Here is a 226,383-nt window from a genome sequence, read left to right on the forward strand (position 1 = left end):
TTCTGTACGTTATCGGCAAACAACAACCTCCCACTCATTGACTTCCAAGGAAATGACAGCGTGCAGCTGAAACACGCTAACCTCACACTCTTCAGAGCGAACGGCAGACAGGATGAGAACAGCATCATCGCAGGCGGCAGAACTCACTGTAAAGATCACATCCGATAATAACCCACAAGCATTTCTTTGAAGAGTTGGAGGACTGGAGACTTTCGACTTGAGTAATGTTTGAGGACAATCTGTTTGATCGAACTGTCTGTGTAGGTTGTAAGCTTTTAACTCAGGTAGTTGTACTCTTTTAGAAAAACTATATAAATATTTAGCTTAAAAAAATTCAGCCTAACAAATCTATTTTAAATTCTACTTATGGGAATAGTAATATAATAATAATATTGTTCTTATAAATTGAATACATTTAATAAAACTATACATTTATTAAAACATGCACTTTTATAATACATTTCAACACAACAAACAGAGTTATGTTAAACATTTAAAAGTGAAGTAAAATGTTTAATACAAAACTTGCCAGAATGACAAACATACAGTGACTGTATTCAAACAAAGTTGCGATGACACCACAAATATATCCATTAATTTTATCGATAAAAGCACAAGCTTCTCCTCGATAGATTTAGCGATACATCCATTAGTCCTAACGTAATGTAATCTTACTGTCCAAGTCACAAACTTTCCACTAATCTCCTTTATATTCCACTGTGAGATCTTCATCATCACTGTCCATCCCATCAGCGGTTACGATACGCAGCGGATTCTTCTGAAGGCAGACATCAAGTAGCTCTCTACTGGTTGCTGTTTTCCTCTCTTCTCTTTCTGTCCCGACTACACATTGGTGGTGGTCTCTCTCCCCCCCCCTCTCTCCCTCAGTGTTTCTCCTGCTAATAGATTGTGTTGCCTGAGGCACATCCTCCTCAATCCTGAGCTCCTCCCCCAACCTCTCTCCCAGCTCCTCGATCATCCGCCCGGGCTCACATAGCACTCCGCTCCGGAGCTGCATGAGGGGGGGCGAGTCTCTCCCGTCAGTCACTGCGTCCTCTTTCAGGACCTCAAAGCTGACCCCGGGTTCAAGAGGTCTGACCTCTGTTAACCTTTCTGTGTTTCCTTCATGCTGAGTGACAGCGCTGGGATCTGCTTGCTCTTCCTCGGTGTCTTCGCCCTCCGAATCGTCATCGCTGCTCGAGTCATCATCGCTGTCGTCTTCACCTTCTTCTTCTTCTTCTTCTTTCACCACGAGTTCAGCCGCATGCTCCAAAAGCTCAAGCTCCAGGTCTAGATGGCTCTTCTGCAGCTTGGCTTCACGTAGGGGCTCGGCAAGGGCGATCACATGTTTGGATCTGGTGGAGTAAAAACATAATATTCAAATGAGATATTTTCGGGTCCAGTAATGAAGGATTTTTCTTCAACCACACCCATGAAGGAGGGCCTACAGTAGTTCACCCTCTTGTCATTTCAAACCTGTATGACTTTATTTCTTCCCCAGAACATAAAAGAGGATATTCTGAAGAATGTTGGTAATCTGTTGACTTCTATTGTACGGACACCAACATTCCTCAAAATATTTTCTTTTGTGTTCTGCAGAAGAAAGTCATACAGTTTTGAAATGACAGGGTTAGTGAATGATGACAGAATTTTCATTTTTGGGTGAACTTTAAACTCACATTACACCTTCATATTAAAGTATATTTATTTTTCCATATCCTTACTTGAAGCTATCGTAGGCCTTTGTAGAAAATTGGTGTACAAGCCATGTAGATGACTTTTAAGCAGGTTTTTTTTTTTTTAAGGTTAGGTGTCATTCAGTGTTAATGACCTGCATGAATATTCTGGTCCGCAGAAATGTCATATGTTTGCGTACATAAACAAGTTATTTACAAGCAACCTGTGTAAGCGTGAACCAAAAAATTGGGTTTTGGCTGTTTGAGGAAATTTTTGCATTCTGCTCCAGTACAGTCGCCATGGCTACAGTAGAGAGAACTCTGTTGGATTTCAGCATGCTTATGAGCTCTGCTTTCTAGTGGGGAAATCATTTTACAACTGATGCTTCAGTAACACAAACCAGAGATACTATACAGAATAGAGAGACACATTCACATACATTTTTGAGACTGAGCAATGTTTGACCAAATGCATGTGAATCAGACAAGTGTCTTTATTGTCATGGAATGAATTTCCTTTGTTAAGTTATACAGTTACTGCATAAGGTTAGATGCTTAAAGGGATAGTTCATACAAAAATAAAAAAAATCTGTCCTCATTTACTATCCCTTTTGTCATTTCAATCCAGTATGACTATCTTTCTTTTGCAGAACACAAATAAGATATTTTAAAGAATGTTGTTAATCGAATAGCGACAGCACCCGTTCACTTGCATTGGTTTTGTGTCCATACCATAGAAGTCAATGGGTGCCGCCGCTGTTCAGTTACCAACTTTCTTTTAAACATCTTCATTTGTGTTCCGCAGAAGAAAGAAAGTCATACAGGTTTGAAAAGACATGAGTAAATAATAACAGAATTTTCATTTTTAGGTGAATCATCACTAAGTATATTTAAAACCGAAAAATGTTAGAAACATTTAGGGTATACAGAAAATGTACAACAAAAATGCTGTGCACTACATGAAATGAAAAAGCAGAACAAAGTATTAAATGTTGCCTAATGTTGACGCAATGCATGATAAAAAAAAAGAAAATCTCGGAAAATTGTGTTAGAGCCGGTTGCTGAGGTAGCGCGAAACATTTTGAAAAGCTTTAAAATGTTAACAGTAAAACGCAGTTGATACAGTCGACAAACACATAACACAAGCAAGATTAAATGGCTGCAGACCAAAATAAATACATCAATCCGAATTTCACTAATACAAAAGTTCCCCCGGGGACACGCAATATGCAAAGCAACCTGAAAAAGCCTCGCTTCCGGAGAAAAATACTGCTGCAATACACTATTCTCAATGTAAAGATGCCGGTAGTACAAGAGGCTCGTAGGCATAAATTATTCATGTAGCAAATGCGTCTGGGTGCTGCCAAAACTCAAGTGGCTACTATTCAAAGCTGCAAGCCACTAGAAACCTTCATCGCCATGGTGATTAGCGACTGAACGGGAGGTCGCGCTCCAGACAGTTCCGAGGTCCCGGTCATTCACAAAAAAAATAAAGCACACGAGTTGAGGCCGTCCCATCTCTCTGTGCTTCGATTAACCCACAGCTGAGAACCCCTGATTCCTCCTTATTACCGCGCAGGCCTAATGATCTCCTGAACTGCTGGAGGAAAGAGACATGTAGGAGGACTCCAACGTCTCCTGAGGATACAGAGTACACAACACACTTGGTGCCTCCAGGACGTACTTAGATAAAGAGGCAGACAGAGATTTGTTGAAGGAAAGCAGCGGTTGGAGAGAGGGACTAAATCAGTTTGTTAATGTTTGCGGTAAATGACACATACAATACAAGAACGTATGAAAAGTTTGTTTAACTACAGTTAAATTTTTCAAAAATAATGTTTAATCAAAATATTTAAGCATTATCCAAAAGTTGAATTTGACATAAATTGACGTCAACCTTTGAATGATGGACGGTCTATAGACGGTTTCCAACACAAACGTTTATGCGTATTCGCACTTTTGTGGCCAAAACTTACTTCCATAACACATCCGCAAAGAGTCCCTGTAGATTATTTCTGATAACAAGCTAAAGAAATAAGTCAATTATGTGGCTGGGAAGTTAAAGGGGTCATATGGCATGAATACGTCTTTTTCTGTTTCTTGGCGTGTAATAAGTTGCCCATGCATGTATTACACACGTAAAATTGCAAAAATGCAAGTGTTGGAACAAAAGATGCATTCTATCTAAGGAATGCTCACCTTGACCTTCCTAAAAATGCCTCGTGTAGCCACACCCACAAATCTATGTCAGTTTGTGGTATGATTTAACTAACACCGCATCCTAACCAGACGCGACGCGATGAGATTCCTGCAATTAGAAATTTGTTTGTCCATACCGAACGCGAAAAAAGGGGCGGGACGCGACAATCAATCACAAGACACAGCCAATCAGAACAGTTTTTCTCTGACCATGCAGCCTTGCACGTTGCAGATGAAGAGTGCACGAAGAAAGATGCGTCCTGTTCTCATGACTCTAGTTATTGCCTCACCGGACGCTATACGTGCGTTTAGATTAAAATTATGACAATCAATAGTATATACCCTATCCTCATCCATGGCGATTAATATTCATGAGGTGCAGAATTTACAGCGAATGACAATTGTGTGGGCAAAGCTGTCAGCTGGCTGGTTAGGACCTCTGATTAACATGGAAAATATACCTTTTATTCCGCGTCACATCGCGTCTGGTTAGAATGCGGTGTAAGACCGCCCAAATGTTTACTCAAGTAAGGTGGGCGTACCTGCCAGTACAATTGCTTTGGAACCTGATGTTCCAAATATGGTAAGAGGCGATACATGTCTGTCACACCCTTGCATTATTTGACCAATCACTATGCACTGGTTAACTGGCCAATCATAGCACACCTCGCTTTTCAGAGCGATGAGCTTTGTAAAAAATCTGTGCATTTCAGAGAGGCGGAGCAAAGAGGAGATACAAACAGTACAAGAACTGTCACTTGGGAAACTTAAATGTGTCAAAGTTACAGGACCCATTCAACAAATTGTTTATTTAATATCCGATGAAACCCGATGAATGCTTTAAAGCAACAATATAAACAAACAATTCTGCACACGCACACTTTTGTGGCCCAAACTTAATTTACGGTACACATCCGCAAAGAATAGAGTCCCTATAGATTAAGCAAAAAATAACAAGTAAATTACATTAGCTAGCAAGTTAAAAGTATGTCTAGCCAGTATTACTTTAGGTTACCCGAAACAGTTTCTTGGCTTAACTTAAATGCGACAAAGCTAAACTATCCATTAAACAAATTCATTATTTAATACAATGACTTTAATAAAAATGTAATAAAATATATAAACAATTTAATAATGATCCACTAGCCAGACCAATCAACAAACAAAGACCGGAAGTTAGCTTCGAGTCAGGCGTGTGTGTCCGATAAAACAGTCTAATACATATGCAAAAGACAACTGTTCCCTGCACTTCCTGGAGAGATGTGTTTGGAGGAAATCCTGTAGAATGGACGATGCTTCAGACATTCGCAGTGTTCCTTTCCCCCCGTGGGAAGTCATTATTGAGTTAGCATGATAGAAGCTCGCTTATTTTCTCTTCCTCTCACCTTCCTTCACTTGAGTGGTAAGAGAATTCAGGCTTGCGGTGGAAACAAAGGCCCCTTTTGGGGCAAAGGATAATGTTGTACACAATTCAGTCATTACGATGGCACTGTTGTGGTTCGCCTTAATTAGCCAAGAAAAGGCGGCTTTCAAGGATGGGAAAAGAGGGAAATAAAACAGGCCTGCCGCGACAAAGACGCACCAGAGGCAGCTTGAGAAACGAGTGAAAACCTTTATGTCTGGAGAGAGCTTGCCGTGAATTACTTATCTACTTCAAACAAAGTGCTTAGACTGCTTCTACACTGAGCTCCTTAAGACGTACAAATTAAGGACCCAGAAGGATGAAACATACCTCCGCCTTTCGAACAAGATAATGAGTCTCTTACAACAACTAAATTGGTATAACGCCATCTGAAAACCCTTAAACACTTTGTAATCATGTCTTTAATGTTATGTCTATTTTATTGCAAACTTACAAAGTCACTGAAAAAGAGCAAACTAGTCTTTTAAAAAAATGAATTTAAGGGATAGTTCACACAAAAATGAAAATTCTTACATCATTTACTCACCCTCATGTCATTCCAAAGATGGTAACTTTCTTTGTTCCACAGAACACAAAAGAAGATATTTTGAGGAATGTTGGTAATCAAACAAGATTGGATCCTGTGTATCCTGTACATTGTATAGACACAACCACAGACATCTCTCAAAATATCTTCTTCTATGTTCCACATGAAAAAGATTGATATACAGGTTTTGAATGACATGAGGGTGAATAAATAATGACAGATTTTTTGGTCTGAACTTTAAAAACTGAGTTTCAAACAAGTCATGTGCTTTTATTAATAAAGCAAACACCTTTTCTTTCTATGAGCAGTCTTTTTATTGTGAATTGAACCCCTGACCTTGGTGTTGTTAGCGCAATGCTCTACTGGTTAAGATGAATATTCCTATCATCGCTTCCTTCAGCTTCCAGCATGTCCCTAGAGGAGAGAATTCTGGGAAGCTGGAAGGGAGAGAGTATTGTCGCAGCCCAGACCGAGCGTACAAGCCAGAGTGTTGGAATGGTGCTAAACCACACACCGGGAGCGAGTATGATCTACTTATCCGCAAGAGCTCCAAGACCAGGATCAGTTTCCTCACACCAGCGGGATGTTTCAATCCACCTCTCTCTCTCTGAGCACGCTCAAACAAGACACTACAGTTCTCGCCAACGCCAGAGAAACCAATGTACATGTTCACAAGTCTTTCTGAACAAGAAATAAAAGCAATAAAAACAAATCATATATAAACAGTATATCGCTGCTGTCCTTCTGAAACCTTGTGTCATCATATTTCTTGATTTATTATTTTTTCCATACTATAAATCATTATTATTCATCACCATGTATGTTTGTCAGTAGATTTAGCAAACTTTGTAGCAACCTTTTTAATAATTTCAGTTAGGGACAAAATGCATCAGGGGTGACAAGTTATTTGCCTTATTCTGAGTAAGCTAATATTACCATTAAGGTGTTTACGTGAGTTGCTTTAAGAATATACCTTTCATGTTCCCGTTTTACATGTTAAACTACATAGCTAGATTAATGGCATACGTCATTACATCCATAAGTGATGCCGTTCGACGTTCCCTCCATAATTTCATGCATCAACAAACAGTTTGTCTTCGCCATTGTACCACATACAGTTTTTGGCGTTTCATTTATTTTCTAGAATTGTTGGCATTTTTCTTGATTCTCGTTTGGACCAAAAATGTGCTTTCTTGCTTGAAGTAGGGCTGGGCAATATATATATATATTAGTGGTGGGCATAGATTAAATCTAGATTAAAATGGCTCATTTGAATTCTGCCGAAGGCATTCAGAATATGTGTGCTACCCAAATAATGACTAAAAGTAAGTCTTTGAGAACGGGTTTCTCAAGCCAGGTGGCGCATTAGACCAGGGGCTCATCTCCTGTTTCCAAAATGCATCACAAACTGCTTGAGAAAGCTGTTCTACCATGATAATTGGTGATGAAAATTAAATTATGTTCAATAAGATGAACTTGTGTTTACTTCCGCATTAGCTAAGGGATGATTTGCGTTTAGGTGGTACTTGAGACTGGAAGAGCTCCTACAGTACATTTACATTTAGTCATTTAGCAGACGCTTTTATCAAAAGCGACTTACAAAGAGTGAGGGAGCAACAAGCGATATGTCATACAGGAGCCATAATACATTAGATCTCAATACAAAGTTACTGGTTTCAACTAAAGCTAGACCACTACCTGTTGAGAGAAAGTGTTTTTTTTTAAACCAATTCCGCATTGCACAAGGTGCAAACAACCTTAGTCTTGTCGATGTTTCTATTGGGAAGCTTCTTAAAAATTAATTTTCCCTGAAGCAAACCCGGCGGCTTCATAGCTGCATCCATGTTAGCACGTCACGTTTGATGCGGTAATTTCACACTAACGTTATGTTGTGTTCAGACCAAACGCGAATGGCGTGTCAAGCGCGAGTGATTTATATGTTAATGCAAAGAGCCAATAGACCTACTTGCTGCGTGAATGAAGCCCTGGTTATGAGATGATGAGGCGGCTTCTGCTTCCGCGAATGACGCGAATCACGCGAGTTGAAAAATCTCGTTCTCGCCCCGTACAGTGCAGTTAAGCTGGTATACATCCGCGCTAAAATATCAAGGTGAAAGTCATCATAGCTTGCGTATTATAGACCCAGCTCCCAACCCAACTTTGAAAATAGATTAACGGCGACATTTTTTTTATCGCGCGATAAGAGTCTCACTGCGTTAACGGCCCACCACTAATATATATATCTTCGCCATTGTAACACATACAGTTTTTGGTGTTTCATTTATTTTCTAGAATTGTTGGCATTTTTCTTGATTCTCGTTCGGACCAAAAATGTGCTTTCTTGCTTGAAGTAGGGCTGTGCAATATATATATATATATATATATATATATATATATATATATATATATATATATTCTTATGCTCCCAGTTTCTCAATGACTTGCTGTAAATGCAGCCACATCGGAAAGCCAAAGGGCGCTCTTGCGCAGAAACTCAGAATATGGTAAACATAAGAAGAACAATTTGTTCCAGGAAATGTGGTCATATTCTATCGCTGTTCTTCAAACCTTTTCAATATTTTCATGAAAATAGAGTATATTTATAGTGATCACGTTTGATTTGTTGCTTTTTCAAATGTACGTTATAAACGACTCAATCTCGATTATGAGTTTTGACAGATTAAGCTAATCAAAAAGCTCTGTGTACATGGTCCACTCTTAAATACAGTATTGTCTTAATCGTGTTAATATCAAAATTATTGTTGTCCATGTAAACGGGGTCAATATGAAGAAAAATGACCTCATATGTCAATCGCATCCAAACATTTCAGTTATATTCAACACTATCAGGCGATTTCATTCACAACCAACACACAGTTCCAAACATGAACATGAAATTTAAACATGTTTGAATCATGACAACAAAGCTGATGAATACAAATAAAAGTAAGCCATTCAACTCAACAAGTCTAAAAAGACGGCAATCCAGTAAAATGTCAGACCCCAAAACTAAAAAGGTCACAGCCAAATTCAAAGCAATGTAAACTGAAGCCGTCATTGCTATCCTCAAACCAAATCTCAAACCAATCCCAGATAATTGAAGCTTGATTTCACTTAATGCCAAGGGAAGCTTCCACTATTCACTCACCCACTGAAGCAAGACCTGACAGATAACAGTGGTTTCCCACCCCACTTCACTGTGTCATGATTTAACGCAAACTGACAACAGAAATGTTCACTCTTGGGACAACTGACCACAAGCTTTACGAAACCTCTGACCCATGTGGCCCCTGGGGCCTCAGTTACCCTCGAGCCAGAGGCCTGAGCCTCCTGAAAAAAGAAAACACACTTGGCTGGGGGTCAATACGCTGTCAGAGCAACTTTCTCATCCTTTCAAAAGACAAACCCTTCAGCTCACCTTTAACAGGTTGCCATGGTCGCCGTTCAGAATCCAACTCGCCCCATTACAAAGCTTGAACACAAAGGCAAAATGGACCGCGAGCTTCTGCGAGACAACGGTTTCATTGCACTTAGTGAAACACAGTAAGTTCCACCTTATCTTATCTGTTTTCTGAACGGGTTAAAGAGTCGTCGCACTAGAGTGATTCTGAAGCTGAATTGGAGGAGGGAACAGATAAGAAAATGCCAGTGGTTTTAGCAGTCTGGCTCACAATCCTTGAGTTCGGCTAGAGCGTGGCGCGCTAAAGTCACATTGAAATGAGTAACAGATCTTAAGCTCATCTGCAATGCATGATTCTGGCTATAATTGATAAAGTTTCAACTCATGAAAGGTCTAATAAGGTGTCATTTTTTTGGAGTATCTATTGACAGAAATGAAATATAAACATAACTACACTTTCGGAGGTGTATAAAGACCTTACATAATGAAGCGTTACGTTTCCATGACCTTAGAATGACCTATTTCTATTTACATATAAATATATTATAATTTAAAATATAACATTTCATAATTACGCTATCTCCTTCAGCAAAGAAGCAAAAACATGACCACAACTTAGTCCTGTGTCACCCACCGTGCTGCTTAAAAAGGCAGGGGTGAAGGGTGGAGTGAGCCGTTGTTTGCAATCCGTAACCTCACCACTAGATACCGCTACATTTCAAACACTAGACCTTTGAGGGTTTTCTAAAGCAAATGTGCACGATTTGAAAATACATCAAACTTTTCAGCAATTTTTTTTCAATTTGACATATTTCTTCGTTCATATCTTGCATTTGGTTTCCTAGTTTCCAGTTTAGCAGCACTTTCTCATTCTGCTATTCATATTTTATAATAAAACTTACAGAATACCCCAAAACTGTGACCATTTTAAAATATAAATAATTTTTTTAAAGTCTTGATTTGTTTTGGTAAAAAAATGTATCGTAATGTTGTAAAAATTGTGAAGCGAAAAATGTATTGTAATGCTGGCACACCAAAAAATATTTTATTCTTTAAAAACTACAACATTTAAGTTTTTAGGACCATGAGAGACATTTTAGTCTTGTGAACCTGAACTTCAGAATGGTTGTATATGTATAATATTCTTAAAATATTAAGTGATACTATACATGATTGACATGACTCAAACAATTTATGTCACAAAGGTTAAGCAGGGACAAAAGCTTGGGAACTCCCTCAATAGCACTCAGATATAAAACAAATTGCCTGATGCTGTTCCAACAATATGTCAAAGCCTTGAGTGATTGTGGCCATGTGTCAGGCCCGCCGCCATCAGTACGACGAGAGCAAATTCATGGAGCGCTGTCAATCAAACAGCCATACACTGCGACGTCCAACTCAATCCACTTTGTATCGTTTCTGATCGGTGGGACGGCACAGCGGTTTAAATCATGCGTGAAGTCTTTAAGGCGTCATAAATTCCAGCACGACATTCCGGCACTTGGTGAGATTTCAAGAGCGGGTACGCCGGTCGGATGGCAGTGAGACATTATAAATCATCCCCCAGGGGCAGCGTTCATTAATCCCAGCATTCATCACGAACAGCTGATCACGTCCGTCTGCCGATAACAGATTTGAGGGGGAACTGCTGCCACGGATAACATCTATAACCCGGAGATCCCTCAAAGACGGATCGCTCATCTGGACCGGGGCATTCTTCCGGGAGGAAAGCGTTGTTTAAATAATCTGACAGTGGATGTGTCAGATGTGGAAAACGCTGTCACAACAAACCTGCTCTGATAACGGGGAGTCGTCTACACAAAACGGAGCTGTAGGGATTTGATCAAAAGCTACACCGTTAGAAGTGCGAGCAACTCTCCTGCAGTCACTTCGCATGACATGAACCGCTCCGTCTGAACGGAAAAGTTTTGAGCGCTGTTTTAAGACGACTGAAGAAACAAAGGGATGCGAAGTGGAAATCAATTTTCGGCGTGATGTTGGGAATCACCTCAAGGCAAGTTTGACTGAGGTACAACAGGGGCAGTCGAATGCAGGCACGGATTCTGCAAGCTGCGCTTTCAAAAGCCCTCAAGTCTGTCTTGTCTTTTGTTCTGCTCAATAAAACGCAGATCAAGGGGAGAATAAAAGAACACCGGTATTCATTCGCAGGTCAATGATGCGACTCAGACCGTGTATTTTGCAAACAATGGTGGGCGGCAGGATAGTCAAGACGATCTTTAGCTCAGAGGGTTGAGGATTGGCTGTTTAGCATGGCCTGGTTTCAGCCGTGGCTAGATGTTGTAACCGCACAATGTGCATCCAAGAAAATCCAGAGATTTTCCCAAGAATCCAAACCTTTATGGCTTTCTTTTATTTGCAGAATGTAAGATATTTTAAGAATGTTGGTAACCAAACACAATTGAACCCCATGGTGTGGTTCTGAAAAAATCTTCTTTTGTGTTCTTCAGAAGAAAGATTCATATACAGATTTTGAATGACACATGGGTATATAAATGATGCCAGATTTTTTATTTTGGGGTTTAACGATTACTGATCTAAAAAGTCGACTTTCATGAGGACCTGCATCAGCCGACTTACTGCCATTGAGATGACAATGAATTGCTCTCTTCAGGTATTACAGGATGGGCACACTTCAGAGAAAATACATATGAGAAAGTGTATTTGTCTGCCTCTTTCTCTCCATAACTTGGAGGTCCAGACTAACTTAATTGAGTTTTCCAGGACGCTGAAGATGGATCGGTGCAGTTCTCTGTGGAATGTGGAAGAAGTCTCTATACCAAACTCCGCACGCTCTCTCTCTCTCTCTCTCAGCTTTGACTCATTGAGAAAACAGGCGCGCTGCAACTCCGATCCCTGACATTTTACACATCTATTATTAATTAGCTGTCAAGGCATCGCGCTGGCCAGAAAAACAAGAAACTGAAAGATTTCTGTCTGGGATCCCTGCAGGGTGTTTAACGTTTCTCTCACTGGGCACGGGGCCTATAACTTCAGACGTGCATTTTTCAACCAGATCTTTTCAAGACAAGCGTACAACTTCAGCTGAACTACAGCCAAATATCTCATTACTGAATTATGCGCCAGCTGTAATTCGCATTTTAAATGTGGATGTGGTTACAAATTACGCCGCGTGCGCGTAGATCACGAATGCGATACTGCCCGTCGTGAATCAAGATCAAGCACTGGGGTTCTGTTAAGCTTGCACTGAAAGAACATCATAAAACAGAGTTCAGACTTTAAATTCTGATTGTGTTTGAAGCTGTTGTAAAACACCATCAACCTTATATTAATCATTTATCATCATCAAGACTATTCATCCACATCCATTACAGTGATTTTTAAGTAAATGTGCTTATGCAAAAACAGAGTAATATAGTCCTATAATATTTTTATGTAAACACCGTGTCTAATAATAATTACAATAATAGTTGATGTTTATTTATGATAAATATTGTTATAATAAATATGTTTTGGAACATTCAAAATAGCTTATTTAGATATAACATGAATATTTGAACTGTTTTAATATCATTTCTTTATTCCTTTACTGTCTCTTTCTTTAATTTTGAAACCACTTCTTTCTGCTCCAAAAATACTTCAGGTGACATTTTGCAGAACTGAACTTACTTGACCCCCTGGATCCAGATGCAGTAGTCGGTGATGTAGAGATCATTGAGGATATATGCCGGATCGTTCTCTCGGAAGATCTTATGGATGGAAAGCAGACATTTCAGGACACAAGCCTTCCCTGTGACAAAGAGAAAACAGATATCACAACGGGTATTTTAACTTGGGCTATTAAAAATGTGACATGAGATTTGTTCATATAAAATTATATGGGCTGTCAAACGATTAATCGCATCCAAAAGTTTGTTTGCACATAATATGTGACTGTGTACTGTGCATATTAATTCCGTATTTAAAAACACAAGCATTTATTTAGGAAAAATATAATAATGAATACACGTTAATAAATATTTCAATTATTGGTAAATATAAATAAATGCATACAGTTAAATATTTTCTAAATATCTTTATATATTGTGTATTTTTTTGTGTTCATATTAACAACATTAATATGCACAGTACACAGACATATATTATGTAAACAAAAAAACTTTTATTCTGGATGTGATTAATCGTTTGACAGCCCTAAAAAAAAGTGTATGTACAGGAAATAAAAACAAAAACATCCTAAAAAAACAAAGATAGATTTACATAAGCAGAAAAACTGCTTAAGATATTATATGAGATTTTTTTAAACCCCCCTAATCAAACCGTTCCTAATTTTCAGCATGAATCTCATCAAGATTACGATTTTTCTTTTAACAAGAAAAGTCAATTTGCCAAATTAAAAGTAATTTAACATTAATTCTCTCACAGCAAACCCTAATATATTCTGCCATTTTTCTTAACAAGTACGTTTACTTTGGTTTAAGGGTGTTTGTTTACTGAAAAACATGACAGAAATGCTGATTAAGAAATTGACTTTCGCTGGAGCAAACAGAGAGTTCTGTGCAGAGCAGATGCTTTTTAATCATTCAGGGAGATTAGTCCGTTTTACATTATAGCATCTGCCAGACGCAAAATACACCCACAAACATCTTAAGGGTGCTGCGTGGTGTTGATATTTGTTGTCACAACACCGTCTCCCAAATAACATGTAAAAATATCCCCTCCGTACGAGGGCTCAGTCGCGAACCGCAAAAAGGCCCGCAAGGCTTCTCGAGTCGCCCACAGAATAGCCTGGCAGCCGGCGCAGACATTCCGAGCGGCTCAGAAAACAAACAGTGCGCTCGCACCGAGGAAAGCCTTGCGCAAACATTTGGTTCCCATTTAAGCTGGAGCTCTCAGGCGAGGAAAACGCGAACGGCCTTCCAGCTTCGAGACATGCGAGAAAAACTCCAGGAACTCGAAGTGCCTTTTTTCATTCCCTGACCTTCGTCCATCTATAATTGAAGGGTTTTCTGCTTTTCTTTTGGGAGCGCTGAAGAAAAAAGCTTTGTGTTTTTCCGATGACCAGCTGAGGCACTTCTGCAGTGCATGCTGGGTTTGGATTGCACGTTGGGTCGGTTAATCACGTCCTGCAATCATGCGGCTCGGGGGAAAAAAGAAAAAGGAACTCGAGGAGGTCAGGACTGGAAAAAAGGGAATGGATGAGATACTGACAGGTTTCTGGTGACCAATCTGGAACCTGTTTCGCAACAGAACAGGTGACGCAGAGATGAACCGACTAGTTTTCAACCAATAAACTTATAAAGCCTGTTGTTCTCGAAGCACAATCTACATTTACTCACAATGCCGCTCCATCATCCCAGCCCTCCTCATTCTCCTCGAGGGCCGTCGGCTTCAGCAGCCGACTAAAGGATCTACCCACAAGCTGCCAGAGGGCTGTTCAAATATTTACCCCGGATAACATTTCCATCGCCGCTTTGCTCTCGTCGCATCATTAATGGGCTTGTTTTCCTACCACCTACAACAGTTTACTTTCACAGCCGCTTCAATGAAGTGCCTCAAATTAGAGTACGCACACATCAGATACACACCGCCGTTGCCGCTCCGCTGACAAATTAATTACGCAGCAGTCATGCACTGACAAGGCGGGCCGCTCTCGGAGGCGAGTTACGGAGTCCTTTAAAGGGGAGCCTTATTGCACGCAGGGTTCGGCGGTTGTAAATCTACAAATTGTAGACTCGAGCGAAATGTCACAGAGGCTCTGCGTGAAAACATAAGCAAGCGGCTCAGGGGGATGTTAACAAATGTCTACCTTGTATAAAAGAGTGTAAACTACTCTTAACGGTACAGACTTTTTTTTAACAAAGTGTGTCGGATCAGCATGTCCCTTTAAAAAGCAGAATCAAATTGAAATGAATTAATGAATTGCACGTAGAGACCAGAGACGTTTTTGGACAAGTAAAAAGGGTCCTTTGAGTGCTGTTCGCTTACGTTTATGGTCTTTCAATCATTTCAATGAGTTTAAAGTTGACTTCGTCCAAAATTTTTAATTCTTTCATTATTTTCTTACCGTCATGTCATTCCTTACCTGGATAACTTTCTTTTTACGCAGAACACAAAAGAAGATATTTTGAAGAACACCGATAACCAAACAACATTGATCTATTGACTTCCATTGTATAGACGCAAAACATGTCTCAAAATATCTTCTTTTGTGCTAGAATAAAGAGTCTTACAGGTTTTAAATGACTTGAGGGTGAATAAATGATGACAGAATCATTTTAAGGAAGCTTTTTTCCATCACAAGAAGCTTCCTGAACATCATATGAACCCGCTGCGATCGTTGTGTAAATGATAATCCTGAATCTCACAGGCCCTTTAACTGCAGTGCTAAAATCAACACGTGCCGGATGATCTTCCCACACCTGAAACGTGTTTACCCTGCGCTTCTGCCTCTCCTACAGATGGCTTGTTTGATTTAAAGGTTGCTCCTCCGTCTGCAATATCAAAGCCGGCAGAGTCTGCTCCTCAGAATCTGATTCCTTCAGAAGTAAAGAGACGACTCTCTCGGCTTCCCTCCATCTCAACCTGCCTCCCACTCAACAGATAAAACACACGAGACATGACCAATCTGTTGACTTTCCTGTCATGGGGAACGTATTTTACCGCAGCACCCCGCTGTTCAGGGGAGATTGCTGATTGTTGTGTGAAAGTCGGTCCTGTGTGTCAACAGCTTTGTCTACTGTGGATAAATATGGGTAATGACAAGCTCCACCTCTCATTAACCCCTTAAAGGTAAAATAATAAGCTACTAACAAGCAGAAAAAGGGGGCGGAACTCAATTGAATTGATAGGATGCGATGCATGAAAGCGAATCTGCAGATGGTAATAGTCATCCTATTACCCTCCTGAAGCATAGCAGGCACTCGATTTTAAGGACACTCTCCAAGTCAAGAGCATCTCCATATATGCCAATATTAATGCTTATTTAGTACTCAACTGCTATTATTGCTGTAATTTTTTATTTATTTTTGTTTTACTGTTTTACAAAGTAGCGTAAAACAATGGCCAAATAGTTATACTTTTATTTAGTAAAGCAGCATTAATGTTGCAATCACTAATAAAAAACTTTTTTGAGCAAGGTTGAGTGAGTACGTCAAAAATCAGTGTTCAAAACGGTCTCCTTTATTTAGCCCAAATTTGCACCAGGAAGTGCATAATAATTTTAAAATGCAAAAGTTACAGATTGCAGCATAAAAAATGAATTTAATCATCTGCCAAAATATACAAGTATTTCAAATATATATAAAAATTATATAAAAGTTTGAATGGAAAATGAATAGACATTTTTTCTTATAGAGTAACACACACTGATAAATCATTTACAATAAGACCAGTAATGAAAGTAAAAAGGGACAATTATGAGTTCACGCTCATGTTAATTTTTAACATTAAATGGACTGTTCAACCATAATTAATAATTCTGTCTTCATTTACTCACCCTCGAGTTGTCCCAAATTTATGTAGATTTCTTTGTTCTGATGAACACAGAGAAAGATATTTGAAAGAATGATTGTAACCAAACATTGGCCAAGCATTTGCTTTCCTACATTCTTCAAAACATCTTCTTTTGTGTTCAACAGAACAAAGAAATGTATACAGATTTGGAACAACTTGAGGTGAAAAAAATAAAGATGAATTTTCATTTTTGGGTGAACTGTTCTTTAAATAGTCTCATTGACAATATCTTAAATACATCTAAACTGTACGATTTCAGGAAACCAGCGTCCACGGATACCTGGAACTAAAAGAGATCTGCTTGCCTTTAATGCAACAGCAGCAGGGCTTCTCATAATGAGGGAAAAGCACCACAGGGTTTGTAGGGTGAGGAGGAGGTCAGGAGTTTAGTCCTGACCCTTGACCTCACTCTTGGTGGCCTGGAAAGACTGGTCTGGTCTGGAGAGATAAAACTCACCGGATTGAAAAATGCAGGCCGCATCCTTCACTGCTCTTGTGATCAGAGAGAAATGACGATAGAGAGGGTAACACAAAGATCTTCTGCCGAAAGACACCAGCACGTCTTGTAGCGACTGATAAGTCTGTAATAAACACACATATCATATTAACAAACATCATCGTTTTTTACCGTTTTACCGTTCAGAATAAAGGGATTTCAATCCCATAACCTTCTACACGCAACTTGCACACAATGTTAACAAAACATTTCGGCAGATACTTTTATCCAAAGTGACTCATTTAAGAAATACATTTTTATCAGTCTGCATGTTTCCTGGACTCAAGCCCAAAACACAATGTTTAACAACCTAAGCATTAAGAAAACTATTGTCTATATATTAATGTTTTATTAGTGAGAACCAAATATCCAATATTTAATCGTTTCCCGTCTGCAACTGGTTCAAAACGCGGCAGCTCGAGTTCTTACACGTACAAAAAAGTATGAGCATATAACCCCGGTTCTGTCAACCTTGCACTGGTTACCTATAAAGCATCGCATTAACTTTAAGATCTTGCTTATTACCTATAAAGCCCTACATGGTCTAGCGCCGCAGTATTTGAATGAACTTCTATTGTATTACAGACCACCACGTACATTACGCTCTAAGGGGTCCTGTCAGTTGGTAATACCTAGAATTTCAAAATCAAGTGCAGGTGGTAGATCCTTTTCTTATCTAGCGCCTAAACTTTGGAATATTCTTCCCTGCACGGTCCGGGAGGCAGACACACTCTGTCAGTTTAAATCTAGACTAAAGACTCATCTTTTTAATCTTGCATACACTACACCTCCATAATATTAATCCTCAGAGGATTTAGGCTGCATTATTTAGATCAACCGGAACCAGGAACACATCCAACAACAAATGATGTACTTGTTGCATCAAAGAGTGCAGAACAGTACTCTACTCTCAGCCAGTCTTGTCTCTTTGTTCCAAGGTTACCGCAGGATGCAGTTCATGCCCAGACCTGATGGCAGAGCTGAGAATGGGAAGCGGTGACCTGACAAGTGCTAAGAGGATAGAGCTGGATAAAGGACGCGACAACTTTGTTTTTTTCTACAACATTTCAAATGCTATTAGATTGTTAATGATAATCTTTAATTTTTATATTTTTATTAAGCCTTGTTGTGCAAGCACTGATGAGCTTGTGCAGAGGCAGCAGCTTTTGCCAGAGGGGAACTGGAATCCCCTGGTTGGGCCTGGGTTCCCCTGAGGTTTTTTTTCTCGATGGGAGTTTTGGGTTCCTCACCACCGTTTGCATATTGTTTTGCACTATCTGCCTGGCCGGGGGGGCTGCTTTAGAATTCATACTTGTATTAAATGTGTCTCATGTACAGCTGCTTTGTAACAATGAAAATTGTAAAAAGCGCTATATAAATAAAGTTGAGTTGAGTTGAGTTGAGTTGACATGTTTTAACGCATTGCCAAACCTGTATGCACACACGCGGTCTGTAAATTGCTCCAAATCTGTCTATGCATATTACATCAATCATTTTTAACTCCACTCGTAATTACAGTAATTTGCTCTAATTATCCCCATCGACTTCGCATTTTATTAGAAGGGTAAATACTAGGTCAACTTTTTACACCTTGGCAAATGGCGCGCTTAATTGTAAGCCGCGTTTAATCGAGGGCCTCCGAGTTCTTTGCGGCCCAGACAAGCGCTTTGGGGAAAGAAAACATGTCTTTCTTTCCTCTCGTTGTGTTTTCCACCCTCCCACAGGCCCCTCCCCTCCGCTTTCTCTCAGCAGCTTGTTAAGAGAGCACCCGGAGTCATTCGAGCATCTCATCACAGCTCATGCACTCCCCCAGGCTATTAAAGACTGGTGTAAATAAGCCTACTTGAAGGGGGGGCGGCTCTGGGATGCTGGTCGGTAGGGGGTTTACAGCGGTTAGGCTGAACAGAGGAGAGAGAGGCGGGAGAGCAGAATGAAAGAGAGAGAAAATGAGGGTGTCGAGGATAAATTCGATTTGCATTTCCTGGAGGAAATAAGAGCAATAAAAGGGAAAAAATGTTTTAGGTTAGACAAGGTTTTGGTTCTGTATATACATACAACGGCGAATTGGAGGTGCCGTGAACACAAAGCACAACATTGAACTGCGAAAACACAACAAGTTAATTAGTATGCGTGTCTTGTTTATTAGGTAAAAAAATCGAAACATTTTCTAAACATAATAAATAAGAGTTTACAACACATAAAGCTGGAGTGAAAGAAAAATTAAGAGACTTCTTCAAATTTATTTTCAGCCAAATTTACTATTTATAGTTATGCGTTTATGTAAAATTAACATTTAAGTTTCTCGCAAATTCAAAATGAAATTTTGCATTTTGTGCGGAATTTTACATTTTAGATTTAAAGATGAATTTATGATTGAATAAAGGTCATTTCACATCAAGTCCAAAATTTGAGTCTGAAATGTTTGCAAGTTGAACAATAAATACGACCTTCTGTGTGTCAATTTCGTTTAGACGCTGCCTACAACATTTTGTCCGTCAAAACATCCGTAACACGTGTGATTTTCCGTGTTTTTCGCATCCGTAGCAAGCATTTTGAGATTTGTTTTGACCATTCAGAGCCACTGAAATACTGGAGTTTCACGGGAGAAATAACAAAACGGATGAATGGCGGCAGATGGGCATGAAAAACGTGAAACTCTCGCCCGAAACGGGACTGTTGACAGGTTTGCAATTCAGGCAGAGTGTGAGTACATTGTAATTTACCTGGTTAATTCAATTCTTAAAACAAGAGAAAAATGATTTCCCTATGGAGTATAGAAAATTAACACAATAAACAAATTTAGTTTTATCATCTTCCTTTTGTTTCTCAGAAAAATGTATCATTCAGCGTTAAAGTGGCAACTCTTCACATCAAAACTCTTACGTTAACATTAACATGTATACATTTAGCAAACTCTTTCATTCAAAGTGATGTTCAAGAAACACAAGAATGTGTTACCCGAGATTCGAACCCATGACATAAACAGTGCTAACCCAATGCTCTACCAATTGAGCTACAGGAACAATATTGAGAAATATCAATATAGTGCTGCCTTTAAAGAACTGTGAAGGCAAACAGTGAGACAATGAGGGGGCAGAGAGTGTTGTGTGTGCGCGTGTTGAGAGCACACAGTTGGAGGATGTCATTACCACCCGTCCATTATCAGTATTACAGTGAAGTGCTGGCTCTCAGCGTGCTGAGCTAGAAGAGGTGTTGGGTTACTCGCCCTCATTGTCACACGCGGCGTGAAAATGTGGAGGATTAGGGACCGCCACCACCTCAGGAGCCAGGATGCACGCACACACAAAAGTTAGCGCCTCTCGCTGTAACCACGCGCTATTAGTTTCAATCCAAATCTGCGCCCCTTGTTTCTCAAAATTTGGCAGAGGATGATGGAGTATGATGCAGAGGATTAAAGGGATAGTTCACCCAAACATAAAACCTTTCATTCAAAACCTGTACAAGAATATTTCTTCATTGGAAAACTAAAGAGGATATTTTTTTAAATATCTCAGTGGTAATGTGTCCATACAATTTAAGTCAATGGAGTTCAATGTTGTTCGGTTACTTATGTTCATTAAAATGTCTTTTGTGTCAGTCATAAAGATCTGGAATGACAAGAAGGTGAGTAAACAGCCCCCTTTAAAAATGCCAACCAACAAAAAACTTCAGGATCACGACCTACCGTTATAAATCAGGCTTTGCACAGTTTGGGGCCTCTGACCTAGAACCTGATCTAGGATCAGGTTTTCGTCCATCCATCTTAGTTGCAATTCAAGGAGTACCGAGTCTGAGATGTTTTATGAGCACGGTTTATTGAGCAAAAGTGCTGATCTTGTATCAGATTTTATCTCGATGAACACTATCGTATGAATGCGGGATATGTTAACACATCTGAATATCAGCATTCATGTGGGCTTCTTCAGTTAAGATCTTGTTTACGGTTGTTTGCTCATTCAATCACTGAGGTGTGCAGTAAAAACATGTTTTTTTTGTTTCACTGTTGGATTATTCACATACCTCAAGCCAACTGAGAGTACCGCTGAGCTTCCTGATGGTCCAAGCTGACTCTACCTGCCGTACACAAAAGCATCAGTCAACACAGAAATCAAAGTACACAACACAATAGTACGTCACAGATATCAATCGACACACCATCAAAGTTGTTATAGTTTACAAAAACTGTTAAAAAAATTATGTTAAAATAGCTCACCTTCACAATAATTCATTCATCATTTATACACCCTTTATTCTGCAGAACACAAAAAAAGATACTTTGAAAAATGTTAGTAACAGAAAAACGTGGGTCCCCATAGACTTGAATTGGGTTTGTGTCCACAATAGAAGTCAATGGGGACCAATAGTTTTTGGTTACAAACATTTTTCAAAATATCTTCTTTTGTGTTTTGCAGCAGAAAATCACACAGGTGTAAACTGACAAAGGGTGAGTAAATAATGACAGAAATTTTCATTTTGAAGGTGAACAGTTTCTTTAAATAATATTTAGGTACCTATTATATTTAAAGAACATAAGCTAAAAAAGTAATTGTGCATTAAAAAAACGTAATTAACAAAAAATAAACGAAACTTAACTTAAACAAAAATGAATTATAGCATAAATAATGAATATATTTATATATAAATACATTAATAATATATAACTATGGCCATATAAAAATAATAATAATATAGAGTTAAATTGTAAACATTTAATTAAAAAAATTAACAGGAAAACTACAATATAAAATATGATCTAATTGAAAATATGAATAAAACAACAATAAATCTGATGGTCAAATGTCATATATACACTGACAAGGAGAAAATCTGACTGACAGACACGGTGTCACAGCATGTGTGCTAACCACTAGACCACGGCTCAAATGAAAGGTAGAATTTCAGATTTAAATTATTATTTATTTAAGAATGTTTCTTAGGTTTCCAAAATATTGTATCACAGATTTTCACTCCATGTAAAATATACTCAAAGCCACGAGCCTGGCCACAAACCCAACTGACACCTTCACCATCACTTACAGTATACCATTACAGCGCTATGACTTCAAAAGCAATGTTTAATAACTAAAAACTTGTGAAAGCACTATTTTTTTGTACTTATGTTATAACTACTAGCATGTGCAGTTTCTTTCCACAAAGAAGGTCTGGAAAGCGTTAAAGGAACGTATAAACTTCCTGGAACTTACAACCAGGACACATCTGCGGCAGACAAACACCCACTTACGTTGTGTTCGCCCTCCGTAGTGCGCACATCATATATGTACGCGAGTATGATGTCCACCAAACTGAGCCAAACGTGAAAGCGTGCTTTCTTATCCAGCAGGTATGAACGGTTGGTGAACTTCCTCATCTGCTCCTTTTCTTCCCCTGTGAAAGTAACGGCTACAAAAAGAGAAAGAGAGAGACTCGTAACGTTGTTTATCGACTTTCTTTATCTTCTAATATCGCAGGGAGGTATAGTCAATGCCAATCTCTCCCCGAAAAACAAGTTAAACTCAGAGCTCCAGCAGGGTGTGATTGATGCCTGTGATCCGCTGTGAGCTTACGAAAACAAAAAGAAAAAAGAAAAGTTTGACGCAATTATTTTTAAATCAGAGCTGGAGATGAGACATGAAAAACGTTTTGAAGCATGCGAGTGGAGTTACCGCACGAGATAAGCAAAGTAACCCAGTTTGATTGAAGCCCTAAACTGTCTTGATAATGCACCGGGGAGGAAGGAGATGCATAGAGCGACAGAAAAAAAGAAAGTGAAATGGACCAGTCAGCATTTTGGTAGCTGCTGAAATTGATCCCCTGGTTCCTGCACTACCCCTGACAGAGCCCCTCACGTGCACGCTGGCTTGTCCATACACACGTGCACTTTAATGTGAACGTCTCAAAACTTGCAAGCACTAATAGAGGTTGAGTTCTGCTTCTCCTGTGAGCTGCTGGATTCCAGGGACGTGACGACTGAATAACTCCCCCCTTTTTGACTCTCTCCACCTGACTTGCCCTTTAACACGGCTGTTTCAGCCTGGCAGGAAGCACAGACCCCTGGGAGACCAAAACCAGGAGCCGGGAGTGTGGGGGAGGGAGAGTTCAGCTCGGGGTTCACAGTACACACAAAAACAAAACAGCGTTGAGTGTGTATTTTCAAGGAGGTTTTTGTGTGTTTGTTTTGTTTTGTTTAGCTTAGATATTTATCAGAAAAAAGGAAATACACTGGCATCCAGACCACTGACAGCGTTTGTGGCGGAGTGAAACGGGGGGAGTTGAATAATGAAGTGTGTGTACGTACATAAACTGAAACGGTGAAGATGTCCACGGGGACAGAAAGCGTGAAGTTCCTCGATACACACGGGAACACAAGCACACTCGCATAAATACACAAAACAAAGGAGAGACGAGAAGGAAGAGCCAGCTAGGGCTGTTTCGGCTGGTGTGTACAAAAACTCTACATAATGCGAAAAATAGACCATTACTTATTTTAAAGTTCTGGGACATTGTGTTGTATCTGTCAAAGTAATTGATAACATTCCAATCTCAAAACCAACAATTTTGAATAAGAACTGCCTGTAAAAACCTGTTTTTTGTGTTTTACAGTTGTTACATAAAATAACATCCTACATAATGCACAACATTCAGTGAAAATATAATATTGTTAATATTGACTAAGTAATGCCATGTCAAACATTGAAATTACAGTGGAAAATAAAATGGCAGAAATCAAACTTTGATGCTCATCTCACAATTAGATTATGAACTCGATGGTTTTGGGAACAGTAGATGGACTGGGACCACTGTTTTTTAAAGGTCTCAGATCTAGCAGCCTCTAAAACAGCGAATATCATTGTTCATTGTTGTTTACTAAATATTTTTTATTATGTGAAATCGTGATCTGGCCTCGGGGGACAAATTGGCCAGAAGGTGTCTAAAAGGCCAGCTGGCGATTTATCACAGTGTCGTGTCCTTTGAATATCCTGAAAATGTGCATGTTAAAGTGTTGCCACAGATGACAGTCATTATTCATTAAAAGCTATGCATTTTTCTAAATAGAGCTATTTGTAAACTGTGCCAAAAAAGAGGTTTTCACCACGCCCTCTTTGTTATATCTAAATATGATCAAAACCCAAAGAGGAAAACCATAATTAATTTGAATGGCTTTACAAGCCGGATACAGACAGGAAAGAGACAATTTGGCAGCGACTTTCAGCAGCATGCATTTCAACCAGACTCTTCAGAATGGCCGTCCTGAAATTAGTGGAAATGAATCTGTTCTACGAATCCAGGGTACAAAATACAGAAGTGTAACAAAGCAGTGCCAGTATAGCTCAACAACACATCGACCGATTGACTGACTGATGTGTACTGACATCAAAGACAGAAAGCCGTTTTGAAACACACACACATAGAGGTATTGAATAATCTCCATCTCTTTCTGTATCTATATCTATTTCACTCAATCTTCTCTTCTGTGCTTGGAGCAGCTGTTTAACCTCCCTCCAGTAACGTATGGTAGCTGCTCAGAGTAATTTCCTCATTCTGTAATCGGGCACTGAGGAATTAGCAGACGTCACAGTGATAAAGAGCACGTTGGTGTGGATGCTCGTGCATGTATCACACTTGTCTCTTACACATACCCACATTAATAACAAAACACTTTTCCGTGTGTCTGATTAGCTTCTTAGTTTTTCAAATAAAATGGATCTATTTACAACAAAAACATAAACATATACAGTAGATGGACAGAAAGAGACAGACAAGACTATTCAATTACAATGAATTTAGTTACAGAATTAGACAGATAGAAAGACAAGAATAAAAAAGACAGATGGAGGTAGACAGACAGATAGAAGGAGACAGACAGGCAGGAAAAGGGATAAGAAGAGATAGACAGGCAAAATCAGACAGACAGATGGGGACTGATGGACAGACAGGAAGAAAGAGTCATATAGGGACAGACAAGAAGAGACAGACAGAGGGGGGAGATGGACAGACAGACAAGAAGAGACAGACAGAGGGGGGGAGATGGACAGACAGACAAGAAGAGACAGACAGAGGGGGGCAGATGGACAGACAGACAAGAAGAGACAGACAGAGGGGGGAGATGGACAGACCGACAAGAAGTGACAGAGAGAGGGGGGAGATGGACAGACAGACAAGAAAAGACAGACAGAGGGGGGAGATGGACAGACAGACAAGAAGTGATAGACAGAGGGGGGAGATGGACAGACAGACAAGAAGAGACAGACAGAGAGGGACAGATGGACAGGCAAACAAGAAGAAAGAGACTGACAAAGACAGATAGACAGACAGACGAGACAGACAAACAGGGACAGATAAACAAAAACACACAGACAGATAGACATGAGGAGACAGACAGATAGATAGTCAGACAGACAAGAAGAGACTGACAGACAGAAAAAGGCAGGCAGACAGACAGACATAGATGGACCGACCGGCAAACAAGAAGAGAAAGACATATGAGGGACAGGAAGATACAGACAGACAGGCAGACTGAGACAGACAAACAAGAAGGGACGGGTATAAACAGACAGACAGGCAAAGGGATAAGAAGAGAGACTGACAGACAAGAAGAGACAGATAGGGATAGATAGGCAGACAGAAAGACATGGATGGACAGATAGAGACAAACAAAAAAGACAATAAAGAGACAGACCGATAGAAAGAGGCAGACAGACAGAAAAATGGACAAGAGACAGACTGACAAGAAGAGAGACATCGATTGGGACAGATAGAAAGAATGAGCCATATAGACAGAGACTGAACGACAGACAAAAGAAAGACAGAGAAGCAGACAAATAAACGACAGAAAGATAAAGAGAAAGGCAGATATAGAAAGATAGAAAAAAAAGAACAGACCATCTGTGGGCTCATCATGACTGGCCTGTGAGGTGTTTCGTGCCTCGCTGACTAAACTAACTCTGTGAATCACACACAACCTCTCATTGTGACTCAGCACTTATAACACAACTGACAAATTCTTATACATCACCAAAACTCCACACAACTATTAATAAAGCTTAGAGTTTCAAATAAATTATAAATACATCCAATACGCAACCCAATAACCCCACACAATGCCGCTTTTCCAACACATTGGTTCCTGAAAGACCAGTTTCCAGCAAAGGTTTGCCATCTGCTGGCAGACATCGGTAAACTGCACGTCGAAAAACAAACCAGCTTAGACTGCAGATGTGCCGACCTCAGTTCACCCTGACCCACTTCTCCATCATCCATCCCCACCGAGACATCAGGAAAAAGCATTTATAATGCACAGTAAATACATTTGGAGAATTTAAGAAATGTAATGTAATTAATAATTCAAAAATACCATGTTTAAGATCTGAAAAATTCTCACAGGTATCCGAGTCTTCTGATTGGCCCACGTCCCGTTCTCTCCACCACGGCTTAAACTTCAGTATGGTGTCTATCGTCTCTTTGTCATCATATAGACCAACACTAAATCAATCAAATGAAGCTGTCATCAATCATCAGTCTCCTGAATGAATACTAGAACACTATTTTTAAAAGGATCAAGTAAATATATGAATTATTTGTGTAGATTTCTTTTTGAAAGCCAAATTTCTATACAGACATGCACATAGTATTGGCTACTTCAACATTTCTTCCATCATCATCAGATTTGTTTTTAGTTAAAATCATTTTGAATAACAACTCAAAAACTTTTATTCACTTTAAAATCATTCGTGACAGCTAGCCCTACTTTTATGGCATTTCTCATATTTTTATATAGCCGCAGACTTACAAGTAGTGGTCAGTACAAAATATTGTGGTCTCTGTGTTTAGTCGTCCAGATCTCCTGAGTTCAGGAGCGGTGTTGTCCGGATTGTCCAGATCAATAACCTCACTCAATTCCTCCTGTTAACATAGAGCAAAACACCGGAGAGTTAAACTGAACACACAAGACTGTCTATAAAACAATTGACATGGCCCCAAATCTTTTAAACATTTCATTGACAGTGTAGTAATGCATTCAAGTACTGAGTAATATCTGAGTATATAGGAAAATCTACTTTCTGAAGGATTAGGGTTTGGTTTCAGTGTTAATTGTAGGGATGCACCGAATGTTCGGCAACCGAAATTAAGTAATAAGTAAAAAGGCCGAATAAATTTTGCCGAACAATGACGTTTTTAATGACACGATCAAATAGTAACCCGCGTAGAGTGAGAGGCGCGCGCTTTATGCAGCAAACATGTCAGCAGTGTGGAAGCACTTTAAAGTGTCAGAGAAAGAGGCAAAAACGGCCGTTTGCAGACACTGTTCTGCTGAATTGTCCAGAGGGGGTGCATCTGCAAAAACGTACAGCACTTCAAGTTTAATTTATCACTTAAAATCAAGACACCCCGAACATCATGCAGAGTACGAGAAAGACACGGCGGCGGCTACGGCAACAGCAGCAGCGAAAAGGAAAGTAGCTCCCCCCAGTCCTAGAACACCCACTCCATCTGTGGCTGACTTCTTAGAAAAGGCAAAAAAGTTTGCCAATGACTAAAGGTATTACTAAAAGGATAATGGAATTCATCGCATTGGATGATCAACCATTCTCTGTTGTAGAGGATGTTGGATTTCGCAGGCTTATAGACCATATTGAGCCCCGTTACACCATCCCTAGTAGACGGTATTTCTCAGACGTGTGCTTACCTGAGATGTATAACGTCGTTTCAACTCACGTCCATGAGCTCTTGGCTACAGACATTGCAGCCCTCAGCTTCATGACTGATATTTGGAGCTCGGATGTGAGCCCCACCAGTATGCTGAGTTTAACTGCGCAGTGGATCGACACAGATTTCAAGCTACAAAAGATTGTGCTTCACTCACAAGAGTTTAGAGGGTCCCATACAGCTGTAGCCATATCCGAGGCGTTCGCCAACATGTTTGACACTTGGCGTATCGACCGATCTAAAGTGCATGCGGTAGTCAGTGACAACGCAAGAAATATGGCTAAAGCCATGGAAGATAGCGATCTGAAAGGCATACGGTGTATGGCACACACAATTCAACTGGCGGTCAACGAGGGATTGTTGAGTCAGCGCAGTATAGCAGATGTGATAGCGATAGGCAGGAAAATTGTTGGCCATTTTAAACATTCACCACTTGCCTATGCGCGCCTACAATCTATCCAAGAACAGTTCGGAATGCCACAAAAACGTTTCCAACAGGATGTGAGCACAAGGTGGAACAGTACATATTATATGCTGGAAAGCCTTTTTGCGCAAAAGCGAGTCTTGGCTACATACATAGCAGATCATGACCTGCCCGCGACATTCACCGCATACCAGTGGGTGTTAATCTAGAACGTTCTCTCTCTTCTCGCCCCCTTTGAGCAGATAACAAAAGAGATAAGCTCATCTGATGCATCTGTGGCAGACGTCATACTCTTACTTGCAGCACTAAAGCGTCTTTTAAACAAAGAGGCTGAAATAGACCACGGAGTGAAAACAACTAAAAGTGCGCTCTTAGAAGCTGTCAGCACACGATTTAGTCAGGCGGACTCAGAACCCCTGTACTGCATCGCGACTGTGCTTGATCCACGATATAAAGATCATTACTTGGATGTGGGGAAAAAGCTGCGCACACGAGAAATGATCCAGGCCGAGTTGGATTTGGGAAAGCCGCTAGGTGATGGAGACGGTCAGGTGATGCACAGCGCAGGAGATGAAAACAGCGCAGAGAGTAAACGCGCTCGTACTACAGATGAGCCGCGCACAGTCTCGCTGTCTGACATGTTCGATGAGATCCTCCAAGAGAATAACCCATTTGCAAGACAGAGGACAAGCTCAACCGCTCAACAGTTAGATGGTTATCTCTCAGAAGTCCCCATCCCCAGGAGCAATAACCCTCTCGAATTTTGGAGGACCAATCAAGGCCGCTTTCCCGACCTGGCGCAGATGGCACGCAGGTAGGCTACTCGTATGGGAAATTAATTTAAGATTTTATTTATATTTTGGATTATGGTAACACTTTATATTTCTATTTTTTTTTAACATTAACTAACAATGAAAAACTCTTATTAAAAGCATTTATTAATCTTAATGTTAACATTTACTAATACAGTATTAAAATTAAGTATCACATTTTTAATTTTTGAATTATAAAGTATCAAAAGTGGTAGGCCTATTTGTTAAAATTGTTAATGCACTTATACTAACATGAACTAAATATTTTTTATTATCTTACATTAACGAAGATTAATAAATACCATAACAAATGTATTGCTAATTGTTAGTTAAAGCAATAATGTTAACAAAAGGAAACATTGTAAAGTGTTACTACCTATATTTTATATTATGTATTTTGTGAAAATTTTACTATTTTCAGTGTAGTAAAATAGTATGCCTACACTGGGTTTCAACCATTTCATTATCTTGAAGACATTTTTCGTTTTGAAATGAGCAACTGTCAGAAAACTGCAATAAAAATGTCAACTATTCTGCAGGTACTTGTCTGCTCCATGCACAAGCACCGACAGCGAGAGACTGTTTAGTGCTGCATCTCATGTCATCGATGAGAAGAGGAACCGACTTTCATGTGAGAAAGCAGAGAAGCTACTTTTCATAAAGAAGAACCTGCCACTTTTCCTGAAGAAGTAGGCTAAGTAGGCTTATGTCTAGGACAGTTATTTATTTGTTGTGGGTTCATCCACATTTTTTGCACTATTCAATGCACATTTGTTGTTGTAGACATACAGAGTTACATTCTTTCAGCAGTCAGTTATAGGCCTAACATAGGCTATTCAAGAAGGGGGGCTTCAAAGATGGCCAAATAAAAATATATATTTTTTTATTTTACTAATTTATTTATTTTAAGTTATATTGTGCTTTGTTTGTATAATATCTGCTGGAATGTTAAAAAAATGTTCAGTGTTAAATAAATATTTTGAAATTATATTTTTGTTATTTGATTTATTTCTCTGAAAAGCAACACAAAATAGTAAAAAGCTAATTTTTACCATTTAATTATTGTAATGGTGAAAAAATTGGCAAAATAAATGGAAAAAATGCGAAACACCGCGTTCGGTATTCGGCCTTCGGCCAAGCATTTCATTATTATTCGGCTTCGGCTTCGGCCAAGAATTTCATTTCGGTGCATCCCTAGTTAATTGCATGCAATTATGCACAATGCAGAAATATGCATTCAGTGGATCCGGAAGGTATTCACAGCGCTTCACTTTTTCCACATTTTGATATGTTACAGCCTTATTCCAAAATGGATTCAATTAATTATTTTCAAAACCCCATAATGACAATGTGACTCTCCCCATCCAACCTGATGGAGCTAGAGAGGTCCTGCAAAGAAGAACGGGAGAAACCGGCCAAAAATAGGTGTCACAAGCTTGTAGCATCATTCTCTAAAAGACTTGAGGCTGTAATTGAGGCCAAAGGTGCTTCAACAAGTATTGAGAATTTTTTTTTTTGCTTTTTTCGTTTATATTTTTTGTAAATTTGCAAACATTTCAAACAAACTTCTTTCACGTTGTCATTATGGGGTATTGTTTGTAGAATTTTGAGGAAAATAATGAATTTGATCCATTTTGGAATAAGGCTGTAACATAACAAAATGTGGAAAAGTGAAGCGCTCTGAAAACTTTCCAGATGCACTTTAAATATACATATTTTTCTATATAAAAATGTAAAGTGTGTCACAAAGACAGTGTATCCTTTTTTTAAGGCACTGTAAATATAAAGAAACAGAGTCCACACCAAAAATATTTCAATAATGATACAGAAATACGATGTTGTTGAGATCACTTTCAGAATATTTTTTTCCAGTTGATAAACTGGAAAAGATTGACAGCCAATAAAACACAGACTTGAGCAATGACTTGAGCAATCCCCCCTCCCTTTCGAAGCATTACGGTGGCTGACACAGGTCTTAGACGTCGTCACATTTTCGATTCTTTGGCGAAGAAGATAACGTTTTTATGAAACATGCTCATAGGGCAGTTTGTCCGTTTAGGGCCACTGTAGAAACAACATGGTGAATTCCATGCAAGAAGACCTGCGGTGTATGTAGATAGAAATACCTCATTCTAAGATGATAAAAACAATGCTTCATTATGTAAAGTCTTTATACGCCTCTGAAGACACAGTAATGTATATTATATTGCACTTCTGTCAATCCTCCAAATACTACATACTGGACCTATAATAGAGTGTTTATAAAACTGTATTTTAGAATAAACAAAGCAATTGTGATTGGTTTGGATGCTAATATAGTTTTTGTTATAGTTATACATTTTTAAGTTATACAATTTTCAAAAATCATGTTTTTTATTGTGCATTCCAACTAATATCAATCAAACTGCAGTTGGGATGTCTTGATTAGGATTAGAATAACAAAAAAAGCAGTTAACTAACAATGAAAACATCATAACATAATGAAAGACATGAATATTTTATCTCTTTTTGCAAATAAACTCTTCACTTATTGTTTTAGTGTGACTAGGCCTTTACTGCTGTACTGTTACGACATAAACATAGAAAGCTGTTATGTAACATTTACCAACAAGGCCTGCTATAGCAAAGAATTTTGTGAAACATATTTACTGTAAACATTCAAAACAACAGTAAGTCTGGGTCCTTTATTATTAATCACTTTTGTCTTTACTGACAGCTTTCCTTATGTATTCAAATAAATTAAGATTAAATAGCTTAACACACCACCATGTCAATCTTAAACCTTTGTTCTAACCTGCAGTCTGCAGAACACACCGGACCTGAGGTTTCCAAAGCCATATTTGTGGTATCCTTTCAAAGTCTCCGCTGGGGGTTCAGCATAGACCTCCTGCTCTATCTGCCAATCAAACTCCTCCTCTTCATCTTCCTCCTCACATGTTTCTCCACCGCAGGCTCCTGAGAGGAAAAGAAAATAACAATGACACGAAAAGCCACAAGAACTGGCAGAAAGAGCAGAAGCTTTTGAGAACCAACCTTCATCTGTGTCCTCCACCAGCGGTTTGGCCGATCTCGTTCCCTTAGGAGCCAAGAGACTGGTGAGCATCTCCAGGCCTTCAAAGTGTTCTCCAGGGGTCTCTTTGGGGACGCGCAGTGTGAAGAGACCTGATGCATACACACACATTCATGTTGATCATGCTGCTTTTACACATGCAATATCATATTAAATATTGGCGGAGCTAAGGTGTTTTGTGTTGTTAGTTGGTGCCGTACCCAAGTCTCCATGAGATTCGGACAATCTTTCCGTTTGTGAAGTAAATATTAATAAGTGTATGATTTATGAGCTGTAATGTTTAAAAGATATTAGATGAAATTAAAATAACTCCCTCGATCGCAGTCAATAGTTCAGAATGATTTATTATGACTTATGTAAACACAGCAAGCAAAGCTTCACTGCTTCATGAAAGACGAATGCTAAATTATTCACTGGCTGTCGATACAAGACGACGTGTTAAAATGAGGCCAATGAGATATCAAGCAGAAAATCCCGTGGCCATTAGGTATAATTAAAAGTGATAATTGGTAGCTCATTAAAGACGTGTCGGGACTACGGCACATCGGTCAGACACAATCCCGTTGCTGTTTCTGCTGTCTCTTCCAGAATGAAAGATTGATAAGCGAGGCAAGGAAGGAGCAGAGAGTATAATGACAGTGAAAGTGTATCATAGTAATTGAATAAAGAGATGGAACTGGTGACATGGATCGTGATGATGGAGACAATTTAAACTGCGGATTAAATGCATGATTTATGTGCAATATTGAAAGAGAAATAGAGGAGATTTATTGCATAACTACGGGTCATACTTCGGGCTAGGGAGATTTTCAAACAATTAATAGTGTTACACACATGAGTTATACATTTACATGCCATAAAAATAGAAACCACCTGTCTTTATAAAACTGTGGGCATTAAAAAAAGAGAGAATGTGTTATTATGCAATGAACAGTCACATCTTCAAAGACTCAATCGTGCAATATATAATTTTTGACAAGCCAGGAGTGTTAAACATAAGCAAGGTTTTATGTAAAGATGACAATAATAGCCTTGACTGTAGTGTTTCCAGATACACAAATGATTTATAACTACTTGTGTAAACACAGAAAGTAATTATAGGTTCTTCATGAAAGGCTGCTGATAAATTATTCACTGGCTGTCAATCAAAGAGGACATGTTGAAACCGGGCCAATGAGATGTCACGCACAGGATTCATTTAAACAAGCTAAGAAACGTCAATCTTAAATCTTCATTCATAATAAGCAATTTGACAGCCCACCTGTTGTGGAAATTGTGCAATTACAGGGGTTTAAAAATAACATCAATGGGCCATGAATGTATTTCTTGGCAACTGTAATAAAATGCAAGTCCTGTGATTCAAAGGTAAGAGATTTGTATCCTATATAAGCTATATTCCTGTTAATGTTACATTAGGTACACATTTCCTTATTGGACTGTACATAATGTTTTCCGGTTTTTAATTCATATACAGTACATGGAGGATGAGATCTGTTTGGTTACTGACATTCTTCCAAATATCTTCCTTTGTGTTCAGCAGAACAAAGCAATTCATACAAGTTTGGAACAATCTGAGTATGTATCACTGGCGCAAAATTAAAAAAAGTTTAATTCAAAACACATTCAAATAATTATTATATGACATGATTATCAATATTTATTAATTAATATTAAACATAGCATTTAAATTAATATGACTATATTCGTATAAAAACAAACTTCAATATATAAAGCATTTTAAAGTAATGAAGCATACATATTATATTTTGATCTTACTGTAAACCTATATAAATAATTTAAATTCTATTGATTCTGTATTGATATAGTCAGTAGCTGCCTTCTCAAAGTTTCACTGCAGCAGTGCTTATTCTTGCCCAGCACACGTGTTTCAATTCATGACATTTTTTTATAATGATCTCCTCATCTTTAACAGAAAAGAGAATTGTGCTGATTCCTGTGAGAAGTCAATCAAACTGATGATTGTTTGCTGCACGTGCCACATTTTCAGGTGCATGCACCTCACAAACTCTGGATCAAACCAAAGTTGACAGAGAACCTTTATACCAAGCGTTGTGCTACAGCTGACCCTGATTTAATCCAGGTTGTGTCTGGTTTTCTTAACTCAAAACTTGCAACTCAGTGTTAGTTCACCTCGCTTCATGATACAGGCCAAAGGTCATACGGGTTTTGAACATCACTGATACTGTGTAAAGTTCAGATGGAGTAGATAATGACAGAATTGTAATTTAATCCCTTTAAAACAACATTACCGCATGTCCTAAAGCTTGTTTATGTTTTGTATCCGAAACTAAGTAATATAATTTAAGATGCATATTTCTGCCAAAGAACTGCAGTTATTATATGTAGGCACAAACTATAGAAAATAGAAAATAAGTGTTACCTTTATCAATATCGAATGAAGCCCGCTCACGGCCATCTTCTACTATTCTTCCAGGTAAAGTTAACCTTAAAGGTACATGTTAATAACAAACAGACATAAATTATGTTTAAAATGAACAGCTGTAAAATGCACAAAAAATCACATTTGCATGTAAGGTTTACATTGTCGTATGAAGTGCTTTATCTGGTAATTGTAGTAATATGCAGATCACACACCTGAGAAAGTAGGGCTTGGCATAGAATTTAAATTCCTCTCCCTGGATGTAGATATCAAACTCAGATGTTCTCGTGTAGGGTACACGGATAATCAGAATGAGGAAATCTGAATCTTGACTCAGTTCGAATGCTGGAGTTATCATGATTCAGCTGCTCAAAGCTCCCTAAAATACTGTAATGAGAGAAATTATGACTTTTTTAACCTGGGTGGAAGATAAATAAAAGTATAAATGTGACCCTGGACGACAAAACAAGTCTTATGGGCGCAATTTTTCGAAATTGAGATTTTTACATCATCCGAAAGTTAAATAAACAAGCTGAGTTGTTACGCTAAGAAAATATCTGGCGGATATACAACCCCTTAAAACTCAGGAATCTGAGGGTGCCCAAATATCTAAATATTGAGAAAATTGCCTTTGAATTTGTTAAAAAGAGGCACTGTGGCAGATCCTCCACTAACAAAAACAACGTTTTTATATATTAACGATAGGAAATTTACTTAATATCTTCATGGAACATGATCCTTACTTTATATCCTAATGATTTTGGGCATAAAAGAAAAATAGATCATTTTTACCCATACTATCAGCTTTTACTAAAAATGTTGCCGTGCTACTTAAGACTGGTTTTGTGATCACAAAGGTGTTTCTCAATGCAGTTGTTTGCTTTAATGTTTCACAGTAAAGCTATAAAGGGAAAAGTGAGAAAGCAAGCAACGGTAGGTTGTGTCATCCCATAAACACTGACTTACAAATGGCAGCAACAAGATTTTACCCAATAAAAATATAACATAGGAATATAAAACATAAAATAGGAATAAAGGCTAATGGTATTTCCTTCATAGTATACCGGACGGTGGAGGCACGGAGCAAATGAAAGATAAACTATATAATATGAGACAAAAAAGGATGCGTGCATGCATGCAACTGAAATTTCTATATAACTATTAAATATTCTGTATCCTGTATCTACACGATCATTTAAAATCTATTGAGAATTTCTCAAACAAGTAACAAAGCCCCCAAGTGTTGATGCCACTAGGGGGCATAGACAAACTCAAAATGGGGGCCCAAGATGATAAGACAAAACAAGCATCAAAATAAGAAAAATAAAACATTACTTAGTGTTTGGTTATTGTATATTCCAACGAAATTATGAGCGGGGTGCTTTGAATATTGTGGACAATGAGGATTGGTTTAGATCCTATGATCTAGTGTAATGTCAATTTAGGGTTAATCAACTGACCAAACCCACACAAAATACATCAGTAATTGTTAAAAGAAATATAACATTTTAAAAATATTAAGTTCGATCAACAAGGACTTTTCAGACATCAAGTCAACTTGCCCTGAACTGGGAAACATTGGAGAAGCTTACAACGCCATCCTGTGGCTGCTCGATCTGAACTCTGAATTGCACATTGAACCGTGTGCTCGGTATCAAATGTAATCGGCTTTCCGACAAAACAGTTATTTATACCGTTACAAGTTACACCACAGTCTGTATGTGAGTACAGAATACAGAATGTGAAATACACAACGAATAGCGACGACGAATTCAATCACATCACAGCCTTCACACAGACTAAATACATTCAAGGCAGTGCACACATACTGTAATAATCCCACGTGAAAGTTAAAACCCAAAACCATCAGCTGTCGAACGTGTCTGTCTGTTATGTGTGTAATCTTTGTATACATTACTTGACATTAAAGCAGCACGCACTTTATGACTTTCACTTTATTTTTTAAACTCCCTAGCAATATGTAAGTAATAAAACAGCAATAAATGACTCAATTTCTAAAAAATAGTCGTTTACCTTCACGTGTTTTCTATGTGCACGTCGGTCCGCTGCATAAACAGCGTATTTTAAGTGAAACACATGGCCTGCTTCCTGCTTTCTCTACAGCCCATGCTTTTACCGTATTACTCCAAATAAACAGGTCCGTATTTTTTCTTGGCAAAATATCGATGGATTAAATTGGTTTGAATAACACAAATTTAAATTTGTATATTTTAATATCATATAATGTATTAAATTATTTTCTAGTGCTTATGTAAAGGCAAAATCTTTCAGAATCTTACATACAGTGCTGTAGGGATGTCAGCTGCTTAAACAGTCAACAACATGCTGAGTATTACAGTATTACAGTATTGATAACACATTACATTTTCATGTAAATGTTATGATTATGTGATAAATAACATAGGATACACTTTATTTGCTGTGCAATTACATCCGAGGCAGACTTTCTGCTGTCTTTACGGTAGCATTACAGTTTTACGGTATTACAGACGCATTACTGGTATTACGGTAAATAGCTGAAGGTCCGCCTTCAGAGAGTCTCGCTCACCACCGTGTGTGTGATATCGGCGCTAAGCCGAACAGCATCGTCTCTTCATCATCATCAAAGCGCAAATGAAGAAGTATGGCTGCACACGACAAACACATCCGAACCATTTAACCACAGCCATGGTTAAAACGTTTCCACGCGGACGGGACGCTTTTTAACCATGAGAATTCATTGCAAAGTCGTGGCGATCGGGATTTGCTTCGGAGTTTTCTTACTTTTGTACTTTTTCGGGGGCAACGCTGCGGACGAGCCGCCGTTGATAGAAGTTGCGAAAGAAAAACACTTCCCATCCTCGCGCGATAGCGAAGACATTTCACCGATGAAAGAAGCGAAACAAACCCACGAAGCTCCGCAAATACCACCGAAACCAATCCGCAAAACTGACCGCAAAGAGCTGAACTTAAGCGGCAGAGGGAGGAATGTCATCGCTAAGGCTCGGTAGGAAATCATTTAAGTGCATTTGTTCATGTGTTAACATGAGCAAGCAAACATAATTTACAGCTATTTGTGTTTTAACTGTGTCTTTTGTGAATGCTATAAATAATGCACGTGTTATAATATGTATGCCACTATTAAATATAATGTATGCAATCAAAACAATGTATGAACATGAACACATTATTTTTCCTAATTCCTCTACTTATAATTTAACAAGGCATCAGATTAGTTTTCAATTGTATTTATCTCTGTGTGATATGCATTCGTGCTACATGCAAATTATATCTTAATATCTATAACGCTGACGTATTGTTTGACATAAGCACAGCCTGCCCAACAAGATTTTCTTGCCAATATGTGCTGTCACAATGACAGATTTGGCAGAAATGTCTTATTGTTGTTCTCCACGGATTGAGTAACTCATTGTGCAATCTTAGATTGCTTTATGCAACAAAAAAAGGTTTGACATGCACAGCATGCGCATTGCATTGCAGATTAAATGTCTTTAAAATCTGAGTTTCCTCCCTGTTAAGACTGTGACCGTATGCTTACATCTCAGCCACGATTACCTCAATTGCATTTTCATTATTGCATTATTAGAAAGGTCACCTTGAATGCAATTGCCTTATTCCCGAAGGATCGCATATGCTTAAACAACAGAGGACAAAATCAATAATGTGTTGTTCTGAGTGAATGCACAGGGTCCCTAGTGACTCTGCAGATGGAGTAGTTTATTCATCAAGATGATCTGCCTTTTTTAGGACGTAATTAAAAGAAACCGTCTCATTTATCCTTAGGCCTTTGTTTTGATAGCGGGAAATCCCTTGTCGACTTTGCTGTTCCAAAAAAATCTTAATCTAGCCTAAGATGATTAGCTGATCTTAAACCTAAACATCTTAAAGTCCAGCAAAAATCAGATAAGACCAGCTTAGGTTTTTTTGCATGGGATTGGGAAGGTGGGTGAACTATAGGTTGAGCCCTTTTGTGGTGCTATTTGAATGTCCGCATGAGTTGACTATTCATTGCTTGCTTTCTATCAGCAGGGACATTATCGCTGTTTCGACAGCTTCACACAAAACGCCGCTAATTGAGACTGTGAGATATCTCAACACTTTAACCCTCCTGGTGGGTTTCCAGCAGCGATCTGTCTTGATGTCCACACCCCTGTTACTGCTCTCTGCTGATAAACCCACAACGCAATGGGCCAATGCAACCACAGGCAAATTAGTTAAACAGATCCATTGCACAAACAGGAGGGGGTGATTTGGAAAATGGCTCTGTGCATTTAATTTCTGGCTCCCTGTGTGTCTCCACAGAGGAAAGGGGAGCGGCGAAGCCATCTCCCTCAGTACGACCTGTTGTTTTACTCTTCCACACAGGTTTTTCCTTTTTTAGGCGCATCCTCCAGACGTGCTTCCTGCAAAACAGACAAACGTGTCTCTTATGATGCATCACGTCACGCTCGTGTGGGCAGCAGGGTCTGCTTTGTTGCTCTGGTCAACGCAAACCTTATCTGGTTTATTAGACATTTCGAAGTTCCAGGTGTACAACAAACTTAGTGCAGGAGTGCTCTTACAACAGAAGTCTTTGGGATGCTTGTATTGTTGTTAATGTGTTTCTTATTTCTTATTAGGGTTAAAATATTACTTTGTCATTTTAGCAGTTGGACTGGTGTTTTGGTGTAGATGAATATCTATTTGTGGGGTGCAAGACACGAGACAACCACGGAAGTGGATGAACAAAACGCCCCGAAGGGTAATTTATTTAAGTGTCAACAAAAACTAGATGCTTTTCGTGAAGCTCAGCTCCGGATAAAGTCCTCCACTCGTGGTCCTTCACGTGAATAGTTCCACTAGGCCGTCTTTGTCGAGTGAGGGAACGTCACTACTTCCGGAAATCCTTCTAGCTGGGGAATCCGCCGTTCGTCATACGTCCGAATCTTTAAAGAGAAGGGAGAGACAAGACACGTCAGCCGGGTAAGAAGCTTGGAGCTGTAACTCACTCTTTCTCCTGGCTGTGAGGCTTTTATCCCTGCTGGTGATTGATCTCAGGTGTTGACGATCGGCTGATTTCCTGCATAACCATGGCGACGCTGATTGGGTGCGAGCCACCTCGCCACACTCCCCCCCCCTAAGCGTCGACCTGGTGGGGAGAAGCCTCTTCTTTACTCCGTAGGAATCCGGTGTTGGAGCAGGGGGGGGTCGTGACCTTGACCGAGTTGTCCAACCTGACCACATCCTCGACAGACCATCCGCATTACCGTGGGAGGCCCCGGCCCGATGTTGTACATTAAAATGGAAGTCCTGGAGCGCCAGGAACCATCTGGTCACCCGGGCATTAGTTTCCTTGGCCTTGGACATCCACTGTAGTGGAGCATGATCGGTGACCAAAGAGAAACTACGCCCGAGGAGATAGTACCTGAGCTCCATGACTGCCCACTTAATGGCCAGGGCCTCTTTCTCCACGGCGGCATAGCGGGTTTCTGCTGGGGAGAGCTTTCGGCTGATGAAAATCACCGGGTGTTCCTCTCCATCTCTGGTCTGGGAGAGGACCGCCCCCAGGCCGGTGTCCGATGCGTCCGTCTGGAGGATGAAGGGGCAACCGAAGTCTGGGGCGTGTAGCACCGGAGCAGACGTTAGGTGCTCCTTCAATGTCTGAAAGGCCTTCTCCGTCTCTGAATTCCACTTTACCTTCTCTGGTTGCCCCTTCTTGGTCAGGTTGGTCAAGGGGCTGGCTAAAGAGGAGAAATTCGGGATAAAACATCTGTAGTATCCCGCTAGTCCCAAGAAGGCACGTACCTGGGTCTTGTTGGTGGGCCTCGGGGCCTTCCGGACGGCCTCGACCTTCTTTGCCTGGGGTTGTATTAGCCCCCGACCTACCCGGAAACCCAGGTACTGTGCCTCCGCTAGTCCCAGGTGACATTTCCTGGGATTTGCAGTCAGCCCCACTCGTCTCAACTCGAGCAGCACTCTCCGTAACCGGTCCAGATGGTCTTCCCAACTTTCGGAATGAATCACCACGTCATCAATGTATGCTGCAGCATACTCCTGATGAGGTCGAAGGACGACGTCCATCATCCTCTGGAACGTTGCTGGCGCTCCATGCAGCCCAAACGGAAGGACACGGTATTGCCAATGCCCCGATGGTGTGCTGAAGGCAGTCTTCTCTCTATCTTTCGGGGTCAGCGGCACTTGCCAGTATCCCTTCGTGAGGTCCAGAGTCGATATGAACCGGGCCTTACCCAGGCGGTCAAGAAGTTCATCTATCCTAGGCATAGGGTATCCATCGAACGTCGACACCTCATTCAGTTTCCGAAAGTCGTTGCAGAAACGGAGAGTGCCGTCGGGTTTTGGAACCATGACGATGGGGCTAGACCATGGGCTGCGGGACGGCTCGATGACTTGGAGCTCCTTCATCCTGTTAATCTCCTCCTCTATTGCCAACCGGCGAGCCTCCGGGACCCGATAGGGGCGCTGCCTGACCACAACTCCGGGGGGGGTACGAATCTCGTGTTGAGCTACCTTGGTTTGTCCTGGTTTTTCACAGAACACATCCTCGAACTGACGGACCAGGACTGTGAGATCCGACTTCTGTATGGGGGAAAGCTGTTCCCCCATCTGTACAACTGGCGCCTCCTTTTCCGCAAAGGCGGCCACCTGCGTTGCGGTTGCCACCCACTTCTTCAATAGATTGATGTGGTAAATTTGGTTTTCCTTTCGCCGTCCTGGTTTCCGGATGCGGTAATTTACCGGCCCCATTTTCTCCAGGACTGTGTACGGCCCTTTCCACACAGCTAAAAACTTGGACGTTGTAGACGGCATGAGCACTAACACTCGTTCCCCTGGTGTGAACACTCTGGGCTGTGCGGAACGGTCATATAGGCGGCTTTGGGCGCGTTGGGCTTCGGCCAAATGCTCCCTTACTAGGGGCATCACTCGGTCGATACGACTCCTCATCTGCTGTACATGCTCTATGACACTGCGATAGGGTGCTGGTTGTTGTTGTTCCCAGGCCTCCCGGGCAACATCTAACAGGCCTCGGGGTTGCCGCCCGAACAGCAACTCAAACGGGGTGAACCCTGTGGAGGCCTGAGGCACCTCGCGAATGCCAAAGAGCACATAAGGTAGCATCAGATCCCAATCGCGCCCATCCTCTGCCACCACCCGCCGGAGCATCCTCTTCAACGTCTGGTTAAAACGTTCTACTAGTCCATCTGTTTGGGGATGATATATGGACGTCCGGAGTTGTTTTACCTTCAGGAGGCGGCAGAGGTCCGCCATCATCCGTGACATGAACGGGGTTCCCTGGTCCGTCAGGATCTCTCGTGGAATTCCCACCCGGCTGAAAAACAAGACCAGCTCCTTGGAAATGGCCTTCGTAGTCGCCTTCCGCAAGGGTACCGCCTCTGGATACCGGGTGGCATAGTCCACGATAACGAGGATGTGTTCATGCCCCCGGGCTGATTTCGGCAACGGGCCTACCAGATCCATCCCAATCCTGTCGAAGGGTACCTCGATTATGGGTAAAGGAATAAGCGGACTGGAGGGAGGTTTACTTGGTGTCGTTACTTGACAGGTGGGGCAGCTTTGGCAGAACCGCTTCACATCTCCGTCTAAGCCTGGCCAATGAAACCGGTCCCTGATGCGTTGCGCGGTGTTGACCGGTCCTAAATGTCCCGCTAAAGGGTGGGTATGTGCCAATTCCAGTATGGGGTTCACTTTGGACTTTGGGACTACCAGGAGTTGTTTTTCCTCCCCCCGTCTTTGTGCGACGCAGTAGAGTAGACCCCTTTTTACCATAAAATATGGAAGTGGGTGAGGTGGGTCCTGGCGGACTTCTCCGTCCACCACCCGGACTTGAGACCAGCAGTGTCTCAATCGGTCGTCTTCTCTTTGGTCTCGTCCAAATGACCCTCCTATGTTTACCTGATGGTACAAATCGGAGAACAGATTATTAACACGACCTTCTGACTCACCCTCTCGCTCGCTCTCGGTGGCTAACATCGCGATCCGTCTTGGTGGTCCCTTGCTTGTCACTGGCCGGTGTTGGCCTCGTCTCTGTGTGTTCCTCGGCTGCACTGCTTGGGCCAACAGTTTTTCAAAGCCTGGCCAGTCTCTTCCCAGCAAAACCGGAACGGGTAAGTCGGGAACTAAACCGACCTCCAAGGGCCAAGATCCAGGTCCGGCTGTTATAGTCACCCGTCGAGCCGGGACGCTGCGAGTATCCCCGTGAACACAGGTAATGGGTATAACCAGCTTTCCCTTCGGCTGGACCAAAGAACTTTGCACTAGGGTCACCGAACTTCCTGAGTCCAATATCGCTGTGACTGTTCTCCCATCTAGACGAATCGTCCTCTTTGGTGCACCCCGGGGCGGTTCCATGTGCCCAACACAGCCGACTAGCCATGCTTGAGGGCCTGGCGTTGCTGGTTCGGTCGGCATCGGCTCATCGCGAGGAGAGGGGGTTGCTGGTCTCTCTACTGGTCGTGAGGTACCCTCCATGCGCCGCCATGGTGGTGCGATCCTCCGAGCCGGGTCCGCTGCTCTCTCTCCCATGTCCCGAGCGTTTGCCGCTTCCGCCAATTCCACCGCTTCTACCGCCTCTCGAAATGTTCCGGGGTTCCTCATGCACACTGGGCCTCTCAGCCATCTAGGTAGAGCGCGCAACAGTCTATCGATCACCACCCTCTCAGCAACCTGTGAGGCCGTCGGGTTCTCCTGGAGAAGCCAAATTTGTGCCAACCGTGTGAGCTGTGCTGCTTGAGTGCGGACTGGCACTGACTTCTGGAACGTCCACTCCCAGAACTGCTGTGCCGCCGTGGTTGGAGAGACACCCACCCGGGCGAGTATTTCTTCTTTCAGGACGTCATAGTTCTCGTTTAGAGGGGATGGTAGAGAAAAATACGCCCGCTGGGCTTCCCCGGTCAGAAAAGGTGTTAAGATCTTTACCCATTCGGTTTTATCCCAGGTCTCCCGATTTGCGGTTACCTCGAATGTATGGAGGAAAGCTTCGACGTCATCAGCCTCTCCAAGTTTGGTTAGATAGCGATGGGCGGCGGCACGGTGGTCTGTGGAAGGCGTTCCCCCGGCAGCAGATTCAACGAGATGGGTGAAGGCATGCTCTAGCCTCTCCTGTCGTACTGCCATCTGTTCATTAAACGTCTGTTGGCGGATGTTCAGGTCCGTCACACGGCGAATGATCTCCTCCATGGTTTCGTCACCCGGAAGTGGGTCGGTAATGCAGAAGAGAGAGAGCTAGCGTACCCCTGGACAAAAAAAATTCAGAAAAAAATATTATTATACTTCCTGGATGTATGTCTTGCGTCAATATGCCCGCATTCTCCACCAGTTTGTGGGGTGCAAGACACGAGACAACCACGGAAGTGGATGAACAAAACGCCCCGAAGGGTAATTTATTTAAGTGTCAACAAAAACTAGATGCTTTTCGTGAAGCTCAGCTCCGGATAAAGTCCTCCACTCGTGGTCCTTCACGTGAATAGTTCCACTAGGCCGTCTTTGTCGAGTGAGGGAACGTCACTACTTCCGGAAATCCTTCTAGCTGGGGAATCCGCCGTTCGTCATACGTCCGAATCTTTAAAGAGAAGGGAGAGACAAGACACGTCAGCCGGGTAAGAAGCTTGGAGCTGTAACTCACTCTTTCTCCTGGCTGTGAGGCTTTTATCCCTGCTGGTGATTGATCTCAGGTGTTGACGATCGGCTGATTTCCTGCATAACCATGGCGACGCTGATTGGGTGCGAGCCACCTCGCCACACTATTATTATATGATATGAATGTAATTCCTGATGGGAGATTTTTGCTCATATGTAAACATACACATTCTTGATCAGTTGCACATATTGTGTTATCAGTCATGTTGACTAAATTTAGCGGCATTTAGTGGTGAGGTTGCTAATTGCAACCAACGGCTCACTCCACCCCTGCCTTCGAAGCTCTAAGGTGGCTGACACATAACTAACATGTCTGCACGTTTTCGCTTCTTTGCCAGAGGAGATAACTTATTTACGAAACACGCTCTTTAGAGTGGATTGTCCGTTTAGGGCTCCTGTAGACTAGGGCTGCACGATTAATCGAAAAGAAACCGCACACGATTTGGCAGTTGGCTGCAATGTTTTGTGCGCAGTTTGCCAGTTAAAAATTGTGAAATGCAGCTGAATCCAAAAGCCTGAGGGCGCTCTCGCACAGAAACTCCAATGCTCCATAGAAGAAGTACCACACGTATAACCAGGAAATGCCGTCTTCCTATCTTGTATCTTTCTATCACTGTTTTTCAAGCCTCCTCGGGTATTTTCATGATAATAAAGTATATTTATAAGGATGATGTTTGAAGGGGGTTACTTTTTTAATTGCATTTTTTAAGCGAATAAAACACGCAATGCTTTCAGATGGAGCAGCATTTCCCACAGATCACAGGCCCGTGCTTCACGAACAAGCTGTGCTTAAACATTATCAAAGCCTTTGCAATTTCACAATCGCGATAGCCACATCGGTTTAATCACGGTTTAAATGGTGATCACAGTTAATCGTGCAACCATACTGTAGACAAAATTGTGGGGGGGCCCGCAGTAGATATATCTATGTGGATATAACATAACGCTTTATTATGTTAGCGTTAGACTTAGTTATGTATATTATATTGCATTTCTCTTATTAGATACTCCAAAAAAATCACACATTGGACCTTTAAAGTTATTGCGTTATCCGGCTTTATGCTGTCATGACAGGAGATGAGATATTGTGACTCTGTGCAGACAATGTCAGTAAGGGATTTTATCACACTAGTCTTTTACTTTCAAATGAGATATTTTTTATTTTATCATTTATCCCTCTGCAATGCCTTGCCTCGTAGTCTTTCATCAAATTTATGAAGTATTTACTGCAAAGGGATGTGTTTTTGCTATATTTAGCTAGCATGCATTACAGGTTTGATCCCAGCAAATGGATAAAAAAATGATACAACTTTGCACTGTAATTTTCCAAATAAATGTTACTCAAGCTCAATTGCAACACATATCTTTGTAAGAGATTCTAAAACACCACTGCAGTTCTTCCTACAGGAGGAAGAAGTGTCTCCTAAGTGTCATTCATTTGTAATGCAGCTGTAACTTGAGGCACCTGACGCATGGCAGTTGCATTAAATAAAACCATAAACATGTCGAGGAGGGAAGAAAAAGAACCTTTTCTTTGTCTCGCTCTCTTTCTCCCTACAGCCTCTTTTCCTCTCATCTCTTGCAGTTTCTGCACGTAAAGCAGAACATCTCTTCATTGTCTCCTGTGCTTCCCGATGAGTTTCCTAGTCTGCAGTCTTATCAGCTCTGAGCTGTGGAACTAAATGTTCGCTGCAAGCTTTGAAAGTCAAATATGAACCCAGAAAGCTGGCTGTGCCAGACATTCTGAAGTGGAAGAATGTGGTAATAATTTGGCCTTGAAGCATGAGGTGCATAGCTTAAGGAAAAGTGCTGGCTGAATTCCATACACACAGCCTTAAGGGCCGCGCTTGAATCATCCAGCATATTTCATTTTGATTATGCATTTGTCGGATTGTGTTCTCCTGTTGTATTTCTAAAGACAGTGGTCCAACAGTTGGTTAACAGCTTGTTGTAATATGATCGTTTGGAAGAAATATTAGTTATAGTTTGTTGATGTTTTTAGCTCCCTTTTCTTTCAAATAGGTCAGTTCTAAGGAATAGTAAAGGAAAAGCAGCCAAGAATAAATGGAAACCCCTTTTTTACTGTTTCGGGTGGATACGTTGTGAATTTGGCTCAGGAAAGGCCAAAGACACTGAGCAGTAATTCACGGAAAATGTGTCTTTGAAAAATAAAAATAAAATTTGATTTTGGTCACTACATACTTTGAATACTACAGTACATAACTAACATAAACTAACAATAATAGTATATCTTCAATCTTTATTAATGGCATTTACTATTTTTTTTATCGAATGTTGTATGTTCAAAGTAGTTACATAAACAGTTACATGAAAAGTTTTGGCATTAACTTTTACGTTGAAAAATAAATGCTGAAAACGAACTCATCTTTAGTTTATGCGTTCACTAGTGTTAAAGGCATAGTTTGTAGAAATCGCCCTTAGAGGGCGCACTATCAAAACAACAACAATCGCGTAGCTTGATGATGCTGCGTATAACCGTGGAACGATGGGATATGTTGTCTTGAAGTCCACCGATGATTGTCCCGCTGATACATCAATCAGACAGGAACGAGAAATCATGTTAGCGGAAGAGGTAAAATAATAAAGTTTTATAAATGTTGCGTTTGATGAAAGCATTTTATTTCATTATAGTGAATTATACCCGACTAATGTAAGGTTTAAAACTAAATTGTTAATCATAGATGTTACAGTAATTGTACAATTCGATGGTGTGAGAACACCAAAGTGTTCAAATCAATCGGACGCACCCACATCATTTGCAATTATGCTAGATGCACAGACGGTACAAACAACTTCCGCATCTGTCTACGACAGTGTCATGCATTGCTACGTCAGTAAAGGCGGTAACAAAGGGTAACGCGGATATGATGCCATCGACGGCTAAACGGCCCCGGTCCACTGTGTAGAATGGCGATTTTCTCAGGATTTAAAGCAGTTGGAAACATTTGAGATATTGTAAGTACTTAGCAGTAAGAAATATATAACATTGGCCTAGTGTTTTTTGGGTATTTTACTGCAAAATTCTTACAAACTCTACCTTTAACGAATACAACCCTATTTTAAAGTGTTACCTTATTTTGTAATGATACAAAGTTTTTATTAACAAAATGTATAATAAGAAAGTGAGTTCCAAAAGTCTAGTTTCATAAATGTTTTTTTATTATACATACAACAAACATTAGAAGTAAACATGTTCATTTTTGTTTTGTTTCATCTCATTTACTGCTTTTATGGTCATTCTGAGGTACGTTTAGGTGGGTTTTTTTTTATTTTTTTTATTTTTTATTTTATTTTATTAAGTCCCCATTTATTGGAATTGTCCAGTTCAATTCTTTCATTTGGGTGAGATAATAGTGACTGTATATTAATTTTGGGTGTTGAATCAGTGCTGTAGGCAATTTTTGTATTGGATGTGGCAGTCAATATAATTTTGTCAAATTTTTTCAAGTTTAATTTTATTGCTTAACAAAGAACTGTACTTGTTTCTGTAAAACTGTTACCAGGAACTGAACTTCAATATTTAATTAAGCTTGTATCTCGATTAAATCTTTCCAGATGTGTCAACTCATACTGCAAGATTCTTTACAAGCACAGACTCTGTAAACATTTTGTTTTGATTAATAAAAAGTACTGAGTATTAGTCATACGGTTATGGTCAAATTCTAAAAGCCTCTTGGACAAATTATCAAAAAAGATTTCATCATGTTTGATATTCCGAGCGACCCATCCCTGCAGTTCTTGTTACCTAATTGTCTGTGGTGTAAACAAGAGAAGCATTTTCCACAGTAAACCGCAGCCTTCAAAATGCACTCTTTTGACTTCTGATACTAGACATCTAATAGCTAAAAAACTTGAGATCTGACAAAGAACTGTCACGGTTAAGATATTCCTGATTCCCCGCTGTCAAAACGCTCTTGTTTTTCAGATTCTTCATTTCTCTCCCTATCAAGGTCTATGTTTGATTTTTAAGTGGGTTTTGGAGTGTTTGCCTGTCCTTGGCTTAATGGAAGCCTTTTGAAGTCTGTCTTAAAGGCTGCGTGCCTCTCTTGCAGTGTGATTTTGATTCTTCTACCAAAGCCTTAGATAAATGGAGGACTTTTTTCTCCAAAGGATGTCTCCGGTAGAGCTTGGAGTCTAAGGGAGCTCAGCTTTACTTCCCCGGAGTGATGGAAATGGAATCACAAAGACAAACACCACACCAACAATAATTATGCTAGACGCATGCGACAGGAAAACACGTATTTAATGAAAACAATGGGTCGCCCGGGTCAATGCGAAAAAGGATTTCTACCTGTGTACACATCTGCTGCTGTCTCTGGCTGTTGTCTTTGAGCAAATGGATTCTATATTTGATGCACCATAAAATCTAAAAAAAGAAATCTGGTGGTTTCTGAGCCAGATTTCTTTACTTAACTGAACATCTTAAAAAAATGTATATAAAGAACCATACTCGTATAACTTTCTTTCTATCATGAGATACAAAACAAGACAAAAAGGATTGCAAACAAAGTTAAACCTGACATAAAGTGTCTTTAAATGTGCTTGGGTGTAAATTTACTGTCCTATTTATATTTTGAAGAAGCAGAAAAAAAATAACTGGTTTGAATTTGTATAACTGGTTCCTTTATCCTTGTTGTTTATTTCCTTGTACGGCCTGAACAATGTCATCGCTGTTATCTTACTCCGTATTCTGTTTACCCTCATGTTCATCTCAAATCTTTTTAATAACATTTGTCCTCATGCAGCATACGAAATATTTCAAGAGGGTGTTGTTACATGGTTTGCCGCAGCTGATTTGTGCCAGATGTTTTTGTTGTTGATGTCACGGTTCAGATGGATTTCACATCATCTTTTTTTACCTTCAGGCAGAAAAGTGAAGTGGGGCGCCCTGGGCCAAAGGTCACCCGACCGGAGGATGTAATGCACCTGGCAGTGGTGGCTTGTGGGAACCGTCTGGATGAAACGCTTACCATGGTCAAGTCAGCGCTGCTCTTCAGCATAAAGAAGATCAAATTTCACATCTTCGCAGAGGAGGACCTAGCTGAACAGTTTCAAAATGGGGTAAGAGGGGATCTCAAGATTTTCTACCATTACTGCAGTATTTGTTAATAGTATTTTAGTAGTTTGTTTTTAGAGTATTCCTGTGTAGGTGCATTTTTAGACCTTACCATGTCATCTGTTCACCGTTTTACCTTAGATTTAGGGGACAATTATTTTTCAATTAATAAAAAAAACTTTTTCGAATTTACAGCCTTAAATGCCATTAATTTCATTTTTTTTATGTATCCACTGTTTCAAAGCGGACTACTTGTGGACTGCCCTTAACTTTCCGGTACACATTCGCAAATAATAGTGCCTTTAGATTATTTCTGATAACAAGCAAAATAAACCGAGAAGAACCATTCCTTGACTAAACATGTCTCTCCAATATTTTGAATTTAGACTGCTGTACCAAGGTCGACCGCTAGATGGTTTCTTTAAGGATTGGGCAACACACGCAGTTTCTGCCAATCTCATATTAATCTTGAGTACCTATACACAGGGATGGGCAGTATTTCAAATACATGTATTTAAAATACGTATTTGAAATACAAAATAGTATTTTGTATTTTGTATTTTAAAGCCTTTGGAAAAATCTAATGTAATTTGTATTTAAATACATTTAAGATGAGTATTTTTTTATTTTTTAAAATACTCAAAATACTTTGAGCCAGTCAACCTTTTTATTAGGGGGTTTTCGTGCATCAACCAACATAATTCAGGCCAGACACGCCCTTCCCCCAGCAATCATGCACGTGAGCTTCAGCTGTAGATACAACCCAGCATTGGATCTGCGACTTTTCTAGAATAATGTGAGGATTTCATGGTCAATTTTATTTGTGTTTAAAATATTAACGTTACTGCGTGTTAGGTATGGGTGATGTCATGACAACATCAACATGTCGTAGATTCGTAGCGATTATATAAATTGATTTAACTTTTTTTAAATAGTTTATAGAGCTATTGGGGTAAGTAAATATTTATGTTTACCTTTTAGTGGGCAGGAATAATTGGAACATGAGAGTGGAAAAAGAAACAAGTGTGAATGAATAATTGTGATTTGTTATTAAAAGGAAAGGAAATTCTAATTCTCACTTTTTGTGCACTCCGAGACGGAGAGTCACGTGTGACGCGGTAAGCGTTGGAATAAGCGCACAGTTGCCGCTTTGTCTTGTAGTTTTCTGCAGTTGAAGCCTTGTTTATACTTTACAATTCACATAAATACTCCGCGAAACTGTTTACTGCGCGCACTCCTCATTAAACCGACGAGGCTTTTATGCTTGACGTCCTCTCCGTTGTATAAATCTGTGAAACGACGGGCAGCGACTCTGATAAATTCTTCTCCAAATCATCAAAAAGGAGCGATGAGAGAAAGTCATTTGTTTGCCGAATAATTTGTGAAACACTCCTCTCGTGATTAATGGATTTCTTCACATATAAATTGATTAGATTTTGGGTCATTTTTAGGTCATTATGTGAAAAAGGTTTTGAGTACACTTCTTAAACCCTCAGTAAAACACAGTTAACTTCAAATTGTGACATTATAACAAAACATATCAATATATGATAACATTAAACACTAAATTGAAAAATACTGTCTTATACATTTTTAAATGCATTATTTTCTTTTAATTAACGATTGTATTAAACAAAATAATCTCCATCAGTTTAGTGTATTGATTGTGTGCATCTGTGATGACACTGATGAATGATACACAACACAAAATCTTTATCTTTCAGTAGAAAAAAAACAACTTTGGGCGAATAATGCCAAATTCTAATTTTATTTATTTTTTATTTTAGACAAAATTTCTATTTTTGTTACTGAGTTCGAAGTTATGATGGTGATAAAACATAATAAAATAAAAACATTTATAAAGTGTCTTTTTTTGTAGATGCGTATTTCCTACCGGGCAGGGGAAGGGAAGCGGTAAATAAAATGAAAACGAAAGTTTCTTAGCAGTTAAACACATCATGCTTTTGGCATTTAGAATAGGCCCAGAAAGATTTCAGCCTAATAGGGGTACCTGCACTGAATCACCAATTTCACATGTATTTTGAGTATTTTCAAAATACAAAATACTGTATTTGTATTTAAATACATTTTTCCACACAGTATTTTGTATTTGTATTTAAATACACTTTTCCACTCAGTATTTTGTATTTGTATTTTAAATACATTTACATGTATTTATGCCCATCCCTGCCTATACAGTAGTATTCCATACATCATATCTTCGAAGAGTATTTCGTTTGATCCAATTTATAGAAGAGTGATACAGCTGAACGATTATTTCCGGGAAAAGACGAGCTGTTGGAGGCAGGCAGGGGTGACGGAACAACAGCACGAGCACACAATACATCGTCGCATCCCTTCTTGTTTTTACGTTATGCACATACGCGCGATTGCCAACAAAACACAGAGATATGACTTAGTTTGACTTACCGCGTGCACTTCATGTCCCGCATCTTTTAGAAATTGGGACCGCGCCATCTATCATTTCCAAACGATCTCCAAATCTAGCGTTTATCCACCGTTTATTACATCCATCACTGCAATGCTGTGAACAAAAAAACACACCTCAACTTCTCGCACTATCGCAAGAGTCTTAATCTATAGTTATATGTATGTAAATAAATAAATATATTGACATGTGCCCAGGTTAACCACGGTTACCACTAATTCCTGCTGAAACCTAGCTGGCTGCGATAATGCAAGGTTTCGATTATTTTTTTGTTTCCTAGCTTGTCTCGTAGGAGATGCTGCTCTATCTAAAAGCAGTGCGAGTCGCTTATAACGTGCATTTAAAAAAGCAACACCCGTCATACATGATCATTATAAATGTACTTTATTATCATGAAAATACCTGAAGAGGTTTGAGGAAAACATGTCCTTTTTTACCGTACTTCATAATTGTGCATAAATCACGTGATATATATTTCCGGTTAATTTTAAAATATATACACTAGCTAGACCGACAAACAAACACAGACTGGAAGTTAACTGAAGTCCAGGCGTGCACGTCCGATGAAACCGTCTATATTACAGTTTGCAGCCTTGCACTTAGATTTTTCCCTACAAACCTGTCTATAATGTTTGAAACTATTATATGTTTAAAAATTATTTTGCCTTTAGGCCTGCACTATGTAAATAGCTATGCATCAGGAAACATTGAAGAATATTGTATAAGAAATGTCATGTTTGTTATTCAAATTATTTCTCGAGATAATTTTACTTCTTGCAACACAATTTGTTTAGGTACCAGCTGGAAATGCTAAATTATTATGACCCCAATTTAATCTGTCAGCCACTGACTTTCAAGTATAACACAGTGTCTTTACTTGTGATTTGAGACATGTTTCTAAATCCTCCTTGCAAACTCCATTGGATTGGATATAACCAAGGGAATAATGCCTCGACCAATATTGCAAAATATTTCAGGCTAATTTTAAAGACAAGGACAGGTTTCTTCATGCTTAAGTTCTCACAGCTGACACCTGTAGGCAAGAGATAAATACGTATTTTGAAGCGAATGGGTAATTTGCTGTTTAGCAAACCGTGACAGTCTTGACGTTGACTGATGCATTCAATTTCCTCTCACAGTTCAGCCAGTGGCCTCAGACGGCGTCCTCAAAGTTTCAGTACAGCATATATCCAATCACGTTCTCCGTGGGGAACGCGGAGGAATGGAAAAAACTCTTCAAGCCATGTGCCGCCCAGCGGCTATTTCTTCCTGTGAGCCCCTATTGCATATTCTTTTTATTCTTTTTCTTTGTTTTTCTTCCTTTCTTTTCAGTAAAATTCAAATGTTTATTGTACATTTCAATTCATATCAATCTGCAGTTGGTTCATTTTAATTTAAGCCATAATAATAATAATAATAATAAAAATACAGCTAACTAACACAAGAAAACACTATAAAAACATAACATAATAAAACCTGTTGTTGTTTTTTTGGAACCAAACTCTTCATGTACACCCCTTCAGTATATTTCTGTCTCACCCAAGGTGTCTGTTATGACTAACGCAACTTTTCCCTTGATATCAGGTTATACTGAAGGACGTAGACTCCCTGTTGTACGTGGATACTGACGTTCTCTTCCTCCGTCCTATGGATGACATCTGGAAGTTTCTGAAGGATTTTAACAACACTCAACTAGCTGCAATGGCGCCTGAGCATGAGATCCCCAAAATCGGCTGGTACAGTCGCTTTGCAAGACATCCCTTCTACGGAGTGACAGGGGTCAATTCAGGGGTCATGCTAATGAACCTCACACGGATTCGCAGCACACTCTTCAGGGTAAGTTTAGTTTAATCTAAAATGCACAGCTTTTGTGAGCTGAGTTTGGAGGAGAGATGTGTTGTCAGTCAGAATTGCCTGCAAACCAAGACAATATATAAAAAACACATTTTGACCATTCAGTTTATGCGTTAAAATATTGGTCAAATAAATAGAAGAAATGCAAAAATTCGGTAGTATTGGGCGATGTTCTCTATAGTCAGATCGTTCTATCACTATCCTGTGGATCGCCGATACACAATAGTATTGAGGGGCGGGCCAATTTTCGCATGTATCTATGAGAAGCTGGATCTGTGGACAAAAACAGAAGCTTATGTGACTAGAAAATGCTAAACCAGAAAAAGGAAAACACTTCATATAAAATATTTTAGTTGTGTTTTTTTTAAGTATCATTTTGTAATCGCTTATTACTAGTCGTGTTTTCCTTAACAATTTATTTCTCTTGGGAGTCTTTTTTCACATTTCAACCCTTTTACCTCAGGCTGTTTTTAGCCGGGAGCAATAGAAGCGGACAAATCTCCGTCCACAGCAAGAGTGGCTGACAGCGGTCTGGATTAGCATATTTCTTTTACTCATCTCAGAACTGTAATTTCTAATCCAGGCACATTAATAAGATTTTCTGGAGAGGAGGAAATTTTTGCTTGTGACAGAAAGCTCAATTTCCATATCAACAGCTGTCTGAAGAGTGGCTTCCAGGCTCAGTGTTGAGGAAAATAACCTGCCACTATTGATTTTACAGAACACCATGATTGCCAGCGGCCTGTCATGGGAAAATTTGCTTCACCCTCTCTATCAGAAATACAAGAACCACATCACGTGGGGGGATCAAGACCTCCTCAACATCATCTTCCACTATAATCCAGGTACACATGTGTTTGTTTTATACAAACTCCATTTTTTTTTCTTATACACCTATGAAGGCATGGCTATGTATATTATATTGAATTTCTATGAATAGATCATCCCAAAAATTACACACTGGACCTTTAAATTGACACATCTGTCTTGAAAGCCCACCATCTTTATAGCAGAACAAGTCACATTGCAAGAATCATAGACATTTGTCTATTTTCTGACTCCTAAAATTTAGGAATTTCGATTCCGGAACGAAAGAATCGATTCCAAGAATAATTTCCTAGCTGTAGTTTCCGATTACCTTTCGATTCCCTGGTTTATTACAGATTTACATTTATAAAAAATGCACACGTTTTAATGCAGTACAATTATCTAAGTTTTTCATTTCATTACTTTTTTATCTTGTTCTCAATGTTTTTCTGTTTGCACTCTTCCCACAAAAAGACCTTGTGTGACATGGAAAAGTTTTTACAGCTCTGTCTCTTTCCTCATCTTCCCAAAAGTTGCTGTTTTATTCTGTTTGTGTAGATAAACGCTCTTGTTGACCTGAACAGGTGTGACAGAACTGACAGCTGCCGTTATTATGTGTTATATTACCGAGACTTGGCAAGCGTGGTGTTTGTCTCGCAACTGTAATGGAATTCATCCAGTTCGCTCACACGAACCACAAGCGGCAAACATAATTAAGACTACATAAAGATATATCACTACATACAAAAAATTATTTGATTACCTTCCTTAAATAACTTGTCAGTATATTACAGGTATCGTATGTACTGATAATTTTGGATAAACGTGTTTGAGCGTGTGTATAACCCCTTGCCTATATTAAGGGCAGCGTAATTTAAGCACTACATTTTGTTTTGTCTGCAGAGTGTCTTTATATATTTCCCTGCCAGTGGAACTACAGGCCAGACCACTGCATGTATGGAAGCAACTGCAAAGCTGCAGAAGAAGAGGGGGTGTCCATCCTTCACGGTAACCGTGGAGTTTACCATGACGACAAGCAGCCTGCCTTCAAGGTGGTGTATGATGCTATACATGAAGTAAGTCTCTCTGTCTCTGTTCTGTCTTATTTGATAAAGTTATATGGAAGACAACTGCTCAAATGTGACCCTGTGTGTGAAATCCAGGTTGTAGTTGCATAAACTAATTATGAGATTAGGGGCATCAAAGTAGTCAGCCAAAAAATTTGAAAAGTTGCTAATGTGTTTTTTTTATATAAAATATAGATTATACTATGGACTGTTTCAGCAGCAACAACATGTACAAACGTTATGCGGTCCAAAGTTAACTTCCGGTAGACCTTCGCAAAGAATCAAAGTTATGTAGTTTTCATTTTATTTAATACATCTAATTATTATGGTTGTCAAACAATGAATAGCATCCTTAATAGAAGTTTGTTTACATAATATGATGTGTGCTGTTCATATTAATTTTGTATTTATAAATAAATAAAAAATATATATTTATATATGTATTCAAGAAATATTTATATTCAGCAGTAATTGAGAATTTATATACACATTTTTTAATTTCTATATTTTACATTTTTCTTAAATATATGAATGTGTTTATAAATACAAAATTGCATAGTACACAGACATACTTTATATTATGTAAACACAAGCTTATATTTTGTATGTGATTAATCGTTTTATATACAATAAAGTATTCATATAGATTTTTATTAATATTAATTAAATATAAAATAAAATAAAGTGTTGTTACTAGCTACATCGATAACCAAACACAGACCGGAAGCGCGTCCCTCCGATGAAACCGCCCATAGATTTCATTTGCAATATGAGAAAAAGTTAAATAAATATATACTGATATACTTTTATTGATACTACATTTTATCAAATGTACAAAATATCAGAAGTTGGCTTCTGAAAACAACGTTTTCATTTTTGGACAAATATCCTCACTCATTCATTATTAAAGATATCATGGTTATATTTCCACAGAATGTTCTTTACATTATGTAGAATTGTTTGTAGTAGAATAGTAGAAAACTCTAAAACACAAGAATAACTTCAGCTGGGTTTTCTATTGCAAATATTGTAAATATCTTACATCTTTATAATTTATTTATAATTTTACATGTGTGTCAACATGCTCTTTGGCACTTTAAAGAAAAATCCAATTTGTTTGTCTTTGCTTTGACAAATTACTTACATTTTTCTGTGCTAAGAAAGCGAAATAGGGGCTTTTGTAGCACATCAGAATAAACAGAGGCGCTCGCATTGTGCATTCACAATGCAGTCTCCTTGAAGATCTCCTTGAAGGAAACGGTCTCCTCAAGAGGAAACCTTTTGTCTTCTAAAATCACATGGTACCATCTGCTGCCCTGAATTTATTCAGATATGAGATAAGAGCCATGTGCCTCCGCAGTTATGCCTGTGCAGTCGTCTAAACACTAATACGTTTTTCTTTTTCAGTATCCTTTTGAGGAGAATCTATTCCAGTCTTTGTTTTACCCTCTTCAAACCAAGTTCCTAGATACAGTTAACACCCTTTGTGGAAGGATTCCGCAAGTCTTCCTCAAACAGATAGAGAAGACCATGAGGGCCGCTTATGAGAAAAAGGTTGTCCGCCACGTCCAACCGCCGCACTAGTAATGAATCTTGAGAGCTCTGAGCGTGGTTTCGACGTCATATGGAAAGTCTCTACCTGCTGCTTAGATCTAAGTGGACATTTATTGCGAGATGTGCAAGACCAAGGGCAAGCAGCATGTGGTCCACCAGCTTCAGTCTTAAGGGTCAAGAGCCAGAGGAGGAATGGCTCTGTTGAAAATGACTCAACGGATGCAGCAAAAAATGAATTCCAACAGGACTACATACTGTATGTTTAAAACAACTCTTGATACAGAGAAGATACCAGAGTGCATTTCTATGGGTAACCAAACAACTGAATGCGCCATAAAATTATTTATAGTATCCTGAAAGAATTTTTCGGACTCACTGGGCTCCTAATATGGGTTAAGAGCTGTTGGTTTATTTATAAACTGTTATACCGATTTTCAGCGTCTGGTTTCTTATGTCCAGCATTGTACATTCTGACTTATTGTGTTGTAGTAAACGCTGAAGTATGTACTACTCTGTAACTCAAAATGGCTACACCGGTTTGTGCATTTTACTACATCGTAAATGTAGCCCTAAAATTAATGCAGCGGGCACAAACAACCAAAGATTACTAACATATGAGTCCTTTTAGAGTTTGACAAGTACACAATGCTGGATGTTCAATAAGGTGATTTCTATAAAGGCCATATAGACGAACATACAAAATCCTACCGATACTACAGGTCTATACTAAAGAACATAATCAACTTGAGGTTGAAAATGTGGTAGAATGTCCCTTTATCACAACTTTTAAGTGTAATGTACAGTAGTACACTACACTGTCATTTTATTTGCAAGAAAGAGCACATGGAAACCAGCCAAAAGTTATTTTCTTTGGATTAATGTATGTTTTTTTGTGTTATCTGCCAAAGTGGGGCTAAATTGATTCCATTATTTAAAATAAGCAAGTTCCCACATTCGTGTGTAGCCATGTGTTCATAACGTTCCAAGTAGAAATGTTTGTTCATCATGACAGTATTATATAAACATTCATTTTTAATGTGTGGTTTACAGTGAAGTGCACTTTTTATTTTTATAAACATTGAATCGGAGGGAGAAAATAAATAAATGAAACAACATTTTAACAGAAGCAGAACTCTGATCAGCAAGATCAGTTTGCCCATACATATCAAGAAATATTTTTAAAAAATCAGATGTTTTTCATTTTCATGTAATCTCAGCCTTTTAATATGCTGAATGTGAATCTCAAAGTATGGAGCGTGCTTGTGTGATGCTTTATGGAGAATGTTTTTGATGTATTTGTCAGCACCATGTGCTCAATCTTTATACGCGTGCCCGGTTTCCATCGTCTCGTCATTGGTCTGGGATCAGCGAGGAGGTTTTTTTTTAACTGGAAACTCAAGAAGACTGTATTATACATCTCTTGTTATCTTTGTTTGAAGAAATGCATCAGCGATGATCATTCTATCCAGTTTGCTTTTCTGTCTTTTGAATGTTTTTTATTATTGTAATTTTATACTGAAGTGCGTATTTCAAAAATGTAATAAATGAAAATGCATTTAATATAAGCCTAATAGTTTTTCGTTGTAATGCTTATCTTCCCTTAACCATTGATTCTGTACGCATGTATTTGAGAAGGTAATTTAGGCTAAAACATCTAGATGCTGCAAGTGTTTGAACATTAATTGCACCAAGACAATATTTGGATTGTTTTATTGGTTTATTTAATAACCTTAATACAAACAACTCCAATTATTACATTTGACTTTTATCATGTTTGGCCAAATTTACTAAATATTTAAATACTGATATTTAAAATATTTTTTACTGTATAATTTACTTAAAGGCACCCCGAATCTTCAAAATGTGCAGGTCTTTGCTAATGACATATAAGGTGGTAACATAAGTTTAGCCAAAAAAATAGCCAAACATATAATATCACAATTAATGCGATGGGACAGAACAAGCTTTGTAGATTCTGTCATTTTGTCATGTTTATGTGGTCCATGGTTTGACACTTATTTTTCTTGAGATATATTCGTTTGTACCCGTGTTTGGTAGTGAAACCACAGTAACCACACGATGGTTAAACTGTAGTAAATGTATTTTGGTAGACCACCACAGTAAATGAAACCAAACCCTAAGCACTGTGCAGAATTAAACTCATCACACAACGATGACAGTTTATTTATAAATAAAGCAATTATTCTAGACAAAAATTGACGAGGTCTTTCATTCGTGGAATCAAACCAAGTGAGCTGTCTTTTTGGCGATAACTGCTCTGCATCCAAACGTGAACCAGACCCAGCACTGCGCACAACAGCCAAGCGCACTGGAAGAGCGGCAGCCGGAAGTGACGCGATCGCCGCCACCATATTGAAATGTTTCCCCTTTCCTCTTGTTCGCTGAGCCCAACAGCAGCCATCAGCTCTCGCTTTCCAGCAAGAGATAGTGACAACAGCAGAGACATGGAGATAGACACTCTTCTAGAAGCCCTTAAAGGTGAATATCTGTGCGTGTGGAATCGGTCTGTGTGTATCTTCAGATAGACTGTTTGAGCTGGATAATGTCTGTTAGCTCATGCTAGCATGTTAGCCTGTGGCTAAATGGCTTTTCCTGTTTTTTCGAAGTCTGTTGTGTGTTCATAGTCGTGTTGAACAGATTACATCCTTTTTATTTAGTTATCATAAGTGATTATTTGATAAATCAATACATAGCATATGTATACAACGTTATTACTGAGAAAGGTGCATAGTGGTTTTGTGTGATGTACTGTAGTTTATAAAAGTGCACAGTTTAGCCAAACACCTGTTTGTTTTGGCCAATTGTTTTAAAACAAAGTCGGTCTCTTTAGCATGTTATATTTGTTCGTCTTTTTTGGGGGTATTTTCCTTTTTATTGAAGATATGCAGTTGGCTAAGATTGTAATAATGCAATAATTGCCCGCGTTCCTCATCATAGTACAGTTAATAGTTGTGGTTTGAATGATCAGAAGAGTTGTGAAAGTGCAATGTGGACAGGTTTTCAAAATTGCAAATGACCCTAAGCCTAGAAACTCGGTTTTGCAGTTCATAGAAGGTGCATTGTCAGCTCTACTGTGTTTGGTTAATTATTACATGGGGATATTCTTTTTGTTTGTCCTTAAAACACAAGTGTAATGGACTGGTTACTTTATAGTCTAAACTTATTCGAAATAATGTTTTTTATTTATGAAACTATCTTCTTTGTTGGTCATCTGTCCCCCAGTTGTGGTTCTGCTTGTAAACATGGCTTTGTAGACTGCACTTGACAAAATCTCATTGACCAATATGTTTAATCCTCTCTTTTTTGTCACTTTGGATAAAATTCTGGTAAAATTGATGAATAAATGTTTGTAGATTGCATAAAAGCATGAACAAGACTCTACAAATGGGACACGGGGCAAAACAATGCATACATAGGACAATCTAGGATTGTCAATAGTTACTGTTTGACTAATTAGTTTATGCCTCAATAATTAATACACATCAAGTGGCGATTCACATTTTGCGAAAGCATATCCGTTATTGTAACTCAGGGTTCACACCAAACGTGAATTTAGCGATTTGCGCAAGTAAATTACGTACAAAGTCAATGCAAAGACCCGTAAAGATGTGAATTCGCGGCAGGCGATGTTAATGCCGCGAAACGGGCTGCATTCAAAAAAATGTGTTGTTAGATTAACTAAATTTTATTATGACACCTATTTCAACACTATTGAATTATTTGAATTTAAGATTTACTTGTCTGCACAATTCACCCAGTTTAAGGTCATCAACTTAATTTCAGCTGAATGTTATTCATTTGTGGTAGGCCAATCAAATTGTAATGCTTCAGTGATGTAAGCATGATGTAATGTAAAGTGCTGGCAGGAAGCACCAGATGGTTTACTGCATGACCATTTGCAGAGTTTTACTCACTGAGTAAGGCTGCATACATGCAAAGATGGCATAACGGTGCTCGTCCCCAACCTCAATAAAACCGTTATTCTTCACCACTATGTTAACCCCTCAAAAACAGAAAATCTTCAAAATGTTTACATTACAGAACAGTAAACACCAACAAGTCTCCTTATCTTTTGTCTTGCACAAAAACACACAAATAATATTTAATTTAAAAATGTCGTATCTAAATCTAGTCATAATAAATCATGCATGCTGGGAACTCGGTCCACTGTGTAGTTTCAGTTAGTCAATGAAAATTGATTCATGTTGTCCCAACACAAATGGAATAAGTTATGTCAAAGAGTCGCCTATTTATGTCAGAATTACTCATTTAAATGTTATTTCAACATGAAACGCATACAACATGTTAGATATGGTGTGAACCCAGCATTAATGTATCTCGTTATACGAGCCAATTAAGACAATCTCAGTGAAGATGGAAACATAGATGATCACAGGATAAATAAACCTTCTAGGCAAGTAAATCAGACTTATTTTAAGGTATTTTCAGCGCTTTTCTTCCGTATATCCTTTTTTATACTTCCTCGTCTTAATGGCTATTGTGGCCCATTGTTGCTTAGCGACACCTGGAGAGCGTGGAACATGATTGTTTGCTTTTGGTGTTAACCCAGCATAGATGTAGACACGCGGCAGGCGTCCAAAAAGGGGGGCGATGTGGTCACAACACGCACATTTTCTAGGTGCGTCTGTGTCGCATTGAGATGGAAAATTTCAACTTTTCAGAGTGCCGTGTGCACCACGGCAATTATCCCCTAATTCTCATAAAATTATCCCATTACAAAAGTCATGGGAAATGGGAATACTATCATTTTTTTTCATTAAGTGTCGGCTATCGATTAAAATATTTTGTTTTCAAAAGCTGTTCCATACATTAAATAAAAATGATTGAATTTCTATTTTCGGCAGATTTTGACAAGAAGGGCAAGAAAGAAGTGTGTTCCGTGTTGGACCAGTTTTTGTGTCATATTGCCAAGACTGGGGAAACCCTGTAAGTATAGCCTTTGCCTCTCAAAACCTGTCAATGATTTAGCAAAGTCATAGACCTCACTTTACTTTGTAATGCCACAGTGGTTAATACTACCACGGTGCTTTTATATTTGCTCCAAAATATCAATTTAAACAATGCATATTTAGATATTCAGTTGTTTTTTCCCACTGTGACCTGCTGCATTGATTGACATTCTGTGCATTGTCATCTCTACAGGGTGTCATGGTCTCAGTTTAAAAGCTACTTCATATTCAAATTAGAGAAAGTAATGGAGGATTTCCGAGCGTCAGCTCCGGAGCAGAGAGGACCAGCTAACCCCAATGTGGAGTCAATTCCTTATGAAGAAATGAAGGACAGGATTCTTAAGATTGTCGATGGATTCAGCGGGCAAGTTACCTAATTTTTACCTAATACCTAATTCCTTGAACTTTATAAGGTATGAGCAAGGTATGAGGTTCTGCTCTTAAGTAGGACTGAATATTTCAGAAAAATTTATACTAATTATATTTAAACTTTTTGATATTTATGTGGTCTAGAAACAGACAATATTTCAACAATTTTGCTAAGTAGATTCAGGGTATTTAATGTATGAAGTAGGGGTGTAACAACACTTCGTATTACGATATGTTGCGATGCAAAGATGTTACGATCCGTAGGAAGATGGGGATATTTTACGATATGTTTAATTCTATTCGTTCAGCGGCAAGATGCTACCTACTCACGTCACGTGTGCTTATCTCACATATGCGGTAGAGAGAAAAGTCTCTGGGAGAATGGGAAGCACAAAACACAATCCATGTCTCAAAGTGGTTTACTATGCGTAATATTTTCCTTCACAATCGACGTTAAAACCAGCAAACTTGAAGCGTGACTGCAGGCGAGTCGCCCCGAAACTCATTTCAAACGTTTTTAAATGCCAATGTTAATTTATCTGCTAACGTGATATGCAATATAAAGTAAGTCAAAAGAAACCTGCGGTGTTCCGATCAGAGAAGCGAAGAAGTGAGTTGTACTGTATATTAAAAGATCGAATGACATCCTAAAAAACAAGTATGGGATTTGCATGATTGAAGAAATTTAATACAGTTTATGTGATATGTATTTTTGAAAGATTTTTTTCCTGCATTACTGTCTCAAGGAAAGACACAGCAGCTCCAAAGAGACACGAGCCAATAGCGCTTGAGTGTAAGCTCTGTCTAGGGATGGGTATCGTTAAGGTTTTAACGGTATTACTACTTTTATCGCTCCGGTACTTTAACGGTACTCTTATCTGTACTTTTTGTTGTGTTTTTTTTTATAAAAGACAAAACAAAAGCTTGAGTTGTTTTTACTATTTAAAACATTCTTTACTGACCCATCATATCTTAATGCAGGTAAAAGATGACTGATACCCGCCTATTATTCATAGAGAATTAAAATAAAGTGGATGTGGGCCTAAGTTTGTTTGTGTTTTTTGTTGTTGTTTAATAATAACCATAATTGGACCAGATGCTGGATTGGATTGGTTCACTGTAACAGGAGATTTAGATTCACATAATGTAGTTAACTCTGTTTGGGCTTAAAAGTTTTACAGGTTTGAACCTCTTGCAAAGTACACACACAAAAAAAGTATGTATTTCATCAATACAAATAAATTTTTAGGTAAGCTCTGCTTTATAATTTCTTAAGCATAATTTATTATTATTCATCCATTTTAAATGCAGTACTGTGAGAGCATTTTTAATGTTTAAGATTTAATTAGGCTACTTACTATAAGATTTATATGTAGGCTTTTTTTTAATGTGATGTGTGTTTATTAAATGATTACATACTAATTTAAAGGAATCTAATGCAATGTTTATGTCGGGGTTATTTAGGAAGTCTGCTAGGCCAGTATACACGTACATGAGGACGTGGATGATGAACTAGTAGCTAGGCAGTCGAAAACTTTGCATTTCTCTGTCTGCACATTAAGCACTTTTGAAAGATGTTTTGCCAGGTTGCTTGTGTTTCCGCTCTTACAAGCAAAAATCTTGTTGCACTTGTTGAAACGAGCATTGTCTGCATCCGCTCGAGTGAAATGTAACCAGACTTTAGACCGTTTGATTCTCTCCGCCATCATCACTCTATTAAGCACGAGCTCTCGTGTTGTGTGCGCGCGAGCTCTGTGTAGTGTGGGACAGACGGACATTTCGCGTGCGATATTGCGAATAACGAAAATGCAGGTAAATGTCTTTAATATTATCGCAAATTAGAAATGGTTGGTCAGTTAAAATATGCTAATTAACATTTATTTATCAATAATAAATAGGAAATGTTTTTCTTAATTTCTCCAGTACCGACAGCAGAACCGTTAACGTCAGAGCTTATCGATACTTCGGTCTTTTATAATATAGCCCCGGGACCAATTAAGTAGCGGGTTTCGGTACCCATCCCTACTTGTGACCTTAAGTAGAGTCCGTTAATAGCATTGTGTTAGCTTTTTACTTCTGCCGATTGTATTTCGGATTCAAAAAAGTATCAAATGTGGTGTGAATTTGTAAAGATTGTCTTGATAGACAAAACGTGTAAACATCATAAACCTTTGTTAATCACAGGGCTTATTTTTTGCAATCTTCCAAATTTCTAGGGGAAAAATGCATATGCTTTTGGTCGAGGGAACCAACATGGTGCTTACTTCCGATTTAGCCTTCAAAAATATATTATCTCAGAGATACTGGATTAATCGTTATAATTGTCAAAGCCTTTTAACAGATAATTAATCGCCACAATCGCAATTATTTAACAGACAATTCATCGATAGCCAAATTTCAACATCATATCAATTCATAATCATGAAAATAAATTATTTAAAATTCACATTTCATGTCCAGCTTTTTCTCGTATGGCAGTAGAATCAAGAGAATCAGAACTATTTACCCCAGAGCAAGTGTGCCATCTCCTGGCAGTTGAATATAACAAAGCAAATTTTTGGCTGTATGTGTGTCTTAAAAGTTTTGTCTTACCAATGTAGGATGGAGTCTGTCCTGGTTGATGTGTGAGCTAATATAAATATTCTGTTTTCTATACAGGATTCCATTTACCATCCAGCGCTTGTGTGAGCTTCTCACAGAACCCAAGAGGAACTACACTGGAACAGAGAAATTTCTCAGAGGTTTAGAGAAGGTTGGTTTATGGTGTATCATTCAGTCAGAGTATAACAAATCTTGTTTTTAATAAGCAGCCTATACAATAGTGAAATCTGAGTTTTGTGCTCAAGTTAAAAGTTGGCAAGGCAAAATTCATATTGCATTTGTAATTTTTTGTCTTCTTCAGAATGTGATGGTGGTCAGTTGCATCTATCCAGCATCAGAGTAAGTAACCAAGTTTTCAATATTCAATGCCTAAAGCTGTTCTACATTAAGTGGAACCAGGGCCGGCCATGGGCTTAGGGGGAGTAGGCAAATGCTAGGGGTGCCGCCGATCCATAGGGCCACCAAAATGAGTGAACATTTTAATTATAATTCATCATCTCAAAGCATTATTAATTATGTCACCTAATATGATATGTGCAGCTTATCTCAATCCTAGACTACAACTTCCATTATGTTGTGTTCAGATGAATCGCGTTCCTTGCTCATTTTTACTCACGGGAATGGTTGGTTATTTCCGTGCAAGGCAAATGTTTCGCCCGGGTTTAATATTCTCAGCTGGCACGGAAGACACTATTTACGCACGTTCGCAGCTTGTTTTGAGTCATTCACATCGCCTGCCGCGAATTTGCGTCTATTTCTTTGCAATGATTTTTTATTTAATTTACTTGCACAAAAAAACTTAATTCTCATGCATGCTGTATTTTACTTCTTGAAAACTAACATTTATTTAAGAATGAGGTTGACAAAATGTAGAAGAAAAAAATTCAGTTACCCTTATCTAAATAATAATAACAATCAAATATTTGTTTTATGATCTCTAATATAAAAATACAGTAGCCTATTATTAAGAAAACAATTTGTTTTATTTTATTTGCAACATTATTTTCAAACAATGAGAATGTAATTAGAAACATTTTTATTACAAATATTTGTAGTTGTTATTTATTTTCTTCCTATTTATGTTTATCACAATTAATTTTATATTCAAATAAATATGAATTTTGCTTTAAAAGAATTCAACTTTATTTATTAATTGTCAGTATTTATTTTGTATAGGAGGGGATTCAAATAATTTATATTATTTTGTATATAAATCTTGTCTAGGGCACCATTTGTCTGTAATTACTGTGGATAGATCAAGTGTTTTTTCTTTTCACTAGGAAAAATGGCTGCAGTGGAGTTAACCGAATGAACGGGGTCATGTTGTCTGGGAACACATCCGCTTTCACAGAGAGGTGGGGTGTATGGTGTATACGATGCTTATGAGTAGATGTTTAAAAATGGATGTCAAACTTGAATTCGTTCTGTATTTCAGGAAAGTCAATGGTCCAGGAACACCCAGGCCATTAAACAGACAGAAACCTTCCGTGTCCAGTTCGCCAGCCACAAACGGCCTTCCAGACAGCACAGAAAACAAAGATCCAAATTCATCACAGGAACATCGCAAAACATCCAGGTACTGTTTGGTATACAGAGTGCTGCTTCAATGCTTAAGTCACACTTAAGAATAGGCCTTTTTCACACTTTCTGACTTCCGCATCGTTCAACGCAGGGTAAACAATGTTCCGTTTACAGAAGTATCCAAGTCTAACAAGAGTGTCTGGATTCAATGTCTTCATATAAATAATGTAAACGATCTTAATAACTTATACCGCCCGTTAAAAGTCAAGTTCTTTAGCTAAGAGGGGCGCTGGTACTGCTGTTTTTGTCTCAATTTAAGATTTGTACTGTTTTACGAGACATCAACCTGAGGCAGTTACTTGATCATTTTTAATTACTGAACTGCATATGATTAATCCAGTTATGATGTTATCTCATGTCTGGTTTGGTCCTGCATTATATTGATAAAATAAACTAACGTTACATTAAAGGCAGTACGTTGTGCTGGAAAAACCTCACCCAATTCCTCCCGTCACACTCCCATAGCACTTTCTGTGTCAGAAAGTTACTAAAAATGTCTTCTGTTGAGTGTTCTCGCTAGTGCTTCTGTTCTGACATTATCAAAAATATTGTGAAATATTGATATCATACGTTTTACTCGTGGGTCCATTGGATCACTACCACGCATCATTTATTGCATGTTTTATTATGTGTGCTCTGTGTAACTGTGATAGGGGAGTGAATAAATTTTTATGTATTTATTAAAATAAGTGGAAGACCATGATTATTATTATTATAATCTTATGTGCAGTATTGGAAGCGACCTAGTTAAAGATTGGAGAATACAATATAGCTGTTTATGGTCAGAATTTTATAATAAGGTTTAATTTATTAATATTAATTACAGCGCAATGTTATACTTGTTAATAAATATGATCATACATAAGATTTAAAAAAAAGTTAAAATACTTTGAAGGTTAAAAAATAAACGAGTTACACTCTGTAAACACTGTACCAGTTGTCTTCTTTTTTTCTTATAATACAGTGACGCGTTCACGTTTGAATATCACGTGAGCTGGTGTGTATTAAGACTGTACATATAAACGTAGGTAAATGACCCAAGCGTTTTATTACAATAGGATCTGTGTTGGAAATTGCTTTACACTGCGGTGACGTAGATTCATGTGAAAAAGGCCCATTGGAACTTGTCAGTTGTTGTTTACTATATTTCAAATTAGTGTTTAGATTCATGAAAAAGGTTATTCGAATGTTTTGGTCTAAAGTCTACTTTATAATCTCATTTGTTCAAAAAATCTTGCTTTTATTGAATTGAACAAAAATACATCTTTTTATTCAAAATCTTTTTTATACTGTTTTAGAGTATAGTAACATTTAAAATTATAACATTACATTAAATTGTGCTTTTTAAGTAATTTTAGTTCATTTTATATCTTTACTCCTTATAAAGTTTACCTACAAAAACATTAAACAATTTCTTGATATCCACAGCATACTGAAAGGTCTCCGTAGATGAAAATGTATGTGTTCAGAACGTGCGTATCCATCCCTGGAGAACACACCCTGAACTTCAATGCATCAATACCTCAATACCCTGAACAGCTTTGAAATTTAGGAAATGCGAAAATCTGACTCTGATTTAGATTCTTTGATGCATAGTGTTTGAAACTGCTCTTGGTAATTGAAAAAAAAAAATGAAATTAAGAGTTTAAGATGGATTGACTCTCATAATTCCCATGAAACACCACTGTGCATTCGCTTGGTAACATGTATATATTTTTCTTCAGTGATGCATCATCAACATCAGGCATCGGTGGTACTCTTGGCTCTGTAAAGAATAAACATCTTGATGATGGAGAGGAGGAGGGCATGGAGTCAGAAGCACATGAAGTAAAGAGACTCAAATTCAACCAGGATGGAGAGGAGGAAATAGAGGACGATGATGAGCATGTGGAGGTGCACAGATCTACACCTAGTGAGAGTTCCTCGGATAAATCGGAGGATGCCAACTCGCCCTCGTCCATGTCGCAGGAGGTGAACGAAGAATACGAGGGTAAACTTTCTGCTTCAGCCAGAGGCAGTGAGGATCAAGGTAACATTATTTTAAGTTTTTTTTTTGAAGCTGCTGGCATCTGTTTTACATTATAATCCAATGGGGGAAACCGTTTGCGCTTTTTTAAATGCCAGCGTCTTCTTCTGCAGCAAGGCTAGCCCAAAAGAAGCCCTACTTCAAGCATCTTTTTCACAGCTAACCAATGACTGAGACCTGACGTTTTCATAACAACATGCAAGGAACGTGATTGGTCGAGAAGGCTTAAGCTTGTAAGCTTGAATTAAATGGTGTCCGAAATATTAAATAAAGATCAAGTTCCATGAAGATATTTTGTATATTTCCTACCTTAAATAGATAAAAAATATATATTTAAAGTTTTAAATGGTTGTATCTCAGCCTGGCATTGTCCTAAAAACTCATACATAAATGGTCATCTTATTTATTCACTTTTAAGATCATGTAAAAACCATAAACCATAAGACTTGTTTCGTGTTTCCAGGGTCACATATGTGATTGGTTATAGCACAGACGCTTTCTATTTATAATTCAAATTAGGGACGCTCATATTGACCGTTAACCAAAAGTAAAAATGTTGACCGATCAATACTATCTGTTAAAGGTGTAATGAAGTGTGCTTGTTTACTGTTTCTACTTAAGTAATAGGCTGTTTTCTACCCTGGTTTTGAGGCCAGCTCTGCAAACGCACAGTTTTAATGGGCATGCCGCATTAAAGACACTTGGAAGTAAACAACCACCGCTTTGATTCGATAGCAGTTTGCGTAGTTTGAGCCTTGATGCGACCCGTGGTTTACCTGCTTTCTTTCAGACATAACGTAAAAAATATGAATAAGTAATAAAAAAACAACCTAAGACATAGCATGTATTTTTATTTAATTCCAATTTAATATAAAAATTTGATCAGTTAGAGGTTAATATACATCGGTTCTCGGTTCGGGAAATTAACCGAAATGAGCAACCCTAATTCAAATAGAATTCTGTAATGCTACCTAATATGAAGCCTGTCTCTCTTAGCTGCCTTCGTGCACAAATGCTATGTTTGAACATTGCCGGCTGCTATTTGTAACCACAACGCTGGGAGCGATTTTTTTTTTTTACTAAAAAAGTGCCAATGTCAACTTTTTCTTGTGAACACAGCCTACGGGTGTTTAAACATTTGAGAGATGCAAATGAAGCTTATCTATTCTTTGTTAATATTTCTCTATCTTAGAACCTTCTAGCACACAGTCCGAGTGTACGGCTGCCGATTCCCGTGAGGCTTTCGCCGAACGAGAGGTTCCCTGTGGCTCCGACTCTCCCGGTGAGGACCCCAGCGAAATGGACCAGTCAGAGCAGAGAGCCCCTGCGGGGGTGGCGGCGTCTAGCCCTGAGGTGAGGGATGGGGAGGAGCCAAGCGAGCAGGTCAGCAGCAGCAGTAGCACTGATGAAAATGCTTCCGGACCCTCATCCAGCAGTAGTAGCGTAGACTCTCCCACAGAGGGCGACTCCGGGTCAGGGGCACAAGACTCTGAAAGTGCAGAGGAGCCTATGGAACAAGACTAAAGGCTTCCTGTTTGACTGCGCTTTCGTGGAGATTAAGACGACACACACTTAAGTGGCCTTGAAGGCTGTCAGAAGCAACACCCAACCTACCACCCTGCGCCTTCTGGTGGAGACTTATCTTTTCCAACTTTCCCAAATGCACTCTTTATGCAGATGTACATAGGATTTTATTTCTGAAGTGAAGGTTTTAACCGGAATAGTTTTGTATACAGTTTTTCCCTCAATTTCATACTTGTTATTGGTTTCTTCCTGTCTGTTGTTTTGGCTTTGCTCTCGTGAGGCCTCGGTTTGACTGAAGGTGTTTGGATACATCTGTTTGACATCAACCGTGACATCACTTAACAGTTAAAACTTGAGTTTTAGGCCAGGGAAGTGGTCATGTTTTATGTTCGAAGCTTTAGGTTGTCAGGCACAGTCTAGACCGTATCTCCTCTAGATTGGTGTGTTAATATTTTGGACACAGGAAGGGGAGTTTATAGCAGTGGGTCTCTATTAAGACTCATAAATGGTCACTGTTCAGAGATTACGTTCCACACCAAAACAAGCCATAGCTGTTTTTGTTCTATGAAACGATTGAAACGGTAGCTTTGTTTTACTTTTTAACATGTATTCCTTCTAGTTCTTTGTGTTGTGTTTAACTGACAGAGGTTGTTGAATGCTTCTTTCACCCTCTCTTCTACCATGCGTTTTAGGACAGATAAGTGCAGATTTCATGATTCACATTAATTTATACCAGCGTTTCAATCTGATGTGTTAGAAAACTGTTCGTTAATAATAACTGCAGTCATTCGTGACGGTTTAATCCCAGGTTGTCTCACTGACAACAGCTGGCTGCTGTTTCGCAGCTGTATGTTTTTGATATTTAGAATTTTTTTAATTTCTGTAAAGTAGTGTTTTGTAGACCTGTTGTGTTTTCTGCCTTTTGTGCATCCATATATAATTGTATAATTATTTTCTGTGTATACTGAATGCGTTTGGTTTCAATACAGTATTCAGAAGAAGCAATAAATGTTATTGTTTTAAATGTTCGCATGACCCTTAATATAATAGCTGTTCTACGTTATTACAGTTCTGTCTACTGAATTTTCACAGCCTTTTTATGAAAATCTAGTTTAAATATCTTGTGTTCTGCAGAAGTGGGCTGTTTTTACCTACGTGGTGTCTGTATTTTTTTATCATCCACAACTTAAAAATTATAAACCTGCCTTCTCAGAAGAGTATCTGAGCGTCTCATCCAGGGCCAAGATTTAAGCCATTTTTCATGTATTGCTCCTGTTTTCACTACAAAGTTTAATACTGAGCAAGTACCACTTACTAGCTGAACATTATTCATATAAGGATTATGAATTGCATAATGTCTCTTATGCTTTCATCCGGGCCAGTTCATAATCCTTTAATAATCATGGTCCTCAAATGAATGCCCAAATCACTTTGCTCTCAAGTCCAAATCCTCAAATTTTCTGCTTCGTTTCCCAAATACAAGTTTCCCTTCATATTTATGCCAGTCACATGTCTTAACACTTTTCTATTGGCTCAGAGAAACAGGGATTTCTGCACTTTCTTCCAGAGGATAAAACGTTTTCACCTGTTGCACGAGCACGCGTTACTCCTGTACCTCAGCCGAGTTGAAATTTACCCAACCGTCTCAGTGGAAATAAAAAGCGGATCGTCTAAATCCTGCCCTGATGCGAAGCTGGAGGTTACATTTAACTGTCGGCTTTGAACGCGCATCCCTTGGGAAATAACCCTGTCCCCCGTAGGAATGGAACAAGTCTTAAATAAATGAATCGTAATTTGATCCACGAGCTCGGGAACCGAAGTGCTTATTAATAATGATGAACTCTACACAGTTCAGCTGACAGATAACAGTTTCATCGATTGAGTCCAATCTGGAATTTAAAATGTATTAATATGGGTTGAACTCATGAAACCAGGTCACATTTGACCCTAAAATCAAAGAAAAGCGTCACAAAGCTGCTTTGCGTTTTTAATTTTGATTTCTTTTTTACATTAAACATAATACTATGATTGTATATATTATGATAATTTAATCCACCGTAATGTCTGATTTGAATTCTGATTTTCAAAGTTGCAGATGTCCATTTTATTTGATTGCTGTAGGGTAAGCTTCACAGAATGTATTTTAAAACAAAAGGAAGAAAAGGTGTTATAGGATTTTAATTTATTTGAATGTCTAGTGCAGTGGTTCTCAAAATGGGGGCCCAAAGATGGATCTGAGGCCAAAGGTTTTGTGGCATTTGTGAAATAGCGGTGAAAAAGTTTTTTTTATATCAAACATCAGAAAAATATGACCACCAACCAAAAGAATTGATGTTCCAACATTGTATAACAGAGTTTTTGGTTTGGTTTCATTAATATTCATTATTATAAAGTCTACAAGTCTTTATTTGGGGGCACAAAGCTCTTCTCCAATAGTGTTGAAATGGCCATCTACACCCTAATATGATCTGAAAGGTTTAAAGAGGTTTAAAACCAGACTTCAGATGAGACCATTCAAAGACAACGTGAGAACTGTTGACGATTTGTTAAGGGAATTCAGAACTTCTTATGAGGTGGCTTATTGTGTATTATAAACAAATGCAATATTGAAACCCCTCCCCTAAACCTTAACATCACTGGCGCAAAAGTAAATCGTACTAAAACGTTCAAAAAATGAGTTAGCCACCTAGTAAAATGGTCAAAAATTCTCGTGAGAGTTTATTGTAAATGATGCCTCCTCCTTTGTTTTGACTCCAAATTGACTGAGAAGCACCCTGCTATTTACAAAGCTCAAATAAATGACAGATGTCAGACTTCATTGTCACTGTGTGGCAGCTGATGACCGGGTATGTTCATCTACATATTTCAATCTTTTCAACATAAATGAAATTGGTTTCAGGGTGATCTGTTTTTATGTAATGTTTGGACATATGGTGTAAAATATACTGCGAAGAGGATTGTGTGAGAAAGACTACATCTTAAACAACGTTTCTAAAACATTTGAGAAGTTGTAAACACTGGTGTCAGGCCCTAAAGTTTTCTTCGGTTCAACCCAATGAGACCTTCTCCGTTCTTTCTGTATAACCAGTCCAACCAATTTCCAACTCATAATTCGCAATTACCAACGGCCTGCATAATAAGCGCCATGTCGAATTTTCCCATTATTCCCAACAGAGGAGGTATTAAAAGTGGCCGAGGCGTAGAGAAGACTGACAGAAGTTTTGGAAAGTTCAGAACATTGAGTTGTGGTGAATTAGTCATGGCGATCTGGTATTTCAAAGGAGGAAGAAACATGAGTCACTAACCGTCAGTTTGTAAGCTGTCTTCAGTTCTTTGAAGTTTAAAGTTATTACTTACTGTCCTAATCAAATTCTTCACCTAGAAACAAAGACTTAAAATGTACATTACATTCCATACCAGTCCAGCAAACAGCCTCTGCCCCTCATTCACATGATCAAATGTTTTCAAATTTTTTAGAAGCTTTAGACGTTTTAGACAAGGATTGACTAGGGTTGGATTGGAAGTTCATTGTCAGGTCACCGTTCTCATTGCTGAAACGAACAGCTCGGGTTCGAGTGGAGGCTAAGCCCCACCGTGCACAATTTCTGTATCATCCAATAGAGGGTGGTGTTCGGTCTCTCATTCAGGCATTATGGGTTTACCCCACCTCAGGATGAAAAGACGGACTGACAGCCAGAGGGCTGGAGATATGGGCTGCTCGCCTCTTTATTCCTCTGGCTGGCATGAAGACTTGATGACCGCTCAACTGCTGATGGCACCGTGTCCAATGCAACCTTCTGCTGAAATTCCCACATGGGCATCAGATTAAAGAGCTGCTACTAAGGATGTGAATGCTGAAACAGTGGAAAGCTCTGAAGATCTGGTGAACCTTTTTGAAGAAAGCTCATTCCAGCTGGAAGGTTGACCATTGGCTTTGTGCTTGGACCTTAAAGGGATAGTTCACCCAAGAATAGAAATGATGTCATCATTTAATCACCCCCATTGGTTCAAAACCTGTATATGACTCTTTCTACTGTGTAACCCAAAATTTAATATTTTTGTTGTTGAAATGTCTGTGGTTTTGTATCGATGTGGTCCAGTCTTATTTGGTTACTGGCATTCTTACAAATATCTTCTTTTGTGTCCTGCAGAAGAAAGTCATACAGGTTTGAAATGACATGAGGATGAGTGAATGATGAAATGATGAAATCATTTAAATTTTAGGGTGAACAATTTAGATTAAGTCTACTGAAAAATATTTAGAATCAAAGAATTTTGTGTTTTGTCTCGGCCCAATCTTCATGTTCACAGACGGCTCTTCAGAGTACTTGCGTATGCATGAGCTTTCAATACCTAAAGGTATATCATTAAATGGGAAAATAACTCATAAATCTTCCCACGTGTGCTAGTTGAAATTTCTTCAGAAGCTTGGCGAGAGATGAAGTAGCATGAAAATTACCGCTTTCATATCGCAAAATGCATCCGACATCTGCTTTTAGGCCCATCTGTTTTCTGCCACATAAACAGGTGAGGGAACATATTGCCTGCCAAGCCCATTTCTTGGCTTGATTTTTATATGGTAGTTAGGTGATCCATCCCATTATATACACGCCTGTATGTACAATGGTCACCATAGTTTCCATCATAATAAAATAATGACTATAATTACTGTTGCTACTGTAAAATCATAATACTCTAAATACAATTACTGTACAGGTGATAAAAAATGTTTTTATGACAGTGGTGGATAATACCAAGACAAGGATAGCAATTATGACATTTTGACTTAATTAACCGTCTTAACCCATTAGTTTTTGACATCACATAGAATGTGTCCCATAAAGCAACTGTTGGTTGTTAGTGATATTGATAAATATCGTGAAAATAGGACTGCTAAAAGGACAAAATAACCGAAGATTGGAAGCAGACTACTGTTTTAAATATTCATTGCATAGTTTTAGTGTATTCGTTGTATACAGCACTGAAAATTCTATTTAAAACCGCCTACGGCTGTTTGACATGTAAGCAGCCTGTTGCCAGCGTTCTGTCTGCTTTTATGACCTTCTTGTTGAACATTTGAAACGTCAACGCTGTTAAATCTTTTTGGGGAATACATTAAGATGTCCTTAAATGACTTAGTAAGCATACGAAAAAGCCACCTTGTAAAATACTTACGAATTCCCCGAGATTAAGTTGTGCTATTTAGCTAAATTGTAAGAGTTCTTAGCTGTGTTAGTTTCAACTTAACAAGATGTTTCTCCTGAAAGGCTCAGGAGAATACATTAAGAGTATAGAGCGTGTAAAATAAAGGTAGATTGTACAGGTAAATAGCCTCGAATTGCACAAATTTAATGAGAAATGTCAGAGTTCATACTCAAATCTTGAATAAAATTGACTTCTGATTGCAGAATTGACAAATCTGAGCTCAGTTTATGACACCGTTGAGATCTCTTCTGAGACATTTGTGAGAAATATTGCAGAAGACCTAAAGAAAGGTTTCTATTTGCTCTCCATTTAATCTAATTGATGTCTATTTTTCTGTCAACATATTGGAATTATAAAGTTTTATCTGACATTTATCAAAACTGTTATTTACTGTTTTTTTCTATACGTTTGGGTTACATTTTTAGACCTTTGGGGTTTTATCTACAAAATCAAGTGGAATTTAAAAACTTTCCAGCTCATAATCTTAAAACTTCTCAGAATGCTTATAGAACCTCATAATTCCAAGGCGATGATATGCATCTTATACCAATGTAGTTTAGCCTTCTAATTGTCTACCATAACATTAAACATGCATTAAAATGTTGCAAATTGATAAAGCGTCAAAGGTTTCATCATGGTCCGAGGAGCAGCATCCATCTATGTGTTGTTAAAATCCAGCTTTCTCTCCGTCAGAGTGCTGTAGACTAATTCAAAGTAATACACACATTGATTGGCCTCATTACTGGGTTGGTGGTCCTGTGGCCTCTGTTCCAGTATTACAGTGTAATGAAGTGCTTTAATTGACTCTTGTGGAGGCTGTTCCATCATTGCTCCATTTATAGATGTACCCTCAGCCTCTCAGACTAATAGCAGTCGAGGGCCTAGTGCACTACACTGATAGGCTTTTAGCAGCCATTTTTCAAAAAGAATTCTGCTTTTTGCAAGAGGCTGTTAAAAGTGTAAATGGGAGACTAATAAAGAGGCAATATGGGTGAATTCAGACCTGATATATAACAGGTGTGTGTGTATTCGTAGTTAGAAGCCGAGGAATGACTCAGAGGAAAAGGTTATTGTTTAGAGGTGGCGGAAGTTTTTGTGTTCATGTTTCATTTGCGCATCAAATTAATTTCAGATGTTTCTTCTGAAATGAAATAGAAACAAATGAAAATGCTGTGGGCTGTACAATGAATGTAGAATGGAAAAATTGAAAATTTGATGAAAATGTTCAAAATCTTAATAATATTGCTTTTGATTGCTTGCTTTGAAAAACTGAGCCCTGTTTATGACATCATCCAAACACTCTGGGATTCATGAGATTTCTGGATCTTTTCACAGGAGAAGAAAAGGTTGCTCACCATTTGATCTTAATGATGTAGGAGAAATAATATCAAAGATATTGAATAGATCTCTTTTTATGGGAGGAGACTTGGAAAATAGAAACATTTTGTTTTACACAACTTCCAAAACCATAAATCATAAGTTAAAGATTAACAATAGAATATTCCTGATGCTAGCACAAGAAATAATATTAATGATGCTTATTAACCAAAAAACAGCCCTTTCAAAATTTCATTGATTTAGGCTTGCATTTGAGGACTTCAGGATGAAAAGCGCCCTTAAAAAATGTAAAAAATTATCAAATACCTTCACTTCAAATCCGCTTGAAGGGACAGTTTGCCCAAAAATTCTGTCATCATTTACTCTAACCTTTAAACATTTCTTTATTCTGTTGAACACCAAGAAAAATATTTTTAAGGACGTTTGCAATTTTCAGTTCAAAGACATCATCCACTACCATAGTAGAAAATAAATATTGTATATTTTTTAGTTCTGTTGAACACAAAACAAGATATTTTGAAGAATTTACGAAAACAAAAAGTTCTGGGGCAACTTTGAATACCATTTTATATTAACATGTAGTGGTGTAGCTTTTGTTAAAACCAGTAACTTCGTATTGGCACCTATTGCATTATTGCTCCTCAATGTCATATGGCTTTATTGCTTCTCAAACTCTTTGTAATTCGCTTTGAAAAAAAAACGTCTGCTAAATGACTAAATGTAAATGTAAATTAATGCTCTTTAAAAAGAAAACATCAGGTTAATCTGAACTGAATTTCAACAAAATCAAGGAGTGACAAGGTCATCCAACAGCAATGTGAAAGACTGACAGCATGGCAAGACACATTAAAACGGTGTTATCACATCATTTGTACATTTCTTTCTTAAAGATCCAGTCAGTGAAATATTGCGGGAAGATTGCAAATTGCAACCAACCCCTCGAGTCCACCCCTCCTGTTTGAAACATTACGACGGCTGACAGAACATGCCGAATTATATGCAAGGGGACCTGCGGTGTATGTAGATAGAAATAGTTCATTCTAAGGTAATAAAAACATAACGCTTCATTGTGTAAGCATTCTGATATAGTTATGTATATTATATTGCATTTCCGGCAATAGATACTCCAAAAATGACACACTGGACCTTTAAATGTATGTACAAATATTAGTGTTGAATTCTTAAAAGTCAGAAATGTTTCTTCTCGCAGTATTTTGAAGGTCTGAAAAAATACAGTTCATCTTTTCTGTTATTTTGACGTGTTTCTCCAGTCCTCATTTTCTGCAAACAAAGCAAATAAAATCAATATTTTTATTAGAAATTTGGTAGAAATATTAGTAGTAGTTCACAGAAAGAAATAAAAATTATAATTTTACCTAAACACATACCTATGAATAGTAAATTCAGAAAAACTGAAAATAATTTTGAAATGGTTTCATAACTTTCTCCGAAGCTGTTATATTGACCATAAACCAATCAAACATAATAAGTATAACTCAAGATTCAGTCATCATTAATAAAAATGGATATCATATGTTTGCAATGCAGAACTAAAACCTTTAGTCAAGGTACACAAGAGGGCAAGTGATCTTGACTTCTTATCTAAGCATGTGCACTGGTTTAGTTCAGATATTTCCAGTACACGATCATGTATTCAGTCAGCTTGTTGAAAGCACTCCATCACTTTCCTAACATAAGTACATAGTGGCTCATGCTGGTCACTTAGAGCTTATTATGTGATGTAATCACAATTACAGCTATGTGCTATTGCACAGCTATCATAATAGAGGTCGGTTGTTAATAAGGATCTGACTCATGAAAACCAATAAAATCAATAACATGTAAATACAGCGAGTGGCTTATTTGTCACAAAGCTGGAGGATTTAGGACTCGTGCAATCGTTACATCGGTCTTTGAAACGGCGTGTTGGACTGCAGGGTCCGATGTCAGCACTGCATCACCTCCCGAGGGGGCTGTTATCAGTTCTGATGGTCAATAAACCAAAACTACCTCAACTTGTAAAGATTACATCACTGTTGGTATACATGCAGTCTGAGGCAGACCACCATAACATAACACTGCTTGCTGAACCGACTACTTATAAAAAAAACTATTAACAAATTACAAATGAACAAATTCATAAAATGTGCATTGTTATATTATCTTGTTTTAGGCAAATTATAAATGCTTCATCTTCAAAAGTTAAATCGTAAATAATAAGGTTAAAAATAAATCTCAATTTTTTAAATTATACTTTCTTGGTAACTATTTTATTGATGAACCCTTTGCATGCTTATGTTAATTTTTTCAACATTCAAACATGATGCATTTACAATAACAAATATATATTGTCCATTATTTCGTCATTTCTAAATAAATGAAATAATCTGGATAAATCTCATCTTTGGCTCTTGTTGCAATTATAAACCAGCGTAAAATTATCAAGCAACGCGTTCTAAACCTTCATCTTATCCTACATTCCAAAGAATTCCTGCTTCCCACTCAAAGGCAGTAAATCTACCACACTTTAACTATAACCTAGAAAAGCGGGCGCAGTAAATTCAATGAGATGCTTTACGCCATTGTTATCCGGGTGAAAGACCTTCTTACCAAAAGGCATTTTTAAGAATAACTTTATTTATTGGAAGGGGACACCCCTTATGTTTTGTTTCATTTAAAGCTGCAAACTCTTGAGAAAACAACCTTGAGAAAAATAACATAATAAAATATTGAACTGTCAATCTTCCTGTTGACCTGCTTGAAAATAATTATCATTTTCAAAACATATCATCAAAACCTACAATAACATTCTGACAGTAGTACAAAGGAAGGCAAATTAAACGCTACGAGTCCGAGGTGTTTGGTTTCTCAGTAGAGTGACAGTTCTTGGATCGATGCCTTCGGGGTAAAAATAATGGAATGATGCTGTACAAACTAGCACACTGGGAGAAACCAGAGAGCTTTTCACATCTGTGACAGTTCTGACACAACATTGCTCAAGGCTGCCACTGACCAGAGCAGCAGGTTGTTCAGTGTAATGTTTATATTGCACAGCACTTGTTTTCCCCTGGTTCTCACTGTCAGTATTTTGATATTGATCTTGAGGTGTGGAATGATGAAATGGGCCAAAAAGGCAGTTCTTATATCGCGGCCAAGCAATGTGGATGTAGAAACATGTATTTACAGTCAATGGTCTATATATCTACATCATGCTATTTATAGTTACACTATTAAGTCAGTTGTCAATTATCAGCCATTACAAGGTAAATCTAGATCAGCAAAACTGGTTCAGCTGCTAAGTGAGTTAAGTGATCCAGAAAGCCAATTTAACCAATAAAAAAAGCTAAAGGTCCAGTGTATGAAATTAAGGGCCATATAGTGGTGAGGTTGCGAATTACAACCAACGACACACACCACCCCTCCCTTTCGAAGCACTACGGAGGCTGAAACAGGACAAAGATGTTGTCACATTTCCTTTCTTTTCCGAAGGAGATATCGTATTAATGATACAGCTCTGTAGTGAAGTTTGTCCATTTAGGGCTACTGTAGAAACAACATGGCGAATTCCATGCAAGGGTACCCGCTGTGTATGTAGATAGAAATAGCTCATTCTAGGTAATAAAAATATCATGCTTCATTATTTGAGTTCTTTATACACCTCTGAAGACATATAGTTGTTTACATTATATTGTATTTCTGGCATTTCATGCTGTTTTGATTTATTGGTCACCCACCTTTGCTACACTGCTCAAGCTGGTCAACAAGAACTCTTAACAACCTTGTTACGATATTGTCTTTTTAAAACCAAGATCATTTTGAGCCTTAGAATCTAATCTGGTCCAATCTAGTCTAAGCCGGAATAGTAAAAGGATTCCCTTTTTTGTATCCTAGTCTTTGTTAATGATGGGAAGTGAGACCCGCTGTAACACTGAAGAGAAAACAGTGCTGTGAGTTACTACAATGCTGAGCCATAAACAACATAGCTTAGTAGACCTTTGAACCTAACAAGTCTTCCTAAAGTTCAAGGGTCAGATGTCTAGTGGGGGTACATTTCGTTTGCAGTCATGCACAGGGTCAAGACCATTCTTGCATTTGTGTTGAGAAAAGCACAAATAGCATATTTTCTGACTTTAATCTTTTCCTGAATTGCACATTGGGGAACAATAAAGAACCTGTGTTTTAATGTGAAAACAACATTTAAGCTATTACAGCTCTACTAAATCATATTCTATTCTGCAGAACATTATTGTGACTAGGCTGCTTTATATTCTTAAAGGAATAGTTCTGTCATCATTTACTCACCCACATGTCAGTCCAACCTGACTTTCCTCTGCAGAAAACAAAAGAAGACATATTGAAAAACGTTGGTTAATAAACAAAAGAGGACCCAATTGACTTTCATTTTAGGGACACCAAACAACAAAGAAATTTTTTCGAAATATCTTCTTCTGTGTTCAACAGTATAAAGAGTCAAATACAGGTTTTGAGCAGCATAAGGGTGAATAAATGATGACAGAATTGAGATTTTTGGGTGAACTGTTACTTTCAAACGTAACCAGACATCTTTTCCACAACGCAGGGAGTTGCTAGGCAATTGAAGTAGGTGTTGTAAATGTTTTTTGTCCATTGCTATTTGGTTGCCAAAAGAGATCACATCCCAAATCGAGTAACCAAGAGCCCAGAATACCTTAGCAACCTTATACAATGCCCTGGCAACCACCTACAACATCCTAGAATAATTGCAGCAGCTTTTGCATTGGACCCACCCCACCCCTTAAAAATCCTTGTTTCTAAAAAAGACACAAGTGACAATTTTCTACAAAAGATGTGAGCGAAAAACTGATAGATAGCCAGTGAGAACTAAACAACAGCCTTTGTTTATGGTTTTTGGTAAATGGTAGGAAAACTCCACAGGTCATAATTTAATTGAATCATGAACACAATATTCATTTTGTTAGAAAAATAAATACTCAAACCTCTGACTGGATGAACCATTTTTTTTTACATTTTAAATGGCAGAAAGTTTGAAAGAGGGCACACTTGAAATTAAAGGTTTCTGTACCTCTCCCGGTTGATTTTGACCTCTCCCAAGTTTTTTTTTTCTTATGCACATAAAAGGGAGTTTTGGTTCCTTGCCACCGTTGCCACTGGTTTATTCACTGGGAGACTGCAGATTTTTTTTAATCCATAAATATTAACAACTTTGGTTTAACAACACACATGCACCTTAACATATTTTAAGAAAAAAAATTCTGCACGTTTTGGTATATTTTGATTTATTCTCCTAGTCCTGTTAACAATATTTAAAATAATAATATACCTAAATCAAATATACTACGATTGAATAACTAACAGTTTCTGACAATCCACTGACATCAGTGTGCATTGCATAGAGAAAATTTTGCAATGAGACCATTTATCTTAAAAGAGAATGCGCTGCTATTGTTGTTTTGCTTTACTTGTTTTGTTTTATATATGGTTTAATCGAAAGTGAAAGAATCATGGGCTTTTCCTGAACGACTCTGCGTAATGCTATTGCAGTTTTTACCACAACAAGACCAACCTACCATAGTTATACTTCCCTAATCAAACAAGAAAAACAAAATACTGCATCGAACACACTAGCAGCCATCCTCCCAAGATGGCACAACATTCAACGCGTCGTGACGTCGATTGACAAGCACTATACCGTATATTCTCTTTAATTTTTATAATAAAAATGTATTATAATGTATGTAAAGCTGCTTAGCAACAATGAAAATTGTGAAAAGAGCTTTATAAATGAAATAAAATAAAATTATGGAAAACATATAGGTTGCATGAAAATTTTCACAACAGAAAAATCTGTACAAGAAAATCGACAACGGCTCATATTGCATATTGCTCATAAAGAAAACCATTACAAGATGAGCCATTAAAAGTCATCAATATATATTAACACATTTATGACTGATTCAGTGTCTTCTATTCCATCTCATAAGCAGTATAGGTCACCTAAAATCATAACTGAAATCAATTGCTTTATTTGTCCTCTTGTTTAGATGACCCAAGCTTCACACTAAATCCAATACAGTGGGCTCAAATTCTACAACAGCACAAAAAATGCATTTATATTCTAAACAATAAAATCCCTGTCAACTTACTTTCTCTTACAAAGCTGAACAGGAGCCAAGGACGCAAACAGTGGTCTTATCGGTCAACAGCCGATTTACTCTAAAGCCTCTCTTTTTCTTCCGCCGTGGCATTTAGACAAATGAGGGGAGCTCTGAAAGTAACACCAGAGGACGGCCATGCGCTGCCCACCTTCATTCATTCCCAATTTAAAAACAAAGCGGATGAGTCTGATCAAAGTAATCTCGCTTCCTGGCCTGGAAAGGGAACGGCTCGGAATTCATTGCAGCTGTTTCTGTTTTGTTTGCCTTTGCATGGGACACTGTTATCTTCTGTTAAAAGACTGCGTGTGAAGAAGTCTCCGTCGACATAAATCACGCAAACAGCCCTCCTTCATGAGAACAAAAGCAATCAATTACACACAAGCCAAAGAAGACGAGCCCCTACGCAATTTTTTGTGATTCCCTTAGCGTTTGCATAAAGATAAACATACACTGTTTGTGACAGTATAAGAGCTTCTTTGTAGACTATCAAAATATTGATTTTCGGTTTTTTGGTAACACTTGTGAAAGTGATAGTTCAACCCAAAATAAAACAGCTAAATACAACTGATAAGGTGTTTTAGGGAATCCGCCCAACCGCCCTTAGCCGTTATAAAATACACTGTAACCCACTGCTTCTTGGGGCTTATTGTTTTTATAAAACGGTTATTCCATATGCTTAGCAAGGTTTCATAAAATAATGTGATTTTAAAGGCTAAAATACACTGCAAGACTTTAGCTCAGATTTTGCTCAGATTTTCAGTCTGGACTGGTGTCAGTCAGCAGATGTTATCAGTTCATGTCTTTCTTTCTGAAACTTTCAAAAAGTCTCCAAGTGTATGATGTCTAGTTCAAAAAAACTTTCAGATTATAAAAGTCTTGTAGTGTATTCCATCCATTAGGCTATGTAATGCCGTCAGTAGTTATAAATCAGGTATTTTATAACAGCTTAGAAGTCGGCTCAACCAATCAGAATCAAGGACCAGAACTGACCGTTTTATAAAGCTCCTTTTGCCAGTGCAAATGGGATCCGCATAGCACAGCCCTCTTTACTCGTTTCGGAACTTTGTTCCTGAACTTATCCGGTCGGAAAGAGCCCATTGTGTCCACACAGTAGAAGTGAATGGGTACCAATGTTCGGTTCCCAAGTTACATTCTTCAAAATATCTTCTTTTGTGTTCTGCAGAAGACAGAAAGTCATACAGGAGTTGAGGAAATAATGACAGAGTTTTCATTTTTGAGTGAACCACCCCTTTAATCTTTGTTAACGTTAGTTTATGTCAAATTGTTCATATTTACTCTGTATTTGTTTTTATATATTGTTCTTATTATGCGATAACAGCCAGCTGCTTGTATATGATCCCGCTTATTACATGGCTTCCTGCCAAATGAGAAAAAAGCAGGACATGAAATGTGAATTTGAAATATTTTACAAGCTCATTTTTACAGAATGCAGACCCTCCGCGAGGAAAATCCCTTTACTTTCTGATTTAAGGTAGGAAACTACGTTCAAATATGTAATTAAAAGACATTTGTCTTTTAATTTGTCAAAAAAACCTATCAAAATGAATTGCTGAATCCAGGTTACCGTGTTTTGAGAGGTTGTGGGGATAAGAAACCTGCAAATGTCCCGACTGGCCAATCAGAATGAAGCATTCTAACGAGCCGTGTAATAAAGAAATGTAGTTCATTGTAAGTTCATGTTAACTAATCCATCAAGTAATGTTAACAAATAATTTATCTTCTTTAATTAAAAAGAGTTTAATCTACATATTTTTGGCTGTCGAACACAGCGGGTCATGTACAGTTAAACATCAGGTAACATGTCATTGTGAATTCTTTACACATTTAAACGTGCTTGCTCAAACTAAATACTCTTCAATTTATAGTCACTCAACATTAATATGAGACTGTGTTACGCGATCTTAATGAGTTAAACTATTCTTGTGATCACTTTGCCCATCTGTGTGAATTTGAGTGGAACAGACTTTATACATCCACTGAAAAAGACATTGGGTCCAGATGGTAAAAAGTAATTGCAAAACTAAAGTAAAGTTGATCCTAAGAAAAGGTCAAACATCATTTGTTCAATAATGTCACTTGGTTTAATATTTCTTTTTCATCTAACGCAACAAAATGCATTCAGGTTTTTTGAGGCCACAAAAAGACTCCCAGCGTGCTACAAACAGCTAGTGACTGCAGCTGTGGCATAGCAGACCTTTCTGTGTGATTGTAATGAGACAGAGGTCTGTTCACTGACCTGAGCTCTATGTTTCAGAGTAACACACAGCTGGGGACAGATAAGCAGAAACAGAGGCCCGCTTGGGTCAGTGGCCCTGGGGTCGAGTGGTCAGTGAAGTGTGGATCCCACTCACACACTACCCCCCGATAGACATCCACAGAAACACACACATATATATCTGCAGAGACTATTATTAAACCTTTTGTTTCTCTGAAGAAATGCATTGCTGTGGCTTCAAAAGGGGTGTCAATAAAAAGTGTACCACAACGTTTTGAAAGCTCATCAAATATAAAACAATAATTTATTATTTCTCTCATTGTACAAGACATCAAATTGAGTTTCTAACTAATGATTTGTTAAACTGTATTATCTTGCTGCCATACAATTAAAACCTATACAAGAGGCTTTTTGTCTACAGACAAAGAAACAGACAATAATACAAACAGATTAGATTTCAATAAATGGTTTCACTTTTATGCGCGTCTAATGTAACAGATGGAACATACAGCGGCTGTTTGAAGAATGGATTTGAGAAAAACAGCACCTCTTGTGTAAATCTGTAAAACGACATTAGTTTTGTAAAAAAAAAAAAACACGAAACAACTGCAAAGCATACAAAACACCAGTCAAAAATTCTACGATGACCATGAAGCTAAATATTTGGATTACTTTAATAAGCAATATGTATGCATAAAAAAGTAAAATACTGTTGAACTTTACTTGCTGGAACAAAAGGAAAATAAAATAAAAAATGCTGATGGTTGTTCATGGCACTCTGTCCTTGAGCTGTTTACCTTTAAAACAACGTGAAAGGTTATGATTCACTTCCTGTATAGAATATTTAATACCTCAAGCTCCAAAAAAAAGAAAATTAAGAAAAGACGCTTCCAGTCACTTTAACAAATCCAGCATCCTATTCATCCTCCACTGTACCTTCTGGCGAACGACAAAGTTCCTTCAAGACGTTCGTATTTCCTATTTACAAATGTTGCCGCATTGAACGAGGCAGGATTGTCTACCCCAATCGGTAGTGTCTTATATACATCACGTTCCACGACGCATCCCTACACCGTTGTCACCGACAATAGCGAGTTGTACACCCGCGTCCCATCGGGAGACTTTGCACCGTGGGTCAACAGTTCTTGGATGGTCATCCAGTTGTCAAAGATTTTCTTATTCCGCTTTTTCATCATCTTTTTGTTACTCAGTTCAATGATGTTCACTTCCTTCTTATCATCTATGATTCCACCTTGCTCCTTAAGACAGTCCATACGACTCTGCTTCATGAATTCCCTCCTTTGACGCTGCTCTTTGGCCCTGACGGCGTGCTGCTTGCGCTCCTCCTTACTCCAGTAGCGGCCCATTTTCAATTCGCTGACGGCATCGTCGTCCGTGGTCATTCCGCTGCGCTCCTCTCGGATCCGTAGGGCCCGCTCTTTTAGGAGCTTGTCCCGGATAGGACGCTTGGTGATGTAACGCGTCCCGTCACTGCGGATCTTGACCTTCCATTCCATCTTGGGTCCCAAGTCGGCCGACGCGACAGGGTCCCGGCACATGCTCGCCAAACTCATCTGGCTATGGGCGTACTCCACTGACTTTTGTTGGATGAGTTGCATGTAGCTCTGGTAGTGTTGGGCGTGTGCTGGGATGTGGGCGTGCTTGTAGGGTGAATGGCGGCTCGGTTTGCGTTCTTTGATTTCAGGCTGGCTTGAAGCATCGAACTCTTTCGTCGGAGTTGAGCGAGTACTCCTGCTGGGGCTGCACGCCTCTTGGACGGGTGACAGTAGGGGCTTTAAAATTCTGTTGGCGGCGCTACTCGCTCCTGCTTCCGGCTGGTTTTCGGTTCCACGCCGCAGGGAGTTATCGGGGGAGAGCTCTAGCGTAAGTGGGGTGCTGCGGCAACTTTCTCCAGTATTGTATGCGCTGGAGCTGTCCTTATCCGACTTCTCCGGGAGTTCGCTAATGTCGGCCAGCTCATGGCGTCTGGCGTCCACGCTGGTGTTGTAGTTGCGGAACCCGCTGTTGTGCAGCATCCAGGACTGTTCGCGGCACTGCTCTCGCAGCTGTTGCATACGGTGCGCTCTTACTATGCTCAGGCACTCCAGCTCGATAGTGCGAAGCTCCTCGTTCAGAAGCTCCAGTTCTTTGTCCACGCCTTCCTCTCCCCCGCTAGCCACGCCCCCAGCAGGCCAAAACAAACTCTGCTGCGGGCTTCTGCTGCTCTGCACCTGGCACTTGAGCTCCAGCAACTCGCGAAATCGCTCACACTCGTCCGCAGGAAAGTCACCTAGGAAGTCAGCATCCGGGTAGTCAGCGGAGATGAAGGACTCGCTGCTGAAAGGTAAGTCACCGCTGCCCAGGGTGTCCTGACTATAAGCGAGTCTGCGTCGGCTGCCTAGCGTGGTGGAGGCGCTGGTCTGGTCATCTGCCAAGTTCTCCTGCTCAGAGCTCTCGTCATTCCGAGTGCTGTCGTCCGTGCGGCCCAGTCCGCTGTCCTTCTCATGGTGGTGGGATAGAAGCGTTGCGCTATCTGTTGTACCTCCATCTTCTTCATGTTTTTTCTGTGGTGAAAAACAAGAGTGAAATGTCATTTACTCTGATTTTAAATACTTCTCCTTACACATCCTTCAGATTATGGACTGATTACTTCCGGTATGTTTTTAGTTTTACAGATGTTCAAGCTTTTGCTTTAATGACTATTGGGTTTTAAATGTTTGTAAAAATAATAATAACTGATATTTATATACCGTTTCATCGGACGCATGCACCTGGGCTGAGGTAAACTTCAGGTATGTGTTTGGTCTGAGGCTAGTAATAAAACAATTTATTTTATTTTTAATGTATATTATTATAATTATTATTAATTCATATCAATATTTTATCATATATTAATTTTATTAAATTAACTACTCAACAGTTATAGACTATTTCTACCTAAATATAAGTTTGGGCCACATATTATTATGTTGTTGCCGCTGAAACGTCTATAAAGGTAATTTTATTTATTTTATTAATAATTTTGTTAGTAGTATATTAATTATATTGATATAAAACAAACAATACATTTTTATTTTGTTTAATTTTTAATCATCGTTTTTATATTTAGTGATTAGTTCAATTAATTTCTAGTTATAATTGATTAAAAACTGAAATAATCGTCCTTTTTATTTTTATTGTTAAACCCGTCTCTTGCCATGAACATAGCCATAGAAGCTGACATGGAGTTGTTAAATAAATGTTCAATATTCATTTTTCATATTTATAAAAACTGTGAGACTACTTTTGGATTTGCTTGTTTTAATTTAAAACTTGATCTACATATCAGTTTTCACAATATTTGATCATAAGTATCTATTACTGCATATCAACCATTAAGAAAACTGTATTTTTTATTTATTTTCAAGCTGCGATCCATAACTTTTGTGTCTACATTGCCATCTTTATTTAAAATATAAAACTGAAGGTACTTTATATGCTTACCTATTTTTACTTCATGTCAAATGATGTCAAAATTACATTTTCCAAGAAATGTCATGAATCACTCTTACAAGCTTACTGTTGCGAATCAGGGAGAGGTTTTAATTTTGATGATTTTTAACCCAACTAAAGTTTCAGGATTGCAGCTTTAAACTAGCCATACTTTTTTATTTTGAACTGAAGTCCAGGCAGTACTTGATGCAACAGCTCAGTGATGAACACTGAAATCATGATTGAAATTGCACCTGTTGCATTATGACAGGCAGAGTTTGACATTTAGATGGATGTGCCGTACCTGCTGAAGCATGCTTGCGGTGAACTGCATAGCCTGATGATGCTGCTGCTCCAACATATCCATGTGGAGGTCATCTAGATAATCGTTCCTGTCATCATCCATCCATCCGTCATCCAACTACAACAACATAAGCAGGAAATACTATCAGCTGTCCTTTAATGTTAGTAAGAAGCATCTGTGATATGTAGCTTGGTTTCCTCACCTGTATCTCTGGCCGAGCCAACAGGAGACAGACATTCGGGTGTTCTTCACTGGTTAAAAGAGCAACGGCCTCCTCGCGATTCTGGATCTCAATGCCATTGATCTGAATTGTGGATGGGGGTGGACAAATATGACTTCATTATTATAACAAATGACATCAATTAGTGTCTGGCTGATATGAAACAAACCTGGATGATTCGATCGCCCTCACGGATTCGTCCGTCTTTGGCAGCGATGCTGTTGGGATCAATCTGCGCAATGAGGAAAATTTGTGAGCGTGAGTGCAAAGCTGCCAAATGAAATGCATCTGATTGGCTAATAATTCATGAAACCATAAAACATACGGCAGACACATTTCCTTACCTCGCTGACATAGATTCCGGTCTCATCTTCATCATCGGTTCTGTAGCACACGGTGAACCCCAACTTATCATGAATATTAGTCCTGTACAAATCCACTTCCTGAATAGAGAAACAAGAAATGATTAGAAATTGCAGCTTAATTAAATGGTACATTTTTCCTATGAGATCAGTTTGCTCAATTCAAGTCCGTATACACAACAATTTCCCAAGTTGGTTTGTGTATAACATAACGTGATCATGTACGTCTCCCAGCACTGAACTACGGACTTCAAAAATCAAAGATTAGCGTATTTCTACCTAAGAGAGACTAAGAAGATTTTCTTTTGTCCTTGAAGTGCAAAAGACAACATTAATCAGGGTAAACAAGGCAGGGGGCTTGCATTGGTCTGTGCTTTCACAACCGTCCCATCCTAGTCATTGATCTCTGTCTACTAACCCCCCCACGGCAGCTCCTGAAGGCCCTCGGGGCTATACAAGAGGTCGTGGAAAGTGCTGCGTGCTAAGCATCTGCCGCCATAAGTCACCGAACTTCATCGCTTTATGGACTTGGCCTCATAACTCTCCGTCGGCCATTGTAATTATAACCTTATCCGTCTACGCTTAAACGTACACGATCAGATCCATCATGTCAGCGGGTCTTCTAATTCAAACCCATCCAATTATCATCTCTCGCCGATATGCAAGTCAATGAGGGGGTAAATAATGATATCAGCATCTGGCATCTATTCGAGGGAACTGGGCTAGTCGATATCGCTCCTGACCACTTCTTTGTGAGGTTAGAGAGGGTACAGTTGGTCAAATCAAAGACCGGAGACGGTTAGCCAGGAGAAGACTGGCGTCACTGGGGTTGATGTACACCTCAATGCCTGTTTTGCGGCGTATGGATGGGGAAATGGAAGAATGTGTGTATTACCTCATATTCCAGCTCCTCTCTCTCTATCTCATGCTGCATGCCCTCTAGGAAATCATTGGGGTCGAAGAACTCATGACCAGCAGAGTGTCTGCAAAACATAAAACCACACCATAAAAAAATGTTTTATAAAAGGACTGTAAGAGCCCGAGGGCATCAGTAACGTTTTTAACACTGAACATAATTCAAAGACGCTATAAATAAATCGACTTGTCATTTTTGTTAACATATAAGTGTGCAAAAAACTCAACAATTAAAATACATTTATTGGGGAAGGATAAATTATAACAATGAATAACACAAGAAATCAGAGTGTCACAACCAGCCATAAGTTAAAATGGAAACTGGCAACCATTTGGTTTAAAAAATCAATACACCCATAAAAACGATGTAAAAACACTCAAATGTTTTACTTTAACCAATTTGCAAGCCACATATATGACAGGCAGCCTGTAAGGTTAATATTTGTCCTTTATCTATGATAAATCACATTTTAAAAAAGTGCTATGGTTATTATCATTTCTCTTTAAAAAAAAAACTATTATGTGGGTGAGAAAAATATTTGAAAAAATATATTAATTGCATAAATATAAGTCTAGGGTTTTTCTTCCATAGGCCTGAACCCCACCCAAACCTTTATAAAATAAGTCTCATAATACATTTCAAACATATTTTAATGCATAACGTATATTCACTTTTTCAGGTCTTGTGACTACTCAGATTTAGAAAATACTTTAACTGATATAACTGATAATAAGGTGTGAATATCAGTTCTTTCACAAAGGTCGGAAAAATGGTTCAACCAATCAGATAAACATTATATGAAAAACACTGGACCTAAATCTTTAAGTATTAAAAGTAAAAAAAGAGAAAATGATGAGTCCTCAGTAACCCTGACTTACTTATATGTAATTCAGCCTAATGTATAAGGGACGGCAGGTCACTGTTGTGCTTGTATGATTTGTTTCACCTTTTGTTCAAAAGACACTTTATTCCTGTATGTCATCGAGCTCAGACAATATTTATATAGTTCTTCTCTCATACATTTCATACATATATACATGTAGATATATATGTATACTTGATTTATTTGGAAAATGGAAATGCAGTGTTATTTGATGTTGTGCTCTGGGCCAAAACCTTTGCCAGTGTAACAAATATATTAAAGTCTAGTTGTGCTGGTGAACCAAACATAATCCCTAACTCCGCTATCTAAACGATCTTGAGTCTGCATTCTGATTGGTCTATTGAGCTCACCCTTCTGGCATCAGGTATTGCTCGAGGACATCCACAGGTGTGGAGGAGGCAGGTATCTTGCTTAGGGCCATGATATGTTGGAAGGTGATATCCGTCTGGGTGCTGATGTCCATTAGCTGTGCGTCTCCGTTCGGGCATGCGGGTTTGGGCCTGGGTGCCCTACGTAGAACCTGTACCATGATGGGTTCTTTAGCAGTGCGGAAGGCCTCCACCGCCTGGTCGTGTGTCACCTTGGATAGGTCCTTGCCATTGACCTGATGAAACAAACAAACATAACATAAACGTTAAAACCGATATTAGAACATTTATATTTATAGTTATTTCATATCTAATGTTGGTGATTGGTAAAGATTTTACCATTTTAAAATGTTAGAATTTAAACATATCAACATGCTAACAAACACTCGGAATGCCTTAACAAACCATTGCAGATGCCTTGGCAACCGCCCACAAACCCTGAGCATCATAGCCACAGATACACATGCAAGCGTCTCTTGCATTTCGCAAGACCTTGTAAATAAAATCTACTCTACCGTAAACAGTTAAACCACACCGTGATCACAAATTCCTTGAAATTGCAAACCGAGAGTGTAAAAGCATTAAAACCATCCGTTAAAACAGAATAAAGCTTTCTGGGGTCAGAGCTACACTACAAAAAACAAGAACATAAATAAGAAAGCGCTCTATTGCTAATTAATCAAGGTCATTACACAAACTCAAAGGGGGGGACTTATTTAGTGAAGTAATTTAGTGGCGAGGCCACCCTGGAAGACGGCGGGTGCGGTTTGTTAACATTAGGAAATGAGTATGAGCTCCAGGGGAAAAACATTGACACAACAATTAAGAGCGGAATTCTGCTGATGAGGGTGGAAGGAATGAGAAACAAGAGGTTTCAAGCAATCTTTGAGTGCAGAGAAACAAGGACACATGAGGTCAGAGATTCTAAAAATAGACACTTCAATGAAACTAAACAGTATTGAAGTCGCATTAACAAAATTAGAATTGATTCCTGACAATACTTTGGTGGTTCTACACTACCACATTACTTTTATATTGTACTAAATGATTCGGCAAAGTGAAAAATCTCACAGAGGCCATTAAAGGTGCAGTTTGTAAAAAATGCGCTAGAGGTCGCACGATCGAAACAACAACAATGCCGCAGCTTGGTGACGCTGTGAAGGGATGTGGAATGATGGTATCTAGTCTTCAACTCCACCGCTGATGGCCATCAATCAGAAGGGGACGAGAACTCATGTTAGCAGATGAGGTAACGTTATATAATTCTTGCAAATAATTGTGGTCCAATAAGTGACTGCTCGAACTACTTCTGCATTTGTCCACGACACTGTTGTTTCTACGTCAGTAAAGGCGGTAACAAAGGGGAACGCAGATATGACGTCATTGATAGGCGACTGCACAGCCCCGTGTCACTGTTTAGAATGGCGATTTTCTCACGATTTACAAGTAGTTGGAAACATTTGAGATATTGTAATAACTCAGATGAACAAAATGTATAACACTGGCTAAGTGGCTTTTGGATATTTTACTGCAAAATTGTTACAAAGTGCACCTTTAAATGGACCTTGCATTATATTTACATTTTTCATATACTCTAGATTTCATCCATTTTATCCAAAGTGACTTAAAATGAAGAATACAACAAAGACTATTATTGTTCTAAATCCCAAAGCTCTTTAATTGAATTGGTATTTAATTGTTAGTGTGAGAAAATATCACTCATAAAAGCTGGTGTTTACAATGTGTTGTTTCAGGCACAGACCAAACAAAATATCCAGTACAAGTGTTCTGGAAAATGTTAGGCTGATGTGAAGCTAAACCTCATTACGATGTACAAAGCACAACAGTCTATGTTAGCGTGACTGCTAACAGGGTGTTTGACCTTGAGTGAACCATCTCTCTTATCTCAGAGCTTACAGGGCTTTACCCTCAATACTCGTCTCAACACACAGTATTTCCCATTTGTTCATTTTTGATTCCCAGACAGCTTTGATAGGATCAGTGCTTCAGGAATTCACATAAGCAAAAGATGATGACGAAATTTACGGGATAATAAGAATTTGTGTGACACAATGTTTGATAATGAACAAATTTAAGTAAATGTTGTATGCACACATACACATATTCTCGCTAGTGAAGCCAATTTCTTCTAGAACAATGCTTTTTACAAGAATTAAATAGACCACTTTCAAGATGAAGGGCCGATCCCATCTCTACCCATTATCCCTACACTTTCTCGATTCTCTTTTGGTTGGAGGGGTAGGGGCCATATAGCCCTTCAAACAAAGATTTTTCGGGACCTCACTTCAAACAAAGGGGAGTGAAATTTTCCAACATGGCTGTTCATGCGACTATAATGTAAGCCTTTATTTTAGCATTAATAAGGCTTCAAAAACAAATAATCATCTTGTTTATGTTAAATTTAATGTTGTGTTCAGTCTTTTGTCTTGAATACTTGAAACGTAACGTATTACTGATTACTCCATCAAACCCCTGTCAGTTCATCCCTGGAGCCATTGTACAGGTCGGCCAGGTTCCTTGCATTAAAGTTAACTTTTTCAAATACACTCGTGGCTCTAGACCTTACATGTTAACATTTAATCAGATTTTTTTCTCGTCATTGTCAAAAAGCAAACAAAATGTGCTACCTGGTAATGCGGTCAGTGGGATCTTTCTGCCTCCACCTAAGCTCCGCCCACAAAAACGCATCACAATGTTTACTAACATTAAAGGCATCTATAAAATAGAATTGGGATTGGTCTAGCAAAACTTGAACACTTCCGTTTTTTTATGTATTATTTTGTTTAAATCTTACATATGTAATCTAATCTAAAAGACATTTGTTTAATACTTTGATTTCGTTCTGTTGGTTGTGTTAAATGTTTGTGCAATGCTAAAAATTTGAAACTGGAAGTTCTGAACCATTGTGGACCAGCATTGTTATGTCTTCTTAAACGGTCTATAAAGCTTTTATTCAATTGAAAAATGTTGGGCATCCTATTAAGGTGTGTCACAATATACCAGTATTGACAATAACCTGTATTTAAATCCATGATTTTCATGTTAACATACAGTGTTAATTCTACACATATGACAATATCGTTGTCACAAGAACAAAAGATGGTTATAAACTCACTCTCTCTACTATACCTAGACTCAAATTTTAAGTGTAAATTTTGGCCATAAAAGGAAAAAAAAAAGAAATAAAGAAGGATGAATTTACAAAGATATTGCGATAATATCGTTACAGCTGTTTATTCTGGTTGTGATACCTCTAAAGCGAAAATCTGATATTGTGACAGCCCTACATCCCATAGTTTTGTTCTTTATATAAAAATCAATTGTGAGAAATTCAAAAGTTTTAATTCACAGGCTGTTGGATTGTCAGATTTTGTAGACAGGCAGAAATGAGGGCACACAGGGGAGCTGTGTATTTCACCATTAAAGAGGGAATATGCTAACCAATAACAGAAAAAGGATTAAAAAGAATCCCAGCCTGAGGGGAAACTGTAATATCCAATGACCAATGGTAGGATGGAATTACTTTTTAATAATTGTACATGTCCTAAAACCATATTACTCCATGATATGACAAAGTACTATATTCAAATATTCATGTGTTAGCATGGTACATACCACAAAACATTCATGGGTAAGGATGCTAATAGAGTTATCACTGTAGTTATCATTTTTGGTGTAAACGGCCTTTACCATTATACAATGTTGTGCACCCAAAATCATTATGTTGTATCTAAACATTTTTGTAGTACTTATTTGTACAATAAATCAATAAAACTGTTTACAGGATCTTTGCAAATTCTTTTTCAAATTGTTAATTTTAATTAGTTCCTATAGCTATATCTCTATATAGATTTCCAGTCAGAATAACAATCTAACACTATCCCTTTCTCTGTTCGCCTGCTTCTTAGACACGAGTGTGTAGGAATCCCTCTCCTCCTTGTAGCCTGTGACCCTGAAACAAAGCCCCGACCCTGGTAACGTTCTGCCCGACTGGCCCTTCACTGGGTTTTCCAGCCTGAAGGAGGAGGCCCTGGGTCCCCATTCACTCATGTCACCTCTGACACGGCTTGTAACCGCCTCACTGAGGAGCAACACACCAGAACGCTGCAAACAGAGTATCTTTACCCTCTGTGTAACACAGACCCACTGGGACGGCCCAACACGGCTGACACATCAACTCTTCCGTGAGGGTTCCATTGACCGACAGAATCAATATTGACACAGAACATAGAAAGACACAGTTTGAAAAGTCAATTCTGAAGCGTCAACAATATGTCTAACTTAAAACAACATCAGCTATACGTTTTACATCACAGCGCATTTTATAAGAGATCGCTTTAGAATACTTGATTCTGATTGGTCAGTTGATACCTTGCTGAGAAATACATAGCACCCAATAGAAACCATAAAAAATTCCACTGGAAACCATTACAATACAAAAGCTTTTTTCATTAAATCCATTACAAAAGTGTGTTCTGGGCATTATTCCAGTAGGATTTAACATCCCACCAATAGAATGCAGTATACCAGTAGACACCATTACAGTTTCCAATACAAATCCCTTTAAAACCATTGGCTACTGGTATGTGGTGGATTACATTGGTGGGATATTAAATCCTACTGGAATAATGCTAAAAAAAATCATTTTGTAATGGTATTTTATAATGGTATTTTAATGGGAACCATTAGAATTTCTATGATGATTTCTATTTGGGTTCTATTGTGTTCTTTTTCAGCAGGGGATAACATCACACCAACAGAACCCAAAACATTACCAATAGAGACCCACAGCTTCAATAAAAAACAATAGAATTCCCATTATAAGCATTAAATCCTTTTCTGTAATGATTTCTATTATTTTTTACAACAGTGAACATTTGATGTTTGACAGTTTATTCCCAGAATCCCTCAAAGAACATACTCACTATGTGTGATGTATTTAATTCCTCTTTTCTTCCAAACCTAACAGCCCCGAAAGCCGCGACACAGTTTGGCATAGCTTGTATTGGTCTTTCAATGTCTATGTATGTGTGTGTGTTATTTCTTCAGGATCAGGAAGAAAAACCTCATGTGAAGTTTGAAGAAAGAACAAGGTTTCTTTTCCTGACTAAAACACAGCAACGTTTATACGCCACGACATGCCGTCTCAGCGTGGATAAAGCCGCAAACAGAGGCAAACTAATGCCTGTGATAAACATGGCCGCCTGCAAAGATATGCTGCTGTTTACTCACTCTTAATCCTGTTTAAGCATGAGACCTTCTGTTATCCAGTGAGGATCAATAGTGAGAAGCTAAATCACTTTCTTCACGGTTCCCGAGTTCCTGTTTTCCTCATTAATGAGTTATCTGTCACTTTTTGCTGGAGAAAATAATACACTTCTTCACTTTCCCACAGTTACAGATTCAGATGTTAAACGAACAGTTTACTCAAAAATGTCATGATTTCCTTATCCTCAAACTCGTATGACTTACTTTCTCCTGCAGAACACGAAAGAAGATATTTTGAAGGATGTTTGTAAGCAAACAACATAGGACCCCATTGACTTCCATTGTATGGACAGTAAACCACTGAAACATTTCTATAAATATCTTCTTTTGTGTTTAACAAAGATAATAGTCATGTACAGGTTTTGAACAACATGAGGGTGAATAAATGGTGAAAGAATTTCTCTTTATCGGTGAACTATCCCTTTAATTACCTTACTATCGTTGATATTCATAACCAGTCAACAGTTCCAGCAGGTTCAAACTTTCCTGCTATCATGTCTAATTCATGACACAACACGGACACCAGGGAAACATGTAGCTATTCAACCACCAACATGCGCACACATTCCATTTATCCTATAATCGTGTCCCATCACATCCTACAGAATAGCAAATCTCCTGAGTGGAACCCTGTAACGCAAATTGCGATTTAGCCTCTTAGCATCGGGTCAATTAATGTAATGACTTTGAATGAAGTCATCAGGAGATAAAGGTTGCAGTGCTTTTGTTTCACAGATCCCTTCATATAATTATAAAACAGTAAAAAGGAGTTGATCCCAGTCAGCAGAGAAAACGAAAAAAGAGCTCAGAGCGAAAGCAGACATAATATTGGCGACAACAAAAACAGTCGGGACATTTTAATTGAGGAAAATCTGATGCATGTGTGCAAACAAAGCTGTCTGTAAAAAGATGCAGTCGCACCTGTGTTTGTCTGTCCTCGTACAACACACACATCTGTGCTTGACTTATGACGACTAATGATCTAACAATGCTCATCTATTCATAGTCTGTCACGAGCCACAGTGATCCATGTATCATGTCATTATATTAACGTGATGCAGTAATAATATCACACAGCATATGTCTGACCTAACTCAATTTATCTTTATACTATGAAAGCAAATTGTGTAAATGCCAGACTTAATTTATGTCAGATTTTTCATTTAAGGCACAAAGAAAAATTTGTTTCTACATACAGTCCAGAACATTAATGCATGATGTGTTGCTTCAATTCAATTCAATTCAAGTTTATTTATATAGCGCTTTTCACAATGTGTATTGTTTCAAAGCAGCTTTACAGGGGCAAACAGGAAAAACAGAGAAGTTAAAACACAGCACAGTTCATGGTATTTATACAACGAATAAGATCATTCTAATAAATAATATCTAATATATTTTTATTGAACACAACATGTAAACATTCACACTGAAACACTTTTGTAAAGAGGAATGTTCCAAAATTTCTCCTGACCGTTGTGCAGGTCTGATCTGCAACTGTAGGAAACGTTTGGTTGAGGTTATTGCTGCCAAAGGAGGGTCAACCAGTTATTAAACCCAAAGGTTCACATACTTTTTCCACCCTGCACTATGAATGTTTACATGTTGTGTTCAATAAAAACATGAACAGTATAATGTTTGTGCGGTATTAGTTTAAGCAGACTGTGTTTCTCTATTGTTGTGACTTAGATGAAGATCAGAACACATTTTATGACCAATTTATGAAGAAATCCAAGTAAGCCCAAAGGGTTCACATACTTTTTCTTTCAACTGTGTATATATATATATATATATATACACATAATATAAAACATGTTATCTCTTAAATGTGTCTGGTTATGTCTATAAGGAGCTTAAATAGTCCATGTTGTGTCTTTATCTTTCCCATTTGCTATGTCAATCAATACTATATCCATAACATTTGTTGTCAATACTGACATGTTATGTCTGTGTTTCATCTGTATCATGTGACTTACATATCTGTCATGTTCCATCCATGATGTCTCCAGAATGACTGCTGGCCACCTGCTATAGTGTCAAGCAGCTGTGTCGACACAGAAGAGAGGACCTAATGGTGATTTAGATGACTAGACTGTGCTTCGCCATTTCTCCTAGGCGCAAACGAACTGCTTCATTTGGTGTTGCACTTCCAAAACACTTTGTGATTGTGAAAGCAGCTTGGTTAAAGAAACAAAACTTTATTTACCCTCCAGATGTTCAAAACCTGTATATGACTCTTTCTTCTGTGGAACAAAAAAGAAGATATTTTGAGAAAAGTGTAAGTGGTTTTTGTCCATACAATTGAAGTCAATGGAGGATAATATCATTTTCGGCAGAAGAAAGAAACTCATACAGGTTTGGAATGAGATGAAGATGAGTTAAGGATGAATTAGCATTTTCGTGTGAACGTCCTTTAGTTATCTTCAATTATTTTTGGTTGGATTTATAAATACAGCTAGAGACAGAACTTTACAGCAGCAAAAATAAAAAATTATTAACACATGAGACAGCTTTGGAAAAAAAAGGTAAAAATTGCCAATGGTGGAAAATCCTAAATGCATTATCTAACATTTATTTATGACTAACCTAATCTGAGTGCAAGTTTCACCTGCTGACTCTGATTTCATACTCTAATTAAAAAGAAAGTCTCATATGTGGTGCAGACAGGCGCCGCGACCATTACCGGCCACTTCTAGTAAGATTAGGAGCCACAAGGCTGTCAAACACCGTCTCCACCGGTCAGCCAACATCAGGACTCATCAGGGACAAAGGAGCCTCCATCTCCACATGGTGCATGTCTGTCCCGCTTTGAAGCTGAGAGCATCGAGTTCAGCACAGTTAGAGACAGATCAAGTTTACTAAGGGACGGCCAGGCGTACTCGCGCCGAATCCTATCTCGCTTCTAATTATTTTAACTGAAGGGGAAAATGACCTTCTCTCGACCTGCAGGTTTGAAGGTCCGGAGAACTAATTCTCTTCTCCTCTGAGTGTTTTTAAATGGGGCCCCAATGCTGAAATCAATAGGCTGAACTGCTGCTTTAAAAGGGTTTTTTGGCAAATGTTCCTTAGTGGAAGCAAAGCTGTTCTTCCATGATAAATCCTTGGCATTAGAGTAAAAACGGGAAGGAAGTTTACATCTGAGCCTCATTTAAGCCACTGAACATTCTAGTTAGTAAATGAACAAGCAACAAATTATGATTGTGAACCGGTTTCATTTATATAAATTCTTCAACTTTCATCACCTGAAAAATGTGTTATGCCCTGAACCACGTCTTGTCTATGACAACATTTCTATGTCCATGAAAACTCTCTCTAGAGGGTTATGTGAAGAAAAGGCATCCTCCTGGATCAGTTAGTCTCCGGGGAGCTTTGAGAGACGTGATAGAGCGAAACGGAGAGAGATTGAGAGAGAGCAGGCACAGTGCCAGATACCCTAATGATGAGGATCTGTGTTTAGTATATGGGGATGGGGCCTGTGTGTATGCCATCCGATTCACCGTGGTAAAGGTGCAGACTCACTCTTGTCCACCTACGGTATCTCTCTCTTAGAGGCTGTTTACATTCTCACACTCAATGCCAATTCATTGGAAAAATGTAATCCCACGTCAGGAACAATACAACACAAAGACACACGTGTTTGTATACGCACATGCTTTAAAGAGGTCACTTGGACGCAAGGGTAAACGGGCGCCCAGGGAAGGATGAGTCAACAGATCGCTTTCACACTTCAAACGAGTCTTTCACTCTATTCATTAAAGGCCCGCGACTTCCTGCCGCCACTCAGATCTTAATTGTGAGCGATCCCAACGCCGGCCAAGAGTAGACCATTACTCCACAAACAACATCCCCCTCCATCACATACTCCTCCTCCAGGACAGCCAGACATCACAAAGACATCATTATTTGTCTGTAGTATCTATACCAAGAATATATATGAGTTTATTTCCAAAAAGAGATTTCAAAAATCTTGTTTTTTAATTGTGCCTTCCAATCAATTTCAATCAAACTGCAGTTGGTTTGTTTTGATTCAGGTCATAATTACTCAAAAAATACAGCTAACTAACACAACAAAAACATGATAAAAATAAAAACATGATTTTTGAAACATTTTAACATGGAGTTTCTGTAACTTTTGCCTCTATATCGCCATCTCTATGTGAAACATAAAATCGCAGGTTACTTTAATTATATGCAAAATTATACAGGACAGCTTAAGTCATTTTGCAAATGGTGGTAAGGAGTATGTTTTTTTAAAGTATTAGTTCAATTTGAAATTTTTGTTTATTTGTAACAGAGAAAAATTTAAGTGGATCAGAATAAAAAAAATCACATCTCAAAATTGACTTTTCAAAGGTTGAGCAACAAAGAAAAGAGCAATGCGGATACATGGACTGTGGCCTCACAAAATGTAAAAAAATGATTAAATGCCTGCATCCATTACTTTAGTGTAATTTTCGAATCTTTGCTTGCGGTAGCCCCGCTGGAAAATGAGAACGGCATGCTTGGTCTCCTTTACCAACAGCCTGTCAATCAAACCTAACTGACAGCGACCTGACATGTATAAAGGACTCGCGTGATGGCCCCAATATGCCTTTGTGTCTTCTTTTATCCAATTTTCAACAGGGATTTGAAAAGGCTGATGGTTCCTTTGAAGCCCATCGCTGTCTGTTGGGTTATTAACAAACAGAGACCATTTGCTGTTGTAGTACACAAACACAGAGATATATAGACTCGGCTCTTAACAGGAGGAAAGCTTTTAGTCCTGCTTTCACACACCCCGAGCGATCAAAGCGGAGCCTTCAGAATAGCGGCCTGTGTTATCAACAGCTAATACAGAGAAACATCCTCTATAGAAAATTGTAAAAGGAGACGACGAAGTGGCCACTCATTAGGTCTGCTGAAAGCATCCTTAACACACCATACAAATACAATACGCATCTCTTAGGGGTTGAAAAAGTTCTAACAATGTGGTCGTACAATCTGGGCCTGCTTTTATCCCCCCCAAAAAAGTTGTGTGTCAGCACACAATAATTTATCAGGAATTCTATAAAATTCCTTTGTTTATAATATCTACAGGTGAGTGAGTTTTCAGTCAAATAGAAGACAAAAAAGAAAGTGGTCAAAAATTAGAGTTGTAGCTTTTTCTTGTTAAATTCATCAATATCTGTAAGTATGTAATGATTTGCACGAGAAGAACAGTGTAATATCAGCGCCGCCCTACTGGTTTTAATCTGCAGACGATATAAATCCAGACATCCTGAAGTTATAAGCGATCACACAAACCAAAAGGAAATCAAATTATCACCAGACATCAGTGTTAAACAGTGACACTGGCCTCAAAACAACAGTGTTAAACATATTGCACAACATGGATGTGTGACAAGTTCAAAAAACCCTACATCCATCTGATCTTATTATCTATCTTATTATTCCATTAATAATTATGACTAACTATATTAAATAAGAAGTAATTGGACTAAAAACATAACTACACTGGGTGAAATATGGAAATATGAACTGATCTGCTGGGTAAAAATAACCTATGCTTGACCTAGAATTTACCCAGAAAATGATTCATACTTAATTTAAAGTGTATACAAGCCAATATTGGATAAAAAAGATTCACAACTTTTGGAGCATTAAACTGATTTCAACAATGGACTTAACTCTTTAGTAGACGTCATTAGCAAATGAAAACCTCAAAAAAACTTTAATATCAGAAAATAATGCTAATTTAAATAGAAACTAAAATAGAAACCAAATCTAAATAACCTATTAGCTTTAAACGTTTTAACATACAATCATACTCTAAATGTTCTTCCTGAATGTTACAATGATGCTTCATTCACTCAAGACACATCACACTTGCAATCTAATTTAAGCAACCTTAACCACAGTCTTAAAGCTCAGGACTAATTCAATCACTTCAAAACAACATTAGGTCCACGCTGCAACAGCACTCATACCCAAATATAGCTTCTGACAAGACAGATCAATCCATAACACTTACAACTAGAAAATATCCAAATGAAAATCTAAATGTAGGGTATCCGATATTTGCATCAACCAAAGAACAACAAAAAGAAACAGCATAAAAGAGAAACTTTACACATTATCTCAAGTTCTTCTTTGTATCCCAATCACTAATACAACACTAACAAAAAAAGAGCAGTTACCTGGCACACTTCATACAGTAGTTTGTACTGCTCTGGAGGTTTCTGAAGAGTGCAAACTCTGCATCCCATGATGGACAGATCACACCATCTAGTCAAACTCAGCACGCTTCCTCTCTCTCGCTCATTCAAATGCGCACCTCTTTCTTCTGTCTCTCCCTTTTCAATCTGTCGGATTCATGTAAGCTTCCCGGTGACTTTGAGCGTCTGCCTGGAGGTCTGTCTCAGTCCCTCAGCATTCTCTCTCTGGATTTCCCCGTCTGCCTCAGCTGCTTACCCAGGGAACACGCTGCTACTTATTCACGCCCACTCATGCATATTAAGCAGCTGAATATTCATAAGGGGGCTGTCCCATAGCCCCCCAAAGACTAAATGGTGAGTTTTAAAGGTGCATTTAAAGCCGGTTAAGATGAATTCATTACTCGGATGCGGAAAAGCAAGACGTGCCTACATATACAAATATCTTTCTGGACATTATGCAAATCTTTGTAGAAACAAGTCGTTGAAACAATTGTTAACACAACAATAGAGAAGCACTCATGCAATAAATGAACCAAAGCCTCTTATTCTGCGATAATATCCTGAATGTAGACATGTGAACTGTATAAACAACTTACAAATCAAGACAAAACATCTTTTTTTGGTGACCTTTGTACACATTAGAAAAAAACGGATAAACATGTCAATCGTTGGGGTCCATTCTTACCTAATAAGTGGGCCTAAAGCCAAGCAAACAAATCCACAGTCCGAACTCTTTCTTTTGCATCACGACTGATGCACAACGACATGGTGATCTTGGTCTACTGCTCATTCATGAGTTTCCCTTTAGGTCAACGTACTTGACAATAGGGCACCTCAGACCTGGCATGGAATATGCCCGCTACCGTGGTGCCACTCAGCCAACCAAACATAAATGTCAATTAGGGGAACACTGAACCGTGCTGAGGTCACCAATCTTTATTCACTCGAAAACTATGATACTATTTCACACGCTGATACATGCCTACAACAAGACGCTCTGTACAAAAATCCCAGTTTGTGACATACGATATTCAGATCAACTTCAGATGGACTGCTAGCATCGTCGCGGAGTAAACAGTGGTTTTTAGAAGTTGTGTGTTTTAAAGAATTAGACTGGACATTTGAGTACATATTATATAGATAAAAAGAGAACGACAACACATCATTTTAATGAGCAGTCTTCCTGGCAGTACACTAAAAGCAAACCAAACAAAGCAAAATCAAAAAGTAAATACAAATATTTTAATATTGTTTTTGTCAACTCTTTTCGTCACAGTATTCATATATAATCAGATTTTGAGACAGCACTATGCAGGTCCAACACATGAGATTCTTTCGTGCCGCGACAGCTGAATGCCCATCCACATTCCAGGTCTACAACCACATGTTTTGCGCTCCAAAAATATCAGGAGAGCCCAACTGGCTTCTCGTGTGACATGCAGTTATCAAATGAAAAAATATTATTTCAGACACGGGTTTAAACTGCCTCTGCCCACCATGAGCCATCATCTCATTGACTGGGAATGTCTCACCAGGGAGAAACAAAGGAAATCATCTGGCACATCCTTTTTGACCTGCGTCTGTGACATGGGCATACATAAGAGCCGGATTATCTGTATACACACGTTTATGTTCAAATTGGCGGCTATGGTGGGATTTCCTCACGCAAGATGTTTCCAGAAGATACCTATCGGTCTCAGATTCCTGACATTACCCAGCTTGGTGGGGTGAGGCTCCCAAAGGACCGTTCTAATTCCAATACCATCATTCCAGTACCATGCAGTCATCATTGACATCATCTGTTTAAGCAGAATCTCTGATTTCTGAACGCATGATGGTCTAGAATGGCTTAGATCAATGATGTTTTCAAAGCTCTCCAAACAAAGACTCACAAGAGGCAATATGTGGAGCAGAAGATGAGGGAGTGCTTTATTAAGGCAGAGTGCCATCATTTCAATGACTTTCTTTCATCATCTTTATGCTTCTAAAATCAGTGCCTAGAGAAACTATTCAGTCTTGATAGAAATCTTTGTGTGTGTGTGTATAGATTAGCTTATGACCCACCTAAGGCTGAGATGATCGAAGAGATTTTCAGACCTTTGACTCATCTCACCTGAAGGTAGAGGATTACTATATAGGCAAGCACAACAAAATCTCACCCACTTAAACTGTACACATACACACACAAACAAATAAACAATCACAGTAGTCAATCATAGTGTCGTCAATGCTGGCTCTAAAAATATATAAAATGTTTATGCACCAAGACTGCAAACGTTAACATGCACTTATTAAAAATCGCAATCGACGTTACACTAAATACAACTAATGCATTTGTGTACTTTGCCATTAAAATCACTTACTTTTGAGTTCACCAGATTTTGAGAACTATGTAATTTTGAAAACTCTTTTTTTCAAAAACACCTACGTACAAGGAAAAACAGCGTTTAACCTTAATGCATAAGGTTTAATTGTATTAACATATGAATGCCCTTAAATTTAACAGAGTAAACAAATGTACTTCATTATAAATAAAAAATTCACAATTCATCATTTGTACCCATTGACCCATGTACCCTAATATGAACAAATTAACAACAGTGCTACAACAAACAAAACCCATTAGAGTGTTGTAACCACATTCGTCATGGTACCATTCTGTTGCCGTGCCAACGCTGTACCCTTCCTGCATCCCTGGAGAACTTATTTAGACAATTATACAACTTCATCTCTAAATTCTGAGAACCCCCCCGAAAAGGCCAAAAATTGATCATTAGTGTTAGAGGGACTCATTTCTTAATCCCAACAAAAGAAATGGCCCGAGTCTCAGATAATGATGTTTGGTGGGGTGTCAGAGCGGCCACACGGGAGTTGGAGGAAGGGCCGTCGAGGAGGTGACTTGACAGAAGCGGGGGGACGGAGGCTACAGCATCCCCACTTTAATTAAGATGACACAGACAATGAGAAAGCAGTGTCCTCCTGCACTAAGCTTGAATGTAAACATTCATATTCATTCGCTGTTCCTCCAGATGTCTCTCTGAGGCCCCATAGGACCCAGTTTAACAGTTGTCTGTGTCAAACCGCCGCAACGGGGGGCCAAGTAGATCTCACTTGCATGTCCCCTTTGTTCAACGCACTCTTTGATTTCAGCTCTCAAAGGATGCATCAGACTAGGGAATGGCATATATGTACACACTTTTATGGATGTAATAATGTGCAAATGACATTAATTCATCTTTGTTCTAATGTCACACAGTTCATTGCAAAGCAATGTTACATTGATAAATTAACATTGCTCACAGTTCTAGGAAGATATCTGCAATTCAAATGGTGTAGCAAACCAGGCCCCCAGCAGCACATTGGAGAATACTGTACTTATAAAACTCTATGTTGGGGATCAAAGTTCAGTCCAGGTTTGGTTGGGAGTTAATAGAGTCGTGCCCCGGCATTTCTAACACAGTACTGGGCTTAATGTCACGCTATCAGTCTCCCCATCTGACAGATTAAGCTCTAAGAGGAAGAGCCAGAGAGAGATTTGGAGGTGCTCATCAGACTTTTATAGAGTGCTAGAGTTTAAAGAGCGGGAGACCCTCGATCCGAGGACAATCTCACATGAGAATGCTCAATGCCCATCACTGAACCATCAGCTGAGAGAGTGAGAGATAGACAGAGAAAGAGAGAGAGACAGAGAAAGAGAGAGAGACAGAGAGAGAGAGTATGATATTCAATGTGTGGTATTGTACTTCCAACCCTAAAACCTTGTTTTCATACATGTCTTACAAAATATGGCACGCACACCATCTCCGGTCCATTCCAGGAGAGTCTTGATGAAAACCTCATGTATGTGCATCAAGGATTCTGGAGAATAAGCTTGAATTCCATCCAGCTACAGAAAGCGAATCAAACCTCTCTTCAGAAACTGTCATGCTATCTCAAAAGAGCCCCGAAAAGCAAACCTGAGAGCATTAAACACTGCCTACGTTTTGGAAGGATTCTAGAGCAACTAAGCCACATAAGTTGTAAAAAAGGGTTCGAGGACTCGCAGTAAATGAACAACTGACAGTGAAAAGCTGTCAGGCTCCAGGTTGAGCGGATAAAAGCGGATTTAGATGTGAATAAATTGGCAGAGGTGATGACAGAGGTGGGGCTTAAGGGAGGTGAGTTCATTCTCCGTCTATGACTGGCACATCTAATATATCTTGGGCCCTGGCTGGACTCCAGCTAGCAGTCATCTGCCCTCGCCGTACAAAGAATTAACCACTATAATAAGGGCATTAAAATCACGGCCTAACCTTTGCCACAATAAAACCTCTCACTGCAAACCCAAGCCTAATAAAATAATATTTACGGTTCATTATCTAAATGCCATGACATTCCTTTATGGGGCTAACTCCCCAATGTTTGTCACCATCACTATTAGACTGGATATTAAAAGATTTCATATTCAGTCTGTGGCTCTTGATACGGCGGGAGAGAGGCTTGGCATTCTTACATAAGAGTAGCCTGTTCTGGATCAGTTTTACAGTCTGTTTTAGAGTCCAGGTAAACGGTTAAATGTGATTACGGGACAAATTTATAGAATACATTCTATAAATTGCATAGAATACATATGCAAAACCTGTTTAACTCTAGTATCCACTATCATTAAATCTAAGTTATTAGACTGTATTATTAATAATAGCAAACAATTTTGTTAAAATATTTACTAATATTTATAATTAATATTACATTATTATTAAAAACTAGTGTTGTCAAAACACTTAATTGCAATTAATTATGGCTGTCAAACAATTAACGCGATTAATCCTATCCAGAATTTTTGTTTACATAACATTAATCTGTGTTTAGTGTGAAGGACAAACACATACATGTATACATATTTGGGAAATATTTACATGTACTGTATTTATTTATATTTGCAAATCATATAAATGATATATAATTGTTTACACATTTTTACATTTTAAATACATATTTAAATAATTTTTTCTTAAATTTATGCATGCATGTGTATGTTTTAATAAATTTAAAATGAATATGCACAGTAAACAGACATATATTTCGTAACCACAAACTGGTAATAAATAATCTGTAGAGTTCCAATCATTTAAACCAACCAGGCAATTTCTAAGAGATAAATCCTTACCTAAATCCTTTTGGGATTACAACTATACAATTCAACCCCGATTTACTCATTTCGAAGTCAAAAAAGATTGCCAGATGTTGTGATACACTGAATTGCATATGTTGTGTATGCGGTTGATCTAGGTCATGATTATTTACAACAATGTATATCTTTTTTTCACTTTTGTAAAAAAAATCATGGATCTTTTCAATTAGATGGGTAGGTTGAGTTGTTTAATAAGAAATACATTTTGTTAGGGTAAATCAACCAAGATGTGATGGTCATTTAATGAAGGATTTTTTTTTTATGTTTGGCTAGAGGTAAAAGAAAAACACAACGCTGAGTTTAGAGGATGATTTCAACTGGACCAGCACATTTCCTTCCTCTTCCAAACATCAGTTCTCCACACACAACACCATACAATACAAACCTTGTTAGCAAGTCGATCTAAATTGGATAACACATCCAAATGAAATCAGATAACAATCAAAGTGCAATTCATCAAATCTCCACCTCTGATGTGCCACCATGTATTGAAGCCCAAATGTCTGGAGGTTTAGGTCTCTAATCACGTTAGCATACATGAAAAATACATTTGTAACAATTGGCATTATTTAACGTCTCAGTTTCCCTTCCAGAGTGCAGTTTAGCCAATCTTACATTGACTTTCTTAACAGCGTGCATGGAAAGGTTCAGGCTGAGTTGTGTATGTAGAGAGGATAATGATTTCTTTAAAACAGTTTAAAGTTGCTATTAAACTCTCTTAATAATACATTTTAATAAAAGCACCGTGCTAATGATCTGAAGCTGCGTGTGGTAAAATTAACAAGTAAAAGGCTTAAGAGCGACAAATGCTAATCAATGCTGCCATTTGGGAGCGTTTGAGTGTATCTGTTGTTCTTCAAAATCTCTTTTAGAGAGAAACCAGCGACAAAGAACCAGTTTCAAAATTAGTGAACGCCGCAGTGTTCCCTTACTCCAGGTTATTAGTGTGGCTCTATAATTCCCTAAGAGCTGTTTCCCCCCCGCACAGTCACCGAGAGCTGGCTGTTTGTTTGAAGATAATTTTACCTCAGGCTTCATATAGCCCCTCTTTCTGGGCTCAGAATGGGGGAAAATAGATGTCTAGGGCTTTTAAAAAGACCCCTGGTCCTATAATTTTCATCCAATTCAAACTTGATTTGTGGTGAAGTACTCAGCAAATGCAGTCATTACGGAATACAATACTACGGCTCAGCTAGAGGGGCATAAGAATCCATTAAGCGGGAGAAAGGAGGAGTGTCTTAACCATATTTTGCTGCCTGACAAAGAAAGAACGAGCGGGTGAGCAAAGGAGAGAGAGAATGTTTTGCAAATACAGAAATGAGCATCGTACCTGCCGCACAGCTGCAAACACATTTCGAAATAGTCAATCGCCTAAGGGCGGAAAATTCTTTACCGTCTGCGTGCAAACCACCAGACAGATATTGGGCTCTGTGTGTGTGTGTTTTGTACAGTTCTTACAGTATTACACAAATCAAAGGGGACAATTTATGTCAGAGATAAATGTAGGTATGTGTTCTACCAGGCAAACTAATATTACACAAAGACCAGAAAAGATAAGTACTTTTCACAAGACTAAATCTAATAAATGAAAAAGAAAAAAAGAGCGACCATGTTACCTGTATTGTTATAAGAATCCCCGGTGCTAAGACAATATGTATTTTTATGTTTAAATAATTATAATATATTCTAATATATAATTATCCAATATAATATATTACACAAAAATACATTTATATTATATAAAATTATAATAAAATAAATATACATCAAATATAAACAAGAATCGAATTGATATATTAAAAATACATATTGAATATTCACGTAAAATATGTAAAAATAATCCTAAAAATGTATTTTCTGTACTTAAGTAAATCAAAGTAATGTTAAAAAAAATCTATTTATCTTGCACAATCTTTTGTCTGCAATTTCGGCCATAATTTTTTCAAAAATTTTGAGAGAGCGAGATCTGAGAAGAAAGTAAAGTGATAGTTTGTTTGACCTTCTTTCTTTTGCAGATCACAGAAGAAGATATTTTGAAAAATGTTGGTAACTGAACAATGGTGGTACCCATTCACTTCTTTTGTACAGACACAAAACCAATGCAAGTCAATGGGTAATGCTGTTGTTCGGTAACCAACATTCTTCAAAATATCTTCATACAGTCATACAGGTTTGAAATGACAAGAGTCATGTAGTAAATGATGACAGATTTTTCATTTTTGGCTCAACCATCTCCTTAAATAATGTATGGCACAGACACCTTGCTTAGCTTCCACCCATAAAGCCTCAAAGACAGTTTAAAACTGTTTTACGACCAAAACTCCAACACAGACAGTTCCTCACACAGCCCTGTCTTTCTCTTATATTAATCACACCTCTGTCTCTCTGACTTTTCCTTCTCTAATGGAGTCATGTTCACTGGAGCAAATCCTCTCTCGGCTCCGAGGCTTTTCTGTCACATGTTTTCAATTACGATTGCCAGAACACACAAAGAGAACCAGTGCCGTAATTCAATAAGAACACAAAGGGAAGAGGGCAGAAGGAGCCCCGGTTATTGTCACCGCAACGGGTGAGTGACAGTGGCCGTTCTGCATCTTTCTTCCAAACCCCTTAACAATGAATCCTAGCTTTTTACCCGCCATTCAAATGTTGACACCGGGACCCCGTAGGACTCTCAGGGGTTGCGTTATACGTGAGGGTGTGGGTTGATGTGTGCTAGGGTAAAGAAGAAAGGGTCTTTGACTGTGGCCCTTCCAAAGGGCCGCCTATTAAAATAAAGATGCACACTTTGCAGCTGGCCTCTCACGCAGTCAGTCTGTAAAATAAATTACAGATCAAATTTTAATACCAATGATTTAATAAGCAAGCAAACAGAAGATGTTGTGTATCTATAGCAGTTTTCTACCAGTATAATTAGAATGGGTCATTCAAACAAGTGGTTAATTACATATGGGGTTCATCCTTTTATTGACTGGGAAGGTGTGTTTTTAATCTACTGAGTCAACCTCACTCATCTGCTTCACAGGGTACCCCAATTCCCTTTCTCTGTGGGGAATGATGAGCGCTGTTATGTTCATTAACATTAGTGTCTCAGGCGTGATGTGGCTTCATTACTCTGAACTTTGCTTTGATATTTCAAACACACAGGAAGAAAAGAGTGCTTAATTATCAACAATCTCTAGATACACGATGCAACTCTCACAATGAAGTATAAAATGGAATCTGCACCCCGAGATAACTTTAAAAGGAGAGAAATGTCTGCTACGAACATGTCAATATTTCAGAAATGTTCAGCAACGCAATACAAAATCCACTTTCCGCACTTTAGGAACTGCATAGCAACACACTGGCAACCAACCAGCATTGTGGTGGGGAGATTTTCACAAGCAAACACCAATGTCTTGAAAATTATTTTATTCTTATATTCTTTAGTAGATATTTCATGAAAACAATCTTTTTCTATTAACGTATTTTTATACCCAAGCACAGAAAAACAGAAGTTAGAGTGTTGTCTTATAGTGGGAACCAGTTGCCAAGGAAACTGTGCATCAAGAGAGTGGATTGCAAGGAGGTCTATATACTAGTAACTCTACATGCTTTAAAAGAAGTGCATTTGTATATTTGATATCTCACTCATACTGTATGTAGAACTGTTCCTTCACATAAAAAGCACCCTATATGAGAAGACCATTCGACTAAATGCAATGGGTGCTACATAGGACATATAAAGAAAGACTTAAGTATACTGCGTTTTTGTTGATTTGTAATGCTATTACATTCACATTTAGTCAATTAGAAGACGCTTTTATCCAAAGCGACTTACAAAAGGTAACAATGGAAGCAATTGACAATTGGAACAACATAAGGACAGCAAAAAAGGATAAGTGCAATAAAACGGGTTTCATATAGCCTACTAGAATACACAAAGCTAAGGGTTTTTTTTTAGGATAGAAAGACAAGAAAAGAGATAGAAGTCAGATCTGATCGGTCAGGTGCTGACGGAAGAGATGTGTTTTCAGACGATTCTTAAAGATGGCTACAGAATCTGCTGATCTTGTAGCAGCGGGCAGATCATTCCACAAATGTGGAACCGATCCATAGAAGGTACGTGAGAGTGACTTTTTTTATCTTTTGGGGATGTTATCTACCTATTATAGACGAACTCTTCATTGTTGAATCGGGTTAAACAGGACCGCAAGTTTAGGAATCATAACAGTGCATTAGCAAACAGCTACTGTAAGCAACAGTGCTCATGGTTGCGTCACAAATCTACATGGCCACCTACAATTTACAGTATTTAAAAACTGTACAGTTAGGGGCCGTTCACACAGACATGTCTCAGGAGTGTTTTTTTAAAAAGTGAAGCGTATAACACGAGGGTCTCGAAATGTCTAAGCCTTGTTGCCATGTCAAGCCAACTTGCTACTGTATACAGAAGCTTTTGATTCTTGCCCCGCCTCCAAATTCTTCTTATTGGTACACTGCTTTGGAACTGACATTGATGAGCAGCGCTGCGTTTAAGTCTCACAAATCTACACAAATTAAGAAAAGAGACCTGTGACTAAAAATTCACAGAATACTTTACAGATCTTAAATCTAAGCATTATTTTCCTCTGAATGCACAAGAATCGGTACAGCAGTCAACTTTAATTAGTTTCACAGTCTCCTTAAAGTTGAAACAAGAATCATGTCTTATTTGTTTCGTTAAAATATATGCATTACAATATGTATACATTTAAATAAAAGTGTATGAAAGCAACAAGTGATCAATTAGGGTGAAGTTGCAAATAAAAACAATGAATAAACAAAGACACTGTCCAAAACAGTCAGACCTTTATAGGTAACAGCAAATAATTTATTGTTGAAGCTTCAGCTCGCCCTATTGGAAGCAATTATTAAATAATAGAACTTTGAAAAACTCAAATTTTCTCTGAAAGCACACTTTGTTAAATAAAACGTGAATGTTCATAATTATATTATAGACAAAATCTTATTTTACAAGTCCCTCAACTTTACATTACTTATGGTATTAATATTTAAATAGTAACAACACGGTTGTGGTGTGAAGTGTGAACTTAACCTATATAATCAGAAATGTGACAAACCCCACTATTAGTCACTATAATCATAGAATTTGTCCGTTCAGGAGCAGATGCTTTTTCAACCTTTTGCAAAGCCATTTCAGAAGGGATTAAAGATACGAGAAAGATTTGACAAAATCTCTTCAAGCCAAAGTGAATGGTGGGTGTGAAAATGTAAAGTGTGTGAAAGAGGGCAAGAGTAAAGTGTGTAATTAGTGGAAACTTGACAGTGTAGTTTGTAACACACTGAGAATCTATGTACACAATTTCATTCAATTTTCGAAGATTTTCAACTATCCTCACACAAACCTACTCATTTCAAATATTTGTATATCTTTTTACTAGTGCAGACTCAACTTAACATGAAACACACAATAATACCTATAAGGGACATGCCAAAGTCAGAGATGACCTTGTTTGAATTTCTTTTTGCCTTTATTTTAAGAGTAGAAAAAATGAAGTGATGAGGAAGAGAGAGGTCAGTTGGATCAGAAAAGGACCACAAGCCAGGTGGCTTACAGTTAGTTCTGACACTTTTATATGGTGCTGCTCTTACAACCTAGACAAAATAACCCCACTTATCATATACATGATTCAGAACAGGTTTTTTATACTGGGGCCACAAGGAGGTGCTAGAGGGTCTGACAATTTTCGGAGAAAAAAATATTACAAAGGCATTTTATCAATACTATAATGAATATAAATTCAAATGTTGGTATAACATTCTGATATTGTGTAGAGAATATATACAATACTGAATAAGGAAGCAGCTATTGCGAACATAATATTTAAAAAAAGTATCTTGTCATAACATACATAATATTTTGTCTTGCTTTTTTAATAAGTGTTTGTAATAATTTTCATGTAGTTACTTTAATGAGAATATGGGAAAGAAAATAGTGGTGAAATAATCCCTCAAAAAATGATATGTATGCTAAATATCATCATTAACACATGCAGGTCATATATAGATTTATCCCCTTTGTAATTACTCATCTTTGTCACTTTTGCTCTTCACTCAGTGGATAAGCACATTTTCTGATAAGATTTAATTTGTCCTATCCAAGATTATGTTTTGGTCAAAAGTTCAAAGTTTCTCCTTTTTGGCAAGTCTTGCAACCCTGTCTCCTCTGACTATGCATTCTCTTCAGACCAGTCTTTACAGAGACAGATTAGGTCCACTCCACAAAAGCATTGCTGAACTTTCTATTACCAGGTTTGTTTGGTTAAACAGAGCCCTTGAGTCAGCCTAAAAGAGTATTTTGTGATGGCTGCAAGTTTTTTGGGGTCAAATACAGAACAAATGCAATTGTCTGCTCTGAGTTTGACCCCTGGATTCCACAAGCGGCACAACAGTACATTTACACTTAACAAACATTGTCTGAGAGACCGCCGTCAGCTTTACAATTCAAGCGCTTCAACTACTCTGTTAAACACAATAACTTACAGAAATGTAATGAGATCAAGTGACGATAGAAATAAATGGCATGTGAAACACAGAGACGTTCAACATACACTGTGGAAACAATCTGAATCGAGAAAATTATGTGAAAACTGTGTTAATACTGTAAAATTATAAATCCTGAGTCATGGTGCACATACTGGTTATAATCTTGCTCTCCAATAATTTCCTGCTCTATCGTAGAAAAGCAGAAAATACACAGTTTTTATATTAATATACAAAATGTATCATATTTACGAGTAGCCAAAGCTTACAGGATGATATCTGGAAAAACACTCAAAACCACTAGAGGGACCTCCTCGCCCTCACGTCTACTTTATCTCCACCAGATGGGTTGAACCCCGCTGGTCCCTTGGCAGAGTTTGGGCAAACATCACCACATTCTCTCACTCTCTTAAAAACAAGGTATTCTTACAGGTCAACAGAGACCTGCTTTAACAGACAACAGCACAACATAAACGGCAATGCACATTTTTCAGTGAGCACATAAATATTTTACAGTAGAGGCACACCTGGCGACCAACAGACCGTAAATCCTCTCGCTCTGACAAACACAGTTGTGTAATGTAATGTTGGCATTTTGACACCTCAGTGCTTAAACAGAATTTGTTTTGAGAAAACAGTCAAGGTTAATCCTTATGTGAATGGACTATATCTGAACATATTTGACTTTTCATGTTGCATTTGGCTCATCGCTATTACTTTAAGAAACAGGGAAATCGATTGCCAAGGGTGTTTCAAAGATTTCAATATAGCCAAGATAAGAATATCATCCCTACATTATCTTATTTCAGGTTTATTAAATTCTTGAGTCGGTAAACCAAAGACGGGAAGCACATGGGCTGTATAACAGGAGTCCAGCTGGAATATTTGAACAGTATATAGTTGCCCAACCGTTCCACTACACATAAACATTGCCATCCCATCATGCACACTCATACAGAGACTCTTCTGTCTCCACTGAAGCCTGTCATATGGAGAGCAGTTTGAACATATCGGTTTGCGAGAGCAAGCTAGAGTCGGATCATGAAAATTGTTCTTGATCTTGTGAAATAAAACTGGGTTGGATGAACTATCAAAACAAAGTAACTGTCAGTCCCAGAAAAAAATGATCAAACTGAACTGCAAAAACAACTTTTTGACGTCAGCTGAATATATTCACACTTGACAGCTCACATTTGCACGTCAACGATGCATATTTAATATTCAGAACTTGGCCCGTCTAGTCCCTGACTGACCATGAGTTGACAAGCCAAGTTTTTGAATATTAAAAACAGGAGAAAGGTGGGATACACAAACACAAAAAGAACTTTCTTACAGTAAATCTTATTCATGTTTTAATTCAAGACATACAAACACATTAAACCACAGTTAGTTGCAAGGCATGTGAGAACTAACACATTTGACAAACACTGACATTCAACCTGTTTAAATTTGCACGAATAAATCTTAAAACGAGCGAAGATTTTCACAGATGAAACACTGAAAATGTTTGTATGGCGAATTCCATACATGTAACGTTCCATACCGCTTCATTATGAAAGGTCTTTATACACCTCTGAAGACATAGTCATATATATTATGTTGCACTTCTGTCATAAGATCCTCCAATTTCATTACATACAGCACATTTAAGTGTATTGTTTGGTTGCAGAAAATGACCAGTATATTACTTCTAGATTAAATTAAGTCAAAATTATCTAGTTTAAAGGGATCATTCACCCAAAAATTTGTCATGATTTATTTACACTAATGTTATTTAAAATCTGTATATGACTCTTTCTGAAGTAAAACATAAAAGAATATATTTTAAGAAAAGTTCTCTGTGGTTTCGTGTCCATACAATGCAAGTCAATTGGATCCAATTCTGTTACCAACGTTCATTTCTGGATGAACTTTCCCTTTAAACGCCATGATGTTATTTTCCTTCTGTGTGGCATCAGAACCGTGCCGCTGCTTTTGCCAGTCCGTGCAGAAGTGTGTCGTGCCTGCTGTAGGGTGTGTGGCTTGGCTTCATGGAGGCAGGAAAAGGATCTGAATGTGGCCACTGCAACCAGGAGTCCAGCAGTCTTGAGTAAACAGCTTCATCTGCACCAGTAATCACCACCATCTCCAACACAGGCCATCTGTGGCCTAAAAAGCAGCGTCCACAACGACAACTGTGCCTGTGTGTGTGTTAGTGTGTTTATGTGAGGAGGGAGGCTAAGTATACATGACTTAGCCTAGCTAAACTCCTTTTTCTTGGAAGAGCGTTCTGAACACAGCCCTCGTGTATGAAGCACTCGGATAGAGCTAAGTGTTTGGAAGAACAACGTTTTCTTTGACTTCCTTGGAGTTTACACAAAGTGACATCACTGCCATTCATTCACATTTACTGCCTAACATAAAAATGATCCTGAATTGTAAGTTAAAATAGACCGAAAATAGAGTAGAATATGCTAAAGCTAAGCAGTCAAAACACCATAGCTACACCCTGGCAACCGGTGTTACGACAAATTCTGCCCCGTGTGAATTGTGTCCGCTTAGGACCCAATCTAGAAGTAGTTCTAGGTTGTTATCTCGATATGTTGTTCTATGGCTAACCGATGCTCCGTTAGCTTCTAGCAAGCTAAATACGCTGTATTCTCGCTAGTATTTCTGGGTCAACATCTGCTTAACAAACAAAAACAACACTTTTGATATTTTAAATAAATAAAATAGTAAGAACGAGATTTGTTTGATTTCACCAAACATAGCCTCATCCATGTACTATTTTATGAAGCATTTAGTGAAAGAGACAATAATGATCATTTAAACATTAATGTAATTTTGTAAGAATTGCAATCATGCACTAAAAAGAGCACCAATTAGAAGTTATTTTAGCCAATAGAATCACGCGGAGTCCTAAGCGGACACAATTCAGGTCTCAAATTTTCTTGGGCAAATGTTTAAATACAGTTTTTATTAGAATACTCAACTAGACAACAGAGTACACCACGTCTAGCCATATGTTTTTCTTTGCCTTGGACTTGGTTACATTTTAACTTGGAATAATAACTTCTTTAACTAGTAAGGCTCTGATGTTAGTCATTTCTCAATGCAATGGAGGTTACTACAAGGAACTTATGCGCCAACAGACCTCTGTCTAAACTTCAAGAGCGCCATAAAATATTGACGCTACATACAATGAAAGTGAAGTGATTCACAGAAGTCAGTCATAGACACAAAATTTTCATTTCTCAGAGTGGTCACCTCATATACACTAAGCCCCCTCGCTGTCATTGGTTAAAAGTTAAATGTGTGAGCACAGACGAGTGTGAATGAGCAGGAGGCAAAGATCAATGTCTGATCCAGATCAGCCTGTGAAGACTTAACAGAAGATTACGCCCAGCGCTCCCGCTGGGGTGAAGGAGAGCACAGATCCACATCGCAACACAGACATGCGGCAGAAAATGTGCAAACGCTAATGAATCTAGTCATGCAGGCTACATGCATGCTCAAACTTTAACTTAAACCTTTAGTAACATCATTATTATTGAATATATCAGTATGAAAGGCAGATACAAGGTACAATTTATAAATCTAAAAATAGTGATAAATGACTGCTTAGCTTGCTGTTAACGCATTGATATGTTAATAGGTGAATTATTATGTTGCTTACACAAAGTATAGTTTTAGCCATCATTCATGTCTGTAGAAGCAACAAGCAAAATGAGTTACATGACAATGTTAAATACAAAGGTTTTGTATATATAAAAGTATGTATAATACCAAGTATGTGCAAACTCAATCATCTTTGTAAGGTACACTAACGTCCAAGTATGTGCAATCTTGATACTTAGAAAGGTACTGTACATTACCTTTCAAAACGTAAAGATCACCGATCCTTTATTAATATTTTTAGACAAACAAACTCTACAAAACTATGGAATAACTATGAAAATTGGAAATCATTCAGGACATAAAAACAATAATCTTTATAAATGTATATTTTTTATATTTAAATGTAATGTCAATTACAGCTGCATTTTTTAACAATAGTGCATGTATGTCAATATGTATGTCAATCAATCATCCATCCATCAACCATCTAATGCTTAAAAAATTCTGCCATCATTTATTCACCCTCATGTCATTCAAAAACTGTTTGACTCCTTTTTCTGTGAAACACAAAAGAAGATATTTTGAGAAATGGTTTTGTGTCCAAACAATGCAAGTCGATAGGGGCCGGTAAAATATCTTCTTTGTGATTCTGCAGAAGAAAAACAGTCATATAGGCTCATAATGACGTGAGGGTAAGTAAACAAAGAAAGGATTAAGATTTTTGGGTGAACTGTTCCTTTACAATCAATACCTTAATGACTTATGACTTCAATACCGTGCTACACGTACCCCCCTCTCTAAATCCCCTCTCTAAGTCCCCTGTGGCCAATTAACAAATTAACCACTAGTCACCTTGATCCCTGATCAGGTCTTGAGTTAGTTAGTGCTGTGACCCCTGCAATCACAGTAATCCCCCTTACACCCACATTACAGCCGCTTTCCATCCGACAATGAACGTCAGGTGTGCTCCAACAGATTAGTGCTAATCTGCTTTCTAATGAACGCAGGGGTATACAGAGGGGGTGTACAGCAGGCCCCACGCCGCCTTTGAAGTCAGACCAGCGTGGCGGAATAAAAGCCATTCCCACCAGCTAGACCTGACTCACGGCCTGATAAGGCGAGCATGGGATTAGCGGATCCTTTTGCACCCCCTGCAACTCTTAATATCCCTGTCTCTGTTTCCCCGTCTCTGTCGCTCCTGGGTTTTAATTGAATTATCGTCCAAATGGGCGAGCTTCAGAACATCTCAAGATCTTTGATGTTTTGCTTGTGTTGTTTTCTCACAGTATTCAAAATCGAATGGGAGCCTATTGCTTGGAGGATATCCAACTTTTCTGTAAGGTCAGCAAGAGAAATAAAGGGTGAAGTAAAGATATCGGAGAGAAGGGAATATCAGGAAGCCAATGGGTGGAAAGCCACAGGCTCTTTTAGACAGAGACCTTCCTTGACAGGGCTGGCACAAAACGAAGGTCAAAATAGCAAAAAACAACAGGAAACCGAAGACCCTACTGAGACCTCCAGAGTAGAACAGAGCTCCAAACCAAACGATATCTCTTGAAATGCAAATTGTAACATTACTGTACCATCTTACATAACCCTACGCAATCCCTTAGGGATTCCAAAGAAAACTTGGAAAAATTCAGTTCTACGTTCTCATTTATTATGGCGCATTACTCTTATTGGTCGCAGCGTGCAGACATTCTGACAGATGTGTACAGTGTTGATGTACTTACACTCTTAGTGACTGCACCACCTGTAAAAAACTTTGTCGGCAGCAGAGGTCAAGTATCCCATCAGCCACCTAAAACCATAAACTCGTTCACCTTCATGCATGTCTACAATCGAATTGCCCTTAGCTGTTCTCTACCCTTCTAAACAACCTCAAAGCTGCCCCAACCTAACCTACACCTCTCAACTTGAGGGCTATCACTGCTCAGCTGGAGAGCTTGACCCTCAGACAGCACAAAAGAACAGATCAAGAAGACACAGAGAGCTATTAAAGTCCAGCCAAAGACATCAAGAGACACTTTCATTTCGTTCCACTCCACCAACGCCTTCCTCGGTTTCTGTATTTCCCTTTGCCTTTACAATCTTCAATCCACATGACGGTGTACACACTAAATTACCATCTTTGTACAGAAATAGAGCAGGATTGATGCTATGGATGTCCGTTTCTTGGAAATCAGAAGTGCTGGTGTAAGCAGAGCAAGATTGAAAGCCCAGTGGAAAAAAAACAAAGGAAACCAGCGGTCATAAGTTCTGCCTAAAACTAACACGAGCCAGCAATGAAAAAAGAGCAAAATATTACCTGAGCTTAAACTTGGTTGAAAGATATACTTGTGAGGTTTCAAGGGGGCTATGTACTGTAGAGGACACACTGCAAAGGTTTGTAAATGACAACCGCATTTATTTGACAGTATGAATCCCTCCATTTCTCATTTTGGGTGAGAACAGATCTCAAGAGGTACTCCCGAACCCACAATGGATGACATGGCAAGAACTACAGCAGCAATTCACAGTTTTTAAACACCATGTTTCTTTTGGACCTTAATATATGGTTGCTAGTAGTCTCCAGGGTGGATGGTTACAAAAACAGTGGAGAAAGATATACCTTACCCTCTGCAATGATTTTAGTGCAAAAGGTAGTGTTTTATGTAATTGACATTTTGGTTCAACCTTCAGTGTGTACAGAAAAGGATTTAGCTCTCAAGTCTAAGAGGGACGACACATGTATTCAGTTGCCATGTGTAGGTGCCTGGGGGGTCTAACGTATACAGTTTACAGTTATATAACAACACGCATGCATGCATTTTTTAGATCACAAAAACATTTCAGTCAAGTCACTCTAAACTCAAACATGTACATTGTAGGTCTCCATATGGTGCTAATAGTTAATTTAGCCATTTCACTGCTTTCCTTCTGAAACCTTGTATCTCTGTATTTTTGAAAAAATTATATTATGTGTCACTGGGTTTTGAAAACATCTAAGATAGAAAGACATAAAGAAAGAACGAGACAGAGGGAGAGAGAGAGAAAGAAAGAAAGAAAGAAAGACAGTCAGTCAGTCAGACAGACAGACAGACTGAAAGGACGGACGGACTGAAGAACTTAAGAAAAGAAAGAAATAGAAAGAAAGAAACAACACAGAGACAGACAGACAGGAAGGATTGAAGAACAGAAAGAAAGAATGACAAAAAGACACACAGAGAGGACGGACGAACGGAAGAAAGGAAAGAAATAAATATGACTGAAAGACAGACAGACAGACATAAAGGATGGACGGTAGAAAGAATGATGGAAAGACAGACAAAAATGACAGCTGGACGGAAGAATGGAAAGACTTACAGAAAGGACAGATGGACGGAATAAAGGAAAGAATGACTGACAGAAAGGACGGACCAATGGAAGAAAGGAAAGAATGACTGACAGAAAGGACGGACCAATGGAAGAAAGGAAAGAATGACTGACAGAAAGGACGGACAAATGGAAGAAAGGAAAGAATGACTGACAGAAAGGACGGACCAATCGAAGAAAGGAAATAATGACTGACAGAAAGGATGGATGGACACAGACAGAAAGAAAGATTGAAAGAAAGAAAGAAAGAAAGAAAGGAAGGAAGAAAGAAAGTGTTTAAAGACCACCATGATAGCAGATGGCTTTGAGTAGATGGAGTTCGTTATCTTCTCTATCTCTTGGCCTCTTATTCAATGTTGTCTCGCTACATACAAATCCAATCACACATCTGCCGTCCTGCTGATTTCTCTGCTGTTTGCATGAAGCTTTAAAACTCCTCTAAATTTTGCAGGGTCGCTTGTTCGCCCCATGGTTTGTCACCCTTGATTCCCCACAGATGCTTCGTTCTACTCTTAATAAAGTCAATCCATCATAATTCCTCACAGAGCTCAGACATCCTGTGTTTCTCTTGCCCCAAAGTGCTGGAGCTTCTGCAACGCTACATCAAGAAAAGCATGCAAGCAGGAAGTAAACATGAACTGCCTGACACGCATGTCATTTATGACCTCACCCATCAATCTTTGTTCTCTGCAAAGAAGAGCAGTCCCAAAAACTACTGCACAGCTACCAATGACTCCTTACAGCATCCAAACCCAGCCTTTTCCATCCATTAATATGGTATATCTAAAAAACTGGCTAGGGCAGCAATAAATTATTTACTTAAGATTTTACTCTCTATTTATTTGATTTGCATTGGTCTAAACTAGATTCATTTTGGTTTGGAAAGAAAATGTCCAGTGCAAGACCTGACACAGCATAAATTGACTCTTTTGACTTGGTTTTACAGGCAAACAGCCTTCTCTAATCCAAGACTCAAATATTAGCTCCAATGGCCACTCACTGATGTGATAGATTTTATCAGAAATCTAAGTGAACTAATATTCTCTAGAAACAAGTTACAGCTGAATAATGTAAAAGCGAAGGGATGGAACTGGCAGTATTTAGTGTCATATGGGTCTTATTAGACTCAAGCATTAGCAGAGAGCTCTGAGCTGTTTACCAAACCACTGTTACCCAACTGTTACTTGTTAATTGGCTACTTAGGCAACAGCCGTCTAATGAGAGGAATAGACAAACGGGTGAACCTTTCCCAAAGCTTACAATGACTTTGCCAAGTATAGGACATATTCCTGATCGCAAAATTAACATTCCCATCAGATTTAAGGACAAGGGTTGAGGTTTGGACTAAACAACATTATACTCAACACAATGTTGGTGTAACAGGAATGTTGTTAAAGAAACAAAAGATGTCGACACAGGAATATATCACACTTGACACAATTAATGTAAGCTTTCTTCATCTACAGTTTAATATATTGTTTAATCAGTTTCGCGATAATATGCAGGAAAATCTGATTACATAGTTGTCATAAATTATCCGACCAAATGTTTTTGCCTCACTGAATATTCAGAAGTATGTCTGCAATCTGCAATTTAATAAAAGTAATAAAAAGTTTAAAGTGATCTGATTTAATTATAATAATAAAGTATTATATATTTAAAATATAATGCCTATATATATTTATTTATTTATATAATAATGATTTTAAACTGAGCCATGCAGTAAGCATACAGTAAGCAAAAATTATTTGTTTAGTTACAATTTTATAAATATTATACATTATAAATTTGCTGAAAAATTATTTTTACCTAACTGAAAGAATATATCTATATGCATTTAAACACAGAGATGGCCGTACGCACACACGTACATAATTTACACTGATAAATAAATATTATCTTAAATTTAATAACTTTTATTAAATTGCAGATTACTTGAATTACCTCCAAATTATAAATCACAAAATATTGCTCAATAAATTACAGACTACACCTTTAAATATTGCACGGATAAATATTCATTGAAAAGTCTGATAAATCAAAAAGGGATATTTCATTAATGCTTCTGATCTTAAAAGTACTAGGAACATGTATTAAAGAAGTATAGACCATTCAGGAAGACATAAACAATGCTGGTCCAACACTGGTCCAGAAGAAATTCCTGTTTCCGCTTTTAAACTACGCAAAACGTTTATCTTTTCTAACCAACAGCACATTTGTTTCCAAATCAAAATGTTGAATGAATATCTTTAGATTTTATTATACAGTATATGAAAGATAAAAAAATCAATAAATAAAAGTATTTCTTTAAAAACACACATGTAATAAACTCCTATACCCCATCATGGCTGACTGCACTCTCATCTCCCGCCTGTCAATCTCCTCTCCACCACCAGACAGCAGGAGGCTGTGTTATTTCTCCTCCCTCTCCTGAAGGCCTCTTATCTCTTCTGCGTTCCAGCCAAGCACGTCTTCCCAGGTAACGTCTGCTGCAGATAACGCTGCGTGCAGAGGCGAGGGTCTCTCAATCTAAGGTTAAGTGCTCAACACAATGCCCCCTGTGACCCGAAGCTCGTCGGCCCTTTAGACCTGCACAAGCAGGGTTTTCAGTCTCTCATCTCTTGGCCCCAGAAGCGAGAAGCGCACATACCCGCTCAAAGGCCTACTCTCGTTCTTTTATCCTTTAAATCCTGACACGCCGGTTTCATCGAAATCGAGTATTCCCATGATGGTCTACCTCCGGCGTATCGCCTCAACTGCAATTACAAAGACCCTGGGAAGTTGCTATTTAACCGGCGATTATGCAAATGCAGCGGTCAATAAAGGTTAAGGATGTATTATGGCTTTGCCGCTGGCGCTCTGAGAAGATTACAGGTGGTAAACGGCTCCTTTTTGTGAAAGCAGACGAACAGAGGAAGATGGTATCATCTCACGTCTGCAAAGAGGCTTTGTTTGCCTGACAGCAGGATTACAAGATATTGAAGAAGTGAGCTTAGCTCTTGACATTCAGAAAGACACAACTGCCCAAGGGTTTGTCAAAACAACACTATCCAGGGTATATCACATGCCTGCACTGAATAGTACAGTAGAAACTACAATGCTACTTACATGGAAAGGGAGTGCTTTTATAGGCGAGAAGATTCAGATTTCAATTCTTACCTGAAGAGAGAAACAGAGAGACAAAAAAGAGAGGTTAACCCACAAATGAAGCCACAGTTAGACACAGGGCACAGTAAACACATTTTAACATTTGTTATCCGAGTGGTGTTTGTAAAACTTGACGCTACAGTTGCCAAAGGGGGTCGACTAATGTATGTAGCTGTACAGATGCTCTGTTTTTAGAGACTGCCAAGCAAAAACATGCTTAGCAACACCTCCCCTGACCAAGATTTGAGGTAAAAACAAACGCAATAAGATGCACTCTTTGGGTAGAGATTTGAACCAACGTCTAACCCCAAACATAAGCAATAATAACCACAAACAATAGCACTTTTCTCTTGAAACTGGACTGCAAAGCGTAAGTGTGTTGAGGTTTGGAGGGTCTGGTTTTATAATGGTGTTAAATGCACACTTGTTGGCAGTGCAGCGGGGGGCTGGAAGCGTATGAAGGGCACAGTGTTTGCCTTATTTGGAGATGACTGACTGTGTTTAATGAAGGACACTGGCCTTAACAGAGCTGGCAGACTAAAAGCGTGCACGCACATATCCAGATTTTCATGTTTTCTACTTGTCAAATGGGTACAAACGGAGACGTTGGGTGAGAATCTTGCTCGACAAGTCGTTCTCCTGAGAAAAAGTCTATAATTTTAAGCTTATAATTCATCTCCAGATACCTCAAAAATGTCACAAACTGTGCTCGGCTTTGTCAATTTAGCAAAGTGTGCCAACAAAATAAATTTGTATGAATTTTACAAGTCTAAAATGATCTACAATTGTCCAAAAACACTTCTGTTTCATTTGTAGCTTAAAATATATACGTTTTATGACTACAATTTTCTAATTTCATTGCCGTCTTTCCAAAAACTCAAAAAGTAATTAAATACAGTGTTGCCAAAGTAAGCACTTTTTTATTATTATTTATTATTTGCAAAACCAAGTGACAAACAAAGCATGACTATTTATAATGATTCATGGCAAAATAAATCCAGAAATATGGAGATACAAGGTTTAAGAAGGACAACAGAGTTCAACAAACAAACAATTCACTTTCATTTCTTAAACCTTTGTTTTGTTACTGAAAATGTCACTTTTTCCCCTAAAACACGAATGCGTAGGAGAAGCTTATAAGATGAGTTTTTTCCCCACGAGTAGCACACATCGCAAAAACAATTATTCCAAACAAGTTTTTCCAAACACGCCTGTGTTTGCCACGCCCCAGACTCAACCCATTGGCAGCGCTAAAAGTTAACATGTTGGTCCACTCAAACCCAACTTGTTTACATTTCAATGACATTAACCAAGAAATTGTTTACTTATAGTTGTCTCTCAGCACATTAAAGTGGGATAAAAAATGACAATGTCCAAGCTGTAGAACATCTAAACAACTTCTGTAAAACCTGACAAAAGTCAACATGTATTGTCCACTAAATGAGGCATGACATCTCAACAGAGGGAAGGATTAGTATGTCCGTTTCTTTTCAAGAACACTTCTAAAAAGCCACTGTCTGACTGAATGGTTATCAGACCCGCCCCCATCTATACACACATGCACCAGTGAGTGACTGATGTTGTAACAACAGGGTTCTGTTTTAATCCTTGCCGTCTTCTTCAAAGACAGATTAGGGGTCTCGTAATGAAGAGGTAGAGACAGAGAGGGAAAGAGACAGACAAAAACAGATACAAGGCGAGAACGTTGAGCGCTTTGTTCTTCACTCTGACATTAAGACTGAATCTAATTCTTAAGGGCACTCGGCAAACCAGACAATAAAGATTTCACTCCACAATACAGTAAAATAATATATATTTCAAAGGCTTTATGGAAATTATATAGTGAGTAAATGTGGTGTTGATCGGTTGCATATCATGAAAGATCTGTTTACACTTTACAAACATACATGAGATCCAGATAAACAAAAAGCTGAACATGCTTTTGCTAACATTTCGAAGGGAAAAGTTATTGCATCGACCTTTTTAATTTAATTCTAGCTAAATTATTAATAAATTCAAAGCCAATTGGAAACAAGCTGATCCGCTATTAAAAAATGAAACTCATTGAAAGAACTCATCGCTCCTCAAGTGATTTCACAGGGTCTTTAAAGATTACAATCTTATTTTTCTCCCCCACTTTTTATCGTGAACATGAAAAGGCCCTTTCCCTTTACTTCCAAATCCGACCATATTACGTAACTCTGCTGAAACGCACCAAAAGATCCCTTAACTTGATATACAGAACGCTATAGAAATGTATTGAGTCATGCATAGCGAGCCGAGCGCCGAATGGAGACATGCACCGCTGGCGCGTCATGTCTGTCCGCAGGTTTAAATTTAGCCTGGATCAGTTTATCTCAAGCTTGCCTTGCCATCGTCCAGTGAAAGGAGTATTATCATCATCTCCGCTGGACGAGACGCTACTAGACAAATTACACTTTAAACATTGGCCCGCAAAAGGGAATACTCCTCTTATTACGCCCAGACTGAGGGCCTTCTAGCATAAAATTTGTTATTATTATTTCAATCATGTCAAACTGAACATTCTGAACTGTTTAAAGAAAGCTTCGACTGAGATGAAAAATTGTGCTTATTGAAACAGGCTAGGATGGCTGTCAGACGATAACAAGAACGAAAAGCTCCGTACATACAACTTCTTTGTCTTTAGCATGTGCTTCGAAGAAAAATGTCTTGTAAACAAACAGGATTTGACCCAGCCTTTATGAGATTCGTGTTTTACATCAAAGTGCACTCTACGAAGTGTTTGTTTACCAGCTATTTCTCATTTCCTCTAGTACCGGCCTGTTGTCCGCGGGCCGCTATCTCTTCTATAATTGTGCGTTATTATATAGGCGAGATAACGGCGAGTGAAGTAGCGCGGCAGCCTCTTGCGTAAACATTTGGATGTGATTTTTGCCTCTTATCTAAGTTTTGCTGTTTGCTCTTTCTTTTCGTTCCATCATACTCTCTCACACTGTGTGTGTGTGGGTGTGTTTTTGGAGCGCAGAGGGGGCCCGGCTCTATCCTGGTCTTAACAGACTCGGTGGAGTCATTACAGCTGTTTCGGCCCGGCCACAAAGGGGAGCATTTAATTGGTACTGAATGCAGGGACAGAGGCTTTCAATTTGGCCAAGGCTGGAGAGACACGCACTCTTTTGCTGTGTGTGTGTGTTTTGTTATGTTTGTACTGGATTCTCATATAACTCATTTCAACCCCCCACAAAGCATTGCCTGAGACCCCCCTTAACCCCACCAGCACATACAACTAGTTATAGCGCGGTCATTCACAGCAAAACAAAACAACGGCTTTAACCAGCAGTTAATGATTGTGGTGCATACGTTAGGGATTGTAAAATGAAGCATGTTCAAGACAAATTGCACAGCTGTGTATTCGAGACTTATTTCTTAGTGTACGCATTGCTCTTTGACCCTTTTCATTTATTTTTCTACAATATTCCTGTTTGTATGACTGTTTTCCTACTATGGGAAAGTGCATTGCCAAGTAGGGGTTGAACAGATGATGTCATGCAATGACATGTCTCTCAACAACTCCTGAACCCTCCCCTCTGATTTTTCGACACACCCCTCTGTTAAAACCAAACACTTGGAAAACAATGGAAAACGGTGCATGAGTCATTTTTTTATTTTGGTGACTTGGGCTTCATTGAACATCATATGGAGTTGATTTGAAGCACTGTTGTAGGTAAGAGAAGAAGAGAAGGACATCCAAAGAGCGTGGTAAACTCCAGAACTCCAAAACCTGACCTCAGAGGTCTGATTTCTTGCGTTTGGTGTGACAGAAGTCTCTTTAAATGGTCAGGCGTGTATCTTTTTCAGTGTTACACACAAGAAGATATTTTGAGAAATGTCTAAGTGGTTTTGTGTACATGCAATGGAAGTCAATGGGAGCTAATGCTGCTTGGCAAACAACGTTCTTCAAAATATCTTCTTTTGTGTTCTGCAGATGAAAGAAAGTCTTACAGATGTGTAATGATGAAATCATTTTAATTTTTAGTTTATAATGCTATCTGTGAATATACATTTATTCCAGCAAACTGAGAAGACACAAAACACAACAGAAACTGACAACATGATTTGCATTCAAATTCATTCTAATAAATTTGCTTCATCCTCACACAGTCCTGTTTTTAAAAGGCTTCATAGGACTGAATCTGAGAGAAATGTCACAGGCATTTAATCCATCAACTCTACTCCGTACTTATTCAAACACTGTGACAGACCTCCAATAGAACAGCACTAAAACTTCTGCAAAAATAGTCAGCATGTGCCAGCGCCTGCCAAAGTGGAGTTGTTTCGAGTCAGCAAGTGAGATGTCGACCATAGCTGCATCTGAATGTAATGACTAAATATAGCTCAGAGGTTTGACTCAAATGTGGGACTGTTTAACTTTCCTCATGAGCTCAGTCTGTTTTACTGTCCCCTCCCCTTCAGAAAGAACCACACTTCTACCGCTCACATACACTTGCACTTACATGACTAGACTGTGTATTAGTGCAAATAAGACACCTTTGCAACTGGAGACAGAGACACTTTTTTATGGTTCTTCAAACACAAAGGTGGTAATTTTCCTGAGCCAGAGGCTGAGAAACGGCCGTTGGTATGCTAACGGCAGTCTGCACTTTTGTTTACTTTTTTGCTATTTACACTGCAAAAATGTTTACTAAGAATTTCTAACTTGTTTTCCAGTACAAATGTCAAAAAATTCTTAACCTGGATACATTTAGCAAAGATATCTGCAATTGGGTAAGAAACTACCTTAATTCACTTTAATTATTTTTATTTTTTTGATTCCCATTGGCATAGATTTACTTAATTAACTTAAAGTAATAGTTCACACAAAAATGGAAAATCTGTCATCGCCCACTCAACCTCTAGTCATTCAAACCTATCTGACATTCTTTTTTCGGAGAACACAAACAAAAGATAGTTTGTAACTAAACAGCAGCAGCACACATTGCCTTCTATTGTGTGGATACAAAACCACTGCAAATTAATGGGTGCAGGTTAATAACATTCTTCTAAATATCTTCTTTTGAGTTGTGCGGAGAAGAAAGAAGGTCAAACAGGTTTGACATTACAAAAGGGTGAGTGAGTGAATGATGACAGAATTTTCATTTTTTGGGTGAACTATCACGAAGCAAATGTAAACATTTTTTAGTATTGTCTTATTTTCGAAACAACGTCAGAGAAAAACTTAATGCTCACATATGCTGTGCACAAATAAATATAAAATAAATAAAAATAAAATGTATATACATACAGCACTATACATTGTATGTATATATAGACAAGCTATATAGGCACTTTTTGCCCAAAGTTAAAAAGGACAACAAAAACACTACATTGCCAAATAACAATGCATTAAGATTATCTTTGTTAACAAACTGTGTCTAGCTAACGGTTAATCTTTGTTAGCAAGCAAATGTGTTTTCCTTTGAGTCCTGTATATAAATAATGGCCATCAAGTTAACCGCCACCAGAGAACGAGGAAAGGTCTCACATGGCCCAACAGTCAATGCTCAAAATCGAAAGCGTGAAACCGCAAAAGCCTCTAGCTAACATTTTGGGCCGTTTTATTTCCAAATTGCATCTGGAGATGTTTAAATATTATTAAAATGTGTGCAGGGTGAGGACAGATCAAGTTACGTCCAAAAACGCACTGGCAAGAGAGCGCTTGAGATGATGTTTTTCTCGAACGAATTAGAAAAACGGAGGTGTGCGAGGAGACGGCGATGAAAAAGAGGCAGGAGAAAAACAGAGGACGCCTCAGACAGGAGTTTTACACGAGCGTCTGCACGCCGCCCGTGCCAAGAAAAACAAGGGCCGAGCGAGGTTCGGAATCTGATTTCAGCTGAGAGGCATGGCAGGAAACACTGCTTTTCTGGGGGAGGGGTGCAGATCCCAAAATCTCCACTCCTCAAAACACCTCTGCTTCGTACTCTCATGGTCGCCCTATCTTTCTCCTTTGTTCCCATTTTACCCAGGTCAAGACAATCAAAACTTGGACTGGAAGGCATCACATTTCACACTTGCATTGTGTCACCCCGCCATCAGGTGAAGGGCAACGAAAACCAGGTCCCATATGTCAAGGGAAGGTCACTCTAGATGAGGTATTCCTAGCGAAAGGCCGCTTTCTCCATCTGGATCGAATAACCGGCACGGCTGACAAAAGTAACGAGGGTTGGACATTATCAAGGCGCTCTGATGGCCATAGGAGAGGTCGATTCTCACACTGGGCTAGCTGGGGTTAGCTGGCTAAAGGCGTAATCTCAATAGGATGTCCGCTTTTGTGGTCTAAATGTGGAAGTAATGATGCCAGATGTGGCCAATCAAAGCCGTAAAGAGGCCAGACTGCCCCGGCGCACCGTTCAGCTACAAATACAGCTGTGCCGATCCGTCTCCCGTTTTCCCCATTTCCATCCACACTCGTTCCTCCGTCTCTTCCGTTCCAACCTTGCCTGGCCAATAAGTTAACAAATATCCCATTCCGACAGCGGATTTGGGCAACTCTTACAATTGACTTATGTGCGCTCTAGACCGGCGGATTTGGTGGGACGGGATATCGGTGATCACTTTCCCAGAGCACAGGGTAATACAGCTATAAAACTTAGTGACAGTAGACCGGATTCTTATAAGCACCACTCCAAAGATGGACGTCCACCTGCGGACAGAGCGTGATGTTGATGAGGTGATGAAAACATCCGTCCAAAAGAGGATCCGATGTCCCTAGAATGGCATGTGTAGGCATCTAGGAGACCTGTCAAAACAGCATGTGACTGTTCCTCAAGTATTCATCATCAGGAACCTTTGACAAGCTTGGAAAACCAGCCAAAGAACATAGCGCATGAACCAAACTGCTGGGCTGCTAGTTAAAGGTGTGACAGAGTTTAACAGGGCTACAAAAGGAAGACAGATCACCTCAATCACTCTATAATGCAATACCACCCGGCGGTTTTTACAGCACCGAAGACTGCAGCTTTCTCTCCTCGACTGTAATGTCCTTTACAGAAAACAGACCTGACTGTTAGGACACGGCATTTCTCGAATTTTTCCCGTGAGAGCTGACGCACTCACGCGGCGGCTGCACAAGAACCTCTCTGTTCGGGGCCTCCGTGAGGAGCTAAGGTCTGCTAGGCTCCGGGCTGCGGACATTTAAAAAAAACTATTCACAGACTCAGCCATAATTAAAACCCCATGTCACTAGCAGCAGGCTGGATGTTTGCAGCAGCCCATCACTCGTGAATAACACATGTTGTAAACAAACACAGGGACCCAAGTCACAAAACCGTCATGAGCTAGGACCCGCCAACCGCAGAGAATGATGGCTAAAATTGAAAAAAGTGACAGACGTAACAGTTTCACAGTTTGGGCTTTCTGGGTTTCGCGTTATACTGTGGTCGAGCATCTTTTGAATGTCTCAAAACATGTAGAGAAGCATGCATTTCAATTCTTTACAAGGGGCATTGCAAAATGTAAATTTGAAAGGTGTCTCTGTTATGATACCTGTATCGATTTGTTCGACATGTCAGAAGACATGCAAGTAACTGAGGTCTGCTAATAATAAAATCTGTTAATGAGCAGTCAGCAGGCTTCTCAGATGTTCCCGAGCATCGGCCGTGCCAAAAGACTGAACCGTATCATTGGTGGTTATCAGCATAAATCTACAAAGCAAGGCATGCATGTAGATAAAATTACATGGCGTGCCAGTGTTCCCTCATCAACCATATTGGTTTTCTAGCGTTGGTGACTACCGCCTCTGAAGGTAAAGCTGCTTGTGACAAGACTTAAAGCCTGAAAAATCTCAGAACCTTGTGGATGAAATAGCGTGTGCGCCAACCGTGTCATCAAAGTGCACCAGAACAGAAATTTAGAGCAAAGGATGATGGGTAAGAATGAAAGCTAGACAAATATCAAGCATGGCTAGGACAAAAATACTCATGAGAACAGAGCCTAGCAAGTCAGCCATATACTATATCCCTGTATTTAAACATGGTAAATTGTTTTAAATTATGGACAGGGTATTAAAGGGACAGTTCACCGGAAATGAAAATTATGTCATTTGTTAAACCTCATGTTGTTGAAAACCAGTATATGAGCCTTTATTCTGTGGAACACAGCAGAAGATATTCAGAGAAACGGCTCTGTGGTTTTGTGTCCAAGTCAATGGGGTCCAATGTTGTTTGGTTGCCGACGTTCTGAAAAATATCTTCTGTAGTTATGTGTTCTATAGAAGAAAGAAAGTCACACAGTTTTGGAATGACATAAGGGTGACGTGTGTATTAATAATAAACGCAGCTCAATAAGCAGCAATCTCACAAGAATGCAAATGTGATTCCTCTGATAATGCTTAACGCACCGACCCAGGCTGGAATAGGCTTGAATACCCTTTATATAAAAGTCGCTGCTGAGTGGTCGGTTAGTTTCCGTGTCCGGGACGACTTCTGGTCTCAGCTTCAAACGCTAAGGCCACCCACTATAAAAGTTTAAAACCAGTCTGGAATAAATGATGTTAATGTACCTACAGCGTAGCCAAAAATAAGATCATCTGCTTCCCCCATTAGAAATGATTCAGCCTCAGCAAAACGCTGTCTGGGGTCCAGCTGGATGTAAAGGCAGCGATCATAACTCAGGCCTTCCACTGAGCCCGGCAAAGTGGGCTCAAATGAGATGTCAACTCAGCAACTACGTAAATCTGAAGAAACGAAAAATAATAAAATTGTGAAAAAAGAAGACCGAATATTTCATTTCCACGTTGAGATTCCATTCCTTCTTAACAGAAGGTGCAGAGGTTGGTCTGCTAATGAAATTTAAGTCGTGGTCCACACGTGTTCTTTTCCTCACCGTGAGGGACGGGCTGCTCGGCTAGATTTACGGGTTCCTGAGGGGAAACGGGTGAATTTTTGTCTTTATCTAAATCATGGTTGTAACGGCACGTTGCTAATTGGAAGAACAGATTTTTTGTATATTTGACAAGCTTCCAAACTCTGTTTACAGCCACACTAATGCAGACCAAACATGCACAAGTATACGGAAGAATAACTGGAATATCTTATATGGTTTTATCCGACGCACATGAATGGCATTAAGTTAACTTCCGGTCTGTGTTTGGTTATAATAGAACAATTAAGTTTATATTTACTTCATATTCCTATTCATTTATTTTCATTTTTCATAAATTAATTTAAGGTACTTCCAGACATCAAAACAAAGTCGGTCTTCAACAACACCCCATCAAACACTTTAAATCCTGAAACTCACTGGAATAATTTATTAGAATAATTGTATGAATGTTAAAACAAACATTTATGCTTACTTAAAGGGATAGTTAAAGGGATAGGAGCATTTAAGTTTCATTAATAATTCACACATAAAACACGATTTACACATGCAAAGCCAGTTTCACAATTCATTTTATGATAAACTCGTATTTTTTTTACTTTCTTAATATGTGTGTGCAGTTGTACTACTGTGAATTCTATTAAGCATTTGTAAAAGCATTTTATGAGAATATAATTTTATTTTACGCATGAGAATTGTTTTTTGATAAGGTGTATAAACATGTGCATGGGTTTCATGCATGTAAAAAAATGTGTACTAATTGTGTAAAAAAAATTGTGTTCTACATATAGTTCACCTAAATATGAAAATTCCTTAATCGTTTATTATTCAAGACCTGTATGACTTTCTTTTTTTTGCAAAACACAAAGAATGATATTTTAAAGAATTTTTGTGACTGAACAACATTACCACCTATTGACTTCAGTTGTATGGACACAAAACCAGCGTGACACTTCTCAAAATATCTACTTTAGTGTTTCCCAGAAGAAAGAGTCATATCGTCACTGTCCTAGTGAAACCTTGAAAGTCCATATTTGCTGTTTTTCAGGAAATGGAAAAAACATTGTACTTTTTAAATGATTAAATACCGTGTTGACAAAGTTAAGTAGTGACGTTTTATTAGTTAGTTATTTGCAAAACACAGTGACCAACATAAAGGGTGACTAATAATTATGATAACTACAAAATATAGTGATACAAGAATTCAGAAGGACAGTAGCCATATACAGGTTTAATGACATTAGGGTAAATAAATAAAGTTTTTTTGTGTGAACCTTCGATCAGGAAAATAATTCCAATGAGCAGTAACTCAAAGACAACTTATCTAATATCTAAATTTAAATCAAGCCTAAGCCATCATGGAAATCACAGTTTTCCAGTTCAGGGACTTTATTGTGTCTTGCCTTTGGTGGGACTTTCAGGCACTTGCCTAACTCCCACCTCCGGCACTAAGTGGGCAGCATGTGTTGGTAATTTGCAAGCAGTTGATGTTGATTAGAGCAGGCATGACATCTCTGGACCTCAGCTGCTATTGTGTACAAGGAGAGAAGCCCCTCTCAATTAGCTACAGCGTGTTAGCAAATCAGGCTTTACAAGACCTCCAGGAACACCTAAAGCTTTATCGAAAAAAGGTGGGGGTATAGTTTAAAAAAACGTGCTGTTGCAACCGTAAGCCCAAGATCTTTTTAAAAGATGCCGGTGGTATTTTATAATTAAAATAAAATCACCAACCCTTTCACCACTGATATCTACAAAAATGAAATAACTAATTTCTTCTCTTCCACTTGAAGCTTGTCTGATTTTCATGGCTGTCTCCTTTTTGTTTGGCCTCAGGTCGACTTGAAAGTGAATGAGCTTTGATTCCTAACTGAGATATACAGTCACATAAAAGCGCAAACCCCAACCCCACTGTTCAGATAATGTCACTTGAAGTTTGGAACGGCGAGACCCTCTGGCTTTGTAACCGTAGGGTGATGCATCTAGATTCTCTTTTTGGACAACAACAGCAAGATGATTTAATAAACAGGACTTGACATTGGGAGCGCTAATATGGAAGCTTTACGCTCGATGGTTTGAAACATTTCAATGTGCTTTATTACCGTCCAGCTGTTCGCGGGATCATGAGAACCTGTTTTTGTGAGGAACATCAAACGGGTTTGATGTGTCCCACTGGGGCCAGGCTTTGCTCTGAAGTGGACCAGCCCCACTAGGCTTCCCCTTTCGCCCAAACCACTTCCTGTCTGGACTGTGTTTTGAGAACCCCTACCCAGTCCACAGGGACAAGACAGAATGACATCTCTATGTCTCAACTCCACACACTTTGCACACAATATACAAATGTAAAACACATGCTTAAGGTTTATTATTAGAATATGTTCAAAGGACAACACAGCAGTCTCTTTCGGCTTATTTGAAATCAATGTATATCAGCAAAAACACAGGCCTCAAGTTCCCCTCCTCCATCATTGGCCTTTCCTGATAGACAGATAGCATGAAGGTCATCCTCACAGAAGAGAGGCACCGGAGAAGAATGTAAAGCATGACCCTTTATAAGCTGTCAGACATAAAGGCTATCTGTAAATCAACATACAGCAGGCACAAGGACCTAAGTGTTTGACCTGTCATTGAATAAGGGGCCTGTTACTTGTCCCAAATTCTTTCTAATGAAATCTTCTACAGACCTGGGGGAATTTCCAGTCAACGCTACAAAAAGGAATGTATATTAAGACTTGTTTTTCAGAGGAAGGAATGTAAACAAATATAAACAAAAAATGAAAAAACAAGTCAAGATATAAGCTATAAACTAAAAACACGTTTGCATTTCTGAATGTGGCTTTTTTAATATTTTGAACGGAAAGCTAGTCAAAACAAGCTACAGACTTTTTTATTAATTGTTTTGGAGTAAAGGCCCTGTGGCATGTGCCTTATTTTTCACAATTTGCCTTGTGCCATTTTTGTAAGCGATGTTTCACAACCTTTAATCCTAACAAAGGCAACAAACTATAATTCCAAGACATCAAAGCAAAAGAACAAACAAAATCCACTCAATGGAATTATAATAAAACCCTTTACAAGGTCTGTACTAAGAACCCAGATTTTCGTGAGGGAATGCGCCTGTGAACCAAGCTTTTTTATAAAGGTGGTATGGAAAACAATTCCGACCAAACATAAAACGTACGGCACAATGCTATAAAGTCATAGATGGTTGCCTGGCGGTTGCTAAAGAGTGGCTACACGATAGGGTCTAAAAATACACCTGAAGGACACAAAAATACTATTTTCAACAATCCATACAATTTTGTTTGTTTCTATAAAACAAATGGTGCAGATCATCACCGAGACTAGAAGGTTCTAGGGATATGAAAATATTATCGATATCGTGTTATCGCAATAGCAAATTGTCTCAATATTATCGTGGTCACATGATTGTATGAAACGATAGGTCTTCTGAGCCTTTATTTTATTTTATAAAAGGGATTTTTAGGTTATCTGACCCATCTCATAACTCATACCTCTAAGCAACAGTTATAATTAGAGGACAAAGAAAAGAGGATACTTATGGCACGCTTCCAAGTTATCATTTGTCATTTAAAATATCGCAATAAATATCGTATCCTGGAGGTATTATCGTGCAGTGAGATTTTGATATTGTAACATCCCTAGAAGGTTCAGAAAGACATTGTCATTACTGGATCTCTGCGGCTGTGTTTGACTTTACAGTTCATTTTAATGCCATATTTTTATAAGAAAGTGAATTATAGATTTTCCTCCATGAAAAAAGAGCCACATAAGCAATTTGGTTAGACTAAACAACCTGTCCTATATGTCAATCCAACAAGAGAGGAATTGGCAACGGTATCATAGACAAAAAGCAGTCACATGTCAAAACACATTTTAATAATAATCCAACACATAAATTACAGTCCCCAAGCCATCTATAAGAAAAACATCTTCAGGGAGAAAGACAAGTGACAGCAGGAGGATCGCTTCCAAATTCATTTCTTTCAAATTTTTACATACAAGACATCAAATGTCGCTCAGAGGTCACAGTAACCGAGCTCTCTACTTGACTTCACCTTATAAAAGTAAATAAAAAAAATAAACAAGTTATACAAGTACATCTGTGTGTGGAAATGTTAGCCCTTTGCCAGCTGTTTATGTGCCAAAGTAGAGCAAAAAATACCGTAACCAGTACAGCACATTAAGGGGATATATTTACGTTTAGATATACACTTCCATTGAAAAGTTGAGGGTTAATAAAATAAACCAATTTCATTTACTACAAACCATTTTCTTTATAAGTTAGTTTGCGTCTTTATTATTGTCATTTCTGTTTGAAACATAAAACTGTAGATTACTTTATAAACTTTTCCCACAAAAATCCTACAGACCACAACAAACTTAATCAATAACAGTTTTTTGTTTATTGTTTATTTTGTTTGCCAAAAAAAAGTTCTTTGCACAACCAGAAATCCAAATGTAGCCGTTAAACTAACTTGGTTTAATCTCAACATGTCATTGTTCGGCTGCAGCTCTTCATCCTATCAAATGTAAATACTGCAAATCCTACTATCAGCAAATAATCCTCCAGACACTACATCTTCTGTTCGTTGGAGCAACTAGCTGGCAGCGAATTGGGCATCTTTCCTTGTCACTGGTGCTCTTTTGTGCTACGTGTCAATGTGGTAACAGCGGACCACACAGCCAGCTGAATGGCAGCTGAGTTTGGCTTCAAGTGAGCAGTGATTCAAAACTCAATCCGATATGAGAAGATAAGCAAAGCACGGGACGTTTGGCCGGGATGACTGGAACAGCAGAGGAGAACTCTGGGCTGGAGTTCAGCGGAGGGTGGATCAGGACATCTGGTGTGATTTTGATGATTTATCAAGCTCTGAGAAACTTTAACCCCTGATGTGACTCAAGCACACCCATCGCGTTTCACTAGAAGCTTCTTTATTATGATGTGTGTTTTTGCATGTGGTGATGCCTTAACAGACAAACATCTGAGATCAATGAAACAACTGGAGAAAACTCTAGTATGTAAACACGTCAAAGGACAAAGCCCCCTTTTTTGAGAATAGTAGAGATAGATGATGCTATGAACGCTATAAGATGTGCTTCCTCAAACATGATTTATGGACCCTTTTGGTCCTATAGACAAAATTGAAGGTAAAAAAGATTGACCAACACAATGTAAAAATTTGCATAAAACTGCAATTTGATGTTATTATTTTTACACTTTTTTTTTTAAATGTGGTAAAAAATGTAAAATAATATGGAAAAAAATGTAATCTACCTTAATTCAAAAAAGTATATTTTACAGTGCGAGTTATGTTTTCAAGGGACTACAGTATATGTCCCTTTTAAAAAAACAAATTCTGGGCTTTCATAATACTGATTGATATACTACATGCTCTGATTTTTTTCAGTCCGAAGTAAAACATATAAATTCTAAATTACAAGGCAAGATTATTGTAAAAATGGCAATAACTGAATAGCATAAGCATCTCTAAAACTGCTGATGTTGGTAAAACTTAATTTAACGCTATAATTTCAAACCATCAATCTTATGTTTAATGAATTCCTTTAAAACTAGCCAATAAAACCTGCCTGATCATTTTCTAGTGTCTTACACCTCCGTTTTGATGTCTTATCAGCTTACCAAGCATGACTTCACCCTTCGCAACCTTGGAGAAAGTGAACGACAGGTTCCTGATTAAGTTTAATGTATTGAGCTAATCACCAGCAATGGTTCAGGGGCTTTAAGAAGCTTTCGTCTCATAGTCGAAACTAAGGAATATTCTGCCTCATTAACCAGAAGCCCAAGGTGCTTCACGTCAGCGTTTTTGTGTATATGTGGTATATAGCAAACGTGTGCAATTAATAAGCTTCATCCCAACGATCTCAACTGTAGCTGCTTCATTGAGCTTCTATCCCAAGGGTTTGCTCGCTCAATCTTTTTTTGCTCCCGTTCGTCTATTACCAGAGATCATCAGCTTTGGGAGCTGTGGAGATACGTCTATTAGCAGTTATGTGGAATGATAAGAGTAAAGGGATAATATTGTTGTGAGGGATTAAAAAAGAACCACATATGAAGGTTTAATTGAGGATCGACTGATGCTTGCTAGTGCTGCATTCTGTGCAAGTCAGATATGGGATGTTCACACTGATGTCTTTGACCTATGATCTTAAAACTATTGAAATGAACGTCGCACTGACGATTGCCAACAGAGAGGATTATTTACATTGTTACACACCTCTGCAAGACTTTGCTAAACGTGTTTTCTTATCATTGAGTGTTGAAAACTTTGACTCATCAGTGCATCTTATTTGTTTAATGCTGCCATGTTTGTGTGGCATCACTCACTTGCAAAACACACTCAATATAATCACAGTTTCCAAATAAGTCTTCGAGTAAAAAACCCGACATTCTAGTGGTGTTATATAGCAGTAAGTTGCAAACTCCAAGTCTTTCCAAGTCAAACGGCATGCAGCAGAAAATCTGAATGTTTTATTCCTATGCTACTATGAAAAATGTGAAAAAATAGCGGGTTATACGAAGAGAAATATTTTTCTTTATATGTCAGAATATGTGACTATGCACAAATGGGCCTGTAATGTGTGTGGGAGAGAATTCTGGGAAGAGGTACAGAGACATCTGGGAACGCAGAACTGTCAGGCCTAGATAATCCACGTGCAGACCTCTGAAGTTACACAACAGACCAGAGCCACCAGCAACAAGCCCATATGGGCTTTACATGGCCTACAAGAGCACAAAGACAACTCAAACGGCTTTGCACAAAAGTCCAGTTTTGACAGAAATACAGTTTGGGATTTATGTGAATTCAGCCACATGCAAAACGTATCCTATAATAATGTAAACCAAACACTCGGATCTTTGGAGACTGTTATCTGGAGACTCCAACTGTTATTTTTATAAATATTGAACATACACACATTTAAAGCTAAAAAATTCATTCACACTACTTTCGCTTGTTACCAACTTGAAAAAAAACCTTGTATACTAACGTATACAAATATGATTGATATGTTTCACCCCACTACTTTGTTTCAATACAAATTGTGTTAACACAGAAAAGAAAATCACTCCATGATTTCTGGCATTTGTTTCTGTGGACGTTTTCCATATGAGAATCTCAAGGTTGCATGATGCATCTCATACCTCATTAATCTGAAAAACACTTTTCCACAAGAAAGAAAATCTGAGCTACAGAGAAAACAATCCGAGTGTCTCTGTGAATTTTCTTGCCATTGGTTGGAATCCAATAACACCCACATATGCAAAAACAAAATGGTCTAGCAGGATTGCTAAAAAAAATGCTAAAATCTGCACAGATCCCCTCACGGTCACACCATACATTATGACTGAGCCGGGCCTGAATTGAAGTCGGTAGTCTGGATCCCCACAGCTCGTGAATCACATCATCTTATTCCTTGACCGCACATCACAGCTAGCACCCACATGCCACTGTGCGGCCAGAAAGTTAGCCTAGCATTACCTAAACGCAACCGTTTAACAAAGAACCACCTCTCATATTCCTAAATTACAGTCTCTTCTACTTACCAAGCCAGTCTGTGGGCTTCTATCTAATTGACTTCATGATAAACGAGACCATCGAACCACAAGCAAAACATTTCCAGGAGTCGCAAAAGTGTGTTTCACCCTCCTGACGGTCGCCAAATATTTCTAAAGGGCTTCAGTGGTCCTCCTAAGCAATTCTATGAAAATATATGACCTGGCAGATTACAAGTTCTGAAAAAGACTTTGCCACAATGGAATAAGTGAAACTTGCAGTAATGCCACGAAATTCACTATCCATCCAACTCTTGGTTTTGAATATACCTCGTTCCAAATCCGATACAATGATACAGAGTACAAAAAACCCTATGCCCAATGGAAGGACTGTCAAAACTAAATTTGGAAAATTTAACATTTATAGCACATCTTTGGTTAACATGAGTCAAAGACAGAACCAAAATCTTTCTTCTCCAGAGCACAAAAGAAGAACAACTTTGGCTATCATTGACTTTCACTGTATGGACACAAAACCACAGAGATATTTCTCAAAATATGATATTATGTTTTCCACATAAGAGTCATATTATATACAGTTTTTAAAAGGGATGCACCGATATGTAAATTTTGGCCGATAACCTCTATTTCTTTGATATTGGAAGCGGATTACCAATATATGGCCGATATACAGTGTCTACATATTAATATAAAATTCCATAAGACTGAAGTAAAAGCCAATACGTGAACAACCCTTTTTATTTGAAAACATTACCTGCAGAAAACAAGGTAACTATTAGTTCTCTTTTTTCCCCTGAGATTCATGTACCAAGCCTACTTTACACTTGTAACGATTCTTTAACCTCAAACTTTTCTTCAAAAGGAAATTATATTATAGATGTTCTTCCAGAGAAACCCAGAAAAATACACCTAATAGCCACATTTCTAACAGATCTAAAGACAGAAAGCATTCAGACAGCAGTCTGATTCAAGCAATATGCTTTTGTTCCGATAATTTACACATTCATACTGTACCTACATCCACAATGTTTTGCTAATACCAGTAAGGGAATGATCAAGACAGAAAGACAATACTGTACTGTATTTGAATGTGAGCAGCGTACAGCTGAAGAAGTTTAACCAGAGTAAATGATTTATCAGCTATAATATATCGGCCTAAATTTTGTATAACAAAAATTTAGGCCGATATATTATAGCTGATAAATCAAACCGATATGCTCAATAATTTATCATGGATCCCTAGTTTTTAAGCAACATGGTAAACTACCATTGCTTTAACTATGCATCTTTATGCCTCTCTTATACAGACATACCGCAAATAATTTTAATTAATTCATCAAGACCTTGAATCTAAAAGGTTCGTGATCAAGAAGCCGCTCGGCCACCATGTCAACTGATTACCCTCAGCATCATCAGGGCATGAAAGAAGCATGTGATCACACAAACCATATTCTCGTTCCTACCACAAACACTTTGGCCAACATTCCAAGGACCATACAACTTATTCCCTAAAACAGACATAGTCAGAACATGCAAGATGTTATTCTTGGTCTTTGAAAGCGTTGACAATCATCATCTATTCTTCTAAAGTGATCTTCATCCATTTCAAAACTGCGGTTTACTGTAGATACTTCAAATAGTGATTTCATAAAATGTCAGCACCATTCAATAAAAAAGTGTTCCTCAAGCTTTTCCAGGCCGCACACGCCCTTCTTATCATCGGCAATGCTCAAGTACCCGCATCATCCTGTCTGGCTTAAAAACTGGAGTTGCTTTAGCTGTGATATACAACTTGGCACAAGTACATTTTTACTTTATGTATAAGAAAAATAACAGATTTTAAACACAAGCCAGAATTTAAAAGATGGATGAAAATAAGAGATAATGGCCTAAACCAAATTGTTTAAAGATGATGTCAGCTTAAAAAGAGATTGTTTTTTATATATGTAAAAAGGACCCCAAACATGTATTGAAGTCTACATAAAACTAAAAGGACTTTTAAACCTTTCTATCAATAAGCCCAAAGAAAATGTATATTTACAACTTCTTGGCAAAACAAAGGACTAAAGACTAAAAGGAAAATAATTTCTTAATGCCTTGGATCTGAAAAAGCATTTCATAACTGCATTTGGGTTGAAAATACCTGCTGACTACCAACAAAACTTCAGGCTGTGTTCTGAAAATATAGCCACACACATTTTCCAACCTGCCAAAACAAAGACGCATGGACAGATTATGCAAGCCATCAGATAAACATTCTTACAATGTGAGCAGACGTTCGGAGAGAGACTTCAACAATGCCCTAATACCTTCCACACAGACCAAAGCATCACACATTTGGCTTTGATTGAAAAGGCCACAACCCGCTCTGGGTTTATTTGAACCCCGCACACCAAAATAATTAAAATCCTGACGTTCATACGAGGTCAGCCCTTGTGGCTTTAACTTATTTTTCCACGTTAAGATGTGAAAGTCAAAGCACAGATGAAAAACAGATTATCGTTCACTCCTTGGTCATCCGCATTAAAAACGTCCCACCAGAAAGTAAGCAAAGGGCCTTCAGAGAAGAATGTGGACACTGCGGTTAGGCACATCTGCTCGATGCAGGAAAGGTACAAGAAACAGGGTCTCGCTCTCCTCCTGTTTTCTGAACATGCATACCTTTCACCTAATTTCACAAGTGATTGAAAATATTCAAGTGATATATTCCAATACATTGAAATAAATAGGATTAGAGGAATTAAACGTGATGGTTGAGTGACGGACGCATCCTAATATCTTTCTAGAGATGTTAACCAACGATAACTTAACATCATCAGTGTAACCATTAAATGAAGCATCGGTCACATTTACAGTTAAATTGTATACTATACCTATAAAGTAAATGTGAGCATATGATGTGCCCATTTACAAGCTACTTCAAAGAATACCACAGTATCACCATAGTAAATAAACGAACAGCACTTAAAAAAGCAACTACAGTTCACTTAAAAGTTCATGACAGCATTTTTAATAACAGTATTGGTATTATAAGCACACATCAACACTACATCAGCACACACCCTCACTCTGCCAAGATCTTACACACCATGTTTGCACGTCTCAGCTCCTCTCACCATTTCAGAAAATGGGATTTTGAATCCGTTTCTGTCAATGACATTTGTGGTCTTTGTGGCTTAGTCTCATTGTATATTTCATGTGGGCATCTCTCAAAATTGATAAGATCAGAGGGAGCCTCTCTCGCTCCTATTCTATTGCTTATAAACATATTTCTGATAATAAATAGACTGAATGCAGTTCATCCACAGAATATTAAACAGACAAAAACTAATAAAAAATGAAGGCAGTGTGCAGGTCCTTGTTTAGGTATTGCTATATGGTTACGGGGGTGTTGTACATTGGTTGCAAAACAGTTATTCTGAATCTAGACATATTAAGACCCAAATAAACCTGTGAATATGTCCTATTGTGTGAGAGCAAAAATTTGGAAAACAAACTGTGGTATAATATATTATAAATATTTATATTAGATTTATATTAAAGATAGCATATAGCATTGTTAGCTTCTCCTCAATTTTTGATGTCACACCGTAGGACAAATGTACGGTTTAATAGTCAGCCACCCACATATACTGTGCATATATACACACACACACACACTTGAATGTATACATATATACACATTGGGCCATATCACAAATAAAACAGAACGAGTTTCTGGATGTGCTCAAGTTTAACACTTTGGACAAATAATTCTTCAAAGGTGTAGTCTTATACTTAACAAGCAATAAATGGTTCGATTGACATCCATTTGATAAAAAAAAGTAAAACACAGAAAGAAAAAGAGAGTGGTGAAAAGAGAAAAAGACAGACACGGAAAGAAATAGAGAGTGAGAAAGAGAGAGGGAAAAGGGAAGAAAGGAAAGAAAAGAAGGAGGGAAAAAGGAGCGAAGAGCAAGCTAGAAAGAAAGTAAGTGCTAGAGAAAAAAGGAATAAAAAGGACAGTGGTGCGGAGAAAGTGTGTTAGGCACAGAGAGAGAGAAAGAGAATCTACAAAAGACTGTTTGTCAGGCTGCCTGGTGTGTGAGAAACCTGATGCCTCTCTGCAGATGTGGTCAGGTTTATTTAACACCACCTACATAGCCCAACAGAACTCACTATATCCATTCGTATTCTGCTCCGCCCCGAATCATCCTCCTACAGCCCCTAAACCCACCTCCCACCATGACAAGCCACGGCCGCACTCTCAATCCATCTGTTTAATTTCTGACCCTTCCTTTCCTAAAACTCTCCAAGGTCTGGCACTAAATATAACCTCCCTTATGATGCAGCTGCACGGGGCCAAACTTCACCGTGAGGGCCCGTCTGCCTTCTCCATGTGAAGCCAGACAGGTTTTCCCCCGAGAGTATGAGACTTTGACCGAAGGCTCTTTTGTTTGCCTCTCGCTGACCCGCAAACCCAGAAGTTTATCCACGTCTACAGTGATGCCAAATCAAACATCGCAATGACTTTTTTTACACAGTAAGAGCAACACGTGAGGTTGAAGACAAATGAGAAAGAATGAATATAAATAATATGATCAAATTGCATTTGGAAAACTAATAAATTAAATCTTGACCACAGGGAGCTTCTCTAAAAGTCAAACTTTCTTTTTTGCAATACACATACAGAAGAATGTGCTGAATTTTATACTGAATTATTTGCTGCTTCTGCATCTTTGTCGCATCAAGTCAAAGAGATTTCTTTGTCGCTAAACTGAACGATGTAGGAACTCTACAACTCAATTGAGATGGTACATGTGCAAGTAAAACATCTCAATCAACAATTGAAAAGGGAAGCACACGGTAGGTCCACCAGGACGATGTGACTCAGGAATAGTGTATTCTGCTTGCACTCATTTGCATGAGAAGGGCACACAGTGGTAGCTGGATCTACTTTGTTTGCCGTGTGAAAGACCGTTTTCTCAAACGTCTCTTGAAAGGAAAGCTTGTCAGGATTGGAGTGAAGGAATTCTACGCCGACCCGTGATGTCTGGATTTAAAAGGAGTTTGATTATCAAGGCTTTCTCAACACAAAAACGGGGACCATCAAACTTGGACCAAATATGTGCCAAATGAGTTAAAGACATTTCAGTGGACTAATATTGACCTCAGTTAGAATACGAGGGCAGAAACACAAAGGCCTTGAAAAGATCAGTGCACATTTGTAGCTGTAGTCTACTACATTTTTTAAGTAGTGTGCTATATATTGCATTGTCAGTTCCAACAGCTAGCATTAGCGTTGGAAAATTATTTTATTTGCTACGTCAAGCCTGAAAGAGTACATGTTTAGTACAGGAAAGTTTTATATCTGCTGAGTGATATTCTACATTTCTATGATTTATGTCAGGAAATAAGACGTAAGTACTCATCAAGGTTCCTACAGAAATACTTTAATAACGGATTAGCATCTGAAATACAGTGAACATTTTAATTGCAGATTAAATTACAGTACAGGCGTTAAATGCATTTACGAGATGACTGTGGACGTAAGTCCATAAAAGCAAACAGGAGCGGCAAATAATACATTTACGACGCTGAGTTTTAAAACAGGAAGACGGCGTTGTTCATATGCACTCATAAAAATAGACGGCTTCATAAATGATCTTGACTCCGTTATACCATATTTGGCGAAAATCTCTGATAAACAACAGTTTCTTAAAGTATACTGAGATATTCTGCCACTATAAATTTCTAAATTCCTTTTATGAATAATAACTTAATAATGATTCTCCTATTCCTACTGATTTACAGTTACAAAGCCACAAGTTGAAGGGTCGCAAGTCAACGATTTCTCTTGGATTGCGTCTTGCATTCCAGATGGCTGAAGAAATCCTGAGCCTTAAAGCAGACTGTTCTTTTTCAACATCTACCACAGTTTCATGACACAGACAGGCAACGTTTTGCAGGGTCCTGCTGGGTGCACTGAGAGCGGGCCGTGATTAACAGACCCAGGGTCTGGCCTGCATTAAAGAGGGGAACTAGAAGGAAACGACTGGCTATTACCTCACGACTGTAGTTCTGCTAATCAGCCTATTAGCGTTTAATTGAGGGTAGTTCATTAGGGAGGCTTTAAGGGTGGGCGGCTTGCGTGGTTAACGGGGTCTGACTGTGAAAGCAGCTGGCAGGGCAACCTGAGATTGTTCTTACTGACGTGTTTACACAAGACTGCTGATTGATTGGAAAGACAATTAGGTTTAATGACACCTGCCCTTTCTCTGTCAAAACCCCCTTAAAGGCTAGAAATAATACCACTGACATTCATAAAAGCAGAAAAGGTTGCAGAACAAAACACAAGACAAATTTACGGTAGTAGGCTAAGACAGATTTTAAGTGCTTTTATTGATAACAGCTTCGCAGATCTGCATTTTGGTTTTAAAGGGATAGTTCACCCAAAAAATGAAAACTGTGTCATCATTAAGAAATAGATATTTTGATAAATGTTGGTTACCGAACAACAGTGGTACCCATCCACTTCTATTGTAGGGACACAAAACCAATGCAATGTCGGTTCGGTTACCAACATCCTTCAAAATATCTTTTGTGTTCTGCAGAAGAAAGTCATACAGTTTTGAAATGACAAGAAGGTGTGAAAATAATGACAGAATTTTCGTTTTTAGGTGAACTATACCTTTTAACTGACCATTAGCAATATATCAGTCAACACATTCACTAGCTCTTCCGACTGCCTTGTAAACAGACAAAGAACATTTCCTTCATAACGAAAAATTGAAAATTTTGTCGATGCCAACAATCAAGTGGCTGCACATTGACACGTTGCGCAACATGTGCAGTCCCAGTTCGCAGTCCTTCCCCTCTCCTAAAAGAAACTGTATGTATAATTGTATGACTTGAGTTAATAATGTAGAAAAGTATTTGTTAGCAATTTTGTGTACGCCTCATTAGTCATCATTAAGTTGCATTACTCTGGCATTATTTCGGCCACCCTGCTTTTGGCATTTGCCTTTGTATAAACAATACAAGTTACTAGTTATTACAATCCTAAAGGCAACCTTGTCCAGCATTACCTTCCTTTCCCTAACACAGGCATGCAAGCACGCACTTGCCGCACGGCTGTCCATCCACTTGCGGCCTTACAAAACAGAAATGGGACCAAAGTGCATTAATTCCATTGGCTTTGGCAGTCTCGGCCATCTCCACTAAGTTGTCTGTTCAACTGGTCCAGAATAGAGACAGAAGCACAAATCTAATAAAGTCCTCGACAAAGGCCTGCTTCTTGCAATAAGATGCCGAATAACATGTGACACCTCCCTGATTCTAAGTCAAAAATAACACGAGAAGCTTGTGACATTCCTCACTACAGATGACAAGTGTTGTGACATCTTAGTTGTGAGGAGATGAGGGTAGAGACTTGACTCTGGGGCCCCATGCTGCTTTGACATGACTTTGTCTCCCTTGGGAAAACTTCTTATAAGAATGGGGCCTCCGGCTTCAAAAATGTCCAAGTTGGCCATAAAGTCCAAAGGGGGGTGGATTAAGGTTAATGTCCTTTTCAATAGAGGTCATATTGGCTCCATTAAAGTGGTTTTTCAATGTTAAATCTACTGACTTACACCTCAGGGAATCAGGACATAACAAAACAACATATTTTTGTATAAAATATATTTTTGAACCATCAAGAACACAATTACACACAATTCTCATTACTGTGATGAAATATAATTTAATAGTACTGTCAGGTATGTTTTAATGAATCATGGTAGTATTTTTGTACATAACATTCAGATTAGAATATACAATTGTATTACAGTACTTGGTTACAAAAGTTATGTGCAGTATTTAAAATAAAATGCTGTAATAAAGCACTGTGAATGTAATTAAAATCTTCAATGCGAATAATGAGAATTACATATGTAAAACAAACAAATGCAAAAAACGTCCAAACCATCAAAAGCACTCCATTTAAACTCTAAACCTCTTCCTCCGAATGACCTTTCAAACATTTAGGACATCCTTATAAAACCAACTGCACATTTCTTGCATGTTTTGGACCTCTGGCCTACATTAGAGCTGTCTGATCAACTAGCTTCTTTTTTGTCACGAATAGACAAGAATGCTAACAACCCCCGGTTTGAAAGAACTGAGGAGTCATCCACATGCAAGTGTTGGGCCCCATCCCCTCAAGACTCTTCACATATCTTTTGAAGCTACCAGTCTATTCATGTTGCCACTCACCCCTCACGCCATTTAACGCCACATTTAATAGCGAGCGCACACTGAAATAACTGAAGGCACCGTTGGGTGTTAAGTGGCGCACTGTGGGTAACCTCACAGCTATATAGATAGTGATAAGAAACCAAAAGTGTTAGTAGAAAACTCCTGATATAATGGGTGTTCCTGTCATGGTTTCAATTCCCAGGGTACACACATACTAACAAAAAATCAATTGAATAAACTGAGTACTCATCTGATGAGTGTGCCCTTTAAGAGATTATAAAACAGCAAATAAAAAGTGCTTTATTATATTCACAATGTAACTTAAAATGATGTCACTGGAGAAGTCAAAACAAATGACAATCTTTATATCCTTAAGATCTACTCGATTCACAAGCTATATTACTGTACATTGCATTGTACTGCTTAAGAGACATTTGACATGTTGGATATGAACAACACTTCTGTTAATGTCGGTGCTCTTCCTTCACAGATCTTTCTTTCAGATGGCAAACACAGTGGTGCTTTTTTTAAAGTCTGGTTGTTGTTCAACCTCTGACCTTAGTCTGTTTGCAGGCTTTTACAAGGTGACATTTACAACCCCAGTCTATATCCATGACCTCTTCCTACCCCAACACCTCCAATGCTCTTCTGAACAGACCTGATCTACACTTGGACATCAAGAGACATGGTAATTCCTTGGTGTTCTAATGGAAATGCAATAAAAAAGAATCACTTATGGTTTTCAGGCACTAGGTTCAGACTAATCTTGAATTTGAAGTAAACATAAAACTGTATGAAGAATTAGCTCTTGTATCGTTTAGACTGTTTTGTCTATAATCTATAAATCAGCTATTTATAGGTCAATATTTCTGTAGCTTTGGCCCAATCTCTTAACCATAGCAAAATTAGCATTACATAAAAAAAACGTTTTTGAAAAATCCAAATACAAGACAGCAATTTTGTTCAAGGCAACCCAAAGCTGTAAAAACGTAATCACTTTTTAAGGCAGCCGTCTGGCATAAAGATGTTTCTTTACCACAAGCCTTGTGTTAAATCCGAATCCACCATATATCAAACCTTCGCAGGCGATCACGACTGCAAGCTATGTGCGAAAAGGTTCGAAAGAGTGTGGAGAGCAAACACGGCACCATTTAACATCTTTTTTATTACTAAATAAATGTCTCTGCTGAACAAGGCCACTATTCATTCCCAGAATCATTCAAACTTGCCTCTCTAGAACTGAACGAGAACATCTGCCATGACGCTTCGCCTTCAGACGTCTACGTAAAGATTTTAGATCTTTATGGATGTGCGACATAGACGCATAAAACCTCTTTAAGGATAAGACGGTGAAACGCTTTTTGACTTTCCAGATTCACTCGCAGTAAGATGTAAGCAATTAAATATTTTTCTTCATATAAAGTCGGGCAGTAAAATATATTCAAGCACGTTCATAAGAGCCAGATGATCCCTACAGCGTGTTGCTGGCAGAAATTTCTTGTGTTCTGTCAGTGATTCACTCAGCCCAGCTGCTGTCAGAAACATGTGCGTAAGGCATGTTGACTACCGCGATGGCCCCGGTCACCCTATGACACAAATTCGCATGCACCGCTAGGACACGCACTTGCTTGGATGATGACGCAAATCAGTGAAAGTTAGTCATCCGTGTGGGTCTCGTGTGAATGGTAAACAGCATGAAATGGACTCATCTGTGTTTGATGAAGAATATTTTTCACGGTTTTGAAAGAAATGTGAGCAGTGCATGCTCATTCAAAAGTCACTAAGGTGTTCTTTTCTAATATTTACATATTTTTAACATAAAGACCACTTCCAAAACGTAAACAATGCTGATCCAACGCTTGCCAAAAAACTTACCCTTTAATTTTTTTGAACACTAAACAAACGTTTGAACAAAATACAACCAACAGAACATTAATAACCAAATCAAAATGTTCATATCAAATATCTTTGAGATTTAACAAAAAAAAATGAAACCAGAAATGCTTCTGAACCAGTGTTTACATCTTGCAAAGTCTATATACTATTTATGTTATTATTATTATATTTTCATAATATATTAAAGCCTACGAAGTACCTATCTAAAAAATAGGTTAAAGGTGCTAAACCTCAACAGGACAGCTACATCACAGCACTCATCTGCAACTGCCAAAGAATACATATGGAACCATTTGCAAAAGAGGAGATGAGAGGATAATCCAAATGATGGATGGAAAACGCAAATGGGAGTGTTTGGATTTAGAGGGCTCTCCAGTCCACATGACTGTAAAGGATGGGACTACATGGTGTTGGCTTAGATGCGTGCAAAGAAGATCACAATAGCAACCAAACTGCTCCACCCATTTTGTATTAAGTCTTCCCCTATGATTAGATTTCTACAGAAAGTCATTTCTCAAGTCAACATAATTAAATATGTGATACCACCTAAGGCCCTAACGAAAACTATAATTCATGTTTCTGTCTTAAAAAGCACTACATGACCTCAGGTGTCAACCAGAGATAAAGCATCATTATAGCCTTTTATATGATGGAAAGATTATTAACATAGTTTTACAAAGTGTCAATAAATCACCTAAAGGAAACGTTATTCGCATGTACATATGATCCAAACTAACTGCACTGGGTGGGAAGTTTTTAACTGTAAATACTGTTATTCAATAGATTGACCTAGGGCTCAGTACCTCATGTACTGCTTCCAACCTCTTGAACGAATGCTGACTCACCCTAATTATTAAAACGAAAAAGAAAAAATGACTTTCTAGGTCTTGTGCCATCCTAGAGCAACATATATTTCTTTTGTTAAAGAAAGTAGTACTGTCACTGATAACCCTTCTCGAATATCGATGTATTGTTATACCGATAGAAAAGCAGAAATGTAGATGACGTCTACAAAAACTGCAAGGATCGCTCAAATTTCAACGTAAAGCAGCAGTTGTCACGCTAAATACACTTTTCCCCAAGTAAGTCACGCTTTACCCAATCTGGTTCTCATACGTCCTCCAACAGTGCCAGTTTACTGGTCTTGAGTCACTAGGCGCCGACTGCATTACTGTCGCCTTTGGAAGTTCAATCTATCCATTGTCTCAAGGGCTTACAGCATATCTGTACGACCAGCGGGATTTAAGACACTTATGTTTAGTGCACCACATGTGGCTGCTCTTAAAACCTAGTATACTTCCTTTTCTTCCCTTGAAAACATGAAATACTGCACATATTAATTTCAAACCACTAATTAATTTTACGACTAAAAAGTAATGCTGACAATTAATCTCAAGGGGGGGAAAATTTGCTGAAGGGTTGACGTGAAATCGGCCATTCCTATGAATGAAAATATTTACATAAACTTGGCTAAACAATCATAAAGCCCAAGGCCATATTTATAACACGCTACAACGAATTCAATGCATCCGTTGTTACACATTCCTGCAGCTATACAAGTAACCTTTGTACAACTGGGTTTCTATACACCGTCAAAAGTGAGCACCGGGAAAGCTTGGCCTTTTAAAAACAGTCAGATGTTGTTCAGGGGTAAGAGAGAACATTTTGACCCATTGCCAGCCAGGAAGGATTCCTTCACATGTCAGTAAACGACATTTACCAAATTACATTGAACAACCAAATGGTGATTTTCTGCTCTGGTTTGTTACACATTCCACTACAAGGCAAACACAAAAAAAACTCTTCCATGTAAATCTGAGTTTATAACAGCAACAGCGACGATGATCAAACTCCATCCAAGCAAAACCTCACAGTTCCAATCCAGCTCTGCATCTTTAATTTGAACATCTAATAAGCTCCTTCTGGCTGCGATTGCATCACAGAATTCTGCTATCGGCGTGCACCGGAAAAATACTTCTGCCAAGAAAACGTTGCATGTCACGCAGTAAGGCTTAAAACACAGGCTTTTACCTCCATTATCCTGTCATGGATCTGCAATCCCCCTTCCTTGTCCGCCGGGCCGTTCTCCACAATCTTCGACACAAAGATTCCTTCATTTGAAGTGCCATCTTTATTATCCTGCAATCCAACAGCAAGTCAGAAAAGTCAGACCAATAAAATAAATCCGGACCAAATGGAGAAAAATAAAATAAAAACAAAACTGGCAAAATAGGATATATATACGCAGATGTACAGCTGACTTGTTAAATAATACAGGGACAAATAAGATTACGCAAGATCACTACTTTAACACCTTCTCCCTTTAAGACAAAACATTCAAAACAACTGTTAATTGTTTGCAGGTGCACAAGGTTTGCAGGTTGTGTAGCTCTACTGTAAAGACACTGTCAAATATTGAGTTCGTAAAACGTTTTAGCTGCTAACGTGTGACTGAAAAGTAAAAAATACATGTGGGAAACTATTCAGCATTCCTTGTATAAAAATATAACCAGGACAGGAAGGTAACAGCAAAGCCTACAGCAAAATGTTGATTGAACCACATCAAACCACATTAACCCTGCGCCATGTTGTGCGACACTGTGCTGTAATTTTTAATGGAATGCTTGGGAAACCACAGGAAGTCCAACTGTGAACTCTGTAGTTAATTACTATAAAAATCCTTTCCACTTCCCATATCACAAAAGCAACAACATCCTTGTTTACCACAGCATTACATCCCCAAGAATCACTTGGTTATTCCAGACCTGACTGTACTATGATGCCCACGTACAGTATGCAGCAAACTACGAGGGCAGAACTGAAACCATTATCTGATATAGACTTTTCCAGAAACAATACATGCTATGCTAATTTTAAAGGGTTCATATGGCGCAAATACATGTTTTTCAGTGTCTTAGGTGTGTTATAAGTTGCCCATGCATGTATTAGACACGTAAAATTGCAATTATTTTACTTATTTACTCATACCTGCCTGAAACACCTTGTGTAACCACACCCCCACAAATCTACGTCCGTTCGTGGTATAATTTGACTAAGACCGCCCAAATGTATACGCAAGTAAGGTGGGCATACCTGTCAGTACCATTGCTTTGAATCCTGATGTTTCAAATATGGTAAGAGGCGTTACATTTCCCTCAAACACTTGGAGTATTTGACCAATCATTACGCACTGGTTAACTGGCCAATCATAGCACACCTTGTTTTTAGAGCGATGAGCTCTGTATGTAATCTGCGCGTTTCAGAGAGGCGGGGGAAAGAGTAGACACAAACATGCACAGAATGTGGAAAATAAAGCTTTTTTAACCTTAAATTATGTTAACACATTGCATTACATCTTTAACAAACTATATATTCGTTTTAGGTCATATGCCTCCTTTAATTTTAACCATTGTAAAACTTAGCAATTTTGCTGTGTTTTGCTGGGCTCTTTATTTTAAGTATGCCTATAATACCTTACAATGAAGCCTAGGTAGGCAGCTTAATAGGTTTTAAACAGAGCTTTGGTCTTTTAAGCAGACAGGTCAGGTGCCATGTCAACCATTTGCTAGAGAGGGGTCATGGCCAGGTTGAAGTAGTTGTACAGTTGCTCAGAGACATCGCCATTTGTGTAACACTTATTAGTGTCTGACCTCTTCTACTCATGTTAGCAGAAACTTGTCCAATACTAAACCTTTCAAAATTTGTGTCGAGGCTACATCTGGATCTTCGAAAATGTCTTGGAAACGTTGCTGTTTTAATAGTTTCCCCTCCAGAAGGTTTCACTGCAATGGTCCGGTTTGGGGTTCTAAACTGCGTCACATTTCTATTTTAGACAAACCACATACAACCACATCAGAAAGGGTTTGGTCCTCATTCACACTGATATGGACACCACAACGACTAGGGTGGACCTAAGTGGCCAGTGTATACTGTATACTGCTTTCTTTAATTTTTTGTTCTGAAGCAACACCACACATCATTCATTTGTCAATGCTATAGCGATACTGTGCAGTTTATCAAGAGTTCTGTGTTGTATTTTTGTTCTGCTTGTAATTATACAGTAGGTCATTTAAAAACTGTGCGAGGCATTGTTCTTCCCATGTGTAATGCAGAGAAATGTCCACTGTCGAAACAGAAGATCAAAGGGAGCCCAAAGAAGATGCAAATCTAGACTTACTGTACATGGTCTTCCTCCAACAATATTGAATCCTAAAGATCCAGACTCCCGACGGAGAATAACGGTGACATTTTTGGTCTCTCCACCCTAAAAAAAAGAGACAACAGTTAAAGTTTTGTTCACATTGGACACAAACTGATTTGGTTTCATCTCAGAAAATATTTTAAGCATTTATGCATTTACTGAATACAAAACCGCTTTCATTTATTCACTACATAGTCACCAAAACAGAGTTTACTATATGAGTATAGTGACTGAATATGACAGTATCTGGAAACTACAGATTTTTTAACTACAGATGACAATATTGCACTTTGCATAATATTCATTTGTCATGTCTTTTCAGACCTGCCTGTTTAAACTGAGGCACATTCCAAAAAAATAAGATTTTAATAAGATTTCAAACCGCATATGGATGCGGTTTGGATCTTGTCTGAAAACATATGATTTTATGTGGTTATGTTCAGACAAAAACATGAACGGATCAGAAAAACTGACATTTTTTTTTGCCTTTGGGAATAAAGCCTCTTAAGACCCACTATTTTAGACATAGCTGTCTTGAATTTAAAACATACAATAGAAAAAAATCCATAAAGATCCAAACCAAACACTGAATTCCCATCTAGAAATTGAACTCATCTGAACATCTAAGCTGCAGGCATTTCATAACTGAATCTTCAGGACGTGTGTGTAGTTTTTAGCCCGAGGTCTTAAATTATCCCCAGGTATTAGGCTTTACATTTAACTGTTACCAAAAGTGGTGTACGAGCACAAGTACGGAGGTGCACCTGTTAGAGTCATTAAAACATGTCCTGCTATCTACATCATTCTTGAGAGCTTAAAGCATCTCGGGACAGGAGCTGTCAATTGACCGGTGGCTTTAAGGGTTAAGGCCTTGTTCCCTGTTCATTGGTGGCATGTATTAATACATTTGCACCAAACAGCTCTCTCAACAGATGAACGTCGGAACGCGTAGAACCGAATGGTGTCAGCTTTTTATCTCCTGCTGAAAAACACGAACGCAGCTGTCATTTCTGTGTGCCACAGCATACAGTGTCTAAATATAATACAGACATCAGTGGCACGTACAGTGTCCCCTTTACTATCTTTGCTGGGTGTATGCAACGGATGTCTCCAACTGAGGAATGCACCATACAGAAGCAGGTCATAGGAACAAAGCTCATAATTCCATGAGAAACAATGTCCATAGAAGGTATTGACACCCCTTAAAATAAATATGGCAGTCTTTTGCCATAGTTATTCATATTCAAGGACTGGAACTAACTAAAGTAAAAAAATGCTTGATGCAGACATGCTCCAGAATTGATACCAAATCTAAGTGGTGTCACTTTTTCCTTGAGAGCAGCTGGATCAACAGGCCAGCGTTCAGCAGACAGGTCCGATCCTGCATTTGTAAGCTCCCCATCATCACCCTCCTTTCTCCAGCTCCGCAGCCGCCTTAACTCACTTGACCGATGAACCATGTGATGGGAATAACAAGAGAGAGACTACATTCCCCAACAGGAAGGCAGTCACTGGTACATCATTTGGGGCCCGTAAACATGTTCACTCAGTGGGAGATTTAAGATTGTGTGCTTCCCTATAGAGCGGTTGAGTAAGGTTATCTGTCTCATTCTGTAGAGACTGCAATTTTCAATGATCGTGTCCTGAGGTGAGAACATGTTACAGCTAACACAGGCCGAAGAATCTCACATCTCTTATGGAACATATAGCAGTAACAAAAGCATTTTTTGCCATGTGTAACATATAATATCATGGCATTACCATAATATTACCATGTTTTTGAACAAGTATTACAGCAGTACCATGATAATAAGACAAAAAATGATAAACTCTATTACAAATACGTTAAAACATCAGCCGTTTACTATTAAAACCACATTAAAAAAATCATTTTGTGGTGTGTTTTGTGCCTTTTCAGTAAGATGTAATGGCGTTCTATTGGTTTGTAGCTGCCAGTATTAACACATTACCACCAGTAGAGACACAAAGAGCCAAACAGTTTCCATCGGCCTAAAACCCAATTCCCAGTATACCATTACATCCATTAGAATTAAGGTGATGGTTTCTATTGTGTTCTCAGCACATGTTTCAGTATCATGATATCTTCATGATATTCTATGAACTAGAAGAACTAAAGCTTTGTACTATGACAAAAAAGCTAGAATGTACTCATCGAGTTTCTATTTTATTGTTAAAGTCGGACATTTTTTGTAAAAAAATTGTAAAGCCAGAACTATTTGACCATAATATTTACCTAATTGTTCTTTGCTGAAACAACGCAGAACATATGCACTGCATATCAGGCCTGTTTACACCTCAGGTGAGCGCGTCGCGTCTTTCACGGTTATCGGCGGAATCCACGTCACACGCCGGCGACCAATCACAAACTTCTCTATGACCTGACCGAAGCGTTCACATTATTATCACTGGGTTGTGTAGTATCATCAGGCTCTAATCTCAACAAAATGTCTCACTAAATCTAAGTCAATAATATTACAGCGATTGAGTAGTGTTCCATAAGGATTAAAAGCACATTCAACTGGTCCTAGAAGGCAAATATTACCGAAACAAATCTTTGTGTCAACTTCAAGTTACCGAAATCTCGCCATGATAAGAGTGCAACACAACTTATCGCAGCAACGATCCGCCCAAATACCATAGAGACCACGATTATTTACACAAATATAAACACATTCATCTTCAAACAGTTCAAGACACTTTTATTTAGCTCTATCGATATGACGTATCATGTCAGTGGCTAACACAAAGTTGCCATACATTTCGTATTTTAAGAAAATATGGTTAGCAACTTTCTAAGGAACTATAATGTTAGCATCATTAAAAGTCCTACCTTACACGACGGAGAAAGACTCTTGGACAGCGAGTCAATTCTGGCGCTGTATTCAGTGAACTTCTTCTGGTATTTCAGCGCAGTCATCTGAAGCTCGTTATGCACCGCTGACAGCTGAGCCAGGAGCGATTTCTCTCTTTTACCCGACTTAAGGGCTTGTTTTTTCAGCTCCTTATCAAGGCTGACCACTTTCCCCTGCAGCGCACCGTTGTGCACTCTTAGGGCTTTCAAACAGCAGTGGTTGTTTAACTTTTGCTCCTTGTGCGTGAGCATCAATCCGCATCCGCTCTCGCATATACCGACCGCTCTGTAATCGCAGGACTCGCGCATGTGTGCATCCATATCTTTAAGGTTCAGTACCTCGTTGCATCCTTTATTCCTACATTTGGCAGGGGAATAATCGCACATCTCCGCGTGCTCCGCCAGATGCTGCAGCTTGACGATCTTCTCGCAGCCCCGCGAGTGATTGTCACATTTGATTTCTAACTTTAATATTAAGTTTTTGAGAGGAAGAACGTGGTTGAGCTCTTTGGTGGAGATCCGTTGGCATTTGACGGGGCAGCTGCTCTGCTGCACGACCCACGGCAGCACGCAGCCGGCGCAGAAGACGTGACCGCACGGGGTAGTGAGCGGGTCCTCCAAAACTTTATTGCACAAGTTGCATTTGAAGTCCGGGTCCACGGCACCGTTAAAACGATCCAACTCGAATCCCATTTTTGTGAAAGTAAAATCCAACAGAAGCAGGGCGCCCGCAGAATAACAGGGGTTTAAGTCATTAGAAGAGCTCGGAGCAACTGTGTAGAGTACGAGCACTTCTACTGACTGATCTAATTGCCTGAGACTTCCTATGGGGGAGAGAAGTGCTTCACATTTGGGTACCGTAACGATCGGAGGAGATGCGCACGCGACAAGGTAACTTGTTCTAAATAAGTTTAGTAGAAACATTCGAAGGCGCACTTACAAATACATGCGTGTCTTTGTAAAATGTAAAAGAAAATGTTATTTAAGCGTACGAAACACCTAAGACATTACACAGTTTGTTAGGGCTTATATATAAAGAAATAGATGTTTTCATGTCCTCAAATTCCACTTGGTTCAATATTTTGTTTATAACATACATTTGAAATACTAGCTTAAATGTGCAAATGCTTTTTGGATAATATCATCAGTTACTGTATAACACTTAATTCTCTTTTAAAAATACACTGAAAAAGAATCACCCAGAAATAATTATTATTATTGTAAAAAATAATATTTTAATGATAGTTTCTGGGTAATTATTTGTGTGTGTGTTTTATGATGAAGATAATAATATAATATTCTTATTATATTTGAACAATATTATATTTTTACATTTTCTATGCATTTGGCAGACGCTTTTATCCAAAGGGAAATACAGGAAAGCGTTTTATTTATTTAGCGCTTTAAATATTAATAATGAAAATATTATTAATACATTTTACATACATTTCATTAACTCTCCCTTTTCTGTGTGTATTTCTCTAACAATTGTTGGGTCTTTGTAGCACTTTTCCTAAGTATGCCACTAAGTTGAATCGCTTCATTTTTCTCTTCACTTTTGTAAATCCGATGAAAGCATCTGCTAAACGCCCAAAAGTAAATAAAGACAAATCTGTGTGTGTGTGTATGTTATTATACAGAACAGCTGAGAAACTCAAACAAGCTTAAATCTCAAACCCTAGAAGCCCAAAAGCTTATTATTCTTCACATACTTCCAGTCTGCATGAGTGGCCAATGATGCTGTTTAGGGGCAAATAATCGTCTGTTTGAACGGTTCTCTAAATGCAGTAAATAGAAGCTTGTGAGCGTATGATGTGCCTAAAAATGTGTATTTGTTGAGTGTATTTTGTGTGTAAAGAAACCTGGAGCTCATTTAAATAAAGACAATTTTCCATCACGGTAGGAAGCACCATTGTCATAAAAGCATTTGAATTGTAAATGATGAGATCCAAAGACTGGGTCACTGACAGCGTGCATTGAAGGAAGGCCTTTGGTTCGAGGCTAAACTAGTTTTGTGAGCAGTGTCCATTTCTCTTCTTTTTAAGAAGTCTGAAGATAGAAAATTCTTTCATCAATATATTCGGCAAAATCAAACTCCATTGTTGGGTTGTAATTGGAGCAATCTGAACCACATGTGCTTAATTAAATAACAGTTCCTTCAAGTTCATAAGAGACTCCGGGGAAAACTAAAGAATAGAGAAAAATGGAACACGCAAATTGCAATCAGGCATAAAGTCCAAACCTTTCTCTTGTCATCTGATGGGAGAAAGTGGGCAGTTCAGAGAAACAAGTGACTGCCCTGTGATTTGATATTAGCGCTGAAAGAAGATTTAAGTAATCTAATTGTTACATCAAAGAGGTCATAGATATTGAATCAGCATGGGCAAATTTAGCAAATTTTTTCCCTATTCGCTAACCTTAAAATTAAAAAGTCTGCAACATCAAAAACGTTGTTCGTGTAAAGGAATTAAAGAGCTCCTATTTCATACAATGGAAGTAAATGGTGACCTGAATATTAATAATAACTACTTTTAATAAGTAAATGTGCTGATTTTTCACACGTTTAATACACTTAATATACTACTTAATATAACCAAATATATTTTTTATACTTATTCATGGTGTCTCAAAATAGCACAGTTAGACATTCTTAAGTTTATCTTCAGAAGTACTAAAAACATTTTTGTAAGTACAAAATGAGTGCACATGTTAGTGTATTATAGTGCACTTTTCTTTCATCTGGAAGGAAAGAAGTCAAATTTGTTCAGAATGACAGAAGGGTGAGTAAATAATGACAGAATCATCATTTTTGGCCGAACTGTATACAAGTACAGCTCTCCTTCATTAATCTTCATTTGTCCCACATTTTCACTGGAAAACTGTCAAGAATCTGACAGGGGAGAACTTGAGTGTAACGTTAAGCCAGGAAAACATTAACCTTGATGCAGTATTATTTATGCCTTGACCTTGATTTAACCATCTCAAAGTTAGTCTTCCAATACGTAATGCGACCAGATAATTACATTACGAATGCAGAGTTTAGATACACATCATTACTTGAAAAAGATCGTTGTAACATTAAACGTGCAAAGTAAACAATTGTGCATTTACTTAACATATTCTTTGTAAATTAGGAAAGTGTTTATTTGTTGGCTGTGGCACAGGACTCAAATGACTTCCATCAAGCTATGCTACGTTAAAAATAAAAATCAACTGTTCCATTTAAGACTTGATCCGGTTCTTAGATTTCAGGCTGAATTGGGGGTTACTGAACCATTTCTCACGCTCTACATTTGCTCCGTCTTAGCCCAGATGTCACCCCACCCTTCTACATCTATTGCCCTTTTCATTTAATACAGTTTAAAGTCAAATGAGACACTTGTTTAATATTAGTGATTTAGCTAACTTTTTAGTTGTTTTGACAGTTTAAAACATTATAAGATACCAAGAGCTTGGAACGTCTAGTGGATTTTGAATGCCCTAATCAAAATACATGTATTACATCTTTTCATACTGAAAATACAGTATAAAATTAATTTTGAGACAACATTTTTGGTTAGCTGGCATCAGTATGCTGACCCCTTCTTTATTGAAAACAGAAAATCTTTGAGTGCTTTTTATTATTTTTAAATAACATTCAGACAATTTAAATGATTGAAAATCAATTGCTTTAAATCCTCTGAAATCCTTTCATGATTTCTTGGACATGAATGGGATTCTTCCCAAAATAATGTCATCATTTACATAATACATACGTTTTGCTAAACATCAGCGGGTATTGAAGGACATTAAACTCAGTAAATTATGACATGGTTTTCATACTTAGGCAAACTATCCCTTTAATTGCTTAGAAAAGCATTGGAAAGTTCAAGTTTTACATGAATACCGCTTTTACTATTCTTGATCAACTTGTCATTTTCGTTCGCAACACATAGCTAAGAGGATGAATACCTGTGGAAAGCTCCCACTTTAAACAAATTCAACCCCCCCAAAAAACTTTTCAAGACGCCGTCAGTTGAAAGAAAGCTTCTTGAAAAGATCCCGTATATTAAATTCACTGTCTATAAAGTTTAGGGTTGTAATCTCTGTTCTTTGTTCGACTGATGCAGGGACAGAAAATCTACATTTTCAATACATGAGGGTTTTATTTGTAGCTTTGGAGCACAGCCATACTGCAGTCAACACCGCTCTGATATAGTGACAATAAGACAAGTCCATGAGGGCAATGCGGGGTTGTGGGATCTTGCAAAGACTAATTGCTTTTTTGAGATACACTTTCATCCTATTATGATTGTAAAAGGCAATGAGTGAAACATGATATGGTAAAGCTAGTTCTTATTTCCTAAAGCATTTTTATATATTATCATATTCATATTTCTGTTTATTGTAAACACAGAGGTTGCATATTGTCAATGTCCTTTTGAAACCACATACAGTATGTACTGTTTTTTAGGAAATTGAAAAAAAAACTTTTTAAATGATTACTGTGTTGTCAAAGTTGACAATTTGTTATTGTTCAGATATTTGATAATTTGGTATATGTGACTAATAAAAATGATTAAGGGCAAAAAAAAAGGAGATAGTCCACGAGGTTTCAGAATAATATGATATACAGTGAGGTCCAAAAGTCTCTTTTGTATTTCAAGTTTGTATGGACGCAACAAGATTGTACAAAATCCGGAAAACGTCTTTTACATTAGAATGACTTACATAAAGAATGCCCTAGATTTTCAATTTGATCCCAGACTTTTGGACCATTAACCTTCAAACCCACTTCAATCAAGGTTGTGACTCTTTCAACGTATGTTTCAAAACCATGAATGTTCACACACTCACAAAATGTGTCGGAAACCGTGCATATATTTGGGCTCGCCTATGGTCATGTGCATATATGCGTAGACATATGCATGTTTGTTTGCTCATGTGTGAGTACCGTTCCACATGCCCACATGAGGCATCATGTGAAATTCAGTTGAAAGCAACTGTACTTAGTTATCCATTCGTTTCATTTTATTAGGTCTGTGGCCCTTTGCCGTTGACCCCAATCGGAGAGCCCACATTGTCTCCACCTGAGGTTAAAACAGCTGGTTTCTATAATGTGCTGTTTTTCTTGACGTTCCCTCATATTCCCTTACCAGTTTCAGGTTTTAAATGCCTGCCAACTGTCTCTGAAGGTTTTCAGTCATGCAGGTCATCATGGAATGCTGGTTAAAAATCAGTTAAAAGGAACCAGCATTGATGCAGTCCGTCTTAGAATCTATATGGACATATGGGTCCTTTTCAGGAGTATTTCATTGTTCCAAAACCTAGTTCGAAAAAATTGAAAGAAAAAGTAAGGTCAGTAGTAAAAATACTTTGAATTTATAAAGTAAAAATGTGTTGAGGTTTTATTTGAATTAGTATCCTGCCATAAAGAGTTGTTTGTCAGGTTTTGGAAGACAGCTTATGTGTACTTTGCTTTGCAATGGGAGTAAAGCATGTCAAGACGGGTCTCACAGTGACCTTGTGATCTCGTGAACTGATTTGGGGACAGGTCTTGATGGAGCACAAATAAGGACACACTTGTCTTCTGCAAGATTTGAATGGCATATGGCGTAAACCAAAAATTAGGTTTTGGGAATTTTACTTAAAATAATTCAATTAAATTCGTCCCTGTCGTCTGAAACTTTTAAATGATAAAATATTGTGTTGTCAAAGTTTATCATCTTTTTAATCCTTTTATTTGTTAGATATTTCTTCCAAAGGACAATGAAACACAGAGATACAGTGTTTCAGAAGGACAGCAGCAATATAATTTTATGATTAAATATTTAACTATTTAAAAGCTCTTCGACCCAAAAGTGGTCAACTCAACCAACAAAATATTATTCGCACACCTCTAAATACAATTAAAACATACACTAAACATTGTAGCAGTATAGGACTACTAAACTATATAGAACTATAAACCCGCCAGGCTTCAGAAAGTATAGATTTATATATACTTTGTAAATAAAGAACTGTAAATCTATTATTTTTCTAAAACTTCTTATACCACAGCACCTGCAACATATGTGGAAACCGTTTCAGAACAGTGGACTTTGCCAAAAGTGCAAATTTCAGTCCACAGGGAACTTACGAACAAAATGCAATCTTTCTGGGAAAAGTCAAAGTTGATCCAAAACAAACCATATGGAGATGTTGTTTATGAGACAGCTGTGTTTGGGGAATAAAAATGGGATGAATAGCATCTTTAACGCTGTAGTGAGTTTGGCAAAGATACTTCGAGTCAGACACAGAGATGACATAAGTTTTACTTTAGTGTTGATGTAATGTTGAAACACAATAGGTCCTGGAACCCCGGTACTGTACCTCCTCTGCAATATCTTTCATCTGTAGAGCGGGTCTGCGCTGGATCTAGTATTAAATGCTTTTGGCAACTGTGCTGAACACTGAATATACAACGTGCATTGAATATTAGAACCAGATGACTCTATTAACAGTAGACAACTCAGAATGTTCACAGGTTTTTGGTGTATCCGGGAAACAACAAGAATTGTTACCTTGGTTCTAATTGTGTGGCTTTGCATCCGTTTCATTTTAATCAAAACCATTTTTTAAGTAACACTTGTTCGCCGAAATCTGCAAAACATATACTCTTAGTATGTTTTATATAAGTTATTTTCAACCGAGTGGTTGATCAAAAATGGACAAACCCAGCCAATGGATTGTAAATTAATCAATGCTGAGTTGTTTTGACCCATTGTAGGGTCAAAAATAAACTTTTTGTTGGTTAATTTAACCCAAAAGCTGGGTTTATCCCTCTTTGACCCAATAAGACTTTGACTCTTTGACTCTTTGAAAATAAAAAGTGATGACTTTTATTACACTGATTGTAGTGAGCTGCTACAACAGCATTTTTTAGAGTGACCCTAGACCACGAACCCAGTCATAAGGGTCATTTTTTTTAAATTGACATTTATACACCATCTGAAAGCTAATAAATAATAGGACAATATTTGAACAAGATATGACTATTAAAAAATCTGGAATCAGAGGGTGCCAAAGATCGAACTATTGAGAAAATAGCCCTTAAAGATGTGCATCAGAGGCTGTTGTTAACAAGAAGCAGGTTTTAACGCTCTTTATTGGCTCACCGCTGGTATGATGTTGTGGAGGAAAGATGAACCAGAAATTCTAAGCCGTACATACAGTAGATACCAAGCTTGAGTGGGTAGTTCCCAAAGAGCGGGCAGCAGGGAGCGATGTCTGTAGGCATGTTTCCGGCCCATTTTAGTTAGCGATTTTGCCGCATCAAAATACATTTTTGGTACATTTACTGTAGGAAATTGACCAAGTTTCTTCATGGAACGTTATCTTTTCTTAATATCCTAATGATTTTTGCCATAAAAGAAAAATTTAAATTTTGACCTATACATGTATGGGCTATTGCTACAAAAATACAGTACGGGTGGTCACAAATAATAATTTGAACCATATAAACTGAATGTGCAACATCTGAACCCACTGCAAAATTGTGGACATAAAAGTCTCTGTCTCCAAATACCTGACAATACCTTCTACATCCATCGGTCTGCTTCAGACATTTGATAATGTTCTGGAAAAGCTGTCATAGCTATAGTCACACATATCTCTTACCTGACCTAATGAGAATAGCAGTGCTGGTAAGTTGCTAAGCTGTTGAAACTGGTGAGAAGTCAACAGGAATGCTCTGGGTTTAAGTTCAGTTGGATGTTGGACATTTTAATTGAATTTGAGGAAACATTATATTGCGCTGATGGGACACAATACCTTCATAAAGCATATATCAGAAAAGATTAAATATTGCCTTTACAGGCTTTTTTGCCCTTGGGATCACCTCATCCTCTTAAAAAACATTGCAGGGTTGATAAAGAAGTAAGCCTACAGTAGGTCTGTAATGATATAGTTTTAACATATGTTCTTTAGAGAGTCTCAATGCACAAGAATGAATAAAACAGATGCATATCTTTTTTTCACAGATGCATATTTGCACTAAAGAAAACCATTAAATAAGGCCCTTTTTTACACTTTGAGGATGTGTGGTTTTGAAATTAAATGCATTTAGCAGACTTAAAGTATGCAAGAAATTGTATTGACTAAAAAGGGATAAACATTTAACATCAGTCTTTCAACATACACATGTAGAGATGCGTCAGGAACAGGATCAGCGTCGAGTAGAACCAGTTCTCCACAATGAGCTTTGGACCACTGCCTCAAGGACACTGAGCTTTTGTGAACAATCTTGCGTAAACAACACAAACATTGTCTTTGTTATCCTTGGTTTTGTCCTGGAGGGAACAACATGCCAAGTGTATCTGCATTTATGAGTGATTTATCTTTGACGTTTAACCTGAGGATGTCCTTGTTTTAAGTACAAATATCATGTTTTAGTAGCTCAAGACTAGTCCAACATCTCAAGTATTTCTAGGAAGAAATAAAAGGTTTTTGGTACCTAGAGAAATGGTACATTTAAGCAATAGTTCACCCAAAAACAAAAAATCTGTCATTTACTCACCCTGTATGACTTTCTTTCTTGCGCAGAACACAAAAGAAGATATTTTGAAGAATGTTGGTAACCGAACAATGGGCTACTCATTCACTTTTGTATAGACACAAAACCAATGCAAGTCAAGAGACACAGACGTTGTTTGGTTACCAACATTCCTAAAAATATCGTAAAATATATCTCTCAGAAATAATTCAGGTTTGAAAGACATGAGGGTGAGTTAATAATGCCTGAATACATTTTTTGGGTGAAGTATCCCTTTGAGCTTCTATTAAAGCAAGAAAACTACTAAAACCCTATTGGCCAATATTGAGCTGAAAGCTCAGCTGCAGAACTATGGCTCACAGCTGTAATTGAATCAGCACGGAAACAAGGCAACGGTCCGCCTGTGTAACATGAGGAGCTAATCGGAAACAACCCCACTCTAATTATCCATTACAAAATAACCAGCTTAAGTCACGTCCATTGTTACTGTCCCTTGCGGGAAATTATCTGCCGGGTCAGGCTAAATATAAATTGTCCCAAGCAACAAATTAATCTAATTGCATTTTAACCATATGTGTCTACTTGTTTATGAGAAGGATAACAGACTCCATTACGTAGAATGCAATGTGACATACATGTGCTGTTAAAACCTGCCCTGGGCGGCACTTGGGTATTTACAAATCTGACGTAAGAGGGATTTAACAAAAGGGGAGCCTTTTGGGTCCTTCATTAACATGTGTAAATAATGATTTAACAACTCTTGAAAATACTCAGCACAATAGGACCATTTTGGTTCCTTTTAGTCAAAATAACCATTCCACAAAATAACCTTAGTACTAAATAACCTTTATTCATATAGGTCAAAGAACCATTTCATTATTTCCTTGTAATAAAGCTTTTTCTACTACAGAGAACCTTTTGTCCAACAGACTGTTTATGTCATGGTTTGTCTGGGAAGACATGGCAGGAGAAACCAATTGCAGGCAGACAAGGCGAGACGATGGTATGGGGTAAACAGATATTTATTATACAAAAAGACACTACTAAAAGACAAAACAAAACCCAGGATGGGGAAAACAAGACTGGGATAAACTATGAACAAAAGAAGAACACAGACTAACTAGACGAAGAAAACAACACTTGACAAAAATCTAACACTAACTAAGCTAGACTTACTTGACACGGACAAGATCACAGTACTCTGGAACGAAATACATAAAGCAACAAGGTAGACAAGAGCAATCTCAAAGCACACTACAAAGACAGGAACAAGGAGTGATACAAGCACAATGAACGAGCACAGGACAATGAACACAAGGATATTTTAAAGGGGAGACAGACAAAGGATTATTAACCAGGAATAGGTGCTGGGGATGAAACACTAATGGGAAGGTAACAAGGAAACGAGATGGCGGGAAACACTGACGAGACACGAGAAATAGCATGACAAGTCATATAAACCAAGCCATGACTTTCTCACACAAAACCCTACGGCTATGCCATGACTCCGCTCCAAGAACAAGAATAAACATGACATGATAGCGGAATCACGACAGTTTATGTGGATGTTAAGGTTCTTTATGAAAACAAAGACAAAGGATCTTTTGGAAACCTATAAGTGCAGCTTTTCTGTTGACACTTTTGCAAAGAAATCAACCATAGCAAATTTATTTAAGTTATGTTTTTGTTTTAGACGGTTCAAGGCCCTAGAACTTCCCAATGTTCAGTCACTGTATTAAATATAATAATATATATAGATTATAATATAGTTAACAAATATATTATTAAAAAATAATGATAAATAAATAAATTATATCATATTTTGTCGCTGTACTCTGTGATTTTTGCTGCCATAAACTTTTAGGCACAATCAAATCAGTTATTTGAACTGACTGTTAAACATTTGATATGGTTTTACACTAGGCCACTTTAAAATGAGTTAGCAAATTTAACATATTTTTATAAGTACAACATATTGCAGTATTTGTCTAAAAGAATGTTTGAAATTGCCTAGAAGTTTACATTATAAGTCCTTTTGATCTCAACCTACACACTATACTCACTCAAGGCACCACTGAAGAGTCTTTTTCCTTTTAAGGCGTGGTCAGCATGCTTCTGCACTACGGTACGCTGTAAAGTTGTGACCACTGCAGTGCATTCTGGGATCTTTTGGTCTGGAGACTAAAGAGAGGGTTCCTGACAATAGGAAGATGCCTCAGAGGCAAATACCTGGACTCCATCTTCTGCTTGCCTCCTGCCAAACTCCTGCCCCAGATTAGACTAGAGATAGTGACTCACTTCTCAGCATGCCGCACAGAGCACAAACGCAAACAAGCAGACAATTTATCTTTGCTATCTGCCGTTTTGAGTTTCTCTCCTTTTTCAAGTTATACATATCTTGGCCTTTTATTTGATGCCTTTCTTATACTAGTATATAAAGATATAAACTTGAAATAGAGAGAGGGAGAGCAGCAGAGAGAGGAAGACAGGATCAGAAAAGGACTCGGATTGCCAAAGATGCAGTTCTATATTATGTGATTTGTTATAGTTAATCAATATAAAAGATAGTGAATTAGATAATATTTTTGGCATTTACAGATTTTTCCCCAAAGTGACCCTGACTACAAGAACATTGCTGATGTAAAAAAATGTTTCCAGAGAATGTTGCCATTCTAGAATGATTATAAAACACTGAAGAATGAGATGTTTAAAAGAGAAACATCACATCTGAAAGACAATCCCCATTGTCCAGGACCACTCCCTTAAACATCTCTCTCTGCTGTTTGGAAAAAGATTGTCCATTTATCCAGTTCATCCAAACTGGGCGATAGCTTTCCCCTTATTCTGTTAAAGCTCAGTGCTCTTTTTTTCCCACCTATCCAAATCTACTCAACATATACTACACCATTAAGAGTCTGTTCAGTAACTAAATGTATGTCAGAGAGAGTTTATGTAATGGCTGGGTCCATCATATCTTTTACGCTTAGACGACACATGTAAAAATAAAATCATGGTCATCATTAGTGTCATCAACACTGTCACACGTCCTTAGTTCATCTCCGAGTGACATTTAGAACTTGGACCACACCAACATTCTCATTTCCACATCAAATGTGGCCGACATCTCCTCACCTTCTGCTGCACTGGTGAACATATGGGCTCATCAAACTAAGTTATTCTTCCCAGCCCACATAAACAGGAAACATTAACAGCATGTAAGCATGTCCTCCCTGCTTGATGTCTTATTTTCTCTTTTTATTTACTCATTTTAGTGAGTAGCACAATACCGCTCCTGCCAGATGCTTTTAGGTGAGTACCCATAAAATGTTGATCGTAACGCTAATTCATAGCAATGCAAACGTATAATACCATGGCACGAAAATAAAAACAGACAAGTGTATTTGATTGGTGACATCATATAACAGGAAGTTTTTCCTACTGTACGAGTCTGTTCGCTAATCTGCCCCATACGCGTTTAAATGTAAAGCATTCGGACATATGGTAAAGTTACTCAAGCATAACATCTGCGGGGGATTAAGATCGCTACGGCATCAGATGTGAGTGGATTTAAGTGATTAAATAAGACTAATTAAATGATTAAAGGCTTTTTAAGATCTCTGCTGATCAAGTTTTAAGGCCTGAACATTTAAAAGCACAATAAACCATAAAAATGGCTGAATAAAGAAAAAACACTGTTTCCGGTTTTATTGAGTCTTGAACTCTTCCTATTTCACACACATTAAAAAGTTGCATTTACAGTTTACATTTGTTGGCTTAAAAGCAAACAAAACTCAGTGCTCAATATTGTATCCTTACCACAATTCACAACGGTAATTTTATATTAATGAGGTATACATTAATCTGTCAACACACAAATTTACCATCATCTGACTTCAAATAAGTATTTCAAGTAACCCTGTACTTTTGCGTTTCAAACAGAGATGGCGATAGAGAGGCAAAAGTTAAGATTTCAGCTTTAAATTGCATGCATTTATGCTATTTGTTTGGTCTTTATAAAAGGGATTAATGAGATTAACATGTACAGTATGTCAGGGGTTGGGAACAAAATCTGGGGCATGAAACATCAAAGGCTCGAAACATCGAATGCTACGCTAATCAGCTAACATGGCAGGCCACAATAAATTCTTGGCCTATTGCTTAAAGCAGGGATCATGTGGTCAATGAGTCTTAAGAAGTGCTGTACGGGGCCGGTCATATTGATGCATCCCTGTATGCACCATATTAGAATTGTTCAGGTGATTATTTAGAGCATGGGTGTTACCTTAGATGTTCATTCACCTTGGTTAGTTTAAACCCCTTCATACACTGCATCCATTGGAATGGACATCACATGTTTTTTAATTCAAGATGCTATGTGTAACTTGTGGATCTATACTGATAGAAATGCAATATGATATACATAACTATGAGGTGTATAAAGACCTTTCATAGTGAAGCGTTATATAGTGTTGTTATTACCTTAGAATGAGCTATTTCTATCTACATACGCAGCGGGTCCCCTTACATGGAGTTCGCCATGTTGTTTTTACAGTAGCCCTAAATGGACAAACTGCTCTCCAGAGCGAGTTTTGTAAATACGTTAACTCCTTCAGCAAAGAAGCGAAAACATAACAAAATCTTAGTTCTGTGACAGCCACCGTAATGAAAGGGAGGGTGAAGAGAGCCATTAGTTGCAATACAAAACCTCAAAACGCTAGATTTCATACACTGAACCATTAAAGGCAAAAAATTAGGTCTGAAGGGGTAAAAAATATCAATTCCAAGAAGAACTATTCGAAAACATATCCGAAAGCTCTTTCCCAACAGTGATCACAATCCTTTTGGCCTCATTGTATTATGTACAAATAGCCATGATAAACATATTCAAGATCTTCTCAAAAGAACTTTTTTATTCCCAAAGGCCCAAAAAATCAAGCCGGTCCAGCTGTGTTTTTATAGAGCCAGCAAACGTTCGGCAATAAATGCATTAGATTACTTTTGTTCTTTGGTGCTACGTTTTTCAAAAACATTTAAGCATTATTGTCTAATTTTGGGTAGTGTTTACTGTATATCTCTAACTGTATCTTTCTCTCTGGTCTACTGTTTGCGAAACCGTTTACACGACTATGGAAGCGGAGAAATGTTTTGTTGCATGCTGTTCGGCAACAGAAATATCTTCTTGCCCCATTTTCCTCTCATTTTAACATGCTAAAGACTTATGACAATAAACCGCAGAGGATGAGAAGGAAAGATCTTAAAGTCCAGTGGTCAACCCCTTTCTCATTAACCTCCTGGATGCTCCCCAGCAATAACTCAACATTTCCATAGTTGCTAAGGGATGCACAACCGACCATACAAAACAGACCAGTCAAATTATTAAAACATTTTGGAAAAGTATAAGGCCTGTTCAGGAAATGGCTTCCTTCTCAGCTTAAACATTTAGGAAGATACTGTATTGATATTGCCTTTGGAGAATGAGCTTATGTAAGCATAATGCATTGCATTTAATTGTGTAACTGTATTGCTAAAATTAGCTAAAATGAATAGTTCGGTCTTCTCATGTTGTTCCAAATCTCTATGACTTTCGTCTGTGGAGCACAAAAAGAGAGCAGAATAACTTTCTCCACAATGAAAGTGAATGGGTACCAGGGCTTTCAAATAAAAATGTCCCTGGTGCATCCAAGTCCACATTTCATATTGAGCAATTGTATCTTCAAAGTAATTCAGAGGTCGATTGAGCCGTTGCCAGAGGAAGCTTTGAGTTTTTCCAGTTAAATCGAGCAGCATTGAGGCGCAAACCTCTGACCCAACAGTTTGTAAACTATCTTCACCACATGAATTCAGACATGCAGCTGGAACACATGACAGTGGCTATGAGAAGATAATTGGTTAATCAGAATGCCCAAAGTTTATGTACCACAGCCCAGGAACGGAGGCCGGCCAAATTCAGTTTGATTTTCCTGACACAAACAACAAACTATTACAGTGAGCATTTACTGTCTGTCTGATACATTAAATGTAAAAAAAAAAAAATAAGAAGGGAATTATGTAAGAATTTTTACATAAGCTACACTGTAAAACTTTGCTGTAGTTTTACAGTAGATTTTCCAGTAACTTACAGTACATTTAATTACTACTTAATACTTTCCTATCAGTACTGTTTTCAATTCGAGTTTTAATCAAAATTAAAACACTTTTGAGATTCAACATGAGCAAGAAGAGGTCTCGTGGCATTATGACGTGGCAAAAAAGGACATTATTCCTAAGAATTTTTGTGTTTTCTTCTCGTATTTTTTTTTTTAATCCTTATAAATTATGATACATTCACATAGCAAGAAAAGTAACCGTAAGATATTTAGTCTTGTTTTATGAAAGAAACTATAAGAACTAGGCAAGTTTGATAAAAACAAAATTTGTTATATACAAATCTTAAATCTACAGTAAATTACTGGCAAACCTGCTGGAAAACTACAGCAAAGTTTTTATTTAAAGAGTAAACTTTAAATAAATACATTTAAATGCATTAGAAAAAAACAAAACAAGTGGCATTTGTAAACTGCCTTTGATAGAAATTGCATTCTATTAAACCAACTTTTTTAGCTCCAAAACCTTTAATATCTTAATTTAACTGTTATTAAAATGCTAATGTCAGATTTGGGGGTTAAATTTGTACTTTTAAAAGAAATGCAACAAATTAATATATAAAAAAAGACTAATACAACAGAGATTTTATATTTTTAAATGTGCCTTAAGAGTCCAAATATTTTTATGAGTGACTAAAGTGCACAACAGTTGTTTTTAAGAAGGTTTGACTGAATAAGAAGGGTAACTGCTTCACATCTGAGACACTTTTGGCTTTCAAAACCTCACCATTTGAAGTTAAGCAGTGTAGATACAGGGTTCCCAAAGGCCCTGTCTGTGTGACATATGCGTTCTATTACTAGTTACCTCAAACATTTCCCCAGAACTTGTGGCTTTACAGTCTGCTTGAGTTGAGGATTAGGCACTACTGAAATTGATTTATTTCGGCACTAAAACTGTTTATTAAATATAATAGACCATCAAAGTTGTCAGGGAAAGGAAGAGAGAAAAAGGGAGCCATTATCATTTACCGCAAAAGTGAACGTTTTCAAAAGAGCAAGCCCAACACTGAAATGTCTTGGTTAACTCTGGTTTAAGATTACATGTCGATCTTAAAGCGATTCCAGAAGATGTTAAGCAATTTTTGTTCTAATGACTCTAGCCACGCACTGTAAATTTTGATTTCTAAATATTTTGCTAATAAATCTCTAAAAGTTCCTTCTGGAAAAAAGAAATTACTTCCAATTCCCAGTGGAAATACCGGCGCTTGCAAAGCAGTGAAAGAATAGTTTTAAAGGGACAGTTCACTCAAATATGAAAATAACAGATACTTAATCGTTTTATTTGATACTTATTTAATATTATACTTAAGTCATTATTTAATCATTATTCCCTTTTTTGTATGATTTTCTTACTTAACTGCAACACCATTTAAGTAAAACTTAAGAATATTGATGCTGCTCATCCATACAATGAAAGTGAATAGAGAATAACATCTCTTTTTGTGATGCAGGGAATAAAAAAACATAAGGTCAAATTCATACGCTCAGTACTTACTGTGCAATGTAAATAGTTACATATTCACAAAGACAACATGCATTTTATAATTTAGTATGCAAAGCCACACTCCATATGTTAAAGTTACATGCCTGGAAGCACATAGAGAATGTTTATTGGAATATTTCACATATCTTTCATCACACTTCTCCTCCCCCATTGGAAATAGCAGCATATCTGTGCCATACATTTCAACAGCAGACAAACATATCAGGACATTTTCACCAAAGTGGCTGCTCTCCAAATCTAGAAAGGCCTTTTAGTCTGCCCTGCATCAGACGTATCAACAAACAGAGCACGCCAACCTACGGGTGGTCTGATTACCATTATTTGTGTTTTAAACAAGCCTAGAATCCTTAAATATGTGTCAGATGCCAGGCTCACTATGAAAGTGCCCAGAGTATTGTTTGTCCTGAGATACCTTCTTCATTTCACACAACACTTTCGCTTTAATGGGATACTTCAACCAAAATGAAAATTCTGTCATCATTTACTCACCTTCAAGTTGTTCCAACTCTGTATAAATTTTGTTGTTCTGATGCACACAGAGAAAGATATTTGGAAAAATGCTTACAACCAAACAGATCTTGGCCCCCATTGACCCCCATTGTAGGAAAAGTTACTTCATCGATTTTTTTGTGCTGTTGAACACAAATGAAGACATTTTGAAGAATGTAGGACAGCAAACACATTTTTTTCCCCCTTCTTTGGTAGTCAACGGGGGCAAAAAATGTTTGGCTATAAGCATTCTTACAAATATATTTCTCTGTGTTCATCAGAACAAAGACATTTATACAGATTTGGAACAACTCAAGGTTACTAAATGCTGAAAGAATTTTCATTTTTGGGTGAAGAATCCCTTTAAGCATTTGTGCTGGATTTTAACTACTTAGAAAAATGAATCCATTTTTATCTTGGCCAGTGTTATGACATATTGGTTAAACTGCTAGGAATTACAATGATAACATGTAAACAGAGATTAAATAAGACACAGTGATGTTCAACATGACAAGCGACTGTGGTCACATTAAAAATGCGATATGAGGCCACTGTTTTGATAGGAAATTACTAACAAAAGAACGCAACCGCATTTGTGAACCTTTCCCGGCAGCAAGTTGTTTCCGTTTACGAAGTCCCAGGGAGAATGACTCAGGGATGTTGACACAGTTGCAGACATCATCTGTAATGATGCCTATTATCGGTGAAAGCTTCGCATGCTGATGCATTTTAAGCCGTTTATCAAAATGCATACTTTTATTTATCTGTGAAATCTGGAACAAACGCAGCATATGTAAACTAGTGGTGACGCAGAGAGCGTGTATGCGTGTTGGAATGTAAACTGGAACTGTGGTATTTTTATGGAGCTCTCAGTCAAACAGGAGATATCATGGAGGAATTTTCTAATATTATCTTGTCTTGGACTAACGTCTTGGTTACGTATGTAACCTCAGTTCCCTGATGGAGGGAACGAGACGTTGTGTCGAGAACGACAGATGGGGTTCGCCCTTGAGAACCAATCAACTCTGACTACTATAGAAAAGGCCAATGAAATTTGGCGAATGCAATTTGCATGCCGGGCTCCGCCCCCGGAAATCCGGTATAAAAGGAGGCCGGCGTGCAGCATTCACTTACCTTTGTTCTGAAGAGCCTGAGACCTCTCAAACTGCAGCAGAATACGATACGTGTTCGTGGCATAAGGGACACAACGTCTCGTTCCCTCCATCAGGGAACTGAGGTTACATACGTAACCAAGACGTTCCCTTTCTGTCGGTCTCTCGACGTTGTGTCGAGAACGACAGATGGGGTTGCCTATGGAAAACGCCACAACGCTGTATCGCGTCACAATCTCTAGCGAAGCGACGGTAACAAGCCTGGGCGTGTCATCTCGAAGCTTTCGTGAGACTGTAACCTTCCAGTGTGGTGGTCGGGGGGTTCCAGAGCTTTCTTGGAGAAAGATGGGTACAGCCCTGACCGGTAACTTTCACGGACGGGGCCTTAGCTCTCTATAGGCGAGAGGCCATCCAGATCAGTTTACACCGGGTAAGCGCGACTCTTAATCAGAGAAGCGCTACAGAGGCCACCTCCTACCCGTGGGGAGGAATATGGTGGATATAGGTATGGTCTCGTCCTTGGAGGAGAACGCATGGAACGTGCGGACTGAGTAGTTAACCGCGAGGTGGAGGCCCACCTGGGGAAGCTCATGGGTTACCAGGAGTGGGAACCATTCTCATGAGGATACATCAGACGGAACAGCCCACGGAGGGGGTGTTACAGACGTCCGGTAGCACTAGGTCCGGTTAGAGCTATCTGTGATAGCTCACATGGTATCCCGGCCTAAGGGGGAAGGCTGCTCTGCCCAGCCAGCCCCCAGGGGGTGCTTGTTTGGTGATGGATGGAATGCCTATTCTTAACCAGTGTCTGGGTAAGAAGGGAGGCTTGTGAGGTACCAGTTTCTTAGCGATGTGTTCGGGTAAGAAGAAAAGGTAAATAGCACACTGACCCAACCTGTTAGAGGGTGGAAAGGTGCTTTCGCAGGCATACGCCCCCCCGGATGCCAGTCCTACATGTCGCCACGCAGGACGTGGGCTGACACCGGGTTTACGCGAAGGTTGTTAACCCTTGCGAAGGTGTTTGGGCATAGCCCAACCCGCAGCTCTACAGATGTCTGCTAGAGAGGCGCTTCTGCCAGTGTCCAGGAGGTGGCTAAACTCCGTGTGGAGTGAGCCCTCACTGCCAATGGGCATGGGAGATTCTGAGATCGGAATGCCGTCGTAACGGCGTCCACGACCCAGTGCGCCAGCCTCTGTTTGGAGACAGCCTTCCCCTTCTGCTGTCCTCCAACAGACACGGAGCTGGTCAGAGCTTAGAGCTCTGCGTGCGGTCCAGTACGTACTGGACACAACACTAATCGGGTTGGGTCTTCCTCCCCTATGGGGAGCGCCTGCAAGTTCACCACTTGGCCCCGGAGGGAGTAGTGGGAACTTCTTGGGCACGCATCCGGGCCTGGGTCTCAAGATAACGTGAGAGTTTCCAGGGCCGAGTTTAAGGCAATCCAGGGACACGGAGGATGCTCGGTGGTCCCCTACCCTCTTGAAAGAAGTGAGCGCCGTCAGGAGGGCCGTCTTACTCTATGAGGAAGATCGGAACCTCGGAGGGGCTCTTTGGGGGGCCCTGAGGCTCCCCAGGACCACTTAGGGTCCCAAGAGGGTATGGAGCGGAGATGAGGCGGATTCCGCCCTCTCGCTGCTTAGGAACCTGGTGACCAGGTCGTGTTGCCCTAGAAACTTTCCACCGACTGAGTCGTGATGAGTGGCAATAGCGACTACATACACTTTCAGTGTGGAAGGGAGATGTTAGTCTCCAGTCTCGTGAGGAGGGGAACACAATCCTGATCAAGCACCTCAGTGGGTCTTTCTCGTTGAGAAAGACACTAGGACGAGAAGAGGCACCGTCTAGAGGCGTGTAACCGCCTAGTAGATGGGGCCCTAGCCTGGGTGATGGTCTCAGCCGTATAGGGGGAGTAGCCATCTTAGGATCTTCTCGTCCCGTCTAGAGACCAGACATGGGTGTTCCAGAGGTCTGATCTGGGATGCCAGAACGTGTCCTTCCCCTGAGAGAGCAGGTCCTCTGTCAGGGGAATGGTTCAGGGGGAGTCGCTGTCCAGAGCATCAGCTCTGAGGCCAAGTGCGGTTAGACCGGTGTGGTGTAACCAATAACACTTGGTGCTCCTGCTCCCTGACCTTGCACAGAGTCTGTACAAGAAGGCTCCTGGGGGGGGGAAGGTGTGCTTCCGCCCATCCCGCGGCCAGCTGTGCGCAAGGATATCCGTGCCGAGGGCAGGGACTATCAAGCGGGCAAATGGTGGTGTTACGGGAGGTGAACAGGTTTTACCTGGGCCTACCCGAACAGCCTCCAAATGAGCTGGACTGCACGGGGGTGGAGTCGCCACTCTCCACGAGGCATAAACTGGCGAGAAAGCACGTCGGCTGTCTAGTTCAGTTTGCCCGGGGTGTGTGGCCTGCAGGGAACGAGTCACCTGTTGACTCCACCGGAGGAGGCGTCGAGCAAGTTGTGTTTAGCTGCTGTGTGCGAACGCCACCCTGACGATCTGTATTCGCTACAGCTATAGTGCTGTCCTCGGAACAGCACGTGCATGTCTCGCACGAGAGGCCGTAGCCTGCTCAGTGCAAGTAGCATAGCCCACAACTCTTGGCAATTGATATGCCAGCGCAGGCGGGGGTTCGTCCAACACCCCACCTGCGTGCCCGTTGCACACTACACCGCACCCCTGCAGGGAGACTTCAGTCGTCACCACGACCTGCCTCATAACCTGCTCAGAGGGACCTGAGTCCGTCGAAAAAGTCATAAAGACTAGGGGTTATGGTGCGTCGGCAGCAGGGCGGCATCACCATGCGCCTGCTGCCGGTGTGCCACGCTCTCCTCGGAATTCGACTCTGAAACCAGTGTTGGAGCGGTGTCATCTGCATCAACTCGAGGGGTATTAGCCCGCGAGGACGCCATGTGTCCCAGGAGCCTCTGAATTGTTTCAGGGGGACCGCTGTCTGCCTAAAATGTTCATTTCAGACAGTTCAACACTGGTTGGGCACAACTGCGGACAGGTGTGCCGACATGGTGACAGAGCTGAGTTCCATACCGAGAAAGAGGATGCTCTGCACTGGGGAGAGCTTGCCCCTCTCTTGGTTGACCTGGAGTCCCAATCGACCTAGGTGCCGGAGCACCAGGTCCCTTTGTGTACATAACAGATCTCGCGAGTGTGCCAAGATAGGCCAGTCGCTGAGATAGTTTAGTACCCGCTCGCCTTCCTCCTCTCAGGGAGAAAGGGCGGTCAGGGACAGACCGAAAGGGAGGACTCTGTACTGATATGCCCGCCTCTCGCACGCGAACCGTGGGAACGGCCGGTGTCGAGGAGGATCGAGACATGAAAGTAAGCGTCCTTCAGGTCGATTGCCACGAACCAATCCTGACACCTCATAGATGTCAGGACGCGCCTCTGTGTGAGCACCCTGAATGGCAGCTTGTGAAGGTGCTCTGTTCAGGGTACGCAGCCTTTGGGGGCAACCCGCCGTCTTTCTTGGGAACGATGAAGTGCGGGTGGTGACCCACTGAACATCTTGGTTTTGAGGGACGAACTCGATGCCTGTTTTGCCAGAAGGGTGGTGACCTCTACCCGAAGTACGGAGGCGTCCCTGCCTCTGACAGAGGGAGAGATGATGCCCCGAAACTTGGGTGAGTCTCTGGCGAACTGGATCGAGTAACCAAGACGGACCGCCCTCATTAGCCAGCGAGACAGTGTGGGCAGCTCTCGAGCTCCCAGGGACTGTGACAGGGTGACCAAGGGGACGGTCTGCTTCATCATTCCCACGGGGGGTGGTTCGTCGGCTGGCGGAGCTAACCATGTCGCGGGGAGTCCCCGGAGGGAAGGTTTTTGCTCCGCCTGCTTACCTGCCTGGCGGGACAACGGCACGCACTGTCGGTTTGAGAGTGGTGACGGCTGTCGTATATGTGTACGACCTCACGCCTCGCCAGGGTGTGAGGTCGGTTCGCCGAGCACAGTCCAGTGGAGTGTGTGATCGGCTGCAAGTAAACCCGGGGAGAACAGAAAACTCAGTGAGTAAGTGGGCGCCAAGCCCTAACAAGGGCCCGGCTTTGGTGACGAGGCAGGAGTCGTCCCGTACCGACCGATCAGAGCCGTGGCTGTGAAGGTTCGGGCCCGATGTTGTTCTCCCTGGGGTCTTCCCGTCAGTGTCCCTTCTCGCGAGGAGGTTGCTGACGGGGTGGAGGTTTCCCCCTCGACCTCTGCTTCCGGGGTGCCGCCTGTGGGGGCACAGGAACCGGAGCCGATGTCGAAAGGGTCCTGGGTTGCAGGGAAGCAGACGTCACGTGAGATCTCGGAGGCCTGTAGGCGGCCGAGTCGCGGCGTGAAAAAAATGTGGTTAATTGCCACTGTCTGCTTCGCCGTCAAAAAACTGCTGAGCGCAGTCCTCGACGGTGTTACCAACAACCCACCCTGCGAGATGAGTGCATCAAGAAAGCGGACTTCCTTGCTGTCACTCTTCTGCACAAGGTATAGCCGGGGGTGTCTCTCCTGGACCACTACCGTGGACATCGTCCGACCCAGGGCCCGTGCCGCCGCCTTAGTCGCCCGTAGAGCGCTGTCAGCGGTGGCACGGAGATCCTGCATTATACCCGGGTCGGCCTTACCCTCGTGGAGCCCTCTCAACGCCCTGACCTGGCGGACCTGCAGGATGGCCAAGGCATAGAGAGAGGAGGCAGCCTGGCCCGCAACATCGCAAGCTTTCGACACCAGTGATGCCGAAGTCTTACGTGCTTTGGACGGTAGGAGTGGTCGATCCCCCCCCAGGTGGTAGCCGTCCGCGGCACAGGTGCACCGCAGGCGGACGTTCCACCCGGGGGATCTCGACGCAGTCCTTGGCTGCCTCACCATCAAGGGAAGTAAGGGAGCCGGAGCTGGTTTCACTGGAACGGTCCGTGAGAGGAGCGTTCCAAGTTTTACACAGCTCCTCATGCACCTCCGGGAAAAACATGGCACCCGGGGTGGGCGCGGTTTGCACCGCGCACCGACCTCGGGAACCACGTATCCCCGGGTTAGCACGGATGACATCACTTCTGCTTCCTCCTGAACTCGACCGCTGGGGGTGGAGTTTGGATTCGGCAGAGTCGGAGCCAGTCTCCCTCCGATGCTGCGAGCGACATCTCATCTACGTCACACATCGTTTCCGAGTGTGTGCGTGAGGATCCGGACGGTATGCCACCGCCGGTTGGGGAACGTTCAGAAGAGCGAATCGGGGTGCGATCGGCCCGTGAGCACTTGGCTGGCGGGTTTACGTTCGCAGAGTTCCCCGTATCACTAACGCTGCTAACGTGGGTGGTCATCGGGGCCGTAGCCACAGATGTCACAGCCCGGGTAGCAGACGAAATGGTGGCTGGTTCCCGTAGGAAGACAGCCACCCGTGACCGCAACTTCTGAATGACAATCTGCCCGCAGTGCAGGCAGATGTGTCAACGAACGCTGCTTCAGTGTGCTGGACGCCCAGACACCTAATGCAGCGATCGTGTCCATCCCCCTCCTCGATGAGGGTGCCGCACCCAAGAGAACAGCGGGACATGCCACGCTGGAGAATGCTCAGTCAGTCCTGAAAAGGACTTTTAGAAAAAATCTCTAACACCTCCGGAACCGCCGAGACGCCCAGGGGAAGGTCGCTGCAGAAAGGGACGATCCGCTGTAACACGTCGTAGCACCAGCGTGTAGTTGTAGAGGATTGAATCCTGAGTTGTACTCATGAGCGATGGCTCTGAAGAACAAAAGGTAAGTGAATGCTGCACGCCGGCCTCCTTTTATACCGGATTTCCGGGGGCGGAGCCCGGCATGCAAATTGCATTCGCCAAATTTCATTGGCCTTTTCTATAGTAGTCAGAGTTGATTGGTTCTCAAGGGCGAACCCCATCTGTCGTTCTCGACACAACGTCGAGAGACCGACAGAAAGGGAACACAAACTTAATAAGTAGAGCTTGCTGCTGTCACTATAGTTTGTAGTAAAGGGATGGTTCACCTTAAAATTAAAAATATGTTATCATTTACTCATCCTTCAAATATGGTATAAACTCATCCTTCAAATATGGTATAAATTGCATTCTTTGCAGAACGCAAAAGATATGTTGAAGAATGTTGGTAACCAAATCAAATTAACCCTACATTGACTTCTATTGTATGGACACAAAACCAGCAAATCTTTTTTTTATGTAATGTATAGATTTTGATTGACGTTAATTGAACTGTCTCTTTAAACTCTGGCACATAATTGTTTCTGCACTGTTTCTTCTCCGGGCCTAAATGAATAAGAATAATTTTTTTTTTTATAATTTTAAAATCTCATGACCTACGGTAAGATAAGGATTTGAATAATATTTCAAGACAAAATTTCATAGATAATTGGGAGAGGCACTTTTAACTGGCTCTAGTAAGCAATCACCTAGCAACCATGACTCCCTAGCAACAAACACTAAAAACACTTTGGCGACCACAAAATAACATTCTTGCCGTACAGATTGCTGTAGCATTATGGCAGCGAGTTTTGCACGGCCAGGTGCCACTGACATTTTCGAAAGCAAAAATCTAGTTGCATGTTGTAACTACGTTATGCAAACACACAGTTTCCAACATTTCCATAGCTACCTCTAAAACAAATTCTGGTCAGGAGACTATAAATGACTAAAAGAAAAATGGTGACAGTGATGATATCTTTCTTCTAACGAAGCGAGAACACATGTTATCATTGAAAACGGAACAAAGAAAATAGAAAATCCAACGAGCCAAAAACCAGATCAGCAGACATATGAAAGAATTCTGAGTGAGTTTTGGGAAGATGTCCAGGAAGAAAAAAGACGTTATCGTCGGTCCTCATCAAGCCCGAGTTATGAGAAACATCGGTGATCTCTTGTTCTTTGTGCAGGAATCAAACGCTCTATCTCCATATTCTGCACGCCACACACATAAAAACGCACACAGATGCAGGGATGCATGCGGGGGAGCGAGGACACGCTCATGTCCGCTCTTGTACCTCTGAGATGGAGAAGACAAGAGGTCTGTCAGGTTAAAGCCTGTCAGCTGCAGATGGTTTTATGTAGTCAGGTGGCATAGATCTCTCATCCATGACCAATTTTGTCAACACAACCCACACTCTCGGGTAGTTGATCCAAAAATGGAAATTCTGTCATCATTTACTCATTCCCTTGTCATTTCAAACCTGTATGACTTTCTTTTTTTCTAAAGGACACTAAAAAGATATTCTGAAAAATGTTGTTAACCAAACAACGGGGCTACCAATTGACTAGCTTTGGTTTTGAGTCAATACAAAATTGAATGGGTACCGCCTCGCCTCAATGATGCTCTGGAGTCCAAACTGAAAGCAAATCCTCACAGCCATATTCCAACATTGAGCGAAAAACCTTTACAGAAGAGTGAAAACTGTTTTTATAGCAGCAAAGGGAGGACTAACACCTCATTAATTCCTATGGGTTCAAATGAAATGTTCTACAAGCTTATATGGGTGTGGTTGTCCACGCATGCAGCGTTGCTATATATATATATATATTTCACGCTTCATAGCATAAGGTGGTTTTCTAATTTTATACGAATAATTACAGAACAGCTGTTTTAAAAGTCTATAATCATAATCTTGGAGGTCAACAGGCCAAATGCTTGTGTTTGTTGTTAGGTATGAAAACCTCCCTCAACTATCAAGAAACGAGCATCATGAGATCTGCGCTTTTTAAATACCCTCCTAAACAATATAAATCAAAGAATTTGGCAAGATTTTTCATGAGTAACCGCAATACTTTAACTTTTAACCTCTGCATATGAATAATTGAACATTTTTGTACAAAGGAAGATTAAACAGAAATCCCCCCAACACGCGATGCATAAGCCCTTTATTATATATGTCACCATTCATTTTCAGTATGACAGCTGGGTTAGATAAGACACCTCAACTATCCAGCGGTAAACCTCAGATCGCTTTCACAAGGCGTAGTTCTCAACCCAAAACACAAATGCAGTAAAATAAAGCTTCTCAACATGAAGGCAAACGTGTCCTTCAAAATAAGAATGAGCGATACAGACTGATCTGAAACAGCTGGGTGGTTCTCCTGAGAAACAGGGGGCCAATGACACACTAGACGCACTGTGTGTTTTAAATGTAAACACGTGGACTTTTTCGGTTCCTTTTGATCGCGCTCTTCATTTTGTGAAAAGTGTCATTTAGAATCAACAGCCCGAGGCGGTAATTCTTCACAGATGCCTGGTAAAACCGTGTTATACTGACAACTCCAACGCAGGTCAGTGCTCATGTCAGTTTGGTCAGGACACAGTTTTTTATTTTGTACCATGAAGGGGTAACGTTAGAACAATGCTAGAGTAAACTGAAAGAGCAGATGCGAATGTTTCAGGTAATGGTCGAGAGGCCTGTTTTGCGTTAAATTAACTAAAAACACATCTGCTTCCTGGTGCACAGAAAGTGAAAGCATGATTGAGCATCTGTCTACTTTAATAAGCTAACCTTGAGCATCTGACCGCAGTCAAACTAATCCTTGGATTATTTCAAGAAACATTTGTCCATATAATATCAGTGTCTGTCTCTTCTCGCTCAAAGCCGTGTTTTCTAAATGTTTTACAGTTACATTTACCTTTAAATAATAAACATCCTTCTGTGTACATCCTCTCTCTCCCACAAAATTGTTACAATAATATATAAACTGATATTAAATCCATTCAACATAACCTTGTACAAATGACACCCTTATAAATAAATATTTCTTTATCAAATAAAAGGAATTAGAATTTAAGACTCACTTGTTAATAAGTAGGATGAGCAAGTTACTTTGGGATATTTGTTTTTATTTGGAGAGTTTGGGCAAATCCTTTTTCACATTTTCAAAACGTTCTGAGCAAAAATGAACAAGCATTTTTAGTTCATTTCAGAGGTAGTTGGATTGTCGGACGTTTGAGATTATTGTGGAAAATTTACAGTTGAAATATACAAATGCCACATTTACGTGATTTGCCCAGTGATTAATATGTACGGAGCCGCCATAATAGGAAGGGAAAGATTTTTAACACATAGAAGTAAACTAGCACCTGCGTTTAAAAAAAGAAATCGTTTCAAAACGTTTTTGTACTGTACGAAGATCACAGACCATTGAAGTCAGTCAAAAAAGGCACCAAAAACAATCTGCTGTGTAAAATCACCTGCTAAACATCTTAGAAAGAGCAGTTTCATATCCATTCTAAATCATAAACATCTTAAAGACATCTTCTAGATGTATTGCAGATGAGCAATATGTCTTGCAGATGCTAATGCAGACATCCAATACAAATCTCCCAGATGTGCTAATATTCTCTCATTGTCTGGAAATAAGATGTGTTATGGGTCCGTTTTTATTTATTTACCAATTAACAAAACCTTTTGAACTGCTTAGTTCTTTATGAGTGTAATGTATATTTGTCATTCTCTGAATCAGACTCTGTATCTTGTAAATTGTTTGATTAAAGGGGTCATATGGCGGAAATAAGTGTTTTTCTGTGTCTTTGGTGTGTCATAAGTTGCCCATGCATGTATTAAAAAACGTAAAATTGCAAAAATGTAAGTGTCAGAACAAGAGATGGAATCTAGCTAAAGGCGAATGCTCACCCAGACCTGCCTGAAACGCCTCGTGTAACCACACCCCCACGCATGGACGTCACTTTGTGGCATGATTTGACTAAGACCACCCAAATGTATATGCAAGTAAGGTGGGCGGTCTTGTAAATCTCATTGTACTGCGCCAGCGCAGCCTGATGTTCCGAATATGGTAAGTGCCGTTACATTTCCGTGCAGTATTCGACCAATCACCATGCACTAGTGACCTGGCCAATCATAGCACACCTCGCTTTTCAGAGCGGTGAGCTCTGTAAAATATCAGCACGTTTCAGAGAGGCGGAGCAAAGAGGATATACAAACATGCACGGTATGTGGAAAATACAGCGCTTTTTTAACCTTAAATCGTGTATACACATCATCTTAAGTAAACAACAATATTCGTTTTAGACGAGTCAACTGACCCCTTTAAAATAAACTAGCTCTTATAGATGCATTCTGAAAATATTAATTTGGTAAAAGCATTAACGCATTAAGGTCTTTTTTGCTTGAATAATATGGCACAATGACATTATTTGCATTCTTAGTTGTTAAGCCCACATCAAAAAACATGAGAATCATAAGATTGATGTAAGCTGTTCTAAATGACTCATGGTGTTGAGTTGCCCAAGCTGTTGTACCCAATGACTTACACTAATGTGAGCGGAACAGTTTAGAGATCAATTACAATTGTACACTTGAATGCTTTTTGGGACCAATGAGAATTAATTGTTACTTGTATTAATTGGGTTAATTGGGGCTGGTCAAAATCACGGTCTTTGGTGAATAAAGCATCAGTAAAAATTCCTCATTTAAATATAAAGGAGGTGTCTTGATGCTGAAAGATTGACACTGGGACATGAACAGGCATTTACACTGAAACAGTGCCTGCAAAAGTGTCTGAAACTGTTCATTGAATTTGGCCCATAAACTTTGGTAAGACCAGCTACATTCTTAGCATTTTACTCAGAAAGGTCTGAAGGACCTTTGTCAAGGTTTTAGTGTAAAGAGAAGCTTACATTAAGTAGCTTTTTGGTGTTCTGATGTTGGAAGGCCATTTAGAGTCATTCAATTTCTGTTTCTCCTGTAGCAGAAGAAAGATCGGGCTGCGTTGAGACTAATTAAAACCTTTAGATAACATTGAGGCCATACCAAAGAGCCATTATAGGGACTTTCCCTTTTGAACTCAGCAAGAGTAATGAGGAGTTGGTGGTTAGGTTGGACTAAATTGGCGAGGCGGAGGTCAACACGGTTTGATTCTAATAGTTAATGCTTGTAACAGTTTCTTCTCTGTGTCGTTTCCATCTCCTGGTTTCTTACATGATGTTATTGTGAAGGTATTGACGGAGTGACCAAAATCATAACCTACAGGAGCCTCTCTGTCTCTCGGCATCTTTTGCTCCAAATATTTCTGTCTCGTAAAGTCGTCAGCCGCACCGCTGAACAAGCATACGGGCCAAGTTCAAAGAGTACACTTTAGGGTGGGCACTTTGGCCCCGTTGCGAGAGTCTGACAATAGTCATGGAAGATTAACAAGGCTGTGAAATGAGTTATCGGATAAAATATTCATCAGAATGGGCAACGGGAGGGGAAATGGTAAGCTAAAGAGAGGCGGGGGGTAGAGGAAAGCAGAAAGATGTGAAGGGGAGAGACAGAGCATTCTCAAGAACCGTAGAGAAGTTTGTCACACTTCACACAGATGCTGCCCGGACAGCAGCCATCCAAACCATTCTCTTCCTCTCTGGATGTCTCTCAAAACAAACATTTATTGACCTGAAAAATCCTCCCTCATCTGGAGATATCAGATAGCGTAATCCATCAGTCCGCAGACCACAAAATTATACAGCTAATACTCTGTCCACCAGGCAGCTCAATATGACTAAATGTGAAAATCAGCGAAAAGAAGCAGGCATGAGACATCCCGGCACCAAATAATTGAACGTTAAGATTCGATTGAATGAGCAAGACCTGTCAGTTAGGCTAAAAATGAAACAACAATACTGTCAAAATGGGACAACGAATTCACATCTGGTAGAAAGATGTTGTCTTATTTGCCTATAGGTGGTTTGCGGTAGCTGGGCTTACCCTGACAAACCTTTTCCTCTCTCAGAAATGATTAAACGTAGAATCACAGCCTAAGTATTCCTGATGACTGATATCATTTTTTGTATGCATGCGGAAATTTAGACGTAATTGCAGAGTTACAGATGGAGGGTTTGCTTTTGCTATGTTTATTTAGAATCAAATGTGGGTTGTAATAGTGATTACAGTTGGATAAAATGGGTTCTTGTGGAAGTGCACGGATCAGTGGATGTCATTTATTAAACAATATCACCTCTTTGCCCTGATTTTAACTGTCTATGCTAAAAATGCATTTACTCTAAGTGAAATGACTAAATGTCAGCTTAGAGTGATAGTTCACCAAAAAATGAAAATTCTGTCATCACTTACTAACTCTCATGTCATTCCAAACCTGTTCTGTATGACTTACTTTAGAGTGCAAAAGAAGATATTTGGAAGATTATTGGTTACCAAACAACATTGATTCCCATTGAAGAGACATTTTCCAAAATCTCTTTTTTGGTGTTCCTAAAAATGGTTTCATATGCAGTCATATGCAGGTTTGAGGGGGAATATATGATAGCAGAATTTTCAATTTTTGGCTGAGCTTCTCTTTAAGATGTCAGTTTGCCAAATATGTATTTTTTAAAGGTACGTTTTTTATTGAATACTGAGAACCATAACTAATATAAAATGGATAGGTAAGAGAAACGTGTCATATATATTTCAGTAAGTATCATACATGTTTCACTATTTTGTCAAAACACATCCATTTCCTCACATTTATGAACATAATTACATGTATCTACAGTAACTGTTCTACTTTGGCACCAAATGTATCTACATTTTTTTTCCAAAATTTATTATAATTGGCAAAAATATTACATTTCCTCAAAGTCAGCTTGACAACATGCCCCAGTGACATTCAGCCTATTTGTACCATATTATAAAATGTAATAGGAGACTACATGGTTGATAAAATTGGCCTTGAAAATCCTGAAAGACATAAACAGACAAGGAGTGAGACAGATACAGAAAAAATCTGTGCATAATGCTGGAATTTCACAGGTTTTGAGGTAAAAGAATGTGGCTGGATACACAGATTCAGATATGTGTAGGAAACGGATGCATGTCAGAACAGAAATAGGAAAAAGAATCCAGCCAGTAAGTACATGGTATGGGTGTCACTCCCCGATAGCTGCAGGGTCTTCCCTATAATGATATAATTTATATGCTCAATATTACAGACTAACAAGCAAAATAAAACACATGGTAACTGGTTAGCCGCTGAGTGATGTTTTAGATATACACGCTGTTTACTTAAGACGGTTTTGGAAGCAACAGTTTATATTTAGTTGGATTAAACCATTTAGCCAGATTTCCCTTTACTGGAGTCAATATGACATGTGACATTTTAGCTACATTTCTTATTTAGTTGGTTAAGCCCCTTATTACAAAAAATTAGTTAATAAAAGTCATGTGAGACCATGTATTATAATCTTTACAAGGAACATAATATTTCGTGCAGACAATCCTTATTCAATGATCCTGCCTTCTGTAATCAGCCTGATAGTTGATGCCATGTCTCCGCACCTCACCATCTCTCAACATGCATGCGTGACCAGCTCCAAAGAGATAACAGTTATGCTTTACTGAACCGGCACTCCATTTACCGGTTAAACTCTTTCTCATTCTCTAAGCGTACTCTGTCTCGTTTTCACAGCACCTACCGAGAATAGGCGACAATGCTTTTGTCTCCCCAAACACTTAACTGTCACTTTCTCATAAGTGCTAGAGTGCTTCTCATGTAAAAGCGGAGAAAAAAGCAAAGGGCGGAAAGATATCTTAAAACATGACCCGTTAAAAGGATACGCGTCATCTGGCCTTTTGTGTCGGATTTGGGTGATGGAGACCAGGTGCAGGTTCATCTGTCAGGAGGAGAGAGAGTGTGTGTAGAGATGGAGTGAGGCTTTAGTTTGACCTATGAAACGGAACATCCTGGGAAATGCAGATCTTAAAGTTTTCAACTAAGTGCACCATTTGTACAAATGTATCTGGGTGTCTAATTCATGTGAATTCATACAAATATAATATGTGGATTATACCAATATGATGCTTTTATGCTATTGTCATGATTAGGTTTGGATGGGGTGAATTTGTATGATTCACATCATACAAGTTCATGCACTCAAAGAGAACAGCATTATGTTAAAAAAGGACAAACCCAGTTGTAGAGTTAAATTAACCATTGTATAACAGTAGGTTAAAGGTCCAATTTTGGAGGGTCTATTGACTGAAATGTAATATAATATACATAACTATGTCTTCAGTTGTGTAAGATCACACATAATGAAGAGTTATGTTTTTATTACCTTAGAACGATCTATTTCTATCTACATGCACTGCGGGTCCCCTTATGGAATTCATCATATTGCTTCTACAGGAGCCCTAAACGGATAAACTGCTCTACAGAGTGCATTTCCTAAATACATTATCTGCTTCAACAAAGAAGCGTAACCATGATGACATCTTAGTTTAGTGTCAGCCACCGTATTGCTTCAAAAAGGAGTGGGGAGCGGTGGACTGAGCCGTTGGTTGCAATTCGCAACCTCGCCACTAGATGCCACTAAATCTCACTCACCAGACCTTTAAAACATCTCAGCAAATTGACAACCCAACACTCTCTTTTTGACCCAACGCTGGGTTGAAACCCCCCCCGGCATTTTTGTATGAATAAGCATCTGAAAACAGTCATGAACTGTATTGAGATCAAACTGCAATTCTGAAATGTTTGCCAGAGTGGATTTGGACTTTTTAACGCATTCCTAATTTAACCGAGTGTGCTTTTAAATTCAACCTCAAAATAACAGAGTGTAACATCAAAGATTATTGCTCAGTGCCAAAAGCTGCAGATACAACTTTAGAAACACAAATATTATACACAAAGTCACAACAACAAGAATTGTAATGAATTCTGGGTCAACAAACCCTGCTGAACCCACAGAGAAATAAAAACAAAGAAAAAATCACCTGAAAAGAGCAAAGGGAGAACAAATGGCGATTCCACTGTTGCTCTTGACATATTTAAGTGCCAATAAGATAAATCACTCACTGAATTTAGTACTAGATAGTCTTTCAAAAAAGCCATGGAAAAAAAGCCTGGATGATTTCATTCACCTCCTGTAAGTATGTATTGGCCACAAATGTGTTTTGATAGGACTGTGAAGTTCATAAAAATGAGCTGGCGTGTTCAGATCGCTAGGACGGCCCGGACTGGAGAGTCTGAATGTTTTAATCAGCATGAAGGCAACTGAATGTCTACCCGAGCTCTCTGTCCTTGGCACAGCCAGCTGAACCCAAGCAGGATTTATAAGGTGGTTATTGCTAGCTGTAAGACTCTGACTGTGTGCTTTTGTATTTTTGTGGGCTTTCGGATGTTTGTGTATATAAAACCGGATGACATGTATAGTTAAATTTGGATGTGTAGAGGACATGGCGAAGCTGACCGAGACATTTGTTTCTCTGTTGTGTTTCCAATGTAAAATAACAAGTAAAATGTATTTATTTTTCATCTCCCAAGCTTTAAACATCAGGGCGGATTTGTTTTGTACACGACTTGTGTCATTTCAAAGCAAAATGAGAGGGAATAAAGCTTGATGTATAATAAACACAATTCAGACGCCAAATAGGCTATCAGAGGTATTTACCGCCCAGCCTCGTTCTAATTGGCTTGTGGAGAGTTGGCACATTGATGGAAAGTGCCCATCATATTATTTGAATGTCAATAGGGGTGTGACATCACCTGCCTGCTTGCATATGTGCTCATAGGGACTAAGTTCAAACATGTTTTGTAGCATGATGTGATTCTGATTGGCTGATATGATTTCCTGTAGGTCAGCTGGTGAAACACGGTGCGAGCAACACCAAACGCATGGGTTCACAATTTAGAAAATACAGGAGTGCCACACCCTATAGTGGCAATCCGGAGCTGAGACATAAAAGACAAGAGAAGGAATAGAATTTCTAAAAATTGCACAATAACAAAACATCTGCAACAATGTAATCAAATGAATGCAATTTGTATGTTGTTTGCCCAAATGTTGTCAGAGTACATATCTATTTATGTATGGCTGTCAATAAAGAACTATGCCAAATCCTAACTGTCTGGCTTTACGCAGGGCATTTTTTTCAGCGTGAAGGAAACATTTACAGTAATATAACGCCCCCTACTGGTGAGCAGTTCACAGCACTTTCAGTTGTGCCTGTTCACCGACACACTGTACAGAATTATTAGAGCTTACCATGTTTGTATTGTGACTTGGCCACCGTTCTCAACATCTAGAAATCCCCCTTAACAACCGTACTATCCTCAGATGAGCTGAACAAGAGCCTACATTGTGCCTTCCAGCAATGTTTTGTTTGGATGAGGCAACGGTGTCACATCTGGTCTGGTTAACCAAGACCCCACAATTTTTGTTTCGAAATTTTACATCTGCTTTCACATTTTTAGTAAAGGTTAGATCTGTTTATGTGTCACGTGGGCTTTAGAATTATACACCATTTCCATATTTGTGAATGAATGTGTTTTGAGGTTGTAATGGAGGAAATATTGGATTTAGATGATTTGTGCTTGTGATTGACATCAGCTTCATTGTTAAATTCCCAAATCTTATCCTTTGATGAGGATTTGGATGTAGAGAGTTATTTCCACCAGAAGGTGGCAATGTAAGAACATTAATGGGTTTCTGCAGGCAGTTTCTTCAGATTGATGTGCTTGTTCCCTTGGAGGACAATCAGCAGGTTGTCAAATAAGAATTATGCATCACTCATCAGGGTGTGCTCCCTCTGTCCTTTACTTCTCAATATCAGTTCTCTACCTCCAGCTGATGGTGCTTTGTGTTCAAGAAGCACTGTGTCTTCGGCTTAAAATGTTTTGTAATCATTGATCAGTGTATTCAGGGAATGCTCGCTGCTGAGGAACGATACTGTGATTCTGTAATGCTCGTGGCGTTCATGCTTGTGTTGTTTAAACCATGTTTTCTTCGAAGAAACATAAGAGTAGAATTTTGTGTAGAAACATTGACGCACCATAAAATTATTCTACATTTTAAAGGCACGGTTCGTCCAATTGTTTTATTCTGTCATTATTTATTCACCCTCTAGTTATTCCATATCGGCATACATTTCTGTGTTCTGATGAACGCAGAGAAAGTTATTTAGAAGAATACTTGTAACCAAACAGTTCTTGGACTCGAATGACTACAATTGTAGGAAAAATTACAATGGTAGTCAAAAGTGCCCCAGAACTATTTGCTTTATACATTCTTTAAAATATCATCTTTTGTTTTCAACAGAACAAAGAAATATATAAAGATGTTTTTCTCAACGCAACGCAACTCAACTCAACTTTATTTATATAGCACTTTTTACATTTTTCATTGTTGCAAAGCAGCTGTACATGAGACACATTGACTATAAGTAAAACAACTAAGGTCATATACCTGTAAAAACAAGAAAAAGGTGAAAACACAAAAGACAGACATACAAATGCTCCAGACACACAATATGCATACATACTTACACACGCGCACACACGCACAGTAAAAGCACACATTTCAGATAAAGGAGAGAGAACCACAGGTCAAATATTAAACAGACTATAAATTCCTAAATGCAATATTAATTATGTAAAACTTCTGAATTTTGGAAGTCAATGGTGGCCAAAAACATTTTGGTTGGCTACTGTTTGGCAAATCATCTCACCCCTCATATATTTTGTTTTTCTAAAAGTCAACATCAAAATAATTTTTATACATAATACACATTCTGTGTCATCAAGTTATTTCATAGAAAAAATATTGGTTTTAGAAATGTTTCGTCACCTTGTCACTTGTCACTGAAATTACAACTACTACTACTACTGGCTATACACTTTTCGCTATCCAATCAACTTCTGAGAAAACCAACTTCCACCTTTCAGGTTTTTCTTATTAAATATCCAGTTACTGAACATATGTACGAAAAAGTTGCTGTAAGTCCTTTGCTTAGCATCAAAAACGAAGCTGAAATTCAAAAACGAACCTTCCACTAAATATGGAAGATTTTCAGTAATTACAACTATGCTCAGAATTGGAAAACTCGCTTTGAAAAGGCACCAGCGAATAAATACTTCTCCTACGTTGGAGCCGTTGTGTAATATTTACCGAAATTGCCTTTTATTGGGAAGATGGCATAATTGGAAAAGGGTAACCTTTAGACTCAAGGCCTGCAAATACGTTGCATTGTTCGATTTCAAATGTCCTTTTCTTCGGAGAGCAAAAAGAATCATGAATGTTGAAAAGGGTGCATAAAGTGAACTTCATGTTGGTGAGAATTTCTCAATTTAAAGAAGACGAGGAAGATATTAAAAAAGGTAGGGGGTTGGGAACCACTCGGCCTCTTCGGTATAAAGAGCCGTTCTTCTAAAACAGGCCTGAAAAGAGGTTTTTAGTTAGTGCCAGATTGCATTCCACACAGTTCATTACACCGCACTTACAGAGAGGACAAAGGTATCCCTTTATATTATACATTCAAGGCTGATGGGACCAAATTCCATTTCATGTCAGGGAGTCAGGTGCCGAAAGAAAAGACTGGTTGAGGGGTGTAAAGAGAGAACCGGTCGCGGGGATCAATCCCTATCAGGAGGAGCTGTACAAGGGTCTTGGCTAAACTTTTGAACTTTTTCTCATCAAATACACTCAAAAATGTTACGATACTGTATACTTTAATTAAACAATTAATTTTGTTTCAACACCTTTGTATTAGGTTTTATGTTCAAACACAAGTGCATTGTGTGAAACGGACTAAAACGGTTTGGCTTAACTTAATGTATACATTTTAAATGCACGTTTCAATCAAGTACCATCTTCAAGTACTAAGAGCAATATTTAGCATATTAAGTGTGTGTTAAAGATAACAGCTATATCAGAAAGTATTTTAGGAAACACTAGAACGCGCTATTAACAGCAGGTAAGGTAACTGTCATCGCCAGTCAATAGTATAAAATATGTTACGTAGGTTAGCTTTGAACTAGTAACACAATTTAATGCACATATGTATGAAAAATCTGGCAAAATGCCACATAAACATTTATTGTATGAAGGGTTGTTTACATCAAGTTGCGTCACACATTATGAAATCAATGTTTGTTGATAAATAAAACTAATCATGTGCTCATCAGCTTGTTTTAGTTCATCTCCATCCATTTTAAAACAAGTGTGAATTCAAAAAATAAGGAAATATTTGTATTTCTTCACTGCTCAATGTGTGGTATTGCAATTATATAATATTTCAATGTCGCAAACCAAACTGGATATGTTACATGCCGTGGTGCTTCAAAATGGCGGAGCCCTTGCTTCAAAGGCCATAACAAAACATTCCATTACATTACATAATAGTTTTTTCTTTAAAGGTTATATGTATCAAATATGTTTTTTATATTAGTGAAAAGAAGTTGACTAAATAATGTACATTTGATCAAATGGTTCATTTCCGCTTTAAGTTTACTCAATTCAGTTTAGTTCATCATACATTAAGCATTTGAGTAGAGATGAAATATTTTTGTTGTGTGGAACCACTGTCCATAATTTAATCAATTTAATTGAATGTATCATTTGGGCACATTTATATATCTAAAACTAGGATATGGAATCTGCATCTTCTTTTGTTTATATAATAAGCTATTTTGGTGCATTATACTAATCATATTAAATTAAGAATTATAATAATAAAAGAGCATTCTAGATATGTGCATGATTATGAGTATTTCTTATTTACAACATTATCTTCCTCATTATTGTAAAAGCTTTCAGATTATGGATATTGGATATGCATCATCAAGGATATTGACTCTGCAAAAGTGACTAGAGCTGGTACGATGTGTAGATGACGCAGTATTTGTTGTCTAAAAATTCTCACTGTAAGTTTATTTTTAAAAACTTAATTTCTGAATAGGTATACAAAACATTTGATTTACTTATTACCCAGGGAGACACATTTCATTCATATGATGTGGGGCTACTTGTCACGATGGGAAAATGCAACAAAGTTTTCTATTATACTGTAGCTTGCTTATTTATATATGAATAAAATACAAAATAATTAATAAAACAGCAAATAATGTAATATATATATTCAGATAAGATATATATTTTTCATGATTTTTTCTAAATTAAGATAATATCAATATTAGTCAGCTCATGTTTGTGTGTGGATTTTGCAAATATCTAACCACTAAAATGTATTAAAAAGATCTTGTCAATATTGACAGTACAGTGTTTAATTATGAATATTTTTCCATCTCCTATAAAGTTGCAATTTTGGAGATATAGGGTCTCATAGAAACAGAAAGTCACTGAGACATATGGCCAGTGTGACAACTAACAGCCCCGCTCTCCCCACACCTACTCTTAACAGACTGCGATCTTTGTCCAAGAAAAGCATATCTTGATCTAGAAGTTTCTCTTTTTACTCATCCAAAAAGCGTTTCTCCTACTCCGTTATCTCACTGGTAATTATTGTCAGGTTCTGTTTTAGATAGCTGGCCAGTCTTATCCTGTAAGATCCAATTTAGTTTCTGTCCTGCACATTGGTCTCCAAATGGGTTCGTCTGATTGATTAGTACTTTCTTGGCCCCAAAAAGTACAGCAGAACTCTGGCTGTCTAGCCAAAAGTATTTGTCTCTTCAATCTGAATGTTTGGAAAGTTATCACATCTGTGAAGGTCTGGGTCTTCTTTAAACCGAGAGAAGTACTTTTTGGGTGGGTCTTTGAGGAAAACCTCAAGGTTACATTATATAACTGACAGAACGTCTCTCGTTCATCTGTTTGAAACATTTAATCATGTGAATCTTGACAATCATCGATACGCTAACAGTACATACACAGTACTTGACCTTGTAAATTCTAGGCTGGGTAAATTCATCATCGTAAAAACACTGTAATACAACTTAACAGGGCTCAAGAGGACACTCTGAGTTTGGCTAAATTGCACCACCATTTTAATCAGTATAATGACAGTGGCACTTGGTAATATGCCTTCACAATTTTCTAATGTTAGTGATCACACTGTAAATGGCACATAGTGTCCGGCTGTTGGGGATTATTGATGCATATTAATAGTGGAGATTTGATGAGAAAGGTTATGTAAGCGTAGATTAACTCTAGCCTCATCTACATCCATGGTGCCCGGGCGTCAAAACCTTGTTTCTGTCATGTGTGGCTTTTTTCATAACACTGAAAAAATGAAGAGACCATTTCAAAAATATTTTCTTTGTTTTTCTAAAATTAATATTTACGTATGACTGTAAACTACTAAAATTATTTTTAATTTCGAATAAAAATAGTGTCTATTTGCAGACATTTAAAACTGAAGAAACAGGTCAAAATAACAGCAAAGATCCTCTGTATTTTTATTAGACCTCAATTCTGAAGAGAAATCAAGTTCATATTCACGTTAAAGCAATAAAACAGTAATATTTGTACATGTATTTAGGAAAAGTTTGAAAATATTTTGTTTATATGATAACCTTGATTATTATAACAGTTTTCGTGTGTCTTGTCATGCTGTCAGTCTTTCACATTATGTATATTTTGAGGTACAAAACTAAACACGCTTTCGAGCAGACACACGCGAGGCATCAAATGAAAGCAAAGCCTGGAGAATATATGAGGGCTCATGTTACCCGGGAAGAAGATTCACCAGCTATGTGATACAGATGATCCTGTAAGATAAGAGAAGCAAAGATTCATTGTCAAATCCCTGCTAAATCCCTGTTTTCTGTCAGGCAGTATTTCTCATGTTTCCTCTATCCAACACATCTCTTAGAGGTGGTAAAGAGCCTGCACTGGTTCTAAAGCATGTACAGTAATGGAATATGGAAGGATAATGTCGGCTGGTAGAAGACACCTCGGATGTACCTAATAAAAAGATTTGTCATTTCCATTGTGTTCCATTTTTCATGTAAAGGTATTTGAAGAATGTTCCTCAATATATTTGTTTTTGTTCATCCTTAATGTGAAGTATCGGATTGCTGCTCCACTAACAGCACCAAATGGATTTCTAATCTGTTTCTTTGGGCTGGACAGTAAAATTGGCCAATGGCATGGAAGAATGCTTGTCCAAACCATAGAAGAGGGATGAAGTGTTTGAAACATTTGCCAATAGTCAATATTTAGAAAATGCTGTTTAGTGCCGTTAGTGCTGCAGAAGTGATTCGCTTCAGAAGTTGTTTAGACGTTTGTCTCTTCTCATTTGTAAGGCATGTTTGGAATACGATCCAAAACCTGCTGGTTCACATTGAAACATTTCTGCTTTGATACTCGGTGCATCTAGTAAACTGTTGAGTGGGACACGGCTGGACATTTTGCATCACACCATTAAATTATGTACCAGTATGTCTGCTTACATCAAGCAAGGCCTTGAGATGTTTCTGTATATCTTATCTGAGATAGAGTAGGCCAGAAAACCTGCTGCCAGGACACAAGAGAGATGCTTTTAAAGCTTTGGATTTTTATCTGAAGGAATATTGAAAACTGGCCCCCCAATAAATCTCCATCCATAGAAAGAGAATTGAGTTCATTGAGGATATTTGAGAAACAGTCCAGGATGGGAGGAGGAGTAGATATTATATCCTTACAATATTCGGATCACTGTAAAAAAAAAACAATTTCAGCTGCCTTAAATTTGCAAATTAAATCAAATTAGATTTATGAGTCAATAGAACTGAATTATATTGAAATTACTTAAAAAATTGTGTTGTAAAAACTAATTTGATTTAACTGTTTTTTTTTAAAGTTACGTTTTTAAATTCACAATCTCAATTTTTTTTTCACCCCCCAAAAACAAATCCACTACCGTTATGTTTCCCAGGCCCTGATTGACTTGCTTAATAGCTTTGGGCAAGGAAGACTTCAATATAAAACCATGTTGCGCTTTACCATTCTTTTGAGCAGCCATATCGCTCCTAGGGCCTTTATATTATTCTGTTCATCATTTCCTTTTGCTACAGGAGGGCTGAAGCTTTGATGTCGCTGCATTGTGTCTGTGTGACTCCCAATAAGAGGCGAAACAGACGTCTGGAGCCACCGCAGTCATATTGATCTGATGTTCATTCAGCAGTTCTTACGTGCCTTTTATTCTGTATCTGAGCTCTCTTATTGTGGTTGTCCTTCTCCTATTAATTTTTTTGTAGAATACGGATGTTACATAAGCCACAAAAGACGTTTCATTAAAGCTGGATTCAGATAAAGGTAAGCTGGGATTCAAAACATAACCTTGGGAATCGTTTGCAAGGCTTGAGGGCCAACTCTTCAGCCTGGAAGAAAAAGAATATAAAAGTGTAATTAAAAAAGACAATTTACCATTTATTTTTGTAACATTACATCTGAGCATATGCAGATTTATTTGTTTTGCGATTTTACGCAGGTAAAAAATAAGCTTTGGTCCACTTAAATAATGTACATAGCTTTTCCATGTTTGGCCATGTGTTGTGATTGTCCTTAAGCCTTGTATTATCAGCCCAGTAAACTATCGCATGAGATCTGGTTGGCTGTACAAGCGGTTTAGATTTTACAGAAGACTTAAATTATTAAAGTTTTAATTATTTGAACATCATCATCTCTGTGGCTCATTTCTACAAACATGCATGCAGAGAATTTTTGTCGTTAACAGTCTGCATGAGATTTACAAAACAGTCCAATTTTATGACCTCCAAACTCTCTTGTGGATATGGGATTACACCGTCCTGGGGAGACACAATACGATACCTTCAACAAAACGCTTACAAGCACACATGACAGTAGTCACTACAATCTAACGGGCAATAAAAAGTCCTACAACATTTTCCTCCCATGTCCCGGATCATAATGTGTTACGGAGTCTGCGTTCAACCGCGACATCTGCTCGAGACTCCCCTCGCCACTCGCCCTGGTCCCGGGGCTGTGGGATACTGTGACATATTGGCAAATGCTGCAAGCCTCGTCTGAAAGCTTTCATCTCCTGACAGTTGACAGCTGATATCCCGCCACAGATGCTATGTTTCGCCAGCCATAAATCATTCAAAGAGACCTCAGCCTGCCATCATTTAAGTTATTATGGCTTTCAAACAATGTCACTAGGTCGTCTTCTCTTCCCACTTCGTTGCTCTTTGAAAGTCATGCAAGATGCATACTTTGGGCATATGTGACAAGTAGGGGCTATATTTCTGACCGCTGTAATGCAGATGTAGCCCGCTGGTCCTGATGAGGCTCGGGATCCCGGTGATGGGCTGAGAGACTGGATTTGATTGCATGCCGTGGAGTCAGAGGGGCTTTGGTGGTTTCCACTTGATTAAACCCGAGCTGATGCGCCGAGTGCCTGCTTTAATTTAAAAGAGCCAAATAGAGGAGCACTGAAAACTGTAATGAGAAAATAAAATGCATAGATACGAAGTAATTGACTTTCGTCGATCACCAAGGAATCAGACAAGGTTTTATTAGTGGACCCTAATTGAACTTTAATTACCAATTTTAAAATAACTCTCATCTATGGAAAGTGCTGCAAGACATCTCAACTTCACAAATTCAGGGATGCATTTAAATACAGTTATATACAGTATGTGAGGTGAAATGTTATCTGATATAATAACATTCATTTCATCATACTTCTAACCATGGGCGCCGTAAAGGGGTGGAAGGTTAGGACGATTCTAAGGGCCCAGGCTGATTTAGGGCCCAGAAGAGCAGATCCCCTTTTTATTTTCCTATTTGTAGGGGGCCCAGAAATTTTTGTTTCCATAGGGCCCAGAATTTCTGGCGGCACCCCTGCTTCTAACATTGAAATGGTAATGTGGCATTTTTTTTATTCATGGTTGGGTTTAGTCGTATTAAGTTTAGTTTAGTTTATATAGCACATTGGAAACAACAAGAGTTGACACCAAAGTGTTGTACAATTTAAATAATAAAAAATAATAATGATAATAATAATAATAATAATCTTATAATATTATTAACAATAATAATCTTTATTTTCAGTATTATATTTTTTTCATAAATGATGCAATCTACATGAAAAAAATCCTTTAGCCTTGTATTATCAGCCCTGTAAACTATCGCATGAGATCAGGTTGGCTTCACGAGCGGTTTAGATTTTACAGAAGATTTAAATTATTAAAGTTTTAATTATTTGAACGTCATCATCTCTGTGGCTCATTTCTACAAACATGCATGCAGAGAATTGTTGTCTTTTACAGTCTGCATGAGATTTACAACACTAATTTGCATGCCGTGGAGTCAGAGGAGTTGACACAAAAGAGTTAAAAATCCGTTTTCCTTCCATAAGCATACAGTAACTTTTTTTTGTGAGTTCTTGTAATCCTGAAGACAACGTGACCGGTGTCCTAAATTCTCTTTCTTCATTGCTCATCGGGCCATCGATCAATTCCACGTTTCCGTCATGCATAGCTGGCTCCAGATTCTCTTCGTTACGGGTTTTAAAAACTCTCACATGAGCTCTCACGTTTAACGGACACACCTCAATAAAAAGATGAGGATGACAGATGTGCCATTGAGACAAATTATGCAGTGAAGCCCAAAGTAGGCTATACTTTACAGCTGTTGAGAACACTCAGGCTTGCGTGCGGAATACACAAAGTAGAAGTGCATCCTTTGAATCTGATGATACTTCAGGTGGAGGGTGTTTCAAACCGTGAGGCTTGTTTAAAGCATGATGGTTGTGCATCTAGTCGTCACACAAAAGGTTTTAAAGGATTCTGTTCGATACCTCTAAAGTGACGATCAGTGTTTTTTCGCAGGTCTTCACACCTACATTAAATATGAAATGACACATTCCTTAGATGGATCTGGATTATGAACCTGCGTTGGCAGAGGTTGGCTGCAATTTCTAAAAATCTTTTATATCCTTGAAATTTTCAGTGTGCCGTGGACGGTTATCTGTTTGTCTGCGTGTTAGGGAGGAAATTGTCTTTTCCCCACTCGAACCTTTAATAAATGACATGATAGGATTATGATGCTGAAAATACTATGTGACTAATCACTCCGAAGCCACAGGTGATGTTAAAATGTAGAACTCAATTTCACGCTTATAAGAGCCACTGCCTGGGTTGAACACAAAGAAAGATATTTAGAAAAATTTTAGAAACTGACAGATCTGGGACATCATTGCCTACCAAAGCAAAAATAACAATGGTAGGGAAAAGTTCCCAGAACCGTTTGCTTTCCTAAACTCTGCAACTGGACAAAAAAGGATATACAATTGTTTTGGTAGTCACTGGTTCCTCAGAACTGTCGGCTGCTAACATTCTTCCAAAAATATTTCTTTGTGTTCAATCGAGCAAAGTCTTTTATAAAGGTTTGGAACAACTTGAGGGCGAGTAAAAGATGGCAGCATTTTCATTTTTGGTTCAACTATCGCTTTAAGGATAAGTGAAGTATACTTTTTGTAAGGGCTGGTTTAAAAGCAAATTACAAAACAAACAAATTCAATTGTACAAATTCATAGAAATTGGCCACATCGTGAAATAATTAGAAATTGTCATGAGATTCTGTTGGTCATTTTACACCAGTCAGGATACACCATTACATTTAAATGTCGTTCAATATGTCTAACTGTGTTTATGGCAATCCTTCCCTCCTGGTTGCTGCCGATGTATAACCTTACGCCATGCTTCCCATTTTCTTCTCGAGGCTACCAACATGTTCCCAACGCAATAATGAAATAAAATGAATCATCAATTATTTAGCCGAAGACAGGCTCTTTAAAAACCCTCATATTAGGCACATTGTTAAGTGCGTTTATTATATAATATCAATAAAATGTCAGACACGGTCAGTTTGCCCTATGAATTTTTAACAGGCCTGCGATTGAGAGGGAGATAATGTATAACATCATAACTGACAGGTTTCATCATTTAAAACATCCATCTGCTGTAAATATACTGCAGTCATGAACCGACATGCAAAATCATTGACACAGAAATTGTAAGCATAACCGTAAACCTTCTGTGCTTCATGATAAAATCTTTCAGTGTTCAAGCCATGCAACACTATCATTGCTCATTGTAGTGGAGTAGGCGGGGCGGGACCGTGGTTCGAGACCGGTGAGTAATTGCGTAGGAGATCGGGAGCATATAAGAGTACGAGCGACCGGACCGTCGAAGAGAGAGGACCAGGCCTGAACATGTTTGTATTTGTATTTATGTTTTGTTCGCCGGCGATCGGCCGTGAGAGGCTGTCGGCTGTTATTATTTATATTAAATGTTTAAAAGTCTTATGGTTCCCGTCTCCTTCCTTCCCTACTTTGAATCGTTCTACACTCATATTTATGGTTTAAAAACTTTGGTTTAAAACCTTTTTTTGTTCATCCAGAGAAACATTATATTGTTCAGAAGTTACTTTGTTATAGCTCAGACTTTCATTTACTGTGAGTATAATTCTCAGATGATTTTCCTGAAAATGCCTAAGAGGAAAAAAGTTCAATTGTTGAATTATTATTTATTTAATATTACTTTGTAACGGTTAAATAATCTATTTTGTCTTACATAAGAAATGTTTGATTTCTTATTGAACTACAGGCAAATCTGATTTAAGTTTGTGACATTGTTGCAATCTCTTCTGAAACTCTCACATTTTGTAAGATTTAAAGAGAAATATCTGAAACAAAGACTCAAGCAAAAGTTTCCATTCGCTCTCCATTTACTCCATTTCAAATAATTGAGATCTGTGATTTGTGTTTCTCAGATTCCAACAATACCTCAGACAGAGCTAAAACGTGGATGTAACTTTACGCAGACTCCCCTGTCAGTTTTGTCATGGAAAACAGGTATGACACCCACCCGGCACCCGTACGCACCGACGTGACACATTTGTTTAGGGTCACAGCTCTGTCAAAATACACACACCATATGGAACGATCCTCGCACAAGCACGTCATATTTTATCACTCGCTGCCTGTCAGGGGCGTTGATGGAGACGTGCTATTCCTCAGGGTACCATACAGATGGGATGATCAATTTTACACGGTTTCAGCTACATCATTTACACACTGCTGGATTAGAGAGTTGCATGTTAGTCCTGGCTTTCTCAACCATTGAAAATCTAAATGTGCAGAGAAATAAAGCATTTATTTATTTCGATGCCATTTTTCGGGGTTAATTCTAATCAAAAGTGATTAAATGCTAATTCAACAAATCATAGCTGCTGCTTGTTATGCGTAATGTTCTGTGTCAGCAAAATCAATTTGATGGCTGTCATCCTACCCGGACTATTGGAATGAACTTAATCAAGATATTTAATGCCCTCATTTCTTTAACCTGATTTGCTTTGCAGAAATCAAATGGCACTTCATGTTTCTTAATTTCCATGACCAATTCCATACCGGGTGTTTCTGTCATCTGAGTTTTTGACCTCATTACTTAAGTAAACTATGTTTTTCTTTTTGCCTACTTGTAATATTGCTTACTAGTAGACACCTAAAGGGTATTAGTGGCTGACAGTTGACAGTGCTTTTATCCTTTTAAGTAATGACTGACATAAAGAAAGTAAGCTCAAGACTGTGCAGGAAATAGAACATTTTCAGTGAACTGTAATATCTCCACAAACGAAAAAGGTTCATTACAAACTTAAAATCAACTCATTTTACAGTAAAATAATGGCATCTCTTAAAACTTGTTTGAGAAACTCAGAAACATGTGTTTAACTTCTGAATTTGACATTCCAACTAAGTTCAAGCTTATTAAAGAAGACTTGACTGACAACATTAGCATTTACAGCGCAGTACACCATCCTATTTAGTGCACTTGCATTTGTAGCATGTTTTGGTTGTTATTCGATGAACTCCATGAGATTACCCATTTGTGACATGGTGCCATATCAGCTGGAACTGATGTTCTCCTGTATCATTACAGTGAACTCTATTAACCCGACTCGCATTACACTGACTCGCTCTAGATTGAGATCAAATGCAGCATATATGCTTCACGCTGCTCTGAGTGCAATCTTAAGTGCTTGTTACCTCCAATCGTACATGTTTTTTTAAGTCTAGCATATAGTTATGATAATAATTGAACACTCTTGCATTTTGTCTCGTAAGAATCAGTTAGAGCCCAATCTAAATGTCATTACTATATTAAAAATTGATGTAATCTGTAATCTGACGGAGTAGATAAAATAGGTTATAAAATGATGTGGTGCAGCTGCTTCAAAATGTGTTTTTATATCAATTTAAGATGTAAACAGGATTGAAAGACAGACACAGACAGACAAACAAACAGAGATAGAGAGACAGATAGGTAAATAGACAGACAGGGGGACAGACATACAGACGCACGGATGGACAGACAGGCAGACAGAAAGAAAGAAAGAAAGAAAGAAAGAAAGAAAGAAAAAGAAAGAAAGAGAGACTGAAAGATAGAGGCAGAGAGATAGACAGAAATACATACAGACAGACTGTTTGTCAGACAGAAAGATGGATACAGAAATATAGAAATATAGACAGAGAGACATACATGTATACAGACAGACATACATACAGACAGAGAGACATACATACAGACAGAGAGACATACAGACAGACAGACATACATACATACAGACAGATAGACATACATACAGACAGAGAGACATACAGGCAGAGAGAGAGACTTTTTGTCAGACAGAAAGTAAGAGACAGAGAGACATACAGACAGAGACAGGCAGACAGACAGACAGAGATCGAGAGACAGAGAAACATACAGACAGATTGACATATAGACAGACATAGAGACATACAGACAGAAAGACAGACAGACAGACAGACAGAGAGACATACATACAGACAGAGAGACATACATACAGAGAGACATACAGGCAGAGAGACATACAGGCAGACAGAGAGACTTTTTGTCAGACAGAAAGTAAGAGACAGAGAGACATACAGACAGAGACAGGCAGACAGACAGACAGAGATCGAGAGACAGAGAAACATACAGACAGATTGACATATAGACAGACATAGAGACATACAGACAGAAAGACAGACAGACAGACAGACAGAGAGACATACAGACAGAGAGACACACAGACTTTTTGTCAGACAGAAAGTAAGAGACAGAGAGACATACAGACAGAGAGACATACAGACAGAGATAGAGAGAGAGACAGAGAAACATACAGACAGATTGACATATAGACAGACATAGAGACATACAGACAGAAAGACAGACAGACAGACAGACAGAGAGACATACAGACAGAGAGACACACAGACTTTTTGTCAGACAGAAAGTAAGAGACAGAGAGACATACAGACAGAGAGACATACAGACAGAGATAGAGAGAGAGACAGAGAAACATACAGACAGATTGACATATAGACAGACATAGAGACATACAGACAGAGAGACAGACAGACAGAGATGCAGACAGAGAGACATACAGACAGAGAGACAGACAGAGAAACATACATACAGACAGAGAGACAGAGAAACATACATACAGACAGAGAGACAGACAGACATACAGAGAGACAGACAGACAGAGAGGCAGACAGACATACAGACAGAGAGACAGACAGACAGAGAGGCAGACAGACATACAGACACAGACAGACAGACAGAGAGACAGACAGACAGACAGACAGAGAGACAGACAGACAGAGTTTTTGTCAGACAGAGCGTTAAAGACAGACAGAAAGGTGGACAAGGAGGCAGGCGGGCAGAGATACAGACAGACAGATAGATGGGTAGGTAGACAGACAGACAGACAGACAGACAGCCACTTATTGTGACCCAGTAAACCTCATGAACACATTACTATCACTAAATTTTTTTTTTTTTACAAAAGACAGTTTTCAGAGCCACTAACAGAAAGTTACTTCATAGATCACTCCTCCAATGACCCTAGAGCTTGTTCACTTCATTCACACCCATCTGAACGCTTCATTCTACCTTTTCAATCACCAGGCCACCTTACTAAACTAAATGATGTTGGTTTTTGTCCCATTCTTCAGGACTACTTGTCAATTATCTTGATGAACTCACACGGCCCAGACACTCCCCAATGACCACTCCACACAGATTCCTCGAAGAGACTAGACTGGAGAATCAAACCTCTCGCTCTACAAGTATTCTTTCATACTGTATCTTCTTTATCTCTCCGAAAGTTCTCACCGAGCAAGGCCGGCAAACACACTTGACCTGGTACTTCAGGAGCAACGCCATCCCTGAATTCGCTCGCCCCCCGCCTCTCTAGACGTGCACTTACTGTTGTTATCTTACAGAGGAGAAGTCCACCCACCTTTTCTTTCTTTATCTTGGATACCTTTTGTCAGCATCTGTCAGGTTTCTGAAAGATAAACACAGACTGTCTACGTATAAGTTTTTTATTCATGTCATGAAGAGAAGATCGTGCCATAGTTCTTCTGCAGTCCGTCTGAATAAAAGACAGTCAGGGATACACCGCAGCACTTAAAGTGATAGATCACCCAAAATTTTAATTCTGTCATTATTTATTTAAACTTTTAAACCTGTTCAAATTTCTTTGTTCTACTAAACACTAAGGAACATATTTGGAAGTACCCAAACAGATCCCATCCCCAATTGACTCCCATACTAGTGTATTTATTTTTCCTACTATAGTAGTAAATGGGATTTTAATGTTATTAAGGGTCTTATTTTTAAAGCTAATTTAATTGTTACTTTGGCCCTTTTAGGGTTCAGTTAATACTGCTGTATAGACACTAAACTTACATTTCTGTGTTATTTCAAACTATTGATGTCTGTTGAACTACTGTTATGTGTTGAACTTTTAAAAGGGGTTTATTATAAAACCAAAGAAAACTTTTGACATGTTTATACTCTGGCATAATTTGTTTTCTCTGCTCTTGGCGTTTGCCGGTCCTCATTAATTAATCCTGTAGAAAAACGTGGGAGTTTAATTGTTATTGGTTTTTACTGTCCTAGATAATGAGGAGTGGCATGATTGTAAGGCTTAATTTATGCTACTCTCTTATAGCTTTTCTACCCTGCTTATACATACACCTTATACTGTACATGCAAAATCACTTTGGGATTCATTTAATGGTAATTTAACCCAGTACCATGGGTTCTTACAGAGGCTATTTGGTGTAATATGATGCTTTAAGTCATAACTTCAAGTTTTAACTCAAGATATTTAAATACTATCTTGGATCACAATAGACCCTTTTACGGCCAACGTCATTGCATTAGGTGCAAAACAATGGGAAAACTGGAGGCGGCCAATACAAACCTAGCACAGTTTCGGCTACATAAGGAGTTTAAACTATGATCTTGTTGTGTTATTTAGTGCCACAATCTCAATTTGATATATACCTGCTGTTGTTGCTGAACAGAAAACACTGATAACAGCTGTATATAAACACAATAAAACGAGCAGACTAAACAGAAACGATTATCAAAAATGCATTTAAGATTAAAAAAATACCGTCTTTTGTTGATGTGGATTATCATCTGGGGATGTGTCTAAAAATATCTCACGTATGCCCAAATCAGAATCACCACTGTTGAATCTGAGTTCCCATCATGCAACAGATTGCTCACTACACACATCTCATTTTCCTCTGGGGATTTTCCTCGATGTCCTACTGTGAATGTCATCAACATTTTCCTGATCAGTAGCTTTGTTCCATCTGTCTTCACGAAAGCTGGAAAGAGGTGTTAATCAATACACAAAACTTTGTCAAAAACATTTAATGTGGCACATCACCAGGTTTTGCCACCAATATGAGCTTTGATGTCCTTCAAACATTTAAAACTTTAAGATTAAAAGGATTATTGTGTGATTTTTAGCAGCATCTAGCGGCGAGGTTGGAAACTGCAACCAACGGCTCACTCCACCCCTCCGTTTCAAAGCACGTTTTGCTTCTTTGCAGAAGGAGATAGCATGTTTACGAAACGTAAATTGCATTTCTGTCAATGGGTCCTCCAAAAAAATTACACACTGGAACTTTTCAGCTGTGGTATATTTAAGACGTAACACAAAGTTTTGAGAAATCTTCATGATTAGTTTTTAGACAGAAGATAGTAATATTGTTATTATTTAGTCACATATAAGATTTTGGAACATACAAAGCTGAATACCATAAACTGTATTTGCTCTATACTAGAATACTGAATGGAAACCACTGGTAGCAGTAACATATAAGGACGCTTAGTAATGATTATTTCCTAACTTTGAATACACAAGTATTTCAGATGACCTTTAATTCATTCAGCATCTAAGAAATGATTTTTTGTATCTAGTCCAGTCCCTTAAAGCCTTAATAACATAAGATACACTATATTCAAAAGTACCACATCATTGCATATTTATTATTATTAATAAGATAATATATTAGTTAATTTATGTATTGGATGTAACGGAAATGCCCTTTTTTCTTCTTTATCTCCCATAATGGTGGCATTGAATTCTTTAAATGCCATTTAAATTAATATTAGCCCCATAGTTTTTGTATTTAAGAGTTAGAACTTAGTTTTTTTTAAGTAAAACATTATGGCATTTTTGTTTAAATTGAGTTATTCACAAATGCTTAATCTGTAAACGTGTTTATATTATGTGACGTTTTTCTTTACGTCGTGTGACTTTTTTTATAAAACAAAAAGTTTTCTCCACAAAGTCATATGAATAGCTTTGAAGCTCAATATCTCAAAAGTGCTCAGAATGCAGATAGAACCTTATAAATCCAACGCAACGCAATATCAAATCACCTTTCATTTTTTATAAGGGTAATTTGAGCACATCAGTCACATAAAAAAACATCATGTTCATTTTCAAATAAATACGTCTTCTAAATAGCTCCCATCAATCTGGTCGGACATCCTACAGAACAGTAATATATACACAATCGGGACTCGTCTGTGTAATGCAACACACTTCGCAGGTGTAATTTACAAATGTAAGTATTCACAAGTGCCCCAAATCTGCCATGTGCCCAAATCCATTAACAAATAATTTCTCATGGAAATTGGAGTCAGTGCATTTTGAGTTTGAGATTAAATAGGAACAGTTGAAGACCTTAATCAATTTCAGCAGGAGAGACCAACGAAAGCCAATCGACTAAGTGCACTACTTTTCCAAACACGAACCTGGGCTGATTAAAGTCTGTCAGTAATAAGATATAATGTCTGTTGCCCTGGCATAGCCCTTTTCTTAAAACTATAAAGAATTGGCTATTACGGTGAAGATTGAGATCTACTCACATAACCATACAATAATGTGTGGAAGTGCCATTGAAATTCACACATTCTGTATTTTCCAAATGGAACATGATGCATTTTGAAGAAAAAACAAAGACAAATTTGTTACGTGTGTTCAAAATATTCCCAGCCAATCTATAACTCATAGCTCATAAAAAGTACAATGGCAGATGCTATGCAGAATAAAAAAGCCATTGCAATTCATCAAGGGGATTGATTCACAGAGTCAGCATTTCTCTGGAGCTTTACTTGAATTATATGAATGATAATTGCCTGATATTAACATCTATCATGATTGGTGTGACACGAGATTAATCTTTAGGACATCAGCTATAGATATTGCCATAAATCCATAGCTTTGACTTGACTAATACACCAAGACGCTCGGTTTATTAAAACTTTCCTGCTAAAGTTTATGTCTCTTATGGTGACCCTCGAGATTTCCATCCAATTTTATAAAAGTTTTACAGCTTGGCCCTTCTTAAAATCCAGAACTATTATTATACCTACAATACAGTCTCGACATATATCGCTAGAAAATAATATCTACTTTTCGGGGATTCAGCCTTCCGGGATTTACCTCCCCAAGCAGGAAGATCTCTAAAAAGTCTACGGTGCTCCACTACTTTCACCCTTCCACTATAAACAGCATAACACATATCAGGTGCAACTGGGATCTCTCTTTCCATCAGTTCATATTTATCCATCTTCCTCAAACTGACGGTGGAGCTCAGGAGACATCCTCAAATGCAGTAGCCTTTGTATCACTCCCAAAAACATCATCCACTATGCTGTATGATCTCTTTCTCTGTGCCAAGTCCAGATCTCCAGCACACGCAAGATAAACACACCACACACTCACACTCTTTCTGCCTTTCTATCCCCCCTCCCATGTCTTTCTCACTCTTAAGCATATTGCAAGCGTATCAATGGCGAATAATGTTTCAAAACACGGCAGAGTGATTTCATTAACTGATGTTGCTTGATGTGTTCTAGGCGAACAACGCCTTGGATAAGTGAATAGATCACTTGTAAGTGCACATCAGCATTAACTTTGGGGTTAATGCTGCTATGGGGTTCAAAAGTCATGATGTCATCCAGTTTGTAACTGTGCCAACTGCACTGCACCAAACTCAGATTCAATAGCACAGAAATTATGAATTGCTTAAAGGGGTAGTTCACCCGAAAATGAAAATTCTGTCACCATTTACTCACCCTCCTGTCATTTGAAATTCATATTCATACATAGTTTCTTCTGCAGAACACAAACAAATATGTTTTGAAGAATGTTGGTAACCGAAAAATGGTGGTAACCATTTTCTTTAATTGTTATCAATGCAAGTCAGTGTGTGTTACAATTGTCACCAACATTCTTTGAAAGGGCGATGAATTAAGAGCTCAATTTTAACCTGAACTTTTGTTATACAAGAGGGAATCATTTTCAAGCGAACATCCTGAAAGTGTCAGACCTGAAAACACCTTTGTTACTGAAATAACAACTGTTTTTAACACCAGAGATCGCTTGATATGCCCTGAGCCCTATTCGCACGGGATTAGTGTACCCTTAAATGGAATTCACCATGTTGTTTCAACAGTAGCAAACGGCAAAGAAGCGAAAACACATCTGTAGTTTTACTCTTCTTCAAACACTCTGAAATGATGTTAACAGAGTACAGTGAGCAGTATTTATTCATTTAAACTTGGTATTGAGTGGGTTTGGTCAAAGCGGTATTTCTCGACACTGAGAGGGATGTCATACCGCCTCAACTTTTTTTAAAGCAAACACTATGAATGTCACTATGGTTTGAGTGTGGATTGAGGGGTGATGACAAAAAAGTCCTGCACCGAAGACTCTGAAAACCTTGTTATTATATTTCACACGACAATCTTTTGCGAATATGTCTTTGGATCATTTTAAGGGGGCGTTCTCTGAGAAAGATGGCTTGAACCGTGACCTTATGCTGTTTAGTTCAATGTTTAACAGTATGAAAGGTGTTTTGAAAGCTCATTTTTACTTCCTCAGGAGCTGGTAGAGTGACGCACATGTCCTCTATATTTAATTTGAAGAACATGTTTTCAGATAATTTGAGGGATTAATTCACCCAAATCGAAAATGACAACGTTATTTGTTCTATAAAACACACACAAAAACAAATTTAGCGGTTTGGAATGGCGTGAAGGTTTATGAGGACATGATAAACGATGCATTTTGTTTAGAAGTAATTCCGTAGCCTTGACTATCCTTTTTTTCCAGAAACGCCTTACATTTCAGCAATCCTTATTTCTGCGAAAGATCTCATTGGTAGCTTCCTGTCATTTCTCTTGTTAGAAGTTACGAGCATTTAAAAGATAACAGCTGGTTTGAAGTGGCGCAATGCCAGCAAGACTGACTAATGACGCCTGTCATTTACAATATATAACATAAAACTCTACATTATCACTTATTAGGATCAATTAGTGCAAGTCAGTGATCAAGAACTGGTCCGCGGGGAGATTCATCCTTCAAGAATCTCCATGTTATCTTGGAAAGCTGGGATGCTGTAATGCGCTGTGAATAAGTTCATCCACCCGTACACTTTAATGACCAGGAGGTCTTCCCAAAGGATCGACATTCTGTCACGACGAGGGCTGATGGGATGGCTGACTGGTGGAGGGGAAAGAACTGATCTGTGCTTTCTGGTGTCTCATTAGACACGATATGATTTGACGTGTCTTGTCAAGGCTTGAACCCACAACACAAATAACTGGACATCTGTGACACAAAGTCTTTGGACACACACACGATGTTGGTACATTTCGGTCATCTAGAACCTTTTATAGACTTGGATTTGTGAAGTGGATCATTTTCTTAACTCCTAACCAAAACCTACACCTCACCTATTTATTGAAACATCATTCACTTAATTAAGCCATTGTTTTGAATCAGAGATAATTGGGGTGTCTTCACAACATATCAACAATTCCATCCCCGGTGTAGATGTAATCCCATCTCAAGAGGGGTTTAGAAAATTCAGTGGTGTGTTGAAATCGTTGTCGTATAAACACACATCTGCTTCTTTATCAAGAGCTGAAGATTTGTGTGGATGCTGGTGCGTATCTGTGTGTGTGTGTTTACTTGTTTGTGCTCAAATCGCCAGAAGGATCCCTGTCTGTCTTCCGTAAAAAAGTCAGTCTCCCACATCTTAATGAGATGAGTCGAAATGTCGAGCAAAACCGCAGAGAAATAATATGGGGATAAACACATTCACATGGTGGGAAAGGCCAAACAGCGAAAGATCAGAAGAGCAGTGGGTTTAAATCTGACAGAAACCTACGGCAACAATGAACATTCATGCAGTTAATAGGTATTTTGTGACATTACTATCGTACTTCAGCTATAGATGTTCCATTTTATTTTATTTAAGGATATCATTACGGAGTTTTAACGTGAAAATAACACCAAAATAAAAAGGAGAGAGATTGTGTCTGCGGTATCTTCATTATTTTATTTTATCCATACCTTTATATTCTTGAAGTTTATTAATAATTAATATTAAATAAATATTACATTTAACTATATTTAAATAAAATAATAAAAATAATACAATGTTAATAATATTAAATATTTTTTAGTAAAATATTAAGTTTTAGTATATATATAACTTGATAGATAACTTTGATAATATTTAAATATAGTAACGTAATATAAAAAATAAAATATAATTATATTATATTGACTTATACTTTGGTAAAAATAGTAAGTTTTCATGTATACAGTACATACCTTCACGTTATATTTATTTTTAGTAATATTAAATCATATTTTAGTAAAAACAGAATTTTTTTGTATATATACTGTATATATATGAAGATTTTGGTTCCAAATTGAGATAACAAATAAAAAAAAATCATGCTATTTATTATGCTATCATGTTTTTATTGTGTTTTATGGCTTGTCCACACCGGGACAATAATCATGCGCGTTTATCGTCGATGTTTAACGCCTCGTGATTAAACAAAGGGCACCTATGTGAATGTGCAAGCCAACACGCAAAAACGGCAGAAAAAAAGCGTAATTTCTTTTTTAACGCCTCAGGCTCATTTTTGGCTTTGACACACCGCATTAAAAATTGTCCGACCAATGAGATTGCCACTTTTGTTTAGGTGCCTGGAGCTCCTGAAGTTACAGTAAAACACGTCATGGTGGTGGCGCTCATCCACAAAACGGTCTTGCCCCATATACACTCACCTAAAGGATTATTAGGAACACCATACTAATACTGTGTCTGACCCCCTTTCGCCTTCAGAACTGCCTTAATTCTACGTGGCATTGATTCAACAAGGTGCTGAAGGGATTCTTTAGAAATGTTGGCCCATATTGATAGGATAGCATCTTGCAGTTGATGGAGATTTGTGGGATGCACGAAGCTCCCATTCCACCACATCCCAAAGATGCTCTATTGGGTTGAGATCTGGTGACTGTGGGGGCCATTTTAGTACAGTGAACTCATTATATATATGTATACACATTTAGTATAGCGTGTTGTTCAGTTTAACCAGTTACTCACTATTAAATTGCTGATTTACACACTTTTGTATTGTTGATTTAAGCTGAAGATTTATTTCTTCTACATGTATTTATTTCTATTAAAACTCTAAACACATCCTGACCTACAGGCAACGTGACAGAAACACAGTCTATGACAGTGGGACCTTCACACAGACAGACTCCAGGCAGTGTGGATGTTTATCTGCACACAGAAGGGCATTTGTTGCTGTGGGTAAAGGGAGTGCCGTGGGGCATCGGGAGAAGACCAGTCCGTTTTGTTTGCTCTCTCAACCAGCCGTTCTTCACATCTGAACTCTGTAAATGAGTGTAGTCTGTAGGGCTAAAGAGGTGACGGGCTGCAGTCGAAATTACCAGGAGTAATCTCAGACTGTCTGATAAGAGCTATGGCCTTCAGGACTTGTGTTTCTGTCTTATACCCAATCTCCATCTTTCTCTCCGTCCGCACCACCTTTGCTGCCACGGCTCATGTCCTCTGGCTCAGTACCAGCATCTAAAAATAGCCATGCTGGCACTCGTGTCCGTGGAACCACAGTGCAGGGCCTTGTTTCCTACTTTCATTTCTGTCTTGATTTCTCTCTCTCTCTTCTTATCGCCTCTTCTCCAACACTTTTTTTCTAATAGACATCTGTTCATGAATTTTTTTAGGAGGAGTAAAAAAGAGCTGATTAACTGTGAACGAAACCTCCTCTAGGGAAGAAGGAGAGAAAAGAGAGAGATGAAAAATCCCGCGGCCTGTGAGAGACACAGAGGAGTAGAAGTGTCGCTGTAAGGTCTCTGTGTCATCTCAAATCCACTGGAAATGATTCAGTGCGTCACTTTTTGACCGTAAAAGCAGCGCTTGTTATTTAATTATCCACAAAACCTTCAAAAGTTGTTTTCCATGTGAAGCTGTTTTTAGCGGTTTTACTTTGTGCTTGTGTTTTCAGTAAAAATATACTTGATAAAAAAAGCAAGTTTCATGTAGCTATACTTTTGAATTGTCTGGATTAAATTAAACACACAAATGTTTGTGTGTATGTTCCTGTCTCATCGATTTATGGGCAGGGCCATTGTATGCTACATCACAGTAACCAACCTGATCTCATGGGAATTCGTAACTATTTAAAGTGGCTTATTTGTAGGAATTCATAAGCTGTGAAACAAAACCTACGATTCCTAGAAAAAAGACAATACTGAAGCCCTAAACTTAACGTCACTGGTGCGAAAGCAAATCGCAAGAAAATGTACAACTGAGATCGCACAAATTGGCGAATTAGCCAAAATTGGTCACTTTGTAAAATAGTTACGTTTTTATTGCGAGATTGTGTTGCAGGGTCATGGGTATGATACCAGGGATTGAACATACTAATAAACAAATATATAGTGTAATGCAATGTAAGTCCGTTTGGATAAAGCATCTGCCAAATGCATAAATGTTGTTTTAGCTTCAGCTTCACAGCATAGCTTTCATTTTTTTAAAGAATATTTCACCTTCCAAAAAAGGTCTGCTGTTTCTGTTTGTCTCTAACAAGAATGGAAGCAGTCATGCTGAAAATATGCACCAAAACTAATATTTTAAAAATGGCTGCTTGTAATCCAGACACCAGCACCATGATATCATTTTCCAGCACTGTAAATGCATTACAAATATGTTGTGTATTTGTCCCTTATTGGACAATTCTCCCGGAAAAAGCATGCAGCGCGCCCACACGGCAGCTGGAGAAGGAGCATGTGCAGACGTCACTTTCACTTGTGTGCAGTAGAGAGAGAGAGCGCATGTTCGCAAAATTCAGGTGTTTGTTTGTTCACTGCATTTGGGTGATGAATGTTTTATAAACGGTAGATATAACGCTGGATTTGGAGATCATTTGAAACTGATATTTGGAGCCGTCCCAGCGCTAAAAGTTGACGGCATTAAACCGCATGCGATGAGTGAATCGGATGTCTGTGTTTTGTAGACAATGTGCTTTAGTTCAGTCTACCCCTCCCCCTGCACGCGCTGTATGATTTCGAAAGTAATCGTACAGCTATATCTATCTTTTATAAATGTGATCAAACTAAATACTCTTTGAAGATACGATGTATGCAATACTACTCTATAGGTACTCAAGATTAATATGAGATTGGCACAAACCCTGTGTGTTACACCCGCTTTAAGGAATTTTGGTCTGTTTTGTAGATTTGAATTATGAACATGACACAGTAACGCAATACTACTTGGTATGGTGATCTTTTGAAAGGTACAGTATCGTACGATATGTTTATGGTACCGTGACAACCCTAATTGCTTGTAACTTACTGTAACTTTTGAGAGGGACTATGAAGCACCATTGCTGTGAAAAAACTGGATGTTTGAGTTGATGCGACTCTCTCTCTCTCTCTCTCTCTCAACAGCTCTGTGTCAAATGATGTCACACTGACATTTCCCACGAAACCATATTAGAAGCATACCATTGCATCGGCGATGGAAACAGATACAAACACAGATAATTATCTGTTTACCAAAAACACATATTGCAGATTTAAAGAGTGACTGTGTGTGTTTATACAAAATAAATGCTTATAGAACAAATTTGATGAAAAGCTAAACTGGCAGACACCACAAAACAGCTTTCCTTACCCCGATCCAATCCAGGCTCATCTTGGCAGTAATTACATCTATGGATCTTGGGTTGAAAGCGTCACAGCGTTGGTGTTCGTATATGAGCACACTTGGCCAATTAATTAAAGCCGCGGCCCTGCATCTCATTTCAGCCCACTAATTAGTTGTGAGTTAATGAGCTACAGGCTAATGACAATGATTCCTTATCAATTGAATAGCTTTCAGTGTTAAAGGGCGTCTGAAATGAGCAGGTGAATAAGAAAAGGAAAGAAAGTGCGGGTATTGATTTAAGCACAAGATGATGATTCAGCCGGACTTCACAGACAAGTGAAGCCCATTAGCGCGCCTTTAAGTAAGACACAAATCAAAATAATGCTCAGCGTGTTAGTAGCGAAAATTCAATGTGGGATAATTGTGAGTGATGATGTTTACCAGCGTGTCCTTCCGTTTCTACAAAATCAAATTTTACTATTTATGTTCGATCAAATCACGCATCAGCATGCAAATAAATATGCTATTTAAACGTTATTTGACATATTCCAGTCACATCTAAAAAACCAGAATGAGATGTTTGTTAAAAAAGCTAGGGTTTGAAAGATGTCATGAAACTTTAATGGTGAAAATATTTTTAAGTCCACCAACACACGCACACACACTAGGTTGCATTAGTGTATGCGTCAATTCACTGTGCAATACGCCGTCTAATCTGACTACCTCTACTAAAGCTTGTGTGCCCTGCAGCGGGGGAAATTGGTAACAAAAGCTTTGCATGCATTTCATGCCTTTTTGATTCAGCCATTCATTTCCATCTTATGAAGTTGGACTTTAATTCAAAGAGCTATTCTGAGAGCTGACACAGCCTGTTGTTTTGAAGTATTACGCGCATGATGTCAGACAAACCGTCCGCTTCTCTGGTTACTTATCTTGTGGCTTGTCGTTACGTGATGTCGTGATGATTTGGAACAAGACGAAACTGTTTTCCAAACACAACAGGCCTTCGTGTTAAAACCTCAAGGGTGCACCAGTCGTAAGGATAATTGATGTGTGCTGGATATCAGATTCTGTATATCTTTTTCATAAGAAATCTTTTATCTTTTATGTTTTTTTCTTTTGCAGTGCTGAACATCTCTCGAACTCAACTAGAATGTCATTACGCTGAATGTGTGTGTGTTTATATAAGCTGAAAGACTCCACGCTGTCGGAAAACTGCTGACCAGTTTAGCGTTATGGACTCGCTGCGTCCCTTGCCAGGCCCTCTGGGGGGATCTCGGAGCCCTGTGTGACAGCTTTTGCAGTTGGGAGAAGACCGTGGGCATGCCAAGTGCTTCAAAATAGTGGAAGATCTGTGACTGTGAGCAGAAGTTTCATAAACCAACTTCATTTGAGATGAGGACAAGCAAGAGAGAACTCCGCTTGTTAGCGAGGTCACTCATATGCTGGTAAAAATGTTTTTTCCCAAGCCCAGATATTTTCCGTCCTCTCACATTCCTTTAGGATAATCTAATTTTAAAGGTCTTTCAGAGAAAGGGCATCTGAATTAAATTATATATACACAAGTAAAACCAGGTAGCTTTTAAGACCACTATAGGTCAAATTTCGTTGAAGACAGCTCTATTTGACATTAGGTTAAATCTGTTCTTGTTGGTAAATGTGACTTATGCCCAAAGGAAAAAAATAACCTACACTCCATTGAGACTTTATGAATTTAAGAAGGCACTTAAAGCCTGTTTTAACGGTCCAGTGTATGAAATTTGGTAGCATCTAGCAGTCGGGATTGCGAATTACAACCAAGGACACCTTCCCCCCTCCCTTTTGAAGCACTACGGTGGGTGACACAGAAGATGTTGTCACATTTTCGCTTCTTTGCCAAAGGAGATAATTTATTCACGAAATAATAATGTAATGCAGTTTGTCCATTTAGGGCAACTGTTGAAACAACTTGGCCAATTCCATTTAAGTGGACCTGCAGTGTATGTAGATAGGAAAAGCTCATTATACCGCTTCATTATGTAAGTGTCACAGTCTCGTCTGTTCTCCTGCCTGTTCCTCCGGTTTCCCCCTGGACTACATCAACCATCATCCTCGGCGTTCCCTCACCAGTCCCTCACTTGAAAAATCACCACACCTGCCAACTATTCCCTCATCATCCTGACTTTGTATATATTCACCATGTTTCCCCCCAGCCTTTGTCTAAGTCTCTGTTATGTTACGTTTATTCTATGTGCCTGTATTCAGTGGGGTTTGTTAATGAATCCTACATTTGTGGAATCTCTGCATCCGTTGCCTGTGGCGTCCAGTGATAGAAGACTAGACCTCCATGGAAATGGACAGCTGGGAAATTCCAGCTTTATGGACGTGACATTTTGCGTTATGGATGTGACATAAAAATGGTCAGATAATTAATTTGAAAATCAACAAGCGTTATGGATGTGACAAAAAAAGGATGCGGATTTTGGGAGACGATAAACTTTGTAGGATTTCTGAAAAATAAAATGCACAATCCTGTAGCAATAATACTGAATGGACAAGGGATGCCCCTTTATAGAACATAAAATAGTTACTTTGTATTAATTTTCATGTGTCCATTTATGAGGAAAATGTTGCGTTATGGATGTGACAATCCTCAAAATGGCGCTTACCTGACTATGAAAAATAATGCACAAAAAATAAAACAAATGCTTTACAAATTTGAAGAGAGATCTCACATGGGTGTTTGAACCACCAAATGTTCAAATCTGTGCTGTTAACATGGTAAAAACTGCTGGTAAAATCAAAATATTTTCGTGGTAAGGTTGACATTTTCGTGGAATTGCCCAGCTTCATCTTCTCTCCAGAGGGCATCCTGCTGGAAATTAGACAGGATGGCTGGCCTCTGGAGAGTTACGTGGAGTTTGTTGGTTTTGTCTATTTGGGCCATGTCTGACAGTCGCCTGTAAATGGAGTCATATCCGCAATACCAAAGACATAAGATGGAAAGCCTGAAACCTTCAGCGGAATGCAGGAATGGAGGCGAGAGGCTGTTATATGATTGGCTGAGAAGCCTCACGTAATTCGTGTAAGCTGTTACGCTCTCTCCAGACCTTGCATCTCCCTACTATTAGTCTCTGGCATTTCCCTCGGTATCGGCTTAACTGCTGTAGAAACCATGACAACACAGTATCGTGGACAAATGTAAAAGTATTTGATGGTTGAATCTATCAAGCAACTATCTTGTTCAGAGCAGTAGTCATGGAACTCAATTATTCGGTTTGCAGCTGGTTCTGTCAACAAAGACATTTTTACTAGACAGAGACGCTGATCGTGCATGTGTTTTACTAGACATGTGAGCAACTGTTTAGATTCCTTTACTGACAGAAAACGTACAATTACATTTGGTCATTTAGCAGACACTTTTATCTATAGCAACTTACGGAGAGTTCAGGGAGCAATAAAGCGATATGTCACACAGGGGCAATGAAACAGTACGTGCTAAAACCAAGTTCCTAGTTTCCATAAAAGCCAGAACAATACCTGTTGAGAGAAAGAGAGAGGGTAAGTGTTTTTTTTATTTGCCTGTCAAGTATTCCCAGAAGAGATGAGTTTTAAGTAGTTTTTTGAATGTTGTGAGAGATGTGGTTGACGGGACTGAGTTAGGAAGAATGTTCCACCAGGAAGGAAGGAATGAGAGGGCAATACAATCGATCAACAAAGTTAGTCTTATTGTTTGAAAGTTCTTTTCTTAATTTATAATTATAAAAACATTTTATGAATTACGTGTAATATGTCTAATTTTAATGAAATAAAATTATGTCATCAAACACAACATTTATGCTTCTATATTAATTAAACTTTATTAGTTTCCATCATCCAAAAACTTGATTTCTCATTCACGTCTGATATGATTATTAGTGGTGAAATTGAGGACGATAGATTATTCTACGCTCCATCACAGCGTCATCAAGCTAAGCCGTCGTTGTTGTTTTGTATAGGTCTGTTTTGAATTTGCGCCCTCTAGTGGCGGATTTTACAAACTGCACCTTTAATCAATTCTACCTTCTGTTGCCTGTGGCATCCCGTGACGTTAAGGTCTTTATACATATCTGATGACATGAATATTATAATGCATTTCTGTCAAATTATCCTCCAAAAAATACGCATTGGACCTTTAAAGACATGAAACGTCCTAAGTGTCTAATTTGAAACTCTACAAAAGTGAGTGACTAACAATAAACATCTCAGGCAGTATTATGCATCACATAGACAACACTTCCCATTTAAATTGCTAAAAAGAGTACTGCTCACAGCAGATTTCGGAAGAGTGTGAGTGTTGCTAGCATCACATAAAGCAATTTTATTCATTAATAAAATAACCAGTTGACACAAACTGATATTTTCTCTATCCATTGTTTCTATTATTTTGATATCACAATGCATCTAGGCTTATTTTATTTATTCAAGATATATTCCAAATATTAATCTCGATCTGAGGTTGCTCTTTCATAACTCAGGAGATCTCAGCTGTGTTTCAATTTCAACTTAGTCTCAGATGTTTCTAAACTAAACTAAAATAACAAATTCTTAATATACAGATTACACATTTTAAGGTTATTCCATTCCATTCCATTCCATTTTCTACCGCTTATCCGAACTACTTCGGGTCACGGGGAGCCTGTGCCTATCTCAGGAGTCATCGGGCATCAAGGCAGGATACACCCTGGATGGAGTATTTTAAGGTTATTGAGCAGTCAAATTTATATTTGTATAGGTAAAATAATCTGGCTACATTTAAAGGAGTGGGTCACCTTTAAAATGAAAGTTCTGTCGTCATTTACTAGATATTTTGAAGAGTGTTGTTAACACACCCCCATTCACTTCCATTGGTTACAATGCTGTGCTGTTCTGTTACAAACATTTTTCGAAATATCTTCTTTTGTGTTCTGCAGAAGAAAGAAAGTCATACAGGTTTGAAATGACAAGAGGGCATGTAAATGAGGACAGAATTTTCATTTTAAAGGTGAACTACTCCTTTACTGAGTTCATAGTGAAATATTCAATAATGACATTTGGTTTCAGACTTACAATTTTGGGGTTATTCACGCAACTGTGTTGATGCGTAGATGGAAATACCATGGTATATTTATATTAAATAAATAGTTTCCATATTCTTATACTATGATATTTAAATGCTACATCACTTTTAATATGATGCTGTATTATCCCCATGACAGTACTCTGATTTTGAAAAGGGAGTTTGCTTTTCATAATAGTGGATATGTCATACCCATTTTCTTCCAACAGCTCACTGAAGCAGGCAGTGTCAGAAGATTTTCCGTGTTGAAGACTTCACATATGTTTTGTTTCTTCTCACAGAATAGAGGACACAGTGAAGCGGGCATATGACGGGCCGGTTACAATGACACAGTCTTCTCTAGTGTTTCTGTTTTAATGAAGTGTTTGGAGAGAAATGGCAGCAATTCAGCCCCATTGTGTCACTTTCACCATGTTGATCTAGATGCTGGCTGGTGGGTAACAATGTACATATTGGTACCTTAATGCACACAAGTGTCTTTCTGTTTGTCTTCATCAGCGATGGGACAGCGGGTGATCTTTTTAATCTGAAGAACGGCCAGGAAACTGATTAAATTATTAAACATCATCAGATTAATGATGATCTTTCTTTCTCACTATAAAAAAACTAGAAATCGGAAACAACTAAGGTTTTAATAAGATCTAACCATTTAAATAAAAGACAAATCAACCGGCTCAACAAATAAATGCGATGTCTGGGAATTGAGCCAGGAACATTAAAAGTCCAACACTGCACAGCTCAAACTCCCATACAATTAAAACCCACCTACTGGAACTGTTATACGAGAGACAATTCCAGGCTCTTTTTTGTTAGTTGCATGTATCTATTCCAGGGTTTTGATGGAAGAGAGCGTGTAGCATGAATAATTGAAGACTGGGTCATGCCTCATCCAGCATTCAACGGATATCTCCTGAAATGATTTCAAAGCTTTGGATAAATTCCTCTAGGCGATAAAAACAGCTGCAATCAAAATGTTCCTCAAAGAAATGAAAAAGAAACAATCACACTCTTTTATCTACACAACATACCGGCAAAATTGATATCGAACAGGAATCAGAGGAGGTTGTTTATAAGGTGTGGAATTCGCATTCTTGACAATAACTCGGTCTTTCCCCGTGGTGTGGTTAATAATGCAGGAGTGTGGCGAGTTTGCTCGCTGCTGGTTGTAGACGAAGAGATATTCAAAGATCAGGTGTGGCTGTGGGCGAGGCGTCTTCTGGCCCAGATTCTGCCGAACACATTGAGCTCATGAATCATCCTTCTCTAGACGTCTCTGCCTGAATGAGCACAACTCTCAAGGCGAGACGACATTAAAGAAGAATTTGTAAAATGTGACACCTTGAATGACTTTTTACATGAAATTGTTCAAAGTATTTCAATTGATGTTTGACTAGATGATAATTAATGGGGGTTTTCTACAGGTGTTCTGATATTAGGTTTTATTGAAATCCTGACGCAAGCGGAGGCAATCCCGTCTCTTCCCGTGAAATATTTGACGATTTGACGATGTCCCAGGTGTCGTACGGCTTTTACTGACAGTTGATGGCAACCCTGAGTAAGGTAAAAATAAATGTGTGAAGGAATGACTGAAGCATGGTCAATGTTGATCCTGTTTAAACCCCATAACATATTCTGTGCTTTATGAAATCAACAACATTTTTCTTGTCATCAGTCAAAAAATGCAGTACTTTACTGTTTCTTAATGCTTTTTGTGAGATAAATGGATTATATTCCATATTCATGTTGACATTTATTAGCAACTACAGCCTTTTGGATGCACACACTGAATCTGTCAAAAACACAGATGAACAAGCTGCCTGCCTCCCGTAATGGGGTGGTTACGCTTGACAACATGCCAATAATCGAGACTTCATTTTCTAACTAATGAGATTAAGGCGTATCAGCCTGAGAGGTGCATGTCACGCTCTGTATTTAGCTACTTCCAGTAGTTAAATCACGCTCGCTCTTTCTCAAGCATTTATTGTAAAGACTAATAAAAACACACAGGGTTGTTGAATAGTATAATTAAAATAAACACCCAAAATGATTAGCGAGTGACATTTTTAGGCGATACATTAACAGTGCACTTCTTATTCTCCTGACAGCAATACTTTAACAAGGGCTGTCATGTCAGAATTTCATGACATGGTTATCGTAGCCAAAGAAATTCATTTAATCATGATATCAAATGTATTTTCTGAAGAAATGAACGATACTATTAATAACATTGATCTTTAATATTGTTTGTTTCGTATTTTGTATTTTTATATTTTCAATGAATCACATAAAAAAATTGAGTGTAGTGAGGTGGAGAGTTTGTAGCCATTGTGGCACTTCATTCAAAAGTGCTGAATTATTTACAATATTATCATATGTGTGAAAATTAACAAGCATTGATTATCGTGTTTTTTTAATAATAGACCAATAGCATTTTCTTTCGGTCTTCTGCTTTCAGATTTTTTTTAAAGATCCAAAAATCCCATGTGTCTGGTTTCAAAACATTTCTCTTCAAATTTAGTCAAAATCCAACTTGATGTCATGTAAAAATTAAACATTTTTATGAAACGGCGATTTGCTTTGAATTTGTACAAATTGTACAAAAACATATGATTACAGTTTTTCTTGATTGCTTAAACACATTTCTTGAAATTATGCCTCGTATTCTCAAATTCATAGCATCTCACTCTGTTCCCCAAACATAATTTTTTCAGACCAAAATGAAGCTCTCTTCTCAAAACCATTCAAACTTGCTGAAAAAACAAACTTTTCCTGCAGATATGACACACAAGCCCTTAAAATCACCCACACAACTACATAGTCTTAGACTCTGGTGAGATCAATTCAAAACACTGTTACTAATACCTCTTATAGGGATTCAATAATCATTTGACAGCTTAGTGTTTATTGGAATATACAACATAAGAGTGCACATAGAGCAAAATGCAAGAATGAGCTTTAAAAAAGCAAAATAGTACTTTACACCTCTGTAAAGTAGATGAAAGTGATCTAACAAGACAAGGAAAGTAAAAAAAAAACGAAGAACAATATTTACTGGTCATGCAACACAATACAGTACTGCACAAATAACATTAGCCACTTACAGAGAAGATAAAGGAAACAAAACATTACAGTAAAGTGATTTGTCAATAGGAGGCAGTATACAAAAATATAGTATCCTCTTTACCTTTGGCCCAAATTCGTAAACATATTCTGTATTTTCTGCAAAAGTACAGAACATGTTAATAAGGGAGTATACGTGCTACAGTTTACTGGATACAGAATAGGGAAATTTCTCTGATATAAAGTGTGTACTGTAATTATAATGTATGTTTACAGTAAGTAGTACAAACCCCAGTTGAGAATCTGATCAGTTTTGCTTCTTAATGTTTACTGATGGATAAATGTGTGCTATTTGAGTTTACAACTTGACACTTCAGTTTATTATATTGTGTGTTTGTGTTTTCTGAATGAGAACATGGTTAGACCTTTGCAAAATTAGTCTGTTTGTGTCTGGGGTTTGTACAAGTTGGTATATTGTTTTGAGAATGTGTTTATCGTTGTCAGATAATGGTGAATTGTTTCATGAATTGTGTGTTAGCAATTGATCAAACCTAGACAAAAGCAAGAAAGTAACGCTAAATCTAGAATCACGGTGCGAGAGCAGATCGTACCAAAATGCTCCTCATAGTCACAAATTTCATTGAAATGGACTTGCCAAAACCATTCAATTTCTCATATAATCTACATGGATTTTATTGCTCCCAGCATCATGTCATTTGTATGTTTTTGTATTTCACCAATAAAACTTTAATGAGAACCCCAAAAGTGGATACTTCAATGAAATACAACAGAGATCGCCATCAAATCTCTCGAGCAACCTTTAAGCACTATTTCCTCTGGGATGACTACATGCAAAAGACAGCAAATGGTCTACCGTCTGCCGGGGGGGTCTGTCTTCCCCCGTGTGCTGTGAGCTCATGC

General features: G+C 38.6%; 4 protein-coding genes across 5 annotated transcripts; 2 read left to right on the forward strand and 2 right to left on the reverse strand.

Annotated features, from left to right (window-relative positions):
- Window positions 1-410: 410 nt before the first annotated feature.
- Window positions 411-36,737, reverse strand: shq1 (SHQ1, H/ACA ribonucleoprotein assembly factor). 2 transcript variants are annotated; one of them, XM_056751421.1, is made up of 12 exons: window positions 36,660-36,737; window positions 34,841-35,012; window positions 34,626-34,690; window positions 32,188-32,316; window positions 31,949-32,109; window positions 27,002-27,114; window positions 26,594-26,694; window positions 22,457-22,614; window positions 21,235-21,288; window positions 17,176-17,299; window positions 12,873-12,993; window positions 411-1,355 (listed from the first exon to the last, which is right to left on the reverse strand). In XM_056751421.1, exons 2-12 carry the CDS (start codon window positions 34,981-34,983, stop codon window positions 698-700), a joined length of 1,827 nt encoding a protein of 608 aa, XP_056607399.1. In that variant the 5' UTR covers window positions 34,984-35,012; window positions 36,660-36,737; the 3' UTR covers window positions 411-697. The 2 variants fall into 2 exon arrangements, with proteins under 2 accessions (XP_056607399.1, XP_056607398.1); XM_056751420.1 differs by having other exon boundaries at window positions 26,567-26,694.
- A 473-nt stretch (window positions 36,738-37,210) lies between these two features.
- On the forward strand, window positions 37,211-58,653 carry gxylt2 (glucoside xylosyltransferase 2). Its single transcript, XM_056751247.1, has 7 exons — window positions 37,211-37,632; window positions 49,187-49,382; window positions 52,966-53,097; window positions 53,411-53,662; window positions 54,402-54,525; window positions 55,391-55,563; window positions 56,962-58,653. The coding sequence occupies exons 1-7, from the start codon at window positions 37,355-37,357 to the stop codon at window positions 57,136-57,138; spliced, it is 1,332 nt and encodes a 443-aa protein (XP_056607225.1). The 5' UTR covers window positions 37,211-37,354; the 3' UTR covers window positions 57,139-58,653.
- A 798-nt stretch (window positions 58,654-59,451) lies between these two features.
- ppp4r2b (protein phosphatase 4, regulatory subunit 2b) lies at window positions 59,452-71,228 on the forward strand. The gene is made up of 9 exons (XM_056751244.1): window positions 59,452-59,607; window positions 61,995-62,076; window positions 62,293-62,463; window positions 65,127-65,220; window positions 65,371-65,408; window positions 66,350-66,424; window positions 66,505-66,645; window positions 68,375-68,679; window positions 69,869-71,228. The coding sequence occupies exons 1-9, from the start codon at window positions 59,487-59,489 to the stop codon at window positions 70,198-70,200; spliced, it is 1,359 nt and encodes a 452-aa protein (XP_056607222.1). The 5' UTR covers window positions 59,452-59,486; the 3' UTR covers window positions 70,201-71,228.
- A 14,191-nt stretch (window positions 71,229-85,419) lies between these two features.
- On the reverse strand, window positions 85,420-159,320 carry pdzrn3b (PDZ domain containing RING finger 3b). Its single transcript, XM_056751309.1, has 10 exons — window positions 158,514-159,320; window positions 155,639-155,725; window positions 153,493-153,600; window positions 91,641-91,894; window positions 90,387-90,474; window positions 89,474-89,572; window positions 89,299-89,361; window positions 89,112-89,213; window positions 88,910-89,026; window positions 85,420-87,698 (listed from the first exon to the last, which is right to left on the reverse strand). The coding sequence occupies exons 1-10, from the start codon at window positions 159,225-159,227 to the stop codon at window positions 86,202-86,204; spliced, it is 3,129 nt and encodes a 1,042-aa protein (XP_056607287.1). The 5' UTR covers window positions 159,228-159,320; the 3' UTR covers window positions 85,420-86,201.
- Window positions 159,321-226,383: the final 67,063 nt, after the last annotated feature.

Source organism: Triplophysa dalaica, chromosome 6 (assembly GCF_015846415.1).
Source record: "Triplophysa dalaica isolate WHDGS20190420 chromosome 6, ASM1584641v1, whole genome shotgun sequence".
NCBI lineage: Eukaryota > Metazoa > Chordata > Actinopteri > Cypriniformes > Nemacheilidae > Triplophysa > Triplophysa dalaica.

Excerpts from the sequence above, each read along its gene's own strand:
- gxylt2 (XM_056751247.1), top strand. The coding sequence starts at position 37,355 with ATGAGAATTCATTGCAAAGTCGTGGCGATCGGGATTTGCTTCGGAGTT. Across the intron at positions 49,383-52,965 it reads CTGAACAGTTTCAAAATGGG|TTCAGCCAGTGGCCTCAGAC; the intron begins GTAAGAGGGGAT and ends TTCCTCTCACAG. Across the intron at positions 53,663-54,401 it reads TTCGCAGCACACTCTTCAGG|AACACCATGATTGCCAGCGG; the intron begins GTAAGTTTAGTT and ends TTGATTTTACAG.
- shq1 (XM_056751420.1), bottom strand. The coding sequence starts at position 34,983 with ATGATAACTCCAGCATTCGAACTGAGTCAAGATTCAGATTTCCTCATT. Across the intron at positions 32,317-34,625 it reads TTCATTCGATATTGATAAAG|GTCTCTTCACACTGCGCGTC; the intron begins GTAACACTTATT and ends TGTATGCATCAG. Across the intron at positions 17,300-21,234 it reads GTACTCTCAGTTGGCTTGAG|ACTTATCAGTCGCTACAAGA; the intron begins GTATGTGAATAA and ends TGTTTATTACAG.
- ppp4r2b (XM_056751244.1), top strand. The coding sequence starts at position 59,487 with ATGTTTCCCCTTTCCTCTTGTTCGCTGAGCCCAACAGCAGCCATCAGC. Across the intron at positions 59,608-61,994 it reads TCTTCTAGAAGCCCTTAAAG|ATTTTGACAAGAAGGGCAAG; the intron begins GTGAATATCTGT and ends TATTTTCGGCAG. Across the intron at positions 65,221-65,370 it reads TTCTCAGAGGTTTAGAGAAG|AATGTGATGGTGGTCAGTTG; the intron begins GTTGGTTTATGG and ends TGTCTTCTTCAG.
- pdzrn3b (XM_056751309.1), bottom strand. The coding sequence starts at position 159,227 with ATGGGATTCGAGTTGGATCGTTTTAACGGTGCCGTGGACCCGGACTTC. Across the intron at positions 90,475-91,640 it reads CAATACCTGATGCCAGAAGG|ACACTCTGCTGGTCATGAGT; the intron begins GTGAGCTCAATA and ends TATGTTTTGCAG. Across the intron at positions 87,699-88,909 it reads CCGCAAGCATGCTTCAGCAG|AAAAAACATGAAGAAGATGG; the intron begins GTACGGCACATC and ends TTTTCACCACAG.